A 288,358-nucleotide genomic window follows, 5' to 3' on the forward strand; every position below is an offset into this window, starting at 1 on the left:
TGTCTTTTGTCCCATTAACATGCTATAACCCTCCATTAATTGAGGTTTTTAATTTCTCGAAATAACATTTTGTTGTTTTCTGTATAAATACACGTCATTTGTTATTTGCCTAATTTTGCTATTGAATTGGATAATAAAATAATTGCCTTTTCAACAGTTTTTCTTCTAAAATATATACATTTTAAGGCTACATATTTTCCTGGAAGTCTAGCTATAGCTGCACCCATATGTTTGAGTAAATGATACTCTTATTACTTAGTTTGAAATGTTTTCTAAATTTTATTTTTATTTCTTCTTTGGCCATAGATTATTTAGAAATATAACTTATGTTTTCAAAGATGTCTTTTTGTTATTGATTTCTCACCAATTTCACTCTGGATGGAAAATATGCTCTGTATGATTGCAATCTTTGAAATGTATAAAGGTTTGCTTTAGGAACTAACATATGGCCTGTTTTATATGCATTTGAAATAAATGAACTCTACAGTTGTTGATATAGTATTCTACATGTCAATTTGGTCACATTGTGAGTTGATAAAATGTTCTATGTCTCTGCTAATTTTCTGTCTATTATGTCATAATGAGAGGTGTGTCAAAATCTTTAACTATCATTTCTAAAGTTAACTCTTTAAAATATTAGCTTTATTAGTTTTGCCTTATATATTTGTTATTGTATGTATAAAAATAGAACTGTTATATTTTCCTGCAGATTGATCCTTTTATCATTATGAAATGTCTATGTATATCCAGCCATACTCTTTTTCTTACGGTCTACTTTCCTGATGTTAGTGTAATTAAGTCTGCATTCTTTTATACAGTGTTTGCCTTTTCTATTTATTTTAATCAATATTTCATAGTGAGACCCCATCTCTACCACATAAAAAATTTAAAAATTAGCCAAGCATGGTGGCATATGCCTATAGTCCTAGCTATTTAGGAGGCTGAAGCAGGAGGATTACTTGAACCTAGGTGTTCAAGGTTATAGGCAATGATCACCCGCTGCACTCTAGCCTGGGAGACAGAGCAAAACTCTATCTCTACTAATAATGATAAAAAAACAAAGTCTTGAACACCAGGTTTTGTACTGCCAAAATTAAAATTCTGATGGAAACTCTGCTTACATTTTTAGCCTCCACTTGTTCTTGCTTGACTTTTAAGGGCATTCTTCCCTGCCTAGTACATAATAAATACACACAATTTTATATGTCAATTTAAATATAAATAAATAAATAAATTTATTAAAAAAAGAATACCACACCAAGAAATCCATATTTGCCCCATTTTACAGATCCTAAATTTCAGGTTTTTTAAAAAAAAATTCAACATTTAAAATTAGGAAATATCTTAAAATCAAGGCATAATTTAATGTGGGTTACCACTCCTCAAAAATCTATGAGTTACCTTCAATAACATAGAATAAGATAAATGTTGATGACTGTAATAGAAAATAATTTAAATTATACAGGTCTAATCTTATTGCCAATTCATGCAAGGACAAGTCCCATACTCTTAAGGTTTGAAATGATCAAGGAAGCTTTCATGGAGATTTGTGCTCAAAGAAGTCGTTGAAGAATGGGAAACAAAAGATTGGGAAGAAAAAGCAAGGAAGCATTTTTCAGGAATTTTTTACAGAATTCCTGTGGATGCTTACAGTACTTTTATTCCCTTTTGCTTCTACTTCTGTGCCCTTGCTTTGATCCATAAAGAGTAAAGAATGAGGCCCATGTCTTTGTCTTTTATAAATCACACATATCACCAATACAAATACCTGCACATCATTAAGATAAAGTGGATAAAAATAGAGCATATTTTAAAAAATAAAGGATGACAGAGTTATCATGATTCTAAGTCTATTTATAGGAAATCCAAACTAATAAAATGATTTTACATTTTGCATAACTTATCTCATCTTCTTCAAGTATTCTATCCCCAGCTACACAACCAACTAATCCCATAAAACAATATAGGATAAGCTCAGGCATTATTTCCTTCAAAAATTAAACAGAATAGTATTGACTGTTTTTTTTAATTTTAACTTTTTTTATTTCAGCATATTACAGGGGGGTACAAATGTTTAGGTTAAATATATTGCCTTTGTCCCACCTGAGTCAGAGTTTCAAATGTGTCCATCCCCCGAATGGTGCACACTGCACCCATTACGTGTGAATATACCCATCCCCTCCTCTCCCTTCCCATCTGCCCAACACCGATGAATGTTATTACTATATATGCACTTAAGTGTTGATCAGTTAATACCAATTTGATGGTGAGTACATGTGGTGCTTGTTTTTCCATTCTTGGGATACTTCACTTTGTAGAATAGGACTTGATGAGCTCTATCCAGAATAGTATTGATTGTTAAGAGCTCAGGCTGATTTTAAAGCCAAAACTCTATCATTACTAGCTATAAGATTTTGTGTGTGTTCCCTAATTTTTTTGATTCTCAATTTCCTTATTTTAAAGTGAGAATATTATGTAGATGTGAGGAAATGGATTTTTTTCATGGACTTCATAAAAACCTAAGACTGGGAGCAGTGCCTCATGCTTGTAATCCCAACACTTTGGGAGGCCAAGGCGGGAGGATCACTTGAGGCCAGAAGTTCAAGACCAGCCTGGACAACATAGTGAGACTCCATCTCTATAAAAAATAGAAAAACTAGCCAAGCATGGTCGCTCATGCCTGTAGTCCCAGCTACTCAGGAGGCTGAGGCAGGAGAATTTCTTGAGCCCAGGAAATTGCGGTTACAGTGAGCTGTGATCACATCTCTGCACTCAAGCCTGGGCCACAGACTGAGACCCCATCTCAAAAAAAAAAAAAAAAAATAACCACCCAGATAAAAGGCTACTAAACCAGAATCAGGGTAGACTTCAGAGAAATGAAGTTGGTAGAGTTCAAAAAACCTAGAAGCTATACATCTACTTTCTGCTGCCAGATAAGGATATAGGCTTGATGTTACTAAGTTTGGCTTCAGAATCATGAGGCTCCCATCAATTGTAAACATCCCTAAAAAGGGAACACAGACATTGTTTGTGCAACTTTATGAATGGTAACAGAAAATGACCGTGGCACAGTGAAGATGGTACTCTCAGATATAGGAGGGCCTACCTTGTCAGTAGATCCAGGTAATCCCCAACGAGAGACTCAGGGACACCTGGGAAGCTGTGCTAAGATACACTGCACCTGGTCCTGCTGTCTCTCAGCAGCCACCTCACTTACACAACGATTTTGCATCTCTGACTAATTAACTCACAGTCACAGTCTAACCTACAGAGGGTGTTTGTATAAATGCCAGTCTCTTTCCAGGACCTCTAACTTCATAAGCTGTTGTGCACACAACCATATAATGCATTTAAAGTGCTTAGCAGGGTGCCTATTATAGAATAAAGCCCTAAATAAACTTTAGTTAGGATGATGATGAAGATGATGGTGTTGATTATGAAATGAACAGACTCATAGATGATATCAGCATTCTATTCTGATAAATGATCAATAAGACAGAAGTAGGGGGAATACTTTCTTTACTCCTCTACAAGATACCACTGACATGAAAGAATAGGGATCTTAGTCTGTCTTGGAGCATCCTGCTTCTCCTCTTTTTGGGAGATTTTAAAGTAACGTTATTAAAGGCAATGAGATGGTCCAGAGATTACACCAATGGACACTTTTTTTTTTCCTTTATCTTTAAAATATAAATGAAATGATACTGATGGATATTAAATTAAACTGGAGCTCTTAAACATCTGACATCCAAAATGTGGTCATTTTTGTGATTCAGAGGGATTCTGTGTTGCCAATGTTTTTAAATACAACAATAGCTCTTTCACTGCAAGATCATCTGGAAGACACAGATACGAGGTCCAAACTCCCCTCAGAGTGAAAGTAACATAAAGGGATGAATTACTTCAGGCCTTTGTCTCTGTCTCCTCTTACATGAAAGCTCAGCCACTAGCAGCGCTATGGCCTCAGGCACATGACTTAACCTCTCTAAGTCTTGTTACCCTCACTTGTAAAATGGGAAAGCAGAAGAAACTTCAAAATTTGTGTGCAAATTATTATCATCATTTCACCGTTACAAGCATTATCGAAATGTCTTAATTAAAAAAAAAAGAAGAAAATTAAGCTTAGATTATTCAGAAGCCATGACATGGTATCCGTCTTCCTTTCTAGTTTTATCTAGATACACTTCAGATGCAGCAAAAGAGTAATTGTTCCTTAATTACACGCTAATTCATTCATTCTCAACCATTTGTTAAGCACCTACTATCTTTCAGATCACTGAAATACAGTGTTACAACTTGGACCCTGTCCTCAAGGAGTTCATGATCTGGTAAAAGATTGTTATTATTCCAGTATTTACACTGCTTCCTTAACCTGAACATAATTTTCTACAACCAACTTCACTCAGGAAACATTTTGCAATACACTCGAGCAGTCTGTATCTATCTGCCCTATTTTATTAACATTTTATTGTTACCTCGAATATAGCACCTAAAACACTGGGTCATACAGAACAGTTCATCCATATATATGAAACATATATAAGTTCCATTATGAAAAGAAAGCTGTCTTTGTATTTAGTATCTTATTTATTTCTGTTTCCAACAGCACTAGTAGCTCTGTCAGCGACATTACACATACATAAACGTACTTGGACAAAATAATAAAAATACCTATATTCCTTTGACATTTTATATTTCTCAAAATATTTTCTCGTACATCTTTTCTTTTAACCTCACAGTTACTTCTAAAATGTATTAATCTGAAAGGAAAAAAAAAAAGATGGCTTAAATAAGTTGCCAAAAGTCACCAAAAGATAGAGCTGGAAGTACATAAGAAAAGACTTCCAACTCCTGGTCCAGTGATTTTTCTACCACAATCTTATTGCCTTCTGAGAGCTGTCCTACAATTTGTCACTTTCAGATGGATTTTGAAGGAACATTTAGGCAGAAGATTGTAACTTAGAAATAAGAAAAATCAGGAGAGTGAAAGATTTACTACTTTCTTGAAAAGGATGAAAAAGCTATGGTTAGCAAAGCACAAGCCTAAATACTAAGTGTAATTCCAGTCAATAACTTCTGGCACCATTTACTTACTAAAATATAACCTAAGTCAAAACCTGTTTACCTCTTTGAGCTGCCAACATGTCCGACTTCATATTCTTAGCAGTCAGGTTCAAGTCTATGTTTATCTCCCAGTAAACCTTATGATATTGGTTATGATGTTTACAAAAGACATGAATTGATTTCCCCACATATATATGTTAATCAGTACATATATATTATATGTATTATGTGTATATATGTATATGCATGTGTGTGTGTGTATAATATACAATTCCTTGTCATTGTAAAAAAGCACACTGGACAAGTCCCTAGTTCAGAGCACTCTCTCACCAAGAATTCTACATGTTCACCTGGAGAAAGGAGACAATTGAACAGAATCCAGTGATCTGAGCCTAGAAATCATGAACTATTTTTTTTGATCCAGCAGATCCCTTATATTATTTAATCTTTTCTTTGTTGATAATATAGATCTGATTTAAACAGTTATTTTCAACATGTAGAATTTTCTGGTTGATGTTGATAGTAGAAGTGAGGCACACTTAAGAAGCCATTTGGCTCAGGCAAGGGGAATATAACTTCCTAAAACAGATGGGGTCAAAGTGGTCATGCTTCTACATTCCTAAAGACTAACAGATGTAAGACTCGTGAATTCCACTGACCCCTGCTCCTTTACCTGGCCAGCACCCCTAAAGTCATTTGGACAAGGCCCCCCCCCCCCCCCCCGGAAGCAAGAACTTCCCACAAATGCTGAGCTTATCACTTTCTCCTAAACTTCAAGGTAACAGAAGGAAAAATATATCTTATTGTCTCCCAAGATAAATGGCTTTGTAACTAAGGAATAAAAAGAGAGAGAGAACAAGATGGATTTTAAAGCAAAAAGGTATCCCTATCTGTTGAAAATTTTCTAGGTTCAAATTGTAGCCTACACACACAGCAAAGTGTCTTTTTATTTTACCTCTACCACTCTACACAATAGACCTTCTAAAAGGACCTTAGTCTCCAGGTGGTTTTTCCAAACTCTCTCAATTTTAAATCATCAATTCACATGATGGGTCTAAAACCAAGTGCAGAACCAGATTTATTGCTGTGGGGATGAGGTTGTGTGCATAAAATATCAGCCCTGTTGGCCAACTGGCAGCTCTCTTGTTTGCATACTCTTGCAATTACTTCCAGGTCATTAGGCGCATCTTGAGTAGATATTTTATTGTCATTAGCAAAAGTGGTGTAATGACATTCAGTGATTTCATGATTACAGCAATAAACGTTGGGGGGTGGTGATGACAAAAAGGAGACTTATGGGCATTGAATTTGAGCTAAATTTTATAGGGAAAAAAATGTTAAGACGAAAACAAGCATTTTCATGTATTGATTATTAGAATTTTTGCTTCATTCAACAAAAACATACTTGTTTATTCAACAAAAACAATGAGTCAGATCAGATACTGTTCTGGGTGCTAAAAGATAGAGTTTTGGATCAGACCTACAAGGCCCCTGAATTCACAGTATTTATTTTTAAGTGGGATAAAATAAACAAATATATAGATACACTAGAAACTATTAGTTATAAGTGCTATGAAGAAAATCAAACTAGACGATGAGATAGAAAATGACTAGAAACCTAACATAGTCCTTCCTGAGGTATCACACTTAAACTTAGACCTGGATAATAAAAACTACCCACTCCTCACTCCTTCAGAAATCAACCAAGAAATGGGATAGCTGATACAAAAACTGTAAAACAGGAATAAATTTTGCATGCTTTAGGAAAAACAACAACAACCAAAATCAATGAGGCTACAGAATATTGACCTAGAGGAAATGCTTGGCAAAGTAGGCAGGGTCTAGATCATTTAAGGCCTAATAAGCCCCAATAATTATGCTAAATATTTATTGAAAATCTGTGTACCAAGGCACTGTTCTCAACCCTAGAGGTGTATCAGTGGGGGGAAAAAAAGAACAAATTTCCCTGATTTCAGAGAGCTCACTTTCTAGTTGTTAGAGACAGATTATATATAAACAAATATTTAAAAATACAAGTGCTATGAAGAAAAATGAGACAAGGAAAACATGGTGTGTGGCTGGGGGAGGCATATTATATTATATAGAGTATTGCAGTGAACAAAGGGTCCTGAAAGTTCCTTGCCACTCTGTACATGGAGAGGTTGAGTCTGATTCCCTTCCCCTTGAATCTGGGTTGGCCTTGGTGACTTCCCATGATCAATAAGATGCAGTGAAGGTGATGTTCTGAGACTTCTGAGGCTAGAATACTTGCAGCTTCTGCCCAAGGACTTTCTCCCCGGGAGCCCTGAGAGCACCATGCTGGACATGTCAAGTGTGGACACTCTGGCTGTGGTAGGCAGCATCTTGCATGGCTCCCAACAGCCCCTGCTTCCTGATATTTATATCCTTGTGTATTCCCCTCCCCTGAGGTATGGGCTGGACCTAATGATTCTCTTCTAACACAGAGACTACCACCAATGTATTGGGATACCACTTCCAAGAATTGGTTACAAAAAACTCTATCTTCTGCCTTGATCTCTATTGCATGCACCTGCACTCTCTCTCTCTTCCCCTCTCTCTCTCTCTCTCACTCCCTTTCCCTTTCAGATCCCTTTGTCTGGGGAATGCAAGTTTCCATGTTGTAGGTAAACTTATGGAAAGGCCCATGGGACAAGAACTTAAGACCTGCCAACAGCCACAAGAATAAGTTTGGGAATTGGTCCTTCCCCAGCCAAGATGAGATGATTGCAACCCCAACAAACACCTTGATTGCAGCCTAATGAGAAACACTGAGCCAGAGGACCTAACTAAATGTTGGAATCTTGACCCACAGAAACTGTGAGGTAATAATTTTTCCTATATTAAGCCGCTATTTGGGGAGGTAGTTTGTTACAGCAATAGACAACTGTTATACTGGAAGACAATCCTAGCTGAGGCCAGCTTTCTATATTCATCCCTGCCAAAGTGCCAGGCACGTGAGCAAAGCCTCCCTTGGAGCCCATCCGCCAACTGGACACCACCAAATACCTTCTGTCAAGGCCCCTTGTGCTAGGAGATTCAACTAGCCAAGCCCTACTCAAATTCCTGACTCACAAAATTGTAATCTAAAATGAAAATGGTTATTTTAAGCTATTGTATTTGGAAGTAGTGTGATATGTAGCAATAGATAAGTGGAACAGGTGGTCAGGAAATACTTCTTTGATAAGGTAACACTTGAGCAAATATCAGAAAGAAATAAAGGATTGAGCTGTGCCAATATCAGGCAAAGGGGATGGTGAGTCCAACACCCAGATGAAAACACACTAGGCATGTTCAAGGAACATCAAGTGTCCCTGTGGTTCACATGGTGTAAGTAAAGAATAGAGTGTTGAGCTCAGATGATTGCAGATAATGAAGGCCATCTGCAAGGACTGGCATTTACTGTGAATAAGTTGCAGAGTTTTGAGCATTGGCTCAAAGTTTTGAGCGGAATATTCCGTTGTGAAATTTTGTCTCTTAGTCCTACTCCCTATCCCTATAACAGCTGTATCAAAATGGTAAGAGCCACATGCCTGCAGCAGACACCCTTCCTCGCATCAAGCACTCACCAACAACCAGTCATTTGGGAACCCCCCCTAAGAGAATGCCTCACGGACTCCGGGGTCCCTGTGTGGCCTGTGCCTTCGCCTCTTCCCATTGCTCTTCTTTGCCTGGCCGTATTTGCAGTTCAGCGCCGGTGCTTTCATTTTTGGAGTGTTTACATTAACTTGAAGTTGTTAACCTAGTTGTGTTGCAGAATGTTTCAGACAGTGCCAGAGGCTATAAATAAATAACAGTTATTTCAGGTCTGCCTGGCAAACAAGCGCCTGGATTCTGCTGAGACCCCAGGGACTGCGAACGCGGCAGTGCTGAACACCTCACACAGGGCTAAACGCAGGTATTCTCAAGGAATACTAAGCGGACACACTCCACGTGACACAGTCATGTCTCCCGTCAACACGGGCCTTCTGATTGCCACGGAGACCAATAAACAGGCCTCTCTGTCATACCCACTTGGAATAAACCGCAGCTAACTTGAGCCCAATTATTCCACATTACCAACCAGATGTCTTATCTCCTTGAACTTTAACAGATAAAAAATGACCAAAACAAAGTCTCCCAAGAAGCTTTATTTTTTTTTTAATGCGTGTTATCATCTAGAGCAGTAAGTCTCAAATTTTTGAAGTAAAAAGCTATTTTTTAATCTCCTTAATTACCAATACCTGGCTATATAAACTTGGACTAGATCAGTCATCTCTCTGTACCTAGCTTTCTCTAATTGTAAAATGGGAATGAAATTACCTATGCCGTAATGTTAATAAAAATTTAAATGAGAAAATACATGTAAAGTGCTTAGAAAAGTATCTGACCTATAATTAACAGTCACTAATAAATATTAGTTCATCATTTTAAAATATTGCTGACTATTCTTCTCACTATATAATTGTAATTATACTGAGTTCAAAAAAAATCATGATAATCATGACCTTATTACAATGAATTCAGTAGTATTTATAAATGAATATATAATTCATTACCCATTAGAGCAGCGGTCCGCAACATTTTTGGCAGCAGGGACCGGTTTCATGGAAGACAATTTTTCCATGGACTGCGGGGGCGTAGGCGGGATGGTTTTGAGATCATTCAAGCGCATTACATTTATTGTGCAGTCAAACCTCTCTGCTAATGATAATTTGTATTTGCAGCTGCTCCCCAGCGCTAGCGTCACCACCTCAGCTCCACCTCAGATCATCAGGCAGCAGATTCTCCTAAGGAGCCACAACCTAGATCCCTCGCATGCACTGTTTAGAGTAGGGTTCATGCTCCTACGAGACACTAACGCCTCTGCTGATCTGACCGGAGGTGGAGCTTATGTGGTGATGTGAAGGATGGGGAGCACCTATAAATACAGATGAAGCTTCCCTAGCTCACCTCCTGCTGTGCAGCCAGGCTCCTAACGGGCCAGGGAGTGGAGGGTTGGGGACCACAGCATTAGAGAACTGCATAGAGTGGAAACATAAGATATATTTGAGAAAGATAAATTGTTTATTGAATCAGCTGTGCCTCAGGAATATGTAGCTGTCACAGAGTTTGGGAATTCCTGGTCCAGGGGTCAAAGCTCATTTGTCTCCATCCTCTTTATCATTCACATCTCCAGCATTATACAATGAAAATTATTATTCAGAATTACGATGCATTGCCCCAGAATGAGTCTTACTTACCAAAAATGTAAGTAAAATTTACATTAGTGCATTTTAAGATGAAGATGTAGAAAATTTGAATGTGGGACTCTAGCAACAAAATTGAAACAAAAAAAAATGTCATTCTGATTCAGTTTCAGTTAAGTAGAATATTCAACAAATCAAAATTCCTCTTTCCATGGCAATCTAGCTAGTTAGGATTTTATAACAATATCATTTCATTGAAGCATCTCAGTATACAAAACTAGTAGTTCGTTGCTTGGTGTACATACTTTCTTATTTCATGCAACTTCATCTTTTTATAAAATGTCACCTAACATGTAGACTAGAAGTCATGGGAAATGGCTAAAGGTGGTCAATTTTCTCCTTATAGCTAAGCTGTTTCTGATCTTCTTATAGCTGAGCAAATTATTTATAGAAAAATAACATCTGTCTCATCTGATCAAATTGTTAGTCTTAAATCAATTTCAAACAAGAATCAAAGTAAATAGTATCAAAGTAAATAGTATCTTCCAATTTACTAAACATTTACTGGGTTCTTATGTGGGAGGGAAAGTAGAAGAGAGAAAAAGCTGTTAATGTCACCCAATCCATGGCCACAAGTTTAGTCATGAAATTATGTACTTCATATTTTAATTAAGGCAAAGTTTTAATTAATTACTAGCAGCCAGTTGCCTTTATTTAGTTTAATTTCATTAATGTTTTTGAACTTAACTTTATATGGTAGGAGAAAGAAATACCCACCAATGAATTATTATAGGAAAAGGTTGTAAAAGAGCAAAATAAAATATTTTAGGAAAAGGGAATGGGGGTAAATTAATACAGGTTTAGTGTTGGAACTATTTATAGTATCATTAACGAATCTACTCATCTTTAACAATTTTTCCTTCATAGACATTTATACATTTGCCTTTCTTAAGAACATACAAGATTCCTTATAGACAAGCCAAACTGTAAAATTAAATATATGACATCTAATTACGAAGAATGATTCTGTCTTAGGAGCAAGAGAACATATTACAAGTAATCTTCAGTACTGAATCTGGATCAAAGTGTTGATTTTTTCCTTCTTAAAATTAGCTGGCCACACCCATTTAAAGTGCCTGCCTTTGTTCTCTGCTTGTCTTGGAAGTCACACATCCCTAGTTGCTGTTTCCAGGGTGAGGTTGATCTAGGAATGCTTCACCCAGGTCTTTACTCTGAGAAACTCTTGACAGTGTGGGTTAATTATCTCTCATCTCACCTCCCACTACCATTCACCCAATTAAATACAAATTTGAATGGAAAAGCAGTTTTCTTCCCACTCAGATGTTTGTTTTTAGCCTAATGCACTTTCCAAATAACTGGTTGCCATAGTGGCAGGCACTTTGGACAAAGTGTCTCAGAGTGAGTAAAGTTCATTAAAACAACTAATTAGCCATCAGATAGGAAGTTGCTATTTTCATGCTTAGGTGAGAACCGGAATTTTTCTTGCAAATTTCACATACGGGCACATAAAATGGGAGAGAGGTGAAAGTAAAGAAAACAATGTTTTCTTTTATCGTTCTTTCTCCCTGATCAGAACTCTATTTCAAAAGCATATTATAGGCTACAAAAATTGTTTGATCTTCTTGGTTACCTGAGTACCAATTACTGCTGCCTTTCTAGAATATCCGTCCGGTATCTGCCCTTTCATGGGTCAGCAGTTTGTGATGTATATGAAAAGAATGTAGACATTGGTATTTTAGCCATAATTAGATTCTGCTACTTCCCTCACCAATTCAAAGCTCACGATTGTATTTCCAGAGAAATGTTTCTAAGCACAAGGTCACAGAGACACTACCAATTTCAGTTTAACCTGCTTCTTCAATTGACTACTTAAACTGACAACTCTAATTGTCCACTAGTGGACACATTTGTGCATTAAAATGTCTGGTTACATTGTTCTAAACCAAAGTATAATCTGACTTCAGTAATCAGGTCTAAATTTAGAGGCTAATTGCATCTCATCCTTTAACCTTTAAAATGAGTTGCCCTTATAATTTAGCAGAATCCTCTGCACATTTGTCTAAAACCAGAGATTCCAAAGACATGAAAATGAAAAAAACAGATTATTCTACGTGACTGAAAGGTGACAAAGCAATGACACCCCCAAGTCTTCAATTTCAAAAAGGTTATGAAATCTATGTTCATATTTTGTGCTTATTGGATTTATAATTTGTTCATTGCCCATTGCTCTCATTTGCATGAAAAAGGGAGGAATAGGTCAATATGTTCCTTTTAAAGTGTCTGAACTTCAATTCCAGAAAGCACTATTTAATGGATGGTGCCTTCCTTTTGCTCTGTATCCCTCTCTCTTCCTCTCTCTCTCTCTTTCTCCATCTCTATCCAAAAGACACAACTCCAAAGTATAGATCTATGTTTGGTTTCAGAAAAATCTGAGTCTTGATCCTAATTTTATCCTAAGATGTCAAATAACTCAGAGCAAATATCATTTTTTTCAGTATTGTTTGTTTCATGAGTGTAAAGATTATTTTTACAACCTACTCATTTGCTAGCAGAATCTTCCATATGTTTAGCAAATAGTCATTACATATTTGTGTGTTGCTATATCACCTGGTACATTTATAAAAAGCTGAATAGAAATGAAATAAATTATGTATGATTAATATGAACCACAGATACTGCCCTCAAAAAGATTATAACTGTACACCTACCCAGATTAAGGAAGCAATGAAAATGTATCCTCAGAGAAAGATGAAATCATATGTAAATATCAGATGTTATTACTTGTTTAAATTTCTCTATCACTTCTCTGCTCTGCTATATAAAAGAAAAAATAACTTACAACTCATGAGCTTTTCTTCTGATTCCTAAATTATAAATTCTGTCATTCATTCTGATTGTTTCCACATGCAACACGACTTCCAATTGGATAATATTGGTGAAAAAAATGATAATTTCAAGAAAAGTAATGCATGAATATGCTTATTTCTGCCTATTTGATTGGACCATTGAATTGAATGGACAATTGGAATTTACAACATTATGTCTATTTAATTAATGAAGATTGTTCCTTTTTTTCCAATCAGAAATGCTCCACCAAAAATCTAGGAAAGTCTAGAGGGGCAAATGGAAAGTTTCTGTTCAATGAGTATAGTTTCAGTCATGCAAAATGAAAAAGTTCTAGAAATCTGCTATACAACATTGTGCATATAGTTAAAAATATTGTACTATACACTTAAAAATTGTTAAGAGAATAGATCTCATATTTTATTTCTTTTAACCATAATACAAAATAAAAGTCTAAGAAAGTCTCCACTCCATGGTTGACTAAGAAACCATTGGGATTTGAAGGAAGCATTTAAATAATCATCTATTTAATCACTAATAGATTTAATGATAATCTGCTGACCTAAATGAAGAGGCTTTTATTTTTTATTTCCCACAGTGATCAGAATACACTTGGTTTCCTTGTTTGATATGCAGTTTCCAGGACTCCCAGAGGTAATAATTCAGTAGGTCAGCCTTATGTTACCCAAATCTGCCTTCATGGATTCATAAACAGAGGTCTACAGACCACACTTTGAGAAATCTGGGGTGGTGTGTCCCTTTACCCCAAATGCTGAGGATGGATTTCAGGAATCCATTTGTGTCACCTCTCATGGTTTCTGTGAGACATGCACTTGGGAAACACTGGCCTGAGTATACTTGGAAGCTTAACATGGTGTAATATGAAGGGGTCAATTCTGGGAATAAAATCTATGATTCTGGCACTATTAATACCAACTGGTTGCCATGGTGACAGAAACTATGGTGAAAGTCTCTCACACAGTGAGTCAATTTCATTAAAAATGATTAATACACCATCAATAGAAAATTTGCTAAATTTATAAATAGCTATAATTCATGGGCAACTTAGCTTAATAGAGAAAATAATAAAGAGGAAAGAAACTGCTCTTGAATCTGCCAGATCTCAGAGGCTATATTTGTTTTAAGATTCTTGTAAATACAATGAAACATCTAAATGGTGATTTTGCAGCTTTAATCTTTCATTTGGCTCCTTCCAGTATGACAGTACTAACTTGATCAAGATATTAAAGTTCCATGAGTTATTCTAATTTAAAAAACATAATAAGGAAGGCCAATGATAAGGAAGACAAGGATAAAATATATCACCAGGCCACAAGACATTTCAAGCTTATAATTCTTTTATTACAATGAAAACTTTTTTCCACTCTGAAGTCTTTAAATCACATTCATGACACTTTGGTATTCTTGGAATATTCTTCTCCTTTATATAATATTTAATGATTGTAAATTGAAATCATCAAATAGAATCATACTGCCAGACAATAATTTCCTGGATAACTAACCTTGTATATTTTAAGATGTCTTAGAATATGTAAAAAATCTTCCTTCCCTAATCAGACCTGCTTCAGCAGAAGCCTAAGAAAGTCTTTCATACCACACATGTTAAGAAACCATTGGAATGTGAAGGAAGAATTTAAATAATACAATCTTTATAATACTGGAAAGTTGTCAAATCATTCACAGATCACTTGCATTTGTATTCTTCTTTCCTTGTATATATGAGCTCCCACAGTACTCACAAGACCAAGTTATCAATTAAAAGAAAATTGGTCTCAAACAAAAAATTTAGATCTAGACCTTAATTCATGTATCTCTTTTCCTTTAAAAAAGTTTGTCACAGTTTTCTCTCTGTCAAAAATACAATACAACCATCAAAAGAGAAGTTGCCAATTATAAGTACTATAAGTAAAGTCCAAAACCATATGCATTTTCACAATCCAAGGAAATGACTTCACACTAAGGCAACAATTTGAATAGCTTAAAGATTTTGTTTCATTAATGCAGCAGGCACTGATTGAGCGATTATGATGTTAGCCCACATGTTAGGCAATGAAAACAAAGCTAAGCAAGTAGCCTCGAGGAGCCTGCATTGCAGCAAGCCTTATCATCACAGGGCCAGTTTTAGCCAAAGTGATGAGAATTACAATCCAGGTATGCAAAATATGTGTGAGAGCATACATGAGCTTGAGAGTGACTCTTACGTCTAGGAGAGTCACTATTAAGTGAAATATTTATTTGATGAACAGTGGGTCTTGGACAAGTAGAAAATATTCTAGTGTAGAGGGGCATTTGTGATGGAAGGGAAAATTTATCAAGACACAAAAACATATGGACTGTTTCTCAGGGTTGAAGGTTGGAGTAAAGGGTGGGCAGTAGCAGATTAGAATGCAGAAGTCTTTCCAATCAAAATTTTTCAAATTTGTCCTTTTTTTAAGTCCACCAGCATTTTCTGAGGGCCAAGCATTCTCCTTCCCAACTATTTCACATTGTAGCACGCACACAAATGAAAAGATGTATACGGTACATTGAAGCAAAAGACTGGGACTAAAGGAAGCAAACTTCAGCAAACCTAGCACACCTGAGACTCATTTCCAGCCCACCAATAGGAAGCTTCAAGTCAAAGAAAAGCATGCCCTATTAAGAATCAGACTTTTGAGAATTAAACTCTCTAGATTCAAACTCTATTCACTATCTGTGTGAGCTTGGAGAAGTTTCTTAACCTAGCTAACTTTCTGTTTCTATACCTGTAAAATTTGCTTACTCGTCTTGTAAGGATTGAATAGCTAATGGAAGTGAGTAGTAAAATTTAACAATTCACCAAATGTTAATCACTAAATTGTCATTATCAGTTACCATAAAGAATAAGAGAAGAAATCATAATAAAAATACCTACTATACATTGAAAGCCTTCTAAAAGACAGGAGCTACTTAATCTTCATAACATTCCATGACAGAAGCACTACTGCCATTCTCCTTTTTACAGATGAAGACACCATAGCACAAAGAAGTTAAGTAAATTGCATAAAGTTGCACAGCTAATAAATGATAGTCATTGGAAACATGTTAGGAAAACTGTCATTCCAAGAAGACCTTCTAGCCCATAAATGAAACTTGTTCTCTTTCTTAACAAATGAAAAATAATAATGTATTCCCATCCTCTCTTAATAGGCATCATGCCATTTCTAAGTCTAAAACTTCTTTATATTCATGTGTGTTTTCTTCTTCACTGTCTGCTAGTGATTCTACAGTGTTTTCCTTTCATTTTTTCCTATACTTACTTCACTCAAATCACACATAATATCTCCTCAGGCTGGTATTTCCAGATTTAGACAAAAAGTTGATTTTCCGTTTAGACTAATGTCTAACTCTGACTTCACATAGTAACCCCTTTTCCTCAATCCTTTACTAGATCTTTTTTTAAATGGCATTATGTCTTTTTGAGATCTGACTGCCAGAATTATGCCCAGTATTTCAGGATAACTTGGAAAGTTATGTTGAGTCTGCTTTGCAGTATTTTTCTTAAAATAATCCCTGTTCTCACGAAGCTTAGAATATAGTTGAGAAGAGAAGTGAATATACTGACAACGCTTGATGAATAATGTAGATGTATTTTCTTATTCCCCTACCCACTGTGCTCTTGGCCTTTCTCTCCTTACTCAAATGCAATGCACTTTTCCACGGAAGCAGAACACAGTTCTTGTAGGATGAATGGCATTTTCATAGAAAATGGTGAAAAAAATTTAGCAAATATTACAAACAAAGGAATAGCATAAAACAATGCTTCCAGGACCAGTTTCCTGCTCATCAGCATTTTTCAGGCTGTTAATAAGTTTGCTACAAAACAAAAAAGTATTCTAGTTCAAACAAGCTGGGGTAAGGCTGGTTTAAGGAAAGTGAAAGACATTTTAATGTTGTAGTTTTTTTTTGTGTGTGTGCTTTTTTTAACACTATAGGAATTTTCAGAGCCTTCAGTATGCTGTTTGCATATTGTGAATCTCCAAGAATGGGATATGGTTTAGTATTTATTGAACACATTTGACAGTGGAATTCTAGTTAACACATCATGGAACTAGGATACTATGGAATGCAGCTTAGGAAGCACATTTTAAAAACCATAGAGTTAAAAAAAAAAGCATTATTTAGGGGACACAGAAACATAGCAAAACTTAATCAGAACATCCATCATGGGGATTAGTGGAATTTGATAGGTTGACAATGGGGGAGTAAGACCCGGCAAAGGGATTCAACCCGGGTGCTATACAAAATAGGAGTTGATTTTCATGGAATATACCATTATAGGATTTAGTCATGTAAAGATATATGAGTCTGGATAGAGAACAACATTCACATTCAAGATATGTTTTTGCTTAGCAAAACAGCTCTTGGCATGTCACTATTGTTTTTCATAGAACAGACATAATAAAGGAGAACCATTTGCCTTCTGACATCATTCATTTTCTACTTTGCACAGATAATTTCTATAAATTAAATTGACACTTGGAAAAAAATCGGTTGTCTGTTCAATGGAAAAACTATATTATATCTTTACTCAGAAAGGCTGAGGTATAAATTAATTTGCCAGATCACCAAATGAAAACTGGTTATTGTTTTCTGAAAATAGACCAAATAGATGTGCATGATAGAAAACTTTCCAAAGTGACATCTTCAGCACAGCTCTCTCATTCCAAAGGAAAGTATGCAGGATAATCTTGTTATATAAGGACATGGAGGTAATCCCAGATGAAACAGCTAGAATCATTTATGGCTATAATTTATGGCCAGCACACATTGTGAAAGGGGATCTATTTCAAGTTTGATTACTAATATCCACCCTTCATTTAAAGGTAAAAACTTAAATCAATGAAGGCAGTCTATATGCTTAATCAAGAACATTTAAAAACTTGAATCATTTCAAATGAGATTTTCAAAAAAAGAAGTAAAAATCTCCCCTTCAATTTGAAAATATAATTTACTTTTGTCTTCCCTGTGGTATTCTATTTATTATCTGTGTTAGTTGGTGGAAAACTAATCCCTTAGAACTAGTCCACAAACTGATGGCAGGTCCATATTTTCTTTGACTTTTATGCCATACAGACTCAGGATAAAAGAGGAAAGAAAGGAGGGAGGGAGAGACGTAAAAGAAACAACTTGAGAAATTCTTACCCAGGCTTTTTACAAACAAACGTTTTAAAACCAACTTGAACCTTAGCAGTGTTGCTTTTCTGTTCTTTGTGTGTTTTTATTTGATTATACAAGAATAATCTCAGAAGCTAGTGGTGGTTTCAATTTGTCTGATAGAGAGAGCTAGAGAATTACCCTTCATAATACTTAATTAAACATTTCTATCAATTACATTGAATAAATACGCAGTCGCAACTGCTGCTGGTTGATTTGGCGTTTAAAAAGACGGCATATATTAAAGCCCCAGTTTGGCTATGTAACATATTAGATTCGGTTAGCAAACATAGCAATTGTTTTTCCTAAGAAAATTGTTCCCTTTAATTAAAGCATTAGCTCTTCTCTTAGCACTTTACAATGTGTGAGGCAAAATAAACATAAAATAGTTACTGCATATTTTTCCTCCACTTTCTCAGTCCAGATTCAGAATAATTTGATTCAGAACAATTTCTTCAGAGTTTATTTACTTAGAGTGGGAGGAAGAAAATACTACTGGCAATGCTGGTAATCAGAAAAGCTAGTTTATTGATAAATCATGCTATTTAGAAAACATGATGAGATGTTATGATGTGGGATCTTATACCCCCTTTTCATTCATGACCAACAAATGAAATCTCCAGTTGCACATTGAGATATATATTGAAAAAAAATTGAATCATTCGGCAAAATTATTGTTTCAAAGATCAAAGATTGCATAGAAATAAAGAATATGGCTCTTGAACCTAAAGTAATTAACCAGAACTAGGTGTGCTTTCTCTAAAATACTGCAATTAGGTAAGGAGGGTGACCTGCACTTGAATTCGTTTTAATTTTTTTAAAACTAATCTCTGATCATAATAAAAACTGACCTATAAACGGCGCTCATATAAAACGGTGAACTTAACTGATAAAAAAAAAAAAAAAACTGACCTATACTTCATTTACAATTTAGAAATGTTTTCATTCCTTTGTTCTCTGGTACCTTTCCCTTTCTGTGTCTATCTCTCTTTCTCTCTTTTAATGTCCTGGATTCACCTTTTAAAAGTGAGTATTAAATGCAAGAGTGTTTATCTAGTACGCAGGAACCATCAGAAAAGTGTGATTCTGCTGGATTTTCTCTTCAAATCAGCGTTAACAGAGCTTTTAGATGCTCTGGAATCAATTTCTCCTTTAGAACCACTTTCAATGGAAACTAAGTGTAGAACAGTCAGAGTCTATATATACACCTGAGGGACAGAATTTTCTAAACAAATTTTTAAAGAAAAATTCAGTAAAACCATTTTATAATCCTATATGATGCCAAATATAGGCTTCACTTTTTAATAAGGTATTTAGAATTCACTGATTTTTTTTCAGCTGCAGTTGAAAGAAATTAAAGTTCCCCTAGCCCAAAAAAAATAAAAAAATTAAAAAATAAAATCTATGTGTGTGTATGTGTGTGTGCTTGTGTATGTATGAGTTATAAGGGTCGGTCATGAAACTGGAGACAACGTTCATCTTTGTTCATGAAAACCCAGAGTTAGGCTGGAAAGAGTCAGAGTCTATACCCTCTGCCCACCCCTCCAGGTCCATGCATGCCTACACCTGCTTCACATTTTTGCTGTTTTCCCCACATCCCTCTGATTCTACTCTCTCCCCCTCTACCCAGTGAAGAGTCTCTTTTTGTTCTAAACCAAGTACTTCCTTTTGTTGTTTCATTTAAAAAAAAAAAAAAAAAAAAAAAAACACAATAATACAGCAGAGAGAGACAGTTTTATCAACCAATAGGAAAATAACTGTCAAAACTCCGGTGAGATTAACTAAATCAGTGGGCATGGTGAGATAGTGGACATAGTGACCATCACAGGAAACAAGGACAGGTGATGCCATAGGAACCTTTCAGGAATTCATGTCCCACAAATGCAGGGATACAAGACAAGTGACCAGTTTCCTATTGCCCATAGAGCACAGCCCCCAAACACCAAATCTGTGTGTTTGGCGTTCATGAATATAAAGCACTAGAACTAGAATACAACAATAGGAATTCAGTTTGAGGAAAGAGAATTTGCCTTAAACTTAAAACACCTTGGATTAAATTTCTAACTAGATTTTTTGTTAGTCAAGTAACCCTGAGGAAATAACCTTTATGTGCATCTGTTCTTACATTTTTTAAATGGAGATAATATTATGAACCTGGTAGGGTTGGGGAAGTAACGTACAAATGCATGTAAAGTTCATGGCACAGTGACAGAGTTCTGACAACGTGTGTTTATGGGCTCGGGTGTAAAAGTTAGGCAATCAAATGTGATTGACAGAAGAATCCAGAAGAGAATCTGTCATTTCTTAATCTGGTCAGGGCCTTCTGGGTTGTTTTTGTTCCAGTAATTTCTCTTCTTTGAAGTATACAGTACCAAAATACAGGAAGATTGAAAAGTGTTTTAACTTAACAAGCAAAACCAAGACCTAAATTTGAGATATGGAACAGGAGTGAAAAGAATCACTTTGATAATTGTGGGAAGAACCACTGGTTTTCCTGAGAGGCTGAGGTGACTAAAAAGGCAGTACTTCCAGAAACCTAATCTGCACAGCAGGAGAAACATAAAACAGAGACTAAGATTTTTAAAAACGAAAACACTCGGAGCTGGGGGCTGCTAGGAAAAATATAAGCACCCCAAAATTCTTGGTGAGTACTAGGACGAATGTGGAGTTCCTGGGTTAGAGGGAAGTTGAGGTAATTGTTTTGATTTACCTTTAATTGGAATTCTTCAGTAAAAAAGAGCTAGTCCTTCTTCCCCATTTATTTAGATATTCAAGATACTGTAAGTATAGATAATCTGTACAGACTCATGGATATTTCTTTATTCTGTGAGTTATAAACCAATAACATCATTATTTACTTTGTTGCCCAATGTATCCCAGCTTTGGCCATTGGGAGCTCCTTCAGATTAATTTTTGTGTACATTCAAGATGCTGATATGACTTTTTAAGCACTTCCTTACTTTATGGAACCACTTTCAAGATGTTCCTAGCTCATCTTATATTTTCTCTCACCCAGCCCTGGAATTACACATTTCTCCAAAAATCCCTGATTTTTTTTTTTATAGGAGAACATTAGAAACCAAGTATTCTGGGTATTTAGATTGGGAAGCTATGTGAGCTCCTTGCTCTCTGGGAATCACTGCATTTAGGCCTTCTCAGCGGACTGAGCTACAAACTGTATACTTATAGACACATTGTTGCATATTTTTATGTATCAGAAATTTATAGGAAGAAATTTTTTCAGGACCCGAACTGCTGAACTAACCTCTATCTATGAAAAATCAAGGTCACACTTAATGATAATAAAGACCATTGAATGAAAATACAAAGGCAATAATCTTAATAGTCTACAGATAGATATAGCCATACCTCAGCTCCTTAGGAACTTATGTTTATAAATATTACTTATATAACTTGATTTGGAACAAATATGAATAACAACCCTAGTAAGTTGAGCAAACCTAATATTAGGAGTTGCTTTCCAAAAACGATTTTGGTCTGTAGTTAGGAACCTCTTGTGACACAGGATAGCGTTTTGGGAAGGCATTATCTTTGACAGAAAGAAGCTGTGTGCATTTCTGGTAGGCAAGGAGAGAGGCTGTTTTCATTATTTTAGATTCTTAATCTGCATTTTCCTTCTGCTAATACTCCTTCCCTGAACCCAGGCCACCACCAGTCCTATCTCAAGTTTTGGGCTTGATTATTGTGACACAACTTTTGAAAATCCATGAATTCTGAAGAGGAACAGAAACTATTTAGGCCTATAATCCAGATTTACTCTCTGAAGAGGTATAGCTCCAGACAGAAACATAATTTCAGCAAATATTTATGTATAATTCAAAAGAGCAGCAGCTCAAAATGACTTTTTGGAAATTTTTCTTCTGTCTTTAAGGTTGTCATGCATAGACGAATGGAATAAGTGTGGGTTATTGATATAAGTGAGGGACAGTGGTGGGGACATTTGGATTTATAAATTACTATAATGTACTTAACTAAGTCTCAAAGGATGTGGTAATTGTTTTATCCAATAGAAAATAATAGAAAAACGACAAACAGTCTGTGCTCTAAGAGCATGCCTGTAGATTATTATGTAATACTGAATTTATGTTAGAGGACTTCTCAAATATTTGGTGGTTAGAGCTGGATAATACAGATACCAAAGTTCATGGTATTATTGTAACATCACAAAACATCAAATTTGAAGATTCAACTTACTATTACTATTAGAGCTATGTATTAAATGTAGAATTTAGAGAGTTTTCTTGCTTAACCATTCTGAAACAGTGCCAGATAGTATTGTGTATGGGCCAGCCACAGTCATGCTGGTAAATTTAACTAACTGCAGAACAAAAAGCTGCTAGCAGTTGGTGAAGAAAAACAATAATGTTTCCATTAAACTAACATGACAAGGAACTTGAGAAATAAGAGAGAAAACCAAAATTAAATTTCCCCTAGAGTACCTTAACTTTGCATTCAATTGTACCAAGAAAAAAATTTATAGTTTTTCGGTAAAGAATGTTCCAGTTTCTAACATAAGTAATATACCTCGTCTATTTCTTTCCATCTCCACTGACTTTCCCCAGGACGCCCTTCTAACTGATCTCCTTGCCTTCAGCTTTGCATTCCTCAATATATTCTCCACGGAATAGCACCGGAGTATTTTTTTCAAAACACCAAATAAAATTACTCTCCTGTCCTGCTTAAAACCCCTCCAAGACATCCTCCCCCTATTCCCTCAAGATAAAGTCCAAACATCTTAGCATGGCATACAGGGCTGTTTGTGATCTGGTACCTCCCCAGAACCAGCGCTCCACTCTGTGATTAAACTATTGTCTCTGAACATATTAAAATTCCCTGAATGAGTTACTTTCTCTTCTTCCCCTAAAACTTTACTCATCCTCTTCCCTCAGCATGGGTCACCTGTCTTCAACACTTCCGTCACCGGTTAACTTCTACTCATCCTTTCATTCTAAGTGTAAGTGCTCCAGGAAGTTTTCTGTTACCAACTGGCCTGCCTTCCAGCCTCCCAATGACTAAGATAGACCAGTGATGTGTCAGGTTGGTCCAGGAGTTATGTCCCATGTTATAACATGTCACTGTTTTAAAAATCATACTGTGAGATTCTTTATTTAGAGCAAGGAAAATTTCTTGTTCGCTATTGCATCTCTAGCAGTCAATACAGGCTGACAAATGACTGACTATAGTTAAAATTTGTTATTTTTTTTTTTTAGTAGTCTAGAATCCAAATACCCACAGCTTTTGGTGAAACCTCCAGTGCATGAGTCTTGGTAACAGTAACAGTCAAAGACAATAAACATCATTTGAGACTAGAAATTCTCATTTTCTGACACCTCGAAGTTAGGGGGTGAGCATGAGATCTAGGCTTGGCCAACTGGACACTGCTGCCCAGGACAGTGAATCCATGGTAAAAAGCATATGAGATAAAGATTATTCAAAGTGGCTCCTGTACTATCAGAAATCTTTGGAGACAATGATTGGCAATCATAGTCATAAGAAAATCATGAATAAGCTTTGGCACCTACCTGACTATGGTCTGTGATGTCTTCCTGCCTTGTCTTCTGAGTTCAGGTCTTTGAGTCTATGAACTTCACAGTTTCCTATAAATAAATTCATTTTCTGCTTAAGTTAGTCAGTAGTGATTTCTGTTATTCACAACTAAGACACCTGAATGAGAAAGAAGGAACTCAAAATTATACTGAATGGATACTCAGATGAATGGACTGATACATAAATGATTAAATCAATAACTGAATGAGAAAAAGAAACAAAGAATCAAAGAAAAGCTAGCCTTAATTTCCACGACTTTTGCCATTCTTTCTTTCCCTCCACCCATGACTTGGTCTCCCAGTCTTTTCCTCAACAGCACGTAATTTTTAAAACTGATAAACATTCAAGTCTCCTAGAAACCTTTAGGGTTCTTATACAACTTATAATAATTATTTATAAGATATTGATGTAATAATATTCAACTAGACTATAAACTAGTTGAAATAGGAACTCTGTATCCTCACCTTTAAGCTTATTTATTTTTTGAAATTAAGGAAGAGGTCAGAAGGAAAAAAACTGGTACTTTTCATTCATAGAAATTAACTGAGCCTAGTACAACATAAAAGCTCACATTTCAGTAAGTAAATATACTCATGATTCTAAATAGCAATTAAATATCTTCCTATGAATATTCCTTAAGTACCTTAAATTGAATATGTCATTAAAAATTAATCTATGTCTTTACTCCTAAACAGAGTTTATAAATTATGCTTACACTTCAGGTTTCAGATGAAAACATGAGATCATAGATAGACTTCCAGCAATTTTTGCCATTAAATTTCCTTAGGATTCAAAAAAAAAAAAAAAAAAAAAGTGGAAATCTGTATTACCAATAGAATTAAAAAATAAAAGTAAAAAACTTCTATACCATGCTGGATATTTTGAAGCAATTCTGTAAGCAAGAGAAAGAAGGAATACAGAGTGGAATTTCCAGCAAACAAAGGAAATGCCAGTATGTGGAGTAACCGAAGGAGTTCTCAGTAGAACCATCCACAGACTCCTCTCATTGAGATGTGGGAATCCATGAAATTTCCCCTTTAATCAGAGTAGACTTGTGACTGCTCTGACCAATGGAATACTTCCAAAGTGACTGTGTATGTCTTTGCCCATCAAAAGACACCAAGTGAGCAAATAAACATTTTTGCAGCAGCACATATCCCTGATAAAGAACTTGTATTTAAAGAACTCCTACAAAATACCAATACAATTATCCCAAAACTTCCAATTTAAAAAATGGATACAAGATTTAGACACTTGACAACAAAAAAATATTTAATTAGCCAAGCAAAACAAGAAATTATATTCAACATTATTAGTCACCAAGGGGAAGCAAATTAAAATCACAATGAGATACTACTTCAAATACTATAGATAGCTAAAAAAATAGAATGTTGGTGAGAATGTGGAAAACTGGCCCTCTTATTCTTTGCTGGGGATAATGTAATGAAATGACTATTTTGTTGGACTGTTGACAGTTCTTGATAAATTAAACATAGATCTACCTTATAACCCAGCACATCCATTCTTAGGTATTTACCTAAGAGAAAAGAAAACATATGTCTACACAAAGACTTACACAAGAATGTTTACAGTGGCCTCATTCATAATAAGCGAACAGTAAAACAACTCAAATGTCCATGAACAAACAATGAATGAACAAATCGTGGTTTAGCTACACAATGGGAATATTACTCAGCAACAAAAAAATGAATTAAGTATTTAGTATGGATACTCCTTGTTCCATAAATTCTACTTTTATTTTTTTTTATTTTTTATATTATTTATTTCAGCTTATTATGGGGGTACAAAATTTCAGGTTATATATATTGCCCATGTCCCACCCATCCCCCCGAGTCAGAGCTTCAAGCGTGTCCATCATAAATTCTACTTTTAGCAATTGCAGAGATTAGTTAACTATAAGATAGTCATTCCAGCATGTTTATAATAGTAAATAATTGAATCAATCAAAGTTTCTTAAATTAAGAAATAGGGGCCGGGCGCGGTGGCTCACGCCTGTAATCCTAGCACTCTGGGAGGCCGAGGTGGGCGGATCGTTTGAGCTCAGGAGTTCGAGACCAGCCTGAGCAAGAGCGAGACCCCACCTCTACCAAAAATAGAAAGAAATTATATGGACAGCTAAAAATATATATAGAAAAAATTAGCCGGGCATGGTGGCGCATGCCTGTAGTCCCAGCTACTCGGGAGGCTGAGACAGGAGGATCGCTTGAGCTCAGGAGTTTGAGGTTGCTGTGAGCTAGGCTGACGCCACGGCACTCACTCTAGCCTGGGCAACAGAAGTGAGACTCTGTCTCAAAAAAAAAAAAAAAAAAGAAATAGGTTACATTAACTGTGGCTTGTACATAAAGTGGAAAAATATAAAAAAATTAAATTGATGCTATAGAATTTATTTTTATGGAAAACTACTCATAATATATTGGGTGAACAAACCAGGTTGCAGTGTAATAATCTATGGTACAACATTTTGGAGACAATTGGTGCATGCCTACATACACATATATTTATGGTAAGGTTTGGGTATTTGTATGTATGTGTACAATTATGTGTGATGCTTGTGTCTTAATCAGTTCAGGCTGCTATAACAAGATACCATGTACTAGGTGACTTAAACAACAAATATTTATTTCTCCCAATTCTGGAGGCTGAGAAGTCCAAGATCAAGGTGCTGGCAGATTGTCTGCTCATTATATCCTAACATGATGGGGAGAGAGAGCGATAGAGGCAGGCAGGGCAGGGTGGGAGAGCAAGCTCTCACCTGTCTTTTCTTACAAAGGCACTAATCCCATCATGAGGGCTCCACCCTTATAACCTACCTTTGGGGGCTATTCCAAAGGCCCCATCTCCAAATACCATCATAGTGGGGATTAGGGTTGCAAGATAGGAATTTGTGAGGCATACAAACTTTCTGTCCATAACAGCACGTGAGTCCCAAGCACATGCACTAAATGTGTGTGCAACTATGGAGAGGTACATGGGAGGGGGTGTAGAAAAGTCATGTGGAAATAATGTTCTGGAGCTTTTTCCTTCAGTGACATTGATGAATCTTATTTTGCTTTTAACAGATGTTAATTGCAAATATCATTAAAACAGACCCTAATCCAATAAAAATTCAGTGTTCAAGTCAAATAAAAATATGCTTAATTATATGCATCTTATATTAACTTACTCATTAAAATAAATCATAAATTTTCATCAGATGCTTTCCTTATAATCAATGTACAACTATCATTTCTCCTAAATCTGATATGAATCCAGCCCATATATCTGTTGAGAAAAATCCAGAATGAGAGAAAAGTTGTAGATTTTTTTTTATTGGTTTGTGATATCATATAGTTAAATGATAACTCTACACCCCACAGCCTTCTACCTTTAGCAGGCAGAAGATACTGTTTTCACTGACTAAACTCTCCTTATCACACTTTTTAAATCACTTTCTCCTTATGTCAGAGTTAGCAAACTTTTTCTGTGAAAATCAGATAGTAAATATTTTGGCATTGTGGCCTATCAGTTTCTATCATAAGTAAAAAAAAATGTGTTGTTGTAGTGTGAAAGTAACCAGAAACACTACACAAATAAATGGTGAGGCTGCGTTCCAATAAAACTTTATTTAAAAAAACAGGCAGGGGGGCAGATTTGGCATAATGAAATGAGAAGTAAATAGAATAGAAAGGCATGGATAAGACAAGATAAAGATTAATAAATTTAAAAAATTCTATGCTTTGAATACTCATTTTATAAATGTGAGATATTTTACCAAAATGTTAGTAATGTTTTTTCATATATTAATATATAACTTCTAGCAAATAGTATTGAAATATTTAAGTCAGAGAGAAATTCTGTAGTGAGAGGAAGAATTACATTTGAATTATTTTCTTAAATATAGATATATATCTTTGGAAAGGTAACTTGCTCAGATAACTTGCCAATGGCATTTATCTGAGAATTAAACTAATAAGTTGGCTCACCATATAATCCATCACTCAAACTGGGGAAGTTGGGGAAATAAAAGCCAACCTAAATTATTAAAATATATATTTTCTGAAAGATTTATTTACTGACCAACAATTTTATTAGATCTATAAAATAGTTCCATTCAAAATCTATTAACAAAAATGAATGACATTCCTTCTAAAAATAAAAACATGTATACATGTTCATTTAAGCACATTTGTTTCTATTAATTACCTGAACATTTAAAAATAGCATAAGAAGAATAAATGTCCTTACCTAAATGGATCTCATATCATGTCATGGATCTTATGCTGAAGTATGCGTTCTCCAATATAATCCTATTATTAATTTATTAATAAACTTTCCTTCAATTTTCTCCAAATTTGTATTTTATGGTTAATAAATTTGAAATTGTTGACATTTTCAATTCACTCTTCTGTGTAGACTATGTTTTTTTTTGTTTTTTTAGACTATATTTTTAATTAAGAAATTATTCTCTATTTAGGTTCCAAGGAAAGTAGAAGAAAATCTCCTAAGTGGAGAATATCCTTATTTCTAATGTTTCCATGTTGAATTTTGTAAATGTTTAAGTTCAATATATTTATAAGTACCGACTTTTTGCCTCTATTAGGAGTACCTTTCTTCATGACCATTTTTACAAAATAAAGCCCTTCAAATGTCATCTGTATTTTTTATATATTCTTTACAACTTTCACAAAATATAAATACTAAAAACTCAGAGAACAACTTAATTTCAGTCCTTTGCAGTACAGAATATACATTTATTCAGTTGAAAATAGGAACTCAATCAAAAAAATGTTTTCAACAATTTGAAATATTCCAAAGTGCAGGTGTAAAATTTCAAATTTCAATCATGTACACCATTTGAGGAATAATAATTTGTTCTGCTCTTCCCTTGCTTTTGTAGGGATGCATTGTGACAGTTTCCTGTTCATAAATTTTGTTTTGAACACTTGCAATTTGCTAAAAGCATTAAGAGCTGATGTATTTTGCTACTCTATTCATCAACGCATTGATTAAATATTTCCTACCGATTTTGAATGAAATGTAACAAAAATTTTAGATGACTCATTTTCAAAAACAGCTCAATATCATAGTGGGGGATTTAGGTTTATTTCCAACATCTTCAGAACCTAAAATATTTCTAAAACCTGACTGATGATGGGCAGCAAAGATGAAAAGCACATCTGCCAGCTAAAATTATTTTTTGTTTTTATTGAAAGGAGCTTCCCACATAAAAAAAAAAATGTGTTCACTTATTATAAACTGTGTATATATTTAAAAGTGTAGAAATTTTGACAACTCTTGCTTCTATTACCATTGACAAAATTGGATTAATAACATTAATAAATTACGTGCCCATCATAATGAATACCAAGCACATAGACTCAAACTTACTCAATTTGGTAACTACATTGTTTTCCTATGATGCTGCACTCCACCATTTGTAGTAATGCAGAAAAACCAAATAATTTTATTTTTAATCTTGAAACTTTTAACTGAATTTTATAAAAGCATCTGCCATGATATCAGGTGTTTCACGTTTGACAGAATTAACATCCAAAGCCTTTACTTTGATTCCATAAACTGGACAGAAGAAAGATTGATCCACTATTGGAATTAACTAGTTTTCTAGTTTGAAAGGATCCAAACATATTAAACAAACCTGGGCCGGGCGCGGTGGCTCACGCCTGTAATCCTAGCACTCTGGGAGGCCGAGGCGGGTGGATTGCTCAAGGTCAGGAGTTCGAGACCAGCCTGAGCGAGACCCCGTCTCTACTAAAAATAGAAAGACATTATATGGACAACTAAAAATCTATATAGAAAAAATTAGCCGGGCATAGTGGCGCATGCCTGTAGTCTCAGCTACTCGGGAGGCTGAGGCAGTAGGATCGCTTAAGCCGAGGAGTCTGAGGTTGCTGTGAGCTAAGCTGACGCCACGGCACTCACTCTAGCCTGGGCAACAAAGTGAGACTCTGTCTCAACAAAAAAAAAGAAAAAAAAAAAAAAAAAAAAAAAAAAAACAAACCTGATGTCATTTAATAATTAGAGGGATATTCTTCTGTGAATGTAGCCAACATAGTCACAGCTACTGCTTCAGTTTTCATATGTGCATGGGAAAATATGGAATAAAAAAAGGAAAAAAAGTCATTATAAACAGTCACTTTATTATCCCTAAATCAGCAGTCCCCAACCTTTTTGGCACCAGGGACCAGTTTCATGGAAGACAACTTTTCCATGGACTGGGGGGTGAGGGTGGGAGAATGATGGTTTCAGGATGATTTAAGCACATTACATTTATTGTGCACTTTATTTCTATTATTATTACATTGTCACTTGCCACTCACTGATAGGGTTTTGATATGAGTCTGCAAGAAATTGATTTATTATGGTCTCTGTGCAGTCAAACCTCTCTGTTAATGATAATCTGTATTTACAGCTGCTCCCCAGTGCTAACATCACCGCCTCAGCTCCATCTCAGATCATCAGGCATTAGACTCTTATAAGGAGCATGCAACCTAGATCCCTCGCATGCACAATTTATAGTAGGGTTCACGCTCCTATGAGAATCTAATGCCACCACTGATCTGACAAGAAGTGGAGCTTATGAGGTGATGACAGTCATGAGGAGTGGCTCTAAATATAGCTGAAGCTTCATTTGCTCACCCACCCACCCACGGCTCACCTCCTGCTGTGCGGCCTGGTTCCTAACAGGCCACAGACTGGTACTAGTCCCTTACACAGCCTGGGGGTTGAGGACCGTAGATCTAATTATAAACTATATTTTATAAAGTGATATGTAAAAATATCATCTGCAGCTACAAATTAAATCAGAGTCTTTAGGCACATTCTTCTTAATATTACTATTAACTTTTAAAGTAGATGCTGATGCTTCCTCGGCATATTCATCCTCTGTTGTTGTGTAGACATTGATATCACTGCAGTACCCATGTAAGTAGTACTTGTCAACAAATATTTTGCATAAGCTACATGTTCTTCATCAACTTTTTAAGAAAAAAACAAGTTTAGTGCCAAATTTCTATAAGCATGTACTTTCAGTTTTCTAGCTCATTGCAGCCCAAATTAAATATATCACCAAATATTAATAATAAAATATATATTTGTATATTTCTCCATATAATAAATAGCAATACCACTGTAGCAACGATGTTCAGAACACCTGCAATATTCTCAGCCTCTCTTTCCCACGTATTTCAAGTATATTTAATCAATAATTGTTCATGTTACCCAGTGATTCTTCCAAGAGGTGATCTGGCAATTTCATGCATTTCATAGGCCATGGCCTGGCCACAGCTCAACTGTCTGGCACGTCAAGGTCAAAGTGGAGGTGTACAAAGCCTTAATAGACATACTTTTCCAATGGTTAAAAATTAGAATTAAATAATACCATTTATAATAGCATCAAAACATGAAATACTTAGGAATAAATTGACCAGGATATGTGCAAAAGCTAGACACTGAAATCTACAAAGTATTGCTGGTAAATATTAAAGAAGACCTAAATAAAGACTTTAGAAAACCATGCTCATGGATTAGAAAACTCATTACTAGTAAAATGTCAATACTTTCACAGCTGGTCTACAGATTCACTGCAATTTCAATCCAAATCTCAGCAGATTTTTTGTAGAAAAAGAGGAGCTGATTCTAAAATTAATATGGAAATATAAAGGAATTTTATAAACCCAAACCATTTTGAAAATGAAGAACAAAGCGGGAGAACTTACAACTGTAGATTTCAAGACATCCTAGTAAGCAACAGTAAACAAGATAGTATTGCATAGACATTTAAATCAAGGAACTGAACGGAGGAAAATCCATACACACAAATATATTTGTATGTGTGCATGTATATACACATATATACACATATACATGCACACATTACATACATTTTGTGATATGTTATATATGTTATAAAAATGTTATATGTGTGTATATGTAATGTACAAATGTATATAATAATATATGCAAACTATTTCCAACAAAATTGTCTGGACAATTCTACATGACATGTATAGTATTTATTTTTTCAGTTTTATTGACATATAATTGCCATATAAAAATTGTATATACTCAAAGTGTACAATGTGATGTTTTCATATAAATATACATTGTGAGATGTTAACCACAATCAAGCTAATTAACATATCCATTGCCTTACATAGTCACTTTTTTTTTTTTTTTTTTTTGTTGAGACAGAGTCTCACTTTGTTGCCCAGGCTAGAGTGAGTGCCGTGGCATCAGCTTAGCTCACAGCAACCTCAGACTCCTAGGCTTAAGCGATCCTACTGCCTCAGCCTCCCAAGTAGCTGGGACTACAGGCATGCGCCACTATGCCCGGCTAATTTTTTCTATATAGATTTTTAGTTGTCCATATAATGTCTTTCTATTTTTTAGTAGAGACGGGGTCTCGCTCAGGCTGGTCTCGAACTCCTGACCTTGAGCGATCCACCCGCCTCGGCCTCCCAGAGTGCTAGGATTACAGGCGTGAGCCACCGCGCCCGGCCCATAGTCACTTTTTTTGTGTGTAGCAGGAATGCTTAAGATCAACTCACATAGCAACATGGTCTTTAAAGGGAACCTCCAGTTTTACCACATGTAAAAATTAACGCAAAGTGGAGGAATCATAGACTTAAACACAAAAGTTAAAACTATAAAATTTCCGGAAGGAAATTTAAACAAAAATCTTTGTGACCTTAGGTTAGGCAAACATGTTTTAGCTATGACATAAAAAGCATGGACTCTAACATTAAAAATAGGTAAATTAGACATTACCAAAATTAAAAATTTCTGTTCTATAAAAAAAATGGAAAGACAGGAACAGAATGAAGAATATGTTTGCAAAACATATAGCTAGTAAAAGGTTTTTATCCAGAATACAAAAAGAACTCTTACAACTCAATAATGGGAGAAACAACTTAATTTTTAAAATGTGCAAACGATTTAAGCAGACACATCCAAAGAAGATGTACAGATAGAAAATAGCTCAACATCACTAGGTGTTAGGTAAACATAAATTAAAACTAAAATGAGATACTACTAGATACCTAGTAGAATGCCTAAAAACTAGAACAAGAGATATTAATAGAAGAAATATTCCCCATCCCAATTACTTGTGAAGATGCAGAAGAACTGAAATTCTCATCCATTGCTTCTGGGAATAAAAAATGGTATAACCATCTTGGAAAACAGTTTGACCCAGCATATGACCTAGCAATTCCAATTCTAGGTATTTACCCAAAAGAAATGAAAATGTGTATCCACAAGACAGGAATACAATTGTTTAGGGCTACTCTTTTTCATAATTGCTAAAAAAAAGGAAACAATCCACATTCACCAACAGCTGGCCAATGGATAAACAGACCATAGTAGGAACATACCGTGAAATATTATTAAGCAATGAATAGCAATGAATTATTGACATATGCAACACAAAGGTTTGATCTCAAAAGCACTAAGGTGAGGGAGAGGAGCCAGAAACCAAAAGCATTTCATGGTTGAATTTACTCACATGACATTTTGAAAAAGACAAAGCTATTGGGTCAGAAAACAGAATAATGATTGCCATGGTTTTAAGGTAAGTGTAAAAGCTTGACTACAAAAGGACAAAAGAAAAACATTTTGTGGAGATGGAAATGTTATATCTTGATTGTGTTGGTGATTATGCAACTGTAAACATTTGTCAAAAGTCATGGAACTGAACACTTTTGCAGGGAGTGTTTTATTGTATGTAAATTTTACCTCCTTAAACCTGACTTTTAAAAGAAGAATAAGAAGGAAACCTTGGTTGAATGGTCACCTCCTCTTGGACATATTCCCTGCCTCCATTATTTTCAGCCTGGTGTATCCTTCCAACGGATGAATGGCTGCTCTCCTGTTTCCTATCAAGCTTGATATGCCTCTACCCTTGTGCTTAGCACACTCGGTTAAATTCACTGATGTTCTTGTCTCTTTTCCCCCCAGTGGATTGGGCCCCTTGAGTGCTTTTTTTCCTCTCCAAAGCTATATTCTCACACTTCAAGTTGCGTAAAGTCAACTCTAACATATAATCAATAATTGTTGGGAGAGGGGAAGAAATAATAAAAGAAGGAGCAGAGACACTTTCTTCATTACAATTTTTCTCCCAAATCCCCCTTGGGGTGAGAAGAGGTTTCTTTTGCCATGCAAAGCTAATCTTAACTATAAAAATGTCCTGGATTTATGTTTTAAAATGAACGAGGATTTCAATTTTTATTGAGGTGTGGTGAGGCCAACGGATCAGGAGATGATTGAAAAGACTGTCATTGGGACATTACTGACATTTCCCAAGAGGATAGGCCATGCAGGGCCACGTAGGGGCACGTGGAGAACCACCAGGGTCAGCCAAGAGCAAAAGGAGTCAGGGAAAAGGATGAGCAAAAGCAGTTTTGGGGAAAAGAAATGGGTAAGGCAGGATAAGCAGCTGAGCAGGCTTAGGATTGGGTAGTTTGAATAATCTTGGCAAGCTCTGAGCTATCGGGGTGCTCTCTAGTTGTCCAGTATCTGGCCCTGGGGTGATTTAGGGCAGAGGGATAGTGTCCCCAACTTTAGGAGCCTGATAAAAGGAGGCAGATGTGACTGGGGTGTGGGGGCTCACGCCTGTCATCCCAGCCCTTTGAGAGGCCGAGGGAGGAGGATTACTTGAGGCCTAGAGTTCAAGATAAGCCTGGGCAACATAGCCAGACCTCCTCTCTACGAAAAATAAAAAATTTAGCCAGGTGCAGTGGCACCCACCTATAGTCCCAGCCACTGAGGAGGCTGAGGTGGGAAGATCACTTAGAGCCCAGGAGTTCAAGGTTATAGTGAGCTGTGAATGTGCCACTGCACTCCAGCCTGGGTGACAGAGGGAGACCCTGGCTCTAATAAAAGGTGGCACGTGAGTGTATGGATTTAGGATGGGTTGGTTCGCATATCAAATGGGTGCTCACAAGCAAATATTTGCTGTCTCTAGGAAATATTAATAGTTACCTCCAGGAGGGGCGACTTCTTCCCCACTCAGTGAGGCCCCATATGTGAGAGTATTAAGAATACAGAAAATAAGAAAATATAGTTGATACAATTTATGTAGCATCTTTCCTTTATACATTATATTTTATTCAATAACCTTAGAATAAAATTGGGTGTGCCCTGTGGTTATCGAGGTGTTAGCAATATTTTTAAGTCTCTAAAATCAGTCTAATGTCTTGCTAAATATCAAGTGAAAAATAGCTTAGATGATGTGCTAAGGCATATTCCTCTATATTCTGCAATAAGCACTATATAAACATTGAGAGATATATTTAATTTGTCTATGGAAAGATGGATTACACAGTCAACTTCTTTAACTTTTATTTCCTACTGTGAATCAACAGAAGCTACGCTTTAGTGCCTTCTAGGATAAGTAATAGAAAATGCCACAGACACAAACTGCTGAGTTATCTTCACCCTTGTTCTTTTATTTAATATTATGTCCATGTTATTTCATTTAATAAAAGATACAAGGGCTGAGAAAACGCAATAGTGTGTCTGTGCATGTAAAGATATAGGAGAAATCAATTACAATATAATAGAAAGCATTATATTTTCTTACATACATTTTGTCTAAAGTATTAGGAAAAGGTCACACTATATTAGATTTCCAAACATATTTAGCTTAAATTAAACCCCACTATAACAAGAGAAGAAAACATTTATCACTGTTCTAAGATCACGAGCAAGTTTTCATTTCTGACTTTTCTCCTGCACGTCTGTTTGTAGCCTTAGTCAGGGTTAAAGTTGGGAATAACAACAATTAAATGTAAGACTACCAATTTCTGTCATCACAGGGGTCTCGACTGCTGTGTAAATACACAAAATAAAATATTTATTTAGGAAATTGTGTTTTGTGTCTCAAATGGCCTTTCTCAGCTGCCCTCTTATTTCCAAGAATCTCAATAGAAACATTGGCTAACTTTATAAAGAGTTTTTAAACACAGCCCATAGTAACAACAGTAATGTTAAACAGCTACTATTTGATATCTCAGTGTGTGCTTACTCAGCATTTAACATACAATATCTCATTTATTTCTCCAAACACCACATGAGGGATGCATTCATGCCATTCCCACTTGCAGATATAGAACTAAAAGAATAGAGAGATTAAGAAACTCAGCTTGTAAGTGGTAAACCTGGGATTTCAATGAAGGGCTCTCTGAGTCCTGAACCTACATGTTTACTCAACTACACTGTATCTCCTATATTAATATAAACTGCTTAATAGGAGCATTTTCCCCTGGAAACCATGTTATAGACAATATTTATAGTCCTATGAGTAAACCACAAAGTGCATTGTATCCACGTAAAAGTACCAATACAATTATATAAAATCTGACCATGAATATGTACAGTTGTTTCCATTAGACAATACATTCCAAGATTTTTGTACTTGGCATAGCAGGAATATATTTTCTATTTATGTAGTTGGACAATGGAATCTCTTTCCTTTTCCCTTGTGCCTTATTAAGCCTGAATATAGCTGATTATGTGGGGCTTTGTGACATAATAAGAGAGTAAAATAAGAATCATTTTTACCATTGAGGAGACGGGGATAGACAATTCTAGAAAGGCTAAAATAACTATAATGGATGTAGTAGATGAGAACCTGTTCTATGTCTATTTTAGAGAGAATACATCCCTATCACACATTATGCACTCATAGTTTCTAAGCGATTCCTAGATATTTTAAAGATATTACCTCTAATCCTCACAGCATCCTTGTAAGGTGTATACAAATGCCCTTATTTTATAGTTTAGAGTTAGTTGAGACTAAAAGTGATTCCTACAGCCAGGGAAGTAGCAGAACCAGGCCCTGAAATCCTGGTGTGTCCAGCTCCAAAGATTCCATTATTGTGTGATCGTTGGTGAGTGAAAAGTCTCTGAGAGAGGCAGTAAACTGAAAGTCAAGGTTATTCCACAGTCATATTTTATTTGGTGCATCAGTGTTTTAAGCAATTTTTAAATTTAAGTTACTGTGCACACTGATTTGTTACAGTTCTCCTATGGACTCTCTTATACTCAGCTTCCAACACAATTACATTAATTTGATGGCTCCTCAAAGGATTTAAGAAATCTGGTGAAAGATGATGGTGATGATGATGATGATGATATCAAGATACTATACAGAAGCACTTCACTAATTTCTATATATATATTATCTCATTTAATCTTAAGAACTACCCAGTTTGTTAAATATGGTCGTTCTCATTTTACAGGTAAGAATATTGATTCATTTTCCTAAGCCCAGTATAATTCCCTAGTGATAGAGCTCGGATTTGATTCCAAGTCTCTCCTACCCAAACAGTATGCCCCTAACTACTAGGCTACATTGCTTCTAACTAGCGGGCTAGGTTGTAAATGTTTCTATTAAAAATAACTTTTAGCTGAAAATAGTGGATCACATCCTAAAAACTAGCAAAGCAAGCTGATTAACTTGTTTTTAATCAGTGACTCTTGCCCTTCCTTTAAAAAAGAATCAGTCAAAATTTCAATTCGACCCAATTTCAAACACGTTATATTGAAAAAACCTTCACCATAGGAAGTTGGCTTAATTGTCCAGAGGATTTGAGACTAAATAGTCTGTCCTTTGATTTCACTCTTGAATCAATGGCCCTCATGTTCTTCTGTCACTGTGAAGACGATGGCTTCTCATCTCTAGACAGCAGAAGAGTGGGTTTGCAAGAAAGAGAAGCTTGCTGATGTATTAAAGAGAACCGTAACCTCTGCAGAGGATTGATGGTGGCTTCAAGAGAATGTGCTCTCCTATCCACTCACAAGTGTAATTTAAAGAGGATTTTTCAAGGCATGGATAGACACCATTACTCACATCAATTCCCACTGCCTTCTCCTCCTATAACTCTTTACCAATTCTGGTCCACAGCCACTCTGCCCTGTTTAATCAACAGCATGCATTTGAGAAGTATTCTCCAGCATCCCCAAATGAATTTCTTATAATGCAAATTGAATGAAGTAGTGAAAATGATAAATATGTCTGCAGTGTAACAGATCTGTTTCAAGCTGTATGATCTGCCTGAGGGTAAAAGGAACTTCCCAAACAAACTATGCCAACTCCAGATTTGAAATGATCTATTTTAACCAGGAACTTAGCCTCAGTTTTTTCTCTCAGGAATTTTTTTCTATGAAAGTTTTTATCTACAATATTCTATAATATTGAGGTCAATTCTCTGCTTTGAGAGCAAAGATATAAATAAGTTCAAGGACATAACTTTATTCAGGACAAAGATTTCAAAAACTAGAATGCATTTGTGATTCATGATGTTTTTCTAACCTTTTCCCCATATTACAATCGTGGTAAACAGAACAATATACCCTCAAACATGCCCACGTCCTAATCCTTAGAACCTGGGAATATATTATGTTACACGTCAAGGGAATTACGTTTATAGTTGGAATTAATGTTGCCATTCAGGTGACCTTGAGATAGAGAAATTATCCAGAGTTATCTGGGTGGGATTGCTGTAATCACAAGCATTCTTATAAGTGAAAGACAGGCAGGAGACTGAGTGTCAAAGGGATGTGATGGGAGAAAGATAGGAACTATAGGCCAAGGAAGATGGGAAGCCTCTAGAAGCCTCTAGAAGCCGAAAAAGGCTGAAAATGGGTTTCCCTGTAGAGCCTCCAGAAAGCAATGCAGCCCTATCATTATCTTGCTTTTACCACGTAAAACCCTTTTAAGATTTCTGACTTTCAGAAGCATAAGATAATAAATTTGCATTTTTAAGCCACTCAATTTGTGTTAATCTGTTAGAGCAGTAAAAGGAAACAATACACATAATGGTATCGGAAGTGAGATGATATCTCAAAATGTGGAAGTGGTTTTGGAAATGGGAAATGGGAAGAGAATGGAAGAAATTTGAGGAACATGATAGAAAAAGCCTAGATCGCCTTGAATAACCTGCTAGTAGAAACACGGACGATAATGACTGTGCTGGAGAGGACACAGAAGGAAGTGAAGAGAATGGTAAAGAAGCTATGTTGTCTTGGAGAGCACCTTAATAGCCATGAACAGACTGTTGGTAACGAAGCAGTGAGTATTACATATTGTTATATGCCTGTCAGACATGGGAGATAAATCTGATATTAATTCAGCCTGCATATCTATGCGTTTGGCATCCTTGGATTCAATCAAAATATTTGAACATAAACAATAAAAAATAACAACACAATAATAAAAAATGATACAAGTAAGAAAACAATAAAATATAACTATTTATATAGTATTCATATTGTATTAGATATTATAAGTAATCTAGAGATGATTTAAAATATACAAGAGGCTATGCATGGGTTATATGCTGAAACTACACCATTTTATATATGGGACTTAAGTATCTGAGAATTTTGATATGGGGGGGCTTCCTGGAACCAATCTCCCATGGATACCAAGGGATGACTATATACATTATGTATACCTTATTATTATTTTTTAACAATTCTCAGGGGAGTCAAATAAGAGTTTAAATAGAAACCTAGGAAATAGAAGGTAAAAATAAAAAAGTCTTTCCCAAGGGAAGTAACCACAAATATAAATCAAAAAAAGCAAATACGTTACATTATAAAATTCAAGCTGCACTTAAAGAGAATGCTTCACTCAGGCTCCAAATCCAGAGAGGTTTAAGTGTGCAGGTTGGGGTAGAATTTGGGAGGGCAGAACTGTTCTATATAGTTATGGGTGAAATTATGTTGGGGGTTGTGGGGACCTCAGAGAAATGGTCCAGCAAGTGAGACACTGCATAAGTAGCCATGGGCAGTAGGCGCCATAAATCCACAAGTAAAAGAAGTCATTCTGAAAAAGGTATAGACTGTATGATTCCAAACATATGATATTCTAGAAAAAGGCAAAATTAGAGAAGCCATAAAAAGTTCAGGGGTCACCTAGGGTGAAGGGGAGGAAGAAATGAGTAGGAGGAGCACAAAGGACCTTCTGGGCACAGAAACCATTCTATATAAGCCAGATTATGTGGGGAAGCTGGAGTTGAGGACAGTGAGGAAAGCCCTGGGAATCAGCCAGAAATCCTGGGAAAATGTCAAACTTTCGAAGCATGGAATTAGTGATTCCAAAGAGGAGAATGCTATGGGGTAAAACTGCACCAAGTCCATATAGAGAGACATATTGAATAAGTAGAAAGCTATACTGAGGTACACGTGTGATATGATATAAATTTGGGGATGGAAAAGAGCCAAGCCCAGAGCAGGGTGGGGCGATCTGGCAGCCCAGGCTGTGCTGTGGGGCTGCATGGTGGGGCAGGGGCTGTGGGCCCACTTTCCCCTTCCTGCTCCTCTGCCCTCTTCAGGGTCCAGAGCTACTGTCCCCTGGCTGGGGGATGCAGACCTGGCTCTCTAGCCCTGAGCTCGCAGGCTCAGCACGCAGTGCCCAGTGCGGCCTGAGGCAGGAGTGCACCGTGGAAGTTGGGGACAATTTCTGCCTCCTGCACAGCTGCAGCGCCCCATGGAAGAGCTGAAGCGCAACCTCCTTAGGCCATTTTATCTATTTCATTCTTGCTGTGTGCTGCGTGGCCCTTCCTTCTTTTTCTGTATTTCCTCCAGATGAATCCATTCTTGGAAAGAGAAAGCAGGTAAGGGAACCCTAGACCCAACCCCCAACACGCATGGACTCTGTGTTCACTCCTCCTCCTCCCATTTTCCTGAACCAAGTATTTTTTCACTAACAACCTCTGAGATGGGCCTTCTCAGGAAAAATGAGGACATTTTCCTTTAAGGCAACAGGGTGAGCAGGCAGAGGGCCTCCATCCAAGCTCACAGACTAATTTGGAGATGGTAGGGGACTCCAGGTAAAATTGCAAACACCGTGACTCCGTGTCCTTGGAACGGATTGGCCAGAGTGTTGGATGTGTCTGGGGGCGCAGAGTCACACGGTGATTATCCATCATTCCCCCTCACGTGTCAGGTGTCTGTGGCGCAGCCTTGTTCTAGGGCTGAGCTGAAGAACAAAGCCAAGTCTCTGGAAGCTGCTGATCAGATGCTCAAATCTGAGCTCTGTCTTCAGGGAGCAGAGTCCCGCCTGATGGGGCAGGCAAACACCTAGAGGTTAGACATTCTGCACCTGTCCTTGGCAGAGGAAAACTGACCGGAATCTCAATAGAAGATCATGTAAAAAACGTGTTTCTTTGATTTTTCAAAAAAGGAGAAATAAATAGAACATGTTTTTGACCCCCATAAGAAGACTAACAGAACAGGAATGCAGAGTCTGTGAGTTTCAGGTAGAAAGTCATGTTGTACATAAGCAGTGCTGGTCTGAGGTTTGTCTAAGGAGAGGCGCCTGGGAATCACGTCCAAGCCCCTCAAGTCCTTCAGGATCAAGGGGAGTCAAGGGCAGGACTGACCTGTTCTCCCCTGACCCCACGCCCTGGCAGAAACTCACCCTCTCACCAAACCCCCCACCCACTGACCCCACTGAAGCCTCCTCCACCACCAGCTCCTCCCCTGCCCCTCATTGGCCACCTACTGTCCCCAGAGCCCATCTCCAGGGTGTCCCTGTGGGTTGGCCTCTTCCACTCCCACATTCCCAGGCCTGGGAGACGCCTGCCTGCCCATCACAGCCTTCTCCCGGGGGCAGGTATCTGGCAAGAGCTTGTCCCTCCACCTTCTCACACTGTGTCCTCCAAGAGGAGCATGTTTCTTCTGCTCACTCACAGGCCCCTCCCTGGGGTGGAGCTGCAGCCTGTCATGTGCTGGTTAGAACCTTCTTCATCCTTCTGCTTGCTGGTGGGGAGCACCTGGAGCTGTGAGTCATGAGGAGAGTGGACAGCCAGATGTGGTTGGAGGAAGAAGAGGAGGAAGGGTCATTTCCAGAACAACTGAGGCAAGGGAATGAACTGAATCCTGTGAACACCTTAGAATGACTGCTATTGAGCAGGACACCCTAGCCCCCATGACTTCCTGAGCAGTGAGGACACAACAGAGCAGTTTTACAGGTCATGGAGTCCACTCTCCCAAACCCAAGTCAAGATGCTGCCTGAGAGCCCGTGACCATAGAACACAAGACGAGTGACCACTACAGATCTTACTAACCATAAGAAGATAATAAGAAATTATCAACATCTTATGCCAGCAATTTCGACAACTCAGATAAAATGAAAATAGTTCTTGAAACATACAAGTCACCAAATCTGCACCATATGAGAAAAAGAAATGAGACAGCACCTCATGCCATATACTAAAATAAATCCTAACTGAATTATATATTTAAATGTGAATAACACACAGTCTACTTGTAGAAAGTAATAGAGACGAATGTCTTCATGACTTTGTCAAACTAAAAAGAAAAAAAAAACTAAGAGCGTCTGTTCATGAAAAGATATGTTTGAGTGAAAGGCAAGACATATAGTAAGAAAAGATAAATATAACACATATAACAAAATACAAAATAAACAATTTTTTAAAAAACTAATAAGAGAAAATACATAAAAATAGAAAAATAGGTGAAATATTTTAGTGGGCACTGCACTAAAGGAGTTATCCAAATGGCCAAAATAAATATGAAAAGATTCTAGGCCTCATTAGTCATCAGGAAAATACAAATTAAAATCAAAACTAGATCCCATCACCTGGGGTGAGAAGATTGATAATATGAAGGTTAACAAGAAAATGAAACAATGGGAATTCTCATAAACTACTTTTAAGAAGTAAATTCTACAACTCTTACCTAGCAATTTCACTCCAGAGTATATATCTAAGAGTAGCATTATGTGTCTTAGTCCAATCTGGAAACAACCAGAATGTTCATCACAAATGGAATGGATGCATCATTTGTGTTATATTCATTCAACGCAGTACTACACAGCAATAAAAATGCGAACTACAGCTACACACAACTACTTGAATATTGAACATAGACTCACAAACACTATTGAGCTAAAGGATCCTGACACAAAAGAATACACACTGTGGGACTGTTCACATAGAGTTGAAAAATAGACAAAACCATACTATAGTGTTTAGGAATGCAGATTTAGGTATAAAATTATAAAAAGCAGGAAAGTAATTGCTATAAAAGTGAGCATGGTGGTAACCTTTAGTAAGAGGCATTGAGAGGAATGAGAAATGAGAGTTCACACATGCTGGTAATGTTCTATTCCTTGACCTGGGGAGTGGACACGCAGGTACTCATTATTGTTTCATGTACTTCTCTGCATGTGGGTTATACCTCACAACAAAAATAATGAAAAAGAGAAAATTTAAAACTGCAAATAGGAAAACCACAATGCCAAAGTTCCTCAAAATCACTGCAAATAATTCTGTTTACATCTTAGCTATCTTTCTCTAGCACAGCACAGTTATGGGCTCAAGCCATGATTGTTACCCCATGGCTGTAAAACATTATCATTAGGCATTAGAATGCATTTGGAATTACCTTTTGTAAATGTGCATGTGTGTATCTTTGTGTACCTTTAAAATTTTTAATTCAGAGAGTATTCCAGACTTGGGAACAGCAGCAAAGAATGCCAGTTTCAAAATGTGTCACTGTGTTTATTATCTCTGTGATATTGGACTTGGCCATCACAGTTATGGACCCCTAACTAAATTAGGAAGGAAGAAAAAGAATATGTTTTTAAAGCAATAGCTCTTCCACATACAGTGTGCATGAATAAATGAATAATTATAAACAAATGGAATCATATTTATTTCTTCTAAAAGTTACTGCAACTAATCTTATACATTTAAGCCAATGAATATTACATGATCATTATTATCTCTGGTAGTAGTTTCAGGTGCCCAAAGAATAAAGCCAAAAACCTAACCCTCTGATGAGGCCTTTACACATATTTCCTCGGTACAAGGGAATACAGTATCAGTATTCCATGTGTAAATAAGTTCAATTAACAACGAATTATAATTGCATGGGGAGATGAAAATTAGTTTAAACAAGTCAATTAAATCATAAACATTTCAGAAATAAGAGGATGTGTTTGTAATCCAATTAGTGTGTTAATATACTAATAAATTTACTGATTTGAATAGTATCTTAATTGTATAGTAGGGCACCAGACAAAAAAAAAAAAAAACAAGTATATCTTAATTGTCATAAAGGGAGCTTTGGCTGCAGTATGACTACATAAGTTTGGAGAAAATTATCCATGTTAATGAGATCAAAATGCTTCTATCTAGAATAATAAATAAGGTTACTTGATGGTTCGGCTAATAAAAATGCATCCAAGGGACAGGGGAAATGGCTGAACACAGTGTTGTCTGCCAGACGCTAATTACACTAAGTTCCTGATGGGAGAAAATGGGATATTTTATACTATGACCAAAAAAACCACTTCCATAGTTTAAACACTCAGATAATCAAGGGAATAAAATATTCCAGGGGTAATTCTTTATTGCTACCTCAATTACCACAAATTAAGCTGATATTAATATACTTTACTGCTGCTCAGCCTTAAGTGAAATCAGTTGCACTTCACTGGTGACTCAAGGGAACGAGCCTCTCTCCTATTTCTGCGTAATTACCTGTAATTTACGGGGCACAGAGAGACCTGTGCAGCCTAGTCAAGGTCAAGTTAAGAGGGTTGAATTGCATTGTTTTCAATCACCATCTGTATCTGGATTGAGGTTGCCACCTCCCCAATAGCCACAAGAGGAAGGGACCCCTTCTTGGCACAGGGGTTGTAGTGCCAAATTCTCAGGCCAAGGAGCAGATTGATCATGAGATTTATACAAAGTGTGCATTTTAATGAGTACGTGGCATTCCGATTAAAATGCTGAAATAGATAAATAATGGTTTTTAGTGCTAATTGCAACAATTTAAATCAATTAGAATGCCTGCAAAGAATGTTGACGACCCACTCTGGATGAATTCCAACTTACTTATGCAAACTTGGCCTGCTCCTCAAGCCTTCAACTCTAGTGCTGGAGACATCTGTAGCAGCCTGTCCATATCTCTCCAACTTGCCTAAATCTCTAGGGATTTGAAACATCACCCAAAGCCATTATTCCTTCATTAATATTTCTTAATTTTTACCTCACTCTAATAAAATTCATTGGGAGGATTTTCTACTTACTTCCGTGCTTTTTTGTTAGTTTGTTTAATCAAGTGAAAAAACATTTGGGAAATGATATGCAAGGTAAATCAATAAATCCAGTGATAAACTGGGAGTAGCATTTCATAAGCCAAAATGAGGAAACCAAGGTAGAGAACAATAGCTCATTAACTAATTTACTGATGCGTAATAAGGATGTGCTTTGTGCTGGCCACTAGAACACGTGGCCCCTAGTGGCCTGGAATTCACGACTCCAAATTTATTGCTTGGATGACAGATAAACCAACAAAAAAGCAAATGTAAAATATAATGATAATTGAGAAGTGAGAAAACTGAAGCAAGGGAAGAAGAAATGGAAAGCAGTAGAGGAAGGGGTGAAGGTTATTTATGGTGCTCACAGAAGGCCTATCTACTAAGAAACATCTGAGCACAAGTAAGAGCGAGCAAACCATGTGGCTATCAGAGAAGGAATGTTTCAGGCAGAAGGAAGAACATGAGGTTGGGCCATGAGGTGGAGGTGTGCTTGGAATGTTTGAGAAGGGGCAAGGAAGCCAGGATGGCTGAAGTTCAGAAAGTGTAGGGGAAAGTCATAGGATGGGATACCTGAGAGATCTCAAAGTCCCATATATTAAAAGGTATTATAAGCCTATGTAAGAAAATTTTCTTTTGCTCTGATGTTGCCATGTAATTGGAAGCCATTGGAACATAATGTGATCTGACATGTTTTAAAAGAATCACTTAACTGCTGAATTGCAAATGGATGTTACTGTGTGTCAACACAGCAGGCAGAACAGATAGGAGGCTATTGCAATAATTCACATGAGAAAGTGTAGTTGATGAATCAGGACAATAGCAGTGGAGGTAGTTAGAAATGATCACAATTCTATATATCAGAAGTATATATATATATATACACACATAACAGAATCAATGTATTTTTTTCATTTATTGGAGGTAGGATAGGAGAAAAAGACAAGAGTCGTGGATGAATCCAAGATTTTGGCATGAATCACTGGAAAGATGGAGCTATTCTTGACTGAGATGGAGAAGATGGAAGGAAACAAGTTAGGATGGAGAGAATTGGCAGTTAAGTTGTAGACACATTAAGTTTGTGATGCCAATTCATCATCCACATAGAATTGTTGAGAGGGCAACCAGTTATATGACTTCATATTGGCCCAAGTTGGAGATACAAATTTAGAAGTCATAGGTTTTTAAATGGTTCGTAAGGAAAGAGTCTGTCTGAGATCACTTTGGAGTGGGAGTAAACAGAGAAGGGAAAAGATCCAAGGACAAAGCTGGGAATATGAGAAAACACTAGCAAAGGAGATAAAGAAGTGTCTAGTTACCTAGGGGGAAAACTGTATCCCAGGATCTACATGTTGAATCTGAGGTCAAGAAAGATGAGGACTAAGATGTCACTATTGGATTTAGGAGGTCATTGATGATTTTTGACAAGTCTCTTCAGTGGCATCATGGGGGTAAAAACAACTTTGAGTATGTTGAGAAGAATATGGGAGCAAGAAAACAGACACCTCTTTCGAGGAGTTTTGCTGGAAAAAGGGGAAGAAAAATAGGGCAGAAGCTGGAAAGAAACGTGAAGTTAGAAAATGTTTTCTCATATATGAGAAATTACAGCATACTTGCATGTTGATAAGAATGCACCAGTAAAAATGAAGAAAGATGGGAAAATTTCTGGAGCACAAGTGTTGGCTTTGGCCTTAGAGAAAAACACAGAGATTTCATTCCCAATAATGAAAGAAAGGCAGATTATATGGTTACAGTTTCAAGCAGACTGGCAGATGTCAGAGCAGGACCATGTAATTTTAAGTGCTTCTACTTTCTCAGTAAAATAGGAAGCAAGGTTATCGGCTGAGAATGAAGGGGAAGTATATGTTAAAAATCCAATGAAAAGAATATTAAAAATAAGTGGTTATTTAGGAGAATAGAACAAATGGACTGGGAAAACATAGTAGGATTTCCCAACAGTAGAAGAGCCCTTTTGAAGAAAGTGGCCATGGATTTCGAGTAAGACTACTCAGCATAGCTGGGGTTTTCTCCAGTCATGTTCAATTATTCAGGTCCAGAAGCAGAGTGAGTAGAGAGTTGGATTCATCTTCTACTCTCTTGGTCGGGTGTTGCCAGGTTAATATGATGAAGGGATAGAGCAGGAGTCAGCAATGTAGTTGGGAGTGTATGCAGGGAAGTTACTAAAATGATGGGCCTACTAAAGAATAACAGAAATTTCAAAACTTAATTTATTAGTTTGCCAGGTAAGAGAAAGACAATTCACTTTGGAGTGGGCAATGAATTCCTCCGAGCATAAAGTCTGAGGCTAGATATAGGGCAAGAAAGACAAAATTCTATCCAAATAGGACAGGATTGATTCTGAAAGGCTCTTTTAGATTATGAAAAAGAAGATAATAAAAGTCTTTGTTGGGATCATTCGTTATCTTAGCATTGCTGGTCATTTGAGCAGGAATAGAACAGAGGCCAATTCTGAACTAGATGGGATAAAATAACTTAGTGTCAAACTGGTTTAGGGTTAGGAATAATCCAGTTCTTATGTACAAGTGCAAAATTGAAACAGACTTAGAATCAAGCAATAGTCAGAGCCTAAAGTGCCAGTGTAAGATCTGAGCAGAAATATTTCATAATTAGACCAAGGAACCCAAGCAAAGGGGCGAGAATGGCAGGGAAAATGTGATATTAGTGCAAAGCCTATGGAGTGAAAGAATTGTTGATGTGACTATTAGAGGGAGTGAGCTTGAAGATAAGAGGTGACAGCTGAAGAGTGAAATACTTGTAATAAAAATTATGGAAAGGATATAATTTTAGAGAATATAAAGGTCTGGGTTCAACTAAAAGCATATATGGCAATGTTAAGGTAGAGGACAGGATCCTTGGAAGAGAAGGAGTAGAACTTGGAAATGACAGTGGTAGAAGAATTATTAACATTAAAAGCCAAATCCGTCACAATGATGATGGGATAGTGTTAGAGAAAATGACAGTGAGCTAGAAGCTAAAATCATCAAGAAATTAGGAAGTGATAGATGTGTCCGTGGAATACTGCAACAAAGGCGGAGAGCAGGAGGTGCGAACTGACCCTTCAAGTTTCAAGACTGGAGACCTCTTGGGAGGAGAGACACAATGATCTCTAATGGACAATGAGAAACAAAGAATACAACATACCTTTAGGCAGAATAGAAGGAGCCAAAGAGGGGGAAGATGGAGTCAGATAAGGGGATGTGCAGAAGTTTCAAGACTGGAGACCTCTTGGGAGGAGAGACACAATGATCTCTAATGGACAATGAGAAACAAAGAATACAACATACCCTTAGGCAGAATAGAAGGAGCCAAAGAGGGGGAAGATGGAGACAGATAAGGGGATGTGCAGATCCAAATGGGGACGACAGTGCAGGTCATGAGAAATGACCTGGAAAGTCTTGGGCTTTTTTTGCAGAGGCTGAAGTATATAGAAATTAATGGCACGATGAGGTTATTCCTGGTGAGCTCCAAGTCCATGTGCAGAGGAGAGACCACTGGTGTGGAGAAGACAGAAGCTGGGATCTTACTAGGAGCACACTGGACACTGGAGCTCCATTATAACCCATTTCCGCTGTCTCTCTTAGCTTTCTGCATTAGCACTGCAAAATGATTTTATCCTCCAAGAGTTCCCTTGACTACTATCCCCTGCTTTAAGAAAAACCTTGCATAAGAGACCCAGTCCTTCTGTGAAGTCAGATAGAGCATATCCTCAACAAAAAAAATCATTGAAAGATTCCCTTTAAATGCGTTCACTTTATTGTCTATAAATTATACTTCAATAGAGTTTATTTAAAAGAAAGTGACTGGTGTCTCTCAGAGTTCTGCCGTAGTTCCCTTTTTCACTCCGCTTGTCCTTCCTAGGCCAGTTTATATCCTCCCATTTCTTCAGTTAATGTCCATATGTTGATAGCTCCTGATTATGTACCTCCAAGCTTCCTCTCCAGAGTGCTACTGGATTATAACCAATATTCACTTGAATGTTCAAAGACATTTCAAACTCAGTAAATCTCAAACTGCAGTCAACATCTCATGTTACTCACTGTTCCCCCTCCTGGATCCCCAATTCAGAAAATCACACTCCCATTCGCCAAGGTGCACAAGCCAAAAATCAATATGAAACTTAAATCTCCCTTCTTTCCTAACCCCCCACCTCTAATCAATCAACACCTGTCAATTCTTCCCCTAAATACTTCTTACGTCTCTAAGTCTCTATTCTCACTGCTCTAGTCAGGCCACAACTCTCCCCTGGAATACTTCAAAAGCCTCCTAATGACCTCTCAGTGTTTAGTCCTGGCCCCCTCAAATCATTCTGCAGGCTCTGTAAGCATAATTCACAAGATTCTTAAGTACATGGTTTCCTATTCTAAAACCCAAACTCCTACCACATTCTTCAAGTTGACATTGAAGACCTTGTCAACAAAAATATGTAGAATGTTTTGAATACTCTTTCTAAAACATAGATTTCATGTTGTTTCTTAGCCTATTTTCAAATATTTCCTCTTCTTGCCTACACCTACACCTATATCTCCTTCCTCTTCTATCCCCACCCCTAATCTATGCTTTCCCTATTGCCACTATCTTCAATATCTTCAACTTTTGCAATTAATTTGTTATACTCTCTTTAAAATACCACTTCAATTCTTGACTTTCCTGTGGTATATCCCCTGTTTTAAGAACATTTTTCAATACTATCTGTTCCAGGAATAGGACTAGATGCTGAGAAAAAAATTAAGGAATCTACCATGTAAGAGTTTGCATGCTGGGGATGGGGATGGCTGGTATTTGAATACATACATTTAATATAATGTGATAAGGTACATAAAAGCTGCTGTGAGAGCAACAAGAAGTGAGCATCCTCTGAGTATAGGAGGGAGAAAAATGGGAGAAGTCATTAAGAAAATTATCATACTGCCTTTGTTTGAATTCTTATAATAAAATGGCATATCCCATTCATTCTAGCACTTTCTGTAGCTAACGTTTGTTGAGCACACCCATTAACTCATTTAATTCTGATTATACCTCTATGAGATAGAATGGCATAGATACTATTACAATTGGCCTTTTATAGTTCAGAAATAGAGACACTGAGTCAATACCCATATTCTTAGCCACTACACTGTATTACCGCACTAGGGGCCAAGGAAGGGGTGTACGAGTGTCACATGAATCCTGGGCACACAGTAAATCATATATATGCAAGCTTTTTTTGTTTGTTTTCTGTGCTTTCATATATTTAGCATATATTTAGATCTCCATATCAATCTCGGAGGCATAAATGAAACCTATAGCTGCTAAGCTTCTGCTCCAATATGTTTACACAGCAAACCTAGTTTTTTTTCGTTGTCATACATTTGTTTTGTTTAAATTGACTTTGCATATGTGTTTGTTTAATGGGGGAAAATCTCTCAGAGAAAAAGAGTGAAAGAATACCATAATACCTGTTTCTGTGTGAAATAAGCCCAGAAATGAGAATTCACCATAATGTTCCTCATTTTTATTAGGAAAGGAGTCCTCCTCTTGCTTCTCTCAGTATAGATACTGAGGCAGTCGGCCAGGCCCCAGATTCCCTCATTCTCTGTGCACATACAACCAAGGTGAGGCTCGTGTCCAACTGCCCTTGTGTGGCTCCTCTTGCTGTTTGCATGAAAGAAAAGCTTGAAATAAAATTTAGTCTTTGCTCTCAGCGAGAACTAATACTTATCAAATGCCCTGGTCAAACACAATAAAATCATACTGTGTAAGGAAATTGCTTTTGTAATTGATTTACTAGTTTTCATAGAGGAAAAAGCATTTCAGTAGCATTTTCATTAAATTGCTTGTCTACAACAACCAAAAAATATCTAGTTTTCAGTTTTTAAAGACCCAGTATCACTGTTGTATGGATTTTAGAAAAAGGGGAAAAAGTAATAGAATGAGGAAAAATACTAAACTTAATGGTGTACTGTATGGTACATACAAGATGTAGACGTGGGCTTTGTTGTAAAGAAGTATAAAATGAGATACTATTTATGGGAATGACAGAGCTTTTGTTATTGCTGTCTTAGGTTGGAAGACAGAAAAGTAAAGTGAGAGAGAAGTAGTCTGGCTTTGTTTATACAAAAAAAAAAAAAAAAAAAATGCTAATCCACTGCCCTGAGCCTCAAAGCAGGACCCAGCCCACAAGAACAAACTCATTTGCTCAGACCCCGCTATCCAGGACATTACATCACTCCAGGACCCAAGATACGCCTGTACCTGCCAAAAGAAAGCTTTTATCACTGAAAATGTACTTAGTTCAAAAGACATCAAGGTAATAAAATGCATTCAACTTTCCTTTTGGTGAAATTAGTTGACCCAAAACCAAAACACTACAGCATTGACGAAAAATATGTATTTAGCCATTTCCACATTAAACTGGAAGCTCTCTAAGGACAAGGTCTCTGTGTGTGTCACCAGGTTATTTGTCTTTTAAATAAACAAATGTATTTTAATTTCTCATGGAAGAAAATAGAAAATTTATTTGAATGAATGTCAAAATAATACCTCTCATCATTTACTTTTCACGGAGGAAAAATTTTCAAGCTCCCACTTTCTCTCCCATTTTGGGGGGCATATCAAAGAAAGAGAAAAAGGATTGGGAGTCAGGGGAAAAAAAAGAGTAGTAGAAAGGAAAGACACCAAAAAAATGGAAAAATGTCACTTGGGACAATCAGATAAAAATCCTGAGCTCCAAACCCCAAATGCTATCTGTGCTTCTCTCTCTGTCTCTTTATCTCTCTCTCTCTCTCTCTCTCTCTCTCTGTGCGTGCATGTGTGTATAGTTGATTGAACTATGGCTACATGTGGTGAGCATTGTAAGAAACTAGCCAAAGTAAAAAAAACTTTCCTTTGGATAAACCAAAGTATTCCAGGAAACCCACTTTACATGCTGACACAACCTGAGAGCATTCATTTATCCAACAAATATTTATTGAAACCTGCTATTTGCTAAGCACTGTGCTTGGTGTTACGGATTCAACAATAAACCTATAATGTACATCTGAGATTTTTTTGAAGGTCATGGATAAATTTAAGAATCTGATATATAGACCCTCTCCCTGGGGGGCGGGGGGGAACATATTTAAACATGTACATGTTTTGCATACAATTTCAGGAAAGTTGTAGATCCCCGAAAGCCAATTTGCAGACCCAAGATATTTAGATAAATACATAGCAATCCTACTGATTCCACTGCCCTCTGCCCAAGCAATGATCTAACATGCTGCTGCTATATTTCATCCCTTTTTATTTCAATTAAATTAAGGTTATTTTCTGGACAGAAGCCTTCTGATTAGAACAAGTTACAGGAGGAAGTTTTTAAAGGCAGTGCAAGACAGCGGGTGATCTCACTCAGACCCTTCCCAATTTTAGAGAGCTTCCTGAAGTAGCTTGTAGAAATTAGTAAATCATTTTAACATAGTTTTTAGAAACCTTCCCTAACCTAATTAATCCATTTGTAGCATTTTCTATTTAAAAGGTTTTACTCACTTAAGACACTTTTGCATTCTCAGTATGTGAGTAACAAGCCAGGTAGGATGCAGAATCTTTACAAAAACTCAAGTCAAGGTGCCCAATTCCATGCAGAAAGAGAATGGCTAGCTAGGTTGACATTTAAAATACTTGTTTGCACAAAAGACGCTTGTTTTTTTTTTTTTAATTAATTATCCTCTCACTTGCTTTATCTATTATAATATAATGGATTACTGGAATTCATCATTGAATAATATGTAGATGTCACCTAGGGGTGCTAAACCAATTCTCCTACTTGGAATTGCCTGTCTAAATAAGAATGACACTAACTTTAGTATTTTCTCTCTGATTAGAGACACTATAGATTTGCAGTCGCCTCCATGTAATATAAATCAATAAAGAATAATTTTCCAGGCAGTAAATCAATTGTCAGTTCACAGACCCTAATACCCCTGTGCAGGATTTATTGAAAAAATGAATGGCAGTCTTGTTAGGAGATGTACGGCATGCTTTATAGGGATATAATGGTGTAAACCCCAGACTATTACTTTCACTACAGTGAGGAATCCAGCAGGAATAACCCTTTCGCTTCCAAGGAACACAAACTCAAGTGGATTTTCCAACAACAAAATGAAAATATCAAAAGATGATAGCAAGATAATACACCTCTGGACTGGGAGGATATGTCAGTCTTGAGGCCACCATTACTCTTTTGCTGGGACTTTCTGTACCTTGGGTGTGGCGGACCTGACAAGTTAATGATATCATAAACCTTTATCATCCAATAGGATATGTGCTACCCGCAGGGAACAACTGAGTATCAGCAATGTGACTAATCCAAATTAAGATGTGCTATAAGTATAAAATAAATACTAGATTTCAAAGACTCAGCATATCACAAAGAACATTAAATATCTCATTAACAATATATTGATTTTTATCAAAATGGTAATAATTTGTCTATATTGGGCTAAATAAAATATATTGTTAAAATTAATTTCAGCTGTTTCTTTTTATTTTTTTATGTGGCTGCTAGAAATTTTAAAATACATGTGTGGCTCACATAATCTTTCCATTGTCCGGCACATTCTACACAAGACATTTTGTAAGGGAAGTCTCTTAACCCCACAAAAGAGGCTCTGGGAAAGTGCCTAACACAAAGGGGTATGCCAAATATATCTTCATGGGTAAGTCTTTAGGAGTTTGGAAAGAAGAATGAGTAACAGCCCAGAACATTCAGAATTAAATTGGTAAAGTGGCTTAGGTGGCTGATTGAAAAATTACATCATAGTCAGCCACGATGACCCACCAAATGCTTGGATGAACCAGGTAATTGAATTAAGCAAGGGGAATAGAAAAAGGTGAGGCTCATGTTTTTAGAAGGGAACACTATGTGGGTTCTCTGAAGTGGGAAGAAGATAATGGATGGATATTCACTGGGGATAGAGAGACCCCTGGCAAAGGTCATACGGTAAATGTTATTATTTCAAATACCAGACAAATGAAACTAGTGAATCTGAAAGAAGAGAAATACCAGATCTGTGAATGGGTACATAACCAAATTTTGGCCGATGAGAGGCATAGGGAAGACTATGCCAAGAGAAGTTTGATTAATGCTCTACAAAGATATTTTAAATTTGTTTGTGTCAAAACATATCTTTGGTTCAATAGTTAAAGTCTTATATATTCATTATTGTATGCCCAGAATCTTGCATAGATATAGAAAAATACTCAATAAGTGCTTGCTGAATGAATGATTAAATAGAAAGAAAAAAAAACCTTAATTCGTGACTTAAATTTTTCTATAGCACTGAACTAGAAATATCCATGGAATGGAATGGAGAGATTGGAACTCTAGACAATGAAGGAAATACTGAGACGTGGTAGCTTTTTAGATATAAGAGTAAGGAAAAACTGAAATGCAAAATAGCATTTGTGAATCCTAAATCAGGGGAAGGTAAACAAAAGTTGTAAAATGTAAAGAGTGTTAGGGTCTAGGCCCATTCTCCGGCTGAGCGAGGTAAGTCATAGCTTTCTGAATCTCAAATTTTGAATGTGTATAAAGGCTTTGAAATTGATTATAAAACTCCAGCAGTCTGTGATATCAATGATATAGGAGAAGTCAAAGGATGCAACAATCCCAAAACCCTCAGAAAGTTCTTCAACAGATTTAACATCAAGGAGAAAATGCATGTAAACTTCAGTGCTTCTCGACTGGGAGTGATTTTGCTCCCTAGGGTAGAGGGGTTTTCTTGGTTGTCACAATTAGGAGGTACTACTGACATCTACTGGGTGAAACCAGAGATGCTGTTAAACAACCTGCAATACACAGAACAGCCCCCACAACAAAGAATTACCCAGCATAAAATGTTAATAGCACATGTTTAAGAAACCCTGATCTAGAATGATACAGAAATAGTATTTATAGAAGCCAATCAGGGTGGGACAAGACTAAACCAGAAATTTCAGAGCACTCTGCTGATAGGACGAAATAATAGTTTGTGCAAGACTTAAGCTTAAAAGAATGAAATAACACCTAAATGCATCATTTGCACCAGGTTTTCCTCCCTCAGTATCACTTCAGACATTTGCTAGAATTCTTCTTAATAAATCATCATCCAAGAAAATGAGAAAAATAATTCAAATTTATATGGGAGATGTATGTGCATTTTATGCAAAGGAATTAAAAATTATGCTTGATTCCATTATGAATAAAAAGACATCATAAATTTAGACTGGGTTTATTTCTCTGTGTTTAATAAAGCCTGCACACAAGCATCTGAAGAGAAAATTGATAGAAAACATACCCATTGAAATATTTACCTTTCCAAGTAACCTAAAGTGGTAAGAAATATAGTCTTAATTATCTTCTCTGATTTTAAGCTACCATCGAATTTGCAGTTCTACTCTACGTGAAAAACAGAAAACAAGTTCACTACCAGATTTAAATCTACTGTTTTAAAAATACTTTCCTTTGGGCTGCATACTATAATCAACTATTCTCTATCACCATGAGCTTTAGTACATTAATATGATATAAAATATACTCTAAAGATATATTCATGATTTATAAAAATGGCAACTCTCAGAAACTAATAGCCAGAAGCATTTGACTTTTGTCTTCAAATGTTCTCGCTCAAATCCAGTTAAAATACTGTCCAGATTAGCATAAGAGCTTCTATAGTAGGATTTTAGAAACAATCATCAGTTTTTAAAGAACCCTGCTATTATGTTAACAGTTAATAGCCTGATCTGTTACTCTTCCCAGGTATCATATTGTTATTCTGATAGAAATCTATTAATAATATGCTTTAATGGAATTCTAGTGGTGACACTTTCAAGGACCCAAAGCTGGAAAGTATATATGTATTTGAGTGGGTGGGAATAAGGAGGTGAGTGAGGGGCAGGTAAACATTTTAGAATTTTTTTTACCACATTAGTTTGCTGAGGCTGCTGTAACAGAGTACCACACACTGTGTGGCTTAAAACAACAGAAATTTATTCTTTCACAGCTATAGGGGCTAGAAATCTGAAATCAAAGTGTCAACAAGGTTAGTTCCTTCTTTAGACTCTAAGGAAAAATCTGTCCTATGTTTTTATCCTTGTGTCTGATGGTTGCCAGCAATCCTTGACATTAGGTGGCTGTGACAGCATTTAACTCCAATATCTGCCTGTGTCTTCCTGTGGCCTTCTTCTCTGTGTCTCTGTTCTTCTCTGTGTCTCTGTTCTTCTCTTATGAGAGGACATCAGACATTGGCTACAGGGACCATCCAAATTCTGGGATGATTTCATCTCTAGATCCTTAATTAATTATACCTGCAAAGACCTTATTTATAAATAAAATCACATTCTGAGGTTTTGGGTTAAAAAAAAATGTGTTGTGGGGACATGTTTCAGCCCACTACATTCATATTTTATTTGTGGCCAACTATTTTGTTTAAATATGGTATGACTGTCTGTGTATCCCTCTCTCATTTTCCTTATAGCACCAAGCTTGAAATTATATATGCATCACCCTTCCTAAAAACCCATTGATCTCATCTATAAAATGGCCTTGGCATTAAGAGATGTAAATGCAAAAAACCAAACTGACTTGGAATAAAGTGGTCAACATACCAGTCTGGGCTTTTTCAAAAATTGGTTGGGTATATTAGATAAGTGATTTAATTTCTCCATGTCTGTGTTATCAAGAAGATACAATGAATTAACCATGATATAACGTACTTGGAGTTTGATCCTAGCTCTTCCAATGAATGGTTATTTGACCTTAGACAAATTACCCAATTTCTCTTGATCTCAAGTTCTTTATGTGTAAAAAGAATAATGTAGATTTTAATGATAAGACAAAAATTCTATATATGAACACACTTATCACTGTGGATTCAATGATTAGCCAGATGATAAGCTTTGTTCAGTCAGCACAATGGAGTTTATTTTTTATTTGAATTTAAATGACTTGAGGCAGAGCAGGCATCCTCCAATTTGCCAGAGGCACCACTCTGCCTTGTATTAAGTGGGATTGATCTGTACTGAGAGGCCTTTGAGTTTGTGACTACAATGTAGACAAACAGCAAATATTCAGAAAATGAGAGTAATGTCAGAAGCTACCTGCCCCAATACTGACCATCCAGTTTAGAAACAGAGAATTCACCATCTAGAAAGAAAGCTCATTCCATTTTTTAAGAGAACTCCATTTTCTGGTAAATTCTTCCTTCTGTTCCTGTAACTTTTATTCACTGATCCTAGTTTTTATCGTCAAAACAATATTAAACATATCTAATCCTGCATCTAGTCAACCATCTTTTATTTACATAAACACATCTGTTGTGACTCCTCAATACATGAGATCATTTCTACGACAGCATTCACAGGCATAATTGTAAATTACATTTAGTATACACCATTGAACCATTCATCTCACGGTTGTCAAATATTGCCCAAGAAATTGTTCATTCCATGAGATGATTATATTCCAAGCCAATAAATAATCAGCCCTCCTTTATTTTTTTTTGACTTTGTAAGATATGATGGGACAACTCCAATTAGTCACTCCCAACGTTTAGAGGAATAAAGCACAGAAATATATCCCGTGTGAATTTAATAAAAGCTTTTCTTCAACCACTTTTCTTGGGCCGAAGGATATATCAGATTCTTCATACAAAAATATTTTCTAAGTATAACCCTGACTCAGGTGGGGCAAAAACTATATACGTTAATGTAAACATTTGTCCCCCCATAATATGCTGAAATTAAAAAAAAAATTAAATAAATAAATATAACATTTAGATTTAACAATAGGATGTAGTGCACTTTCCCCCCAACTCCCAGGCCACTTTTCCAGTTCCAGGAGCCCTATGGAAAAGCTTAAAGCTTCAGGTACAATGAAAATGCTAACATGAAACTACTCACCATTGGTAAGATGTCAGGAGTTTGGAGAATTTGACAAGGGCTCTGGGGCAGCCCTGCTATTCCCAATATTTGGAATGTGTAAGAAGGAAATACCAATCACCTTGGACAGTGACTGCTCATGCTAAGGCTGTAATTGACAAGTGATCAGAAGTCAATATAGTCAGCTCTCTGAAAGGGTTATAGGAATTCTGTGCAGTCTGGAATGTTGAGATACTTTTCTTGCTGATGGCAAAATCAACTACTGTCACCAAGTCCTTGATATTTAGGACCCATTGAAGCTAATTCACTTTGGATGTGGCAATCCAAGTGTCCTATACATTATTAGTGACAGGAAAGACAAAGACGACACTGCCAGTAATTTTCAAAGTATGCGTTGTTTATATTTCTGTCCTTTCTCCCCATTCTAACCATATGTTAAACTTACCCAAATAATATATTGATTAATAAAATGGCTACATTCAAAAATCTCCTAAAGAGGCTGGGTGCGATGGCTCACGCCTGTAATCCTAGCACTCTGGGAGGCCGAGGCAGGCGGATTGTTAGAGCTCAGGAGTTCGAGACCAGCCAGAGCAAGAGCAAGACCGTGTCTCTACTAAAAAATAGAAAGAAATTATATAGACAGCTAAAATATATATATAGAAAAAATTAGCTGGGCATGGTGGTGCATGCCTGTAGTCCCAGCTACTCGGGAGGCTGAGGCAGGAGGATCGCTTGAGCCCAGGAATTTGAGGTTGCTGTGAGCTAGGCTGATGCCACGGCACTCTAGCCTGGGCAACAGAGTGAGACTCTGTCTCAAGAAAAAAAAAAAAAAAATCTCCTAAAGCAAAAGTCTATGAAGTCAGTTGGGTTAACCTAATTTATCAATTACAAATTTAGAAAAATGATTCTGGTACACCAAAGGAGTTTTTTAAATTAATTTTTTCACAAACCTATATAAAAACTGTGCATTATAAACAAATACAGCAAAGAAAAAAAAAGATAAGAAACACTAATAATCAATCATAACCAAGAGCAATAACAGGTGGCAAAATTTGGATTTTCCATAGATTTTTTTTTCAGACAACCAAAGCCTTATGACTTATAATAATGGAAAATAAAATGATTACTGACCTCAGATGGCATGCCTACAGTTTATAATCAGGGCAGCATTTTCTACTACCATTTTATCCAACTAGACATTTTATGAAGTCAGCCTTCAGAATTTTTCCTATACTGATGAGCACTGAATCTATTCTGAAAACTTCTTCCCCCTTGTTACCATAATAATTCCTCCTATCTGAATATTTCGAATAACTAGTTAAATTAGCCTATATGCTAATAACCACATTTTATTATATATAGTAACTAAAACCACATAACTCAGGCTTTAAATTCTTCATGTTCAAGTAGCCCAGTTCAATAAAAATGAATTTGGAACAACCTGATGTTTGATATTTGATATACTTATTTAGATTTTCAGAACAAGATATATTTATCTGGCAAATAGAGGCAAATTAGGTAGATATAATCAAACATATTTCAGGGATTTTAAAACATTAATAAAGGCATAGTTGTAGTAACATTCGGTAACAAAACAAAAAAGATGTATTTAACCAAAATTATTCCTCACTTCCAGTGTGTTGATGAGCTGTAAAAGTACCAAAAGGTAAAGTAAAAAAGTTAACAAAAAATTGACTTAAAAAGCCATGGTAATTGTAGTTAAGGTGTAATAGCTATTTAGAAAATTAAAGTTCAAAAATTTCAGTACATAATTCAAAAAGAAGGTGAATCAATCCTAACAAAGACATTAAATCATATTTAACAAATATCAACAGTGGATAAAAGACAGTAGAATGATCAAGACAGTGGGCCCCCTAGCAAGGTTAGGACCGGACACCATGGATCAAGGATGCCAGTTGAGGCATCTCCCATAATGACTATGGCCTTTGAATATGAAGAACGTTTTTTATATTTTCTGCATTTCTATTTCCTTCTGTCATTTTCCTTCAAGTCATTAGTACTAAGTGAGCCTTAAGGAATAAAGATAGAAGAGGATACTAAACCTCTGTGTAGCAAAAAGTACAAGGGAAAATGACAACTAAATAGAGGATGACGTCTGGTTACCAGGATAAACGATGGAGAAGTCCAGAGTAGTAATGATGAGCTAGAAGGTGAAAAGTGACCACCAGGAAAATAAAAAATTTTTAAAAAGGTAGAATGTCAATGAAGTGGGAAGATTTACATCAGCAAAAGACTAGGAGAAATCCCAACCACTAGTCTGGGCTGATACATAGAGCTGTACAAAGTAGCCAGACGTTTTGACATCAGGCAAATTTTAAAGACTATGTATTTCTGTATTAGCTTTCTATTGCTATGAAACAAATAACCGTACACTTAGTGGCTTAAAACAACACTCATTTGTTCTATCACAGTTCCATAGATTGGAAGTCTGAGAAGACTTAGGTGGGTTCTCAGCTAAGGGTCCCACTAGACCAAAATTAAGGTGTCAGCCGGACTGGGCTCTTCTGTGGAGGCTTTGAGGAATAACTCACTTCCAGGCTTATTTATATTGTCAGCTGAAGGTAGCTCACTGTGGCTTTAGGTGCAAGGACCTCATTTCTTTGCTAGATGTCAGCTGGGGACTGTTCTCTGCTATTACAGGCCACCAGCATCCCTTTCCAGATGCTCTTCCCTCCTGCACCCCATCTTTAAAGATGAGTTTAAACCAGCGATCCCCAACCTTTTTGACACCAGGGGTCAGTTTGATGGAAGATAAGTTTTCCATGGATTGGGGGAGAAGGCGGAGCTCAGGTGGTGATGCAAGTAATGGGGAGCAGAATACAAACTAAGCTCCGCTTGCTCACCAGCAGCTCACCTCCTGCTATCATGCCCAGTTCTTTTTTTTTTTTTTTTTTTTTTTTTGAGACAGAGTCTCACTCTGTTGCCCAGGCTAGAGTGAGTGCCGTGGCGTCAGCCTAGCTCACAGCAACCTCAAACTCCTGAGCTCAAGCGATCTTCCTGTCTCAGCCTCCCGAGTAGCTGGGACTACAGGCATGCGCCACCATGCCCGGCTAATTTTTTCTATATATATTTTTAGCTGTCCATATAATTTCTTTCTATTTTTAGTAGAGGTGGGGTCTCGCTCTTGCTCAGGCTGGTCTCGAACTCCTGAGCTCAAACGATCCGCCCACCTCGGCCTCCCAGAGTGCTAGGATTACAGGCGTGAGCCACCGCGCCCGGCCCATGCCCAGTTCTTAAGTTTCCTGGAAGACAATTTTTCTGCTGACAGAGAGGGTGGGGGGTGGAAAAGAGTGGGTTGCATGCGGAGCTCAGGCGGTGATGCTCAGCCTGGTTTCTAATCGGCCGAGGACTGGTACCGGGCCACGGCCTGGGCGTTGGGACCACAGGTTTAAGTGATAAAACAAATCCTTCTTACACCTGAAATCCCTCAAACCTGGAACACCCTCTTCTGCTTCAGGTTAGCAAAGACGAACTGCTTTTAAAGGGCTCATGTGATTGGTTAGGTCCACTACATAATTCAGGATAATCTCCCTATCTTAAGGTCAGTCAGTTGGTAACTTTAATTACATTAGCAAAGCTTCTCTTATGATATAACATATTCATAGGCCTGATAATTCATCATACAGTCTTAGGGATGAGGATGACAAATGTTGAAAGACCATTTTTAAAGTCCTGCCTAACCCATAGTAACAGGGACCAGACTTGCCCTACTGCCTAAGTAAGCCAAATCAATGGATAAAATATATAGAACAATGGTTTTCAAGACACTGGACATCAGACAACAAAGAGCAGTGCTCTCTGAGAAATGGAAAACAAAGTGAGGCCTACAATTTCCCCAGTTTACAGCCTTGAAAGAGTTTCCAGGAAATGACTCGGGGAGACAATCCCACTCTCTAAAATGAGAAGATGAAGCCGAGAGTCCACGGAGACCAGACAAATAGAGCTTAAAAGACAGAACAGCAAAGACCAGAGAGCTGCAAGGAGTGTGAACTCCAAAGATATGCAGAAGGTTCCTCTCAAATATTCAACAGAGTACTGATCATCACGTGCATGTGAGGAAACTACCCAAGGCCAAGGAAAGAACAATCCAAAAGACAAGAAGTGTTTAGTAATCATACAGGACCGGGAATGATGCACTCGCCTGACTCAAAAATATCATAATTATTGGACACCAGCTAGAGGACTCAGAGGTATCTTGCCTGAATAGTGGGGAGTAATTAGCCTTTGGTTAACAGTGCCCCACTTTTGATAATGAGTCCTTAAAGCAAGACACAAAAGGATCAACCTGATTTCAAGTAACTTAATTACATCCCAGAAATAAAACATAGTATTTGTAGGATACAAAAATATCCAGCACCAAGTAAGATAAAATTCATAATGTCTACCATCTTATCAAAAATTAACAAGCATATGAAGAAACAGAAAGATATCATATGTAATCAAACACTGACCCAAAGTTGACATTGATGTTAGAATTAGCAAGCAAGGAAAACAATTTTTATCCAGTAACTTTTGTCTGCAAAAAAATTAATAAATATAAAACAATTTTTATAACTAAACAGCAGATTAGATACTGCAGAAGAAAAGATTGCTGAACTTAAACACATATCAGTTAGAATCTGTCCAAAATGAAACCCAAGAAGAAAGAAAGAAAAAAAAAACAGAGTATCAGTGAGTCATGGAACAACTGAAGCATAAATGTAATTGGAGTCCCCAAAAAGGGAAAGACAAAAAATATATTTGAAGCAATAACAAACAAAAATGTTCCAAAATTTGATGAAAACTGTAAACTCACAGATCCAAGAAGCTCAACAAACAACAAGCCCAAGAAACATGAAGAAAACGACACCAGGGAATATCACAATTAAATTTCTTAAAAACAATGATAGTGAGAATATCATAAAAGCAGCTAGAGAAAAAAGACATTTTATGTATAAAGCAACAAAAATAAGAATGATAGCAGATTGGTCATCAGAAATAATCGATGCAAACTAGAAGATGGTGGTGCAACAATTTCAAGTACTTTTTACAAATTTTGATAGATTTAGGGGTACAAGTGGTTTTTGATTACATCGATGAACTTTATATCAGTGATGTCTCGGTTTTTAGTGTATCCATCAGCCAAATAGTGTACATTTTATTCAATAGGTAGTTTTTCTTCCTTCACCATGTCCCAGCCTCTTCTCTTCTGAGTCTCCAATATCCACTATACCACTCTGTATGCCCTTACGTACCTGTAGCTTAGCTTCCACTTTTAAGTGAGAACATGTAGTATTTGGTTTTCCATTCAAGTCACTTCACTTAGGATAATGGCCTCCAGTTCCAGACAAGTTGCTGCAAAAGACATTATTTCATTCATTTTTATGGCTGAGTAGCACTCATATTATATATATATAAAAATATAATATAATATATAATAAATATTATATCTATTATAATATATAATATATTATATCACACATTTTCTTTATCCACTGATCAGTTGATAGGCCCTTAGGGTGATTCCATATCTTTCAAATTGTTACTTGTGCTGTGCCTCTAATCCCCACTTGGGTGAGGCAAAGTCATAAAATGTAACCAAAATGTTTGTACCCTCATAATATCCTGAAATAAAAAAAAAATGGGCAAACAATTTAAGTAGTCATTTTTTAAAGAAGATATATGAATGGCCAATATGTACATGAAAAGATGTTAAGCATCATTAATTACTAGGGAAATACAAATCAAAACTGCAATGTGGTAACACTTCACACCTACTTACAACAGACAATAAATAACAAGTGTTGGTAAGGATCCAGAGAAATTGGAACCATCATACATTGCTGTGGGAATGTAATCGGGTATGGACACTATAGAAAACAATTTAACAGTTACTCAAAAAGTTAAACAGAGTTAAAACATAACCCAGCAGCTCCACTTCTATGTATATATTCAAAAGAAATGAAAATATATGTCCACACAAAAATTTGTACGTGAATGTCCATAACAGCATTATTCATAATAGTCAAAATATGGAAATAACCCAAATATTCATCAAATGATAAATGTGTAAATAAAGTATATTATATCCATGTAGTTAAATATTATTCAGCCATAAAAATTAATAAATTACTTATACATGCTACAACATGAAAACAGCATTCTAAGTTAAACAAGCCAGTTACAAAATCTCACATATTTTATTATTTCATTTATATGAAATATCCAGAACAAGCAAGTCTATAGAGACAGAAAGTAGATTGGTGGCTGCTTATGGCATCAAAGTCATGAAGGTAATTCAGTAGAGAAAGTTTAGTCTTTTCTACAAATGATGCTGAAATTCCTATGCCAAAAAAAACTGAGCTTTAATCCATACTTTACACCATATATAAAATTAGTACCAAATGGATTATAAACCTAAATGTAATACTCACAACTACAAAACTTCTAAAAAAGAAACAAGAAGAAAATCTTTATGACTTTGAGATAGGCAAAGGTTTCTTTGATAGAACATACCAAGTCTAAGCCATAAAAAAAAACAAATTGGACATCATTATATTAAATTTTTTTATCTTCAAAGATTAAAAAAAAAAATAAGTCGAGCTGCACACTCAGAGAAAACAGTCATAAAACTTATCAAATAAAGGACTTGTAGTCAGAGTATATCTCTTACAACTAAATAATAAGAAAAAAATCATAAAAACCAGGCAGCACATTTGAATACATATTCACAAAAATATTTAACTGGCTGAAAAACACACGAAAATTTGCTCGATATTGTTAGTCATTGTGGAATAGATTAAAACCACAATAATATGTAACTAAATGCATATTAGAATGGCTAAAATTTCAGAGTGATCATACTAAGTATAGGCAACGATGTGGAGCAACTGAAATTTTCATACACTGTAAGTGGAAATATAAAATAATAACAACATCTTTCAAAAACAGCTTTCCAATGTCTTACTACACAACCTAGTCATTCCACTCCTAGATACCTACCTAAGATAAATGAAAGCATATGTCCCTATAAATACATATGCATTTATTTGTAATAGCTAAAAACTGAAAACAACCCAAATGTCCATCAACTAGTAAGTAAACTATGGTATAAATATACAAGGGAACATCACTCAGCAATAAAAAGCAAAGAACTGTTAAATGCTATAACATGGATGAATCTCAAAACAATAATGAAAGAAGCCAGACAAGAGTGTATAATTCCATTTACATAAAGTTACTAAAAATGCAGATCTATACTAACAAAAAAGAGATTAGTTATTGCCTTTGACAGGGGAGATAGGGAGGGGTAGATGGGAAGGATTACAAAGAGAAATGAGGAAACTTAGGAGAGTGATGGATATTTTCATTATCTTGATTGTGGTGATGGCTGGTATATACGTATGTCAAAATATAATAAATTTTACACTTCAAGTGTGTGTAGTTTATTTTATGGGCAATTATACCACGATAAAGCTATTCTTAAAAATTAAACCAAAAACAAAAAAAGGTGTTCCTATGGAAAGTGAATTTAAAAAGAAGCATTCTAATCAATATCTGGGAACAAGCTAGGGTTAGATTAAAATGCAATAATAATAGTTTTTAATTGATGAGAATATTGGACAGTTATAGTTCACTTATATTTACTTTAAAAATTACAATACAGAAAAATCTGTTTCATACAGCTAGCACATCATAAGTTCAACTATTGTAATAAAAGATGCACTTCTAAAAAATATCAGAATCTTGGTTATACAAGCTAACAATTATTTTATTAATGCCTTCTGATCATTAGCATATATTTCATAAATTTCATAGTAGTTTGGAATTATAATTCTAATTTATGTTTTGATTTTTAAGATTTATTGAGTATTTTGTATCATATCAGGGAAAATCTGAAGAATAAGCACCTAACATTTTGCAATACATATTATACTTTAAATAGCATAAGTCATTCAATTAATATGTTTAAAATTGGTGTTCAACATAAACTGAGTAGGAACAAACCTCACCTTCTCTTTCCACATTCCTACATTTTATGTGGACTGAGAAATGGTTATGCAATGCATAAGGAAGGTTCGCAAAGGCTAAATGTATTTCTCTAATAAATTGCTGGATATTCAACATGTACTTTTTATATGAAATATTATGGGCCAGAGGCCATAGAGTATATTCAGCTGCACAAAATTTATTCTCTGCCCTTAAGGAGTTTATAGTGTAATCAAGAAAATAAGGTTAGCACATTAAAAGGTATCAATAAAAGGAGAACAGATAAAAATTAGTAATGTAATTAAGTGCCCAGTGAGTAATCTCTATGAGTTTGAAGGAGCCAGAGTGGTTTGGGATGGTTTTCAGATGATAATGAGATGAAAGCTTATCACATCCTGTCATAATTGCCTATTTACTTCTTAAATTCTTCCCACTATAACATAAAAGCCTTGAAAGCAGAGATCCTGCCTTGTTATGAGCTGGGTACTTTGTCATTAGTGCCCAGCTCAATGCCTGCACCTAGCATGGACTCTAGTTGATGAATAATATATGAATAACAGAATAAACTTTAAAGGATTTGAATACATAAGTAAGACAATTCAATTTTTGTCAGAGCTACTAGTATTAAACAAAAGTACGTGGTTGACAAAGCAAGAGTGACTCAGCAAGAATGGGCAGGCCAATGTACCTGGAGGATAAGACACACGCAGAACAGTCAGATGAGAGAGAACTGGAGTGGGTAGCACAACCTCAATTGAGACCAGAGGTAGCAACACCAATTAGGAGAATGAAAATAATATTCATGCCAACTGAAGAAGATCTGAGCCAGGGTACAGGCAGTGGAAAAGGAAACTAGTTATAACCTAACATCTATTAAAAAGGGAGGACTGTGCTCACTTGGCAGCACACGTACTAAAATTGGTACAACACAAAGAAGATCAGGACAGCCCTTACACAAGGATGACATGCAAATTCATGGAGTATTTCATATTAGGAAAAAAAAAAAAAAGAACTGTCTGAACGTATTGACCAAGTTGAGAGGGAGCATAAAAAGTTCAGGAAGTCAGGGATGATCAAGCCTTCAAGTTTGGATAACAGGAAATATAGTGTTGCCTTTTCAACACTGCATGGAGAATTAATTTTGATAGGAAATGATGAATTACATTTTAATTTCAAACTTAGATTTTTGCACATCAAACAGGAAACATCAGGGAGAATGTGTGCGATTCTAAGGTAGATCATTGGAGAAGTCAGAATCAGATGTGTTTTCTCACAGAACACATGAATCAGATCTTTGGGCTGAATCCAAAAGAGTAGATCTGAGCTGTAGTGAATATCCATAATATTGAGGGAAACTGGAAAGAAGAGGAAAAGACCAATGAGAGCAGAAGGAAGAAACTCAGGATGCTGCAGCACTAAGGAGGCTAGAGAGTCATATTAGTGCAGGGGTAGATAACATTGCAAATAGCACTATTAATAGAAGAGCAAGGAGAAGGGAGGCACATGCACCTATGAATTTGACCACCATGGAAGACCCTGATTACCTTTCAGAATGCAATTAAGGCATGAAAATCATGCAAATATGCTAGTAATCAGAATCTAAGATTAAAATAACCTAATTGGCAGATTGCATAACCAAATATTGACCTTTTAAAAAAGTATTTTCTCAACATCTCTCTAAATCTGCTCTGCCCAAAATGATATCCACCAGCCATATGTGGCTATCTAAATTTAAATTAAAATTAATGAAATGAAAAATTCAGTTCATCATTCATGCCAGCTACATTCCAAATGCTCCATAGGCACATGTAGCTAGTGGCTGTTATATAGGACAATGCAGACTTAGCCTATTTCCCTGATCTTAGAAAGTTCTGATAGACAGCATTGCTCTAGACTATGGCTTTTTGAAAGTATGTGAATTAACTGATAGTTTTCCCGAAATGTGTTTGTATTATAGTAGAGTATGAATTCTCCTGAGTAAGCAAAGCACACACACACGTTTTACCATGACACACATAAATCAAAAACAGAATCCAACTTGCACAGAACCATAAGAATTGATTACAAACCCCCCAAAGTACTGCATAACTGGTGAATGTCTTCTTTTTTTAGTTACTTTTCTTGACACATCAATATGTCAAGCATTTTCAATAAGCAGATTTCACAGATGGGTTTCGCAGATGGGCAGACTGAGGCCTAATGTGGGGAACAGTTAGGAGGAACAGCAGGTGCTCCAGTCAGTGTGTTTCTCTCCTCAAGGATTCTCTTCTCCACATCTAGACTTCAGTCTGCTTCCTCCCCGTGTACTTCCAGAGACAGCATTTCCTTCGATCTTTCTGACAGGTGTCAAAAACCTCTCCCACTGGCTATGTCAAACACTGACTGAGAAATCACCCATAGCCCAGATACCTGCTATTAGATGTGTACAGTGTGTGTAGGTAGATATTTCATCTGACACAAAATTATCCACCAAACTATTATTGCATACAAGTACATTTGAATATCAAGTTTTATAAATGGTTTTTCTGCCAAGAAACCTAACAAAAATTCTTTGAAAAGGCATCTTCTTCAGTTCCCCTTTCTATTCACTATAAATATCATTACTGACTTTTATTTGCATGTGCTTAAGAATGTCCCATCCATAAATGCCTCCAATGTGAACTCCAGCAACTCATAAAAATAGACCTGAATAATAGCAGGACACCCATTTTAAAGGGGTAAGAAGGATGACAAACATGGCAGAAAAACTAAGAATAATGCCACTTTCCCAACTTCCCATAGTGGAAGACTGGCTTTTTCTGGTGTCCAATTCCCAAGGAAGTTCTGTATGGCATTTTAGCAACTTGCAAGGATAAAGATGATCGACTATATTCAAAAAAATTACACTATACTTCTTGGTAATTTTTTAAATTTCTCCTTTTTGTCCATTATGTTGATGTCACTGTATCTAACCAGGTTAAAACTTACACACACACACACACACACACACACACGCACACACACACAGAGCTAGTAACCTAAGGGGACAGGCTCCATAATTCACTGGAATTATTATCGAACTGATCGAGACTGTTTCTACCAATCCCTTTCTGATGGCACATATTTGTTCTCCTAAAATTCTTAAGTCAGTACTTCTCAAGCTTCTTGCATTCAAGAAACTCATGAAATTCAACAACTTCCTAGAAGTCTTTGTTTTAATCAGGGGATTCAGCAAATTGATTCTCTTCATTTCTAATCCCCACTTCATGCCATCTCCATTCAGGTCAAAGCTAAATATAATCTCCACAATGAGGTTTTACTTGGTCATCTCCTGCACCACCAACTGTCACAAACTCACTGTCACAGCATCTTGCTTAATTTTCATCAGAGCACTTATGACTAGGGGAAATTATCTTTATATAGGTTTGTAATATGCTTGTTTAACATATGTTATCCCCAAATAGAATTTGAGCTTCATGAGTGTAAGGCTTTATCCGTTTTTCTTACCACATGGTGTCTGGAACATTATTGGTATTCAAACATTTAAGGAATAAAATCCAATCAAACCCGTAGACCTAAATTCCAGTGTGCAGTAAATTCAGGTGATAGACGTACACATTAAATGACTCCAACTGGAAACAATAGGGAAATCAAGAATGTGGGTGATCATAAATGATAACTGATCTGAAATCTTCAAAAAGTCAACATCATGGAGAGAACAGGTAGAAGGATTATTCTAGATGAAAAGAAACTAAAGAAGCATAAAAACAAAATGATTTGAGTTAGTCCTTGGCTGAATCCTCACATGAAGAAAAAAACACTATAAGAAAAGACATTCTTAAGAGAAATGCAGATATTTGAGAAGGATTTAAATAGTCAATAATTTCTGGAACTATCCTTATTTTCTTAGAAATGATAATAGCATTGTGGTAATTTAGGCAGATGTGCTTATTCTTAAGAGATCTATGCTGAATTATTTAGTAAAAATGTTTAACATCTGCAACTTAAACTTTCAAATGGAATGGCAAAAACAATGTGTGTGTGTGTGTATGTGTGTGCGTGTTTAGGAAAAGAGAGAAAGAGGATGATAATATGGTTGCTTATGGTACTCACCTTTTGACTTATTTGCATGTTTTATTATGAACACTTTCAAAGTTGGGAAAAATTGCCTTTGAAAAAATGACTAGCAAGAAGAAAGATAGTAAATTTCTATTGATTCCAGCCTGCCTAATACCCAATGCTCAGGACCCATTCTTCTTCCAATTCTTCATGATAAAAATGTTTATTTATATTAATTTAAATCTAAGCCATCTGTTGTTGACTGTTACTAAGTTATATGCCCTTTGTATCACTTGGTTTGATAATGCTCCTTCACAGAATAAGGTGCCAGGGATTATGTCAGCCAATGCATTTTCAATGCCCAACTAGAATGCAAAGCACAGAAATATAATTAATAAATTATATGGGGGAACAAATATATACATATCCACTGTCCATTTGTGTAAGCCAGGGATCCTGAGTATCCAGATAGAGATCTTAAAGAATCTCAGGAGAGCTGGCCATAAAAGGGAAAGCAATTAACATTTTCAAATGAAGTAAGTCTGATTCAGGTCCCAAAGGCTTACCTTGCAACATTTTCCAAGGGCCTACCGCAAATGCTACAGTCACTGAAAAGAGCATCTTCCAGGGCCCAAAATGGTATTATTCCAACTAATGAATTTCTCATTTCTTTTGACTTTTCCACATTGTCCACTAGTATATAAGTTGCAAGAGAGCAAGAGTTTGGCTATTTGTTAATATTGCTGTATTATCAGTGCCTAAAAGAGTGCCCAGAACTTATTAGATAATAAATATTCACTACAGGAATTAATGAATTGAATTCCTGTAGAACAATGGTTCTCCAACTTTAGCATAGATCAGAATCATCTGGAATACTTGTAAAACCATAGATTGCTGGACCCACCCCTGCCCCAGAGTTTCTGATTCAGTACTTCTGAGGTGTGGCCCAACAATATGCATTTCTAACAGGCTACTAGATGATGCTAATGCTACCACCTTAGGGGTGACATTTTGAGAACCATTGCCATAGAAAATAGCTCTTTTAACTTTCAACTTGCCTCAGAAAGATGCTTCTTTAGAAAAGTACACAGTACTACGAAATCCTTTTGTATAAAATAACTTAATGCATCTCATTGTTTATTTGACAAATAATCTTCTTATGGTGTTATAGAAACATTTAAAAGTTGAATTTAGATTACTCAAAATTCAGACACTTTCCCATCAGTCAAGCTAAACAGATATTTCTCTCCCTTGGAGAAGCTGGTATTCCATAATAGCAGCTCAGTATACTACTCCTCCAGCACATATTTGTGCATTTGGAAGAAAGTTGGGAAAATATTTACTATCTCTATGCAGCACGATTGCTCCATGAAGCATGCCTGCCCCCAGAGAAATCAGGTGCCTCATGCACTGCTCAAATTTATGTTAAAGAAAGTCTGTTTATGAGAGGCAAATGTGAAACCCAAATTTATCTCCCAGTGACAACTTCAGAATCTGAAAATTTCCAACTTCTCCCCTTGTGAGTTGCTTGAAATTGCTGTTTTTCAAGTCAAGAACACCTGTTTAGTGTTTTTCTCCTCACCCTCCCTGGTAAATGGAACCACTAGGAAAACAGATCTGAAGGTTTTAATGAATGAGAAACACAAAGTATTGACAGATTTCAGCACATTACACCACCTTTACTCTGTCCCCCTAATGAGGTAAGATCAAAAAGGAAGAAAACGGTTGTGATATTGGGCTCTGGAGTTTGTTTTTAAACTGCTGCAAATGAGCTCAGGTGGAGTATCATTCTACTGGGTACAGTCATAAGCAATTTGCACATTACTGTGAAATAGCATACACAGACATGACTTTGGTAAGTGAACAACTAAAGGTTTGATGTTCAGCATCAGGCACCCTTCCAAATAACTTTCCATTTCAACTATACAACACTCTAGCAATCAAAACTCCACTTGTGCCTTTACTGCTGGGTCATATCTAACTACAAACCAGAAAACAAACAACAAAAAAGCCTGAGTCACTTATTGAATTTTTTTCTAATTCAAAAGTTATTGAGCACCTAGTCTGTACAAAGTACAGATCTTGAAGAATAGACAAGGAAAATATTAATAGTAATTATGGCAAGGTGGTAGGGACTATCAGTGAAGGCTTTGGAGTTAACCTTTATTCACTGATAAACAGCTGTAAAGCACCTACTTTGTGCTAGTCACGAACCTACATGCAAATATTTATTTGATGATAAGTAAAACTGTAATAGTCCTTAAATGCCTTCGTGGATCTTGGTCTAGTCAGGGAGGCAAACAAGTAGGTCAACAAATAAATGGATATGCAATTACAAGTTAAATACACCAAAAGAAATGAACAGTAGGCCTTTCATTCAACCAACATTTTCTGTGCAACTGCACTAGGAAAGGTCCTGTGGCTTGAAGGATGGGTGGAATTTTGAGAACCACATAAGGTAAACCTAGGGAAAGAAGGAAGAATGGTAGTCTGTGCAAAATGAATAACATGAGGAAATGTGAAGCAAAATCTTAGAAGGCTCTGAACTCTATGCAAGTGTATGGGTTTTATTCCCTAGTACAGAGCTCTAAAACTTGGGGTTTGCAAAATAATCAACCCATTGAGAGTGGGAAAAATAAGTTAAAACATATGTTTAAATTTCTTTTTTTTTCATTGATACATAACATTTGTACATATTAAAGGGTTAATGTTATATTTTGATATGTGTATACCATGTGTAATGATCAAATCAGGGTAAAGATATCCATTCACCTCAAACGTTTATCATTTCTTTGTGTTGAGAGCATTTCAAATCTCCTCTAGCTATTTTGAAATAAACAGTGTACTGTTGTTAAGTATAGTCACCTTACTATGCTAGTGAACACTAGAACTCGCTCCTTCTAACTGTATGTTTGCACCCCTTAGTCAACCTCACTTTGTCACGCGCGCGCGCGCGCGCACACACACACACACACACACACGCACACACCCTTCACAGCCTCTGGTAACCACCATTCTACTCTCTACCTCCATGAGATCAACTTTTTTAGCTCCCACGTAGGAGTGAGAATATGTGATATTTGTCTTTATATGCTTGGCTTATTCACTTAACATAATGACCCTGTCTATGCTGCTGCACATGACAGAATTTCATTACTCAAATATTTTAATATGAAATTGGCATGGCTTCCTTACTTGACCCATAGGTTGGATGGACATGAATCACCAATGGACAGATATAAGGAACCTTGAGAGAGAGGGTCATTTCTCTCAATCTTGCCTATCACTTCCAGTGTCTATATAGTCACTTCCAGATGTTATTGATATGGATAATTTTAATTAGTAGTGTTCTTATAATACTTTATAATAAGATGAAGCCTCATCAAGAATATCTTATATATCACTCAGATGTTTGTTTATTATCTCAAGGGAAAGTACTTAAAAGGGTTGTAGAACTGTCAAATTAAAGATGTTACATGTTTTTCTTTTATAGAAAAAATATTCCAAATTTGCATGATTCCTTTTCTATGATAACAACAGATTATTATCATACATGCCTTGTCGGTCCCTTCAAGGTATATGTAAATATTTTAAAAGCTAAGAAAGTAATGGCTTTGGGGAGAGAAAAAAAGCTGTGGAGACAACATTTAGAATATCAATGTTTGGAAATTTTCCCATTTTCTAAAAATTTTTCTTACCAAAAATAACTTAAGTCAGTCCTGCATTTAAAGAAATATATCAATGCACTTAAATTCAGAAATGAAACTTTCCAGTCTTTATAAAAATCTTCTAAATGAAGAGTTTCAGAATCTTTTAGAACCTGTGAATATGTTCTATCTCATGGCAAGAGAGAGAGTTGCAGATAGAATTGAGGTTGCTAATGAGATGACCTTAAAATAAATAAATTATCCTGAATTATCTTGATTGCCCAGTGTAATCACAGAGGTCCTTAAATGTGGAAGAGGAAGACAGAAGAGTCTGTGACAGAGGGACGTAAAGTGAGAAAGATTCAATAGAGCATTGCTGGCTTTGAAGATGAAAAGGGGCCATGAGCCAAGGAAGTCAGGCAACCTCTAGGAGATGGGACAGGCATGGAAATAAATGAATTCTCCCTTAGAGACTTGAGAAGAAATTCAGCCCTGAAAACACCTTGATTTTATTTTAGTGAGACACGTTTTGGATTTCTGACCTCCAGAACTATAAAATGATAATAAATTTATGCTGTTTTACGCCACTAAGTTTATGGTAATTTGTTACAGCAGCAATAAAAATCTAATATATATATCGTGGAAGAAACACGATGCTTGGTAGTTGGGGTAAGAATGAAAAATCGAAGATCTCTTGGGGGTTTAAACTCAGGAGACTCAAAGGTAGAGTTAGTAATTATAGAATAAGAGAAGATAGGAGAACAAACATGTAGAGAGTATGCTAAAAATAATGTAAAACCATCTAGCTCTGTATTATATTTGTCTTAGTCCATTTGGGCTGCAAAAACAGAGTACTATAGATTAGGCAGCCTAAGCAACAAACATTTTTATTTCTCACAGTTTTAGAGGCTGGGAAGTCCAAGATCAAGGTGCTGGCAGATCCCGTGTCTGGTGAGTCCCCATTTCCTGGTATGCAGATGTCCACCTTCCGATTCTACCCACACAAAGAAGAAAGAGAGCAAGCTCTAGTCTCTTTCTCTTCTTAGAGAGAAAGGCAAATTCCCCATCTCCTAATATGATTTCAATAGAGGTTAAAATTTCAGCAATTAAATTTGGGAGGAATACAAACACTCAATCCATAGCAATACTTTTAGTACATATTATCAATTATAATAAAGAAAATGTATACCACTTCAGTGAAACCCAGTAACCAATGTCATATTAAACTTTTATAATTAAATGTTAAATTATTAAATTTGTGGAAGATGTTAAAAAAAAGAAAGCATCTGTTTGCCCGGTGATCAAATGCTATTCTACATGGAAATCTATCATAAATATAATTTTAGTATCATGAAAAGGGACACAGTGCTAACACCTTTTATTGTTTTTGTCTTGGATTTCATTTTCCTTCTGCCTATAATGTGTTGTAACCCTAAAAATGACAAGGTGATCCTGCACCTAAATTTAATGCACTCCTATCAGGATATTGCTTTGGAATAGAAGCAAGATATTATTAAGAGGGCTGAAATGGGTTAGTCTAGTAAATGTACAATAGATGCCTCTTTTCTGCTCTTCATGTCCTATCTTTTGAGCTATTCCTTGAACTTTACTGATTGGAGGACTGGTGAAGACTGGATGCAATGGGAACTCAACAAGTGCAACTTTGGATTAGGTAATGGGACAACACACAGGACTTTTAGGTACTGACAGAGCACTTGCTGTTGAATGAGTATAGACTTCAGGAGAGAACTAAAGTGAACAGTCACTGTTGTAGAGCTCTCCATTTTACTTCTTAGCTGGAAAATCTGGGTAGTGTTCAACTTAAATATTCTCTATATACTAACAATTTGGCAAGATGCTACAAAAGCATTTAACAGTTTTCACTCTCTGATCCCATTTCTAGGATTCTATATTGAACAACTAACCAGATATATGTATGTGTGTATACATCAGAGTAATTTCCACAAAGCTTCATTTGATTTGTCCTTTCTATATTTCCCCACTCTGTTCCAGTTACAAGCAGATGGCCAAGTTATTATTTTCTTCCTCAACTTAGGTATTTTTCAGGACAAAAGTAAAAGAACCACGCATCTAGATTTCTTTCTATAGATGGTAGGTCATAGAAGAGATAATGCTAGGTGTGGGAAGGAAAGGAGAGGGAAAAATTAAAGAGTAAAGAAAGCAGAGAAGTTTTCTCAGACCAGAGTGAGGAGCAAGTGCTGTGAGTCCTTATTTACTGTGTACACATCTCAGTTTTTACCCACCAGTGGAACTCAGGCTGGAATTTCAAGTCTAGCTTTGCCACTGACAGGGCAGATAAATTTAGTTAAACCCTGTTCCAGGTGCTGGGGATATAGTAGTGAATAAGAAAGATAAGGACCTATCCTCATGGATCCTATATAACCATGGAAGACAAAATAAAATAGATAGCTCATTGTGTCCCAACAAAACCAGGAGAAAAGTCAGTTCAAAAAAAAAGAAAAGAAAAGAACCCTCAGCAATGATACAGATGGTGGAACCAGTAGACACACACATTAAGTCAGCTAATATAACTATGTTCAAGTATTTAAAGAAAGCTATAAATAAAATGAGGAGAAAAGTAGATGATATAAGACCCAACTGGAAATTCTAGTCATGAAAAATATAATATCCGAAATGAAAAATTCACTGGAAAGGCTTCATAGCAGGTTACCCTCTGCAGAAGAAAAAAATCAGTGAATTGAGCACATAGCAATAAAATACATCAATATAAAGTACAGAGAGAAAAAGAGTAATAAACAGAGTCACAGTAAATTATAGGAAAATATCAAGCAGAAGAATAGCAGCAGGGATAGAAAAATCATCCAAACAAATGGTGGCCAACTTTTGTCCAAATTCAAGGAAACCTTTCAACTCACAGATCCAAAAAAATTAATAAACCTAAAGCAAAATAGATACAAATAAAATGATATCAATGCACACAGTAATCATATTACTGAAAAACAGTGATAAAGGGAAAATCTTAAAAGCAGCCAGAGAAATAAAGACAGGCTACATACATAGAAGACAAAAAAGTAAAAATTACCAAAGACTTCTCATTAGAAACTACGCAATCTGAAAGATAATGGAAAGACATGTTTAAAGAAAATAAAGAACATCACCATTTGACAAATCCCTAACTTGTCTTAAGTAATATACCTAGGCAATGATCACCTAGGCTGCTAGCATCGCACAGAAACCAACCACTTACATTATTTTTCTCAGGGGACAAAAGAGCATATTAAATGACAATGTGGTCACAATCAGCAAAATTTAAAATGAAGGAACTACTACAGAACAAACAACAGAGTTCCTTAACCAAATAAATTGCAAAAAAAATAAAAAGAGACCTAAGAGATATTAACAACTAAATTTGATATGTGAATTTTGTTCCGATCCTAATTTTAACAGACTAACTATAATTTTTTTAAAACTGTGCTAACTGGATATCTGATGATATTAAGAAGTCAGAGATCCATACTGAAATATCTGTGTTATTTGCAAATTTGTTTGGGGAAGAGGTGAAGAATATGCACCATATGTATAGGTATAAATGAAACCAGAGTGGCCGTCGGTTGATTTTTACTACAGCTGGGTGAAGAGTAGATAAGGGTTCATTTGTCTCTCTACTTTTATTGATACATTTATAGAACAAAAATTTTTAAGAGAAAATGAAACTAAAAAATGCAATACTTTTTATTTCTCTAAACTTGTAGGATAAAATTCATATACTCTATATGTACAGAAATGTTATCTGCAGTGTTATAGAATTGAAATTGGAGGAGGGGACATAAAAATGTATGTGGCGTGATCCCAATATAATTTTTAAATGTACAGGACTATTTTTATATACATGTAAATGGGATAGTTAGAGGAGAAATGAGACACACACATGTCAAAATATTAGGTGAAATTATTTCTAAGCAATAGACTTATGAGTGATTTTAACTTCATTAAAATTTTCTCCATTTTTTAAGTTTTCCACATGATTAATTACTATAATCAGAAAAGCTATAAATTAGTTAAAATAGAGACCAAAACCCAATGTATCCAAAATCAAACATGTAGTATAGAATATTAACTCTGCCTTTTACTTCGGAGTTTAGGAACAAAGGGATAATCCAGAAATAATGAATCACACCCATACATCTGCTATGATAGCTTCCCTAGGCACGTTTAGTCCTTTCCTTCCGTGTTTTCTGAAAGCACATGGTACATGTCTTTTTTTCCTAGTGTTTATCTATCCCATTATAAAATAGCTTTTTAAGTGTCTCTCACTCTTCTCTTGCTTAAATGTGGAACCTTAGAGACCAAAGCCCACATCTTATTCACCATTGTATCTCAGCACTGATATGTGGCAGATGTTCAATAAATATGTGCTAGATGATTGAATGAGTTACTAATGTGCTTTCAAAAAAATAACGAAAACTAGAGAAAACAGGAAAAAACAGGGATTGTCTTTACACTAGGAGACCCTTTATAAGATCTATTAATTGATTATTCATTTAAATTAACATTTATTTATTAACTTTCAATCTTGTGGTAGGTAGTTGAAAAAATATGGAACAAACAAAAAATCAGATTATCTGAACCTCAAGATTAGAATCACATAAGAGAAAAGAGATAATTATAAATAACCTCAATAACGAAATCATAGGTGAATAAAGGCATGTATGATATAAAAGTCTATTGTGGAAGAGTAAAGAATATTTACATCTCACTGAGAATGCAAGAGAGCTCTGTGGAGAAGACAGCATTGGCGTTGTCTTGAAAGATGGCTGGAAAAAATACATGGGTAAAGAATCACACAAGTAAAAGTTGTACACATACTTTGACACGATTAAAAAAATGAAAAATGCATAAACTGGGTGGATCTAAGAGGCTTATGATTATTATGTTTGGTGATTAAAAGCCAATGACTGGCCAGACATCCATGAGTTTCTCCAGTAAATGTTTATTAAAAGATCCTGGGCACCAGGTACCATGTCCACCACCATTGTGGTCCTCCGTTCACCTGTCCACCCCGAATAGCTCTTTCGCCAGTGCACATGCGAGGTCTTAGCCTTCTAGCTTTGCTTCTTCCTCACTCTTCTCTCCTACCTCCCTCTCACTCCTATCCAATTCATCCATCAAAGCTCCTTTTAGAAGTCACTGTTCAGGCAAATTCATACCTTCTGCCGCCCTCACGCTCTCCGATGCGGTGGGTTGGTGTGTCCACCATCACCCATCACTCTCTCATCGCATTAAACCCTAATTGCCTGTGTATTATTTCCCTACTTTACACCATAATAGTCCTTGCCTTCAGAGAGCTTTTGTTCACCATTTGGGGAAGAAAGAAGGAAAAGAGGAAAGAAAGAAAGGATATAAAGAAAAAAATCCTTGTCACCCAGTGTATTGTTCTGCCTTTGCATTGTTTGCCTACTTGTCAGCACAGCCAGTAGAGGTGATAAGTGTTCTGTAGTTTAAACCATGTGGAGCTCCATCTGCCAAGCTTTCTTACCAGAACCCCCTGCCATTAATCAGTGCTCCTCTTGACTATGAAATTATTATTGACTTCTGGTTGATGCATTATAGATTAATCACCAAACAATCACTGATCTCAAATGAGGAAGGTGTCCTTGGTTAGTATATAACTGTGGATGCAAAAATATATTTATTTTTCTTCTATTTGTAAAAATAGGCAGGGGAGGAGGGTGGAGCAGTGGAAGAGGTGGGGGACTAGGGAAGGCATCTGTAAGCATCCCAATGAGACTAGAAGTTTTTCTTTCAGATCTCCCACCCGTAACAAATCTCAGTGGACATGGGCACAATATTCACCAGGGAAATCAGGTCATCAGTACTGAGTTGCTCTTCCCAGCAAAGGTATCCTAATGGCATTTTGGTCTTTTCCTTCACAAAGGGTGCTGGAATATCTACTTCACTTTCTCCAAACTGTTTACATCTCAGCCAGTGTCAGATTATTTCTTGCTGTCATGCTTGGCTACCCCCATGTTGTTGACTTAATAAATCAAACTTACTTAAATGTCCCCAGATGTGGCCGGGAAGGAGAATCTGATTTTTTTTTTTTTTTTTTTTTTTTAGTAAGCACACACTGACCAACCATTTAGACTCCTCTGCACTTCAAGAGCTAAGGAGACATACCCATTACCTCACAATGTCCCTATTAGTTCTCTCTGGTTTTATTAAAACCTTTTCTCTTTCATTAAAATAAAAAGCCTCTGAAAAACTACAGTTACAGATTTTCTGCAACCCCCAATTTATGGCTGCTACTTGCAACCTTCAAAAGCTTTTAAAAATAGTATCAGCTCTATTATTCTACATTATGGTAATTGTAGTAAAGATTTAAGAGGCACTTTAAGACTTTTTAGCTCTACAGTATATTTCTGTTCCAATTTCTTGCTTAGGCATTTGGGAAAGAAGGCTTATTTAAAAGCTTTACCCTCTGCCCCCTGATATACAGCTTACCTCTTAACTACAGTAGCTAGACCTCACCACACAATTAGGGAAGCTAGGTCTCCAATTAGAGCTCAGCAAAACATGGGGCAGAGCACATCTTTTCAGAAGCCCATTCCATTTATATGCACCTGACAAAAATCAAAATTTTTCTCATGCGCTAGTACCTTTGACCCCTTTGTTATGCTTCACATTCCCTTGTTAACTCCCCACCCCTCCTTTGCTCCCACAGGAAATCAGCGCAGATAATCACAAGATTAAATAACTCCAATGCCACTGCCCAAACGTTCAGAGCCATTAATATAACAGACGCCCAAGGGGCCACAGAGATTTACGTAGTATTGAAATTAAACTGACCTCACCCTATCTTCGACATAGATCTGTTCTTCCTAGTTAACCTGTGTTTTTCTCTTGTTGCCCACTCTAGGATGGTGACAATTCAAAACGACCCAGGAAACAGCTAATGGAATTTCCACAACTGCGAGCACGCACAAATCCTAATCTGGCATTGTCCTCCGTAGTCAATGCACCAAATGGAATGAGCATTTTAAACGCAATTCCCTCCACACACCACATAGCGAAGGCATTTTTCTTACGCACACACCATATGGAAAAACCACACATTCCCTGCTCCTTGCCTTCCCTCTTTTGGGAATTCAGTAACATCTGGATGGCACAAATCTGTAACAGTCTCCGACTCTGAAAAGAACAGAGCCGAGTCCCACACCTTCCTTGTTGGGAGGACAGCCCTCCCGCTGCAGAGCCACAATCTTTTATTGTGTCAACATTTATCAGCTGGGGAGGTTTTTGCATGAACTTTCTAACTGAGCACATTTTCCCCCAACTCCTAGCTTCCTTCCAAAGCAAAGGATCGCTCTATTCCACAGGCACAGTAAATAATCTTAAGTGTTTCTACTTTGTTTCGCCTTGCTCCAAGTTTCCGTGTAAATTTCACAATGGTGAAACACAGAGATTCCTGCCCACTGGTATTTTATGATTTTAATTTGCTCAAAAGCTTTGAATTTCATTATATTTTCCCATTTGGTGCATGGGATTTTTACAGTTAACAGATGTTCACTTAATAGAGCCTCCTAGTGAGCAAATCAGTTTTTTCCCTCTGGTATTCATGTAACTTTCTAGTCCTGCAGTAGCTGTTTCTGGTGCCTGCCAAGTTATCTGGCAGCGAAGCTCAAATCGAAAAGTGCAAAAACTCTTTGTAAATGTATATTCCCCTTCCTTCAGTCCCACTCATTCCAACTTAACTCCTTCCTCATTAACGCCATGTGAGAAAGCCCCAGGAGAAAACACCAACTTCAGAAACTAGGCAGGTTTCACTTGCAGATGAAAAGATGTTCTGCGCCCAATAAATATTTTCTTAGCCTCCGGCCACTGAAAATGCCAAAATGTTTAATGCATCCAAAATATTAAAGGAAGAGTTTTCCAAATAACTGTTTTAGGCCAATCTCCAACTGAGTTATTTGGTATATTTTATTCAAATATATCTCAGGACATTAAAACAAATCACAACACTGAAGCAAGTCCCCTGTCCTAGGAATCCTGATTTATCTGCTTATAGTTCCTTACTTACCCAGGAGAGGAAATGCCTGGGTGTCTGTAGAGGTTGGATCATGGGGCCCCTTCAGGTTACAAACATTACCTACAAGTCCGAGTAAGCCAACGTCCCACCAATACCCCTATTTGATTCAGGATACAAAGAATGATCTCTCTTAAGAGACCATTTAGACCCCATGTAAGTAGCAGGAAGTGCAAGACAAAATTCTTCACAAAGAAATATCTGAAGATCGCAACTTGCTAGAAGTCCTCATTGTTATTTCTCAGTAGGATTCCTAAGATTAGGGCTTGGGACAAGAGAAAGATAAAAGGAAAGGGGGTGAGAGGAATTTGGGATGCCATCAAATCTCATGCCTTCTCCCCTGATTGAAGACTCCTAAACATATGCTACAGACTTGGTTCCCCTTGGATCTTATGGAGAGCGGATGGGCTTCTACAGTAAGATTTTCTGACACCCTTATCTAGAATATCTATACTCTGACAAGCTGTCCATCTATAGCCTCTGGGTCACTCATTCCTCAGGACTGAGGCATATTTCTCCTTCCATGAAGTTCTCCCCACTCCACACCATTTATTCTCAACCGAATTAATATGTATCTCTTTGTAGCTGAGAAAGACTTTATTTTCCATCAGCACTTAAGGTATGCACCTAACTTCTCATAGATGGCTAAACCCAGAGCCAAAAATTAAACCCAAGCATCCAGCCTCTCACCTGAAGCACTTTTTACTATCTCAGTTACAATCTACTTTATCATAATTCTTTTCATCTGCCCCACTATCCCCATCCTCTAAGTATTTTGAGGTTTGCTGAGCACCTCTTCTATGCTCAGTGCTTTAAATACATTTCTTCACGTAATCCTAGGGCTGCTGAACGGTGCATTTATCAGTCACAGTCCAATTAGGGAAACAGAAACCACTCTCGGTGTTTCACATGGAGGAAACTGAATGTGTGAGATCCATGATGCAGGGGATGGAAGAGTTGAGAAGTCTAACAGGAATGGTGAGGCTACTGAGAACTTAGCACAGACAGGAATCTGTTACCTCAGGGCTGGAGAGACAAGGCAGAAGGCATGTCATCAGAGCCATGGGTCGCCACCAGTGAGAGAAGCTGACACCATAGCCAACTTGTCCTGGGGGAGCTGGAACAGTGGAAGGCAGACAGCTGCTACCAGAGAGGCTACACAGAGCTGACAAGAGGGGAAAACTCTCTCGCCTCTCTTCCTCCAGCCCTCAACACTCCTGCCAGAGCCTTCCACTGGCCAAATCCAGAAAAAGCCAGAGAAGAAGGGAGGTTGCCGGTGTCAGCCCTCCCTGTGATTCAGAGCCAAGGAAAGGGTTAAGAATGGCTCTGAGAACAAATAGATAACATCACACACAATCAGTACCATGAGCCCCATTTACCCTTCAGGAAACTTAGGCTGAGAGTTGAGATACTTCCCCAAAGTTAGATATCTAGTAAGGGACCAATTCTGCATTCCAGCTTCAACATTCCACTGCCCATGATCTCTCACTTCTCTGTCTTCACCCTCACCCATGAACACAGTCAGTGCTTAATGTTTGACCTGTGAACTGGATGAAATGTCAAACAAGCAGCCTGCTTCTGTTCACATGTGAAGACCTCCCTGTATGAATTTCCAGAGTCTATTGATTTTAAGTCTAGAAAAAGTCCTAGTTATTCCCCATTTGTTAGAAAGGACGATGCCCTTATCGAACTCTCATGGAGTATGGTTTAGAGTCACTGATAAGGGGGTTTGTGTCTGAAATAATACCGAATACAGTTGTCTTTATGAGCAAAGGCTTTGGAATGAGACTGAGCTGGACACAAACCTTTCCTTTCCCTTTACAAGCTGTGTGACCCCGGGGGAAGTGAATTCACCTCTCTGAGCATTCATTTTCCCATAGGTAAAATTAAAATAATAGTATCTATCACACAGGGCTATAAGGAGGATTAAATTTGATCAGTTATATAAAAAGAGATGGTATGGTGCCTGACACAGTTTGAGTGCTTAATATATATTAGAAAAGATGACAATAACCGATGCTCAGAGAAACATTCCCCAGGAAGAAATACAACTTTACCCAGACAGATCAAAAAGTGAGGTCTCTCTCAAGTACTGCTGCAATAACTCATGGTTAAGCAATAACTTGGCAATAGTAAGCCAGCAACCCCGGTCAGCAGCAAACACTTGGGGTCCTTACTAACATGATGGGAGCGTTTAAATGTCTTTTGCTTCTTCAATGGCGACAAGTTAGTAACCTAAGAATTAACGAATTCCATTTATGTGCATCCAGCCGATCAATATTCACTCAGCACGCTCCAGCTCCACGCATCTCAGGGGAATAAAATAAATTGTCAGTCAGCAGCACAATTTTGTTGTGATGGTGGTGGTAATTTTTTTTTCTTTTGCTAAATTATTCACCTCGAAAAAACAATTTGATAAATGTTTATTTCTTCATAATACATTCCAACAACCACTGATTTGTGATCCTTGCTGTGGACTGAATTTAAATTGAGGAGAAGTAACAGCTCCACAAAAACACCAAGACAAGGCCACAGACAAGCGCTGAGGTTTTTTTTTTCCCTTGCTCTCAGAGAGCGCCCTGGCCTCCCACAGCGTGAGGGCACTAATTGAATTTAAGAGACGTAATAAGTGAGAAGCACACACACGCACTCCTGCAGGGTGAACACCAATACCGCAGGTTTGGCAGGAGATTTGGTGGCACAGCACAGGGGAACAGCCCCACAGCCAAGCCAGAAAGACCAAGACTTGGAGTTGTGCTGACAAGTGGTCCACACAAGGGGACAGGTGAGAAGATGGGGTCAGGTGAAATTCTGAGTGCTTTCTGGCATCAGAAAGGCTTTCTGACCAGGAGACCATCTCTAAAAAAATGATAAACAAACGCAGGGTTATTTTGTTCTTGCTGCCTCTTCTGAATAACCACCTCACTACCATCACTGAGATGGTTCCCCAGATTGAGAGAAAGTAAATGCTTCTTGCAGATATTAATAGTTGGGTGGGAAGTTTGTACACCCAAGGCATCCTTCTTCCCTTCTTCTTCCCTGTCATCGTGATGTCCTTGATAGCCAAAGACTGCGTGTTTTCCGCAATATTTTCTCCAAGCGTGTAAGGAGGATTTAAATTAAGAAGAACTGAAGCTCAGTGTGCCAAGATCAGCAGGACAGATAGTTATTTTTCTTCACACAGGAAAAGTACAGAAGTTAATGCATGCTGCTTGGCACTCGTCCTTCCCAAGCAATCATGCCAATGGAAATTCCCTCTCTGTAAAGATCCACCACGCACCCAGACTTTTGTCTTGCCTGCAGCATGAAGCAAACTGCTCAGGTTTAGCTTGGCTCAGACCATGAACAATCACATCCATTTCCCATTTTCTGACATAGAAAGTTCTGAAAAAAGACTCATGCCAAATTTTTAAATGTAATTGGTTCTGAGAATTAAGACCTTTTTTTTTTTTTTTTTTTTTTGCTTTTTTACAACCATCATGTTTTGTGTATATGACTTTTCAAATACTGCGGTGGAATTTATTCCTGAGCTAGGTAGGTTGCCAAGCTTTTGGGATCATGGAGGCTACTGTTTTCAGTGGCAGCCTCTGTGCACTTGGTAGCTCACTCTTTATGTTAGGGATGTGAACTCAAATACCTCCAGAGGTCAGGGAAAATAAATGAGTGAAGCCGGCCACATCAGGGGGCATTAGAGGCAATGGAGGGAACCGTTGACAACCTGGGAGCGTGGGCCCCGTCTACACAACTGCTACCGAGCTCCAGAAAATTGCCTTCGTGGGGAAATGAAATGTCAGCATTGCCAATTCTTCTAGTCTTTCCAAAGAACTGCCAAGTTCTTCTAACTTTTTAAGAGAAGCTGGAAATCTGGATTTTATATAAAATCAACTGGCAACAAATTCAATAAAAATAAAATCAACACAAGTGGGGGCCAAACATGGGCAGCTGTAGTTTGTGATTTCTTTTTTTTTTCTTTTTTCTTGTTTTGTTTTTGCCTCCAGTATGTCTAGGAATGTAGTTTGTGATCTCTAACCAGTATTATCCCCTTCCAAAGTTTGCAATGCTTTGCATTAGGTTGTACTAAGCGGTAAGGAATTAAACCAAATGCATAGTGGCTGAACACAACAGAAGATTATTTCTTGCTCACGTAACAGTTCGCGGTGGTTCCAAATCAGCTGGGATGGTGAGGACGGAGGATTTGGGGGCTGGGGGAGGGCCTGCCCATACAATCATTCAGGAGACCAGGGTGAGGGACTCTGCCATCTTCAGTGTATAATTTCCAGGATCACCCTGGGGGTCACCTTTGTCCCAGTCAAATATTACCTCCTCTCTCTTATTCTTTCTACATGGAGGCAAAGGGAGTGGACAGGGAAGATAGGAGTAAAAGACAAAACCTGTCTTTCTCCTAAAGTCACATTTTCTATGAAGAATCTGAGGATCTTACCCTAGGAGAATCTACAGAGAAGCTGGTGCTTTACAAGCCTCAATGCTCCCTTTCCACTTTTTAAATAGCGACAGGTCAGAGATTTTATGATATTCCAAAGTTTGTCATGACACCATTCTCCACTTTGAGATGAAAAAAACAGAAGTTACCAGCAATTGCCAATAATGGCATCATTTCATGGCCATCTGAGCACATTAGAGCTGGAAGCGTATTTACTGAGGCATCCCAGCCTCCTCCACGTACAGAAGGGTGTTTGTCAGTGGCCACACAACCCCTTAGAGGCAGATGTATCATTAACAAAATCCGAAACCATTGTTTTCTCTCACTACGTTATATATAGTCCAAACAACAATGTAAATCACTTTTCCACATGGCTTAAAGGAGTATTAGTGTAAGGTGGTCCATTTTGATATACATATACACACACATATGTGTGTGTGACTACGTATATATTTCCATAGCCAATAGCAAAATAAAAGGCACGAGGAATGCGGTGAACATCTGTCATTTTTTTTGCTTTACCAATACTCTTTGTCTCTTCTTCTGGCAACAGCACCCTGGTTTTCCTTTGAGGAACAACCTGTCTGTCCCCGACTCTACACGTATGACCCCATCCCTTCCCCCAGCCCCAGGAACAAGCAGGTGTCCCCGTCCTGCAATCAGAGCATTCCTGCTGTGGCCACAGCGTCTGACTCAGGGATAAACATGTTCCGAAAAGGCAAACAGACTCCGTTCAGGGACTTTTGTTAGATCACCTGGGAAGAAAAACAAGATTTCTGCTGGACTGGAAGACTAAAAAGAAGGGATGCGCCGGGAGCTGCGAGGCCGATAGGGTAGAAACCCCTGTCCACTCATGAAGCTGAAACAGAGGAAAACAGAGTTACCTGATGGAAGGAAAGTCTTCCATCCTCTGACGTCATTTGAACCTCTGGATCTAGCTATGTGTAATATTAATCCCTCTTGTTGTTGCTGTTATTAATATTTTGTTTAAGTCAATTTGAGCTGGGTGATAAAAAAAATCCTGCTAACAGAAGAAGAGAAACCAGCTAGCATATCTGAGAATGAAAAAGTCCAAATTGACAACTTATTTACTGTTTGTGAGGGAAGCTCCAGAGCTTTTCGGAGGGAGACACAAAGACATAAATGGCAAATAGCAGTCACAGCAGTAAGTGCTCAGTAAAAGTGAGCTCTGTCATGTGCTGTCAAAAAACATTATGCATATTACTTCAGGAAAATTCCATAACCCTGTGAGCTAAATATTATCATTATCCCCATTTTATAGGCAAGGAATTAGGTTTACAGAAGTAACTTGCCCAAGGTCATAAAATTAGCAAGTGGTAAAGCCAGGAATCAAATCTTCACTCTATAAACTTCAAAGATGTAGTTCTCATTCCTGCTGTTGTAATATCCTGGTGGATATTTCCTCACAGAGGACATTGGTCCAAAAATGTGATAAGAGCATTCCTATAAGATATTGCACAGAATAGGACTGATTTTTCCACATATTTAAATGACAATACTCTTCCTCATTGAAGATTTTACTAGTCTGAAGATAAGAAAACTAAAGCCAACGCCAATGCTAGCCTCTGGACAAATGCAGCCTTGTTTCAGGGCTGATGATCAGCCTAATGCGCTTGTGCAGTGCACCATCCATACAACCAGACACAGCAGCCCTGACTAAGACCAAGTGAGTTTAGTGAATTGCTCAAAATCAGAGACCTAGAAAATGACACAGCCAGAAAACAACCAAGATCCCCAACACCCATGACAGAATAAAAAGCAACGCAGTCTCTTCCTGGGTCCCTCTCTTCACTCCAGTATTCCTCACTACAAATGTCTGTATCATATTTTTCATCCAAGTAAATTACAAGGAATAAAAGCAGCCAATGGTGATAGACAGACTCAAAGCTTTGCTGTCGGGCTGTAATCCCACTTGTTTCTTTTGCTTGGTGTGTGGCTTTGAGTACATTGATTAAATTTCTAAGCATTAGCCTGTCCATCTGTAAAGTGGGAATAAATATCTACTCCACTGGGTTGTTGGCTTAGTGACTGACACATAGCAAGTACAAACAAATGGCAGGTCTTCCTTTCCCACCTCTGCCCACTCTCTCAGCTCTCTGCTCAGCTAGACTTTCTGAACAGGGCACACAGTTTGGGAGTAGCCAACAATGGGGTCTCCATAATTCCCCATTCTGATTAATGAAGAGCCTGCAAAGCTCAGTGGAACTGTGGCTGGTGTATTTTGATATATCAAAGACATTCCTCCCTTCCCTCATTTATATTTTAGACAACCCAGATCAGACACTGCACACCTAGTTTGTTCCCATAGGATGGAGTTGACCTAGAACTGTAAAATGAGACTCCCAATGATAAGTTTGCCAGAGCTATGATGGCAAGGATGAGTGAGGGAAGGGGAAAAGCACTTCTCAGCTGACATTAGCGGGCAACTGGAAGAGAAAATGGAATACCAAATATACTTTTAAAATATTCGGATAAAATAATAGAGAAGTTCATGAATCTGGTTAGATGCTATTAGTTTGTATTTAAGTAGGCGGAAAACAAAAACAAAAACAAAAATAAAACCTTCCCAAAGCTCAGTGTGACAAATAGCACTCAGTGAGCATTCACTATTTTTCTTTTTAGCACTTATGTGCTTTCCATGGTGCTGCATAAAAGACAAACATGTCCCTGCTCCTTGGAGGGACAAGCCTTATGCTTAGACGGTGAAAGAAGACAAACAGGAAGGGAAGGTTAATAAACTACATGAGACAAAATATTTTTAGTTACCAGACATTTGATGAACTCAAGGCCCACAGAAATTTATAGAGCAGAGAATTCATTCAAGTCTCTACACTTCCCTTCCCTTCATAGCAGTTCCAGTCAGTCACCAAATCCCACTCCTCCATCTCCCTCCCGCTCATTCTTTCCTTCCATCACCACTGCCCCTCCCTCAGGGCTGTTCACCAACATCTCTGGCTTTGACCGGCTCAGCTGCTTTTGCAGCCTCCATCTCGCCTTGCCGCTCTCCACACTGAATTCTGTTTAGTGTTCTGAAAATGCAAATTTAATCAAGTCCCCTCCCCTGCTTAAGCCACTTTGATGATGCCTCATGGACCTCAGGGTAAAATCAAAATTACCACGACTGCAATCCCAGCACTTTGAGAGGCTGAGAAGGGAGGATAACCTGAGCCCAGGAATTCGAGACCAGCTTGAGTAATAGGGCAAAACCCCATCTCTACAAAAAAATAAAAAATAAATTTTAAAAACCAAAATTACACTAAATGATATGAGTGTCCCTCATTCTCTCCGTGCCTCTTCAGCTTTATTTCCTACCATTCTTGTTCATATTCAAGCCCAGGCTGAACACGGAGTCCCCCTATCTCTGCCCTCTGACATGTTCTCTTCTCTCTGCCCAAAATGACCTCATTCTCGCTCATTTTCTTATATTTGGATTATTTCTGCCTATCTGTTTTAATTTAACTTTAGATGTCATCTCCTCCAAAAAGCCCTCTCTGATCCTTCACAAGACAGACAGGTAGAGAGAGGGACACCACACCCAGCAGATACTCCACCTGGGTGCTCCCATCTTGTATTTACCCTAATCAAGGCATCACACTGGAATTTCTGCTGCTCCTCTGTCTCTGCACTAGACTCAAAGCTCACTGAGACTGGGAGTGCCCCCACTGTAGTAGATTTCTAGTGCCCAGCAGAGATTCTGGCAGACATTAGGTACTTAGAAAATGTATATGAAATGAATGAGTAAGTTGGAGTTGCTGGGAGGGATGTTTGGGAAAAGATGGAGTTATAAATCAGTTTTAGAGGAGTTTAAACAGGTAAAATTGAGAGCAGAGGAACTTTCCAATAATTTTGATAATCTATATAGCTTACCAAAATGTAAATATCCTTAATGGTTAACACTAGAAGATATGAATTATTTATCAAAAAGCATGTTCCAATTTAAAGCTAGGCTCTATATAAATAAGATGGAATGTTGGAGAGGATAAACTTTTGGGGAATAGAAGAAAACAAAACTCATTCCTTCTAAACTAAATTCCTCCATTTTAGTCTGCTCTGCTAATCAGCAAAATTTTTAAAACTTCAGTTAGGAAGAAAGACCTTAGATAATTTAAAAAAAAGTGTTTCCAAAATATTAAGTACTATATTGTGATTGAAATAAAAATGTATCCCTCACAGAAAAATAACATTCAGTGGTCCTCACTAGAACAGGAGACCCGTGTCTTCACCTGACCCTTTATATTTCTCCATCTTGTTTTCCTTTCTTTCTTTCTTGTTATTATTCTTTTCTCTACCCATTCCAGTCCCATGACATACTAAATATTCCCAGGTAAATCATAGTTTTACTTTTATATCTCTGCTTTTTCACATCTTATAACCTTTTCTGGGATACTCTTTCCCACTCTGGAGCTGATAAACTCACTCATTAATGCCCAATTCAAATTCTTACCTCCTCTTCACTATTCCCTCCAAAGACAACCTAATTCTCTCATTTCCATTCTCCCATAGTTGTCCATCTCTATTCAAATACTCTCTGAAGAGCACGAGTTTCATGGAATGGCAATAGGACCTATAGGGACCAAGGGTTTCTATTTCCAGTAAATTGTGGAATATTTGGCTGAAGATGTAGCATTTCTGAGGTCATTTAATATGTTAGTGTGCACTGTGAAACTTAAGGAATTACGGCTTGGTGCATTTCCCAAATTTATGTATTTATGAAATGTATGAAACCAGGAATTCCTTTTCTTCACAAAAATAACTTGTAGGGCTTGTACGCTGCAGAATATTTTGAGAAATGTGGCTTATTATGTGATTATCCACATCTCAGTCTTGCCAAAGAATCTGTGTACTCCTTGGGAATAGAACTCATTTTGTATTGGTCTTTGTAACCTCAATAGTCAGTACATAGTAGGTTGTTAATAAATATCTCCATGAATTAATTTATAGAAAGAAGAGAATAGTGCTGGGGGGAAAAAAAAAGCTAAAAGGGATGGGTAGCCCCATATATCTCTCATGGTAGACAAAAGAAATATTCACCCACACACATCCCCCTACCTGTGCAATTCAATTTATGTGAGTTAATTATAAGTCATAGAAACTCACCTCAACCTAATCTTTACTAAACAGAAATGCATTGATAATGTGACTGAATACTGGTGAAGGTTACAGATGTGATGGAAGGGCTGTAAAAATCTAGGACCTAGGGGAGAAGAATGGGTAACTTTGTGCTTTTGCCACACAAATGCTGTCTCTGTATCCACCTTCCATCACTGAAACATGGTTTCCCTTTGCATTTATGTGCCGTGTCCTCTTACTAAAATTGGTTAGTCAGAATGGCAGGAAACATGGGAACCATAGTCAAGACAAGTATCCTTATCAGAAAGTGTGAGCCTCTTTTTTGCAGTGTCTATATACCAATCTCACTTAAGGACTCTACTTGGTCTTTGCATAGATCACAAGTCCATGCTTAGGACCCATTTGTGCTGCCAGAGAGATGGATGATAGAACCAAGGCCTGACCACAACTCTGGCTGTTCCTGTGTTCAGGGGCCTCGGTGCAGGCCCAAAAAGGGGAGATGAGAAAGCTTGATGAGCAGACTAAAAAAGAGCTACCACCCTCCACTCTAGTTGATTAAACATGGCTATTAATGAAAAGGCTGTCCAGACATTTTACCCTTGGTAACAGAGGAAAATAATGCTTTCTTTTTGTTGTTGTGGGAAGGGCAGTATCTTGCTTTCTGTTTTGGCTTCTAGCATCTCTCTCCACTCTGAAGGAAGAGCCTTTCAAAAAATCAAAGCAAAACAACACAGGGAATATACATGTGGCTTCTTGAAGTGAAAAGATGCTGAGTTTGTCCTTAAAATGCAAATATATGAACACTTTTAAAACCCTTGGATGCTGGCTAACAAGAGAAACACCTGTCTGATAGCTTAATCGCGACAAGTTAGGTCTTTATTTCATGTGGGTTTTTCCCCCCGGTAGAGGAAACACACTTTGACCCCCAGACTACCTATAAAATTTGGGTAAAATAAGGTAACTTCTACACAAGATTGTTATAATCTACATAAATCCAACATCATTTAATACTTATCTTTTCCATCATCCTGGGAAAAAAATTTCGGAAGAACCATTACATTCTACTTTCCTATTCTGCTCACCTAGACTTTTCCAGTCATCAATGGAGCAGAGTTTAATTTTTTGATAGAGAGAAAAATGAAGAATTAAAATTATAATTGGAAAAATTGCCTCAATCAGAATTGCACTTCAAGATGCTTGAATGGACGGGCCAAATAAGTTCAGGCATCCATTAGTTTCCAAACTGACTTAACATATATTGAGTGCTAACTCAAAAATCTAAAGGCAGCCAGCTGGAATAGAATGGGAATGATCTGGGTCTAAAAGGGTAGTGCAGATAACACAAAGCAAGGAAAGATTATGGCATTTTTGCTGACCTGAAAGAACAAAACAGAAATCTTAAAAACCACTGGTAATTTATTACAGCCCATTATACTAATATTGCTGTTTACTCCAAGCCTGCATAATGGGGGGTCCCTTTTGATTCCACACATCACAATAGCACAGTTCTAACCCTCCTCTGTGCTCCTTCCACGGAAACCCTTTTTCTCTGCCATTTGCTGTGTGCAGCAGAGGTGACCTGTGGTAATTGCTGAAGACATTTTCACCCATATTTTTTAGCAAATGTAATTTCCTTTTGATGCTGCCACGTCTCTCCCCACCCTGCTGTGACAGCAAACTCCAATAATCATGCCACTAACATTCAGATAGAGATCAAGTAATGCAGCCAGCTGTATCACAACTTTTGACTTTCAACTCTGTACTTACTTGGGTGCACATATTACCATTTGAGGAAATGAAAAACATTTTTTTTCTCTAATGAAAACAGCTTTTGGCCTGAGGGGAGGCCAGTAGAATTGTCCTGAGTTTTCAAAAGAATAAAAAATAAAAATCTTTTTCATATAATTTGGTTCTAACAAAAGTCCTTTTAAAAAAAAGTGAATGTTTTTCCTCTAACATGCATTTTCAAAGCACCTCATGACTAAAATACTAATTAATATGGTTTTGAAGAAGTGGTCCTAGTTTTTAAGACTGTCCTCCAAATATTGAGTCTTTAAAGTAATTTTTTCAAAGGAAGGAAAAGAAGGCAGAGAAAGGAAGAAGAGAGTAAAGGTTGCATAATAAATTATTTCAAAACGTAGTGGCATAAAACAACCATTTGTTATGTTCATGGATTTTGTGGGTCAGAAACTCAGAACAGGAGACAGCAGGAATGGCTTGTCTCTGCTCTTTGTTGGCTGGAGCTTCTGCTGGAAGACTTGAAATCTGAAATCTGGAAGCATCTGAAGGTTCACCGATTCAGAGGTCTGGTAGTCAAATGCTGGCATTCAGTTGGAGATATTAGCTGAGGCTAGTGTCAGGTGAAACGTATAGGCAGGTCTCTCCGTTGGAATGGGCTTTCTTACTCCATGGCAGCTTGGGACCCATATAATGCCCCCCAAAGGACCAGGTGGAAAATGATATGTCTTAGTAGCACTTTTCTAGAACATATAGTGAATTGATGGACTAACTTCTCATCGGAAACCAGCCAGGAAATATTATATGATTTGAACCAAAGTCACTCTCCACATGATGTCATCTTGAGAAGGAAGAAGGAAGGCTACCCAAGAGGAAAAAAATAGACCTGATAAGTTGCTGAACCTTCAACTGCTTATTTACCCAAAGAAGATTGTTTCATACCTGAAGACTCTAAATTAACATTAGACATGAAGTTTAAATGGGGGCTTTTATTTGGTTGTTAGAACAAAAAAGAAAAAAGATAGTAATACCACCCATCTCCCAAGCTCTCTTCACCTATTCTTCCATACTTAATTTCAAAAATCAAGCATGTCATGCTTTGGGATGGATGTAGCTTACATTTACCCTGATGTTATGATTTTTCTCGAAACATCTTTCCCATCCCAGGAGGAGATAAAGGACTCGAGTAGGGTCTTAGAGGTTTGCCTTGATGTAGTGGATGCAATAAAAATTTTAACATCTCAAGTCTCTACCTAGAGATCAGAGAGTTTAAAGGGTTTCTCCCAATTTCTGTCAACCTGAGCAGAACCAGATTTTCTCTGGTGTCTCTCCTCTAAAATTAATGTCAGAAAGAAGGTTAGGGGAAATTCCTCAAGTGTTTATGTCATACTAAGACCCAAGAGAAAAGAGAGAGGCTGATATTATTGGCCCAACCACTTTATGCTTCTTAGAGATTCAGGAAACAAACTTAATACATGAGAGCATTACTCTAGCAGTGTTCTGTTGACTGGCAAAAAATATATATATATATATATATTTTTTTAATTTACTTGCATATCTGCAAAATCAGTTAAAAAGCACCAGACCTCTAAGATCAGGAACAATACAAAGATACCCATATGTATCATTTGTATTTAACATAGTACTGAAAGTCCTAGCCAGAACAATTAAGCCAGAGAAAGAAATAAAAGACATTCAGATTGGAAAGGAAGATGTTAAATTGTCCCTGTTTGCAGACAACATAATCTTATATATAGAAAAACTTAAATACTCCACCGAAAATCTGTTAGAACTAATAAAAGTATTTACTACAATTGGGGTTATAAAATCAACATACAAAAATCAAAGCATTCCTATATATTAACAAAGAACTATCCAAAAAAGAAATCAAGAAAAAAATCTTATTTATAATAGCTGCAAACAAACAATCAAACAAAATCTTAGGAATAAATTTAAACGAGAAGATGAAAGAACTGTACACTGAAAACTATAAAACATTGATGAAAGAAATCAAAGAAGATACAAATAAATGGAAAGATAACTCATGGTCATGAATTGAAAGAATTCAGATTGTTAAAATATCGATACTGCTCAAAGTTATCTATAGATTTGATGTAATCTCTATCAAAATTCCAATGACATTCTTCAAAAAAATAGAAAGGAGCAATTCTAAGATTTGTATGAAACCACAAATGACCTCAAATAGTCAAAGCAATCTTGAGCAAAAAGAACAAAACTGGAGGTATCACACTATCTAACTTCAAAATATACTATAAATCTATAGTAATCAAAACAGCAGAGTATTAGCATAAAAACAGACACATCAACCAATGGAACAGAATGGAAAGCCCAGAAATAAATCTACACATTAATGACCAATTGGTTTTGGACAAAGGTGCCAAGAACACAGGGAAAGAATAGCATCTTTAATAAATTATCTTGGGACAATTGGATATCTATATGCATAAAAATTAAAATAGACCTTTATTTCACATCACATAAAAAAAATCAACTTAATATGGATTAAATACTTAACTGTAAGAACTAAAACTACTAAAAGAAAACACAGAGGAAAAGCTCAATGACATTGGTCTAGGCAAAGATTTTTTGGATATAAACCCAAAAGCACAGGCAACAAAAACAAAAATAGAAAAATGGTATCACATCAAACTAAAAGGCCTCTGCACAGCAAAGTAAACAACCTATGGAATGGAAGAAAATATTTGCAAACCAGACATCTGATAAGGAGTTAATATTCAAAATAGAAAAGGAACTCATACAACTCAATAGTAAGAAAATAAGTAACCCAATTAAAAAACAAGTAAAGGATCTGAATAGATATTTTGCAAAAAAGAAAGACATACAAATGGTTAAGAGAGGTACATGAAAAAGATGTTTAACATCACTAATCGTTAGAGAAATGCAAATTAAAACCACGATGAAATATCACCTCACACCTGGCAGAATAGCTATTATCAAAAAGACAAAGGCAACAAGTGTTGGAGAAGATGTGGAAAAAAGGGAGCCCTTGCACATCATTGGTAGGAATGTAAATTAGTATAGCCATTATGGAAAACAGTATAGTGTTTCCTAAAAAAATTGAAAAATAGAACACTATATGATCCAGCAATCCCACTACTGGGTCTACATATCCAAAGGAAATATAATCAATATGTGGAAGAGATATCTGCACTCCCATGTTTACTGCAGCACTCCAAGATATGGAATCAACCTAAATGTCCATTAACAGATGAATACATTTTTTTAAATGTAGCATATATGCACAGTAGAATATTATTTGGCCATAAAATAGAAGAAAATTCTGTCATTTGCAACAACATGGAAGAACCTGGAAGATATTCTATCAAGTGAAATAAGCCAGACACAGAAAGGCAAATGCTACATAATCTCACTTACACATTGAATCTTCTATTCATAGAAGTAGAGAGTAGAATTGTGGTTACCAGAGTTTAGGATAGAGGGTATGGGATGGGTAGGGGAGATATTGGTCAAAGAAAACAAAATTTCAGATAGGAGGAATAGTTCAACAGATCAGTTGTACAATATGGTGACTATAGTTAATAGCAGCATATTGTAAATTTGAAAATTGCTAAGAGAGTAGATGTTCTCACCACAAAAAAGGATAAGTATGTTAATGCATATGCTAATTATCTTGATTTAGCCATTTCACAATGTATACATAGATCAAAATATGTTATACATGACAACTATATACAATTTTTGTCAATTTAATACATAAATTAAATTTTGTTTTTAAAAAGTCCTGGGCCTAAAGTATGACTAAATTCATTTTCTTATATCAGAAGAATCAAACTATAAAAGAAAGTTCACACAGGACTGGGCAATGGAAGCTTAAACAGTTTGGCTGTGTTTGGGCAAAACACAGTTTGTAGGAAGTTAGGAGGTGCACCTAGTCATGTCCAGGTTTACCTCAACCTCAAAGCCCTGTTTCTTTCTGAAGGAGAAAGGGAACTAGTGCTTTGCAGGTGAATCTCTCATTATCTCCTAATTAGGCTTACTGAGACACAAAGAGAAATTCAAGAATTAGCAACTACAATAATCTGCACTTTTCCCATTTGAAAGACAAGGACATGTTCTCAGGGCCACACAGGTAGTAAACAGCAAGGCCGAAACTCAACACATCTGTGTGGTCTTCACCCTGAGCTATCATATTCAGGGAAGACATCAAGAAGAATTAAAGCCAAGGGCAGGTAACAAAGAAGCTCACATTAGCAGATTGCGACATCAGAGAACATATGTAACATCTCCCAGCTCCACTGGGGAGGTAGAAAGAACTTAGAGGGAAGGATTTCAGTGACTCGACAAGATTTTGAATATTTCAACCAATTATAAATCTACAAGTTATGTGGGATTCTAGGGTGTTTGCTTAAGAGCCTCTGGATATGTCTTAGGGAAAGAATAGGAATAAATTTTAACTATCTCCTCCCAAACTTATTTTTTAATTGTTGAAGAGTGACATCACCATTAGAAATTGACATTATATACATAGAAAAATCAGGAGAACTACACAATAAAAAATAAAAATTAGCTTGTTGTAGGAGGAAGAGGGAAATTATTATTATGGGTATCTTTTACTCTCCATATGATTATATATCTCTGTTTGAATTTTTGACATTTAGCATATAACACTTTTCTATTTGAGGGAAAACAAGATGGTTTTATTTTTAATCATTGCAAGAAAAAGAAAGATCAGCAAAAATGTTCAGAATATAAAAATAATTTTTAAAAATAAAATATTTTTAAAGTTTAAAAACAGAAATGAAGACATTCGAGCCAAGGAAAAAGAATCGGGGTTTTAATTACCACTATTCTCTTGTTTTTCATTTTCAGAAAACTAGATAAGGTGTAGTGTGAAGGACATAAGAAGAAAGTAGCCACTTTCTTATTACTTGGAGGAAGAGGATTCAAAAAGAACAAAGGAGCTCATTGACAGGTGTAACTGTAGACATGTTATTAGAATGAGAAAAAAGAATTCAAAATCATAGACATTTGTTTTATCTGTCGCACTTCCTTCTTCACAGAGACGGAGACGCAGTGAATTTGCAAGCCAGTTACTAAAGAAGTGTGGCCAGGTAAGACAGAGAGAGGGAACAGAAGCGGGCCATTCCCCCCTAGGAACTCAGTCAATTAAATGCAGCCTGGAAGGGATCTAATCTAATATCAAAGATGCTGTCAGGGGATCAGTTCCCCAGAGTTTAGGGTTAATGATGTAGAGCATGGCAGTCTGGCCAAGAGCAGAGAAAAAGAAACCACACCAAGATCAGGTGTAACTAGAAAAGACCAAAATAAAATAAAATAAGCATTTCCCAGAGTAATATAGGACCTTGGGCAAAACCTTTTGCAGACATACCATGATATTCTCCCTTGCAGCAGGCTTCAAGAGGTTGGGTTCGCCAACATTTAGCAAGTTTTACTGCAAATCAAGGTTTTTGTATGTAAAATTATAATCAGCATTAAAGACTAACTTTCCCTGACATAATTCAGAAGTCCTGGGGTTTTAATCTAGCAAACCCCAAATTAAGTCCCTTTTCCAACCAGGATCCAACTGGATGCATTGTATCTTATCTTGAAATTTTTGTGCAAAAGAGCTCTGAGATAATGGTCATTGGAAAAATTGTACCTAGAAATCTTGCTGTGAGCTAATTACCTACCAGATTATTGTCCACTTGGGTGAAAAATCAGTGACCAACACAAATAGAGACAAGGGGAACAACTAAATGCTAGAACTTCACTGGCTGCAGTCAACAGAGCCCTTCTTCTAAAAGGCTGTGAATTTGTGAAAAGAATCTCTTACTATTTCACAGGTGAAGTGAGAGAGGAAGTGAGAAAGAAATGACTATCACCCATTCAAATAAACAAGCAGACAGGCTACAGCTCATATTTAGTGTTTAATCTTCGAAAGTTACTAAAATTCATAAGCAACTTTCCTTTTTGGTTTCGTAAATTTCATTTCCAGCAATTCCTGGAAATTCGCTTCACCTGAAGAATGGCCCTCTTCTCTTTCTCTCCTCCTTCCTAATCACAATTCAGGAATTCCCCTAATAATTAGTTTAGCTGTATGCACTGACAAGAGCAAAACAAATAAATAAGACCACCAGGCCCTTTGAGCCTTTGACGGATGCTGTTCTTTTCATTTTATTTAATGCTTTTATTTAACTCTTTTATTAAACTATTTGATTATTTAACTTTTTCATAATCAGTGAATATTAAGTCAGATAATAGGCTATATACGACAGACAGAGAGAGGCCCTTTTTTTTTAACATTTGCTGGAATTATTCTGTGATGGAAATCAAAGAACAAAGAACCTAATAATAGAGCTGTAATAGGCCCTTTAGAAGAAAAATTAAAAAATACGGTGTATTCCTTGCAGTTGTCATGAAAGCCTTACCATTACTTAGTGTTTAATGGGTTTGAAAATACTAGTGAGAATGGATTAAACTACTTTTCCCTGTTGGAAAAGTGTCAACTCTTCTAGGATATCATTCAGAGAGCCCAGTGAGCCAGTTTACTCAATGGTGCATTAGTGGCCTCTAAAAATTAATGGACCTTTCAGAGCTTGCTACTTATTACCTGATGAGGTCCAGGGCTAGGTATTGTTAAGGGAAATAAATAAATATTTTTAAAGGTAGGGAAACACAACTGTTCACATTGGCATGTTAAAATGAGTGGGAGTTTTGCTATAGCCTATTACCTAATTCTGAGCATACTAATGGTTTATTGGATGACATTTATTTAGCACTTACCAAATGCCACACATCGGGCTCACTAGCTTATATATGTTAGCATATTTAATCTTCACAAACACCCTATGAGGTCGGTACCACTATTCCCTCCAATTTACAGAAAGAAATTGAGCTTTAGAGATTAGAAAACCAGTCCAATGAATCCCCACAGAGAAAAATTTACAGCAACCAGGGAAAAAATTACATAATAAGCACACTAAGCATTTTTGTTTCTGGACTACTGCCCAGAGGCCAAACAGCCACTATGTTTCTCAAGATGGTAGATTACAACTTAAAAATGTATGTTAGTACATGATCTGAGGAACACAGTGAATTTCAACCACAGAATTCAGAATAAACCACAAATAACAGTGGAGAATTTAACACCAAGGGAAAACCACAAACAATTAATATTAAATAACCTCACATGGACACTATAAAACCATATTGATGAGAGTCAGAATCACAGACCCACTGGATCATGACCCAAGAAATTTTTGTGATGGTGATAGAGCAGGATTGATTAATATGAAACTAAACTGTTTATTCATGTCTTCTTATTTGACAAACCATCATATAAATGCATGAGAACTAACAGAAATATTTGTCAATTTTCTCAGTGTTTGGCTTGGAACTTCTCTACAAACCTAATATTCATAAGATCTATTGGAAGTTTCTAACCACTGCTAAGCTCCCAAGTCCTTCACCTAGGCAAAATGTAGATTAAAAAGTGTAGGGTAGTCATTAGTGTTGATTCGTTGGATTTTCACATTCACTTACAAAAGGCCTTTAAGCCAGTCATGGGTTATCTCTACCTTGGCTACAGAACCTATACAAGAGAAATGAAGTCACTTTTCATAAGGTAGCTTAAAATTAATAGGATGAAATACAAACATGCTGATATATATACACACATATATATACGTATACATGTATACTTGCATGTGCATACATATCTAAGAGAAAATTACAAACTCCTACATGGTAATAATTCTGTGTGTTTACACAAGCAACAAGCCAAATCCTACAGGTTATCCACATGAAGTGCCATCAGCAGGAAACAATCTGAACCTCATCTTTATTTCTCCATATCATGACTCTCCAGGCAGATAAGAGATAACCATGTGAGGACCGCCTGCAAAACTAGACGAGCTTTGGAAGGCAATAAAAGGTCATTACCAAAATTTGCAAAATCAATGGCATGTACATGATACTTTTAAATTCCAAAATGCTAAAGCAAAAATGCTTTTGAAATATACATGGGGGCCGGGCGCGGTGGCTCACGCCTGTAATCCTAGCACTCTGGGAGGCCGAGGCGGGTGGATTGCTCAAGGTCAGGAGTTCGAGACCAGCCTGAGCGAGACCCCGTCTCTACTAAAAAAATAGAAAGACATTATATGGACAACTAAAAATCTATATAGAAAAAATTAGCCGGGCATAGTGGCGCATGCCTGTAGTCCCAGCTACTCGGGAGGCTGAGGCAGTAGGATCGCTTAAGCCGAGGAGTCTGAGGTTGCTGTGAGCTAAGCTGACGCCACGGCACTCACTCTAGCCTGGGCAACAAAGTGAGACTCTGTCTCAACAAAAAAAAAAAAAAAAAAAAAAAAAAAAAAAAAAAAAAAAAAAAAAAAAGAAATATACATGGGTTATGTGCATGACAAATAAAAGCATTACCTTCACATAGGATATAAAAATCTTAGGAAAGTCATTACCTCCAAAAAGACACAAATCTAATTAAGGAAAATAGGTCAATAAATCTATAAGGAAAATTGAGATATGCCTACTATTTAAGGTTGATATCAGTCCTGAAAGCTGAGTACATCCAGCTATTCTTTGGACTTTATTGGCAAAGGAACTCTAGCTAGGGAGGACTATGGTCTGGCACACTGAAGAAATACTGTCTATTTCTTTGTACCCTCCCATCTATCAGTAGGTGCTTTGCTGATAAATATTAACACATTAAATCTAAATGAAAGAATTATAATAGTAAATACATTAGAAGAGATCATAATTTAGTCCAAAACAAAATAGAAGAGTAGGCCAGGCGCAGTGGCCATAGGGAGTATTAAATAGTCCAGTCATGAGCAAATATCACACAAATCCCAACTGAAAGACAACCTACAAAATACTTGATCAGTCCTCCTCAAAGCTGTCAAGGTCATCAAAAACGAGGAAAGTCTGAGAAAATGTCACAACCGAGAGGAGCCCACAGAGACATGACAACTAAATGTAATGTGGTATCCTAGTGGGATCCTGGAACATAAAAAAAAAAAAAAAAAAGACATTAGGTAAAAACTTTAAAAATTTGAATAAAGTATGGATTTAGCTAATAATTATGAATATTGGTTCATTACTTGTGAAAAATGAGCCATTCTGATGTGAGATGTTAATAACAGGGGAAACTAGGTGAGGGGTAGAACTCTCTCTACTATCATTGCAACTTCCCTATAAATCTAAAACTATTCTAAAATTTACAAAGTTATTTTTAAAAATCCAACAGGGCTGATATTTTTGGCAACCACAAATCTATAATCTTTACATAGTTTAATAAAAAAAAATAAAGCTTATCCTGCTTATTTCTCCAGGCTCATCTCAAACAACTCTTTCTCCTTTCTAACCATTTTGGACCTCTCTCCAATCTTCAAGGATGATATTTCCTAAGGATTCTGAACATGCTGTTCTGCCAAAAAAAGAAAGAAAAAAAAAAAAAACCTCTCCCCTCTTTTCACCTGACACTTTCTTTTCTGTCTGAAGTAATCCACAAGACCTATTTCAAATGCTTAGCCACACATTCACAAAAGCCAACTGAAAGACCAGAGTGGCAGAGCTAATTTTTCTTTGACCTTGGTAGGACTCAGCAGAAAAATAGCCCTGATCCATAACACAGAGAGATAGTGGGAAATTTTTCTCAATAAGAGACAAAGAGGCCCTAGTGTTAGGAAATGTTAATTTCCTGTTCCATTCTCATTTTTCTCTTAGGAGGACAACCAAGCTCTCCCTGCTACCTAGAGCCCCAAAGCTGCCCTAACCAGCTCCTTTGCTCCGACTTGCAACCAGAGAAGGAGTGGAAATAACCAATCAATAAGAGGCTGAGGGCCATTTGTGGTGGAAGCTCCTGAGTCTGCAGAGACTAGGAACCTGATCCTAATAACAAGTCAGGAGAATTGCTGGTGCCAGCACTGCAGATCCTCATGCCCTTTTCTTGTCTAAGTGCCAGGATGTAGATACCAATGCTTTGGTTTTCCACAAGCCGACAGAGGAAATGTAGTCCACACTTGTCTAGAGAAATAAAAGCAGAAAAAAAAAAAAAACCCAAAAAAACTAAGTTGGTACCCAATTGCTTGGCAAGCAGGGACTGATTAGCAAAACCAGGGCAGAGGGTAGGGCAAGTAGGCATCGTTTTACATGGCTCTTTCCCCTTTTAGGACCTAGAATTGGTAGATAGAAGGGCCATATTAAAGATTTTATCAGTTCCCTTTTCTTCTTTGTAGCACTTACTACATTTGGAATTATTTGTTAAATATCTACATCCCCTGATATAGGTACCATAAGGATCATTCCATTTGTTCACTAAATCCTCACCATGCACTGTAATATTGTCACATGGTAGATGCTCAGTAAACAGACCTCCTGCATGACAAAATGTTTATTATATGTCTCTTATTTAGTTTTTGAACTGTTTGAATGCAACTAAATGTATTTTTTTAACTCTATTTCCTAGTCCTAATAAAATGTATGAAATAAGTTCTCCTTTAGGGACTTGGCTGTCTTATCAATGGAATAAAAGAAAATGGTTTTAATTATAATTTCTCAGTCTACGTTATACCCAATGACAGAACATTTTAAGCAGAAATTTATTTATAATTAATTTGTCTTTTTCTTAAGGCATAGAAAATGTTTGTCAGTCACCTTTGAAAGACCTGGCTAAACAACTCCTTAAACATTTCGATTAATCCCGCCATAGGGAGTATTAAATATTTAGGAGTGTGGTGCCAACTACTTTGTCAGAACAGTTCCATTTAAATTACTCTCCCCTGTTACCAATTGTAGCTGATGATTTAATTAGGTGGATGGAGTTAGTTACAATGATCATTAATAAGCTGTGTTAATGTCATCAAAATTCCTATTCTCCAGAGTTGGGAGAACAGCACACACACACAAAAACCCTGCCTAGTGCGGAATGTGGCCTATTTCTCAGACAATTCATCTCTTTTTTCTCCGTTAGTAATTAGCCTCGTTTTGTTTGGTATGTTCACACTAATTACAGCAACAGCTCTATTTTGCTTCGTATAAAAGATTGCTTCACTTGATTACATTCACAGAGAGGCAGCATGTGTAGCTATTACAAAGTACCCAAAAGGGCAGTTTTGTGTCCTTTTTCCAAGGTATTCATTAGAGTTGTCCTTATTATTAAAACAGATTCAAATAAATAAAGAGTATCAGAAAACTAATATGTAAATAAAAGTAAGTCTTTAAAGACTGTATGTTGCAATGACCTTTTTAAGACACTATTTTGGAGTCAAGATATGAGCTCCAAAAAACTGTTTCTCATCTTTTAAATGAAAATAGAGATGAAAGAACATCTGAGAAGAATATCATGTAGAACTCTGGATTTACCTCAAAGGCTGACAGCTCTGAAAGAATTTTCCTGAATCTTGCTAAGGGGGCAGACAGACAGTGATATAAAGTGAGAAGACAGAATTCCATACCCAGTTGTGGCAGAACCCCTTGTAACCTGCTGATCATGGTGATTTCACATGGCACCCACAAAGGAAGGAGTTTTTACTTCTCATCTGTTCAGCTGAAAGTGATCTCAGCAATGAGGAATTTCATTTCCAACTCCCCAAATGGTAGCGTGACAAACTCCATACTATTGGCTCACAGGGACAAGAAGAAAAAATGTAAATAGGATTAGTCATATGAATAAGGAGAACAGCAATTTTAAAGTATCCTAAAGGAAAAAAAAAAAGCTAGTACAGTACATCCAAATTAAATTCCTTTAAACCTGATGGAGAACTCCCACAAAAGAGTCATTATTTATAGGGACCTATGCATTGAGAATGATTAAGACTTATTTGTCCTCAGAGTAAGAAACATTAGACAACTAATTCAATAGAAAGGATTAGTTTATCTCTTGAACCAATTAAAGCCACTATCACTTAGAAAAAGTAAGGTGGCCTGAAAAATGCAGCACAAGGCTGGTGCTGTTTATTTGAGAGGAAGAAGGGCAACATCAGAACACTCTCACACAAAGATTGCAGTAACAGGGCACACTAGTGAAGTCAACCAATGAGAGACTTGATGGAGATTCACTCATTTTTTTCAACAATTTTTATTGAATACCTGATATGAACAAGAACCTGCACTTGAACTCAGTGGGAGTCGGACAGAAGGTAGCCCTGGGAACACACCACTCACCTGCCAGCAGATTTACCTGTGTTACCTTATTTCTCTCTCATTATGACCCTGTGATATAGCTCGCCTTCTTCATTTTACAGGCAAGGAAAGAAACACACAGAGCATTATCTTGCTCAGAATCACACACCTACAAAATGGCAAAAGCAGCAAGCAAACTTACTTCTGCTGATTCAAATCCCTGTGCTACTTTGCTGAAGGAGAACTAAAGACATCACATACACTCCAGAAACTGATTCCTGAACCAGGGAGGAAAGGCACAAAGATCACTGAAATACATGTTTCTGTGACAATAAGAGGCACATGTAGTATTTTTAAAGTTGAAAAATAAGGAAAGATTTGCAAGAAATAAAATTGAAACTGGGCCCATGGTAGGTTTTGATATGTGACTCATGAAGCATTACAGAAGATAAACAAAATATAAGCAAAACAACAGAACAAGAAGTATAATATAGGTTTGGGACATGATGAATGATATATTGTGGCTTTAGAAGAGGGTAAGATACGCGATGTTAGTGGGTAATTTACAGCATCAGCTCTGGAGTGAGACTATCCAGATCAAAATTCCAGCTTACCCACTGATTAAGCTGTGTGAATTTGTGCAAATTATTTAAATTCTCTAAGCCTCATTGTCTTTATCTGTAAAACAAGGAGAATTTGTTGCACAGATTAAATGGTATGATGCATAGCAAGCTCCTAAAATGGTGCTGGGCACATGGAAAGTGCTTACTAAGTGTTATCTGTTGTTATTATGCAGAGAGGTAGTGAAAGATAACCTTGAAACAGAAGGTTGGAATCATATTGAAGACTGATATGAACATCATGGGCCAAAAATTTGGACATTGTAATATAAGCAACAGAGAGGTAATACTGAGAGTTTTGAGTCAAGGAGTTTTATGGTAACAGTTATACTTTAGAAAGAATAATGCAACAGTGGTGACCAGGATGGAATGGGGAAAAGTGAACACTAGAGAATGAATTACCACAAAAGCCCAAATAAGCAAAATTACAGGAAGACACTCACAACGAACATCACTACCATACCACCGCCTAAAAGTGGTAGAATGTAACTAAAGATAAATGAAGACACCAAAGATATTCCATAATTGTACACAGGGTTAGCCTTCACATCCTACTACAGAAGCAGGCTGGGGTTAATGACCCAAATATTAACTGATCCTATAAATTTATTGAATCTGCAGTAATAGGAGATTAGTAACAAAATCCTATGACAATGATTGACCATGGAAGTCTGTAAATCATGAATGTCTCCAGTTTTTTTATGCTTTGTAATAAATGCTTGGGATAGAGTATTGAATGTAGCATTATTCCCACCCTCACCACACTCAGTCTACTGTGAGATCTACTAGTATATATATTAGTTGCTCAATAAATATTCAATGGAAGAATCAAGTATGATCACAACAACAGCATTTCTGAGGTCAAACAGACCAGATTTAAAATCCCAGCCCAGACACTTATTAAATTTCTGACTGGGGTAAATTATTTAGTATTTCTTGCCTTAGTTTTTCTTATGTGGAAATAGGTAGAATGAAAGTTACAAGTGGACATAATTAAGTTGAGGTTTAAATGAGAGCATATCTTTGAAGAATGTAAAGACTAGAATTAAAAAATTTAGAATACAAATTAAAAAAGAATATTTAATGTGTTTAAGGAATTGAAAAAAGAAGTTGAGAGTATGAAGAAGAGAAAAGAGACAATTAGAAATTTTCAGGAACATTTGGAAAAGAATCAAAGAGAATATTTTCTCCCATCCTGTAGGTTATCTGTTTGCTCTTGTAATAGTTTCCTTGGCTGTGCAGAAGCTTTTTAATTTGATCAGGTCCCATTTATTTACTTTTGTTGTTGCTGTGATTGCCTTTTAGGTCTTCTTCATAAATTCTTTCCCTAGTCCAATGTCTATAAGAGTTTTTCCAATGTGTTCTTCTAGAATTCTTATAGTTTCATGCCTTAGGTTTAAGTCTATTATTCACTGTGAGTTGATTTTTGTGAGAGGTAAGAGGTGCGGATCCTGTTTCAGTCTTCTATGTGAGTGTGGCTATCCAATTTTCCCAGCACCATTTATTGAATAAGGATTCTTTTCCCCAATGTATGTTTTTGTCTGCTTTGTCAAAGATTAGATGGCTACATGAAGATGGTTTTATATCTGGGTTCTCAATTCTGTTCCATTGGTCTATGTCTCTGTTCTTGGGCAGAGCAAAGGCAATATATGTAACCTAAACATTTGTACCCTCATAATATGCTGAAATAAAAAATTTTTAAAAAATAAATAATTAAATGGGAAAAAAAAGAATCAAAAAGAAGTTTTAGAACAAGAAAATGTAACAGATAAAATTAAAAATGTATTGGATGGGGTAAACAGAAAATTAGACACCTCTGAAGAGGTTAAAGAACTGAAAGATAGATACATAAAGAAAATTTTATAATGCAATACGAAGTGTCAAAGAGAATCAAAATATAAAAAATAAGTTAAAAGAGAGGAGATAAGATGTAAAAAAAATTCAACACACTTTATCTGGAGTGAGAATAATGGAAAAAATAGAGGAGAAAAAATATTTTGATGAGAACATTTAAAATTGCCTTAGGATAGTTACACTTTGGTTTGAGAAACAACAAATCTGAAGCATGAATGAAAAGACCCATCCAAAAAGATACACAGTAATGGAAACAAAATTTTAACAAAGATGAAGAGAAAATCTTAAAAGCAACCAAAGAGAAAAGACAAACTTACAGCTGACTTTACTCCAATAGCAAAGAAAGGCCTAAATCACAATAATAAAATATTCACAAAGTTTTTTAGGAAAAAAAGAAAAACCTGTTAGTCTATGATTGTAAATTTAACAAAACTAACTTTCAATTTTAAAAAAAGACAAATGTAATAAATGTATATGATGAGAGCATGAAATAAATAATGTTCTTCAATAATAAATAAAATATTTTTTAATGTTGAAGGGAAAAATCAGGAGTGCATTTTACAGCATAATGCCATTTATGTAAACGAAAAACATGCAAAAAATAGCAACATGTTTATTATGGACATATACCTAAATAAACATATAAATATAAAATTAGAAAGAGCTATGCCAAATTCAATGAAAAAGATGCTTATAGATGGAGTGGAATCACTTTAAGGACTGAAGATAAAAGCGAAAAACACCATAGAGGAGGGTAAATGATAAAGCAATGATGAGTGTCATAGTCTGTTTTGCATCGCTATAAAGAAATAACTGAGGTTGGGTAATTTATAAACAAAACGATTTATTTGGCTCACAATTCTGCTGGCTGTTAGATTGGGCATCTCTTGAAAGTCTCAGGCTGCTTTCTCACTAATGGTGGAAGGTGAAGGGGACCCAAGGTGTACAGAGATCACACAGAGAGGAAAGAAGAGAGTGAAGGAGAAGTGCCAGGCTCTTTTTAATAACCAGCTCTTATGGGAACTAATAGAGTGAGGATGGCATCAAGCCAGTTAAGAAGTATCTGCCCCCGTGACCCAAACACCTCCCATGAGGCCCCACCTCCAACATTGGGCATCAAATTTCAACATGAGTTTGAAGAGACAAACAACCAAACTATAGAAATGAGATTACCATGAATTGGGTAAGAAAAACTCAACTCTTACACCTGAAATTCACACTAGGAAAAGCAAAATGGGCTCTGGGTTTCATCCTCAGACACACATGGATGTATTAGGAGAGAAATGACCATCTGTGTCACATAAATAGATGTCAGTTGACAGATTCCATTCCACCTAACTGATTTCTAGGTGGTTGAAACATTCTCAAATCCAAATGATAAACTTGTACACCCAGGTGGAAGGGGAAATGTTATTTTCTCCTTTCCCCTTCTCCCAAACAAAACAATAAAATGCTGACATCGGTATAAGAAGAAGCTGCAATCTCTTAATAGTATGCAGCTTATCAAATCATGATTTTATTATCACCATACTTCTGCAAACCCCCAAATCTCCAAAGAAGAGTAACTCATAGATCTCAGATTCAGTCAGGGGATAAGCTTAAAACAGGAGTAAAATGAGGCATGGTTTGTCTAGAGATTTTTTTCCTTGGAAAACATAAACTACTCTAAGCAATTATGTTTAGAATTGAAAACTGCTACAGATGGCTTACTAAGACTATTAATACCACAAAAACCATTATATGCAATTTTGTCATTAATTGCAGAAATCCCATTGATTTTAATCTATAAAAGTAATAAATCCAACACACACAATAATTGCTTGTATTTTTAAACCCTAAGAGATTATACACTTTAAATCTTCTTATCTCCACTCTTAACTTGGGAATTTAAATATTAGAAAATAAATTTAAAGCTTCTACTTTGGGAATGAAAATAAGAATTTTGTCAGCAAAACATAAATACAGATAAATTCAAGGTACATTATTTATTTCACTATAGAGTTTCTATAAAAATTGTGATATAAAACTAAACATTAGTACAATTTAACATCTTTGACTCAGAATAGGACGAAACATGGTTCTCAGCTCAAATAATACTGCAACCCTGCTATATTTTACAAAATATTTTCTTAATTGTGATTATAACTATACATATTTTATTACTGTTTCTTAAAATAACTTTTTATAATTTATACAAAAATTTTCAAATGTACATAGTCAAAATAAAGTAAATATTTTTTATTAGGTTTTAACTTTACAATTTAGGAGTAGTCAAACACAAAAGTCTTAATAACGGTTCTAGAACAGACTGTATACTTAAACAATGTTAAAGGATATACTAAAAAATAGGATTGAGAAGGAGAAAGCACTAAAGACTAACTTTCAATACTAAACTATTCTAAATTATTTTATTTCTTTAACATTTTCACGTACAATTTTGATAGACAAGTAGGATCAAAAAATGGAGATTATGATTATACCTAGGGGTTAAGATTATGAGAAATATTTAATTTTCACCTTCATGCTTTTATATATTTTTTAAATTCTCTACCTTTGGTATATACTTCTTTTTTATTCAGAGGGGGGATAAACCTCAAAAGTAAAACAAAGAGGACTTCCACTGACAATGATATGTTTAACCAGATATCTGGGGTACAGATCAAGCACAGATCACTGAAAATTTAAGATAAAATATATTTTTTAAAAAGAACACATGTAAAACTTTATGGCTAAGTATTTTTAAAAAGAGAGAAAATGGAATAAGACATTGGACAAGAAAAGAACATGTTAGGGTTGGATGAGTGATGATCTTACTAACAAGCATCCCAATTTCTAAGGGAAGCTTATTAAAATATTGATTAACTTAAAGCATCAAGTTAAATATGCATGTTAAACTTTAACATTTTATTGTAAGCTTTAAAAAAGTAGAGTGTCCCTTTTCATAGCAGCTTTTAAATAGTTTTAGTATCATCTCAGACTATAACTATCATTGCATGTCAATGAGAAAATTATGCATTATACATTAAATGACACTGAGACAAGGAATTGACTATATATAAAAGAAGAATCAAATTGAATCCTGTCCATACATCACAAAAATCAATTTCATGCAAGCAGAAACCACAATGAGATGTTATTACATACACATTCAAATACCTAAAATTAAAGACAGATAATACCAAGTATGGGTGAGAATGTGAGGAAACTAGAACCCTCACACATGGCTAGTGGGAGTACAAAATAGTATGACCATGTTTGGAACATTTTGGTAGTTTTTAAACATTGAATTACCATTCCTAGGTATTTTCCCAAGACAAATAAACGTGCGTCCATACAGCGACTTGAATACAAATGTTCATGGCAACTTTTTCCACAATAGAAAAAAAAAAAAAATTAGAAATAGTCTGTTAATAGGTAAATTGATACACAAATTGTGGACTATCCACACAATGGAATGGAATGGGACTGATTAAATGGAAAATAAAAAGAAATCAACTAATGTTATGTACAACAACATGGATAAATCTTAATTACATTGGCTGAGTGAAAGTAGCCAGATGCAAAATGATACATACTGTATGGCTCCCTTTATATGATATTCTAGAAAAGACAAAACTAATCTCTGGTTATTCAACAAATAAGTGGTTGGTTGAGGCCAGGTGAATTAGGGGGAACTGACTGCAAAAGAAAAACAATGGAGCTTTCTGAGGTGATGAAAATATTCTAAATCTTGATTGTGGTACGGCTTACCTGAGTGTATGCATTTGTCAAAACCCAAACTCTATACCTTAAATAAATAGATTTTATTATATGTGAACTAAGACTCAGTGAAATGTGTGTGTGTGTATATATATATATATATATAAATACACATAAATATATAAAAAAATATATGCATACATATGAAAGGACTTCAGAAAGTTCTTGAAAATGTGTATTCTGAAAAAAAATTTATGCATGGATTTCAAATTATTTTCTACACCAAAATAAACTCATGCTTACTTCTTATAATATGTCTGAATATGATCTAGATTACAGCATTAAGGATAAGACATCAATTTGAAAAGAGCCCCATCAGAGCAACATCAATTCTGCTGAAATTGAAGCAAGAACAAACATCAAATTTATGGTGAAGTGTGGGTGGACGAAGGGTGAAATCATTGGTGTTTTATGAAAAATGTATGGGAACAATGCTCCAAAGAAATCAGGGCAAATATGACTAGCCAATTAAATATATAAATGCATGAAAAGATGCTAAACCTCATTAGGGATACGCAAAGTAAAACCATAACTTGATACCATTTCACACCTGCCAGATTTGTTAAAATTGAAGTGTCTCACAAACTTAGGTAACAGACAATAAGACTTTCATTTACTACCATGAAACAAGTATGTATTTATAAAATCATTTCACATTACCTTATAAAGTTGAATACGTCCATATCCTTTGACTTAGCAATTTTACCCAGGAGTAAAATATTGCAAGTAATCACCAGCAATGGAGGTAATTTGGATAGATTAATTTCCTTTAGAGCAGTAATTCTTAAATCTTAGCTTGCATCAGAATTCCCTGGAGGGGCTTCTCAAAACACAGATTCCTGGGCCCATCCCAGTTTCTGATCTAGTAACTTTGGGATGGAGTCCTAAAACCGGCATTTCTAACGTGATCCCAGGTAACACTGATGCTACCGGGTTGGGAAGCACACTTTGAGATCCACTGTTCTGGAGTCATGTGCTGTCCCAGATTTACATCTGGACAAAAATGTACAGTAAAAAAATTCTTCTTTTGCTTAAGAGAGAGCCCCATGACATTTCAAGAAGCACCGTCTCCCAGAAACAAAGCAGAAGAAACAATGAAATCAGTTTACTCCAAAAAGGAGTACACCTCAAAAGAATTGGCAGCCTCTTTGATTTAACTCCATAGTAGAGACTCCAGGTTATTTGCTTTACAGTCCTAGAATCTGAAAATAAAACACCAATACTTTATCAACCGCAACAAATTAATCAATCATTTTCTAATTGTGTGTCTTTTCTGCCAACATTTCTAGTTTCTCACTAATCTGCACACTGCTTTTTATAGAATAGTGAGTAAATTATGCAAGAGATCTAATTATACCAATTTTTCAGGAGACAAGATGGGTAAACTATGGACTTAAATAGCAAGACATGTACATCTGATTTTAATTTACTTTCTCTCAACATCAGGAAAAAGAAGAAAATTCCAATTACAAGTTATATTTGCAAAATCTAGTATAGACTGACAACCTCTAAACAATTCATTCTAGAAACAATTGTTTTGCAATTCCCAAAGATATTTCCCCTGGGATTTTCTATGACAGCTTTAAAATTATAAAATTATACAAAAATTGTGCAAGGCATATAATGTTAACCAGATTTATCATTTTATGTTATGGCATCATTAAGCAAATTCAACAGAACCTAATAACCTTCTATGACTAATAAAAGAAGATGCACGGTTATTCAAAGAGGTTTGGTTTTTTAGCAAGAATGATTTTAGCAAAAATAGGAAACCTCATAACATACGACCTTTTCATGTATCTGAATGCAAACAAACTTATTCATATGGGGTGCTAGTAACTAGTCAATTTAAAATTATCGTACTAATTATCATCTATAACTAATTTCCACTAAAAAGATAAATAAAATTATATGAGGTTCTATGAACAAATGGTAATTGCAATAATTATTAATAGTGTCATAACTGGGAAAATTATTGCATGATATTAAATCAATGAGGCAAAAGATAAGCCTGAATAAGTATATGAGAGTTGGTAAGTAGCTAATAGGAAAGAGACAAAATCTGAAAAAGAAATTCCCAAGAAACAAATTGTTTGGTCAAGGACATTTCTCCACAGACCTATCAAAGATGCCAATGAATAAAATCTCATCATCAAAAGCCAAGATATGCCCATACTGTATAACCTAGAATAGGCTGACTCACTCCTCTAAAGCTGAAGCTTTCATACCATAAAATAGGAACAATTGAATAGGCTTCCTCATCCAAAAGTTGATACACTCCACAAAGGTGTCTATTTTACGAGCAAAGAGGAAGCCAAACTCCATCCCTGCTCTACTTAGCCGGCCTTGTCTCCTCCATCCAACTAGAGGGGCTGCCTTTTTCTACTTCACACAAAAGCACCATATAGACCAATGGCAGCCTTGTTAATAGAGCCACCGTGTTGTTGTAAGAATTAAAGAAGTAGAATGGTGGTTACCAGAGGCTGGAAGCATATGCGGAGGGGAAAGGCTGAACAGAAGGTGGTTAACAGGTACAAATATACAGTTAAATAGAAGGAATAAGTTCTAGCATTTGATAGTACAGTAGGGAGAGTGTAGTTAACAATAATTTATTGTATATTTCAAAATAACCAGAAGAGAATAATTGGGATTTTCCTAACACAAAGAAAAAAAATAAATATTTGAGTTGATGGATATCCCAATAGCCCTGACTTGATCATTACACATTGTATACGTATATCAAAATATCACATGTACCCCCAAAATATGTACAGCTATTATATATCAACTTTTAGAAACTTAAAAATTAAAAGAGGTAATGTATGTCAAACATTCAGTGTAGTGACTAGCCATAGCAAAGTACTTAATAAAAGCTAGCTATTATTAAAATGTCAGCTTTCATTAAAATCTGAGGATCAGTCCTATGAAAATATCATCATGGACAGAAGGATTTTTAAAATTGCCAGTTAGAGAAATTGTACTCTATCAGGATCCATCCTAGAAACATATAAATAGAAACATCCTAACTTTTTGAAGTGATGGAAAGTTTCTGTGTTGTGATTGTAGTATTGGTTACATGACTGCACACATCCGTGAAAACTTAATTTACACCCTTAAACTTGGTGAATTTTACTGTAAATTATACCTCAATAAAGTTGATTTTTAAAATAATAAAATAAAATAAATATGCTGGAGTTCTCCTGAAATTCTTTGTGCCTGACAAAAAGATAGGAGAACATAAGATCTCTCTCTCTTGTCACCCTCGAAGATCTTCTGCTTCCTACCTTGAACATAGTCACGTCAGGACTTGATTTCTGGACATTTGCAGCCATTTTGTGATCCTGAGGTAATAAATCTCAGGAAGGAAAAGGGGAATTATAGAGAGAATAGAAGAGGGAAAAGACATAAAACATCTGGGTTCCATTACAACAGTGAACTTTCAAAGCAACCTCTCCCTGTGCTTTTGTTAATTCAAAAGGCAATGATGTTAGATTTAAGCTTTCTGTGACTCTCGGGATAATGTATTTTTACAGGTATTGAACTCAGAGGGAAATTTCTCACTTGGAGCGTTATGCAGAGAATATCAGAAACTACAATGGATGCAGTCTGCAACTACAGAGCGGTGGATATTTACCGCTGTACCTTTTAGTACCCCCCCCCCCCATTCTTCTGGAAACAACACGTTTTCAAGAACTTTGTTTCTCTCCCACTGGCTTGATGTCCCAGCCCTCACTATTGTGTGCAAACACTCAAACAAAGCTTTTTACACTGTTTTATGATTCAGGAACCATGTCCAAATCAACCGGTTGTTTGTTTATTTTTAGTACAAATAAGTAAATAGTTTATCTTAGTCTCTCAGAAATAAATAAGCTTTTTACTATTTGGAGAAATAGAAGGAAATTTCGAGCAACATTTACTTGAAACTGTAGTAGAAGCTGGCTTCTCATCAAGGAAGTCTAACTAGAGTTGTCTCCCCCTAAATTTTTCAGCACTCTATCAGCTATGAACTAGCATGTGTGCAGAGCTGTATATGTCTGGATGCTGATATTGGTATGACACCCAGTGATTAAAATTTGAGATGTTTGAGATTTTTATACTCATGCCTAAGTATACAAACTGAATTTATTATAAACAATGTGTGATTTCAAGTTAAAATAAAATACCATAGGCTGGTCCTGGTTGAAATTTCATCTTTACCCTCCTACTTTCCTCAAATTCGCCCCATTCTCAGGATCTATCTTTAGCCTCCTTTTTAATGGAGTTAAATGCCATTAAAAACTATGAAAAACAATAACTTATACTGATTTTCCCTTTTTTAAAACCAAAAGTAGATGTTTGTGTTGTATACTTTTGCATCTTGATCATTTCATATATAATTTTATTTTCAAATAAGATTCTATCCCACTAAATATAGCATAAAATGTTAAGTATATAATAGGTATTTGGTAAACACTTGCCTTTAAAACTATAACTTTTTATCATCCATCCAGGTAATGGGTAACACAGTAAACACAGAATGTTAAACCTATGTTTAGTAAGTAAATAAAAACATCCTATGCTAAATTAATAACTTTCTTTTAAAATCATTGTTTTTAAGTTAAAATATCAAATCTTAGAATTAACAGAGTTCAAAACTTGTAAAGCATTAACCATCCAGATAAACCAACAGGTTTTTCCAGGACCTATAACTAACACATTAAATATGTACCATTGTGCATTTTAACTAGTCAAAGGATTTTAAATTTATAATTTCTCATATTCACCAAATTCTAACTCTGCAAAACAGCTCCCTCTCCACTTATACTTAGTTTTGGAATCCACTCCCTACGCTATTCCCAGGAGAGAATGATTTGGGTCATCACCGTTTCAGGGAGGCAGTGCAACACAGACAGTAAGAATGTAGGCACTGCAATCAGAATTCCCAAATCCCACATCTTACAGAGGAACAGAGCAGGGGCGAAGCAGTAATGAAGAACACACAAGAACAGAAGGAGCAACATTCACAGCCAGTTTCTTAAAGCTTAGGACAAACAAAGAGCGAGATGATCAGTAGAGTCAATTCTTACCAGAATAGGACTACAGGACACTAAGAAAAGTGTTTTATTTACCAGAGTTCTCACCAATAAGAAGGGAGAAAATGGAGAAGAGATAAGAGGGGGGACACCTACCCTACTGTTTAAGGCTCAGAGTGAAGACCATTTCCATTGTCTTTTTTTATTAGAAGAACTCACAGTATTTGCAATGCACTATAACTTGTCTCCCCATAACCTAGTTCATATATAACATGAATTCAGACATGCAACTATTTATTAAACACCTGTCAAGTATTGGGCACAGAAAAGCTCACTGCACAAATATTAGAAATTATTTAATGCTACTTAGATGAAGAAAATGAGGCTTTAATAATTGAAATATTCTGCCCAGCTCACCACAATTTGTAAATGATTGGATCAGAAGTAGAAGCCAATTGTATCCAACATGAAAGTTCCTACTCTTTCCATTGTGTCATACTTGATAATTCTTTGACGATACTAAAAGGCATTTTAAGAAGTCCTCCCAGGTCTCACCGAGGCTCTAATGCTTGCATGAAATTTCTTCTTGAAATCCATAAGAGTAAAGCTATTGAGTGGGGAGAGAGAGTTAAATGTAAGTTATTTTCATTCATTTTATTTACACAAAGGAATAGAGAGGTTGTATAAGTGAGAAAGTAAAAAGAGGGTGGGAGAAATCGAGAGCATCTAAGATTCCTAACTCAACATACTTTACCATTTTGCCTAAGGCCAGCCCTGAATTATCATCTCCAAATATCCCAGAAATAAGACTTATCTCAAAGAGCCAGCAGTCTTCATTAAATAAAGATGAATGGGAAAGAGAAGATGTGAGAATGGAATAACCCAAGTCCTATTTGCCCAAGGCAAAAACTTGGGGAAAAACAATATAAAACCATTTTTTTTCCTCTGACTTATGACATAATTCTGAATGCATACATTTTGACTCCCAAGAATTTGAGATCAATATGTTGGAATTTATCATTGTTAGTAGCTAATGTGCATTATTCAAATAAACCATCCCCTTCATCTTTAATACTTTATCTAGAAAACAGAACTAAGTACAGTGTTTCTTTTTAGACTAAAGTTCCGTTGTACATTAACTATGTGTTAGAGTAAGTAATTTATTCACTCTATATCTTAGTTTTCTGTGAAATGTGGATACTAATAGGACTCTTGCAATTAAATTATTTGTTAAATGTGGAATAGAAAAGTGTCTGGCACGTGGCAGGAACTGAAATGTTAATTATCATTATTGGCACACCTAGAAATTTCCATGAGGGCAAAGATGTTAGTCTGTTTTCTACATTGCTATATCCCCTTGAGCCTATAAAGTGCCTATCATATAGGAGGTGTCAATAAGTTTGTCAATGAGTAAATTTAAAAAAAAAATTTTTAAACACACTTGAAGTTCTGACTTGGGTGAGGCAAAGGCAATAGATGTCACCTAAACATTTGTACCCCCGTAATATGATATGCTGAAATAAAAAAAAGATACAGAAAACTTTTTAAAAAGAAAATATTTTTTGCCCAAGATCTCTAACAACATAAGCGAAAATGAAGTTGCCTTTGTAATTAGCTAGTTGGTCAAATGCTTCTACTCTCACTCTGCCAGATTACTAAGTACTGCTTTAAAGTCCCCTGGGGTAACCATTCTCTGTTTTCATAATTAGAAGTGTTTCCGGCAGTTTTGGCCCACCTCCTCATTCACCCCCTTGGTGCTTAATATCTCCCATCTGCTCATCAAGTTGATCGCATCAGTTACAATCTCTAGGGAAGGAAAACACCACTTTCATTTAGGGTTCTGACTTTTATGAGAGAATGCTGGAGGTACTAAAATAATATTAATTAATGAAGATGAGGTCATCATCATTACTGGCATTATGGATCCCTCTATCCCTGGCTGGCCAGGTGTTTGATGGGCAGTCACTTCACGGCTCAAACCCCTACTGTTGGGGAAACTCTAACAATGAATGCAAATGTGACTTTACCTGCCTCTTGGGGTAGTACGGCAAGCAATTAACAAATGTTCATAAAGTGCTTGGAAAGAGATAATGGCACCATATAAATGTTACAGATTATTGCATCATGAAACTTAAAATCATAATCAACTCGAAGATGGATTAATTGGAAAGGTAACAAAAACTTTCTCAAAAAGAGCTTCCTTTCAGAGGAATATCAAAAAGCCATTGCATTCCTGTGGTTGATAAATCAATACCTGATTCCTCCAGAGTAAATGACGGGGAAAAAAATCAGTATCAGACCCTTCACCCCTCACCCTCACCCCTCAAGGAATAGGAAGTAGCTAAAGGGTTGTGACTGAATTGGGGACAGGCTGGGGGGGGAGTGGGGGGGTGCTGGGCGGGGAAGGGGGGAGGGACGAGGGAAGAGAATATGGACAAAAAAGCAATAAAATCACTCCCGGTCCAGAATTAAGCCAAAGATACAAGCTGAGTGGCCTGACTTGGAACTGGGTTACAATTCTAAGGTGCCACAAACACAATTTTTATGCAAGACACACAGAGAAAACATGGAAGGCAGTATGCACATTACGGAAGAGCATACATTCTGATGCTTATTGCTCCCAGATTTGTACCTCCAAACTGAACCACTTATTCCCAGTTTCCTGCTTATTGTCTCCATCTGGGCAATGATGAGCACCTCAAACTCAGTAGGTCCACAATCAAGCTCCTGACCGTCCCTCAAAAAATTTGCCCCCCCCCCACCTAGTCCTCTCATTCTCTACAAATAGCAACTCTATCCTTTCAGCTGCCCCAGCTAAAAACTTTGGACCCATTGTTCACCCTTCTCTTTACATCTTTTATTCAATCTGATAGTAAACATGTTGGTTCTATTTTCAAAATTCATCCAGAGTCAGACTTCTCATCACCTTGACTGCTATTGCTCTGGTCAAATCACCAGGTCTTCTTGCCTGGATCATTGAAATAGTCTCCCAATTAGTTTCTCTGTTTCCTCCCTTCCTCCCCTTCGGTGTATTCTTAGAAAGTCAAATCATGACATTCCTGTGTTCATAATCCTGAAACAACTCTCCACTTGAGTGACTAAAAGCCCAAAAGTCTTCCTGAAGGTTTATAAAGAACCTACATGATGTGGCCCCTGAATCTTCTCTGAGCCCATGTCCTGCAATTCTTCTTCCCACTCCCCGCTCTAGCCAAACTGGCCTCCCCACTACTCCTCGCCTGTGCTGGGCATGCACTTTCCTCAGGGCCTTTGCACTTGCTGTTCCTGCCTTCCCCAGACGTTCACATTGGCTTACTCCCTCACCTCCTTCCCATCCACACTCACGAGTTACCCATTCAGGAAGAACTTCCCAAGCCTATCTTTCTCCTTTCCAAAATTGCAATCTTCACTTCCTCCCTGGTTGTTCCTTTATCCTTCCTCTGAAATTTTTCTTCTTAGTACTTATCACCATGTGGCATTACTTGTTTATACATTTATTTTCTCTCCCCCAGTCCCCTTTGAATATATACTCTACAACGAGGGCAGTCATTTCTGCCGATTTCTTTTTTTTTTGTTCACTATTGTTTCTCCGAATCCTAGACCAGCATCTGATATATTTTTAAAAAACTGAATAAATATTTGTTCATTTTTGTTGCCATTTTACTGATCTTTGAAATCCCAAGTGCCAGAATTACTGCACTAATAATCCGTACTAAAGAGCCAACTGGCACCATCAAGTAAAGATACCAGGAATGCAGTCAGCTCACTCTCAAACACCCGAATATAAAACTTTGGGGCATGAAAATATTAAAGAATAAAGTTGGAATTTGATTTTTTCCTATAGTTATTAATATTGAATACTAGCTCTCTAATAAAATGCAAAGCTGGTTTTTACTGGATGAAACAGGCTGAAGGAGAAGAAATCAAACCAACACGCACACTTCATACTCTGGCACCATCCTTTGGATATAAGAGACAGTTTTGTTGAACAGCTAAAACAATGTTTTTAATGTGTAAATTCTAAGAGAAAATTAAAACTGGCAGCTACTTGATGTTTAGCAAAAAAAAAAAAAAAAAAAAGGAAAGAAAAAAAAAAACACCTCCTGTTCAGCAATCATAAGATCTGGAGCTGCAGTAATTCCCTCTAATAAAAAATAATTTATGATTTTCTCAGAGTGAGAAAAGGATGGTGCACCTGAGCCTATGATTTATAAAAAATGCATTCCAGCTCTCTTTTCAAACTGCAGCTTTATTTCAGTTTTAGACTTTTTTTCAGTCAAGGCAATTCATAATAACAATTTACAAGAAGGTAGAGGCCACAAAAGGAAGACAGAAATTCTAAATTGCAAAGAGAAAAGGGTAGGCTTATCGAATCATCTTGGAAGAGCCTCAAATGTGGCACAATGGCCTTCCCCCCTACACTGCCTGAAGTCTTCCCCCAGTACTTCTGAATTATTCCATTTTAATTGTTGGCAAAGAACTCATCCCTTTCTTGCTATATAATACCTATTGCTGACTCCAGAAACTCCAAAAGACAAGGATCTCTCCGGTTTGCCAATGTCCTCACGGTGGCCAGAATGACACCTGAAAAAGTAGGTGCTAAATACAAACTTGCTGAATGAATGAATGCATTAAACGTTTGAATTTTTTCCTTCTTGCACTATGCCCAGATAGAGAGGTATGATTTCAACTCTTGTCGATTAATGAATTAATCCAAACAGCTAAGAAGACTTAAGAGAAATACATGTTTTTGTAAGGTCTAAATTCTCATAAAAAATTAGTGCCATATGAAAGAGAGTCCTGTTAAGTGTAAGATCATCCCTACTGCCCTCCCCAACTCCCAATAAAGTAAATGAAATGTACATTTCTGTTGGCTTCTATTTGCTGGTTACATTTAGTTTTAATTCAAACCAGTCTTCATAAATTCTAGTACTGTGCACAACATCTTAAATGGCCCTATTCTTTATTCAAAATCATCCCTCTCGCTCCCAGAATTGTAGTAAATAGATCTTCTAAAGGGGAAATAAAACTATTTCAACAACAGGCCTATTTCAGCAGTTTTTCAAAAGGTATTTTTTTCATTCCCTTGGTGAGAGTTTTCGTTTTATGCTTGGAAAGTTGTGTTATATATACATGTATTTTAGTCCAAATGGATGTGGCTTTTTTTGTTGTTATTGTTGATTTCAGCTTTCCTATTTTCCACTTCAGTATGTTTGCAAAAGCAAAACTTCATATTTCTCTCATTCCTCCATTTGTGAGTCTCTGTTATTGAACCCGTGTTCTCTTTTAAAGAAAGAATACTCAGGATACTCTGATTTATATTTTCCCCAATGAAAAAAAAAAATCGAACTTATAGATCAGAATATTTATAGCACATAAAAATTTCAAATAAATTTTCATTTTTCTACACAACTTTTCAGGAGTGACTTACATGCATAAAAACCTTTCCTAACTTTTTCCTCCCAGACACCCTAAACATCAATCAGGGGTCCTCAGAATGCTTATCTTGCCTGATACAATTCCATGTTATCTCCACAAATCTAGAAGGGATTACTAGAAAGGGAGAAAACACTTCAAGGCCATGGGTCTTTCTCTCCTCTAATCAACAGCTTCAATATTCCCAATCCCTCTCTCCAACCCCAAGCCCCATGGTAATTTTAAAACTTTAAAGAAATTTAAAGTAATTTGAATTGATCCTAAGGAAATAGTCAGAATTGTACACAAAATCTGTATACAGAAGGGTTTATCACATTTTTCTATTATAATAGCAAAGTATACACAAACATATAACCATATCGGAGAGAAACAAAAGACTGGAATGAAATAAAACCATTTAACACTATGATTATCTCTGAAGGGAGGAATTATCAATTACCCTTGTTTTTCCCTTTTTACTTCCTTTGATTTCTAACTTTTTGCGATCAACATGTATTACATTAAAAATGAGAGTTTTTTTGGCCGGGCGCGGTGGCTCACGCCTGTAATCCTAGCACTCTGGGAGGCCGAGGCGGGTGGATTGCTCAAGGTCAGGAGTTCGAGACCAGCCTGAGCGAGACCCCGTCTCTACTAAAAATAGAAAGACATTATATGGACAACTAAAAATCTATATAGAAAAAATTAGCCGGGCATAGTGGCGCATGCCTGTAGTCCCAGCTACTCGGGAGGCTGAGGCAGTAGGATCGCTTAAGCCAAGGAGTCTGAGGTTGCTGTGAGCTAAGCTGACGCCACAGCACTCACTCTGGCCTGGGCAACAAAGTGAGACTCTGTCTCAACAAAAAAAAAAAAAAAAAAAAAAATGAGAGTTTTAAAATGTTTAAGAAAAATCCCTTTAACAACAAAAAATAGAGTTGTCTGAGCATGACTATTCTATTTTTAAAATTTTGTATTTGTCTTAATGATCAGATTAGAAGAAGTAGGGTGTCAGACTAAGACAAAATTGAGAGATCTGGAAATATATGGTGAAAAATACACCAACCACCACCAAGTTTATTGATACAAAATGGAGCAGGAGGAGAAGAAAGAGGAGGAACATTTTTCCAATGCTGGAGAACTTATCTTTTTATAACCTCATAACTCATTGTTATGAGTCTTTTTGTTTTTTCTTTTTCTCTTAGAAGTCCATGGAGTATATGTGATTTCTGATTGATTACATTATCAGCCAACATGATTAATGACTATTTTTCAGCCAAATCTTTTGACAGATTAGCATCAACTCACAGCTTTTTGGAAGCATTTAAAAAAAATCTCATCTAAATCCTTTTTTCCCCTAACGTTTATTTATTCTTTACTAAAAATATGGATCAATTCTACCACCTAACACATGAACTGCTTTCAGTTTTATTTCTCTTTTCAATTCTTATCTACAGACATATCTATCTCACATAGTTGTAAACATGTTAAAAGATTTCACATGCTGCTGTCTTTATTTAATTTTATAGATGGGATTCTTATTTTAAACAATTGTTATGTTTTTAATTCAAAGAAAAAATAATTCTATGAGAGATATCTTTCCACCAAAGTATAAACCCTAAAAGTAAATACAGCTATTAAAATTAATTACACCAAATTGCTTGAGCAAGGTAAACAGCAAACCCAGGGCCAAGTGCTAAAAACTTGAGGGAGTCAATTATCAAGCTATCTAGTAAAAGCTTTCAAAAAATCAATAATTCTCCAGCCTTACTTTTACGATGACATTAGAAATAACATTTAGCTTTTTTTTATTTTAAGAACAATCTCACGGAAAGCTGGTCTATACTAATCTTTTAAACCTATTACCAACATTTTATGGATCATAATCCTAGCTAAACCAGAGTATGTATGTATTAATATATAAAAGTATATATATTATATATAAATGCACGTGTGTGTGTGTGTGTGTGTGTATATATATATATATATAGGTTCTCTCAACAACAGCACTTTCTAAAAGGGTCTCTCCCAGGCAGTAACACTATTCATTTGCTAAATATTGCCTAGCGACTTAGCCAAGCATGACTCACATTAACGCAGATGGGAGTTTCACAACCATATCCCAGGTCCATGGACTAAATGGAGTAACCCATTATTGGTTCTTCTCTTCTCATATTTATTTAACATGGATTGTAAAAAGAATCTGATCTGCTATGCCTTACCCCACTGCCAAATACCATTAGGTTTATATTTTTAGAGTTTGCTTTTCCTTTCACCCCAAGAATCATTTATCCTCACGAGTTTACAGGTAGAGGGAAATCCACACCTTAAGCCATTATCTTAAGAATACTTCTTGATCAGCCTCCTGTCGTTTCTTAATGACTTTTGTTGGCATAATTATAAGTAAATGAAATTTGATACTCAGAAAAGTTGTTACATAGGCTATAAATTTGTGCCCTAATAACAGGAAACATTGCATATTCTCACACAACGGAGGGTGGTTGTTTTACAAGGGAGCAGTCTGTCAATTTGCTTTCCTAGTATTACTATTACTCATCCAAATAATGATGCCCACTCAGGGCTGTGTAAACTATTATATAGGAGGCACTTGTTTCTAAAACTCTAACAATGTGATGGAATAAATGACAGCCTATCCAACCAAAGGAATACATCAAAACCATTGAATATGATGCCCTAGATCTCTATTTATTGCCCAGGAAAGATACTCAAGACATATGATCAATTGAAAAATAAACAAGAGGTCAATATGGCATGTGATCCAATTTTCCTTCATATGTGTATTAACATGCAGCACTGAGGAATACACACCAAAATCTTATCAGTGGTTATCTCTTGGTGGTAAGACTGCAGGGGTTACTCTCTTTTTACCTGTTCGTTGTTTTCTATAATGACAAATATAAACCTGTATGCTAAAAAGTATGGGGGAAATGTTTCAGAGAGAGAGAGAGAGAATGACTGGATGCTAGACAGAGTGACAGACCAGCTTGTCCTTCAGTTTGATATCAGACACACAGATGCTACTTCCCATAAATGATAACTTTGTTGATTTGGGTTAAGAGTCCAGAATTTAACAATCAGTCTGCAACTTCCAGGATACAGACAGTTAAACCTTAGAAAGCCAGGATATCTTTGCCATTCTTTGTCCTGTACTGCAGACTAGTTCAATTTCCTTACCCCCATGTCCTCCATTAATTGCCTTTTCAATGGATTACTAATAAGTTTTTGATGTTAAGCAAACATCAATGCTCCTATTAAAGTGAGACCAAACACTGTGACTATTTGTTTAATAACACAGTCTGAATGAAGGACGAAGTTCAATTAGCACTGGAGCTGATACAGGCTTCATTAGGAAGGAGAGGCAATTAAAAAGTGGAAGGCTGCAGGAGGCACTGATGTGCACATCATGCAGCCAGCAGAAAAGGACAAGCAGCACAGAGTTCCTTTGAAAAAACTGTAACCTGAAGACTTCAGACAGAAAGAAGGATCATTAGCACAAAATTAAGCACCCTAATAGGGTGATCCTTATTCTGTTAGCTCCAGAAGAAATATGAGGCCAAATCACATAATCTAAATAAACTGCAGGGTGTCAGGACAATTGAAAGGAACAGGAATTATCTAACAGGTAGAACTTCATTTAGCAAAGGGTTTGGTGCCTACACACTGTTCAATGGATGCTACTGAGCACTATTTGGGGAGTCAGAGAACCCACCTGTACTATTAACCAGCTGTGTGACCTTGAATAAATCACCCAACCTGTCCAGATGTCTATTTCCCTTTTTATAGAAAATTAGGGGAATAAACAAATGAGCTCTGCTAGTTCAAAAATTCCATAATTTTATGATTCTAATTGTTCATTCTTCTCATTCATAGTCTAGTTATCCAGGAGATAATGCAAATCATAAATTGCCTAATAATTAACAGTAAGCATATAATTTTCTTAAATGGAACGTGGTAGGGATAAACAAACAGGCCATATATATTTTTTAAGATACCTATGGACAGGAGTTTTACTTCATTTCTAAAACCCCAGGATTTCTCTGGTTTATTCTAATTTCAATATGTGTCCTAGAAATTTTAAACCAATACAGATAAATCATATCTAAAAAAAAAAAAACAAAAAACCTTTTTTTTTTCACAGTGTTGAGTGTTTACGACTTAGTGCCAGATATCTGGAGAGAAATAAATGCGACTGAAGTACAAAGAGGGGATCCTTTCATCTATTAAATTGTTTAATGACAACTCAGTCACACCCCAAGGTCACTCTTGAAATCACAGCCTTGTGAAGTGGCCCACGAGGATCAGACCAGCTGCCTAGTGCCTGCTTTGCCTCCAGAGCTCCCAGGAGGGAGAGAAAGCCAGCCAGCCTTCCGCAGTGGAAACAGAAGACAGGAGCACAGAAGCGTTGTGAAAAGGGACGAGAGAATATTAAAATAAAATAGGCAGGGGTGTGAGTGGGAGGACTGTGATAACAAAGGATTTGAAAAGGGAAAATAATTGCACTCAAGTGCAAAAGTAAGCACTTTCACTTCTAGAAATTTATCCTCTAGAAATATTTATTCAAATGGGTAAAGACATGTTCATTCAACACTCACTCAACAAATATAATGTGGTAGCATTTGAACAGAGACCTCAAGGAGAAATGCGGGAGTGAGTCAGGCAAATACAGGGGGGAGTGGCCCAAAGGCTTGTAGGCAGTGGGAACAACCAACGAAAATATCCTCAGAGATTGTGCTTGTCATATTTAAGAAATAGCAGATATTTTAATGTGGTTGGTGTGAAGTGAATACGGGGGAGAGTATGGCACAAGGTTAGAAAAGTAGGAGGCTCTTAGAGGGTCAGTGAGTTAGATGGAGGGTCATTGAGGATCTTTGAGCAGAGTGATTTATATTGATAGGGTTTTTAAAGATCAGTCTTGGCTGCTATTGAGAAGTAGAAAAAGCAGCTGCAAGGTGATGACAATGGTCCAGATATGAGGTAATGGACTGGACGATGGTGGGAAGACATGCTGAGAAATGGCAAATACCTGCGTATATTTGAAAACAGAATCAACATGATGTGCTGATGGATTATGCGTGGGGTGTTAGAGAAAGAGAAGCATCAAGGGCAACGTCGAGATTTGAAGCTTGAGCTGGAAGGATGAAACTGATACTTACAGAGATGGTGAAGACTAGGATACTCATTTCCCTACAGTTCCCTATTTTTCCATGATGATAATCAGTTCATGAGTAACGGAATGACTACACAAATTATGGTGCAGCAAACTAAGACAGAACCACACATCCTTTCATGGAATGACATGCACAACACATAGTTGGATCAATCACAAGTTACAGAAGACTATGTTTACCTTGATGTCATTAATATATATTTTATACCTCTCTGTATCTATAAATTCAAAATAATATACAACAAACTTTTAATAGCTATCTCTGTGGAAATCGGTAGGTGGGAAGAGGGGCTTTCATTAACAACTTATGTTTTACCATTGGTTAAGTTTTTAAAAAATTAGCATAGCTTATTATGTATTAATGTTTAGCATGAGCTATTTTTACAGTTTTTTAAAAGTTGTATTTTCATTGAGTATGCATAAAAAAACTGCATAGCCAGTGGAGGTGTATAGGATTGTAGTTAAAAACTTAGATTTTGAAGTCAGACTCTGAATTCAAATGCTGGCTCTACTGCTTGTTGGCTGTGTGACCCAGAGAAAATTGCTCTACCTCTCTGTGCCTCAGTTCATCATCTTGCAAATAGTGTCTATTTGGGAAAGATGTTTCTTTTTATAACACAAAAGGATGTGTGGGGTGCAGGTGTGTGTTTAAAGTTGGTGGGTTGAGGCTGGGCAAGGTGGCCCATGCTTGTAATCCCGGCAATCTGGGAGGCTGAGGTGGGAGAATTGCTTAAAGCCAGGAGGAGTTCAAGGCTAGCCTGAGCAACTTAACAAGACCCCATCTCTTCAAAAAAATTAAAATATTAGCTGGGTGTGGTGGCTCAGGCCTATAATCCCAGGTACTTGGGAGGCTGAGGTGGGAGGATTGCTTGAACTCAGAAGCTTGAGGTTGCAGTGAGCTATAATTGCACCACTGCACTCCAGTCTGGTGACAGAGTAAGATGCTGTCTCTAAAAAGAAAAAAAAAGTTTAGAGTTCGTGGTTTGAGATAGGAGAAAAATGGTGGTCAAGGAAGAAGGTATAATTTGATAGCTTAAAAGAACAATAGAATGAGACAAGCTTGAATTAAGAGAAAAATATCCTCATAGGAATAAAAGACATGCACAAATGAGTTCAAAATATCAGACTGGTTTTTAATTTTAAAGAGAACTAGTCTTAGGCCGGGCGCGGTGGCTCATGCCTGTAATCCTAGCACTCTGGGAGGCCGAGGCGGGTGGATCACTCGAGGTCAGGAGTTCGAGACCAGTCTGAGCAAGAGCGAGACCCCGTCTCTACTAAAAATAGAAAGAAATTATCTGGCCAACTAAAATATATATAGAAAAAGAAAAATTAGCCGGGCATGGTGGCGCATGCCTGTAGTCCCAGCTACTCGGGAGGCTGAGGCAGTAGGATCGCTTAAGCCCAGGAGTTTGAGGTTGCTGTGAGCTAGGCTGACGCCACGGCACTCACTCTAGCCAGGGCAACAAAGCAACACTCTGTCTCAAAAAAAAAAAAAAAGAGAACTAGTCTTTTTTGAAATTCATCACTATTATTATTATGGCTAATTTTTAGTACTCTTTACCATATATGCCAGAAGAGATGGTGACCCAGAGTATGAATCTACAATTTTCTCTATAAGAAGAATACTAAAATATTTTTTAGCCAACTTCAGCTATTAACTTTTACTTAGACAAAAGAGTTAGATATTTCCTTCTGAGATTTTGTTTTTTAAATTTCTTTATAGTAGTATGTTTAAAATCACATATTGTGCAAAGCATATTAATTTAATAATTCAGATATATCCTTTTTTACTACCCTCATATTCCTTGAAGTAACTTTCTTTAAATTCTTCACCTGAATCTTCATCAACATGTTATTATTGTCTCTGGACCCACATTTTGAGATGTCTAACAGTTTTCTAGAGCTCATTATAGTCACTTCCATACAAGTTGTCTGAAATCGTGCGCGATGCGATTGGTGGCAATATTACCCCATGCCTCGAGTGCCCATCAGCATTTCATTAGGGCACTTACGCTTCCTTCTCATCATCTTATAAAAGTAGAGTCCTAATCTCTACAACTGAAACACATAGAATTTCCCTTTTTAAAGGACTCTTAAAGATTTTGTTTACCATGACATGAAATACTTAAAGTCATGAGGTAAAATCTCCAGTAATATTTACCAAATATTTCTTAATTTTCTTTGCTTATTTTTTAAACCTATCATAGCAGATGATCTCTTCAAGTATCTAAAACTAATATTCACTGAGGTCATTTGGGTTTACATGTTCTTATGTACTATTTTACAGTACATCTCTCATGAGAGATTTCATAAGAACTTTTTAGTAAAAACCACTCTATATTTTGAAAATTTTGGGTAAAAGACAGCCCTTCTTATTTTGAGACACCCATCAGGCAGTATATTATGCCCCTGCTTATGTAATGTCTCTTAGAATCTTCAGAATAATTTTGTGATGTAGTTAATATTACTGTTGCCATTTTCCACATGCAAAAAACCAAGGCGGTAAGTAACTTGCCCAAGATCACAGTGCTAAAGAGTGACAGAGTGAGGACCTTACTCCAAAATCTCACCTCAGCCATTACATTCTATGGAGGTCCCAGTTAAGACTATTGGCATAACATCCATTTTGAAGAAGGAGTGAGAGAAAAGAGAAGGTTCCAGAAAAAAAGCATATATCTTTTTTATTATAAAAGATGAAGAATTCAACAGGAGAGGGAAATATTGTCAAAGCTGGTTTGTTTTTTTTTTTTTAAATCAACATAATTATAAATCTTCATGGATCAAAGGAAGAGCAATCTTTCAGAGACAAAGAGGCACGGTTATTTCAAGATATTTTTCTACAGAGGACATTACAGAGTTGAGTAAAATTTTTCTAAAAATGCAATTGTTAGAGCCTGGAAGTTTTACTTAAGAAAACATGAGAACTTAGTGGCTTCTTAAAACAAACAGGAACGTGTTAGGCAAAGGAAGTATGGTTTTTCCTATGACTAGCATGTCTACAATAGTCTCTCATCAGTGGATAGAAAACATCGTACAGAACAGTCAGCTGTGTGAGAAGAAAAGGAGAAGCTAAGCCCCATACCCTTGAACTTCCAGTCTAGGGGAATCACACATCATTCAGTGAGGGTAGAAAAGGGGCCGATCACTGACCACCCGCAGCACGCCAGACTACGTGAGGCACTTTATGGCCATCTCATTTAACCTCACAACAGCCACATGAAGTAGGAGTCTTGTTACTTCCCAAAATTATAAGCAAGGACCATGAAACACAGAGGTTAAGTAACTTTTCTAATATAAGATCAGCCTTAGGCAAAACAATTATGTGAGTGTGATGTAGTTGATCCACAATACTGTCTTCCTCACTTGCCACACAGGGCCCCAATTGGACTTATTCTGTTTTCCTTAAATTCCACCATATGAAGGATTATCCATTCAGCCAAATTGGTGTTCATTACAATTTTAATCCTCAAACTATAGCAGCATTAGAACAACCTGGGTGCTTTATTAAAACACAGCTTGCCGGGTTCCACCCCAACGTTTAATCCAGTAGGTCTGGGGTGGGTTCCAAGAATGCACCTTCCTAACAAGTTCCCCAGGGATGCTAACACTGCTAGCTTAGGGACCACTTTTTGAGAATGACTGCTCTAAACCAAAAGAACAAGTAAGGCTTCTAACTCATCTAACATTAAGAGTTTGACATTAACAAAACAGTAATCTGCAAAATTTTCCTTGTTACCTACTTAAAACTTGCAGAGATTATTGACGATTTGGAAAATTCAGCAATGGAGGGTAAGTTGCTCCCTGATAGGCTTTTGATGTTGACCTAGCTACTTAATACCTACTCAGAACATTTTAAGAAGCAACAATAGAGAGGATTGTTTGGGTAATGATTAACATTTTCCTGAAGCATTAACAGCCATCTAATTCTTCTCAAAATTCAATTTTCATAGGAGAAATCCAGGTTCTTGGGGGCCCTGTTCCAGATGAAACCCACATATTACAAACCATAGGCCTGGGGAAGAGCATACGAGAAGCCCAAGAGAGTCAACTGGCTTCGATCTTGAGGAGGCTGGACAGGGGTCCAGATCAACCTGCCTCCCGCCCTCCACCCCCTCATGGGCACTAAAGGGGGGGTGGAACATTGGGCACACGTGAGAGAAGTTTGCTTGCTTAAACCATTTAACAGGTTGAAGCAAAAAAATTCCCAAAAGTTACGTGATCTTTGCTTATAGAACCAGTGGCAAGGCTGAGGCCTGGAGTCAAAGGCTGTGATATATAGACCGGAGCGTGCTCCTAACTCCTAGTCTAGACCCTTCCGTGCAGAGAGCAGTGAATAAATGGCAGACATCACACCCTTTAGTGCCCATGAGGGGGTGGAGGGCGGGAGGCAGGTTGATCTGGACCCCTGTCCAGCCTCCTCAAGATCGAAGCCAGTTGACTCTCTTGGGCTTCTCGTATGCTCTTCCCCAGGCCTATGGTTTGTAATATGTGGGTTTCATCTGGAACAGGGCCCCCAAGAACCTGGATTTCTCCTATGAAAATTGAATTTTGAGAAGAATTAGATGGCTGTTAATGCTTCAGGAAAAACATCAAAAGCCTATCAGGGAGCAACTTACCCTCCATTGCTGAATTTTCCAAATTGTCAATAATCTCTGCAAATTGGATTGGAATTAGATTAGTTAATCTTTTATCTGCTAGCTGATCTGAACTAGAAAGAGGGCCCAAGAGCAAACCAATACTGAATTAATTTGCCCTAAAATCGGCATTTCATAAATCTAGTGATCCCTGATTTTCAATAAATGCAACCAAGCTTTATTCGGAGCATCAACTCCCCTAAAATAGTTGTGTTCCTCACTGACTCTGGCTCTGATCAGGAAGAGGAAAAGGGGAGATTATGTGTTACAGGTTAAGAAACCACTTTCCTACCCAAGTCAGCTACTCATTGACCATAAGCCTACTCTACATGCTTGTGCTGTGCTAGACCCTGAAATCCCCAAAGGACCATGAAATCATGATCTCTGCCTTCATGGAGCTAACGGTCCAGCCAACAAGCGTCTACTAATCAGCAGCAGTGGAGGGGAAATCCCTGCCTCGTTTACACACATATGGATACACAAAACACATGAAAATAAGGTGGGAAAAAAATGACAAATTAAAGTAGATGGATTAGCATCTTCACTTTAGAAAGGAGGCACCGGGTGTTTTGCCTAAGCAACATATTGAATCAAATATGCAATTTTTCCACTCTATACAGGATTCTGGGCAGCACTGATCAAATCATACCTTATATTTGCCCAAAAATCTCTCCCCTACCAAACAACTGTACTGCCTGAGTCTCTCCATTACTCATCCTCTCCTGTTGATTATGCTATTTTTCCTGACCCTTTTATAAAGACAGCTGCCCCTGGGAAGACTTATTCCTTAAGCCAGGAGTTCTCAGACTTTGATGAGTGTTAAGAATTTCCTAAAACACTTTTAAAAGTACAGATTCCTGGGTCTTTCTCTGACTATTCTGAGTCAGTTGTCTAGAATAAGATTTAGAAAACTTTATTTTTCATGAACACCTTCAGTGTTCCATTCTTCTGATGCCAGACGCCAAGCTTCACGGGCAGTATTTCAATGATTGCTCAAAATAGCCCTATTTGACAGACATAGAAGTCCAAGACAATTAAATAATGTGCCTAAACTTACACAGCAAGAAAATGGCAGAATCAGGATCCTAAAAGAGCTGCCTGATGCCCAAACTCAAGGACAACCCAAAGTTGGCAAACGGAATGCCAGAGGCAATTAAACTCAAAACGAATAAGGTTTAAGGGGAAACGAAAGGAAGGTTCGAGTTCAGAGAAGGGAAAGGCCTGCAATGAAAGCGGAAGGGGCTGAGAAACAAGATTTCACCAGCATCTCAATCTTGCCTAGGGCCAGTTCCACTCACGCTAAGACCAGCAGAAGTGTATCATCATAAACAAGGTAAAGCAATTTCTATAAATGTGTCAGGAAAAAAAAAAAAAAAACCTTGAGGTTTTACATGCAATTAATTGCAAAGACATTTCTTAATGGCAGCCTCCTTTTGCCTTCCCAAATTAATGAGTCAGAAAAGCACTGCTCTCCCTAGCATCTTTAGAAGTGGGCAAGGCCCCCTCCTGGGCTGCCATTAAAACAGAACACAGGGACCTTCTGCTAAATGCCGCAACGTCCTCCATTTTAGAAAGTCATCTCGATGCTGCAAAAACCATGCACAGATTCCTTCCTCGAATCCCTTTTGGCCCCCGAAGGAAAAGGGAAGTGGAGGAAAAGATGAAGATGTGTCATTTGGGGTAATGTGTTTTACAACACTGGAGGTAGTTAATTCATCTGAAGGATGGTTTTTTTTCTGTGAGAAAAAAATGTCATTTTTATCGACAAAAAGTTATGCAAGTAAAGAGGACAGGGGTGGGGAAAAAAATCTAAACTATTGTATGCAGAGAAATATATTCAACAAGAGCATTTTCAAATTCTCGCTGTTTTTACTGTAGGGATGGAGGGGTGCACCATATATTGGGGAGGAACTAATATTGAACTGATTTTCTTTTTATAACATCCAATCTATGAATAGACTAGATCTGGTGGGCTCCAGCTATCCCCAAATTAAACTCCAAATTAAAGGCCAGGGTGGGTGACTACCTGGAGGTTTGCTTTCTGCAGAGCGTTGCCTTTTAAATGAACCAACAAGGGCCCACCTGTGTTTGTTACATGTCCCTTGGATAATTAATGCTGGTAATAACACCTAAGTGTTAGCACACAAACCACCTGGAATGCAACTCGCGATTCTAATCACATCAGCCACGGAACTCTCCCAATGACCTTCTTCAAAACAATGACTGTCTTTGAAACCACAGAAGCCAACCTAGGAGGAAGCTGTTTCCCAGGATTGGGTTGTGACAGAGCATTTCCTAGAGCTAGAGTGGCACCAAGTGGTCAGCGATGGAATTACGCTGCCAGATTGTATTCGCATCCTCTGGCCGGTCTGCACGTGGAGCAACTCAGCCCTGTTCCCAGGCAGCCAGAGGTTGCAGCCCATCTCCTGAGAGCAGGTCAACAACGCCACCCGGGAGGAAAACAGAGCCCCAGACACCCCTGACGCCTTAAAGGTGATTCTGAAATGCACATAAGTCCTACACTTTGGTAAATTTTAAGAAGGCTGATACTTTAACAGAGAGAGAGAGAGAGAGAGAGAGAGAAAGAGGGGTAGCAATGAAGACCAACATATTCCCCATCATTGTTTATAATATTGACAAGGAATTTTCTATTTTTATCAAAATCTGTCTGTGTCATCATGCCCCACAGAAGATGGTGAGAAATATTGTCTCCACATTGCAGATTTGAAAGGAGGGTGGATTGATAAAAAAGGATAGAGAGACGCCAGTCACAGAACAGGCTGAGGGCTCTGTGACTTTCTATAGTCTCTTGTTTAACTGCTGAACCAATATTTCCTGCTGTCTGTTAGCTTTTCATGTCCCCAATCGTTTTGTTTCTCTCTCTCACAGTCTCCCCATAGACTAGTGTCACTACTACATGTTCTGATTTTTCTCTCTTTTTTTTATATATATATTTTTTTCCCTAGCTTTTTTCTTCCTGTTTTTCCCCCTAATGGCTTAGACTCAAATAACGTGGGTGGCTTCAAAGATCAGGATCAGAAAGGGTTTCTCCCTCCTGTGGCTTCATATAATTATAGACATATCATTTTCCCACAATGCTGCGGCATCGTTAATCACTTCAAATACAGAGAAAGCCAGGCAAGCTTTTCTGCGAACAGAGAGCTCAGGGTCCCATTTCAATTTGTGATTATATCAATAATCTCGAGACTGTCTTGTGTGAACCAACCCATTATTTCTAGGGAAACTAGAAGGACACTGCTAAAATCATATAGGCGTACCCTTGCTGACACAGAGAATATATGTTTGTATGATGTGAAATTCCAGGTGGCATTTGTCAACTGCTTTGTCCTGCATTGCTAAGTGGCAGAAAGGCAATTTTGTCTTCCCTGTCAGGACATTCATGTAGAGAATTGTGAGAACCTGTATCATTAAAAGCACAAATTATCTATGGATCTCTCCCACACCCAGCAGAGGCCAGTATGAATTTAAACTGCTTATAGATCAGAACAAAAACAATAATAAATTAATCCTGATGTACTTTTCTAAAATACGGTAGTGTAATTTTCAAGCTGCAGCCCCTATACCCTGAGACCACTGGCAAACCTTGTAGCAATTTCACAGATAATCTTACGGCAGATTGGAAAGATTAGAGGAAGCAAAATTTCTAAAGAAATCATTTCTTAGGGAAAAAAAAGAGCTTAACATAAATACTGTCATTTGTACTGATTATTTCTCATGAATACATCTTTAACCAGGGGATCTCCAAGCATAGAATAAATATATCATACACAGTCCCCAAACAGGAAAATACTTTGATTTTTCAAATAAAGATAATAAATAATAAAGAGTAACACAAATTCCTAAGGTCAAACAATGGAACCACACTGCAGAAGGCAATACTGAGATACAATTTGCCTTTAAAGAAAATGTTTTCATCGACTCAAGAAAATGTTTATTGAGCACCTGCTATATTCCAGGTACAATTCTCAGGCAGGAAGGACACAAGGCCTCTGCCCTCAGAGAGGTTGCATTCTAGTAGGAGAACCATGGAAATTGTGTGCATAAAAACAATAAACTAATATACTATTATGTCAGGTAAGGATAAATGCTAGGAAGCAAAATAAACCAAAGAACTACATTCTGATGAGAGGTACAGTTGTGAATAGGGTGGTTGGGAAAGGATTTTCCAAACAGGTCATACACATGTAAGAAGAGAGTCATGGGAATGTCCCCAGCAGTAACGTTCCTGGCAGATGGAGCTGTGAGCTCCAAGGTCATGAGGCAGGAACATGTTCTGTATGTTCAATAAACAGCAAGAAGGTCAGCATGGCCAGAGTGTCGTGGGCAAGGAGAGAAGGGTGACAAGTTAGCACAGGGAGGCAAGGAGGAACCAGATCATGTGGCGACCACTGGCTACAGTGAAAAACTTTGGATTCTTTTCTAAGTGTAATGGGAAGCCACTGGAGGACCAATGAGAGAAAGCTAAATGACCTTATTTATGATTTTGAAGAATTATGGCTGATGTTAAGGGAACTCACTACAGAAGGGTGAGAATAAGACCAGATAAGAAGTTATTATGGTATTCCAGGAGAGAGAGAAAGATGATTTGAATAGAGCTATATTAGTGGAGGGGGAATAGAGAAATAAATATTTCTTTAGCAGGGGTTTTTATTTCAAACTCCTATGGTAGAATTTAGTTCTTCTATACAAAAAGAGAAAAAGAAGTTAAGAGGCAGAATCATATTCAAGTTCCCTGGAGCTTATAGAAGCTGTTCCAACGTCTAGGGCACTGCATGGTCCCTTGTATTCCTACCACATCAATCCAATATGGTGCCTGGGCACCCCACGGTCTTCGTCACTTACTAATGAAAAGGGAAGGGAAAAGGAAAAAGAAAAATTTGGCTCACTGTAGTTTAGGGAGAAATTGAGTCATCTTCATTGGTTTGATGAATCAGTCATACCGAGGCAGGATTCAGATCATTGCCAATTTTATCTAATTAAACCTATAGCTGCCAAACTCATGTATGTTGAGTCATCATGTTTTCCCTACAAAAACAGCTATTACCCAACTTATCTACAGTATTTTAATACCTTGCACTTCAATTTTTCCTCTTACTGACATCACTAGGGTGGTGTTACTTTTTCAAGGGATCCTAGCTGCCTGTTTCTATAGTCATGATCCAGATGAAGAAGCCATTTCTCAAAACTGTACTTTAATCTATTAAACCATATCATGTAACGGTCACAAAGCACTTAATAAAAACTACAACTAAAAACATAAACCCTCCAGTGTCTGATACATTACCATCCACAGACGGGGAACACTTTAAGTTATAGAACATTTTGTTTTGTTTTGTTTTCAGCTATTCATTTATTCATAGTACTGTGGTTATATTAGTGCTTTGATTACTCAATTTATGAATAAAATTCCTTCATATATGCAGGTATATACCTTCCAAAGATCAATTGCCTTTTAGAAGCATCTTGGGCTTTGAAGAAAACACAGCTCCATTCATTCATTCAGCCAACCACCCATTTATTGAACAAATAGTTACGAAGTCTCCTGTTTCTTCAAAGTCCTATGTGCAAGGCCTTCTGTACTGAGAATTTTGTGTTGAACAAGACAGTAATATTCCCTAGAGCTTACTGCAACAAAAAAATTTTGAAGGGCTATTGGATTCATTCAATCATATCACACATATTTTTAAAGCACCTATTAGGTATGAAATACTGTGCTCCAAGCTGGGGATATAATCGTGAGCAAAATAAACAGAATCCCTGCATATTTAATGCCCCATACTCTAGTGAAAGAGTCCCAAGTGAATATCTATTCAAAAAAATACACATACAAGTAATTAATATGAGGTTTTCCTTACGACATACAACAGAAAAGATAAGTGTTATAAAAATATGAGGGAAAGAATAATTAATTCCAACTTGGATAGTGAGATTTGAGGAAAGTGCTAGAGGAGGAGTAGGATTTCAAGGGAAGATCTAGGGAAGAGACTTGAAAGGTTTGAGAACAATGAAAGTCCATGATCAGATGTCCATTTTAGGATTTAACTCTAGTAGCAGCCAAGAGGAAGTATCAAAGGGAAAAAAGACTGAAGACACCCAACAGCTGGGGATGCCTTGGATTGCATTTAGGGGAGCGGGAGATTAATCAATCATCAGGGAATCAAGTGCCTGTCCCTCAACTTCCCAGAGTCTAGGTGTTTATCCAGTTCCTTCAATTTTGGCAAGGGAAAAGAACAAAGGTCACTATAAACAAATCATCCTTGACATTTCCTCGTGGTTAGAATTAACTGCCATGGGGTAATAGCATCAAGACTTAAGCTTATAACAAATATTACTTTCAAATCAGTTATGCAAATACAGCTTTAGGAAGCCTAATATATGTAGATATATGACTAGTTCCTTAAAGGTGATGATTTTTTTTTTTAAACTTCACTAAATTCTACGAGGAATTTATAATAGAAAATAAAAATAAGAGAAAATCGAACAATGGACCTTTCAGGTTTTTTTATAAACAAAGTTATGCAGCTTGTTCTACTAGAAATAATAATGTAAACCCACTGATTTCTTTTCTCACATAGCACATTTTACTGAGCTTTCGCATATATCAGAAGGCAAAGGCAGCCAGCAATCTGGAGCACTGGCACATAGTAGATTTCATCTTATTTTGCATATATAGGGCCTCATGCTGTGGAATTAACAACTTTTAGATTGTTCTAGTGCAACCATTGAGCTGTTGCATTTGGATATGATGTATATTTTTTAATTTAAATAAAATGCATTTAATATCGATTTTTTATCCATATTCAGTATGCCATCCAAACTACGAAATACACTGATGATAAAAAAAAAAAAAAAAGTCCCTTCTGGAGCTTTAAAAAATCTTCTGTGGTGCTATATGATGTTTCATTTATACTTAGTGCAAATTTGCCACTCCAGAATTCAATAGCCTTCTCTAGTCCAATCAATAATTATTGATAGTTTATAATAGAAAAAGTTATTCTCCAGATATTACACAATGTGCTCTTTGAGATTCAATAAAGATATAGAATTAATTTATTAGAAACGTGGATATTGAATTAGCAAAGCACTGGTGTACAACCAAAATAACAAATTTTATAAGGAGATATAATGTACTTCTTGTTAGTCAACACATTAAGCATAATCAAAGGTGAATATGTTCAAGAGAGCCTTTCTCTGGATAGTAAAACCATGGGTGGCAATTCCCTGGAAACGCTTTAAGGACCTACTGCAGTGGAAAGAAGTTTTCAAAACAACTCCTCAATGACATGGGGAAAACAACTTAAGAATGTATTAGGAATTAACAAAATATGTTCATAATTAGTGTTTATGAAATTTTACATAATCTCATCCAGATTACAGATGAGAAAACTAGAAGACAGACATATGCACAGCAATACCATGTCCTATAGGTTATTGGTAGTTTTCTTTGCTCAAGGTGGTGATATTCTATGCAATAACTGAAAGAGGAAAGATAAGTGATTTAGCAGTTAGGTTGGGATCAGCTCTATTTTTTTGCATAAGTGATTAAAAAAAATTCAGACTTTCAATGTAGCAAAAGTACAAGAAGTCGTGCACACAACCTTTTTTTTAATTTTAGAATATTATGGGGGTACAAACATTTTGGTTACATGAATTACTTATGTACAGTTTGAGTCAAAGTTGTAAGTGTGTCCATCTCCCAGATAGTGTGCATTGTACCCATTAGGCACACACTCTTATTTATAACTATAACTTCTTTCTGAGTTTTATGTGAGCTCAAGTGAAAACTATTAGTAAAATGCAGAAAAGTCACAATATAGGACTGAGAAAAAACAACCACTTACTTTAAAATAAATCTCACAAAAAAATTGTAATTTTCTGATAGATCTTCTCCTGTCACCTTCAAAGACGGTCAGTAAAAGTTTTATTTTCATCATTTTTAAGTAGAAAATCCTTAATCATTTTCAAAAGCATTTACATTTGAGGTACCCATCTGTTGCATTTTTTAGAGGCTCCAAACACCCCCATAGAGAGAAACCTTGGTTTTGAACTTCAGTGATTAAACAGTGGTCTTCTTTGTACAATATGCTTATACTGCTGTTAGATAGCAAGTATTTTAATGCCAACCTTTAGTCAAGAGCCTCTTGTCCTACAAGGCACTCATTATTCAAGAAAAAATATCATCTACATTTAAAAAATGAAAGGAGAGAATCTATGCTCACGCAAGTGTTTTATGTTGCTTTTTTTAAATCTCCAATTCAGAGGCTTTGCAATCACCAGAATTGTGAACTTTTTTCCTCTCTGAAATAATAAAGAGACCACTTAATTATCATCTCATGGTCATTTTGTTTGCTACGTGCAGATTGCAAAATCCAGTAACAACTCTAATGAAAAGCATTTCTTCATGGCCACAACCCCTTTATACCTATACTATAGCTCTCAGAAGATGATTATATGGTGGCTGCAAGAAGGTCACCACACAAGGCCAAAGTCACAATCCAGGCACCTGAATTCCTCCCAAGCACCTTGCTAACACATTGCAGAATGAATGGCTCTGAAGGATACAGTGGCTTATAAAAGAGACCATTTTTAAACATCCATTAATGCTTTGAAAAGACTATTTTAAACAAACATAACAATACAGTGAGGTTAACATAATAAACTGACTTTGTAAAATGTTAACCAGCTTGTAGTTTGAATTGAGAATAATGGCAAAAGGAGATGAAACTAATATTTTACAGTAATTTTCACCAAAGTAAATGAAACAATGCTTAGATAGGAGAACCTAGGAAGAATGCAGAATTCTACCCCATCAATTTGCTATAAACGACAGCATATGTTGTGTTTTATTTTGAATTCTCTAATAAATGAATGTTTATCCTGGGATCAATGGCTCTGGGTGAATGGCAGATTGCAGCAGCAATTGCTTTCTTACCAAGAGAATTATCTTAAATCAGATCTCCTTTGTTTGATGCAACCTAAATTGCAGGGGGAATATTTAAACATCTAAGGAGCAAGTCCATAGATAAGCTAACATATGGCTCCAAGATGCATTTAGCAGAACTAATTGTCTCTATTATTCTTTTATTCAAGAAGCTACAGATAGAATGTAGAAGTCCAATAGCAAAATACTCTATCATTATACGTTAGCTGATAAGAAAGAGCAGACCACCAAAATAGCATATTTACTTCAAGTGATACGGGAGGGCTGGGGCAAATGAGACAATTATGTCTATGGTCAGTCCAGCTAAATAACTGAATTAAGAATAAAAACTCCTTCCCTGTGCTGTGTTATATTTCTGTGAGGCTAAGCAAATCGTAGGAGCTCTCTCTTCCGTATAATACCTGTGGTCACAAAGGTACTCGGCACACCACGGACCCAGAAGGCTATTTTGTAAGTGACCACATCCCCATGGCCCTGCTGAAAGTAGTGGAAAAAATAACCACAGTTGAGAGCTCAGGCCCTCGTAATCCTACGTCTGCCACTCACTGGATGTATAATCCCAGACAAAGTACTAAAATTTTCTTTTTATTTTTTTAAATAAATTTGATGGTGTATTGAGGTTTACAACATGATGTTATGGGATACTTGTAGATAGTAAAACAGTTACAATAGTGAAGCAGATTAACATATCTGTCATCACCTACTGTTACTTTTTTTGTGTGACAAGAGCTGCAAAAATCTACTTATTTAAAAAAAATCCCTGGTAAAATACAATTTCATTGACTTTAGTCCTTGTGTTGTATATTAGATCTCTAGACTTGTGCATCCTACATATCTATAGCCTATATATCTGCTATTTTGAATCCTTTGACCTACATCTCCTGTCTAAATTGGTTTTTGAATCCTTTGACCTACATCTGCTTTTCCTAATTGCTTAGCTAGGGAATGATAAATATGGAAAGTATCAGAAAGCTGTCTGGCCGCCATATTCTGTGCTCTCACACACGGCTCAGCTCACTCCAGCGTGGCTTCTCACCGCCCTACTCCACTGAAACAGTCTCCTTGAATTCACCCTTGTCACTAAAGCCCAAGGGCTCTTTTCACAGACTCTATTGTTCTAACATGATGCCTCAGCATCTAATGATGGAGGGCCATTCCCCGCCTCTTGAAACACCTTTCTGTACAGAGAAAGGCAGACACATTTACAAAAGAGAAACTACTGTGGTCTGAGACATAGTAGCTGCCTGAGTTTCTTTTAGCTCTTGGAACCCGGTTTTTGGTCTCCCTGACTTTGGGACTTTGGGTTCTGTGACGTTGTCATGAATCCCTGCTGTGAATTTCCCTTCGGGGCACCTTAAAAGATTAGAGACTCTATGCAAATAAAAGGCAGCACCACCTTAAAATCAATTTAAGTCTTTCTCCTTAATATCCTGCATTAGGTAACCTCCCTACCTTGATTTCTTAAACTTTGGCATCAGACAAGCACACAACACAGGCTTTTACTAGGCCCTGAGAGGCAGTGACATGAAACGTGAAAGTCTATGGTGCAATGTCATCCATTTTTAAGCCCCTTCACCAATTAGTGGTGTCCCTGGAGGTTTCTTCCAGCTCAGGTGTTGGAAAGGTTTCCTTGAATTTAGAGGGAGCTAACTTAGGACGGCCCCAGGCCTGAGATATTTCTTTACCCCTTAAGAGACTTATTTAAAACAAATAGTCAAGGCTTTGTCTCTTTGCCATAGCCTTCCCTGTGATGAGCTGAGGTCAGGACAAATAGCTCGTGTCTCTGACACACAGCTAAGGATGAAATGGCTCCTTTGAGGAATCACTAAATCACACTATCCTCCTGGCAAAGGACAAATGGAGTTTGCCATTTGCCACCAGCTCAAACAGGTATCAACAAGACTTGGAATCAAGCCCTTTATGTTTCTGCTTTGCTTGAGGCCTAGCAGCCCCCGTGAAGAGGTCACTCCATCTCGCCCACACCCTGGCAGCACCTAGGTGGAGAGATTCAGCGCTGTATTACTGTAAATGCTCCGTGACTGTCAATGCTGCACTTGCTAAGACAAAGACTGACAAATTACACTCCTTACATTAATTTTCAAGTACGTTTTTAAAGCGCATGCCTCTGATGAAGTATTTTGAATAGTGCTGGGGATGTCAAGGAGACATTTAAAATATCTCACTCATAATTTTTGAAAATCTTCCTCATTCCGAGTTGTCACAGCTTGACAGCTTAACTCTGTTTTGAGTATATTCTTTTACAATGTACTACAAACTGATTGAAGAGCTGACAAATCTGACTTAACCCAAACAAGAATCTTTAAATATAGCTGATTAAAAAGAATGTTTAATGAAAATGCACATACAGAGACATTACATCTAGCATCCTATTTTTTAAAGCTAAATTACACAATTAAAATCTTTACTGAAAATACACCTCTACACCCCCACTAAAAAAAAAAATCACTATTGAAACACAATGCTGAAGTTAATAGATATCACTGTGATTAAATACGCAATTATCTTTTTTGTCTAAAGAAAAATCCAGGATTTAATTCCTTGCATGTACCTTTTAACATAGTTTGATATAATTATTGTCCAATTTATCCATTCATTTGAATCCAATGATTGATCCTGGCTTATATAAATAACTTATAAGAAAGACAATAATACACTGAAATAAGGTTATTATAATTTTCTCTAACCCAGGCTGGAAAAACAACCTTATGATTATCAAATACGGAAACGAAAAAGAAGAAGAAAAAGCACTTGTAGCTAAATAAAGGAAGAGAAATAGATCATACAATGCAGGAGGTAACCATGAGTTTAGATCCTTAGTATGATGAGGATTCTACCCAAACATCCCTACCATCAGCAAAGCAAACTCACAAAATTCCACTGATACCAGCAAAGCAAAGGAAAGAAGCTTTTCTGAAGAAACAGCCATAAAATTATCTCCCAAAATATTTTTTGTTTTTGCTAAAAATACATTTGGTCTCCTACAGCCTTTCTTGCATTAAGACTATGTCACTAATGAGTGGAAAAAGAACAAGCCATAACATAAGGCAGAAGTTCCTACCAAAGAGTAGGATAAAGTTGAGAACCTTCTCAGCACTGGGAAGAAACAAAAGAATAAAAGAAAGGAAGAGCAGGAATGGAAGCATTTCAGCAACCTACCACCTCCAGGGGAGAAGAAGGCACAGAAACATCAGATAGTTTTGCAGGAATCTGAGACCATTGTGGGTGGGTACCCCATTTCCCTGAGTGTAGCTGAGGAGGCCAGGAGCATCTCAGAGAAGCCCAAGTGCTCAGCAGGGCACCACATCCCACATGGCGTGAAAGTGATAGAGCAACATCGTGCCCTCCGGGCCTGGCAGCTGTTTAAACCAGGTACTTTGTGAGGATTTCAGAGCCTCCTTCCCTCTGAGCCTGCCAGGGAACAGCTTTGATCACATGGCTGAGACTTCTTCTTCAGCTTGCTTCTCTAGTGGCTGGCTCGACACATGGATGCCCACCATTGGAAGCTCTTTGCCCTCCTCCAGAAACTTACGTAGGACAGGGACAAGTCTAACCTTCATGCGGCCCACATTTTGCCTATAGAAAATGTGCATTATCTGCTTGGGCATTAGTGGACATGTAATTATTTTCTAAATGCAGTTTTCTAGCAACTCTCCTGCCTTTAGTCAGGTATCTTAAGTCCTCTGAGAAAAATGAGGCTCCACAGTGCACAGTGGCAACAGCCGAATGCCCTCCTAGTGGTCCCAAGGAAGGCCCTAACTCTTAACTAGGCTTAAAGCGAGAGCAGACAATTCCTTGCTCCACCTGCTCAGAGGACTAGGGAGAAATCGGACTGCTACTCTGCAGTGGAGGTAAGGAAGAACACGTCTGGAATGCAGAGATCTCTTAGGACATCTGTTAGTATTACCACACCCTGTATTATGTCAATGAAAAACTAAAACAACCCAATGCAGGCAGGACTAGTAGGCAGACCTTTCAGAAATTAAGATTTGGGATACCCCACGAGATAATGAACTATAACTAGTTGAGGTGCTTGGTGAGGGCAAAGAGAATATAAATTGGGTAGTCAGCCGGGCATGGTGGCTCATGCCTATAATCCTAGCACTCTGGGAGGCCGAGGCAGGAGAATTGCTTGAGATCAGGAGTTCAAGATGAGCCTGAACAAGAGCGAGATCCCATCTCTACCAAAAATAGAAAAAAAATTAGCTGGGAATGGTGGCACACGCCTGTAGTTCCAGCTACATGGGAGGCTGAGGCAGGAGAATCACTTGAGCCCAGGAGTTTGAGGTTGCTGTGAGCTACGATGATGCCACTGTGCTCTAGCCTGGGCAACACAGCGAGACTCTGTCCCAAAAACAAATAAATAAATAAATAAAATGAATAATAGAAGAAGGTAATTAGAAATACCAGCTATGCCCACATGATCGGTTACAAAAACAAGGACTGTAATTTTCATAACGTCATGAGTATTTGTTCCTTATTTTGTTCTGAATATGTATGTATCTTCTCTTATCCCCTGATCATGTAACAAAGATATATTGACTTTATATCATAGAATTTAAGTATTGCTAACTTTATATCATAGTATTTAAGTTATGGATTATTAGGAAGAATAAACATCATCCAGGGACTTTGTATCCTCTTATGAGGAAAGAATTTGTGCATTTTGGCTGTTCACAGGACGGTTGCATCATGTTAGGTGGAAGTATGGTCTTGTTCTTATCTCTGGAAATTAAATACGATTTAAGGAGCTGCATATGGCTGCCAATTTGACAAAAGAACTTGTGATGGTTAATTTTATGTGTCAACTTGGCTGGGCCATGGTGCCCAGATATTTGATCAAACATTCTTCTGAATATTTCTATAAGGTGGTTTTTTGAATGAGATTTACATTTAAATTAGTAGGCCTTGAGTAAAACAGACTGCCCTCCAGAATGTGGGTGGGCCTCATCCCATCAGTTGAAGGTCTGAATAGAACAAAAGGTCGACTTCCTCCAAGCAAGAGGAAATTCCCCAGCAGATGGCCCACTGCAACACTGGCTCTTCCTGGTTTTCCGATAGACTGATTTTGGAATTGAACTGCAACTCTTTCCTTCTGGCCTCCCCCATCAGATTTTTAACTCACTCCACAATCCACAATCACATGAGCCAATTCCTTAAAATAAATCCCGTCACATACATACACACGCTATTGGTTCTGTTTTTCTGGAGAACCCTAACTAATCACAGGTTTAACATAACGTTCTCTAAAGAAAGTCTCCTCACCAAATCCTCCCCTCTCGGTATTCTGATCCCTTTCCACCATGCTGATTTGACCAAAGGGTTCCTCTCCCATAAATAGGCTGCATTTTACTCTGGTGTTTTACCTGGTGAAGGAGCACCTGTTACATTGTTTTACCTGTGAAAATTTTTACTGCAACATCCTGTTATAGGCGCTAATAGGAACAGGGGATAGGAGACAACCAGTGCTCAGACTAAGGAGACTTCAGAGAGCTTCCAAAGACCTCACCACCAGAGACAAAGAAAGGACCTGCAGCAACCTGTGGCAGGTGCCAGGAACCAAACCCACAAGCCACACACTGTAGGAGTCAGCCCAGAACCAAACATCCTTGAAAGAGAGTGTAAACTCTGAATTGACTGTATTTGTATCTACAAGAGATGATTTTAAACTAGAGTTGAAACATAACTGGAAAGTTTTACTTTTTTTCTTCCACAAGAGGGAATAAGAAGGAGAAAAACATGAGAGCAATATGAAATTAGTTTTAGAAAACAAAGAAAGCCACATAATTATTCACATCTAAGTCATGGTAAGAATTTTGGCTCTTCTGATATTTCGTCGAGAGAATTTTGAGTAACTGTAGGATAACAGATATTTCTTGGCCATAATAAAGCAACCACAATGTAAGTAAAGCATGAGTATATTGTGGATTCATCCAGACTGTGGGAAAACATGGGCTACAAAGAGACAATCAGCACCCAGAGGTAAGGCAGAGCCAAAAGGAATAAGAGCTACAAATTGATCCAGACTGGGACACTCCCATTAGCTTCTCTGGGATTATCCAGAAATGTTTAAATCCTTGGAAAGGACAAATTGTAAGGAAATGCCAAAACTATAATGTAGTCATAACTATTTTTATTATAGTGAGTGTGTATATGTAATATGCATAAATATACATACTTATAAAATATTCATTGTATATTCCTGAAATAAGAGATAGAGGTCATAAAATTCATCTCTTTCCAGATATTAATAGTCCCAAGCAGCGATGGACATTGGAAGTTGACATTTTGAACAGTTTTATCTTTTAAGCAACCAAGACTAACAGCATAGTACAGTAGTTAAAAGCACATATTTTGAAGGTTTCACATCACAACCCTTTCATTTATTATTAGTGTGACATTAGGAAAATTATGTAACCTCTCTGTGTCCCATTTCCTAATGTGCAAAATGGGAATAATAGTACTTATTCCATAGGGGTGTTATAAGGATTAATGAAGAAACTTAATGTCTATCAAGCTTATAAAATAATGCCTGACACATGGTGAGCTCTACATAAAGATTTTTAAAATAAAACTAGCATGGTAATACACATTAAAATCATGATAATAAACTGTGTAAATGGTTTATTTGTTTTATTTGACAATATGTATAGTTTGGATGAGATGTGTATGTACCCCACACACATACGTAAACTTAACAAGTTTGGTAAACTATACCTTTCATTCATTTTTGTTCTTCTAAATCTACCATTTTTATTTTCTTTCTTCTGTTCAGAAGTGGGAGACCCAATTGCAATTATTATTTTAAAGTTACTTAAATCAAGTAAGCCAATCTAAGAACCAATAAAAATGAGGTTTTAGTACATTATTAGAAGTTTGGGGATGGCACTATAACAAAAAAAAAAAAAAAAAAAAAAAAAGACCATGGAGATATTAAATTGGTATTTAAAAAGAAATGAAGGGAACTGGGTACTGATTTTTCCAGCATAAAAATGGAACTAAGGAATAGCAGCATTTGATAGAGAAAATATAAAAATACAGTAGAGCTTTGAAATTCAAACAGCCATCACTTTCATTACCCATCAAATAGGGTTTTCCTGTTTGGCTAAAACCTAGAGTATTTGTAAAGGTAAATTTCAAAAATTCTAGGTTTATAATCAACCAACGTTTAGGCTAATCTTCTTCTATCTACTATAATCAATGAAAATTGATAAATTGAAATGATTTGCCTGATGAACTTTAAGATTTTTATTATAATTAAAAATTGATCTCATTAGTTTCAATATATTGTTTTTAATGGCAGGAGAGTGAACTCAAACATGAAAGATTTTCAAAGTTGGAAAAAAAGGAAGAGGATGCTAACCAAAATAAAAAAACTTATTATCTATAGTAGCCCATTCTTCTAGCATTCGAGTTTATCCAAGTTCTATTACAAAATCCTGATTTTATTTTTGATATATTATTTACCACACCTTCAGTTCTGATTTTTTATGCTGGAAAATTCATTAGAAATGCATATAATTTGACAATGTGATTATTAACAAGGAAGAAATATTTCTGCAACTGTTAACATAAAAAATAACCACTCAAAGACATGCTCATAATAAAAATTCCAAAAAAAAATCAGCAGCTTAGATCTTTTTTGTGAGGAAAGCATATGGTTTGCTACACAAACAAATCCAGAACTGAGAAATAAGGAGATAAATCTGATATAATGGCCACCCACTAAAAGCATTTAACATACGGTAGACTAGGTTATATGTGAACAGATTACACTGCACACCTGGCTGTAGGGAGCTGGAGTTCACGGTCATTACCACTTGTAAACTTTGGGGTTTCTCACAGTTATTTACACAAATAGTTCCTCACATCATTAAATCCTTATCAGAACCACCACTCTCTGCCTCTGGCCACACAAAATGCTAAAGAAAGAAATGGGAGTTTAGAGCTTCATCTTCGGGAAACAGAGGTTACAATTTTCCTTCTTGGAGACTTCTGGATAGAGGCCGAGAATCTCCTGAACATTTGTCTTCAGTTTCTCTCATTTGTCCTTTGTCCAGAAAGGTTATTGTATCCTCAGGGGAAGCATCATGCCAAGCCTCTGCTATGAGACATATCCATATAAGTTCTCTATTATAATCAAAGTACAGGCAGCTTTGATCATAAATGCTCAGAGAATATTCTCCCATCTGTTTCTACCTTAAATCTCAAAAAGGTTTTCTCATATCTAGATAATAACTCCATCATTGCTCTCTCCTTGTAGTATATTTTTGGGCCTGGCCAAAGGACAGCTTTGATAAGAAAGGTAAGTAGTATTTTCTCATTTTTCTCTTCAGATTATATGATACCAAAAAAATCAGAGATTAAAATGGGACAAAATAGCCTAAATACAAAGATGAGACTCTGAAATCTCTGTTTGATTTTGTAGAAAATGCTTAATCTCATTTCCCCCTCTGTCAAATTGGGTAACAATAATACCAACTTCTGAGGTTGTGCTTTAAATTAAATGAGATCTGATACTTCTTGAGGGTCTACTCTGCACAGATCCTGTTGTCAACACTGAGGATGACGCCATAAAGAAGACCACCAAAATCATCACTGAGCTCGCATTCTAACTGGGGAAACAAACTGATATGTACTTTATATCTAGGAGTACAGGAAGCCGTGCAGAGAGAGGGAACTGGGTGGAAGGCCAGAGAGAAACCCTGAGTGCTACAGAGGATGAGAAGAACCAAGAAAGGCCTCTCTTGGGACATTAATTTGAGTGGAGACCTATTAAAGCAATGGAGCAAGCATGTACATATCTGGAAGAAGAGAATTCTAGACTCAGAGAATGGAAAGTGGGTGAGATGGCAATATGCTTGGGGCCTTCAAGGTATGATGAGGAGGTCATTGTGGCTGATTTGGGAGTAACAGAGAAAAAAGAGAGCTGAGAAGTAAGAGGAAAGGAGTGAAGGCAGATCATGGAAAGCGTGGCACAGACTATTCAAAGAGGTAGTTGTTATTAACACATTTCATCCCTATATTGAAGTAGGTTGAGATTAGATGGTTTCCCTTAATACTGTCAACATGTCCTCTTTCCGAAAAAACACTTGTTGAACAGGTTATGACCCCATCACTCTCCCACAATGCTGTCAGTGCAGTATTTGGGTTCTCATTGACCTTGGGCTTTCAGTAAATGGCAATTGCTTTTCCTCTATCCAAGATTTTGTTCATCCTAATGAAGATGCATCGTTGGCACTTGCTTCCTGCATGACTGGGAGAGCAGTAGAACCAAAAGGCCCCATCCAGATGGAGGAGCTCAGCAGAACATCTGCCTTGCCTGTCTGTCACCTCCCTACCTCCTGCTGCTAGGCTATCTGCCAGCCATTGCAGCAGCTCCTGACTGATCACCTGCACCGTTATTCCCAACAGCATCATGCCATCTTTCTTAAAATTGCAGAAAGAGCCTGTTGAAAATCTTAGTCCCCTAAAGAAATGAAATGCACTATTATTTGATCTCCAAAATAGAATCTATTAAACCGTAGCCATGCCTGCAAACTTCATATAGCTGGTATCAAGCAGCTAATATATTGCATTGATTATCTGGATGACATATACTGGTTCATATGACACTGAAGAAAGGAGACAGCTCTAGACAACATATTCATTCCTCTCCATCTACCACTACTCTAGACCAAATCACCCTCACCTCTTGCCTGGATAATTATCAGAGCCTCCAAACTACCTTAGCACAACTATCCCTTGCCTGATTATTACTAATACTAAGTAGCCTAACTGGTCTGTTTCCACTCCAGCTTCTCTTCCCCAAATTGATTTTCCACATTTGGACATGTGGAGTGACATTTTTGAAAACAATTCTGAGTTTTGTATAAAATCTTTCTATAGTTTTGCAAAACTGTTAGAGATTATCCATTAGAGACATATCAAGATTCCTACTGGCACCCTTAAGGCAATGCATGATCTAGGCGTTGCCTACCTCTCAGCTAACAACACTCTCTCACTTGCTCCCTGTATTGGAGTCCTCTTGGCCATTTTTCTCTTCCCCCAACATGTTATGGTCCTTTCCATGTTAGGGCTTATTTTTAATACTGTTGCCTCTTACTAGAAATTCTTCCCAATCTCACCTCACTTTACCTACTAAGCTATGACCCTTCAGATCCCAACTCAAACATCACTTTTTGGCGGGTACCTGCCCTACACTCCTAAGACTATTCCACCACCCTCTAGTTCACTCTATTGTTCCCTCTACTCTAATTTTGAAGTTCTTATAGTTTGTAATTACATGTCACTGTGATCATTTTAAATGCCTACCTCCCTCCACTAGGCTATATTCCCCAGGAAGTCAAAGATTGCGTTTGCTTTTCTCACTGCTTGAATCCCAGTGCTCTGTGGCTCCAAAGCTGGTACTTATTCCACCGCTTTTTGAACATGTTTGTCAAAGAATAAATGACCATTTACATCTAAAAGGCTCTCAATATAAAGACTTCTCTTAAAATCTATGCCACTTGATTCATTTTATATAAGAGAAATAACAACATCCATATTTTTAAACATGAATTTAAGCTGAGAACTGAACTAAGAGCTGAGGCATCCATAATACATGCTTTGAGTAACACTTTGCAAAACCAAAGACTTTTTTCTATCTTTTTCTTCTCATTTAAGTTATATCCAAAAACCTCAGTTTTGAACATAAGGAGCAAAATATTGTAAAAAATGAAACTGGCTAACATTCTGCTGCTGTGACCTTACCTAATGTGTTCAGTGAAAACGAACATTTACTTGCTTACTTCTAATAGGTCCTACCTGTATTCCTCAGTTCCAATTCCATATTTTAACTGAAGTAAAAAACAAAGATTTATTGCAACATCATTTCTTCCTTCCAAAAACAAACTGTCTCATGAATGTATTTGATACACACTAGCTTAAAATTCTGAGCTTAAAAAAACCATTATTTCATCCTTGAAGAAAAGAAGAATATCTCTAATCTAGCTCAATTATAAATTCCCATGAAAAATAACAAGAAAGAAGAGAAAGACGAGAAATATAGAAATATAAAGCAATATTGATAATGAAGAATAATTAGACATAAGCCTTTGAACATGGGATTCTCTGCAAAAATTGTGTTATTCTTATGTAGAGGCAGGCAAACATAAGAGCATTTATAACTACCCCTACAACCAACCATCAAATTAATATGGATTTAAAGCACATAAATTGATAAATATTTGATATTCGACAACACAATATCAAAATTCTTTCAAATGGTAGACAATAACCTTATTTCTTTCATAACAGGCAACAAATATTTATTGATCATCTATTATATGCCAGGCACTAGGATCAATCATTTAAAAAGGCCCAAGATCTCTACCTCCATAAAATTTAGATTTAATAGGTAAACATATCAATAAGCAATGAATATAATCAATATATTACATAATTTATTAGAAGATGATAAATGCTACAAAAAAGAAAATGGAGAGAGGCATTGTGAGTACAGGAATGGGCAACTGTAAGTTATACAGAGTGGACACTGTAGGCTTCATGAGGGAGGTGATATTGAAGCAAAGTTGGAAAGAGGTGAGAGAGCTAGCGAGCTATGTGACTATGTGGGGAAAGTGCATTTTAGGTAGAGGTCAAGGCTGTATCTATTTATTTTAGAAACAGCAAAGATCAGTGTGTGGCTGATGTAAAGCAAGTAAGTCAAGGAAATATAGGAAAGGAATTCAGGGAAGTACTAAAGGGCCATTCCATATATTTGCGTTTCCCTGTTGACTAAGGGTGTTGAACATCTTCTCTTGTGCTATTTGTATATACTCTTTGCAGAAGCATCTGTCCAAGTCTTTGCCAATTTTGTAATTAGTTTGTTTCCTTATCATTGAGTTTTGAGAGTTCTTTATATATTTTGGTTTAACCCTAGTTCACGAAGATTTTCTTCTAAAAGATTTGTAATTTTACAGTTAGATTTGTAATTTATTCTGAATGAATTCTATATAAGATATGAGAATAACATTGTTTCCTGTTTTGCCAATGGATATCCAATAGTACCAACACTATTTATTGAAATAACTATATCTCCATTGAATTGCATATGTACTTTTTTAAAAATCAAATGGCACCCATACAATGGAATATTATCTAACAATAGAAAGAAATGAGCTACTGAGCCATGAAAAAAGACATGGATGAATTTTAAATGCATATTTCTAAGTAAAAGAAGCCAGTCTAAAAAGACTGCATCAGTCTGATTCCAACCATAAGACATCATGGAAAAGGCAACACTACAGAGACAGTAAAAATATCAGTGGTTATGAGGGGTTCAGCAGGGAGAGACTGACTAGTTAAAAGCATAGGGGATTTTTTAGGGTGGTGAAACTATTCTGTATAATATATAACTGTCAATACAGAACACTATGCATTTATCAAAACCCACTGAACTTTATAGCATTTTGCAGGGGAGTTAATACATACAAGTTTTATTTGGTAAGTCATAGGATTCCAGAATGGCATTCAGAATGTGACAAAGCAGTCTAACTGTATTATATAAAACAACCTCACTAGGGGGGTGGGGAGAAAACTGTGCTGACTTAAGGTAGCTTTGGAAATGAGTGGAGGCTATAAAATTAGGGTAGAAGAAATGGTATTTGAGCACTGTACTCTAGTCGATAAAATTGTTTCCCATGTGAGTATTGGTTTACATACAGGTCAGCTATACGTGTATACTGGAATTAAACAATTAAGGAAATGAATGGTTTCTCATTGTTGAAGTGGGAATTTATGGATAAGCATAGGAAGGGGCTAGATTGATCCATTTAGTAACAAGATTAGAGTTGGAGACCTCAGTATCAACTCATGCTTAGCCTAACATAAGTATAAATGGTTATATGTGGAAATATATACAAATATATGCTCATAATGAGTTAGTATTATACATACATTTCCTTGATCCATCAGTTAAGAGGGCCTAGAAGCAATGACATCCCAGTATCAATGAGCACACCTAACGCTTAGGTCTTGCTTTCTAATACCATTCTCTGAGAAAAAGAACCAAGACGCCTTGGAGAAATGGATGATTCTAAGCCTGGAGCAGGAAATACACAAGGTAGGCCCAGAATATCTTCTATTTCCAGAAAGTAAAAAAATGCTGGGAGAAAACAATGAGATTATATGAAAGAGAAATAGGAGCCAATTAAAAGATCTCCCAGTGTCCAAAGTTGGAACAATTTGAGCAACAAAATACATTAAGTAGCATTAGATTTATAACTTGAAGTATAAAATAAATATCCATACTGATAGAAATGAATTACTTAATAAAGAAATAAATGAGAAGAGATAAATCTTACATGTAGAATTCCAAGTAATTGTTTTGCATAGTCTGTCCTCAAGGAGTGGGAGTATCACTGCCCATTCTTTCAGTGTGGACTGTGTATAGTAACTTCCCTCCAAAGAGTAAAGTGTGGAAAGGTGGGGAAATGAGTCACTTTACAGTGGAGAAAACTGACAAACACTACTACAGGCACATAATCAAAGTTAAAACCAACAGTGAGAAGCCATGTTGATATTATACTATGTGTCCTTGATATGTGATAAAATGACACTTTTTACCCTCTATGGTTTTCATCTCAGAAAACCATAACCCAGATCTAATCATGATAAAAAACATCACAAAAATCCCACTTGAGCGTCCTTCTACAAAATGCATAACCAGTACTCTTCAAAACTGTCACAGCCATCAAAATCAAAAAAAGTCTGAGAAACTGTCACAGCAAAGAGAAGTAGAAGGAGACATGACAACTATATGTAACGTATCCTGGATGGAATTGTAGAACAAAAAAAGAACTTTAGGTAAAAGCTCAAGAAATCTGAAAAAAATATAGACCTTAGTTAATAATAATGTATTAATATTGATTCATTAATTATAATATATGCACCATGCTAATATAAGATACTAATAATAGGAAAAACTGGGTACAAGGTATAATGAGAGCTCCATTACCTTCTCAGTTTTTCTATAAATATAAAACTGTTGTCAAAAAAAAGTTTATTTTTAAAATAAATAAAATGATTCAAGTGCAAATAAAATAAGATTGTCATATTTGTATTGATCTATTTCTGGCCTCTAGTCTGTTTCATTGATCTATGAGTCTAGCCCTTTGGCAGTACCATACTGTTTTGATTACTACAGCTACATAATAAGTTTTAAAATTGGATAATTTGATTTGTCTAACTTTATTCTTCATTCTCAAAATTGTTTTGGCTATTTACTTAGCCTTTCCATATAAATTTTAGGATCAGTTTGTGTATATATACAAAGGTCCTGCTGAGATTTTTATTGGAATTATTTTAAACCTAGAGATCAATCTGGGGAAACAAATCAAATCTTTACTTTGAGTCTATCTATGAATACTGTATGTCTCTCCATTTACTTAAGTTGTCTTAGACTTCTTTCAGCAGCATTTGTACTTTCAGCATACAGTTTCTGAAGAAATATTATTAGATTTTTCCTAGGTATCTCACTTTGGGAGATATTTTAATGGTATTGTTTTATATATATATATATATATACACACACACAAACACATATATATATTTGGTTTCCAATTACACATTGCAAGAATTGAGAAACGTGATTGATTTTTGTGTGTTAATCTAGTATTCTGTTATCTTGCAAAACAACTAGTTCTGGGAAGTTTTTTTTGAGTTGTTGTTGTTATTTGTAAATACCTTGGCATTTGGATTTTCTATGTAGACAATCACATTGTTTGCAAATAGGGATAGTTTTGTTTCTTCTTTTTCAACCTGTGTCTTTTATTTCTTTTTATTGCCTCTTTATTGGACTGGCTAAGCCTTCTAGTAGAAGGTTGAATTGGGGTGGTGAGATAGGATATCTTTTCCTTGTTCCTGATCTTTAGGAGAAACTAGGGTATATCATAATAAATACAATTTGTGATATAGGGTATTTTTTTGTGGATACCTTTTATTAGGTTAAGGAAATTCTCTTCTGTTTTTAGTGTTTTGAGGGTTATTATCATGAATGGATGTTGAATTTTGGAAAAGCAAATCTTTTTCTTGAATCACTGATATGATCATGTGGGTTTTCTTCTTTTAAGTGTTAATTCAGTGGACTAACTTGATTTATTTTTAGATATCAAGCCAGTCTTACATTCCTAGGATAAAACACACTTGGTCATATTGTATTATTCATTCTTCACATTGTAGATTCAATTTGCTAATATTTTATGGAGGATTTTTGCATTGATGTTCATGATGGATATTGTTTTGTAGTTTTCTTTTCTTGTAATATCTTTGTTTGGTTCTTAAATCAGAATAATACTAGCTTCATGAATGAGTTGGAAAGTATTCCTTCCTCTTATTTTCTAGATGAAATTATGTATAATTTGTGTCAATTCTTCTTTAAATGTTTGCAAGCATTCACCAGTGAAACTACCTGGGCCTATAGATTTCTTTGACAGGATGTTTTTAACTATAAATTCAATTTTTTAAAAATAAGAGACCTATTCCAGTTACCTATTTCATTTTCAGTAAGTTTTGGTAATTTGTGTTTTTTAGGGAATTAGTACATTTTATCTATTACTAGATTTATGTACAGAGAGTGATTTGTAGGATTTTTTATTATCCTTTTAATGTCTGTAAGGTCTGTAATGATATCCACTTATTTATTCCTGATATTGATGTCTTTCTCTTTTCTTCCATTTTTGGTCAATTCTTATTAACTGTATCTGTGTGCTTTTGACACTTTTCAGATTTTCTACAATAAACATTTGTCATTTTATAATTAGAAAAATATAATAATAAAATTTTAAATACCATTTTAATTTTAAATTTGCTTGTTTCTACATTTAAATTGTGATAATAATGCCTACAACATGAGGTTGATATGGATTAAAAATGATAATGCATATAAAAGTACTGTGCAATTTATATTCATGTTAGCTATTATAAGATAAGCAAAGGAAGGCAATTGTGTAATTGAATTAGAAAAACATAATTGTTTTCTAACAATTAATAAATTGCAACATTTATATTGTGATTTGGAGTATTTAGGAGAGGGCTTAAAATGTAAACATGTTTCCCATAACATTTCATACGAGGTTGTCCACAATTAGATGTGGGACTATTTATTTAGAAATTTTAATCACATCTGAAAATCACTAATTACTACTAAAAATTCAGAATCTTTGTAAACAAACATAAAGAACAGTGAAAGGTGGGCAGTTATTTCATTATTTCTGAAGCATCCAATATAGTTCTTTGAACGTCAGTCATTTAAACTATAGTACAATTGTTGGATTCATATTATATTGGTCCCCAGGTAGATCACCTGTGAGCCTAAAGCATGCTGGCTTATTTGCCCTACATTTCAAATTAACCAAAACACAATTAATATAAGCCTGTCTTGAAAAGAAATAGGTCAGATTACATACTTTTAAACTTTATGTTATTATAATAGCATGCAGTTCAGAGTCAGATGAGTGGGTGGGGAAGGGGAATTATATTTTCCTCTAAAGCACTTAAGGCGGGCTGGTACAACATAAATCCAGTTACCATCTCTATCCCACAAAAATATTTGCTGAATTCCCCCCCCCCCCCGAAACCCACAAACACTTTACCTGGCATTTGGAAGATGTCATTTTAAGGAGATAGTGATCCCCTAAATACTGAGCTCTCAGAGCCCCATGAATTGCAAATAGGAATGAAACTGGGAAAATGACAAGATGAAAAGGACTCCAATTGTAGGAGAAAGAAGAGCATTAGATGAAGCCAACACATTCATCCATGATTTATGCAACACCCAAGCACTAACTCTCAAGCCAACAGCATACTTCCAGGCTATATGCAACTACCAAATTACGATAAATTAAGCTGAAGCAAAAATAAGGCCATAAAATGGACATTTTACAGTGGCTATTGACTACGATGTTCAGTTTGCATTAAATCTTCTGAAACAGTGTTACTTTGTCAACTGAATTAGTAATTGGTGTCTTCTTGGGAGGGAAATATATAAGGTTTCAAACTCCATATATATTACTCACCACAATTAAAGTCAGTCGCTGTAAGAAGCTGCTATCTATATGCATCAGACTAATTATTTTGTGCTTTTTTACTAAGATAATGGGACACTGCTGCCAGTGGGCAAATCCCCATCATACATTATATCACACTTCGTAGCAATTTTGATGAAAACTACAGGTGGAGAAAGATTATAATGGGAACATCTAATTGAAATTCATCTCCATTTTGCTTCAGATGGAAGACATGCTGCTTGCGCCCTGAAACATATTCAATTTCATTCAAATTGGATGCAGATTTTTCAGACAAAACTAAATTCAAAATATATATATATATTTCAAAGGGTCCTGGAAGAGAGAGACAGGAGTACCATAAATGTTAACCAATTGGGTTTATTAGAGCTGCTGCTTTCTAAGGTAGGAAGGGAGAACTGAACTCCAACTAAAGGTCATTATGTTTGTTATAAGATATTCCACTACCAGTTAGTAACCCCAAGCTTTCACAAAGATCATGAGCAATCTCATGTGCAATCCCTTAATAATTTTCCTAACAGTCCACAGTCAGGTCTTTTCATCAGTGTGTAGGTCTCTACTACCTCCTTCTTCCATGTCCTGCCTCTGGAACAATCTCCTAGGGAAGAAGATGGAAATCTTCCAATATATTGAGTAGGAAGCCATCTTTTTCCTGGGCCAAAAAAATTTTATACATACACACACACTCATACATACATTTGAACACATACTCATGTTCAAACATGTATGTGCATACACACTCAGATATAATATGTGTGTATGTACCTGTGTGTGCATCATAATACATCTCTCTCCATGGCTGTAAATAAAAACACATCCCTCATTGATAATAAGGTTGATAAAATGCTTAGCAAACAGCCAAATAAGTACTCATAAAATATTACCTATAATGGAAAATTTCTGAGTTATTTTTGCTAAACACTAGATAATATACTTCTTAAGAATAATTGATTCACTCAATTTTTAATTGTTAATCCATTGATTCACTCAACCAACATTTAATGAGCACCAACTACGTGCCAAGTACTAAGACAGACGCCAGAGATACAGCAGCAAACTCAACAGTCTCAGCCTTCAAGCAGCTTTCCTTCTTGTGGGTAAAAGACAAGCAGATAAACATGTCACATGGTGATATGTGCTATGAAAAAAACAATAACAGTATACAGTGAAAAAAGAGTGATGGGGTAAGGATACTATATGTACATATACATACTATATGTATATATATATGTAAGGTGATTATAGAAGGCCTCTCTTATATGGTCATATTTTAAATTTACCTTTTGTTTTGTTTATTTTTTATTGATACATAATATTTGTACATATGTATAGGGTACATGTAATATTTTGTTACATGCATAGGACATGCAATGACCAAGTGTTTCGAATATCTATCATCTCGTGTATTTATCATTTCTATGCGTTGGGAACATTTTAAGTCCTCTCTTCTAGCTATTTTACAATATAAAATACATTACTGTTAACTATAGTCATCCTACTCTGCTACTGAATGTTAGATCTTATTCCCTCTAACTGGTATGTTTGAAACTATTAACCAACCTCTCTTCATCCCCCCATCCACCCACCCATGCACACTTTTCAGCCTCTGGTATCTATCACTCTACACTCCACCTCCATGAGATCAGTTCTTTTAGCCGCCCTCTCCCCCCACATGAATGAGAATATGTGGTATTTGTCATTCTGAGCCTGCTTACTTCACTTATCATATGACCTCCAATTCGATCCATGTTGCTGTAAATGACAGAATTTCATTCTTTTTGTGGCCAAATAGTATTCCGTGTTATATATATTTCACATTTCCTTTAGTAGGGTCTTATTTTAGTAAGGGCCTGAATGAAATGAGAGGGTAAGCCAGGCATATCACTGAGGGGGAGCATTCTACACAGCAGGGACAGCATGTGCCAAGGCTGGGAGGCAGGAACAAGCTGTAGCTGGAATATAAGGAGAGAAGGGGAGACTGACAGGAGCTGAGGTCAGAGAGGGCAGAGGAAAAGATAGTGCTGAGCTTATAAGCTTTGGTAATGGCTTTGGCTTCTACTCTAAGAGGGGAGCCACTGGAGCGTTTTGAACAAAGAAGCAACATGATCTGATCTTTTACAGGGATTTCTCTGGCTACTCCGTGGAGAAGAGATGGGAGAACGGGAGAAGCAGGGAAGGCAGTTAGGAGATGGCTGCACTAATCCAAGGGTGAGATGATGGTGACTCGAACTAGATTACCACAGGGCAGGTAGTAAGAAGTGGGCAGATTCTGGACATATTTTGAAGTTAGAAACTACAGGAGTTGCTGATAGATTTATGCTGCAAGTGAAAAAAAAAAAAAAAGAATCAAAGATGTCTCAAAGTTTCTGCCCAAACAATTGAAACAACTAAGTGACATGTAAATGTCCTAGGAGGGGCTAAAATATCTTAGCAATTAATAAGCATATCAGAGCTTGAGCAACCCCAATCCAAAAATCTGGAATCTAAAACACTCCAAAATCTGAAACTTTTTGGGCATTGACATGACACCACAAGTGGAAAATTCTATGTACGACTTCATGTGATATGCCACAGTCAAAACACAGGCACGCAACACACAGTTTTTTCAGCATCCCCAAGAGAAAAATAAAATTACCTTCAGGCTATATATAAAACATAAACGAATGTTTAGACTTGGATCTCATCCTAGAGATATCTCATGATGTGCATGCAAATATCCCAAAATCTGAAAATAATTGAAATCCAAAACACTTCTGGTCCCGAACATTTTGGATAAGGGGTATTCAATCTGTATTACCATAGTGTGGAAAATATCCAAGTAAAATGCAAATCCATTATCTAGGACAGTATAAGAACCATAGTTATCACGTATTTACTGTTTAGTGTGCCAGGCTGAGTGCTAAGTGCTTTTATTCTTCACCATATCTAAGCTTCATAACGTCCCCATGGGCTGACCACTTCCCATTTTATGGGTGGGCTCGCTGAGGCACAGAGGGGAATTTTGTCTTTTTTCTTTTTATTGATAAATATTTGAGTGCCTACGGCATAGGCAATATTTTCGTTGGTGTTAGGTAAACAAGAATGACAAGGTCATTGTTTTCCTAGGTTTCTTTGACTGAAACAGACAATAAATAAGTAAACAGATTTATAAGATAATTTTAGAAAATAAGTTCTATAAGAAAATAAAGAAGGTAACACGGTAGAGAGTCACACGAGGGAGTGGGCAGTACAGAAACTTTATATAGAGTGATTAAGAACATTCCATATGAAAAGGAACATTTGAACAGACGAAGACCTGGCATATAAAGCCAGCCATGGACATACCGGAAAGAGCATTCCAGGGAGAAGAAACACCCAGTACAACACCCAAAGGCAGGAGGAAAGTTATTTGAGGAACACAAAGAAACATATGGGGCCCCTCACTACACAACTAGAAAATAAAGGAGCCAGAATTTGATCCCAAATCTGTCTGGCTCCAAGGCCTCAGTTTCTAAGCACTACACAACTTTCTTTTCCAATTGTCTTTATTTGAATGCACTTTGTTGTAAGCTGCATAAAGGCAAAACTAATAATCTTCTCCTCTTACACCATGCCTACTCCACCGAAGTAACTAATGTGGATATATTTCCTTATGTTTCCCTGGCTCATAAACTTACTCAAGCTCCCTACACTCAACTGAACAAGTTTAACAAAAACTTTCTCTGTTTGATTACATCTTCAGTTGTGTGTACGTGTGTGCGTATGTGTGTCCTACTTTGTAGCAAAGTTCCCACTGCTGATAGAATGGACAAGGACCCTTACCTCATGAATATCACAAGAGAAGACAAAACATTTTAGCATCAAACAGAATACTTTCAAAAGTTTGTGAATGCCTTGAGGGAAATAAACATGGAACTGTGGTATGGAGAGTTTGGGGTAGAGGTGGCCACCACGCAGAGTGGACAGCCAAGGCCTTCTGGGGAGGTACTTAGGGTATTTTTGAGCTGAGCTGTAACTGATGAGGAAGATCCATGTTTGGGAAGTGATGAGGTAGCATTTCAGGCAAAGAACAGAACAGATGCAAAAGCCCTGAGAGAAGAAAGAACTATTTTAGTTCCAAGTGAAAGAGGAAGGTGGCTGGAACTTAGATAATGGCAGTGAGGCAGAAAAAAGTGGGTGAACTTTGGGAAATGTTTTAGATGTCAAATAAACCTGGCTTGCTGATGGATTCAATGTGGTAAAAAGGAGAGTCAAAGCACCTGGATGAAAAGAAGATACCCTTTACCAAGGGGGGCTATATTCAAAGGAGAAAGGGAAAACTAAAGAAAATTTTAGCGTAACCATTTTTGCTCTCCAGTATGCCATGACCTAAGCCAAATCACAATTTTTTTTAGCTCTGGGCTCTCTGCTTGTAAATTAGAACAATGAGTAACAATAGCTCACTGTCATCAACAACATGCCAAACACCAAGTGCTTTGCTTGCATTCTCATTTACTCTTCACAATAGATCTATGAGACAGAAACTGTGATTTTTCCTTTTTTGCATAAGTAGAAACTGAGGCACAGAGAAGTTAAATAGCATGCCTAAAGTCACATCACTACTAAGTGGTGCAATCAGTGTTAAGATCGTCAGCCAAGAAGAGGTGAAAAACCATACTGCAATGCAGTAAAACAAGGCTTTATTGGGGCCTTAGGAATTGCAATCTGGGAGATACAGATTCAGCTAAAGGCCAAATTGTGTTCTGAAGCAGGGGTTGGGAGGGCAGTAGTTGGGGCAAGGGTTTTTAAAAGAAAGCTAGGCATGATTACACAAGTTGTTTTGAAAGAATTATCATCGGTAGAGGTGGCCAACTTAGCAAATGAGTCCACAGTTCATTGGTTGTTGGTATTCAGGAGTTGCAGCACTGGCAAAATTCAGCTGTTTTCTAGGATGGCGTGATCATGGTGGTTTGGCCCAGCTCTAAGGTTCAAGGCACGTCCCTGGGTTTTTTTGCAAGGTTGCTGGCTGTGCAGGCAGTCCTTCTCAGTATGGCTTCCCAACTCCACTTTAGAACTCTGAAGCAGAGTGATGCCATCTGGTGTTCCACATTTGATATGACATTACTGGTGCTTCTGCAGGGTCCCTGTTCTTAATCACTACTGCAGAGACTCAGGACTCGTTCCTCTCTACCAAGCACAGGTGGATGGCCTGATGAATAACTGATATGAAAGACTCTGTGTTTGAGCTAGTAGTCTCTAGCATGAACAGGGACTCGAAACACTGATAATTTTTTCACTGAGGGAGAGAACTGGGGAGTCTTAACAGGGAAGCTACAGATAAATCTCCAGGCATTCCACAGATAATTTCTGCAAAGGTTCTTTCAGAGCTATATTTTAAGGTGTGCTCAAATCTTCACATACAACATACTAAAATCAAAATTAATCCAAGCTTTCTGATGTGGAGTTATAATTACAAATGGCCATTAAAAGTATGCTTTAAATACAGAGAAAGAAATACATTAAATAAAACCAAAAAAAGCAATACAACTGAATGCAATCGTTTAGAAGGTATAAGCAATGTGGTTTCTTTAAGAAGATATGTTCAGAATAGCCAGCATGAAGACCATATTGGTTACAAATATAAATAGCTCCCTGAAATGTATAATTATAAATAAATGCAAAGATATAGAATGATAGATCCATAATTACTTAGTAAGAAAGAATAGAATATCCTACTGATATGTCACTAAATTTAAAGTTGACAGCCAGGCAGACAATTATGATTTTCCAAAATATTCTCCTTGCAGCCCTTGCCAGAGATAGCATATGAACTGGCTGAACTGTAGGCACAACACAGGAAGGTAATTCTATACGATGTCACCCTTGCTCTTTAAGAGTTTACAGTCTCTGTGATGAAACTGTGGAGGCAATTTTATACCAAGAAAAGAAGCCTGTCTGTAGAACAAAATACATTGGCACATTTGCCATCCACAAATTGGCACCCAAATGTATAGCTAGAAGATGTTACCCATACCTCGTATGCTAGACAGTCTCCATTCGCCCATCCAGGTCCACCCTGCAGCCTTCTCCATCCTGTTGAGTGTCCCAAGACTCTCACTTTCATAGACTGCATCAACTGGACTGCCTGGCCCTTTGCATTCAGCCAAAGCACCAGCAGGAGAGCAAAGGTCAAAGGAGAGACAGTTTGGGGCATTTATTTTCCTGTTTTCCTCCCTGCTGGACCATAGGCTGACCATGGCTATCCACAGCTCCTGTCCAGATGTCCTCTCTTAACCTACAAGCCTCACCAGGTTCCAATAACCACTCCCTCCCCTTCCACCTGTTTCCCACCCGTTGCAAGCCCCAGGTGCCTCGCCACACCTGAATAGTTTCCCTTAAACTCACCCACACCTTTGTAAACAAGCCATTGTTGAAATTCTCTCTAATAACCCTTTTGAGTTTACCATCTGTTTCCTGATTCCCTACTGATACACAGTGATGTCCAAACTTGCTTCATAATCATTTGTGAAGCTTTTTAGAAAAACAGATTTCCATATCCTACCAAAAACCTAATGAATCAGAATCCCTATATTCGGAGCTAAGGAATATGTAACTTTAACAAACAATCCAGGTGATTCTGATGCAGCCAACCTGGCAAGCCTCCTAGGACCACTGCTCTACAGATCCTGCTGTGCCAAACTGAAGCATTTGAAAACAAACATGATGCTCCCAGAATACAGCCCCCAGCTACACTTCCCTCAAACACCACAGCAACCAACACCCAGGAAAAGGAGTGTGTTTTCCACGGGGACATCCAAAGCAGAGGAAAACAACAACACGGTCTACAGCCATAGGAGATGCTCCTGAGCACATTAAGTAAATGCTCAACTACCCCTTTCACATTTGATTAGATCTTCCATTGAAAATCACTTTCAACCATTTTACGGGAAACAAAATCCATTTTCACCTCCATCTGGTGCCAAAATTAACAAAGTGGAAAATGCTGACCAGCTTAGGCCTTCTCTAATTCAGATTAGAGTGGGCGCTGGAGCACCCAGTGCCTTCCAGCCTCTGGGAAACGAGGCCTGTTTGTTCCTGGAGAACATGGACCTTGGGTAGGACCAGCAGATAAACAGAATCAAAAGCCCAACCAGCTCCATTCTCTGAGGATCCCCTCTCCATTCAGAAGCCGAAAGCATCAGGAGATGGGCTAAGCTGACCATCTGTTCTTCTCTCCGATAATATGTAATTAAGTAATTTATTTATTCAGCACTTGAACCCCCTCCTCTCTCCTCCCATTAGTCAGGGATGATTATGCCAGACCCAGCTGTAGTTAACATATTGCACACTCAGGCAAGCGCTGTGCTGCAAAGCACTCTGCTAGCCTCCTGGCCATTGCCACCTCTCAGACCCAACTGCAGGAATGATCACAGGAGGCTTGCCACTCTCTGGCTTTGCTTTCCTCCCCAACGATTAGGCAGCACTCTCTTGCTGCGCATTAAACCATTTACTGTGCATATTTAATTCATTTGTTCAAAGACCAATTTATCCACATCCTCTGATCACTTCCACCAGGCCGGCTTACTGGCTAGGCAGCACCGATGGATTTGTCCCATCTGGTAAATTTTATCTACAATATAAACAAACACAAATGTACACTGAGCCTGACACATGACTATAGAGCAATGGGATTGAGTCCGTAAGCCTCAGGCAAAACTTAGAGTTGAAACTATGATTACATATAGCGTTTGTGATGTTTTGCATATTACATGTACTGTTTTGCATATCACATCTGTTATTGTGGCCTGAGCAGCAAATATTTCCCTTTCTTCTGATAACGACTTTTTAATTTTTTAAAGGAGAACCATCAATCCTTACTCTATGTCTCTTCAGTTTGAATGGGGCTGGCTCTATTCAGGGTTGGCCTTATGACCTCAGTCAACTCAATGAATGAAAATTCTAGAAATCACTGAAAAAGTTGAGCTCTTCCCATTGAGATTCTAAGAAGATGGCATGGTTGCCTGGATCAGCTGGAGATCACGTTGCCATCTTAGCATTCATGAGCTTGCTGAACAAAATGAATCAAAAAGAACCAGCACTCAGAGATGGAGGGACCAAGTCTTGAGCAACCAAGCCACTGTTTGAGTACCTGGACCCAGCTGGAGCTGTACCTATTCCAGGACCTCTTTATTATGTGAACCAATAAATTTCTATTATTAAATCACTTATTTTTTGACTTTTGCAAATAAAGGAATTTTGATTAATACAAGGGCTGTCCAGAAAGTATCCAGCCATTGTTAATACAACAAGAACATATTACATGGCTGAATATTTTCCAGACAGCCTTTGTATACCTCCCTTATTTTAAATGAGATAGGTTGCTGTAAAAACTTTAATAACCATTCAGGCATGGATTGGGATAGATTTACCTGAGTTTAGCACATTTTTATATAGAGATAGATAGATTATACAAATAGAATGTAAGCAAATATAAACCAGACTGCAAAAGGAATTTTAAAACAGTCATTTAAAAACTATAGATTCTTGAGAATAGAAAAAGGGTGTAGAGGTTATTATAGCATAATCTAACAGCCAATGATATTAGTTCCTTAACATGGACATTACTCAAGATGAGGCTGTAAAACTTGCCCAAGATGTTGTAGAGGTGTTCTTATAACAGAGAAGATATTAGTTTGGCATCCACAGAGAGCCTCTAATACAGCTCATCTGTGATTGTCACAGTCCAAGCCAGTTCTGGTTGATCTAGAAGAAATTATATGGACAGCTAAAATATATATATATATATAGAAAAATTAGCCAGGCATGGTGGCACATGCCTGTAGTCCCAGCTACTTGGGAGGCTGAGGCAGAAGGATTGCTTGAGCCCAGGAGTTTGAGATTGCTGTGAGCTTGACACCACGGCACTCCAGCCCCAGCAACTGAGCGAGACTCTGTCTCAAAAAAAAAAAAATCATAGGTATCATTTTAAATGTATATCTGAGTTCACAAGAAAGTAAGGAAATCTTTAGGGTTCAAAAATGAAGATGAAAGGAAACTCATTGAGGTGATGCCATATTGTCCTGGTTTGGAGACTGGGGAAGGGGTTGGTCTAGTTTCAGTCAGCCCAGGGGCTTCTATTTTAATAGCTACACACATAGGAGATAAGACCTTGGACCTGTGTGCAGCAGAAAGTTAGAAATGAGACACTCATCTTTAATTCAGGACCCTCAGGGCTGCACTCTCAGTGAAATGGTGTATCATTTGCCCACTGGTACAGGGAGGTAACAAGGAGGCTGGTCCAGTCCCACATTCCAGGCACCGGTAGTGGGGAAAAGTCTCCCCTGAAAATTCTTAACCAGAAGTCTATCTTCCTATGACTTTGGGCTTTATTGTATACTGTCCTTGCAGGGTCCTGTGTTCCTAAGGCAAGAAATTAGCATAAAAAGTGATCCGGGAGTACCTGGCAAGAGAAAATGAGAAACTTATCTAGATGGAGAAAGATTCAGCACAAACCACACAGGAATCCCATGGATAAAGCCCCACTGAGGATGCACATGCAAGATAAAATTACAGAACTCAAAAGGAAAATCTAGTATTCATGATAAATCAGCAGATAAAATAAACAGAAGGATATACCCCCAAGAACCTTAGATAACAAAAGAGCCAGAGAGTTTTATTTTTTTTTTTTCCAGTATGCTTAATGTAATTAAAAGGGCAATGTATTGGAAACATGTATTTAATTCTGGTTCTTTCCAAAGCCCTATTAAAATGATAATAAACCTTCCCCCCATCAACCAAAGCATAAACTCACAAATGCAAAAAATAAAATAAAATAAGAACAAGAACATATAAAATTTGGGAACATGCAGAGTTGACGGACTCAGTGATAATTAACTAGCAGACAAGAAAAAGTTTAATTCTAAAGTAGCAATAAGAAAAGTCAAGAAGCACACAAAACTTACCCCACAGATTGCACCAGACACCCCCATAATCAACAACTAGTCTCAGAGTATTTAGGACCCCACTGGTAAACATAAGCAGATGATCCAACAATGAGCTGATATCTGAGAAAGAGGATGTGGGTGTCAGATTGGACCTAAACTCCAGCTCTACAATTTCATGCTATATAATTTTAGGCAAGTGATTTAACTTCTTATGACTCAGCTTCTTCATTTGTAAAATTGGAGAAATGATAGCACTGACCTCCAACAGCTAATGTAAAGATTAAATAAGTTAATATGCTTGTATATTATGATACTGAGACAAGTGAGAAGCACATAGTAAGTATTCAAGAAATAGTTGCTGGTACAGTCACCGTTGTTGCATAAAGAAAATTCTAACATATAAGAGAGACAAAACAAAGAGGATAAAGCAAATCAGAGGAAATAGAAACTCTAAGGTAAAAAAATTTTAACTTTTAATATTAGAATATCCTCAGAGAGATAAAATATACTGGCTACTGTATACAGAAAACAAGAATAGAAATTTATTTTTCCAAAAACATGATACTCACAGAAAAAATGTAGTCAAAACAAAGAATGAAAAATAGGCTTCAAGAAATATCCAAGAGCACTTCTGGAATGGCAGAAAAGGACATTTGAAAATTTAATCCTCCGTAAAAGCAACAGGAATACCAGCAAAAATTGTCAAAATCATCTTATTCATAAGTCTGGAAATTAACCAATAGCAAAAAACAATTCAAGAAGTGTTTATTCAAGGAAAATATCTGAATCTCATAAGGACAATGAGGTTTGTGGTATGGTGTTCTGTCTTGGCCTATTCCTATCACCCTCTATGCATCTTTACATTAGCCTTAAAAAATCAATAGTCTAAAAATCACAGGAGCTGTGGAAACCGTTAGACTTAGGAAGTTCAAATAGTATATTAAAAAATATCTAATTGACACAAAGCTAAACAGCAATAGAGGAATAGAGAAATGAAACGGACAAAAGATATATGCGTATAAATAGCAAACTCGCAGACATAATTCCTATGTAGTAATAATTACATTAAATGAACATGGATTAAATACTGCAATCAAAAGACAGAGAGTAGAAGACATAATTAAAAACCAGCAACAACAAAAACAAACAAAAATTCATGATCTAACTATATGCTGTCTACAAGAGATGCAGTTTTGATTCAAAGATGTAGATAGGTGAAAAGTCAAAGAACAGTAGAAGACATCGACACAAACAGTAACCAGAAGAAGCTGGAATGACAATATTTATATCAGACAAAATAAACTTTAAGACAAAATTGTTACTAGAGATGAAGAAAATATTGTCAAAAGAAAATATGTCAAAAGGGTCAATCTATCAGGAAGACGATAATTGTAAATATATATTCAACTAACAACAAAGCACCAAAGTAAATGTATTAATAGTAAAAACTGACATAATTAAAGGGAGAAATATACAATTCCACAAAAATAGTGGAGACTTCAAAACCTCACCTTCAGTAATGTATACGACAACTAAACAAAAGATTAACAATGAACTAGAAGCATTGAACAACACTATAAACCAACTAGACCTACCAGAAATCTACAGAACTCTCCATCCAATAGCAGAAAAATATATGTTCTTATCAAGTGCACAGGGAACATTCTCCAGGATATACCATATGCTAAGTCATAAAGCAAGTTTTAATATATGTATAAGGACTTATATCGTATAAAATATGTTGTCCAGCCACATTAAAATAAAATTATACATCAATAATAGAAAAGTTTGAGAAATTCACAAACGTGGAAATTACACAAGAGTCCTAAATAACCACTGGGTCAAAAAAGAAATCACAAGAAAAACTAGAAAATGCATTGATAGGAATACAAACAAAAACATAACATGCCAAAATTGATAAGATACCACTAAAGCAGTGCTTAGAGAAAAATTCATAGTTATAAAGGCTCATATTAAAACAGAAGCTAAATCTTAAGTTGACAACCTAATTTTCTACTTTAAGAAACTAGGGAAAAAAGAGCAAACTAAACCCAAAGCAAGCATAAGAAAGGAAACAATAAAGATTAGAATGGGAATAAATGGAATAAATAATAGAAAAACAATAGAGAAAACACAATGGAATCAAAAGTTGGGTCTTTAAAAAGATTAACAAAATTGACAAAACTTTAGCTACATTGCCCACGAAAGGGTGGAGGGGGAGAGAGAGAGAGAAAGGCTCGAATGACCAAAATCAGAAATGAGATAGCACTTCATATCCACTAGGGTGGCTATAATTAAAAAGATAGACAACAACAAGTGTTCATAAGGATCTGAAGAAATGGGAACATTTTAAAAGAAAATGGGAACCTTTAAAAGAAATGGGAATATTTCTTTTAAAATCCCACATTTTTTGTGGGATCGTAAAAGTGTGCCACTGTTTTGGAAAACAGTTTGGTATCTCCTCAAAAAATTAAACATAGAGTTACCATATGACCCACTCATACCCAAGAGAAATGAAAAACATATATCCACATAAAAACCTGAACATGGTTGTTTATATTAGCATTATTTGTGATAGCCAGAAAGTGTAAACAACCTAAATTTTCATTAATAAATGAATGGATAAACAAATTGTAGTACATTCATACAATTGAATACTATTCAATTATTTAAAACAAAATGAAGTACTGGCACATGCTACAAAATGAATGAACCTTGAAAACATGCTAAGTTAAAAGGTCAATCATATAAAACATATATTGTATGATTGCTGTTTGTAGGAAATGTCCAAAATAAGCAAATTCATACAAATAGAAAGTAGATTATTGGTTGTCAGGGGAGAGAGGACAGGAGGAAATGTCGCATGAATGCTGATGAATATAGGTTTTCTTATCAGGGTGCAGCGTGATGAAAATGTTCTGAAATTTGATAGCAGTGATGTTTGTATAACTTTGTGAACATGCTTAAACCCACATTGTGTACATTAAAAGGATAAAATTTATGGTATGAATTACATTTCAATAAAGCCATCAATAAAAAAAATTATAGCCTTTCCCAAACCAACATCTTTCACTCTGTTTTTTCTCAGTAAATCCCTTTCAATAGAATAGAGATAAATTTTAAGCGAAGAAATAAAGGATGAGAAGAGGGGGCAGGAGAGGGACCTGCCAGGAAGTCAGAATACATAGACACAAGTATTGCAAATACAAGAGCAAAGATAAGAAAATTAGAAGAATAGCCTAGAAGGCCCAACATCTGAATAAGATGAATTGGAGAATGGAGGAAAAGGAGATGAATGAACCATCCACATAACTATTATGACTCAAGAAAATTTTCAGAACTGAAGAATGCAAGGTTTCATATTCAAAGTGCATATTAAGTTTCCAGCAAAACTGATGAAAATAAATGCACACCAAAGCACATCAGCGTGAAATTTTAAAACATTAAAATAAATACAAAATAAATATTCTACAAGTTTCCAGAGGGGCTGAAAATAGAGGTGACTTGCAAAAGACCAGGAATCAGAATGGATTGAGACTTCTCCACAACTCTGGAATCCAAAAAACAATGGGGTGATCGTTTTAAAATTCTGAAGAAAAATTTTCATCAGCTACTTATTAATTAAGTGTAAAGGAAGAATAGAAATGTTTTCAATTATATATAATATCTCAAAATATTTATCTCCCATGTACTCTTTCACAGGACACTACGAGCACCTATGCCCTCCAAATGAAGCAGTAAACCAGAGAAGAAGGTATGTTATGAAAGAAATAGGCGAGATGCTAAAGGAATCACCAGGGTGATAGTAAGGGAAGATCACGGGAAAACAGCTGTGTGACAGACACAGAGGTCATAGATTGGTCCAGATTAGAGCAGGTCAGATGACTCCAGGAGAAATTTCTTCAAAAAGGTAACATTTAGACTACCTGTCACATCTGAATACAGTGAAAAAAAGACTGAGATAATTGGCAGAAAGTCTAGGATTGAACAAATAGGTACATTAAAAAAAATAAGCAACAGGGGAAAAAAATAATTATTAACCTCAAGTTGGGAGGGAGGAGCATACAAGTAAATGAAAATAATCATAGTACACTTCATGGTTTAATTGTGAATAGTGCTTACGAAGGTATAATAATATAAGCCATTGAACATAAGAATACCAATCTAACAAATTTCAACTAATTCTACTGGAAAAAATGGGGAAATGGGAAGATGGCTGTTTTATGGTAGGGATCGGGGAGAGACAGAGCTAACTATCTACGTTCTCTATTTGAAATTTCATAAACAGCACTTGTAATTGAAAAATCAAGAAGTAGCAATAAAAGCATATTATTTAAAGAATTGATGTTAAATTTCAAAATAATAAGTTAAAAATAATTAAAAGTGGTTTCTCTGGGAGGGCAAAATAAGGAGGGAAGAAGAGAGCGAACAAGGTAAAAAAAGTAAAAGAAAGAACAAGACACTACTTCTAAAAGGCAGAGAAATCTGAAGACTCCAGGGACAGCAAATATCCTTGCAGTAGGGGAGTGAGCATACTGGCAAGGAAAAGTAGGGCACGATCATTGAAGAACTGACTTTTGAGCCTTAGCAACATCTTAGAAGACATTCTTTCTTCTACACAGAAATCATGGAGGCTCATCAAAGTCATCCGACCAAGGGAGTATTGAATGGGGACATTCACAGGCATTCAAACATTGACAGTAAGGGGTATCACCTCACTACATTGCTTCCTGAAATAGCTGTTAGGAACAGAAATTGCTAGAGCAATGATAATTCGATTGAACTCTGTACAGATGCAAATATCAAGAAATGGAGCAGAGAGACAGAGTTTGCTACGATTATCCTATCAACACTTAAGAGAGACTGAAACACACTGGGCTAGTGAACAGGACAACAATACAGGCTGATGACCTGGGTCAGGCCAACAATATTTAAAAAGGACCAAGATCAAGAACAATAACAAGAGACTAACCACCCTGCCTGCCTCTGACACTGAGCATCATTGACATACTCATAGTGGGCAACTAGTAATCAACGCTAAACTACATGTGGTTACATGTGCATGCCATTCATAATTTCCTCCATGAGAGTGCATGTGCTTGTATGAACCACTTAGAAAACTGTATACAGTGCAGTACACAGCATCAGTCCACTGCTTAATAAATGCTCGTGCTGCTTTCACGAAGCTCCAGGTCAGAACATCGTATCAAGTAAGGTAAGTAAAATAGAAAGCATCTATATTCACACTACTCATTCCACATTGAGTATATAGGTAAGCCCTTCTTATAAAAGTATTACCCATAAATATTTTACGTACTAATAAAAGAGAAAACACTTAATTACAGTTAGTTCTATAACTTATTGACAGGTAGCACTTTACATCAGTCAGGGTTTTAATACAGTCAATCCTCTGTATCCACGGGTTCCTCATCCAAGAATTCAACTATGCATGGATCAAAAATATTCCAAAAACCAAAATAAATAAATAATACAAATTTTAAAAGTACAGTATAACAACTATTTGCATAACATTTACCTTGTATTAGGTATTATAAGTAATCCAGAGATGATTTAAAGTATTATACATGGGAGGAGGTGCATAGGTTATATGCAGATATTACACCATTTATATAAAGGACTTGAGCATCCACAGATTTTGGTGTCTGCCCAGGTCCTGGAATCAATCCCCACTGGATACCAAAGGAAAACTGTACCTCCTTGAGGGAAAAGAATTGCAATTCTTTAAAACTATTCTGTAATGTAACAGCTAAAACTTTGCAGATTGTGGCCTAAATCTGGTCCACAGAACTGTTTTAACTTTTACAAGTATTATTATCAAATTAGTTGCTAAAATATAAAAATTGGAAGACTTTGCAATCCCCAGAAAGGTCCAAATTTATTTATTTATTTTCTTAATGTTGTAACAGCTGGCTGGAAGTAAGTAGAGGCTGCCTACTTTGGACAAGGTCTGCAGGCAGGGGCTCTGCAGGGGCTCTCCTTCACTCAGTGCTCCTAGGCCTCCTTCTATCTGCCTGGCCCCACAGGCTTCTGAGCCTGGGACCTCAGTTCTAATTACAGATGCAGCCCAGCCTGATGAAATCAGCTTCAGGCCAGAGAGACTTGTTTAGAACCCTGGATCCAGCTGACTCTACTGATACAGAACAATTTACTATTTAAAGCCTCAGTTTCTCCATTTTTGGCATAATAGGAATAATTCTGTCTTTCTCATGAGACCACTGTGAAGAGTAACAGGAAAAAATGCATGTATGTCAAACGCTTGGCATAAGCACTCAATAAATAATATTCTTCCCTTTCCTTAAGTGAACTCTTGACACATTCAAACACATTCACCATCTTCAAGCATTTGGCACACTTCTGAGTAACCTTCGCATGCAGCACAAGGGGTGGTTGAGGACACAAAGTTGCACATAACCCCTACATAGAAGCTAGTGAGGATTAAGAAAAAAGAAGCAGCAGCAGCAGCTAGTGCGGAGGGGCAAACGATATAGAGCACCGTGAATGTTATGGCAGAAGTGAAAACAAATTGCATGGAATACACTGAGATCACAGGTGATTAGGCAAGTGTCACTGGCTGCGTTTTTTATAACCTTCATGACACTTTCCCACGTGTTGCCAGCCTTCCTTGCCGTCACTGATACCTAGAGCTGGGAGTGGGGGGTGCGAGGAACTAAAGTTAGGGCTTCACTGAAGTAACTAAAAATCAGCAGCCTTCACAGATCCACTTGCTGTACATCCAGCCATGTTTTCTCTACAAAGTGAAACAGCAGCTCCTGCTGCTGTTTTAAGATGGGCTGTCATATCTGGCTGCAGAATAACATTTAGAAGACTCAACTTTAGATCTGAGTATACATGGGGGGAGGGAGAAGGAGGCCAATTTCTAAGAACAATCTTTCTTGTCTGGTGGGACTCACGCTTCATCTCAAACACAAATGTGCTATTAAGTGAATCTAAAATAACTGATACAAATCTCTCCACTGAGCCACTGGGAAATTCCAACCTTTATAAGTTAGGAAGTGCTAAACCAGCAACCTTTTAGAAAAGAGTATCTATCTTTTTGAGCTGTTTCTGGGGAATTGCATATAAAGCATTCTGAAAACAAAAATACTTCCCTATTTTTCCAGGATCTGTTTTGCCAGCTTGATACGAGGCTGCACAGGACAGATATTGTCAGGGCTCGAAGTGTTTTCAGAATTATATTCACAGTTAAAATGTTTTCCAATATGGTGTTTGAACATCAAAATCAAAACAGCCCTTGAGGAGATAGGGGAAAAAAGCATTTCCTAATTTTTTAGTACCTATAAAATGTCTAAAGGAATTTATTTCCTCTACCAACATTCCTATCATTTAATAATTTGACAGTCTTTTCTGAAAAATGTCTTTAGGAGATTTACATTTAGAACAACTAGGCACAACATTTTGATTGACCACAGTAGGCTACAGAGTGACATATTCTGATTGATTTTAGACAGGAAAGAAAAACCGTATGCTAAATGTTTCTGTCTTCTTATGGATCAGAAGAGTAATTATTGGTCAGGTCCCAGGGGTTTCAGAAATGGTTAAATCCCAAGCCTCATTTTCTAGTTAATTCTTTGAGTCATTCTTGTGATGATTAATTCAGCTCTGCAAAAAGCCACTCTTGTGGCAACTTACTTGGAATAAGAAGTCAATGACAAAATCTAAACTTAATTCATTGGGCTTATACTTCGACAAAACTGTCAAAAAACTAAATTTAAACCAAAAAAAAGTAAAAATGTACATATGAGAAATCTAAGAAAGACTATTAAAGAAGAGTTAAGAATGTTTTGAATGTATTTCTAAATTCTGGGGGCTGTTACGGACTGAATGTTTGTGTCTCACCCCCTCTCCCCGCCTCCAATTCACAGGTTGAAGCCCCAACTCCCACTGTGATGGTATTTGGAGATGGGGCCTTTGGGAGGTAATCAGCACTAGATGAGGTCATGAGGGTAGAGCCCTCATGATGGGATGAGTGTCCTTACAAGAAGGGATACTGGATGATTAGCCCATGCTCACTCGCTCGCTCCCTCTTTTTGTCTCTCTCTCTCTCCCCATGTACCGATGAAAATCCATGTGAGCACACAGTGAGAAGGCCACCATCTACAAGCTACAAGCTAGGAAGAGGGCCCACTATGCCAGAACTTGACTATAGTGACACCCTGATGTCAGACTTCCAGCCTCCACAACTGTGAGAAAATAAATTTCTATTGTTTAAGCCATACCAGTACGGTATTTTATTACGGCAATCCGAGCTGACTAATACAGAGGCCCTATCCTAGAAGAAAGTATAATGCTCCAACAAACATCCCCTATCGGACATGTCTGGAGATGCACCTGGGTCCCCATCCCTACTGCTGAAACTGACTCCCTCCACCCACAGGTTATTGATGGGACACGCTCCCCTGCCCATGACTCACTGGCCTACAGGTAGACACCTGGCCAGCCATGCTGCACTAAGCCATGCTGGAGTCTCAGATACAAGGAAAAATCAATGATAATAATCCTGTGGTTTAAAATTTTATATTTTGTTCATCGTGGAATTTTTTGCATGAACTTGACCTTTTTAAAATATTGTGTTGAAGTATTATTTATCTGGATTATTGATATTTTCAGGCATCCTCTTAAATTTTGTACCTGAGACAAAGGCTTTACTTGCTTCGTCTTAGTCCCAGCCCTGCTGATGAAGCTTGGTGTCCCCTGAATTTGGAAAATGGTCTGAGAAAAGGGATCTTAGAAACCGGCAACCTCAAGACTACGTTTGGCCTGCAGACTGTCGCTATGATTGGTTTTTCCATTAATATTGTTTAATTTCAACACTTTCAAGCAAGAAACACACTCTGCATATTGCCACTGCCTCATGGCTCCCTATTATTAATAATTTCAATGTGGCCCAGCTCCTGAAAGCCTCTGAGCTGACTCTGGCCTAGCAAGTGGGACTTGTCACTGGGTTTGAGAATGTACAATCTGGGGCCCTATGAGGTTATCATATTCTGTACATGCATGAAAATGCAGATAAAGCCCAATTGCAGAAAGAAAAATGAAGTGGATGCAAAAAAAGGAGCAAAAAGAGAAACCAAGAGATTCCTAAAAGAGATAAAGAGTACAAGCTTGACTGTGCTAACTTTGAACTTACTGTTTCTGTTAGCCTAGGGCAGCTCTAACTCTACCTTTAGTTTGGGCGAGGACTTCTGTTACCTGAAAACTAGCAACCCTTAACCAAGTCTCCTAAGGAGGAAGAAACTATTGTCCTTTCTTACCATTTACAGTAAAATGAGTAGATCAACAATTTACCAAGTGAATTATGTCCTTGAATACAGAGCCTCTGATTTGTGAAAACAGCAGCCATTTGAAGGGAGGAATGATCTTTGACTCTACGGTCTTTGTTGTGTAGTGCACAACCCCTTCTGCGTCTCAAACATAGTTAACACTTAAAAACTGACAGCAGAAAGGCTGGAGGAGGACAGCCTCCAGGAGCTATAAAGAATGCCACCCAGGCCCATGCTGTGAGTTGCCGTTGTTATAATTATTCTGAATCAATTTTAATCAGGAAACAACATATCCATTTAAATAAAATAAAAATAAAAGCACCAGGAGGAAAAACAAAGTTTGATTCCAAGAAAAACGGAAGACTTCAACCTTTACAAAGAAAATATAATTCTGCCAAAATGTAGTACATTTCATATTTAATTTCACTCTGATTTATGACTAAATCTCCTGGGTATCAAGGGTATGTAAAAAAGCATTAACTCTGTGGAGGCAATTGTTAGTTTTTATAATAAAAAATGCAGACTGTTTACACCATTATTGCTGAGGAAATTAGGGAACACAGCTTCTAATACCCTGTGTGTGGAATACTGTAGCAAACCACTTAACTCGCAATAATAGAGTATTGACTGGCTACGGTGATATGTGAGACACAGCCACAGTCAGATTAAGCTACCATCACACTGTGCTCCATAGAGTCTCGCTTATAATATGTGTATTCCACCTGAGCTGAAGAATTTCAAACAGATTAGCTATGAAAAGGCCTAAGAGGCTCTACCTATAAATATATATACATTATTTTCCTCTTGTCACTTTGTTTTTAAATACTTAGTTAAAATATTGATTTATTTTCTGCTCCTATCTACAAAATCTTTAGGACTTTGTAATGCTGAGCCTCTGACATAAGCTATATCAGAATTAAGAAGAGGTGTTTCTGAGGCTAATTTTATATTTACCAAAGATAACCACCATCCAAAAAGCTTGGGTTATCATTTGCAGGTCTTGAAAGTATGACAGAACAAATCTAAGAGCTCTGAAATGCCTTTCAGGTGAGCTACACTAGCCCAGTGGTGTTAAAAGCATACAAATGCACAGGCTATTTCAGAATGCAGGCTGCAATTGGCCTCTCCCTCTCTCTCACACACACGCATACACACACACACACACACACACACACCACATATACTCACTCACTTCCGCATAGACTTTTCATTATTCCCTACTTAATCTGCTGAGGGAGGCAATCCTACATATTACACAGTGACAGGATATGATATTTTCTGGTCTCTGTCACTACTCTATAATGGACACTAGAACATTTAGTCTGAAGCCTTTCCTTTGCATCCCAAAGCTGAAACCTATTAGAATTGTGGACAGATCCTAACCAACTGTGCCAGATGAGTCTAAACAACAAGAGAGAAAAGACAACGCCCTGGAAAATATAACCAAATTACAGCCCAGAAGAGGAAAAGCCTCAGTGGGTATAACTCAGTCAACTTAAAAAGAGTGTCACACCCTCAAAACATTCCTTCTGCTTTACCACTGTTGGCATTATTCCACTGACTCAGGCTTAGCCGTCTACAATAATTATAAAAATATGACTCTTTGGAATACATTGTTGAGGGACATCTCTTCATGAGTCTCTCACATTTCTGCAAGACTTCTGAGCATAAGCATTGACAGTTTTTTTCTGAACTACCTCATCAAGGATGTTTAGATAGTGTCTTCCTCTGAGGCAAAGGGCAGATTTGTTTCTTGACCAGTTTAAATGAGATAATTTCTCCCTCCAAGGCAAAGCTTGGTCAGGTTTTGCTAACAACCCCTTTTAAAAATGGAGGTTTCCTAAGCTTGGGATTCCTCGCCTGTGATCCAAACCTATTGCATGTGCAGCATTCACCGAGGTCCTCCTCCTCATCATCCCATGGGACTTGGGGAACAGGGGGAACCAATTCAAACATGAAGGCTATGCTGCCCCCTGAGCTGCAAATAATGAAGTCCTTTGTCTCTGATCCAGGAGTCGCATGTCTTCCAGCCAGGATCCATGAGATTGTCACAGGCTGACTTATTAGCCCACAGCAGGATCAATTTTAGACCTTCAGTTCTGTACACTCACCAGACTTAACGAATCAACATGGAACTTGAATATAACCAACTCTTCCCTCATAAAAATAAAAATTGCTTGGCTCCTGAATTTTACTGGTTCTAGGAGATACTTTTAAAAAACTCCTCACACATGCCCATGAACCCATGTGTCAGCAATAGTCCCCACACAAAACTGCCAGGTTCTCCCTCTCCTGCTCCACCTGCCTTCATTGGTGGCTTCAACCTCCCTCCAGCAGTTGTGGATCACATCCTTCCTGTGACTGCCACTGTCCACACAAGAGCATGGTCTCCAGATAATCCTTCAAGATGCCAATTCCAAAGGTGCCAAAACTGCTTAGAGAATTCCCCCTCTTCAATTCTGTATCATACTCTCACACCTCGGCCCTGATGCACCAATGGTAAGGCACAGAGTCCCTAAAGCCTCTTATTAAAAAAAAAAAAATTAAAACCCCACAACTTCTGACCATTGTCCCATTAACAAATGAACACAAACTCATTTCATTGCACAAGATGCGAAAGACAAAGTAACACCATTATTTTTTTCTCTCATTCTCCTCATATCTTGATTCTTGTAACCAAAATTCAGTTCAAACTAACCCCCCCAAAAAAACTCAAACTAAACTTAAAACTAAACTCTAAACTAAACTCCAATTCAAACTAAAAATCCAAAGCTCTTAAGTCAAAGGATATGGGGAGATTCTGGGTAAGCACTTGCACCCTCTGTCATCCTACTAATGATTCTATTGCAAACCCTGTTAGTTTATACTAATGTCTGCCAACCAAGGAGCAGAGAACTATACCAAAGAAAATGGAACACAAGCTAGATAAATACTGAAGGAAAAAACAGAGAGAGAGAGAAAAGAAGAAAACAGAGAGAGAGAGAAAAAAGGACAAAAATAAATGGCTTGGACTTTAAAGCCATGGGAAATATGCATGTTGGCATTGAACAAGTCCCTGGCAGAAAGGACAAGGTTGTCAAGGCCATCATCTTCACCTTTGAATACCTCTATCTAGGGCAAAGTTCTTTGCACATGTCCCCCCGGCTTTGAAGCTGGTCATGTTTTTATCTAGGTAGCAATGCTCATTTGTATATTCAAATATGCTAACTGGTAATTATGAAAAGCAGTACATGCAAAACATGGGTGGACTAGATTAACTGCTCAACATGAAGCTCACTGAAAACTGAGTTTTGCTATCTTTCATTTTTCTGCCTTTATCCTCCAAAAAAGGAAGAAAATGTAGGCTTGCAAGGAAACAAGAAAACCATCTGGATCACAATGCCTCCCAATTTCACATTCAATCCTGCCATCCAAACAGGGATTTAAAAGCGCTTTTCCTGAACCAATAACTGAATGGTGCCTGCCAATTTCTCCCTGAACTTGGCTTTTCTTAATAAGCTATTCCATTGCCTTTATTCCTTTTGTCCTTTATAACGAGAATAAGAGAAACTAGATGAATTGTATACAATCACTGAGGATATCATGGGCGTAAAAGCTGTGTAATGAACTGTTAATAAAAAAAGTGGCTTTTCAAGTCACAGGGCTTTCTGAAAAATCCACAAATTTAAAAAATACCATCTAGAAAGCTGACAGTTTTATAAATTGGTCCATAAAACAGTAATGCTCAAAATTTTTTACTAGCCTAGAAATTGTTTAGTTTTGACAGAAATAACCCAAGTAGCAAGGCTCGTATTTCTAGAAGGAAAGTAATAAATACATAAAACATAGCCAGGACTAATTTTTGCAAAAAAAAAAAAAAAAAGAAAGAAAAAGAAAAATGGAAGTAACTGAGTTACTTTCGGAGAAAAATGAACTGACATCTAACACACTTAGCAGTGGTTTCCTTCACAGGGGTTTTTCCGAAAGGTGATACCATCACCCAGACCTCTGGGCCCATTTGCTTAACTCCAAGTTTGATCGAAGTTTGATAACTGAAAAAATATTCTGATTAGGCATGATCTAAGAAGAAGAAAATCTCCATCCAAATCTTGATCCTGAAAGAGGAATATTTTTTTGTTTGGTTTTTGTTTTTTTTTGAGACAGAGTCTCGCTCAGTTGCTGGGGCTGGAGTGCCGTGGTGTCAGCCTAGCTCACAGCAACCTCAAACTCCTGGGCTTAAGCAATCCTCCTGCCTCAGCCTCCCGAGTAGCTGGGACTACAGGCATGCACCACCATGCCCGGCTAATTTTTTTTCTATATATATAATTTTAGCTGTCCAGATCATTTCTTTCTATTTTTAGTAGAGATGGGGTCTCGCTCTTGCTAAGGCTGGTCTTGAACTCCTGACCTCGAGCGATCCTCCCGCCTCGGCCTCCCAGAGTGCTAGGATTACAGGCGTGAGCCACCACGCCCGGCCTGAAAGAAGAATTTTGAGAAATGCCTCAGCTTTTGTGAAACGGATTCTCCCAAAACTGCATCTACTCTCTGGGAGTAAGTTAAATGACTCTGCAAGTCAGTGTTCTGAGAGATCGTGTCTCCTGAGGTCAACACAGCACAGGTTTGAGGGAGGCCAGCCTCAGGTTCAAATCCCAGCTCTGCCGTTACTGCCCTGATGACCTTAGGAAAGTTGTTAGATATTCCTGAAGCCCAATTTCTGCATCTCTAAAGCAGGGATAACATGTCTAACACACATGTCTTCCATGAAATAAAACTTAGCTGACCAAATTACAACATAGGAAATAAAACCTAGCTATCTAACAGAATTGTCACGGATCTCAAACAAGTTTAGCCCCCAGAGAGAGAAGCACCATCATGGAACAAAAACTGTTTGATTGTATTGAGATACAAAAAAAAAAAAGTGCAGAAGAAAAGAGAGAGGTTAAAGATGGAAACAGTGGCCCACAGCTTCTCCTTGCAGAGGTGTCTGTTTTACTTATCCAATCTCCAGCAGCTGATGAGGCTTAAACTCCTTCCGTGAACAGGAGCTGACAGGTGATGGGAAAGGACGCTCTGAATGGCAGCTGTGGGTCAGGCAATCAGCACGGGCTGGGAAGACCTGAAAGCTCGCCCTGGCTCTGCAGCTCGCTAGCTGAGCCTGGGGCACCTGCTTAACCTCTCCAAAACCCCACATCCTCAATCATGCAATGAGAGATTTGGACATCACTGCTTCTAGAAGGCCCACTGGAGCTGAGGAAAAAACATTCTAAATGTCTGCAATTCTACTAAATCAAACACTCAGATGATCCAAAAAGGATTGCAAGTCAGGCTCCCCTCTCCCTGGAGAGATTCCGCTTGCATCACAGGGAACCTGTGCCTTGTTTGGCAGTGAAAGTCCAGATCCACTGGGCTGGGCAGCCAGGTGACCCACATTTCTGTATAAATGCTTCTGCTGGTGCCAAGGGCGGCATGCGGCCTGGAACTAGAAAGGAAGAGATTAAACTGAAGGCACAAACACCTGCCTCAAAGCCTGTAGGGAGCTCTAACCATTCTGACAGGCCATTTGTGGTAATTGTCCTGTCTTATCCAATAAACTGGCTATTCAAGCACTGAGAGGCTGATGCCTCCTGTCAGTTGACCATAATTCCAATCACCTCCACTGCACATATAGGTTTTATTTGCATCGCACCTGTACCGCCACAGAACGGGAGAGACCAATTAAACTATGATTAGCACATATGCCGCCTAAATCTGACAAACGGCTGTTCTCAATGAAGTCAAAGAACTGTGTTAGGAAAGGCCAGATGACCACTTAGGTGTGGGAGGCTGGTACACAAGGACACTGAGAATATGAGACGTGCAAAAATAGATCTCAAAGAAATTGGTTTTGTTCGTTGCATTTTCTGCTGCTATTGCTAGATGAAGAACTTTGATAGTGCATGTTCAGACAAAGGAGAGCATTGCATTTTAAATCTTCACTAGTAAATAAAGTGGCAAAGAAATAAATAGGACCACGTGGCTTGACTTAAATAAGTACATCAATTGCCAGGGCATCTGGACATTAGCATCTGGATAAAACATCATCCAGGCTATTGAAACTCAAAACATAAATACAGACAAGGTCATTGCAGTGACTAATGCCATCATCCCAAGTTGCCTCTGTGACTGTATGAGTTAGGGCAATGCCAGGTGCTCTTACAAATAAAATTGTTAATGGCCAGTGATGGTGTACCTGGTGAGCAGGCCACTCTCCTCCACGTGGACATTTAGGGAACCAGGATCTTCCATCCTGTGGCTCTAGCAATTCCCAAGGCCCCAGAGTCTTCTTTATCCAAGTGACAGACAGGGGAAAGGAGAGTAGAAAAGACAGTGGCTTCTTAAAGCCCTAGCCCGGGAAATAAAACTGCTGCTCCTTGGCAACAACGGTCAGTCACATGGCCACACATGGATGCAAGGAAGACCAGGGTATACAGTCCCTTGGTGGGCCGTTTCCTCCCAAAATGATCCCATACTGTGGAAGGGGCAGCACAGTATTTTGGTAGACAGTTTGTTTCTTGCACAATTACATATTCTCTTGTATAAATATGTTTACTTAGAAGTTGTTCTGAGATTCCAATTATTTCAACTTGTACTTTGTCATTGACTAGAGGTGTTATATCACATCTTCCTGCATACTCAGAGTTAGTAATTTCATCTAGTTATCATGCTTAGTTTGTTTTGGGGGGAAGATATTGGAGGTGATCCGACCAGACAATAAAGATGCCTCACAGTGTACTATCAGGAGCAAGGATGGCTTATACTTGCTTTTCTATCAAGAAAAGAGAAATTATTCATTTGTCCTCACTTTTCTGTCCCTCTGCTTCCAAGCTTCATACCCAGGACAGTGACAGACTGGTTATAGTGTCTGACTCTGCTTCAGGAACTTGGATCATGACGTGAGTTCCAAAACTGGCTTTGCCATCAGCATCAAGAGTTGATTCTTGCTAGGGCCAAACCTAGGGCTATAACTCATAGCTGCGTTAACTGTGGGAGAGGAGTGTAGCTGATGCTGAAAGGCTGTGTCAAAGATGACAGCCAGATGATGTATGAAAAAAGAAAAGAGATGTGTTAAGAATGCCTTAGGCAGCATATCCCATAAAAATCACAAACTCCTGTTCACCTTACTTTTTTTGTTCAAATTCTGTTATGCTACCCTTAGGAGTGACGGGGTATCAGGGATGGCGGGACTCTGTTGTGAAAAATAAACTCCGCAGATTCATAAATGTTAAAATAAACCAAAACAAAAAACACCAAAACAGGTAAAAGGAGCTTATGTCACTCAAGTAGGGAAGATGAGACCAAATGACATTCATCAAGGAGGGAAAAGGCAGATCTTGTAATCATAAGTTAGCAAACTTCAAAAAGACTATTTAAAAGGAGCTCTGATAACATTCATTTCAAAGAGATCATAATATTTGTGCCAGAAAACACAGAATCTATGAGCTGCAGCTTTTGTCCAGGGGAGTAAAGCATTAAGGATCTTTTCGATTTTTAACTTCTAAAATGCATGATGTAAAGTTCTGTTGATTATGGAGTGCCTGATTTCCTAGTCAGCATCCACCAAAAGCAGCAACAAAAAATGCCTTTGTAGCACAGTTCTGCTGACTTATGATCCCTACTTTGCCGACTCTCGTCTGCTTCTAGGCACAGCTGTTTTCAAATGGAACAGTGCTTTATGCAAACAGTGCCAGCCTGGCCACAGAGCAAGAAAGCCCAGGGTAGAGGATTTGGGAGATCAGTATTTTATACCTAGAGCCAAGAATTTGGGCCATCACCTGCAATTTCAGATCCCTGTGATCCTACATGGCCTGCCCCTTGCTGAAATGCACTGCCTGAAGCAGGTCTTAGAGAGATGTTATGGCAACCCAGTTCTCTGGGTCCTTCCTAACTTCTATGAGCCTGCCAAAGAGAGGAGCAAATTGGAGGATAATGAAGAAGATTGTGGCAATGCACAGTGCCTCCTCTACCTTTGCCCAGCCTCAAGGAGAAAACTGCACCCAAATTGATCATTACAAGATCGGCATCCATGTGAGTTTTTTGGTTTTGCTGTAGAGTTCTACAGTGTAGAGTTTCTATTAATATTAAAAAAAAAAAAAAAAAAAAAACTAAACATAATGAATCCATTCTGTAGGATACTTGGAAGAGAGTAGAATTTCAGAGCCAATAAGATATGAGCCATCCACAGGAGCAAGGCCTTTGGGGAAACTAAGAGAAACAGACCCCCTACAAAGCAACACCCTTTGAGACCTAACAGAATGTTTCACGGCAATCAACCTCCTCCACTCAGCCTCTTGCTGATGGCTACCAACTGCTATAATTCTATACCTTCCAGGACTTTCTAAGGCCAGAACTTGATCCTTAAGGCCAAGAATATATTGTAGCATTAAGAGCAAAGCCCCTGGAGTAAGTAGGCCTGGGTTTATAGCATGGATTCACCATTTACTGTACGATGGTAAGTTACCCAATTTCTATTAAGCCAATTCATACATAGGGGAAAAGGGTTAAAGAAATATATTTTTTTAATGTTAACAGTGGTTCTCTCTGGATGGATGGATTAAACATTACATTAGTTTTATTTCTCTGCATTTGCTAAAAATTTTGACAATGAGCATATATTATTTTTGTAATAAAACCAAACATGTTCTATAATAATAAACCTAAGGAAACTAGATATTATGAAATAATAGTTTTGATGGAGTAATTCTTGACAAATCTAAATAATAGTTATATTCCAACTTTGTTCCTCTACATATTTTAAAAATGCCAAAAGTCAAATTAAAAATCAGTTGATAAGCTTAATTTTAAATAAAAGCAAACAAAACCACAGCATGGTATAATAAATTCTAATGCAAAAGCTCCCCCATCTCCCACTTGGTAATTTGATTCTGTTTCTCCAGGCCTTAGCTGGCAGGGAACTGGCTCTCTTGACAGTTCCATTATGCCTCCTGTACCAGACACTATGCTATTATCCAGATATATACCTCCCAAGCTTACCAGAAAACTGTCCTTCTGAAAGGTTCCAGCAAAATGAAGCATTCTACTGGAATGTTTTTAAACAAGTTATTGAAACACAGAAAGGACATTGCTTTCAAAGTTTCAGTCTGTTCCAAGAACCCTGTTGAGATTCTTGGCTCATTCTCCAACAGCCTTGACACAAAATTCAACTGATAGAGGCAATCCCACTTCATGACGGCTGACACAGAGGGTGCATTAGCCAACCCAATCATTAAAAAACTTCTAGAAGATAAAAATGCAGGTCATCAGATTGACAGTGAACTCCCAAAGAACTGAGAAACATACAACTCCATGCAGACAAAAGAGAAGACCAAAGAACTATAGAATAATGCCCAAGAAAGAGACTAAGGTTTAGTGAGGAAGCCCTGGAAGAGTCATCAAAGTATGTGATCATCAGTGAAAAATTAATTAGAATGCTGGGGAGCAACTGTATTAGTCCCTACTTTCAAAGTGACTTCTGTAGATTTTGAAGGACAAGCTTCAAATATATCACTCTAAATAAACTGGGATATATGCCCCCAGAAGATAACTTAAGTGAGCATTAGAACACTGGCGGTGTAGCGTGAGCTCCTGGCATCCCACAGTTAAGCTGCTCAAACACCTAAAGAAAAGACTATACAAATAAATGTTTCTCAATTCTTCTGCCCTACATACCTGTAGAGCCAGTGATCTTGCAATCATAACTGAATTATCTATCTCAAGAACATCAGTTTTCACCTGTGCTGAAGAAATCAACTCCAACTATCAATCTAGACTCAATTTAGAAGCAAAAACTCCAATATACCAAAATGTATGAGGAAAAATAACAATATGAAAGAGAGAGCAGGCTGAAAAGAAAGTAATCCCTGTAAACAGAGCTTATGAACAATACTGAATAGAAATTTAAATATATAATAATTATCTTCAAGAGACTTGATAGGACATTACAGCTATTAAAGAACAAACACTATGAAAAGCAGTAACCAGAATCTACAAGTTAAAAATATGATTGCTAGGCCGGGCGCGGTGGCTCACGCCTGTAATCCTAGCACTCTGGGAGGCCGAGGCGGGTGGATTGCTCAAGGTCAAGAGTTCGAGACCAGCCTGAGCGAGACCCCGTCTCTACTAAAAATAGAAAGACATTATATGGACACCTAAAAATCTATATAGAAAAAATTAGCCGGGCATAGTGGCACATGCCTGTAGTCCCAGCTACTCGGGAGGCTGAGGCAGTAGGATCGCTTAAGCCCAGGAGTTTGAGGTTGCTGTGAGCTAAGCTGACGCCACGGCACTCACTCTAGCCTGGGCAACAAAGTGAGACTCTGTCTCAACAAAAAAAAAAAAAAAAAAAAAAAAAAAAATATGATTGCTAAGATTTTGTTAAAACATCAACAAGTAAATCAACTCAATACCAAAATGGACATCAACTAAAACTGGATTAACAACTTGGAAATCTATCAAATGGACAAAGAGGTAGAAATTATAAGAGAAGTAACAAGAGCCAGGAAAGGTAGACAGTAGAAAGCCAATATCTATCTACCATGAGTTCCAGAAGAAGAAAACATAAAACATATAAAGGGAATCTAATCAAAGAAATAAAAATTAATTTTCCTGAACTTAAAGAAATATTCCACAAGCCAAAGTCCACTCTAGGAAAGACAGCTAGTTGCCGACAGACATCCCTTCTCTTTCTTTTTTTACTAGAACCTGAGAGTTTTAATTGATCTCAGAGGACCTTTCAAAAGAATAATTTCTCATCCTGTCTTATAAATTGCTCATGTAACAAAATTCTGACCAATAAGATGTAGATTGAAGTGATATGTGTAACTTATGTGCCATGCTCTTAAAGAAAAAAACATGTTCCACTTTCCTCTCCCCCATCCATGGGCTAGAATACAGACATGTTTGAATAAGACATTTTAGACCAGTGGTTATCAAACACAGCCATGCCTACTTGTTTATATATTGTCAATGGCTGTTTTTGTACTACCACGGCAGAGTTGAGTAGTTGCAACAGAGATTTTATGTTCCATAATGCCTAAAATACTTACTACCTGTCCAGTTACGGAAAATGTTAGCCAACTCCTGGTTAATATTTTTTAAAGATGAACTATACTCTGTGTTGATGGTGATATGTAACAAGTGGAATTCTCAGGCATTGCCACTTGCAGTATGAATTGTTACATGTACTTTTCAAAATTATTTGACAGTTTCTAAATATACAGCTGTCCTATTAGCCAGGCGTTTCACATCTTTGTATATTCTCAAGATCAGTAAGAGTATGAATCTATGAAAAGACATGTTCAAGACTGCTCATGGAAGTTGTATTCATTATAACACAGAATGGATAAACATATTGTGATATATGCATCCAATGAAATGTACACAGCAATAAAAAAGGACAAACTGCTGTCACATCCAACACATGAATGGAATGCCAAAACATACAGATAAGTGAAAGACAGACACAAAAAAGAATTTACTTATGTGTAGTTCAAGGAAAGGAAAAATTAATTTGTAATAATAGAAATCAGAATAGAAGATATCTGTGGAATGCGGCTATTGACCGGGAAGGACATGAGAAAGCCTTTTGGGGTGCCGGAAAGTTCCATAACTTGATGCTGGTGGTGGTTACACAGGTACATACCTTTAAAAATTCACTGAGCTATGCACTTAAAATTTGTGTATTTTATTGTATGCATGTTATAACTCAAAACCAAAAAGAAAAAAAGCAGAGATAAACAATAAATAAATAAATAAATGTATCTTGTATTTAATACAGAATAATCATTGTTAATTAATTTTTGGCAAAGCAGCAGACCATAGGATTAAATATATTTCCTGCAAATGTAAGGCTTAAAAATGTAACACGTTAGAATGAAAGATAAGCACTTCCAAATCATGAGTGAAAATCAGTCAGCCACACCACTATTCAACAAATATTAAACTGTCTAGTGAAAAGAATAAGACACCAACAATGCACACAGTATGAGTCCATTCATATAAAATTCAAAAACAGATTTAAAGTATGTATATTAAGAATTCATGCTTAGGTGATAAGACTACCTAGAAAAACAGGGAAGTGAATCCCATGACATCAAGACCGTAGTGACCTTAGGCAGTATTAAGAAGCGTTGTGATAAGAAGCTTTGAAGCAGGGAGGCTTCTGGCATGCGGGGATGTTACTTCTTGATCTGCATGATGGTTATACTAATGTTCACTTTATTAGTATGTTAAATTGTACGTATGTTTTAACCACTCTTCTAAAGGTACGCTATATTTCACATAAGAAAAAGGTTTAAAATGTAGTAAAGATAAAATTTGAGTAACAAAATTCATTCACTATTACACATTCATTATTATGTGTTCTTTCTTCATGTATGAGTATTCTATCCATATATATACAATTATATATACATATCAATGTAACTTATAAAATATGTATTTTATGTATATGTGTGTGTATGTAACAGAGAAGATGCATTTTATTAAAATGCCCATAAGACCTTTTTCTAAAAGTCTACCATATGCTAAACTGGAGATGATTCATCATGGTTATGGATCAATGATGGCTGTGGGTTTTCCATGCTTTTGTTTCCCAGGATGGAGCTTGTTTGTGTGTTGTCATAATGTCATTATTTATTAGGTGCATGGTGAGAGGAGGGAAGACAAGTCAGCTTGCAGTTCATATGTTGCAAGATTCAAGGAATCACATCCATCCACATTGGATATAGGACTGTGAATTACCCAGAAAGCCTGGACTTTGACCTGGATGTAGTAACTAAATGGAATTCTGGATTGCCTTTCTTAGGGAGGGGTATGAGAAGAAAAGTGCTCTTAGATATTTGGTAGCCAGAGGGACACACTAGGACAAAGATGGCTGACAGGTCACCAAAGATTGGTTACTCTTTCCCCATAGTGTAGAGTAGTCTCAGGGAAGCAGCTGGCCAGCCAGGGACTACATTTCCCAGTTGCCCTTACCATTAGTGGCAGCCATGTGACTAGGTTCTAGCCAATAGAATGTGAACACAATTAGTAACTGCAACTTCCAAATCTGCCGTAGGAAAAAACCTCCCACACAGTACTCCATCTATATTCTTTTCCCCTCACAGCTGGTTTGAATGCAGATGACCCCTCAGGGTGACCTTAAAAACTATTTGTTGAAGATGGCAAAGAAGCCTCCATCAGCCTAGGTCCCTGAATAACTGTATTGGATGAAGTCCGCCCCTCTAAGCTTTTCACCTACACAGTACCATTATGTGAGCAAGGGAGAAACTTCTGTGGTATCTGAGCCATTTTTTATTTTGGGTCTATTCATTAGAAGAATTAGCCTACACTAACAAATGCAGTGAACAGCAATAGCACCTACCCCACTGTGTAGTTGTGGGGATTAAATGAAACCACGAAAGAGAGAAGCTTAGCATAGTGCCTCACACATCGTTAAGTGCTGAGTGTGTATTAGCTTAGTAAGTACCCAGGAAATCATTACAAGGAGCTCAGAGTCTTCAAAATGATTAAGTTTCGAGAAATGAGCTCTTGAAAATAAAGGAAAGTGATTGATGACAGTCTACTCAGTCCATTTCTTCCAGTTAATCACTCCTTCCTCCAAAGAATTCTCTGGGCTTGGTTATATGAGTAGCACAGCAGGCAACCGCAGCACATTTGAGCAATAAAGTTACGAAACAAGCTCAATATGCTAACCATCAGGGACGATGATGGACCAGCTGGAGATTCTGAGATGAGTCCCTAGCATCAGTGACTGGAGAGTGGGAAATCATATGTAAATGTGTGTGTAGAGGTAAAGTTGTTTCCTGCTTTCTCCCTTTCTCCTTGCATCAAACGCATGTGTGCATGCATGTGCTCACACGCATGCTGACATACAGATAGATTACTGCACTGAAAAGAGTATTGGTGATTTTATTGATGAGTCTCTCAAATCATCACCAAAATAAAATAAGCTGTTCACTTCACAGCTGGAGTCAAATGGAGTGATGACAGTTGTCTCACCTTTCTCTGATGATAAATGAGCCTTTCCCTCCGTACTCGGGTCCTTGACCCAAATTCACAGTTATTCCAGTGACCCAGGCAGACCTTTGAGAAGAAAAAAGCCACACTCACAAATGCCTAATGAAGCTTGTCTCAACTATTACCATTGTACCCTGTCATTCTAACTATAATTGATTTGCTAAAGTAGCTTTTTTTATATAATCAGCCTAGCAGACAGAAACACCTAATATAAATTAAACACCTCTCTCTCTCTCTCTCTCTCTTTCAAATTCACCAACCCTCTTCATGCCTATTTGGAATTTTGTATGAAAGAAACTTCATATTCCCCTTTCTTTTTTTATCTTGAAAGCAAGCAAATAAGTGTCTGGCCTTTTAAGAGGGTCTTTAGTAAAAGGGTCTTAGAATCACATAAAGGGAACTTTTTGCCCCCCTCAACAATCTTTTCACTGAAACACAAATTTTAATTGAGAGTGATTCTCCAAAACTCTCTTTGACAATGTTTTGGAAGCCACATTAGGGCTTAGCAGGGAAGAATGCCATGATCAAAGACTGATGTCTACATAGACAAGACATATTAGAACATATTCCATGTATTTACCCTCCCTGAGAATCAAGGTAGAATGATATATAGAAAATTCCAGAAGGTAAGATGGCTAAACTGTTGTGTAGATATAGATATTTATCAATCCTTCAAAAAAAAGATAACACAACCACATTTTAAAGCAAATTCCCCGAACTTGCTTGTACTTCTTGGTGGTTTGCTACAACCATCTACTTTAAACTCTTTGTGTTTCAAAACAGAGAGAGAAAATTAAACAATTTTTCAGGGAAAAAGAGAAAAACAGCTCTTAGAAGTAAGGGCGTGAGGTTTCTATGTACCTTTCACAGAACCAGACTCCCTAAGAGATCCTCGAGCCTGGGATTCTACCAGAAACCATGTGCTTTGTGGCTGCCTGGATGTCTTTCTTCAACAATGGAAGGGTGTGTGTTAACAGCCTGTAGTAACAAGACTTTATTATTCCCAGAACATAACATCTCAGAAGGACTCCCAGCTACCCAGAGGTTGCAGAGAGTTCCATTTAGCACCATCTTTGTGAGGCGTGAACACCTGACACATGATGAAAGTGGAAGAGCCAGCCCTGGGGAGGAAGGGCTTTTTCCCTTTCAAGTTTCTGAACTTTTCTAGGTCTGTGGAGGTCCAAACCACAGAACCAAGAAAACGCAAAAAGAAAGCAACAAAAGAAGCTACAAATCAAAAGAGCCCTCTCCACTGTACAGCTCCTGCTGTTCTGCTTTCATTACGCACTAGCGTCTTCTGAATGGATAGCGGCACCTCAGCCTCCTCGTACAAAGTCAACACATTGTATTGAGGAGTGTGTACAACTTGCAAAGGAGCCGGCTGGCTGCCGGCTAAATTCTCCAGTCCTTTTCAATCTCCCTCCATGCCTTTTTTCTTTGCGGGGAGAGGGGCCTGGGGTGTTTTCTTTGTCCTGTGACTGCTAGGGTCCTCTGGGATCTTTAGGAACAACATATGGACCCCTGTCCCCGTATGACCATGCTCTCCCAGAGAGCTGTCCCACAGTTTGGACCTTTCTTTGACCACCCATCACGTATGTCTTCTTCTCCTTTCCCCTGGGTCCCACTCTGCCACTAATTTCTTTAAAATGATTTGTGTTAGCCAAAACTCTCTGGATCATATGAAACAGAAACCCACTTTTAGGGAGAAGGAACTTCTGGAGATCAGATAACTGAGTTAGCTCACAAAAATGAAGGGCAGGCACAAATACAGGTTCTGCAGGGCCCAAAGCTTAAGCAATGGCAGGGGTAATGGGGGGGGGGATCTCTTTAATTTCAAATACAAAATAAGGTACAAAGGTGAATATTTACTAAGAATAAAAAAATCTCAGCAAACTGCAAATTTTTAAATGTCAACAAATGCCACAAATACCACAAAATCCAGAAGAAAAATCCTAATGTTTTAATTAATTAACGAGCTAGCTAATAATGCTTCTATAATAACTTTTCCCTACTCTATTTATCTGTTTGCTCTTTGATCACCTCTTCATATGACAGACCATGACTTTTTGTAAGAGAATAAATATATTTCAGTCTTTCTTCTAGCCTGTTGTATCAAAATTTATTACTGAACTTGAGAGGCAGAAAACACACAACATCATACACAAGCATACTCACTGTTTGTAGTATTCATCCCTGTCATTGAAACTATTAAGATAGCAACTCTGGCAAATTACATTTTGGATGGTTCTTAATAAAAGAAAAAAATATATGCTATATTTAAATTTCCTAAGCTGCATGATCAAATACATTCCTTAACACTTCCATTTTGATTAGACATTAATGACAATCAAATACTTTTCTTATAATTTTATATTTCTGATGATTTAAACGTACAAAAGTCTTTCAAACTTTCTACCTCCTTTACTCTCCACATACATTTGATATCAAGAGCCATAATATATGTTCCTATATCACACTTTTCCACTCTGTCTTCTCTGTAGGAAAGTGTTTCTTGACCTGGTTGGGGAGGGGGTACAGAAAGAAAGAAAGAAGAGAGATTGATTTGGAGGCTCCTGAGGCAGTTTATACAAATAGGGACAGTGATTTAGGCTAAGGTACTAGTGGTGGAGACAGGAAGTGGTCAGACTCAGACACCTTTCAAAGATAGGGCCAACATGATTTGCCATGTCAATGTGGGAGACAAGAAAAAGAAGCTAAGGGTGATGCTAATTAGATGACTGATTTCTCATAGGATTATTCAGACCACTAATAGAGTTAATGTTTGTACATGTGCTTAGCATATAGAACATAACAGGATCTCAATAAACATTACTTGAATCTGAGCTTTCTTCATACTATCCAAAAAACCTTAAAAGAACAAATCATACAGCAGACCCTAAATTGTTACTGGCTGGACTGTTAATGAGGGCTGCAAGCATTTCTGGAAATTTCTCTCACTATTCCCTATAAATCTGCTGAGGACAAGATAAGATAACATACCATATATATATATATATATATATATATACACACACACACATTTGTTCTCTGTCTTCCTCCTCTCTCCCTAATTCCTCCCTTTTCTACTTCCTTCTCTTAAGAATATAGCATAATTTATCAAGTACTTCCAACAAGCCATGTGTAAGGCTTTGTAATTGGCATTTAGAATACCGAGCCTAAAGAAACCTTAAAGGCCTTATACTCTGGTATGAGAGAGTTAAGTCAATATTTACTACAAAATAATAAAATTTCCTTAAAGGATATGGCAAATATTGTAGGTTGGCTCACTCAACGCTTATTGCAATTCCCTTTCTTTTTCTATCCTCTCCTATAGAGATGCCAGAGAGAGAAAAACCCACTTTTCCAAGACCCTTACAACCACAGGTAGCCATGTGACACATTTCGGATCAATGAGAAATAAGCAGATGTCTCCCAGGAATTTCTGGGAAACATTACCCCTTTCTGCTAGTTCCTGCATGGATTACAAACATAATGGTTGTAGTAGCTGCAGCCATCCTGGGACATAAGGGAAAAAGGCAAGAGAATCACAGAGACTTTGGCCCCATCATCCTTGCACCACTGATCTAATACCAAATATCACAGGCCACCAGATATTTTTGCATAAGAAAAAAGTAAGGCTTTATATATTTATGCCCATTATAAGTCCGGCTTTCTGCTATAGGCAAAGACAAGTTCTAATAGATTCATTGGCCATTTTCTAAAATGGCTTAATTCTTTTAACTAAACCTCTACTATCTTATGTTTATAAATTAGCCATTTTCTCCTGATATCACAATTAGGAAAATACAAATTACTTAATGGTTCTGGATAATTGAAATTGTTTTAAAAAAAAAAAAGAATCATACTAGGTTTCTCAGACCCAGTTAATATACCATACATTTATGGGATAGGGAAATGTAAAAGAAAGAAATGAAATAAAATCCCAAACTTGAAGAGTTTCATAAACAGTAATTTGAGGGGAGAGGTCCTTTGAGTCAATAGTCTCCACATTTTAGAAGCTCTGTGATATTCACAAATCTTACTTTGTCAACCAAACAGCTTTGCCATATTAGAAGTGACTGAGCATTCAGAACTTGAAAAGGCCATTAAGTTCTTCCGTAGAATTGTTTTCATCCAGTCCATGGCCAGGAGGGTATCTGCACCCCCAAAAGAAGAAGAGTATAGGCAAGATTGAGGCCATGAAAAGGTAATGGGCAGAAGACAATCTCACCAAGATTACATTCCATAAAACAGAACTGGCAACATCTGCTCAATCTACTGTAGATAAACAGTGAACTATTTTCCATCTCATTAACTGAGAGGATGAGATATTAAATAAACCCCAGGGGCCTCATGCTTTGTTATCACGTTTAAGGCTTGGCCCAGACTTGCTGCATTAGCTAATCCATGTAACGGTTTATAGTCTAAAATCCTATACAGTTCTTCTCTCTCCCTCTCTCTCTCTCTTTTTCTCTCTCTCATTCACACACAAACATACACACACACACACACACACACACACACACAAATTCCCAAGTGGCTTAAAAGCAAAAGTTCCTGCTTAATCTGTCTTTCTAATTACTAGTAACTTAGCTTAAATTATTAACCATGTCTTCAACTGTGATATATGATACCTGTAGGTCTCTAAATAGGATTCTAATAGAATTATCTAATTCTATTAAGCTGCAAACAACTGCCCATTAAATATTTATTAGCCAGCTTGCATTCATCGAAGATAGATTGGAGTGTCAGCAAACCTCTGGCTTCCCTCTTCCCAGAACTCTGTCACACAGAAGATTCAGCCAAACCAGCTCATCAGAATCGTGCCTATTGATCAACTGCCAATTACCTGTTTAATCAAAATCAATGGAAATAAAAAAGAGTTCAGAAGAACTTACAAGGTATGGTATGGATTTTTTTAATACTTGGTTAAATAAGTAAATTGGTTAAAATCTAGCTATCTTGCTTGTAAACACTTAAGGTTTATTTTACCATGGGGAAAACTGCTGACAGTTAAATAATTAGATTCTCTTTTTCAGACTGGTGAATTGTATTTTTAATAAAGGAGTTGAAGAACTGTCAGTTTTACCCACCCAGGAGAGACGTTTTTTGATGCCATGCTTTCAGGCTAAAATGCCTTCTTTCTTAAAGCCATCTGAAAGATAACCTGACACCTTTGGCAGACAGCACTACTTCAGATGGTAAGCATGTGGGCAGTTTTAGACAATTAGATTATGCAAAATGGCAAGTGTTCATTCACTAAAAATGCAAGAACCATCTGGATTCTCCCAGAGGATCGGGGAAGAATGAACAAGGAAAGTCACCGCTCTAGATGAACCACTTTAACAGGAACTGCTCAAAACTCAAATTGCAAATCAATTCCTCTTAGCAAAAGGCCATAATGAAGAATAAAAAGGAAAAGGAGCAACATCATCCGATTGTCATTCAACTAGTCTCCCAATAGTCAAAGTTAAGCCAAAGAAAAAGGGAATTGCTATAGCAAATAATTAGTATATAGTGATATACAATCTTATTTCCTGGTTGTTGTATTTAAGAATTCAACTTCAGACAAATACCTTATAGTCTGATTTTGAGAAAATACCCCTGTCCAAAAGAAAAATAATTAGGATAGACATGAAAATGAGACTAAGGATCTCTAGTTATTAAAGACAAACCATGAAGGGGACCAAGATGGCGGACTAGAAGCAGCCCATGTGCCACCACTCTCTGGGAGAAGATCAAAAACTGCACGTAGAGGCTCACCTACAGATGGAACCTCTTGAAGAGAGCATCAGGGAACCCACAGGAGACACTCAGAGTGAAGGAGACAGGGATGGAGAGTTCCAATCGCCAAAAATGGAAGAAGGTACCTGGGGGAGACCCCTATACATGGGGAAGTGATAAAGGAGAAGGCCCCAAGGCCCCACGTTCCCCACGCAGACACTGTGACTAGAACCGTGGGCTCCCCCGCCACCACCACTACCATGGGCCTCTGTGCTGATTGGGGAACTGATTGGAGACTATATAGTGAAGTTGCATCAAAGAGCAGCCTCAGCAGGATCCTACTGGCCTTAGTTCCTGGGCTGCCGCAGCTGATGCTACTCTGAGCTCTCAGGTCAGAGGTTCATGGTCTACACAGGGATCAGCTTTGCTGCAGCTTTCCCAAGATCACCCCTTGCTGGGCCTGGAAGGGAGCAGGGAGAGCAAACACTTTCACATACCCCTAACTGGGAGCCAGGTGCCCCCTACACCAGGGGACTGTAGCAAAGCTCGAGGTGTTCCACCATAGCAGCCTCAGTGGGACCATAGCAGCCTCAGTGGGACCTGTGTGGGGAGAAATCCCCAGTCATCCAGCAGCCCAGCCCCCATGGCCCTGCATCCCAACCAGTGGAACAAGCCCCCCGACCCTGTATGCCACATAGAGATTCACACCCCATCAAACTCAAGCTCCAAGCATCAGGCATGTCACCCAGCCCACTGCACTGATGTGCTAACCACACCTTCACAGTTACACATACCCTGCAATGGGCCATGACTTCTGGTTGTGTGCCAGCCAGCAGGCCACACTCCCTGCCCTGTGCCCCTGATGGCAGGCCATGCCCCCACAGCACCGTGTGATGCCATGCCTACAGTCCAGCTCTCCACCACCGACCACTTGCCACAAGCCATCTCCCACCACACACCACCATTACACCTAGAACTGCATGGAGTAAATACCCATAGCCCTGACACCTGCAGCCACCACCTAAACAGCTTTGCCAAACAGCCACTCCCACCAATGCAAGGAGACCCAGGCAGAGCAATCTCCTGCAATGCCCACCTCAGTAGAGAGGGACTCACCCAGTCCCCTGTCTGCGCTTCCAACAGTGGCCTAGAGACCAATCTACCACTCCACACAAAGATCCCTCAGCATTGGCCCAGGTCCTACAACCTGCCCAGACACTGGCCAAGTTCTCATGATGCACTCAGGCACCCACCAGGGTCCTGTGATGTGCCCAGGCACCAACAAAGGTCACATTACCCACCTCTTTGGAAAGGAACTTGCACAGCCCCCTGCCCAAGCTTCCAAACAGCAGCCTGGAGACCAATACACCAATCTGAACAAATATTCCCCGATATTGGCTTGAACTGTGACAACCATAGAGGATAGAGACAAGGAAGGAGAATAGCTATGTTACAGGATCTCAGTGCATCCATCTCTCTTCTACCAGATCAATCCTCTAGAGTAGGACACAAAAGCATTGTCTAGGAGCCTCTCCTTCTCACAAAGGAGGGGAGTTTCTAGCAAAGAAGAACAGGTATACTGCCAAACTGTCAGCCCTGAGCTGAGAAAAAATGTTTCAGCTAAGAAGAAACCAGCAAAAAAATCTGGCAACATGGAAAACAACCTAGTTTGACACCCCCAGAGGATTACAATAGATCCAAAGCAATGGACCCCAAACAAAAGGAAATTGTCAAAAATGTCAGAAATGGAATTCAGAATATGGATTCTGAATGGAATTGAACAAGATGAATGGACTTGAAAAGAAAGTTGAAAACCCACACAAAGAAGCCCAAAAAATGCTTGAAGACATAAAATAAAAAAATTTAAAGCTCACTAAAAAAATAGACAACATAATAAAGGACATAACAGAACTTAAAGAAATGAAAGAGTCATTTATGGAATTAAAAAATACAACAGAAACTTCAAAAACAAGCTAGACCTAGCAGAAGAAAGAATCTCAGAGCTTCAAGACAAGGTTTTCAAACTAACGCAGTCAAAGGTGCACAAAAAAAGATAAAGAAGAATAAACAATCACTCAGAGAAATATGGGACTATGTGAAATGAGCTACTGTATGGATTATAGGTATCCCTGAAGGAGAAGAAAGAAAAAAAAGCATGAAAACCTATCTGAGGGAATTATTGAGGAAAACTTCCCTGGTATCACCAGACATTTAGATATCCAGATACAAGATGGTCATTGAACACCAGGAAGATTCATAGCAAATAGGACATCCCAAAGACAGATGGTCATCAACCTGATCAAAGTCAAAATGAGGGAGAAAATTTTACAAGTTGCAAGACAAAAACAAAACTAACCTACAAAGGAAAACCCACCAGGCTAACAGCACACTTCTCAGTGGAGACTGTACACGCCAGAAGGGATTGGGGCCCTATTCTTAATGTTCTTTTTTTTTTTTTTTTTTTTTTGAGGCAGAGTTTCACTGTGTTGCCCAGGCTAGAGTGAGTGCCGTGGCGTCAGCCTCGCTCACAGCAACCTCAAACTCCTGGGCTCAAGCAATCCTTCTGCCTCAGTCTCTTGAGTAGCTGGGACTACAGGCATGCACCACCATGCCTGGCTAATTTTTTCTATATATATTTTTAGTTGTCCATATAATTTCTTCCTATTTTTAGTAGAGACGAGGTCTTGCTCTTGCTCAGGCTGGTCTCAAACCCCTGAGCTCAAACAATCCGCCCGCCTCGGCCTCCCAAAGTGCTAGGATTACAGGCAAGAGCCACCGCGCCCAGCCAGAAAGAGATATTCTTATAAAACCAAACAAAAAGGAGAGATGGAGACCAAAGCAAAGATTTATTGCTTTTTCTTAATTTTCTTATTTTCTTTCTTACCCTCAAGAACCTGCCCTTCAAGATTCTTTCAGTTCCTCATTCAAAAGGAAATATTTCATCTTTGAGTTATTTTACCCCAGGAGAGTGAATTGTTCTGAAATCAGGCAGGAATGGACTCCTAAGAAATGTTAGGGAAAAAAAACTAAATCTGCCCTAAAATATCTCCCCTGCTCACCTACCAAAGTGCCAGATGTTCCCACCATTAGAGCATCTTCTCACAGTAAAGGGATTAGATCAGTCAGTCCTTCACCTCGCAGAGAACTGGCCTCTGAAGATGTGAGACATAGGACACAAGCTTTATCCACATGGGAAAGGATGATAGAGATCAAGAGCCTGGTGCATCTCTAGAAGAGGGGATGCTGACATACGGGACCAAAGTCACATTACCTGATCAGCCGAAGACCAAAAAAGAAAAGAGTGCTGTAAGGGAATGGGGCCCAAGCATTCTACACTGCTCATTCCCTACCAAACACCATCTTATTTCTGATTCTCCTCATGTTTCTATAAGACAAGGCCTTGAGAATTTTACCATGCAGTAAGAAAATAAAATTCCACCAATGGCCTCCTTTTCCTAAACAATCATAAGTCACCATGGTAAACAGTTCACTTTCTAAAACTATTAGTTATATATGGAACACTACAGAAAGATTGCTAAAAATTTCCTTTCTTTCACTGTAGAAACCGGAGCATAGAGCTCTCTGTTCATAGAGCTTTATAAGGACATATTGGAGATTGATTGGGGAATGAGTAAATGTCACCAATTCATGGCCAAAATAATGGCCGGATAGAACCTAAATCTCTCAAGTATGAAATATTACAACTTTCAAATTCCCTAGTAGTGTATCTCTTAAAAGAATGAAATAAAGTACAAATCAAGAATTGTTCTTTGGAGGAATATTCCTAGATCATATTGTCAAGAAACAGATAATATGTCATTTCTCCTTAGCTCTCGGGAAGAGTGGAAATGTCTGGAGAATATGCAATGAGCAAGTTACCTGCTGCTGTCTTGTACAAATTTTAAACAGAGACCAAAAGCAGCTTGGTTGGTTTCCCTTAGCAAGGAACAAGCATCTCTAGAGAGCACACCCTCCACCAGGCAAAAAAAGCTGCCTCTCTAAATGTCTCTGTTTTATGTACTCCCAGCTGGAACTGGGATTCTGCTTTCTCTTTTAGAGGCAAAGGGCTCTGCTACCACATCTGGGGAAAGGATGGGGCAGAACTACATTTTGAATGATATGTTTATGTGTCAATCTCTTTGTCCAGTTTGTAAAAAAAAAAATAGAAGCAATTGTGCAAATATTATTTAACTCATAAAAAGTGCTGCTGACCTAAGCCCAGTCCAGAAAGATCCTATTATAGAACAGGTTTTTCTACTCCCAGAAAGTGGGAAGAAGTTGGTAGAAGAAACAAGAACGCAAATAAGAAAGTATAAGAGGGAAACTGTGAAGTACTGCTGCAGCCAGAATCATTCCATAAAGAATTCAGAGCTGCATAGATGCTGAGATTCACCAAGTCTGTTGCCATCCTTTGAGGACTACTCTGCCTGAGATTTCTAGGCTTCCACCCCATATCTGTTTTTCTGTACTAATAAAAGTTTTATCTGTATGCATGGCTGCCAAGTTAAACACTACATTTCTCAACCTTCCTTAAAGCTAGATGTGGCTACATGAACAAGTGCTAGCCAACGAAGGATACAAGCAGAAGTCACTTGTGTAACTCTCTGGTCACACCCAAAAAACAAGGCACATGCAATTCTATTATTCTTTCTTTCTCCCCACAATGCTGGAATTCCAGACATAGTAATGGGAATGAAAGCACCCGTCATAGGCCCAGAGAAAGTCATAGGCTAAGAATAAAAGAGCAACAACACAGAAGATTCTGAGTCCACGCAGTGAACCTACTGCATAAGCCCTAGACCAGGGCTGGGGAACCTGCAGCCTTAAGGCCACATATAGCTTTCTAGGTCCTTAAGTGTGGCCTATGGACTGAATCCAAATTTTACAGAACAAATGCTTTTATTTTTATTAATACATTTTTGTTCGTCTTTTATATTTTTATTTTCTTTTTAAACTGAATGTATTTAAAATACCAAAGAATAAAATAAGTTTCAACGAAATAATCCTCCCAGATTGACCGGCACTATTAGGACATTAGTAAGCCATATGGGCTAAATTAACAGCTACTATGCTTGTGATTTAGTTCTAACGTCCACTGCCTGACTGGCACCATTACCACATGAGGCTACTTGATGAGAGTTTATGGAGGTCGTGTACACCAGTCTGTTATCAGCTTTTGACAACAGTGCACTGTGTTTCTGTTTGAAGTGGAATATGTGAATAGTTGCACAACTTGACTGTATTTTTTAATTCTGTCTGCTTAACAGCCCATCATGTCAAAGACCATGAGAATGCTGAAGGAAGAAAACAGATTTTTTAATGAGGATTGGGAATTGCAATATCATCTTGTTTCTGCTAAAGATAAGATGATTTGCCTGCTTTGTGATACTGGAATATCAACATCAAAGAAATTCAATGCTCATCAGCATTATAAAACTCATAAGGACCACAAATATTTTAAATTAGAGGGAGAGAAACAAAAGGTGGTATTGCAGAAATTAAAAGATGAAAATCAAAAGCAAAGGCAATTCTTTCAAGCAGCAATAAGACCTGGAAATAATGCCACTGACACAACTTATAAACTAGCTTATATACTCAGAAAAAATGGGAAGCCATTCAGTGATGTAGAAATTGTGAAAGAATGCATTGTCAAAGTTGTAGGATGCTTAGACCCTGATAACGTTTCAAAGTACAAACAACTGCCTCTTTCAAGGAGAACCGTAACTGATCGGCAGCATGAATGAGCCTTCAACTTAACAGAACAACTTCATGAAATACTTCAAAAGGAAAATATATATTATTCAATCACTTTGGATAAATCAACTGATGCTACTGACTTGGCACAGGTTTTATACTTCATTTGGGTCATAACAGATTTTCTTTCCTACAAATAGTTACTGGCTTTGGGCATTCTTACAGACGGAACACGGGGAATAGATACCTTCAACAACTTTCAAGATAAATGTCATGAAGTTGGACTGAATTTAGTAAATTTAGTGAGTGTATGTATACACAGTGCACCTTCCATGACAGGAAAACGTGAAGGGTTTATTGCAAGTATTAACACATCCAGATATTCTCATTTCTTTTCATTGTATCTTGCATCAGCAAAATCTCTGTGCTCAAGCTACTATTTTAAGTGACACTTTGCAAGAAGTTATAAGTATTGTTAACTATCCTCATGCAAATGCAACACGGCATCACCAGTTTTGTAACATGCTAAAGTTGAAAGATGAGGCATTTGTGTGGATTTGCTGTATCATTCTAAAGTGTGTTGGCTATCGCAGGGATAGGTATTAGCCAAAATTTTGTCTCTGAGAGAACAGATAATTAAATTTTATGAAGAACAGAATCAACAATGTAAATTATTGAAAGAAGTTTTCTATAGGAATGCAGCATTTTTCTGTGATATCATGTCAAATCAAAATGATTTGAATAGCAAGGTAAAACTAAGTCTATATTTGAGATGTAGCAAAAAAAATCCAGGCATTTCAAAAAAAAAAAAAAAAAGCTATCTTTTTTCAAACCACTTCTTCTTCAAAAGGAAATTTCAGATGAACATTTTTCCCAGTTAGAAAAGGTCATTGATGAGCAAGATGATATATGCCAATCAGCTGTTATAGACCTATTAATTGAAGAATACAATGAAAGCTTCATTGACTTTGAGAATCATGACATCACATCCAAATTGACATGTCAGCCTCAGCTAGTTGATATTACCAAGACTCCTAAAGAACTACAGATGGAATTGATGGAGATCTCAGGAGATGACATTTTAATGTTTAATGCTATGAAAGATCCAGTTGAAATATGGAAGAATACAGTAGAATACCCATGCCTTCAGCAACATGCCCAAAAAACACTTTCTTACTTTTCAGCTACTTATTGCTATGAATCTACATTCTCCTACCTAACCAAAATCAAGACACCCTTAAGGTCACAAGTGACTGATACCCATCTAGACGATCAACTGGAACTGCGGTCCTCCATGCTGCAACCAAATATTCAAATGTTTTCCGACAAAAAGCAGACATACCAAAGTCATTAAAAGAGGAGTTAACTTTAAAATTAACAAATAATTTTCATTTTTTGAAATTATTAAATACATTGTAGTTAGATTTTTACAAAATAGTGTACATTTTTAAGTATATCTAATTGAAGTTTGTTGAATGCAGTCTTATTTGATTACAGCTAAATTAATGCAGCCTTCCAACATGAAGTTTCCACACCCCTCCCCTAGACTGCTTATACTCAGCAGCCAAACAATATCCTAAAACTTGCAACCACCAGCTGCTATCGATCAGCTCTTCACCAGCCACCGTCCCATTTGGAGTGATGATTATCTGTGATGGGATACCCAGTACCCCCATTAAACAAGGAGGATTCTGCTATCTAATAGCTACACCCACCCGACTAACACCACTACCAAGAACAGAGGTTACTACAAACAACTTGCAGGATTGTGAGAGCTTGGATCAAGATCACTGTCCCAATCAAGGTGAGACCATGATGAACCAGTTTGAAATCACCCACTGAGTGTGGTCTGCTGTGGCTATAATGCTGCCAGTGACAGCTCTGTAGCCTTTATCTCTTGCCAGGAAACTTGAGGGGTGAGCCAGAGCAAGGTCACCTAAATATATTGCAACAGCCAAGACCTGATGACTGAATAAATAAGTGCATGTGGAATGGAAATTAGGGGGCTAGACCTAAAATAAATTTAACAGACTGCCTCCTCTTTATGTTCTCCTTTTAATCAGTTGGTTTCAAGAGACTTTGCTTTGCAGAAGAGGAGATGTGACTCATGAGTATGCTTGCCAGAGACAGATGCTGGTGGGTTTGTTGTTTTTTTGTTTTTTTTTTTTTTTTTTAATTCTATCAGAGAGGATCTGCAAAAAAATGGATGAGGAGAAAGGCCAATGGTAAACATGGTTAGAATCAAGGCAGATTTTCTGGGGAAGCTGCATAGGATTTTTATGGATTCGCAGTTTCTAAAACTCTTTTCAAAGACATAAAAATAAAAGATGAATCTGAGTTTTACAAATAAAGGAATTTAGAGACCATGATCTAGATTAACTCTGTTTTCCTAAACAAACACTTAACATAGTATATAACACAATTGGCAGTCAAATATACTTTTTGTTGTTGTTGAATAAATGATCACCTGACTAGGAAACAGGAGAGAAGAAAGACTTGTCCAAGATCACATAGGAAAAATTCAGGACAGTTGTGGATAGAACAAAGATGTCTCAACCCCAGATCTAATACATTTTCTATGCTGCCTTCTCTCACTGTGTCACAGAGCCTCTTTAGTTCTTTAAATGATCCCTAAATCCATGCACACATCTTCCTTTTCCTAATGTATATATCAGTTAGGATAATTTTAGCTGTAAAGTAGCTAACATCAGAAGAAGCTGGTTTTATTGTGTACAAAAATCAAGAAGTAAATTTTCTCAGGGTTGATCTTGGTGACTCACCACCACCATCAAGGATCTAAGAACTTTACATCTTTTCACTTGCCCATGCTCATGTGTTGCTTTTATCTTTTGGCCTATTTCCTCAAAGTTGCTAAATGGTTGTAGCACGTCTTTTTTTTTCTCTGAAAGCACACGAGTAGTAAAGAACAGACAAGGATAAAAATGTCTTCCTTCTCACATCACTCTCTCTACTGGTAAAAAACAATTATCTTTCCCAGACACTTCAATATACTTCCCCTTATGTCTCATTGGACAGAACCAGGGCACGTGCTCATGCCTGGACCAATCACTGGCAAAAAGGAATGAGATTGTAATAACTGCCTAAGGCCATTCACAATTCATCTAATGAACGGGGCACATTCTACCCCAAACAAATGTATTAACACAGAAGAAGAGGAAATGGCTATTTGAAGCCATCTCTAAGATCCTGCCACATACACAGATTGCTTTGGCAGCTCTACTCCTCAAGACTAAGATAAGCCTACTGGTATTGTATCCCAGAAATGCTAGACATAGGAGTATGAAGTCAATTCAGCAAACATTTGTGAAGCACTTTGTATGTGCTAGTCTCTACAGACCTTGATGCTAAAACAACAAATAGGACTGACACTTTTTTTTACCCTCAGGGAGCTCACTACAATGGCAGATGAAGACCAAAAAATAGGTTATTGCAATCCATCATGATGTGTGTTCTTACGGGGAAAGTGCCTAAAACTATGGGAAAATAAAGACAATATGACTAGCCCAGATGTGGACGGTCAGGGAAGGATTCTAAGAGCAGGTATAATCAGCAGAATAAGTAGAAGCCAGCATGGAAATGCAATAGGACAAGCAGAGTGTGTTCCACGTAGAAGGTTGTGCATGAGTGCAAGAGACAAGTGAGAATATAACGGGTCTGAAGGCTGAAAGAGAAAAATTCAGTACCACTACAGCACCTAAGGCAGGGAAATCGACAGAGAATAAAAAGGTAAGAGCTTGTGTATGAAGTAGTTTGGGGGGAGAAGTAGCTGATTTCAAGTTTTGGCCAGTTTGATGAAGGATCTGCCACAACAGCTGTAGGTGGAGTCACAGGTGTGAAAACAACCGAGAGGCAGCAGCACAAAGGCAACCAACCCCCTCTGAAGAAACGGATCAAGTCATTGCTACTTGGCGACTTGCAATTCCCTTTGCCGATTCTCCATCTATTGAGGCTATTACAGCCCAGGATGAAAATAATGTACCAGTTCAGAGTGTCAACAGCTCCCCAGCAGAAGGGCTGGCGTGGGTAATGAGTGTGCTTTGACAGCCCAAGGTCAGATATTTAACAATATTCCAGAGTTAAGTATGATACACTGAGTGCTGTTTTAGCTCCTTACTTGAAAGGCTCACAGCTGCTAATATTTACAGAAATAGGAAGCAATTACAGTTCGCTGCCACAGGAGGAACTTAAATAATTTAAGACTCATAATGCCTCTGATTCTTTTCAAGCCATCTTTTCTCCAGAACCAGCTGCTTCTAGCTCTCAGAGAGCCCCCTCTTCGGAAGGCAGAGTCAACCTGATGTGAAGCTCTGCTTTTGCTAGCCCAAAAACTCAAGCACACAGCTTTTTGGCACCACTACGCTTCTCCCACACTTGTATTTCATCTCTGGAAAAGGCCCCTTTTCTCACCAGCGATGAAACTCCGAAGCCATCTGCCTGGGCTAATCTGGGCAAACTGGCATGAGCAGAGAGAACCAGAATGTGATTTCACAAATTAAACTAATTTATTTCAGTAGCCATTTTTATGACACGGATGTGGTAGGACAAGAATAGAGAAGAAGAAAGGGAAATGGTGGCGGCAGGGGAGGGGGACCGGAGGGGATTGAATATGTTGAATGCTAAACAGAAGAAAGTCACATTTTAAGTGCCCAATCAAAGTTTCCATGTGAACCACCAGAAGAGCCTCTTCTTAGGATTCAATTGTGGATTCAGCTTTTCCTATAGTGGTGAACAAGCTGATGAGTGAGGTTAAAAAATAATGGAGGCAATTGTAAATTTTTTGAGCTAAGATTTAGATTGATGAGTTTCTAGCATAAGCCCATAAGAGGATATTTGCAAGAAGTTGAGAATATTGGGGTATCTGCTTCCATTATAAAGTTTAAAAATAGGACTATATGACTAAGACCCTGACTAGACGTTCTTGGATCTTTGACTTCTACAATCTTTAATTTATCTTCACATCTTGAAGAACAAGTTTTCTGCCACCCACTAAATTACCTTTCAAGTCGTAGGTCTACACCTTTGTGGCTCCAAACTCTAGGGAATCATTCCATAACCATGAGTCTCAATTTCTACACCTACGAAATGGAGATCACCTTATAAACATGTTTTAATGAGAATTAAATTACTTTAAATGAAATAACGTAGACAAAGAATCTAATAATGTCTAGGCTATGGAAAGAATCCAATAAAGGCCAGCTCCTTCCCTTCTCTCCCAATATCTGCTCCTCCATTATTTTCATCCACATAAAGTGTGTACTTTTCCAATGCCTATTGCATTTGGGAGAAATGCTAATTCATTTATTTTCTTTGTACCTTGGAAATACACAGAAACATTTATATTTTTATATCAGAAAATGTCTTGCTAAGGGATGAATTGTGCCTCCCAAAATTCATATGTTGAATTCCTAAGTCTTCCAAGCCTTAGAACTTGACCTTATTGGGAAATAGAGTTATTGCACATGTAGTTACTTAAAATGAGGTCATAGTGGAGTAGGGTGGGCTCCCAAGCCAATATGACCAGTGTCCTTATAAGAAGGGGAAACTGAGACACAGACAAGTGCACAGAAGAACACCATGTGACTATAAAGGCAAACATCAAGGTGATGCAGCAGAAGACAAGGAACAAAAACTATTCCAGCAAACACATCACCAGAAGCCCAGAAGAGAGGCATGGATCAGATTCTCCCTCATAGCCTGCAGAAGAAACAAATCCTGCAGACACCTCAATCTCAGACTTTGAGCCTCCAGAACCATGAGACAATAGATTTCTGCTGTTTAAGCCATCCAGTTTGCAGTACTTGATTACGGCAGCCCTAGCAAACCAATACAGGGCACTGCTGAAAGTGGTTCTCTAGTCAGGGTACACATTATGACTTTTTTTTTATAGGTGACTCTAAGGCTTTTGAGCGGACATTCAATTGTATCCTATGCAAAAACCATGGCTAACGTGGACAGTTCTGGCTGGGTGAGAACACAGAGGTCCTTAGTCATTGCTTCCTCAGTCTCAAAGCACCTTCAATGAGAGGTCTCATGAGCTCCATTTATTTATCTGGGTTTCCTTTCCACTAGACCTGCTACTCCTTGAAGGCAGACACCGTGCCTCACTCAGCTTCCCATCCTGACATGAAGGTGGGGAAGGGGCATAGCATTTATTGAACACCTTACTTTTTGCCAAATACTGTGCTAAGTACTTTGAATTTAGCTCCACAAACTGATGTTAGCGCCTGTCATGTCCCAGGAAGGCATCAATGTCCTCATTTTATAAAAGAGGAAATTAGGCTCAGAAAATTATGATGGAAAGTGGTGAAAATCTTTTCTTTCATTTTTTATTATATTTTTCAGTATGATTTCAGGAAATATAAAATAGGAAACCAAAGCAGAAGCTCCTTTGGAGCTTGGGCTCAGAGAGGACAAGAAAGAATGGGAGGTGAAAGATGTCCTCTCCCCCAAAATTTCCCATAAATAAACCATAAACTATAAGTAAACCACAATGAGGGATTACACGTTTCTTACCCTGAGAAAGTGTAGATAAAATCTAGAATAAAGTATTTCTCAGAAAGAAAAGTCTGACCCAGAAAAACTCATTCCCCTTCTAAATTATTCAAAATGTATTAATTGTATCTGTGAAGTGAAATGCTAAGTTAAAATCATGCCCCATCTTTTGCTCTTCAACACAGAAGAGTACAGCAAATAAATATTTCAAAGCCAATGCTACTGGATCAAATTCATATATGTCTGTGGATCAAATCCAGATATATAGATGATAGATAGATACATACATACATACATAGATTAAATCTATATGTAGAGGTAGATATTATGGAAAAATATTAAATACCTTCAAAAATATGAATACTTTCTCTCAAAATAATGGTATTAAAGAAACAACATTTTTCTCTACCTAGGAAAGGTTTCTGGCATAGATTTCTTTCAATGTATTAATTTCTTTTTAAGTTTTGATGTCTTGCATATCAAGACACCGCCCCACACAACAGATACACTTGCTAAGAGAAATAAGAGGCAACCCTGAGTACCACGACTACTTGCACCCCCAGCCCCTGTTGGTTTCCTCTGATCACAGCCAGCCCTTCAGAATGACCTAGGACCCATCTAGACAATCTGAGTGTCTGATTAACCTTGATGATGCTCTCTGAGTTTGACATTTCTCTTGACCATTTCACTGCTTAGTCATTGGTTTTCTTCCCTTCCCAGCTCCCTTTCTAGTGTATTATTCCATGAAGAGGGGACTCAGAACCAATTTTACAGGATCCTGAAGAGACACTAAAAAGCTCCCCCATCTCAGGCCCTTGAACCAAAGCAAACATGTCCTGCAGTTCCGACCTGCAGGTTTCCAAATCCACTCCATGCAATCCAAGGAAATCTCAACTGTGAACCTTCATGGAAAATTGTTGCTAAATCAACACCCAACTGGATGTTTAATGATTAATTACATCCCCTTGAGAAAATATTCAATGACAACATCGCCTGGCAGTTATGCTTTGTTTTAGTACACCTCTCAGAAGGGATGTCGAAGCATAACCGATTTTAGACTCTATCGCCTATAAATGAAAACACATCTAAGCAGTAAAATTCAATATTTACACTGAATTCTTTTTCAAAGCAACCATGAGCCCCCTGAGGACAGGCACCATGCATTTTTTTATTCTGAACACCCATCATGATATTTAGCATACTGTTTGCTTCCAATAGATGTTGGGCAGGACTGACTGGCAGAGAAGGCACTAGGATACAAGTATTGAAGACTGTGGCTAACATCAAAGGTGAGCAAAAGCTACCTGCAAATTGCATCTATTTGCATATCAAGTCCCCAAACTAGTGGGAGTGTTTTTAATGTTTGCCTTGAACACAGACTCTAAGAATATGAAAGTAGTGATTTACCAAGCCTGATTCCTTAATGTCAAAATACAAGAAACTCAGTCATTCCCACAAAACAAAAGTACAGTTTAATTTAAAATGACAGCTAGGAAACTTAAGACTTAACCATGTCAACAGAACAATTAATTTCTTTATTTGAAACATACAACATATCTGATGTATTTGCTAATCATTTTACCCTGTCACACTTGAGAAGCTTTTGACTTATACCAGTGCATAAACAATGCTTGTGCTTTTAAACTTTTCTAAATATAAGAAATTACATACTAACTAATACAGGGAGGAATAACATAGACAGTCCTTGTAATCCAAAAGTTATCACTGCTAACTTTTTGATGTTTTTCTTCCACATTGTTTCCATCTGAGAGCATGTATAATTTAGTTCAAAAATGGAATCCTATACATCCTGTTTTGTAACTTTCTTTTTTTCATTTCCTGTGTCTTTTTCTAACTCCCATGGTTTTTTTTAAATCAGACAAAAACATTACGTGATTAGCTAGCAAACTTATATCAACAACCATTTACTGCTTATTTTTCTGAAGTAATGAACAATTTCATGATTTTACACATTTCAGCATCCCAGTCAAGCTGAGGTAAGGTAAGTAGAGATGGATCGCTGTTCAGAAATATATCAAAACCCCCAACTGGGTTGTTATACCAGAGCTCAAGAGATTATCAACAAAAAGTTTCTATTTCTACTACAGGCTGACCCTGGGTGACTCTGACCCAAACCTTTTGCTTACAAGATAGGGAAGAGTCTCTATTATATCAGCTCACCAGTTGCAATGTTGACTGTCTGACATCGGGGTGAGGATGGGGGAGGAAGGAAAGAAAAACCTACACATTCAGACATTGTAGTATTTCACCAGTAGATTTCCAGACATACTGTGGTACACAAGCCCATCAATTATATAAACTCCCAGAAAGTTCAAATAAAACAATAAACAAAGAAAAGGTCATCGTATAACAGCAAAGCAAGTCAGGGAAAACAGCTGCCAGTGTCAGGCAATGCTTCAGCCAATCTAAGGGGGAAAATATCGGGAGAGATTAAGACTGCGGATGGCTTTAAATCTTCAGATGGTGCATTCGGTCTGAGAGCTGCCATGCCAAGAAAGACAGCTGTCAAAATCAGTAACCCAGTGGCCCTTTCAACCACAGCTCTCCTTCCCCACAATAGTTGGTCAACACCCATTTTGTGGGCTTGGAAGCCTGGAGTTTGGGTTACAGTCTGCAAAACGTTAGAATGGGTTCTGGAAAAAAAAAAGAAGGAAAGAAAGAAATCTTCCATGAGGTGCTCCTTTGGGAGAAGCCAGTTTGATCTGAAGCTCAGGTCCAGAATGAATGAATATCTCAGGTGACATAAAGAGTGATCGAGGTTCTGTCAGCTCTGTCTGCACTCTGGATAAGTGAGCATGATATTTGCGGATTTCAGTTTCAAGAACTGACCTTACCTCTTTGTTAGAAGTGCTTTGACTAGAAAGAAAGCACAGTGATTAAAAGTTAAGGTTATCAAATTGCTGCTTATTAACATTTTTCGAGGGCTTTAACTTGTATCTCTGAAAATTAGAATATTTCCTAATTACCTGCACATATCTCACTGATGAAAACTGATGGGATCATTTTATTCCCTACTTGAAATCCTGCAATAACGCCAAATACAACTCCTTATCATGTCCAAACGTGTCCTTTTTGATCTGAACACAGAGCCCTCCTTCTCAAAAATGTTCAATGTATAAGGCACAGTTCGCCAGATGTTGCAATTTACAAATCCCCAATTTATGCCAGATGGTTTCTCATCTCCCTGTCTTTGCACATGCTGGTCACTTGGCCAGGCAAACCTTTCTGCAGTCCTCGACCTTCCTTCATTCCAACCCCCAATCTTCCTTAGTCACTACTACTTCAGTAAAACAGAGTCACAAAATGGGGCTGACTTTGAAACTGGCTACTTGGATTCACATCCTGCTTCCACCATCTAGTAGTTGCTTAACGTCTCTGTGCCTGTGTTTTCGCAGCACTGAGATGTGAAAAGGAATAATACCTAGAGATGCTGAGAATTTTAAACAAGATAAGACACTAATCAGGTAGCTTTGGGAACAATCTAAGTGTTCATAAACTAATAGCTATTATCACTATCATCATCATTATCATCACTATCTCTTAACACTCCAATTAAAGCTCCGTGTGTTTTTTTTTTTTTTGTAAGATCCCTTTGCCAAACACAACTTCCTCCCTCACACATTGATTACTTACTCTTTTGCCCCACCCCTGAAACTTGGACGTCCTTCCAATGTGGCTATCATACTGAATCATAAGCCTTTTTTGCATATCTTTTGTCCCACAAGCTTCTTAAGAACGGGAACCACATCTCATTCATCTTTGTATTCTCAGTGGCTACCAGTGCCTGACACACAGGAAATACAAAAATAAATATTAGCTGAATGAATCAATAATTGAAGGAGTTCTTAAAAGCCAAGTGAAAACCAAATACCAATCAATCAAATCATATTTGACTGTGCTAAGGAAATTTGCTATTCGGGGAAATCATAAGAAAAATTCAAGAACTGGGGTGAAATAATGGAAAGCACATGGATTTGGAAGTCAGAAATACCTAAATTAGAATCCCAGCTGTTCCTCTTATAAGCTCTATGACCTAGACCAAGTTATTTAACCTCTAAGAGCTTCTGCCTTCTTATCTTTAAGTAGGGCTGTAACATCTACTTCATAAGGTAAACAACAAATGAGAAGACATAAGCAAAGTACCCAGGCCTATAAGAAAGTGCTTATTACTTAATTTTCCTTGTCCTTTTATGAAGATTTTTTAAGTTTAATTATTATTCCATGAATCTTGATGCTGAATTTGGATCTGTTAAAATGCTTTATACATCCATATCACCATAGGGGTCGAGTTTTTATTTTCTTGCCCTGTATCCATGCTCTTAAGCACCAAGACATGCACACCCCATCTGCTGCTGACCAAGACCCAAGGTCAGTGATTTTTATGCTATGGGCAAATGTTCTTTGCTTTCATTCAACTGTTGTATATTGTTTCTGCTGAAACCATTAATTTCAACCTTAATAATCATTATGTAAGGTTTCAAGAACCTTGGATTGAATATAGCCCTGAGAATCCCAATTAAGATATTATTTAACACTGCATTACAAATAAACTGATCAGCTCCACATATTTAGGGAAGATAGGTCTGCAAACAGAGAAGAAGGTGCTAAAGGAAACACTAGAGACTTATCTTACCTCTTTTGTTAAGTTGACTAGGTCTGACTATGATGATATAAATTCTTCACAGTCACTCAGTTAAAACAAAAATAGGGTAGTCATTTTTCCTACCAATCAACCTAGAGGACTGGCACATAAATGTCAAGATTACCAGATAATCCTGCTCATTCTTATAGAAAGAACATAAATTATTCTTGAACTCCAACCAAGCGTACAGGTTTGGCAGGGAAGTTAGGGGCATGGGGTGAGAAATGATAGTTTCTGATTTCCCATGTCCAGAGCATTCCCAGTTTATCCCTAACCAGTTTATCCCTAACTATCCCTTTGTTCTTGGCACAAGAATAAAGGGAGCAAGTTAAAGATGGCATCAGTGTTACTACTCATAAACAGAGAAATTGAATTAAATCCACCAAAATCTCAAGATCCACTGAACAGGCCTGAATCATACGTAGACATCAAACTGCTCATTCAGCCCCTAAAACCAAATTTTAATAGAACTACAGGGGTGGAGGAATAGGAACCCTGATAAGTTGAGTATGGACAGAGAGTATCATCGACTTTGTGACATTATGTAGGGTCATCTATTGCAAATGCAGCTGTCATTAAAATTAAAAAACAGGCCAGTTGCTGTGGCTCATACCTAATACTCTAGGAGGCTGAGGCGTGAGGATCACTTGAGGTCAGGAGTTCGAGACCAGCCTGAGCAAGAGCGAGACCCCCGTCTCTATTAAAAATAGAAAAAAATTGGCCGGGTGTTGTGGTACATGCCTGTAGTCCCAGCTACTCAGGAGGCTGAGGCAGGAGGATCGAGCCCAGGAGTTTGGGGTTGCTGTGAGCTAGGCTGACACCACGGCACTCTAGCCCAGGCAACAGAGCAAGACTCTGTCTCAAAAAAAATAAATAAATAACAAAATAAAATTAGAAAACACACAGTCCTCTTTCATCTTACCAGAAACCTAAAGCCTCATAATTGCTACAGAGCAAATGGCTTACTTTTGCTACATTCCAAACCCCGAGGGAACCCACAGACACATGGTCTAATATCTGCTTTAGAGTTACTGGAGGAACAGAAAAGAGAAAAGGCAACTTTGCAAAAGTACCTAACCAAAACTACAGTAGTGTGGAGTGTGGCTATTAACAACTGCCCCCAAAATAGATTGGAACTTAAGTCCAAAGAAACGCAACTTCATTTAAAACATAAGCTATGAGATAAAAGAGTTGGCACATCAACACTACATACTGAAATTTAATCAAACTGAAAAGAACAGTTGATCTGTCTTCAAGAAAAAAGGAGGGGGTAGCGTGTAATATTTTTAATATATGGATGGCTGGGTAGAGTAAATGACTGTCGCACAGAAGGTTTATCTGTAAACACTGCAGCAAGTCTGGGGTTTTTAACCACAATAAATGACTGGTTTCAATCAGATGCTGCTAGCAGGAAATCCATGGCCCATAGGAGCAATTACCCATCTCTTGACTGAAGCACAGGGCAATTACAAGCTGCCGAAGTACACTCACGATACCGGAGCACTTGACTGTACGGTGCTAATGGAACTGGGACCAGAAACAGCGGTTTGTGGCTACATTTCTCAGATGCAACCCCTCCCCAATCCCTTTCATATTTCTCCTTAGCTCACAAGATCGCACCATAGAGACATCATGGTCTGCAAAAGCAATATCATCTTTATCCAAAACACAGACAGCAAGGTTTTCTCTGCTCCTGTACCCCACAGAGCCCCTTAAAATGATTACACTCATTCTTATTTTTGTTTTAATGTATCACATCTTTATCTGTGGTTTTGCAGATGACTTCTTAACTGACTCTCCTATTCAGCATTTGGTGCCCATTATTGACTGAATCAATTAGCCAAATTAGAACTTCTAATCTTAAGGAAGTGAAGAGAAACCTGTCAGGGAAACAAATGAGAAAATAATTACTCTTTTATGTCACTGTGAAAAATACAGTCAACTAAGTATCCTTAAAATGTTAACCCCTCTAAGATTAGAGAAAGAAAAATAAAAGATAGTAAGTGGTCTATCAAGTTAACCTTCCATTCTCATTATTTTTATTTCTAATAGGTAACATTTCCTAAAGACCTAATGTGCCAAGCATTGTATTATGTGCTTTAAGTGCATTGTCTCATTTATGCCTCACAATAATTGTGAAGTAGACACTATTATCATCCTCATTTATAGAATGAAATAACAGACTCAGCTTGAGTAATTTCCTCAAGATATCACAGTCAAGTATGCTGTGGATTCAGGACTTGAATAAGATCTGTAGACATTCAAAATCTAGCTCTTAAATCCATATCATCCTGCCCCTGTTATTGGGTGACTCCCTGAGTCATAACTGAATAACGAATAATGAATAATTAGCAAAGCCACCCTATCATGTTCCCAAGATAGACATTAACAGTAAATCCCAGCATCCTTTCCCATTGTGTGTAGACAGGACCATAGCACCTTTCTCATCACAGCATTTTAGAAAGCTGACAGTCTTCAACTCTACTTTAGAATTGATCAGCATAGTAGCCTCGGTACAGCGCTTGACCCATTAGTAGGAAGTCAATAAATGTTAGAAATTAAGAGATCTTGTGTAGAAGAAACATAGACACGTGTCGTACTCAAACCAACCAGTGTAACTTCTGCCAATAGTTTACTAGTTATGTGATTTAAGCAAGTTATCTAAGTCTCTGGATCTTAGTTTCCTCATCTGTATAATAAAGATGGTACTACTCACCTTGCAAAGCTATTATAAGGATAAAATAAGATGGTCTCTGGTGTTAAGAGGAAACTGACCCTCCAGGAATACCAGACCTCTTAATGATAATAAAAGATCATTAGTTTTGCATAAAACTGCTTACATCCTTTAAGACTGAAATAGATCCAAGCTATGCTCCTACAAAGAAAGAGTGGAATTAGAAATAACATGGTGTAGTTAGAGTCCTGGGAATGGGACCATGAGGAATGAACAGACCCCATATCCCATGAAGGACAGATAACATTAAATAACAACTTAAAATAAATGGAAAAAAAAAAAAGACATCTCAGGTCCTGAATGGAGATAGAGAAACAAAAAGACACCTCCCAGCAAATGAGTAGTGAGTTGGGATACCCATCGTGGCACGTGACCTAAGGGAAGAAAATCTAAAGAAAAGTCATCAATTTTTTACTCCTAAGTCTCAGACCCAGCTAGTTAAGATTGAATCTTTGTTCTCATCCATTGGGAAACTCCTAAGAGACCATAATATTATCTAACATAAACTTTGGATTTGATTAAAGATAATTGATCCTTCCCAGAATGTTGGGGACCCAGTCCTACTGGGGAATGAGACAGAAGCTGGGTCACACATTATGGGAGCATCAGGCACAGGTGCCTGGTTCTTAGCAAGTACTCGGTGCATGTTAATTCTTATCCTCCCTTCCCTGTAAACAAAGGAAACTTGCTTCTCCAAATGCACCTTACGTTCCTGCCTACATAGATATGCACCATTTCAGTTCTGGGCCTCAATAGCTAAGAAGCCTCTAGAGCAGGTGGAAGCCACAGTGTGCCTAATCCAGTTTCCAGTGAGTACTGCAACTGAAGTTTTTTCCCTTTTTATTCATGAACTTTCTATTTTTTCTAGCAGTTAGAAAAGCAAAGAAGTCTATGGCCATAGCACCCTGAACGCGCCCGATCTCATCTGATCTGAGAAGCTAAGCAGGGTCGGGCCTGGTTAGTACCTGAATGGGAGAAAAGCAAAGAAAATGTCCTGCTAGGCAAATCTCCATTCATCCAGCAAATTAAATCTGAGCAGAAGTGGGCTGCACAGAGTTGCTGAATTCCACCAGCATTCCTCACCATGCATTGGCAGGGTCCTCTTCTGGGCTCTAATTATGATGGATGCAAGCAAACCAAAGCCATTCATAAAACTAAGACATAAAAGAGCTGATGGACCACACCTACCTTCACAGAACTGGTTTGGAAAAATTGCAGACATAGATGGGGAATACGTACACTGCATTGCAAGGAGCCCAAAACTATTGGATTTACTGTGAAAGTCACCCTGTCTCTCTTTTACATTCTCTTTTTCCCTTTTATACCTTTCCTTTTCTGTACTTCATGATTCAAGATGTGAGCAGGGGTTAGAAGGATGTGCCCTGCTACTGGGCAGTTGTGGAGTCTCACTGATGCTCAAACTCCCCATATCGCTGAGACCCCCCATTTCTAGCTCCCATAAGGTTTATACTATTAATACAAATCATAAGTGTTCTATGATAAAGAGTCCACAAATGCAGGTTTTATGGAATTTTTTTAAGAGACAGGGTCTAACTCTGTCACCCAGGCTGGAGTGTAGTGGTGCAATCATAGCTTACTATAATCTCCAATTCCTGGGCTCAAGCAATCCTCCTGCCTCAACCTCCCAAGTAGCTGGGACTGCTAAAAGTGCATGCTACCACACACAGCTAATTTTTTAATTTTTTGTAGAGACGGGGGTCTCACTATCTTGCTCAGGCTGGTCTCAAACTCTCGGCCTCAAGCGATTCTCCCATGTCGGCCTCCCAAAGTGCTGGGACTACAGGTGTGAGCCACTGAGCCTGGCCTCAGGTTTTATAAAAATTTGATAACACTCTTATTCCAATGTTTTTAAAGTGATGCTTTGGAGCAAACACAAGATTGGGGATCTTTAAGACACTAGCTGCTAAAAAGGTTTTCAACTATGATACGAGCACTTGAGTTATTGAAAACAAAACAAATAGAAACATGCTCTGATGGATTTTAAAAGGTCAAATACCTTTGATGACAATAGATATTCAAAAACGTGATGGTTAACCTCATTTTTTATGATAAAATGTGTTAGTTTTTCATTCCTTGGTTCACAGATGCTTTCTCTATTTCACATTATACCGCCACAAGATGTTATGACATTCATTCTGGTCTCCTTAGCCTCCTGGCTCCCTAACCCTTCCCCTCGCCCTCCAAAAAAAGTAGCCACAAAATTAAGAGAAAATATCCAGCTGAAAGGGCAAGGTTTTCTAGAAGAGGAAAAAGAGTGGGAAATGAATTATTTCAGACCAAAAGCAATTATATTTTGAAGGCAGAAGCAGACATCTTCTGGCACAACTGTCAAGATGTTACAAAAAGATTAAAGGAGTTTTTTTTTGTCATTTAAAATCTGTTTCTGGTTCGCAAAAAAAAAAAAAAAATGTGCTGTTCAGTTTGTGATTTTTAGTAAGATTTCTCAATAGACTCACTGCTTAAAAAAAAAAAAAAAAGTGTGAGAGAGAAAGAAGTGAAAAATCGAAGGCCGTGCAGCAAATACAGCCATGACTTTGATACAGTATCCTTCATTTTAGCCATTCTGGTGAATTTAGACAAGATTTTTGTGGGAGGTTATACCCTATACAATAACCTGTCAACAAAATATACTTTTTGCAGAGACTTTTCAGGATTTAGGTTTCTATTGGGGTAAAAGCAGAAACACCAGATTAATTCCGTTCAAAACTTTTGCTCAAGGAGGCAAAGGATGGTATTTTTCACTGTTCACAGTGTGCCAACCTCTCTTTAAGCTTTAAACGTCCAGATCCTATTTTGTCTCCCATCCTTCGTAGCACTAGCTCTCTCTCAATCCTCCACTAAGAATTGCTTATCAAGCTCCTGCTTGAGAGAGACAAGAGGGTATCTTGGTGACCTAATTAAGGTTGTTCAGTCATGGGAGTCATGATTTCTAGAATATCCTCTACCCACTTTTGTGAAATGGAAAATGTTTTGGAACTTGTTCATGGTCCTAATTCTCTCCATAGAAGCTGAGCAATCACCGATTATTCTCTTCCATCTTTCCCTTCTCTCCATCTTCACATCATTCTTTGTCCTCTTCCATTGTGAGTTCAACATATTCATTTCAAAGGCTCTTCCTCTGGCCTTCATCTCATCAAACCTCCTGCATATCCCTTTCTATTTGTCAGTGTGGTGGGTTGTAGCCTTGGCCCATTCATTAAGTAAATGGATATTGCAGATAGAAGACAGGTTCATGGCTTCATTTTTTTCTCACTCTGTCTCAAATTTGCAAGGATTTCTTTGTTGCTTAATGCACGTGTAGGATGGGGCTAGGAGCTGTGGGAGGCCACATAAAATAAGTATGTGAGATAACCTTTCCTTTCAAATATTTTACAATATTTTGAAAGAAACAAGACTTTTACTTGGTAATTAGAGCAGGGGTCCCCAACCTATGGTGAGTTGTATGATTGTTCCATTGTATATTACAATGTAATAATAATAGAAATAAAGTGCACAATAAATGTAATGAGCTTGAATCATCCCAAAACCATCCTTCCCCCCTACCACCCCCCAGTCCATGGAAAAATTGTCTTCCATGAAAACAGTCCCTGATGCCAAAAAGATTGGAGAATTAGAGAACAGTGTGTGAGTTTAATCAATAATGTGCTTAATCACTTGCCAAATGGTGTGATACATATAATAAGATCAATCCACCGGCCTTCAGGAAGAGTTGGGCAGGAAGCAGAAAATTCTTCTACTTAATCCAGTCTCTGCATTCATTTCTCATCTTGTGAACTCATTCAGATATCAACCTGCTATGGAAAAGTTATCTTTGAAAAAGACCAAGTCCCAACTCTCCTTCTCTAATTTATAGAGAAGTTATACACAGAGTACTAGGTACCCTTCTTCTTTTATTTCTCCTTAAAACTCTCTACCAAAATTATCATCATCATATTTGATACAGGAATTCATTTATAATATATCTGAGACACTTCTAAAATATTTACCAGCCTGACTACGTCTTAATTTTTTACTTGCCACTTTTTAAAATAATGTGAAAATCAAACCTTTGGCTTCCAACTTAAGTCAGCAAACTGAAAATTTTAACATGAAATTTTTCTTATTCTAATGCTCCCTAAATGGAAAAGCTAAAATCTGAGGGAAGCTATTTCTAAGTGAAGAAATATGGTGATGCTTCTAGGAATTTGAGATTACAAAAATACTTAATTTCTCATTTAACTCAACTTTATGCCTTTGGTCAGTCACCTCTGCTAGATATTAACAGGAAAGGGGAAAGAAGGTAAAACTTAAATCAGCATTTACTAATTGCTAGAATATGTCAAAAAAAAAAAAAAAACAAAACAAAAAAAAACCTTGTAGGAAAAGAAATTAAAAGTACTGAGTAATTTTGTTGAAATCTTAGTATATTTTACATTTTCTGAAATTATATTGTAAAATACAATTTTAAAAAAAGAAAGAAAAGGAAAAGGAAGACTAGGATGAGGAAGAGAAAAACTTTTAAAAAGGAAGAACACAATTATTGAATACCAATGATGTGTGAGACACTCGGTGAGGTTTGCCCTATACATTACCTTGTTTAATTCCCATAATAATTTCCATACAGAGTGTTGTTATGATTTTCATTTCACAGATGAAGCACTTGAAGATTAAGGAGATAAAGTAAGTTGGTCAATGTTATGAACTGGATGTTTGTGTCCCCACAAACTCGTATGTTGAAATCCTATCCTAGGAGGTGGAGCCTTTGGAAGATAATTAGGTCAAGAGAGTGGAGCCCTCATGAATGAGGTTAGTCCCCTTATAAGAAGGGACAGTCGAGCTTGCCCTCCCTCTCCCTGTTCTTCACGATGTGAAGACACAATGAAAAGCTGGCTATCTGCAAGCCAGGAAGTGGGCCCTCACAAGATACCAGATCTGCTGGTGCCTTGATCTTGAACTGTGCCAGCCTCCAGAACTGTGAGCAATAAAGTTCTGTTGTTTAAGCCCCCCAGTCTATGGTAATTTGTTATAGCAGCTCAGACTGACCAAGATAGTCAAGATCACACAGCTAATAAGTATGAACCAAGATTTGACACCAGTTCCAACTCAGACTCTTGCCTTTCACGGCACTCCACTGCCTCTTGTCCTTCCCGAGTAGTCATACCCAACCATTTTGGGGGACCAAGTATTTAATAGACAGGCTTCCAAATTCCAAGCTTAGCTAACCAGGGGATGCAATGAACACAGGAGAACGTACTTGATTTCTCTTTCCTCCTCTCTCATTGCCTCTGAGATCCCACTGCACATCCACAGGCGAAAGCCCAATCTGCATCTGTCTGGAAAATCCAGAGTGAAAGTCTAGCGCACAGAGGAGAACAGAGATCAGGAGGAAAAGCATGGGATCATCAATCCATCTCCAGTTCAGCACAGACCTACTCATGGCCCAGCAATCACGTGAAGGAAAGAATTCCTGACTCCAACTCTGGGCCTTCAGAAAGCCTCACCACAACAACCAAGTGGCCATAATCCCCCAGGGCAAACATACCTGCTCAGTGTATCTAATTGAGAGGAAGGGTTGACAAAGGCACAAACAAAAGAAAAACATGCTCAGAGGATTTTGCATTTGTCAATGTGCAGTTGGCATTGGGGTGACCTGTTGTGTTGAAACGGGACCAGCTCGGGGAAGGGGGGCTTGCTGAAAAGAGAGGAGAATGTGGAGGATGAAAGTGAGACAGACAACTCGGAATTTCTCCCTTTTGAATTTCAACCTGTTGGATAAAAACAATAGCAAATGAGGCCCTGAATATGCATGAGGCAGGGAAGGTATTTTAAGTTTTTCAGGAGACAGCTCGCTGAACGGAATTGCTAATTATGTCTCACATTGCTCTGTCCAATTCAGTTAGCTTGATTATGGCTGAGTTGTCAACTTCCCTGCACTTGAGGTTCCACAGTTGCAGCCCGTTCTGAGGCTTAATACTAAATTAGATTTATATTTTTCCCAAAAAAAATGTTTTCCCTTGCTGAAGCACTAGCTTTATCCATTGTGACAACATAACCTTTCTCAACAAAAATAAAATTAAAACCGCCAAGGGTTCAGATTCAAGGGTTTTTGGAGTTGGTGGAACGTCAGAAATGTAATCGCAGCTGTGACAATTGCAAATTAAGATTGAACAATGAGCCAAATTAAAAAGGGTGAGAAAGAGCAGAACACCATATGGAGTATGTTGCTGCTACCCCCACAGGATATCTCTGATTCCTTAGGATAAGGAGGATTAGCCAACTGAAGGATGGACTGAAGAGAGCCCTGGAATCTCACTAACCTGCAGCCACTGCGTAAATCAAGCAACTCAATTTCCCATTTCCTTTACTAGTTTCTTCACTTTTACAGTGGGACAAACTTTGCTCGATAATGGTGCTAGTTCAGGAGAGGGATGATGTGTGAAGGGGGGTTCTCCTTGGACAGTTATATGAGGATTAAATATATCTAGTCCTGTCTAGCAAATTGGGATTCTTGGGAGAATTTACCCCAAAGATAGAGAGAATGGGGCATGATATGCTCCGTCGAATAAAATGTCATTGGAGTAAGCATAGCACCCTCTGTCAAATCCACTCAATTCCAGCCAAGCGTCTGCTGGACTTGCGTCTGAAGTGGATGAAGAACAATGGAGGGTAGAGAAAGGTGAACAAAATGAGGACGTCAACAGCCCTGCTTTGGGTCCAGCACAGCATGGCCCAAAAGGGAGAGGCTTGCCCCAGAGAGCCACACTGCTTTGGGGACATGAGGGTCCGATACACGCATGAAGGTATGCAGTAAGAGATGGCTGCAGTGGCAACTCTGCCATGCCGGGATACACCGAGGGGCAGGATGAAGCCACAACAGCTGGCAGAGCAGCAGTTTCAACACAAGAGTCTTATCAGAGAACATTTGTGACACAGCCCCTGGAAGTACAGAAAATGGTCCACGCAAGAAGGTTGAATTTTACAAAGTTTGGAAAGCTACAAATGCAATGTAAGAAGCCCAGGCTGTCTTGCTGAGGACCCATGCAAAGGAAACCCAAGCCACCCTGGCTGACAGCTCCAGACAATTGCTAAGGCCACCAGAACCAGCCAGCTGACCACAAACACATGAGTGCATCCAGCCTGCGCCACGTGGAGCAGAGATGAGCCATCCCAGATGATCCCTGCCCAAATCGCAAACGTGTGAGTAAATAACTGGTTGTTTCTAGCCACTATGTTTTGGGATAGTCCGTCACACAGTTATTGATAACTGGTACAATCTATACAAACATAACATATTTCCTTCTGGTATCCCCCACTTTCAAGACAGGAAAAAAAAATAGATTTTTGAAAGCAATCCTAATTGTTCCCAAGCAATGTCTTCTGGTAACCTTAATCAGAGGCATTAGAGCAGTAACCATCATCTTTCTTGCTAAAATTAAAGTCTTAGCTACAGTGCAACATTCTGCCTGAGCAGAAAAATCCTCCAATAGCAACAGCCTCTGTGCCCACATCTGTCTGCTCTGAATAGTATCAAACGGGGTGGCGTACGGGTGGCGTACGTGTACTTTAGCCCTGGTAACACACCAACCCCAAAAAGGGCTGTGAGTACCGCAGGCTTGGTTATTTGACCTACAGAGATGCTTTCATAACTGTTCCCTTGGTCCTCCAAACATCTCCATTAGGAGAAGAGGAGATAAAAATCACATCTATAAATAAAGTAGCCAAGTTACAGAGAGAGGAGAAAGCAAGTCAGCTGCAAAAAGGCACAGCAAACAAAACATACAATGTTACTGGTGGGCGCTACTATTCTGTTGGGGGGGTGTCTTCCTTAGTCCGCCTGCTTTAAGAACATAACCGGGAGATGTCCTGAGAAATGTGCAGGATTAACTTTTCATTAAACCTGGCTGGGCAGAGAAGTTAGAAGAGGGCGAGGGGTAGTGCTATTTTTTTCAAAACGTTTGAAATATTCCTTATTTCTGTTTCTCATCTCCTATCCTCCTTCCTCCTCAAGTGTCTTTTGGTGGGGCAAAGACCATTTCTTAAGCAGAATTTTCTTTCTGATTAAATCTTCTCTATCTTCACGCAGTTCTATTGCTTCAGCTCGGATAAGCCTCAGGTCAGTTCTATCTGAGTTTACAATCCAATCTAAACTTTCAGTGATCATGGAAATATAGATATTTCTTATTTTCGGTGAGATCAGATTAAGCTGTCACCCTTAAGCAGCCAAGGTGGAGGAATTAAAATCACACCATGAAATGCAGAAACTATTTATTCACTTGAACTCTTTCTCAGAGATGCTTTAAAGACAAGTACATCAAAATGTTGTTTATAATTAAGGCAAATTACCACAAAAATACATCCTGTTGCACACGATTTGTTATGTCTCCTAATGTCTGTCTTTAAGAAAGAAGTAATTGGGTTTATTTCAATAGGCTTGCCTGCTTGCTGTGATGATGTATGCCAGTTGGAAGTCTTAACTTTAAGTTGATGATGCTTAAATAACAAGAGTATTTCCATGGTTCCAAGTCAAAAGGTTCAAGCTGGGTTTTATTGCTTTTGGTTTTGGTTTTTTGGGGTGTTTTAAGGGGGAGGGGGACTCTTTTTAAGTTTCGACAGTGCAACACATACAAAGAAGCTAAACTAAATTCCATTTCTCATTAAGTATTAATATCAGACTCCATCTTTACATAACCCAAGTCAGACTACAGACTAAAAGAAAAAGTCAAAACTAAGATAAATGCAAGGCTGGGCTGGGTGCAGTGGCTCACACCTGTAATACCAGCACTTTGGGAGACTGAGGCCAGAGGATCACTTGAGGCCAGGAGTTCAAGACCAGCTTGGGCAACATAAGGAGACCCCATCTCTACAAAAAAATTTAAAAATTAATCAGGCATAGTGGCACACACCTGTAGCTCCAGCTACTCAGGAGGCTGAGGCAGGATAATTGCTTGAGCCCAGGAGTGTGAGGCTGCAGTGAGCTATGATGATGCCACTGCACTCCAGCCTGGGAGACAGAGTGAGACCCCAGCTCAAAAAAAAAAAAAAAAAAAAAAAAATTCAGGCCTGAAGAGAAAAAAGAACAAAAATCTAGGAGTATCAGACAAACTAATAAAAAGGAAAGAAAACAGGGAGGAGCCTGTGTTGCATGTCACTGTAATCGTGTTTCAGACTGACTTTCTGTGACTTTCTGACTCGGAAGAGAGGCCAGGAATGGCAGCAGGGACTCCAGGCTGGCTGACTCCTACAGCGGCCACTGACAGTGAGCATTTATTATGAGGAACCCCAAGTTAGAAAAGATCAGCTTCTTTCCTCTCCCTAAGCCCAGCGGCCTTCTCCAGGCTCCCTCGTGTTAAAAGTAACAAGGGCTGTTTTTCTTTTTGCCCCTTACCACATGACCTCCTAGAACTCCTTCCTGTAAGTTTACAAGAAATGCATTCAAAGGCTGTTTCACTGCAACAGTTGAGAAAGTGAGGACTGTCTGCAAGATGCCTGGAAACAAACATCCTTCCAATAAATAACAATACTAGTGAGAACTTGCTACGTTCTGCATCAAGGTACGAAAAAGTTCTATCCTTGAATTCTCACCACAGTCCTATGAGGAAAGGAGTAGCCTGGCTACTGTCTGTTAACACACCCTATAGTGCCACCACCTCGTTCTTTTGGGGGACTGCTGCTCCCATCCTCCAATCGTACTAGCCGTGAGACCGCCAGTCCTAGTACCCCAGGACGACGACCATAAGAGTGTGCAGGAAGATCAGGTCTAGATAATTAAAGCACCCCCTTCACCAGACCACATGATTCATCCAGGGTGAGGACATGAGCAAAGTGGAACCAATTAAGACTATTTCATCACGATTTTTTTAAACCAAAAAATTGTGTAAATCCCGAGTTAGAGGACTTGATACATATAAAGCAGAGGATGCAACACCATCTTCTCTACTAGGTGGATGAATCCCGTTTGCAAAAATAATTGAGGCTCAGAGAAGAAGCAAATCAAAAGAGAAGAACAAGATCATATTTGTAGCCCCTGGATCATTCTTTACCTAACCACTCCTAGAGAGTATGGTTGCAGAGATTATAGATATAAAAACAGAAATAGGCATACAGATATATATATATATGCATATAGATATATTAATAGATATATATTAACTACTACGTTACCTTTTTTGCTTCAGCAACTTTGATTTGGGGTACTCACATAACCAAAGTTTCCTGACTTATCCAGATAAGTCCTAGTATTTCCTCTTTTCAAAGATGGGAAAACTGAAGTTTAGAGAGATTAAGTAATCTGCCCAAGGTCACACCAATATGAATGACAGAACATGGGTTCAAACAAACTCAGTAGGACTCCGCAGTCAGAGTTCTTAATCATTGCAAAATATAATCTGTTAATATTAAGCAAAGCCATTATGCCAGGCATTTTCAGAGTGCAGAGGAGAACAAAATTTCTCTTAAAGAAATAGCTCTGTAGGAGAGATGGACAGTAACATAAATAGTAAGATATGAAGAACATTGTGCTATTTTTATGTATACAGCACTCTTCAGTAATAAATACTGTTCATTTACACCATCTGATTTAATCTTCCCAACAATTCTGTGAGGTAGCCAATGCAGGGATTTTTCCTATTACATTTTACAGATAAAGACAATATCAAAGAACGAGTCCTCCCAAGATGACCTAACTAAATATGTGATGCCTAATGAAATGAAGCCAGGACTAGATGCTGTGTCTTCTAACTCCCAAGTTCAAGGTCCATTCTCCTTCCCCATGCTACCTTCCTACCCTGGCTTAATTTAAGAAGGAGAAGCTTTGCTATGGGGTTTAGAAAAAGATGTTTGAAATTCAAAGACCAAGAGTTAAAATCTCCCTCTCAACACTGAATTACTTGGGAAATTTCTCAACAAAATTTCTAACCCAAATTTTTAACCAAAAAAAAATTTTCATCTAAAGTAATTCTTAGACTCTCAAAAATTTAAGTACTCAGTCAAGTAAGTGGGACCATATACTCATCAGTATTTTCTTCCAATTCTTTCATGCTTTTTAAATTTGACTTAAATCTATCTGGAACATATTTTGATATAAGGTGTTAGATGAGAATAACTTCTTTTCCTCCATAAAACTGATCAATGCATCATTTACAGGTTAATCCAGCCTTTTCCCCACATATACGCACTTAGATTTTTCTTTTTCTATTTTTTGAGACTAGGTCTCAAAATTGAACTCCTGGGCTCAAGTGATCCTCCCACCTCAGCCTCCCAAGTAGCTGGGATTACAGGCATGCTGCCATGCCCAGACAGATTTTTTTTCTGAGCTATTATATCTATAATCTTAGGTGGGAAAATCTTTATAAGTATAAAAGAAAAAACAACAAAGGAGAAAGAGAGTTTTGTATCTTTGCAAACAAACACCTATATATCAACTGATACATTTAAAAGATCTAAGTGTAGTCAGGTGTAGTAGCTCATGCCTATAATCCCAGCACTTTGGGAGGCTGAGGCAGGAGGATATCTTGAGGTTAGGAGTTGAAGACCATCCTGGACAACATAGCAAGACCCCCATCTCTACAAAAATATTTAAAAATTAGTTGGCCATAGTGGCATGTACCTGTAATCCCAGCTACTCAGGAAGCTGAGACAGAAGGATTGCTTGAGCCCGGGAATTCAAGGCTACAGTGAGCTATGATCACACAACTACACTCCAGCCTGGGTGACAGAACAAGACCCTGTCTCTTAAAAAAAAAAAAAATGATTTAAGTCAACAAGCAGGCTAGAAATATATGTGATAATGTGATACATAGCCAAAAATCTTAATTTTAAGAATTGTTATAAATACATAAAGATATTGCTCTACACAGGTGCCAGTGAAAAAAATAAAAATAAATAAATACATAAAGATAGATGTTCTACTAAAAAAGAATAATGATGAGGGGTAGTCAATTTGCAGAGTAAAACATATGAATTAGCTAAAAGCATGAGAATTTTGGCAACTATGTAGAGAAATATGCACTTTCACCTACTACTGGAGACTGTAATAATTGAGAATTTTATGGAAGACAATTTAACAGTGTGTATCTAAAGCATTAAAGTGTCCAGTACCCTCTTGTCTACTAATTCTACTCCTAAGAGTGTGGTCAAGGCTATTTCATATCAATGTGCTTATTATCCCATTTATAATGGCCAATAAGCAACCTCCAAGTTAAACCATAACTGGACAAGCAATGGTTTATGCATGCAATGGAATAACTCATAGGCCCAAAAACTTATTATTCATTCATCCAAACCAAAGTTCACAAAGCACCTCCTGCATGTCATGCAGCGTGCTGGGCCTTGTGAATACATGGTTCTGATTCTCATGTAGCTCCTAGTCTAGTGGGAGAGACAGACAAGCAAAAATCCCACAGAAATAAAAAGTTACAGCTGTTATCTGCATCCAGAAGGAGAAGTCCACTAAGTAATGAGAGGCTTGGATAGGAAGAGATAGTCAGGGAGATCAGAAAACTTTTCCCAAGAGTAAAAGAAGGGCTGTCCAGGCAAAGGAATCAGCACACACAAAAACTGTTATCCTTGGCATGTTATGTATGTTGCTGAAGAAAACATAAAGAATGACTACAAAAGCATAGGTACAATCTACTACTCTTCTAAATATATGTAGATGTGTTTTATACACACACATACATAAGAACTACAAAGACTGTCAACAAAATATTAACAGTGGTTATCCATGTTTGGGATGATATTCGTTGCCCACCCCTTTTTTTTTTTTTAGTGTTTTTTTAGTTTTTTCTTATGTTTGTAAATAGAATAAAAAAATGTGAATGAGAACAAAAAAGTGCAGGTTTGCTCAGTGACAGATACTGCCCCAACTCCACGTGTAGGATGTGGTGTCATCCAAGCCCACCCCCCCCCACCCCGGTCAGCTCTAAGTTGCCCTAACCAGAGGAGAAGTGAAGAGAAACTACAAACTCCAGAGTAAGCCATGTTTTCTCACTTGCATATCTTTAGTTACAAATGACTATTTACCTGTCAGTTGGGCTGAGAACACCCATAGGTTTTCCTTTGAAGTGAACCTCTTGGATTTAAAGAGATTTTTTTTAAGCTGTTGAAGGTTTGCTTGATCTAAAGTCTCCGAGACGTTTGAAGTTGTGACTTAATGGAAGATTATTTTTATTCACAGTGATCAAGCAGTTAATGAGATAAAGTAGTGAAGAGACAAGCTTAATAGAATATGTGGTTGCACCGCATGTTAATCTTTATAAAAGGCAGAATGAAAATAACAGGAAACCAGGAAGAAATTGGGACAGATGGCTGAACAGCTCAAAGATAGGAAAAACAACTCTTCCCCGCATAGGCCTTTCAAAGCAAACCCCTCTCATGTTTAGTTCAATAGATAAAAAGGCAACAAAGAATGAGAAGATGGAAAGGCAGGACTAAAATTTTCCCGGTGGCTGTTCTCTTGAGACCTTCATCTAACCCTTCCCCAATCCCTCCCCCACCCCTCCTCTGAAGGGCAAAATGCATCTGGAGCAACTACAAGCTTTCAATATGGAACGAACACAAACAGCAAAGAAAGCCACCATCTGCCTCAGTGGCCCATTATGTACCACTGTAACCCCCGTAAGTCATAACAAGATGAGGGGGAAATCTCCAGTCTAGCCGGATCCGGCAGCAATGCACCAGGGAGGCCAGGGGAGCAGACAGCAGAAGAGGGGGAAAGAGCGTTACCTCCATGTTGGTTTCATATCACTGTTTTCTGTTGGTGGTTGGGGGCGGGCAGGGGCGTTTTGTTTTTCTTTTGTTTTATTGGCTTGTTTTTCAGTCCAGTGAAGAAAAATTCAGGCTACCTAATTTTCAACCAAGTAAGCAAACTGTTGGAGCCTAAATAGCCACACAGGAGAAAAGGAAATGCGTCATCGGTCCATATCTGTTTAACCCACTGATGCAGGGGTGGAACCAAATAAATCTTTAGTGTTTCAAGTGACCAAGTGTGGCCAGGTGCGGTGGCTCACGCCTATAATCCTAGCACTCTGGGAGGCCGAGGCGGGTGGATCACTAGAGGTCAGGAGCTCGAGACCAGCCTGAGCAAGAGTGAGACCCCCGTCTCTACTAAAAATAGAAAGAAATTATCTGGACAACTAAAAATATATATAGAAAAAATTAGCCGGGGCCGGGCGCGGTGGCTCACGCCTGTAATCCTAGCACTCTGGGAGGCCGAGGTGGGTGGATCGCTCAAGGTCAGGAGTTCGAGACCAGCCTGAGCAAGAGCGAGACTCCGTCTCTACTAAAAATAGAAAGAAATTATATGGACAACTAAAATATATATAGAAAAAAATTAGCCGGGCATGGTGGCGCATGCCTGTAGTCCCAGCTACTTGGGAGGCTGAGGCAGGAGGATCGCTTGAGCTCAGGAGTTTGAGGTTGCTGTGAGCTAGGCTGATGCCACGGCACTCACTCTAGCCTGGGCAACAAAGCAAGACTCTGTCTCAAAAAAAAAAAAAAAAAAAAAAAATTAGCCGGGCATAGTGGCACACGCCTGTAGCCCCAGCTACTCGGGAGGCTGAGGCAGGAGGATTGCTTGAGCACAGGAGTTTGAGGTTGCTGTGAACTAGGCTGACGCCATGATACTCTGGCCTGGGCAACAGAGTGAGACTCTGTCTCAAAAAAAAAAAAAAAAAAAGAGAGAGAGAGAAAGAAATCCAGTGACCAAGTGAATAAATCTTGGGAAATTGGCAAAACTATATTTCCCAATAGATCCTCTGTATCTTATTCCTTTGGAATGTGTACTTAAATAGGTGGCCCACCCCAGCTATTGGTTTATTAGGACTACGGTGGGACCCAGGAATCTGTGCTTTTCAAACATTTTACATATACTTCCAACCTGTATCTTATACGCAATGGCTGAAGTCCCTAAAGGTCTGTATTTCTGCTGTGTCTTATTACAAATGGGTTTGGAAACTAGAGCTAATGTTAGACTGGGCTTTCTATCTGGAACCCAGAGACAGGTGGGTAAAGAGGCAGCACCTCTGCAAGGAAAAAGGATTTGCCTTTTGCCCTGCGTGCCTTGGTTCCACCTATACAGGAACTCGGAGTTAGTTTCAGGGCTTGGGTCTTTGTGGACCATGCAAATGGTGTGAAGTCACCAAAAGGCAAGCCTGTGGGATAATCCATAGGGGAGAGATCATTCCCTTTACCAATGATAGATTTTTCTTTTAGTCTACCCTTTTTAATGAAGAAAAAAGCCCTTCAGGATAAATGGATGTATGGGAGGTCTCAATTCCCATCCCCCACCATGGATGAACCTCAGGTCTTACCTTCTGTCCCCCTCTGGCCTGAAATGCAGGACTCTAGGTATTGCCTCTCAGAGCAGTGTCGTTTTAGCACCCAATTACCTTTCCAAGTTACTGCTCTCCTTTCCAGCTTCTGACCCTGGGAATTTTCCTTTCCTGATCACAAGCTCAGTTATGCATTTATAAAAATGTTGGGTATACTTTATCCAGCATTTCTAGGAGTTGTACAGTGGGAAAGTTTTTCAGGCTATGTTGCCTTATGGATTGCTGGAAATAGAAGTTCTCCAAACTGCATTCTTAGCAAGCACTGCAAATGATTCTTATCCACACAGTAAGGTTGGAGAACATCATAATCCTCAACAAGTAATGAGACTTCATAGTTGTGTAACAGCAGTTTTATAAAATGTTTTCATATTCATTTATTTCATTTCATCCTTGCAACGACCTTGCAAAATAAGCAGGACTGGTATTTTTATTCCCAACTTTGTGACGATGAAGCCTAGTCAGGCTGTTTCTTGGCCAAAGATATAAAAGTAGTTCAGGAACAAAAAAAGAACTAACTAGACCTCGGGTCTTCTGATACTTGGTTCATTGCATCACACTACATTGTTCCCAAGGCTATAATTTAGGTATCCAGGAAATCATTATCTGTCACACAACTCCAAACCATAGTTTTCCACATCAATTTGAAAGAGAGAGAATCCAATTTTCTTTAGGGTCTATGGGTCCGTGTTTTCCTTCTCTGTGCATGTCAAACATTGGAGCCCCACTCGATTGGGCACTGACTTCCTTAAAGGTAATCTCTCCAATTAAAAACACATGGAAATCAATTTTAAAATGTTTGCTATGGTGGATTGACATGGTTTCTGAGTATCCTTTATTTTTAAAAATCATTCTTCAACTTTGTAAGAATCTTATGTGTGTCCACATGTGGTCCATTAGAAAGTATCCTCCACAGCACGAACCTCTCCCAACTTCTGCCCGGCTGCTAAGGGATTAGAGCCTGGTTGAAGTACTTTTCCTATTCCTCAATTCCAGATCATGGGATTTATTTGAATTTTGGAGTCACTTTTCAGCCCTTCACGGAAGACGTATTGGGCTACCAACCGTTCTTCAGGGTTTCTGGTCCAAGGAGTGGGACCTCAGCCATGTCTCTGTTTCTGGGTCTGCACTTGGTCATTCATCCCACAACCGCACTCATTCCACAAATATTTGAGCACCTACAGTGTGCCTGGAGACCAACTAGAGACTGTCTCATATCCAGCCTATATTTTAATAGTCTGTGAGGAACAGTTACTATGGGATTAACATTGCAAAGCTTCAGATTGCTTCAAAGGACCAGTTAGCAGACAATTGTGCAACTAAAATATTTTTCTGCTTTGTCCAATGTTAACAGAGCTTTCCCCAAGTTATCTCTTTTTCCTCCTATCTTCAGGGTTTACAGAGAATATGTGTCTTTCCTGTAGAATACATGCCAAGAATTTTTTCACAAGCACAAATTGCCATGAAAACTTAAAAGAATTTGTTTAAAGGGAAGTTAATTAATTTTATGTTAGCATTGTTGTTCAAATGCCTTTGAAATTGCTGCCTTTTTTTCTTTTAGGGCCAAGCTGATTCCCTTTAGTCCCTTTAGCACATGGTAATTTGGATGAATGTAAAATATTTTATCGACATTAATATTCTAGAAGTTGACTAGTCTATACAGTCATGATCAAATCAGCCAGTCAATCTAAATCTCCATCAGTACAAAGGATGAGAAAACCCATAACTGTATGTCCATTCAATAGAAAACTCAACTGCCATCCAAGAGTGAGGTGGACTTATGCTGTACAGACCAATGTGGAAAGATCAAGTTATATTATTAAAGGAACAAAGATAATTTAGAAGGCAAGACATGAGGTTTGATACCAATCATATAAATGCTTAGAAAGAGGACACTTCTGAGGAAGACAGGAAAATCAAGAGGGCAAAAGGCTCTCATTCTTTAAAAATGCAAAAAATGAATCAGTATATATGGCAACATGTAAAAGCATTCGGATATAACATTTTTAATACTTATATCTAAGCCACCAAATAGTCCCTAAGTGATTGCCATCTATAATTGTCCTCTAAAATAATCAGATAAGGAGTCAGTTCCACAATTCTTCTTATAAAAATTTTTGCATTGTCTGTCTCCATGTACAGGAACCAGAGAATAATTTTAGTCATTGTTAATAGGTGCTGAGCTCTTATTAGAAACCATCATAGAGCTAGCTCTGAAACTGTTAGCCAGAAAGAGAAAACAAAACACTCAAATCCAAAATCTGTAGGTCAGAGCTGCCCCAAAACTTCTATATAGGCAGGAACTGAGGCCGCAATATCTTTGAAAGGAAAAATGATATGAGCTATATTTGCATAGAATTTATAAATCAAAGAAAATGTCAACTTTAAAAAAAAAAGTCTGTTTTGGTTTGTTTGTTTATTCACTTCCATTCCACTGGAGGTGATGACAATAAATGGCTGAACCACACGTAACTCACCACGTGGGTTTGACATCACCCATCACCCAACTGGGCCAGACCCTGATTAATACAAAGAATTCACTGATCACTTGCCTAGATGTCACAGCAGTCACAAATTGCTGTAAATGTTTCTAAATACTAATTCTCGATTTCAGTTCTCTTCCTCACACAGACCAGTAACAAACAGTGCTGGCCCACAGATCACACTTTGAGTAGCACTGGTTAAAAAGCACATGGGTCCTATCTCAGTCATTAACACCAGTATCTTAAAACCCAGCACTGACCAAAAAATAGACAATTTAAACAAAAATATCCTACTGATCTTTACCCAATTTCAATTAACAGGTATCTTGACATAATGAAACAATCTGTTTCTAAAACCCGTCACCAGTTGCAATTACTTATCTTTCTGAATTAAAACTTTCTCAATATCATGCAATTCAAATAAAATAAATGGGATATTAAGACTGAAAAATAATAATATATCAACAGTCCTGCAAAGATGCTGTATGGAGAAATTTCAACTCCATTATAAAATCCACAACCCCAGTGGAGATTTACAATGTACAATGACTCTGAAACATCCTACAGAAATAAAGTTAACTTTTCAGTAGGTTGTGGGTTATTTAACCACAAAACCCATTCTTTACATTATATCTAGGAACGTGCTGATTTACATATTTTGAGAAGTGCTGGAGAAGACTTGTATTAGTGCACCTTGTCATTTCAAATGCCTCATTACCTAAATCCCCATATTGCTTAATGCAGATGCCTTAACATTGTATTACCCACTCCGCCTCTCCCCAACACGCACAATGTTTTAAATGCATCCAAAATTTCTATTTTCTACCTCGAAATGAAAGACATCTATTTTCAGTAATGAAGTAAGGCCCTCCTTTTTCAGAAATGATAATCAGAGCTTTGTTCAGAACAGAATTTCTCAGTTCTAAGACAACTAGCCATTGTGCATATAAGCAAAACACAAGAAAGCTGTTTTGAGATTTGGATGCTGGAGGACTGCCGAGACTTCTGTCCTAGCTGAGACTCAGTCCTACAGCCAACGACCCAGAGAGCACAGTTTAAGTCTGTAGCTCAGCCAAACTAAATTTTAGTGCATCGTTGATTCTTACTATCACCTGAGGATACTGAAAGCAAAAATATTAAATCTATCATTGCCAAGGTTCTATGAAACTGCCCAAAGACCTATTTAACAACATTAAAGCTCAGAACTAAATGGATGAAGCTCGTGTAACCCATCTGATCCCTTCAAGCCAGATTTTTCAACTTGAGAGCCTAGAACACTCCACTGGAGGTCCCCTTGTTAAAAATGCTGCTTTCTTTAGATTGTAGTGATAATGGAACCATATGAATTACTTTAAAAATCATTGAAAAGTACATTTTCAATGGATTAATTGAATGGTATATAATTTATACCTCAGTAAATATGTTAGAAGTGAGAAAATTTAAAAACCACAGCTCATAGACCCCACCCCAGGTCTTCAGAGATAATAGATGTGTGGTAGAGTTTAGGAATTCATAATTATTTGTAAAGGATCGGGTGATTCTTCTGAGAACCAAAGTTTAGGCTGGAAGTTCTGAATTATATCCTGGAACTAAGCTGGACCATCAGAAAGCAAGGTCCTGCCTGGGTTCCCTCTGAAGTTACTTTACTGAGTTGCTTTCATCAAGGATTGCCATCTGCAGGGAAAGCCACCAACAGGAAGCCATTCTTTGCTTTAGGATGTTATGGTATAATTCAATGCTCCTCACAAGGGGAGGGGAAATCATGCAATTTTTGAGAAAATACATTTAGGTAGCAACAAAAGATGTCCTTCTCCCAAGGAACTGCTATGTTTGTTTGTGATTTACACAAATAATTTAACTGACATTACTTCCTCTTTTAGTGTGCCTGCTAGGAAGCTCAGAAACCAAAAGTTCTTCTAACTTTAGTAGTTATGAATGAGCTAATGAATTGTTTATTTCCAATTATAATTTATATCTTCTGTGGTCTTTCTATCTTTTTTGGCATAGTTTCATCTTATAGTAAATATTTGTAAATTGCCTGATTTAAAATAAAATAAAAGGCAAAATAAACATAAAGACATGTAAAACTTACATTGTAAAAATTCCTATTTAAATAACCAATTCTATCTTCCAAACAATTAGGAAAAAAAAAGAGATTATCAAATAAAAATAAAATCCATCCTAATCACTTAGGTATATTTAGAATTATGTGGCCGGGCGCGGTGGCTCACGCCTGTAATCCTAGCACTCTGGGAGGCCGAGGCGGGTGGATTGCTCAAGGTCAGGAGTTCGAGACCAGCCTGAGCAAAAGCGAGACCCCGTCTCTACTAAAAATAGAAAAAAATTATATGGACAACTAAAAATATATATATAGAAAAATTAGCCGGGCATAGTGGCGCATGCCTGTGGTCCCAGCTACTCGGGAGGCTGAGGCAGGAGGATCGCTTGAGCCCAGGAGTTTGAGGTTGCTGTGAGCTAGGCTGACACCACGGCACTCACTCTAGCCTGGGCAACAAAGTGAGACTCTGTCTCAAAAAAATAAAAAAATAAAAAAATAAAAAAAAAATAGAATTATGTGTACAAGAGCATTATGGTAGAGCTTTGAATTAATTAATTAGATGAGTTAGGGATGTCTCCAGCACTGTGGCCATGTGAGGTCCTAGGCACATACTACCAATTCTTTTGAAGGCAAACATTTCTATCAAGGAACAGAAAGACCTTTGCCTAAATTCTGTAGATCCCAGATAGCCAATACATTGGTGGGACTGGGATATAGAATGGAGTTGGAGTGCAGAGGAGGAATATTTATATAAAGATTTTTTGGTACCTGTGGGAAAGTTGTAAGAATTAGGGTTGAGTATACTAAACAGAAAGCTTTGGGATTCTGAAGATATCCTTTGTCAATTCTACATTCCTACTCCATTTGCAATTTATTCCAAGTATGATGAGAAGCCATTGGAGAGTTTTGAGAAGGGGAGTTACATGATCTGATGAAAGTTTTAAAAGGATTTTTCTGAGAGTTTTTTAGGAAGTACATCAAAATGGTAGGGATGAGGGATGAGAATGAAAACAGGAAAATACAAAGTCTGTGGCAGAAGTCCAGACAGGAGATGATGATGCTTGGACTGGGGTAATAGGGTAGCAGAGGAGATAGTGAGAAGTGATTGGATAGATCTTGTACGTAGAGCTGACCAGACCTGCTGTTGGACTGAATTCCAGTTTCACCAGTTTATTCAACACTCCAGTTTTGGTGTTGGTGCCAGAGACTGGAGTGAAAAATTAGACTGAGTCACAGCTCCCAAAAAGCTCTCAACTGACAGCAGTGAGTCATTTTAGTAAAAAACATACTCTAAACAAGAATGCCTTTATGTTAATAATTTTACAAAACAAATAAAAATGAGCAATTTCTCATGAAACTACATCTTTTTTTTTTGGAGACAGAATCTCACTCCGTTGCCCTAGGTAGAGTGCAGTGGTATCATGGTAGCTCACAGCAACCTCAAACTCCTGGGCTCAAGCGATCCTCCTGCCTCAGCCTCCTGAGAGGATGGGACTACAGGTGCCACCACACCCGGCTAATTTTTTCTATTTTTTTAGTAGAGACAGAGTCTCACTCCTTGGCCTCCCAGAATGCTAAGATTACAGGCATAAACCACCGCGCCCAGCGTGAAGCTACTTCTTAAAGTGACTAAAGGAGATACAGAAAATATAAATAGAATAATAGCATTTTAAAAATTAAATCACTAGTTATACATACACACAGAATCACTAGGCCAGGGCTGTTTAAAAGATAAATTTTCCTAAATTTTAAGGAATAAATAATCCTAATCTGTATAAACTATTGCATAGAATTGAAAAAGGAGGCAAAGTATCTAATTTATTTTATGAGACTACAAACTTACCTAAAAACCAAATTAAAAATGTATGAGAAAGAAAAAAATACAACCAACTCATCTGAGCATAGGTATAAAAATAAATTTTTTTAAAAAGAGGCAGCACACTAAATCCAATAACATCAACCCACTACCTCACACCATATACAAATATTAATTCAAAATGAATCATACACCTACATATAAACTTAAAATTATAAAGCTTCTAGAAGAAAACAGGAGAAAATCCTTGCAACTTTGAAATAGATAAAAGTTTTTAGATAGAATATATACTACACAAGCCATAAATGAAAAAACAATAAATTCAACTTCAAAATTAAACAATTTTACTTTTAAAAGCACCATTTTAAAAAATTAAAAAGCAAGTCATGGACTAAGAAAAAATATTTCAAAAGCATCATTCAGATGGGAAAAAAAAAAAAAAAAAAAACTTGTAGCCTGTAGCCAGAATGTAGGTGAAGAATGCTACAACTCAATAATAAAAAGACAAACAATCCAATTTTATAAGTGGGCCAAAACTTTGAATAGACACTCCACAAAGAAGATTTACAAATAGCTAATGAGCACATGAAAAAATGGTAAATAGCATTAGTCATCAGGAAAATGCAAAATAAAACCATAATGAGATATCATTACACACAGATTAGAATGGCTAAAATTTCAAAGGTAATCATACCAACTAAAGGCAATGATGTAGAGCAATTGGAACACTCATGTATTGCTGATAAGGATATAAAATTGTACAACCACTTGAGAAAATAGTTTGGCAGTTTTTTAAAACATTAGAAATGCCATACTATATGATACAGCCATTCCATGTGTAGACATTCAACCAAGAAAAATGAAAACATATGTCCTTACAAAGATTTGTACATGAATATTCATAAGTTTGCTTTTAATAGCTAAAAACTACAAAGAACGTAAATGTTCATTAACAAATAAGTGCACATACAAATTGTGATAAATCTACAAAAGAAATGTTACTCATGAATGAAAAGGAATAAAGGGTGGGTTTAACGATAGAAATGTATTGTTATAATTTACCATATTACCAATTAAAAGAAAGAAAAGAATTATAAGCATCAATTAATTTAGGAAAAAAACCTCCTAAAATTCAATATTCATTCAGGTATTGAAACTAAAGTAGCAAACCAGGAAAGAGAAAGACACTACTTTAATCTGATAAATAGTATCTTCAAACAAAAATCTGTAGCAAACAGAATGCTTAATGATGAAAAATCAGAAGTGTTTCCTTTCAAATCAGAAGCAAGCCAAGACTGTCCAAACAACCTCTATTCAATATTGAACTCTGGGGGAGACAACTCAATAAAAAATAAAATGTATAACTCTTAGGGACAAATAATTTATTACTCATAGACAATGACATTGTACCCATAGAAAACCCAGAATAGTCTAGGGAAAAACTATTAGAAAAAATGAAAAGAATCAGAAAAGTTGCTACACATAAGATCCATTTTTAAAAATTGTGTTCCAATACATCAACAAACAATTAGGAAGTTTTAAAAGGAAATATGCTATTGCTCCTTTCCCCTCAAAATAAAGTGAGAATGAGAGTGTAGTCAGGGGACAGGTACAAAAACTTTGTAGTTTATGCATAAAAGTTAGACTTTTTCCTGAGGACAATATCTTGGACCTCTTAAGGGTTTGACGCAATGAGATGTGTGTTTTTGGAAGTTTGCTGTAGATGCAGCGGATTGGCAAGACCAAGCAAAACCACAAACTTCACTGGAGCTATGAATACACTTTTCAAACACCCTAAAGGCAACTGCTATCGAGACAATAACCACCTTAAACCAACAGGATGAAAACTCCATTAGCAAAAATCAAATTCTGTTTTGTGATTCAAAAATGAATTTATACAAATATGAGACAGCAGCCTAATAATAGTTTAGGAAATAAAGATATGAAGACTCCAGTGGATGATAAGTTTACTAGGAGCCCACAGTGGGTGACAGCTATTAGGAAAGCTATTAGGAGATTATAAATTGCAATAACAACCACTAGCAGAAAAAAAAAAAAAAATCTCCTGGCTTCTCTAATAGCCTGGTAGGCTTTTATGTCCTGTTTCCTGTTTTGGATGCTTTAGTTATGTTTTAAGAGGTGACTTTAGGCATCAGCATCAGCAGAGCTTATAGTGGAGGGGCAGATGGCCATAAATTGTTCTGATGCTCCTATGCATCAAAACCTATGTCCCTTCCCCTTGCATCTGAGTGAGCTCCACGACTGCTCTAATCAATAGAATATAGCCAGCTCTGTGATAGTGTCTGGGTCTATACTCTAAGGTACTGGCAACCTTCCCTTCTTCCATCTTAGAGTCCTGAGCCACCATGTAAAAGGCTACCTATCCAGAGGCCACTATGCTGTAAGGAAGCCGAGCTGGCCACATGAAGAGCCTTGTGGAAAGACAGATGCCCAGCCTATCTCACGCTATCGAAGCCCGAGCTATGCAAATCCCCCCAGATCAGGAGCAGGACACATGAGTGGTGGAGAGCCAGCCCCAGGCAAACCAGCCCACTCGCAATCCGAACGTAACCACATGAGAGAACCATCCAACTGGGTTCAGTCAACCTACAGCTTCGTGAGCTAGAATATTAATATCATTTTCATTTTATATAGTATTATACCATATATAATAACAATCAAGATAATAAGTGATTTTAGCCACTGACTAGGTTTGTTATACAATAATAGATAACTGGAACATGAGGTTCCTGCTTTGTAGGCCATTCCTGTCACACGAGGAATAGTTGAAGGAGCCACATGTGTTTATCCTGGAGAAGGGAACACTTCAGAAAAGGATAATAATCACCTCAAATATTTGAAACACTAGCATGTGGGAGGGCGAAGAGCTTTTTTCTCCAAAGGACAGATCTGGCACCAAGACCAGACGTTAACGGTGAAGTAGGCAACATCGGGAGTCTAGAAGGAAGAATGCCCCAATAATCAGTGTGGCACAAAAGGGGAAACAGCACCTTCATAAAATGAGGAACAACTTTCTTTGAACATTTTCAAGTGTCACGTGGGATGTCTGGTCAGGCTGGGAATTAAAAATGACCCTGTGATAAGAGACTAGAAGCTCGGACCAATTTGCTGTTGTCCTACTGTGCATTTGAGAGAGGTGACAATTAGCTTATGGCTATTAACACCTGTCTGAACTCAAAGTTGCCTAATTATGCTCAATTTCTATTGAGAGAAGATACTCAAGAGGCCATCAGATTCATGGCCTTGACTTCAACTATCACTATGCTTAAGACATGTTTCTTAGGAATTAAACATGCTTTCTTTTTAAGATGTTCATGGAAGTAGGTTGCACAGATGCTATTAGGAACCTCTTCCAGTATCTAAACAAACAACTTTGTGGAAGAGCTTTAAGACTGGGAGAAGAAAAGAGAAATGTTTGAGGTGATGGATATCACAAAAACCCTGATTTGGTCATTACACATTGTAAACAGGTATCAAAATACCACATCTACCCCCAAAATATGTACAATTATTATATATCAAAAAAAATTTTTTTGAGATTCAATTAAACTTATTCAACCCAGAAAAAAAAAAAAAGACAGGGAGAGGTGACCCTTGCTACCATCCCTGCCACCTACTTCCACACTTTTGATAACTCACTATCGTCCAGAAACTGTGCTAGTCACTTCACAATATTCTCTCATTTATGCCACATAAAACTCCATAAGATAAGGTCTTATCCCTATTTCATAGATGAAGAAACTGAGGCCCAGAGAGGTTAAGTAAACTGCCCAAATGCACAGCCAATAAATAAATCCTAAACTCTCATCCAGCTGGCCTACTGCCTGGGTAGATGAAACACTCCTTTTTTACTAAAAACAGTGATTTTTCTCTTAACTAAGAAGTTGCTAGGAAGCTCTGTTCCTTTGTTTCCAGAAATGCTTTAATTTGATTTTCAGGTAGCTTATTAATTTGTGGTGTTAGGAAAAGCAGAAAGTAGAATAGATAGAAAATAACGTATCTCTCCTTATGTAGAGATGGCAGTTTTTATTTGGGGGGAGAAGCATCCAAGGTAGAGCTTAAGAAAAAAATGCCAATAACCTTTCTCAGTCTTCTCCCCCAAAATACAAGTTATTTCCCAAATCAGACAAATGCCATATAGCATAGTGCCACCTCAGTGAAAACTAGAAAATAATTTGCATTGACCCAAGAAGAACAAGATATGATAAACAGTTAATCATTATTGGTTTTCTCCATTAAAAACAACAACAGCAAAACACTCTCAAAAGAACCTGCCCTAGAAATCAGATAAACAAACCACACTATTGTTATATTCAAGAGTCAGCTTACCAAATAAGGCAGCCTCTGTGTGTCTATACAGGAAGAAATGAAAGTTCATTCCTTTGAGGGTTCAGCTTGGGTTATCATCAAAGTATGGACAGAGGGAGCAATCAGTTGAAACATCTGACAAATATATTTACAAATCATCTCTGAATCCTGGGTGGTTGATTACACAGCTATGTGCGGACAGGTGTTTTCTACAAGGGTTTGGATGAAATGACCCTTCAAGGTGGTTTGGTGTCTTTCAAGGATATGGCTGTGTTTATACCCAATCCCAGATCAGACAAGCTTCACTAACCACAGAAGTTGGGATAAAGGCCAGATGCATCTCACACATCCCTGTGGTCCTCCTGCCTTCTGGCAAACTCCAGGACCAGATTGGAAAATCTGTGCCCAGTTTGGAGGCCAAGTTTGGTATGATCCGGGGATGATTTATATGACTTTGGGTGGAGTCCACATGATACGTGCTACTTTGGCCAAGTTTAGCTTTGGAGTTTCTGACTCATTTAAAGGAAAAATTATCAGGTGAGGACAGATGGGCTCCCCAACAGGGACCAGAGGGGTCTCCTCCAAATCTTATGGGACCCAAAAACAACTGAATTTCCCACCTCTCTATTCAAAGTTCTGAAAAACAGGCAACACAGGTGGTATCGGGGAGGAGGAGTTGGATATACAACAGCTTTCCAGGATTTGCCAAAAATAAAAATAAATTGCTTTTAATTTCTGAAAGGAAAAAGGCTGGATTGATTTCACAGGCGCTCCTCTAAACAGCAATTTACATGCTGAAACTGTAAAGCTGAGGGTAAAATATCCCTTACTGGCGATTTGAAATCCGTTGATTAATCTCAAGTTGATGACCTTGTTCCCCTACAACAATAGAACTTTAATTCATCTCACTCAGGCTACCTCTAACTAGTGTTCAACAATCACTAAACAACCAGCCAGCAGTGGCTATCCAATGGATAGAATCCCTATTAATAAACACAAATTAAATGAAGCATATCAAAAGAACCTGATCCCAATACCAAAGTAAATAAGGATTTTCTCTGCATTCAAGAGCAAAATATGTCCCCATCAGAAGAATCTGATTCTTTGAAGCAGTGCTGTCCACTAGAAATAAAATACAAACCATGGCCCGGTGCAGTGGCTCACACCTGTAATCATAGCAGTCTGGGAGGCTGAGGTGGGAGGATTGCTTGAGCTCAGGAGTTCGAGACCAGCCTGAGCAAGAGCAAGACTCTGTCTCTAAAAATAGAAAAATTAGCTGGGCATCATAGTGTGCACCTATAGTCCCAGCTACTCAGGAGGCTGAGGCAGGAGGATTGCTTGAGCCCAGGAGTTTGAGGTTGCTATGAGCTAGGCTAACGCCACAGCACTCTAGCCTGGGTGACAGAGTGAGACTCTGTCTCAAAAAAAAAAAAAAAAAATACAAACCACATGTGTAATTTTGAATTTTCAAGTAGCTATATTAAAACATAAAATGGTGAAATTAATTTTTAAAATATACTTTTAACCCAATATATACAAAATATTATTTCAACATGCAATCAATATTTTAAAAATTGATGAGTTTTTTACATTCTTTTTTCCATGCTGTCCTTGAAATCCTGTGTGTTTTAAAATGTGTATAAATACTTAACAGCACATCTCAATTTGGACTTTCCACATTTCCAGTGCTCAGCAGACTTATATTGCTACTGGCCACCATTATTGGACAGTGCAGCTTTAATGTAATAGCCACACTAAACATATTTCAGTAAGCAAATGCTATTGTTAACTCAGGTACAAGCTACAAGAATCTGAAGAATGGCTTTGTTCTCACAGAAACAGCAACATTTGGGAAGGAGTACAATAGCAGGCTGTCAGGACTCTGGAAAGAGCCTTCTCTAAGCTTCACCACCATATGCCTGTTTCCCCACCTATAAAATGAGGATAACGGCTCCAGGTATCTCATATGGCTTGATGGATTACATTAGTTAATACAAGTGCCTGGAACTGTGCCTAGAATGTCATAGTAATCAACAAATCTTAGCCAGCAGAGGCTGATATCAAATACGTTGAAGGCTAGGACTGTTTCTTACTCATCACCATAAGGCCCAGCACCTACCATAGTCCTAGTGCATAGAAGGTGGTCAATGAGCATTTTCTTTTAAGATATTAAGAGTAGTAGACACTGTGATGTGCTGCCCAGATTCTACTTCCAGAAATAAAAGGGATTTTACCCAGGCTTCTGGGAGTGCTGGCAGCAAACAGTCCTTAGCAATCATCGTTCTTTGGGGATAGCCCCAGCTAAAGAGAAATGCCTTGCTAAAGTCAAGTTCCTTTTCCAAAGTGGTTTGCTTGTCAGGGAAGACAACTCTGAAAGACCATTCCAGCTCCAGAGCTCCTTGTCCTTGTGATTTTATCCTTGGGCATGCATCGTGCCTCCACTGTCCCTCTCCCCTGCCCTGTTTCCTTCCTCTCCCTTCCACTGGTGTCAATCCCAAAAGCTTTCCCCAGTAAACATCCTGCCTGTTAATACACAACCCAGGGACCACCTGCGATGATAAGAGACAAGAACTGTCTGTTGAAAGAAGAGTTAAGACAGTGAATAAATAATATTTACCAATATTTTCCTAACAATTTCTATTAACCAGGTCAATACAAATGTTGCCCATGTACCACACATCATGGATTATCTCTGTGAGTCTTCCCACGAACAGTACATTTTTTTCTACAACCAAGCAGTGACAGAAGAAATGAGAGCAGCTGGGAGCATTGAGACCCTTTCAAGAGAACTTTCTTCTCTGGGTTTTCCAAGACACAGACGCACGCGCGAGAGAGGCCAAACCACTGAGTTCTCTTGCATCTTGGACTTTCAAATTCTTAAATTTGCCCTTTACTTAAAAAAGTCAATGATTTCACCAAGAAAGTTTGATTAGTTTCTTTTACTTTCTGTAATGACGTGCCATCCTTTTTACACTTGAAAGGATCTTTGTAATAATGCAACATTGATCTTTTGAATACAGATGAGCTAACCTAGATAATAGGATTTAGAATGTGAAGGACCGGACTTGCCATGATATTTGAGGCTCCACTGCCATCAAGAGGAATTACAGCACAAAACATCTGTTTCCTGAGACATTGTCTGAGGCCACAGAAATAAATGTAGGATCATGTTTCCTCCCGCAGATAGTTTTTAGTTTGTTCTACATCTTAAGAGAAGTCAATATGCCGTCCCCAGATGTCAATCACACAGTGCCACAAGAGAGAGAGAGAGAGAGACAGAGATTTAGTTCTGAGATTTGTCTTCTTCAGTCTGCACCTTTAAGCCTTAAGGGCTAGAACTGGGATTCAAATCTGATACTAGAAAGCCGTTCTAACAAAACTTCAGAAAAAACGAGAAGACATTCATTCAAACGTTGTTTTGCACCAGGCTTTGTTAGAACTGGGGATACAAAAATGAATTAAGCACAGTTCAAGCCCTTGAAGAACTGATAAGGGGAGGCAGGAGAGTGAAGTTTTAGAAAATGAAGTGAATTCTCCAGGAAGCACATATGGTAGGGTGCTATTTTACATCTCCCCGTTCCTTAGTGAAAAAACAGTCTTTTTGGTGTTCCCGTATTTCAAGAGAGTCTGAGCAGAAGCTTCTGTATGCGAAGCATCACATATAGGGGGTGGCTCATGCTCAGTCAGAGCCAATGCCATGTCACCTGTGTATGAAACAATATTAAATTTAACAATAGAGCAGGCCGGGCACGGTGGCTCAGGCCTGTAATCCTACCACTCTGGGAGGCCAAGGCAGGAGGATCGCTTGAGGTCAGGAGTTCGAGACCAGCCTGAGCAAGAGCGAGACCCCATCTCTACTAAAAATAGAAAGAAATTATCTGGACAGCTAAAAATATATATAGAAAAAAATTAGCCAGGCATGGTGGTGCACACCTGTAGTCCCAGCTACTCGGGAGGCTGAGGCAGAAGGATTGCTTGAGCCCAGGAGTTTGAGGTTGCTGTGAGCTAGGCTGATGCCACGGCACTCACTCTAGCCCGGGCAACAGAGCAAGACTCTGTCTCCAAAAAAAAAAAAAAACCACAATAGAGCAGAGGGAAAAAAGAACTATTACAAAAGTCCCAATTCTATGACAAGTACAGGAGGGTCCATGCTACTATTCTCTTTACTTATGGGCATGTGTGAAATTATCCATAATTTTTTAAAAAATTAAGTCCAAAGGTAGATTGAGGAGCTATAATTAAGTTGCATGCAACAGCAAGTGCTAAGTATGAGATACCACCAACTGTAAAATGTGTAGAGGCCAGAGAGCTCAATGTGGGCTAAATTGGCCAAAAAAGCCTTTGGAACTTAGGTAATATAATAGCTGATAGTTATTGTTCTCTTGTTCTATGCCATGTGATATGAGAAGCACTTAACATGGACTGTATCATTTAATCCTCATAAGGACTGTATGAGGACATTAACCCCATTTATGGATGAGACAATTGAGGTCCAAAGTTAAGTAATTTACCCAAGGGTTTATAATTACCAGATAGTGGAAACAGAATTTGAACTCAGTTCATCTGGCCCCAGAGCCTGGACGGTTCAACAACTAAATCATAGTAAATACTTGCCAAAGAGTTAGGATGGACCAGAAAGGCACAGAGCCAAGAATGAAGACTGGGATGCCCAGGAAGGCCCACTGGGAAAGGCAAATTGAGAGAAAATAGAGAGCAATGCAAGCAGTGTCATGAGGAGAGACTAGCAATACAGAGTTCAGTTCAGGGGCAGTGTAGGATACCAGAATTTGGAATGACAAGTAAGGACAATAGGATTAGGACAGTATACAGGAGCCCAAAGTGGGGATGCACTTCTTGGAAAGCCTCATAAGACAGGCTCTCAGCTACCAGGCAAGGTGGTAAGAGCGCAGTTCTAGATACAAAGGATGAGCTCCCAGCAGAGTAACAGCAGAGCTGATTGATGCCCTCATCATGCCCCAACTAGGAATAGAATTAGTTCCGGCCTTAAGCTCATTACTTATAAATTCAGTAATCTCAACTATAATGGTCAGAGCTGTAGCCTCCAAAACATGTACCATGGCATTCTAGCCCTATAATATATCTTTTAAAAAAAAGAAAATAAATTAAAAAGGATGGGAGGAGGATAAGGAAAGAGGACAGGAGGGGGTAAGGGTGAGTTTTAAATTCCTAGGTTTAAATAGTTTGAGAAACCCTGCAAGCAATAGCATCCTTTGTCGGATTTATAATGCACAGTAGCTTAAAACTTCATTTAAACAAGCAATCATTTTCCAACCTTATTTGACAAATGAACCCCACAGGACACACTCTAGGATAGAACAAATAGTTCAGAGAAATGCAAGAGCATAGAACCACATCAACTTGTGCAGCAGAAAGAAGGGTAATACAGAAAGTGTGGAGGCCCTGAAGAAAAGGCATGAAAAGGAGCAAAGATGAACAAGGAATTATGGTTGTAAAGAGGTGAAGATTGAGTTTGAAAAAAACTAGGGCCAGATTAAAAGGGAACTGGAAAGCTTGAATGGACAGAAAGAGGAGAGGTTCCTGAACTGAGGAATCGTAACATAAGCAGCAAAGATGGAATACCGTAGATATTAGAGCTCAAAATCTGCACTGGGATTAACTGTTTGGGAGGGCAGGCTGCAAGGTGATAGGAGTCTGGCTGTGGTTTTCACTCAATGGAAGTGTACGCAGTGGAGAATGCCAGAGCTTTGAAATCAGACATTTCCTTTTGAATGTCAGCATTGTCATTTACCCCCATGTAACCCTGGGTAAGGTGCTTAGCCTCTCTCCATCCCTGTTTTAGGAACAGGAAACTTAGTTTTAAAGACTTGTCCAACATTCCCAACTAGAAAGTATCACAGCAGGTTTCAACACCAGATGCAGCTGCCTCCAGAACCTCTGGCCTTGACCACAGTATTCTACCATCTCCAACATCTTTTTGCCTTCGGCCTCTCAAAGTCAAAAGAGCCAGCCACTCAACCAGTCTCTGTGATCTCTTCCTGACACCCCTGGGCCTCTGTTTTTCTGTTGGTCAGCTAAAAAGCATCACCTTTGCCTCGCTTCCTCCACAGGAAAAATATTTAGTGGAAGATAAAGTTACATAAGATCTGTGATATTGTCTTTAAAAATTCACTAAACCCCACCTTTAGGCAACATATTTTTATCCCAGATACTAGCTATTATTATGGTTATTTTATTTTAAGCCAGTATACACCCAATTCAGGTATAACACTGGACACCGTTCAGGTGACAGAGCCAACAGCACCACTTAGAGATATCGTTGGTGGCTTCTATTCTTTGAGCAACCTAGTTTAGCACCTTTGTGCACTTCGCAATTATCCAAGGCCAGCACCTGTCAGTTTCTTTTTCGAGTCACCTCGTTCTTTGCCTGTGATGCTCAATTCTAAGACTCACCAGATCTAAGGGCTTTTTTCCTCATCTCCCTGTTTCCCAAATTTGTACCCCAAGAGGCCTGGGGTGGGAAGCCTAGGCTCCTCAAAGGGTAGAGAACCGGTTCTCCATCCTAGCCGCAGACACTGGTCCTCTGGGCTGGTGACATGGTGGCCAGTCTCTGGCAGCGAAAGGCCCACAGGCAGCACCTCCGGAAGTGAGTGTGCGAAGAAAGCCCAACTGAGCCTCGGCTTTGACTTGTAAACAGAGGCTTTGAAAGAGCAAAGTTGTGAGTTTGTCTCCATTAAAGCAAACTTCCTCTGCTGTTTGCTTTGGGCATTTTGCCGATGTATCTGCAGAAAAGAATGGATTTCCTGTCTGTTCCTGCAGCCTCCTCCAGCTACGGGCTGCCACTGCCAGGCTGGAGAGCAGGCGTGGAAACGCGTCCGGGTCAGAGCCCACGATCCAAAGGGCTGCCCTCTGCCCCTGCTCCTCTTCTTTAACCCTTTCTTCCTCCCAGCTTGCTCAGGCTTTGAGGCAGTCGTATCTGCAATTAGCCAAACGAGCGAGGGTGAAGAGGCCCCTAGGAGCATTAGCCTGAAACCCACTGCTCCCCAGAGGAAAGTAAGAGGGCGTAGCCGACCTCTTGGTAAGTGCCCTGAATCATGCTGAGCTGTGTGCCCAAATAAGGCAACGACCACCTCGCAGGGCTGTTATGAGGTTAAATGAGATTTGTCTCATTTAATCACCCCAGTGACAAACGTCCTTGGGGTTTACCCAAGGCCAACCCCAGGCCACCGGCCCACCTTCAATGACGGTGCTGAAATTCAAACACCAGCGAAGCCAGGAAATTTCTCTAAATGCTGCAGGCAGCAGGCAGATCCACATTCAGGATCATTTTTCTTGAGGCATGGGGCTCCATCACTATATATTTCATTCTTTTCTACTTTGAGACAGGCATGGGTATTAAATTCTCATTTTCCTTTTTATTGTAACCAAAACAGGGCAAACGTGATTACAAACAGCAACTCTCTTAGTGTCGGGGAAACAAAAGGGGAGACCCATGTGTGTAGTGACTACACAGAGCCACAAAGAAGGTGGCTGCTGCCAATTGTCATCAAGGAGCTGTGCAGGCTAACAATACCACACTGTCCAATGTTTCCACAAAAGCAAGAAGCCTGGATCTTTAATGAGAACTCCTTACATTTAAGAGTTGGCAACTAATTTTTTCTTAAAAAAAAAAGTGCACACCAATAAAGCATGAAAAACCAAATATGCTCAAAGGACAGATGCTTGAACTGTCCACCTTTGTGTTGCAACCTCTGTATTATCCTGCCTTAGGAAGAGTCAGCTGATCAGCTCTGAGTTAAGACCTTCAGAACCCATAGGAGCCAGGGGGACATTAAGAACCCAGCAGGACTAGGACCATCTGTGAAAGGGACACTTCAGAGTTTCTATGATCATGTAGTAAGAAAGATCACATCGTTTCATCCTCAGAGAAAGGTTGTATTCTCCCTACTCTATAGGTGTGGAGAAAGATTAAATGCCAAGATTACCTAATAGGAACAACAGGATTTGAATCATATCTAAAGGGTATTGAAGGGTTTGGGGGAAAGATGCGTTTATGTGTTATCTTTGTGACATTTCCAATTAAATGTAAAACCAACAGAACATCTTCTGCCAGGGTCACAGTGGTAATGAACGCTCACCTCAGCTTGTTAGCACACCGATCCCTCAAAACAGCAAAAAGGAGGATAAATCAACCGCCCTGCCTATCTTTATCAGCATAAACAAAGAGATAAAAATATGGTATAAAATTTTAACTATCTTTCCCCATTCTACCTGCAAATGTGAAATTCCCCTGTGCTTCAATAAAGGAAAAATACATCCAATGAAGTCTAACAAATGTCCCATCTGTTCAGAAAACAAGAGACAGGCATCTTTTACGTGTGACACCACTGCCCTCGTGTGGTCTAATAAAATAATGCAGCTGTTTCCCCAAGGAGGCTTGAAAGGTTATGACTAAAATATTAAAATATGTAGTTTTCATAGAAATAAATTATTTATAACATGGAACAATATATAAAAAACTTTCATTTTAAAGAACAAAAATATAATCTATAATAAAACCTCAATTCAAATCATACCCTGATCTCTGGGCTTCATTCCACATTGAGTTTTCTTATAGAAGGGAGAAGAAATCAACAAGGAAAAAAAAATGTCATTATGAAACAGCTGGATAGCAAGGAGATGCAACTCTTGGACCTAATGGTGACATCATCAACTTCCCTGCCACAGTGTCCATACCTGGCTTCCCATCCCACTGCTTCCTGCCTGGTTCCTGCAAGGAGGGCTGGGGGGAGACCTTTTACTTCTCACTCTCATTTATTGGCTCCACACCATCGGTTTGTACCACAACCTCTGGCTGCATCATTCAAGACCAAAATAATCCCAGAGGCTATTCGTGGGCAGGCGTCCTCCAAGGGGTGGCAGGAATTCAACATCTGGACGAAGAGTAACAAAGAAAACCTCTTCAACACAGTGCACCAGACAGAATGGGGAAAACATTATTCCTAAAACTAAATAAATCACACCTTTATTTTATCCTCTCTTCCCCTGACCATAGGGTGACTGAGTCAATAAACAATGATTTAAAATGGAGCATCTATGGACATAAAACAAGGCACCAGGCACACTCAGGATAGAAAGCCCTCTGATCCAATCTACCCATCAAATGGGGATAATGCTGTCTATTTTTTCCTTACTATTACACCATGGGGGCTAAAAGACTTTCTTCTGTTGGGCCTCAAAGTCTCCCCAAGATTGGCCAGAGACTACAGGGTTTTATCATGACATTCTAGTTTGAATTTAAGTGCAAGTGTTAGATTTAAATTTCATGCATGTGATTGTTTAAGCGATAATCTGAAAGCTTAGTGAGTAACTTGAACTTACATAACCCAGCACATGGATGCCCAGTTGCTCCCAGTAAGGGTTCAAACCAGGCCAGTTGGACACAAAAGAAAAGATCCGTAAGCCCCTACTCAGGAGAGCCTGACAGCTGTCAGGTCTGTGCAGCTGCAATCAATGTTAGGCGGTGCTCTCTGACTGGCAGGTGCTAACCAGCTGGACCCAGAGCACTTCTGAGGGCTGCAGGCTGCTGTGATGAGGCCCAGCCCCAACCCCAGCATTGCCTCAGCCCCGGCCACAAGAAAGAGTGAGACCCCTACGGCCCAACTGGTGGGCAGAGGGCAAAATAGCTGGTCTTTGTTTTACTCATATCAAGCACCTCTGCTGTTCTATGTGAGGATCTGCATCAGAGGTGGATATTTGGAAAGAGGGGGCAGGACAGTATCTGAGAAAATGGACTTTGGCATCAGACCCGCCCAACTTGCAGCCCCACTTCTGCCGCCGCTTGTTAGCTGTGTGATCTCAGCAAGTTAATCCATGGCTCAGCTTAGATCCTCATCTGTAAAATGGGGCTAACAGCCCCTCACTCCTTGGGTTGGTGTGAGAATGAGCGCGTGCATGGTAAGATTTTTGCATACTTCCTGGCTCATCACACAAAGTTAAAGAATGCCAAGAGAGGTGGCATTGTAAATAAATGAAGCCATGTTTGAAAGCCGGGTCAATTTTAAGCATGGGGTGAGCGAAAGTATAGAAGCAGGAAAGCCTTTGCATGCAATTTAGACTTAGACTATAAGAAAAGCAAGACTCTCCGGCACCAAGATCAGGGGCAGGCTTGGGAGTCAGAGAGCTCAGCCAATGTGACCCGCAGCCATTTGTCGAACATTTACTTCTTCCCTTGTAACCTGTCGGGGACCACTATCGATCATTTTCTTTCCCTTCTGAGCCATCCCAGCGGCTGGGCTGACAAGGGTGAATGGCCAAGTGATGGCTCCTAACCGGAAGGTTTTCACACCGCCCCAGCTGCTACAGTCTTTTCACACCACGGTGGCCAGCCCTGCCCTGGAACATTTCAAAAGTGGTCTCCCTCCTACTGCCGAAAAGCAAGTCCATGACCTTTGTTCTTCACTGTCAAGAACTGGGCGGATGGGCTACGATTCCAATCCCCCATCTCCCTTCAACCTAGTGTCCACTCCCTACTTTGTATTCCGAGTTAGACCGATTCCCTAGAGGACTCCTGGCCCTCGATCCCTCTTCACATTTTCTGTGAGCTTCAGGGAGCTTCAGGCCCTGCTTTGCACAGACCCCTGTGCCTTTCAATCACTCCATCTCCAGTTTTTTTTTCCCCCCCAGTGAAATATAGCCCCCTTTGACCTGCCTTGTCTTCATTGTTTTCCTCAATAAAAATGAAAATTGGTTAAGGCTGCAGTCTCAAGCTGAAGTTCTCTTTTAGACAGCTTTATTGTGATATGATTTACATACCATAAAATTCATTGTTTTTAAGTGTACAACTGAATGAATTATAGTAAAATTCCACAGCGCAATCATCACCACAATCTAATTTTAGAATATTTCCATCAACCTAAAATGAGACTTTATGCCAATTACAGTCACTCCATATTCCCACCCCTAGACTTCTAAACATTTCATACAAATGAAATCATAAACCATTGCATCTGGTCAAGCTGAGTTCTTTTTATACATGTTAGTACCTTGGACAGCTCAAGATCACATACCCTTCTGCTCTTGTTCCCTGGTCTGTTAGAGAAGATGTCCACATTTCTTGACAACTCTTTGAGCACCCTCTATATATAGGCTGCTCTAGGCTTAGCTTGGGGAAAGAATGTTCAGCAAAACTAGACACAATCCCCTGTCCTCACAAAGTTTCTCCAACATTTATTTCACTCAAATAAATTTAAAATTATCAATGTATTATAACATGTTCTATAAAAAAGAGACAAAAATCTTGATTTCAATCTGATCTTATTTAATACAGTTTATAATATATGCCAACTACCAAGAGAGTTAGCATCTTGATAAATATAGACTTTCTCATCAAAATGGAAATAACATTGTATTTCCTAAAAGTAAGGCATGCTATTCAATGCAATTCCTCTCAAAAGCTCAGCTTCCTTTTTTGCATAAACCAACAAGCTCATCCTAGAATTTACATGGAAACAGAAGGTACCCCAAATATCCAAAACAATTTTGAGAAAGAAGAATAAAGTTGTAGGATTCACACCTTCCAATTTTAAAACTTACTACAAAGGTATAGTAATCAAAACTGTGTGATGCTAGCATAAAGATAGGCATGTGGATCAATGTGATAGAATTGAGAGTCCAAAAATTAAGTTATTTTCAACAAGGGTGCCAAGATAATTTAATAGAAAAAGAACAGCCTTTTCAACAAATGACACTGGGACAACTGGATATCCACATACAAAAATTTAGCCAAACTGGATCAGACACCTAAGTGTAAGAGTTAAAATTATAAAATACCTAGAAGAAAACAGATATAAATTGCCATGACCTTGGATTAGGCAATGGATTTTGAGCTATGGCACCAAAAACAGAAGCAACAAATGAAAAAAATAGATAAATTAGACTTCATCAAAATTTAAAACTTTTGTGCATCAAAGGAGATTATCAAGAAAGTAGAAGGACAATCTACAGAATGGAAGAATATATTTGTAAATCATGCACCTGAGAAGGGTCTGGTATCCAGACTATATAAAGAATTCTTAAACTCAGCAACAAGAAGACAACTCAATTAAAAAATGACCAAGGACTTGAATAGATATTTTTCCAAAAAATATATACAAATGGTAGACAAGCACATGAAAATATGCCATGGTTATTAATAATGTATAATTTCATTTTATAGAAAAAAATCACAATGAGTTATCACTTCACATGCTTTAGGATAGCAATGATCAAAAAGACAATAACAAGTTTTGGTGAGGATGTACAGAATTGGAACCTTCATAGATTGCTGGTAGGGATGTATTAATAAAATGGTATAGCCACTGTGGAAAACAGTTCAGTAGTTTTTGAAAATGTTAAGCATAGACTTACCATATGACCCAGCAATTCTACTACTTGGTAGCAATAGCTGAAAACATATGGTCACATAAAAACTTGTACATAAATGTTCACAGTAGTGTTATTCATAACAGCCAAAGTACAGAAACAACGCAAATGTCCATCAACTGATAAGTGAATAAACAAAATGTTGTATGTCCATATAATGAAATATTATTCAGCCATAAAAAGTAATGGAGTATGGATACATGCTACAACATGGATGAACCTTTTTGCTAAGTGAAAGGAAGCAAAGAAGATCACATACTACATGATCCCATTTGTATGAAATGTCCAAAGTAGACAAATTCACAGATACAGAGAATAGATTAATGACTGCATAGGGCCAGGGGGAGGGGTTGTGGGGGATGGAAGGTAATGGCTAAAGGGTATGGAACTTCTCTTTGGGCTGATGAAAATATCCCCAAATTAGGTTGTCATGATAACTGCACAGTTTTGTGACTATACCAAAAAAAAAAACGCACTGAATTTTATACTTTAAAGAGGTACGTGAATCATATCTCAACAAAAAATAAGTAAGGTTTGGCCATTGCAGACCCAGTTCAAATAATGTATAAATACATAACAGGGGAAAATAAATGTCTGCATCCCTTTTCCCAGATATGACTGTTATGCACCCTTGTCTCCAAACCTACTCTTCCACGTTCTGCATTGTGACTCACTAGAGGGATATTGGAAGGCAAGAAAGGAGAGGAAAGTCCCGCCTCCTATTTGCTTACCGTTCCTGTCTGTATCACCCCAGCAATAACACCGGGCTCGAAGATAGCATCTAGTTTCACTTCCAGCCTGCATGTCCTTTCAATGCTCCCAGAACCATTCCCGTGGTGCTTCTTTGAAAGGTACCAGCAAGAGCTGGGCAGCTCCCTCCTCAAAGGTGCTGATGACCTCCTATGTTTCTGATTCCTAGGTACGTTAGCTGCTGCCCGTAGTTACTATCTCTGTGATACTTCCGTATTCCCTTCTTGCTCTTGCATCAGTCTAACCTTATAAGCATTTCCCTATATTGAATTCCTTCTGTTGAATTATTTTGGTGCTCACTTTGGCAGCACATATACCAAAATTAGAATGATACAGAGATTAGCATGGCCCCTGCCAAGAATGACATGCAAATTTGTGAAGCATTCCATATTTTAAAATAAAAATTTAAAAAAAGAAATATTTTGTATGATTTCTTTTTGTTTAATTGCATACTGACTAATAAAGCCCATTACACACACACACACACACACACACACAAATAATATTCTAACTTTTTAAAATTCATATTGAAATATTTCCTACCATTTTCATTATATAATGGGATACTATGTTACAATACACCTGCTTTATATTGTAGGCATCTTTGTCATTGTACTTCCACATCATTTCATCTACACTTAACACATCCTTTTTATAGTAATTGGATCCATTCCATCTTCTCACATCATGTTGTTCATTGCTCTAAATTTGCCTAAAGTATATTGGTCTTTTGAGGAACTTTAATTACACTGAGTTCTAATTAAATTCATTTATTTATTGAGCATCTACTCTGTGAAAACATTAAACTGAGTGTTTAGGGGATATAATGATAAGTTAGACACAGTCTTTCTCTAGAGGAGCTTGAATTTAGTGAGCAGAGATGAAACCCAGCTAAGACTATAAAATAGGATTTTTCAAGACCTTTCCAATTTTAAGTAATCTGTCCTTTTCCATCAAATACACTAACTCTCATACCCAAATTTTTATTTTTGAAGACAAGATCACAGTAATCACAAATCTCCATCCAGTTGCTATGCTGCAATTTTCTGTGCTATTGTTCATCTACCCCATAAAAAGAGGGATTCTATTCAGAGTTCGTAACGGCTTTGAGATAGAAAAAAATGTGGAGGGTACATCTAAGTTTAAATGTCTTACAGAATTAAACATGGCCACAGATGCAAGGAGATATAACATTTATCAAACTGGAAAACAAACAGTAATATAACTATCCTCAATATTATACTGGTATTCAGAGAATTATCTGAACCAAACTCAACTTCAGCCCTACTGGAACTTAGATAGACTCTCATTGGGGCACCAGAAGGCATTTTTTTAGACATCCTAATAAGATAATTTTTCTTAGTATACATTTTACTCAAGGGAAAGATACCAATCGTACATTTCATTTGCAACTGGGAGAAACCCAACAGCCCAGAATAATTTATTAATGACATTTTTCTTTAAATAAGCTCTCTTCATAAGTTCATAATACATTCAAAGTGGGTAAAAAGGAAACAGGGGAAGTAAATAAACTCATTGGACATCCCTGAAGGTTGCTAGAGCACCAGCTCATTACTTTGAAATTTGGGAATGAAAAAGAAATAAAAAGGTCAGCATATACTATGCCTCTCTAGGGTAAATAAACTTCAAGGCCATGAAAATAGCCTAAATGAAGGAAAGAAAATTTTTCCATCCAAAGGAAATGCTGCTAATAAATGGAGAAAAAAATGATAGAATTCAAAAATCACCATTTCTCAACTTTCAATGAAATAACCTAACCAGGCTATGGTTATTGTATTAGTTTCCTGGGACTGCTATAACAAACCACCCTAAACTGGGTAACTTAAAACACTAGAAGGCCAGGTGTGGTAGGCTCACACCTGTAATCCTAGCACTCTGGGAGGCCAAGGTGGGAGGATTGCTTGAGGTCAGGAGTTCAAGACCAGCCTAAGCAAGAGTGAGACCCTGTCTACTAAAAATAGAAAAGTTAGCTGGGCATGGTGGCATGTATCTGTAGTCCCAGCTACTTGGGAGGCTAAGGCAGGAGGATTGTTTGAGCCCGGGAGTTTGGGGTTGCTGTAAGCTAGGCTGATGCCATGGCACTCTAGCCTAGGCAACAGAGGGAGACTCTGTCTCAAAAAAAATAATAATAATAATAGAAGAAATAAAAATCTAAACAGCAAGGTTGAAAGATAAAATTGAGGATACCTCTCAGAAACCAGAGGAAAAAAACACAAAGAAATGGAGAAGAAAGTGAAGATAAGAAAATTAGAAGGCCTATTCAAGTGAAAACTGAAAATTATATTTTAAATTACTTTTTAGAACAAAAGGACTTCAGTTTCTAGTTAAAAGGATCCACCAAATAGCAAGCATAGTGAATGAAAACAGAACTACACTAAAAGCTCTCTTACTTTCTACCAAAATGTAAACTCCATGAGAACAATAAAATTTACCTTTATCAATGAGGAACTCATTATAAACACCTTAATTTCTAAATATCATTTCCCACTAAGGGGAATCAGAGACCGTTGGAGAAATGGATGATTCCAGGGCTGGGGCAGGAAAAATACAAGATAAGCCTGGAATATCTTGTGCTGGAAAGTATGGAAGTACTTAAAACATGTTGGAAACATGCCAAGAAAACACAGAAGTCAGCCTGAAGGAGTCCCACTGACCAAATCTGGGCACAATTTGAGCATCAGCAAAAAAAAATTTGAAGGCCGGGTGCACTGGCTCACACCTATAATCCCAGCACTGTGGGAAGCCAAGGTGGGAGGATCACTTGAGACCAGGAGTTCAAGACTAACCTGGGCAACAATTCAAGACCCCTGTGTCTACAAAAAAAATTTAAAAATTAGCTGGGCTTGGTGGGACATACCTGTAGTCCCAGCTACTCAGGAGGCTTGGGCAGGAGCATCCCTTGAGCCCAGGAGTTAGAATCTGCCGTGAGCACCACTATTCTTTAGCCTGGGAGATAGAGTGAGACTCTGTTTCTAAAAAAAAAAAAAAAGAAAGAAATATGTACATACATAAATTTGAACGTCAAAAAATTATAGTAATGAATTATAAACTAGTGAATAAAACAAGAATCCATGAGCCCATACGGATATTAATAAATGAGTGAATAATTAAATGAAGGAAAAAGGAAAGTTCTTCCTTATGGTAGAAAGTCAGCTCATAAATGTAGATGAATTATGGAGTAAAAAAATCACCATCCTGCAGCCATCAAAACAATAACAGATGCTAAAACTAGTGGGTGGAAGGTCGAGGAGGAAGAGGATATTTACATATTCTCAAAACACTGCCTGACAAATTATCAATTACAAAGGGCACAATAATAGTGTTCTGGCACCGGCAGACAGGCGCAGCCGTGGGGAACTTCGGCCTTCTGATTTCAAGATTGTTCTTTTTTAAGCACCAAAGGAGGCAAGAAAAGCTTTATCTTTCTCTGCTGCACCCCTTTAGATAAAAGGATTTGTTGTGTAAAATTTGGATTCGTCAAAAGGCTGCATTTAAGGAACAGGAAGGCCACATTTTGCCTGAAGGCCGCAGGTTCCCCACCCCTGCAGGGCAGAGGGTGTCAAAGTCAACAGCCCAGTAGCAGAGCAAATAGATAGTAGGGGTCCCCCATGATGTACGGTTGGTATTCCTGCTAAAAATGAACAACCTGAGTCTAATTGTGAGGAAGCACTGGGGAACCCCAAACTGAGGGATATCTTATAAAATAATTGGCCTATACTCTCAAACAATGTTAATACTTGATTCCAAGAAAGATAAAGAAAGAGTAGCTGATCAGATTAAAGAATAAAGACACATGACAACTAAATGCAATGTGAGATACTGAATTGGATCCTAAGCCAAAAAAAAAAAATTAGGAAATGCAAACTATATGCTTAATATATAAAGACATAAAAATGAAATGGGGCGAATTTTTCACAATAGGTGATTTTTACTAAAAACGAGTTGTTTGTATTCTTGCAAAAATATTTTAAAAGTTCGTAATTTTATCAAAATAAAGTTACCCGCCACCCAAAAAAGTCACGTATGGAATTAATGGAAGGGGTCAGGAGAGAGAAAGGGTTGTGGTGTGAGACCACAAGGAATTCTGAGATGGGCTTTCAACCATTTAAGTTGTTTGCATGCCCTTCCCTCTTTCTGGAAGTGTTCATATTCAAAGTCTGCTTGCTTATAACCCCATATAAGAGGCAATTTCTAGGCAGTCAAAAATCTTATTGGAAATATCCCAAGCCTCAGAAAATAGACATTTTGGTTCTGATTTCGTAGAACATGCAAGTGTGCTGAAAGCAACAGCAACAACCTAAAAAGCCAGCTGGGAAGTGATTAAATACATTGTGATACAGTCACATCTTAAAACAGTATGCCTCAGCAGAAGATATTTCCAAAGATTATCTATCCTCATGGTTAAATGTTCATGATAACATGTTGAAATAAGGTACAGAGAAACCCATACAAAGCAATACAATATTATAGACTATTATCCATGTTTGTATATGTCTGTTGATTATGGTGTGTAGATGTAGTACATTAAGTATATTGCCCTCAGGACTGTATGTGGCATAGTGGTTTCTAAGAACTTAGGATAACAATATCTATCTCTCCGTAAATGCAAAGTATTTAGCACATGCCAAACACTCTACAAATATCATTATTAAAATGAACAAACAAAAATGACTAAATGAAAATATGCCTAAAATGCTAACAATGATTATTTCTGCATGGTAAGATAGTGAGCTTTTGGGGTGCTTTTTAAATTTTTTTCCCTGTTTTCTACAATGAGTATGCATGAAGTTGTTGTTGGTGTTTTGATTAGGAAAAAATAAGTTTTCATCTCCTAACCGTGCTAGTTTCACCCCGAAATTGAAGGACCAAAAACAGACCGGATAAATGTTCAATTGTAGGAATCCAGAGAGAGATCTATAACTGAACAAATAGGCCTGACTTCACTGACAGCAATAGCATTTATGTCCAGACAGAATACAGTTGCTCCCTTATGAATGCTAAAAGGCTTGAGGTATATAAAGTGGAATGAAGCAGGTTAAAAAATATTAATATATATACGTGGACTTGCAGAAGTTTCCCAAAGAGCACAAGGAAGACCTCATAAATCCTTGACAAACGGGTCATTAATAAAACTGGTCATTAGATATGCATTACATCCAGAGTTCAGAAACATGTATTTAGCTTAGCTGGGGATTAGGACTAAGGAAAAGGTGGTTTGGTTTTGAATAAACATATTTCTTGCTTAACCTGCTAAGGCAGCAGTCTCCAACCTTGTGGTACCAGGGACCGTTTTCGTGGAAGACCATGTTTCCAGGGACCGCGGAGGGAGGGGATGGTTTTGAGATGATTCAGGGCATTACTTTTATTATGTACTTTATTTCTATTATTAATACATTGTAATATATAAAGAAATAATTACACAACTCACCATAGGTTGGGGACCCCTGTGCTAAAGAAAGATTTGAGGAACCTGAAAGATCACACTATCGTATGGAAACCCTCCAGGCTTGAATGTGGACACCTCATATATCTAGATTAAAAATATTCAGATTGAAAAATACCAGCAAGCTCTAAATGAGGACCAAGGGTTCTGTGTCAACATGAATAGCCAGGTCTGAGGCTCTGCCAGCACTTCTGAAAGGTGTCATTTCAGTTTATCATTTCCTTCCTTACCCATTTAAAGGGCATTACCTGAAAAGGTTTGGACACTTGCAGAGACTTGTTCCAGAAAGATCCCACACAAAGTCCCTCAGAATTGATCCAACCTTTTTTTTTTTAACCCTCGAAAACATGCCACATTAAGTAAACAAATTCTACAGTGGTCACACTTACCAACTTTTGAACTTGCACTTCCTAACTCCCTTTTCACAAAGATCAAGCTGAAAGGATATTTTCTTCTAATGTGGGTGTATTCCTACAGCTTGATGGTTTCCTTTATTCTGACTTTATTCTGTTTGAGGAACTGGTTATATAAGAATCAAAATAACTTCCTCAGATTACCAAATAAACGTATAATGAAAATATGCAAAAGCCATCTGGGTCTACACAAGCCAAGCCTAGATATCATTATTGTTCCCTTTAAGCTTGCATAGGTTTGAATTACGGAAGAATAATGAGAAAATTCTTTGAGATGTTTAGCTATGATGCTTAGAAACATATAAAGGATCATGGAGATTGCATCTTTGGCACTAATAGAAAAGAACTTCCATTGGAAAGCAAAATGCTTTTAAGTTTCGATGCTCTCTAAAATGACCAGAAAATCACTCTAAAATTATTTCTGAAAAAGTGTCAGATTTTTATTGACCTCATGGGAGCCAGATTTCTGGTTAATTAGAAGCTCATCAATAAATGGACATCTGAAAGTCCAACGAGAAACGATAACAAATTTTTGGCCAAGTTTTCCTTCATCTGTTGTCCGACACAACGATCAGATAGCGCTGGGATCTGTCCCTTTTTCTTAAGAGATAAAGGTCGGGCTTTTGCACACACACATGCAGTGAGCCTGTGCCTCCTGAAGGGCAGGCTTTTGTTGCCCTCTTTTATTGATTTGCTTGACCCCAGAAATACGCAATAAATAGCATTCTGCTCAACTTGAAAAGAAAAACTAAACTGCCAACACTGCCCAAGCCAATATACACCCCTCATTGATTTAAAAAAAAAAAAAAAGGAAAAGGAAAAGGAAAAGAAAAACCATAAAAACAATAGGCAAACCAAGTCTAAGGCAAGGCCATTTGTAGACAAAATGATCTGCTTTAGAAAGGAGGCCTGATGTTCTCCACCTAATTTAGAAATTGCCAAGCATCGAGCTATAATCAGATAGTTTTTTTATGTGGTAGATAAAAGGGGGAACCAGAAAGACCATCAGTGACTGAGCAAGAAATGTGTACGTGTTGAAGGGGAGGGGTCCTTGCATGACCTCAGCCTGTGATCCTGACTTTGCTGACAATGATAATAGTGTTTGTAATATAACAAATGTCCTTCCAATTAATAGTTATACATCTAGACCAACTTCAGTGATTCTTATCACTACTTGGGACCATACTATATATTTATTTTTACTTGTATATTGCCCATGGGCTCCACCAGAATAAAATCCGTGGAAGACACGGTCTATGTCTGAGTCACCTCCATTTCCTCAGTATTTGCCAAATAAATGAATTAATGAATGAAATACAAGGGGTTGGGATTGTTACATTTCCTCTCAGTAAGCCCCAAAGACGAAGAGAGAACTTAATTGGTCTGGAAGGAGGGAGACGTAATAGCTACTATAATCAGAACATTATCCCTTATCGTTAGGCAAGAGCTAGGAAAAGCCACCAGGTATGAAAATAGAGAAATCACGTTGGAAATCATCAAAGGATACTATATGCTATCATCGATGACTACAGATATAAACCATAATATCAATACAGATATAAACCATAATATCAATCAAAAGCTATGCAGTCATTTAAAAAATCAAATCACAGAATATATTTTAAGGTGGAAAAATGAAGACTATATATTTGATAAAAATGTCAGGTTGCGAATGCAGAATGTAGTTCCATTTCTTGAATAATCAGCAATCCCACACCAATATGTGCTTAGTAACTATCATCTGACTAACTTGGTGTGATTACAATATCTTTGCACTTATTTCTAATTTTAGGGGTCTGCATTGGATATGTATTAATTTCTTAATGAGAAAGGAGCCCAATGGAGTTTAAGAAGAAAGACTGCCCCCTCCCTGATGCTCACGACTGGATAATAGGACTGCATTTACTGCCCTCATACTCATACCATCTACCCTTTGGAAAGAGCATGGCTAAACAGAAAAACAATTTTCTTTTTAGAAATCGAATTATTTTTTAAAAACAAACAAAAGCAAGTTTACCTCTTAACCTAGTCTGTCATCGAGCTCCCTAGAACCCAACCAGCAGTAGCCTGGCTCTTCCGATCACCCTCAAACCCTAATCTTTTTCTCTCCCTTTGGATTCCCCTCCTCTTACCTATGGATCAGAGTCTTTTCTCCCTGCTTCCCATCCGTCTGGCGTGGATCTCCATGCTCCTGTAGGTGCGAAAGGAAGGCTCCTGCCCGGGCAGGATCACTTGATCCTGCTAGGACCTTATAGCTGAGGCTCAAACTGAAACCGAAACATCTCTTTACAGCTGCCGATGATTAATGCCTGAAGCACAGCACTGCCTCAAGCACAGTGTAGTAATCTCAAAGTTTGACGTGCTGGGTGGGGTTGGGGAGAAGTTTCTGGAGCCGCATCCTCACAAAACAAACATAAGATTTATCTAGGGAGCTGGTTAAGTGAGCCGTTTCCCAGACCTTGCTCCCAATTCTATTCCAGTAGGTCATTTTTAATATGACCATTGAACAGGTTTCTAAGGCAGTTCTGCTGCACAGGGTCCACAGATCACACTCTGAGAACACTATTTTCAAACTTGATCTAATTACGCAGTGCAGATGAAGAACAGGAATTGATAGTAGGAAAACGTGTGCTCTCTTTGATTCTAACTGATGCTATTCGCTTCTGTGACTATGCTTGCTTTTAGTTGTTTGATAAATATAGTTAATCAGAATGAAAAACAGGGATAAGAGCAAAGGTAACTCCATGATAGGCTAGGCTTCCTGGATGTGAGAAGCCTAGTTCTGCTTCTGTATATATGGCTTGCTGGCTTGGTGCTCAGCGTAAGTGGAGCCATGGCAGGCTTCACTAAAGTAAAGGAAAACAAAGCCCCGGGGAGGTAACCGCAAGTCACTTCCTGATAAAGGGCTGGAGAGTCCAGGGGCCTCCAACCAACTAGGTAGATAAGAAGGGCAAGACATGATCAGCGCATGAACGGCTTGTGCAGGGCGTGTGTTCCCAGTATCGCTTGTAACCAAAAACTAGAAGGTATGCAACAACAGCCCCCTCCCCGTCGGAGACCCTCCTCTTCCCCTGGATGACATTAACTACAACTGGCGCCGGCGCAAAAAGCCCGAAGCTTAGAGTCAACAAACCAGGAGCCAACGCCATCAGCCACTTCTAAAAAAAGGACAAATAAACTAAAGAGGGATGAAGAGCAGACTAGTGTGTCGTGTGCAGACTAGTGTGTCGTGTGCAGACTAACGTGTCGTGTGCAGACCAGTGTGTCGTGTGCAGACCAGTGTGTCGTGTGCAGACTAACGTGTCGTGTGCAGACCAGTGTGTCGTGTGCAGACCAGTGTGTCGTGTGCAGACTAACGTGTCGTGTGCAGACTAACGTGTCGTGTGCAGACCAGTGTGTCGTGTGCAGACCAGTGTGTCGTGTGCAGACTAACGTGTCGTGTGCAGACTAACGTGTCGTGTGCAGACCAGTGTGTCGTGTGCAGACTAGTGTGTCGTGTGCAGACTAGTAACGTGTCGTGTGCAGACCAGTATGCCGTGTGCAGATTAACGTGTCGTGTGCAGACTAGTGTGTCGTGTGAAAACTAGCATACAGAAAAGTATAAAAGCTTAACCTTTACCCCAGGGCGGGGTCCTGGTTCGTGGAGCGGCCACTGCGTTGGCGCTCTGGGACTTGGACCCTAGCTGGAACTAGCCAATAAACTCCTTTGCCTTTTTGCAGCCTTGGTGACTCTGCCTCTCTGTTCCTGGGGCCAAGGGGAACCGGATCTAACACAGACAGTGAGGTCTAAGTTTTACCCCACCTCTGATTGAAGTCAGGAGGTTTGCCTCTAGCTGGTTGTAAAAAAATCTGAAGTCATAAAGTAGATTTTCGGAGCATTTGGAATTTAAATCCCAATTTCTCCTTTCAGGAATGTGACTGCGTTCTCACCTGCGAACTTTAGGCGATGTTGTTTTGCATTTATAGTTTATTGTGCTCAGTAATTATTCATAAAGTGGTTTATAGGGTCTGTTTGGTCTCCCTAGCTTGATCATAAACTCCTGGGGTAGTTGGAAGGCTTTTTAAAAATTTTTAAACACACAGAGAGAAACTGTGCTTAGCACAGTGTCTTTTACAGAAGTACATTCAAGGTCACAGGTGCATGTTTCCTAGCACCATGCTCAGCTCTAAATCTGGAGTAGGACTCCCTTTAAATTGGTGACCAGGAGTAGGAATTTGAGATGGAGGATATTAACTTTTCAAAGTAAGAAAAGCTTATATTTTATAATCAGAGGAAGTGTTGTTTTAATGCAGTGGTTCTTAAAATGTAGTCCACGACCAGCATGATTAAGAAAGAAAGTGAACTCTGAGAAAGAGGCCCAGCCAGGTGGGTTTTAACAAGTTCTCCAGGTCATTCCAATACAAGCTAAAGTTTAAGAGTGTGTTGGAGGACAGTGTTCTATTACGGATTTCAGAAACTGAAAACAGAAACATACAGACTATCAAATAGTGAAGTGTACAATCTGCTCACTAGAAAACACTAATTGTAAAATGTTGGGTGTGCATGGAACATAAATAGTTCCTCTGTATATTTGTATTAAATAAATAAAAAGAAATGCTGCATAAAAAGTAACAAAACATTTCTGTTGCATTTTACAAAGTGTTTGTCTCATCTGATCTCAGTTTGCCTCCTAAATTCCCTGAGATAAAGTACTGTTATCTCCTATTTTGCAGCTAAAGTTACTGAATTCAGAGATGACCTGGGGCAAGTTCCCTGGGTATCAAGAGCTGCCTAAATTCTGTATTCCTCCTCCCACCCCCACCCCCCACCACCAAAGACCAATTTCCTTCTTTGATTACAGCAAACTGATTCCCCTGTTCCTTCACCCTGCTTTGCATAGATTGGAGTCAGTGTTACCCTCCAGGGCCCCTTGCTAGTTTGTTTGTTGTCTGGACACCTTTTCCTTCATTCACAAATTAACAGCTTGTCCTCATATTAACCAGATGGATGGCTGCACCTGGGTAATTGGAGTTGTAAGATGGATAAATAGATTAAAGAGCAGGCAGCTGGAGTGCTCACTGCAGGCCAGACATGATTAAGAAAGGGGAGCGAGCAAGTTCTACTGGGGCATCAGTGAGGGAAAGAAGACCCAGTCGACTGATTTCCTAGAACTGTGTCAGTTACTAAATTATGAAAAGCGCTTGCTGCTGCATTGGGAAAATGTTGACACTCTGCTGCCGAGAGGGCACAAGTTCTGCTCTTTCCCAAGATGCTATCATTTAAATCAATGCTTCTCAGAGTGTGTCTACTGGCCACCTGTCTCAAAATCATCTGGATGTTTATTAAAAATGCAGATTTCTGGACCTTATTCAGGACTACTAATTTAGGGGGGAGGTTCTTTTTCTTTTTTCAGTGGGGTGGTGGTGGTAGGGACCAGGAATCTGCATTGTTAGCAACCTCTCTCTAAAATTGGGAAGTACTGACTTATTACTATCCCCAAATATGCAGAATTTCCAGAATCATCTAAAAAGATTGCACAAATCCACACTCAGTGAACAATATGTCTGGCCAGCAGACATGATTCCTTAGCTACCAGAACCTCCAGCAACTGAATCTCCAAACCCCCCAAAATCCTAGACAAAATGAAAAATCTATGTCAGAAGACAAGAAGGTTTTGTCTCAGAAGCCTCCAGAGACTCTGGTTAGAAACGCCCAGCCCTCAGCTCAGACCTACTAAACCAGAAATTCTGGGCATGGAGTACCTTCCAGATGAATCCAACACATACTAAATTTTGAGGACCACTGCTGCAGACCCATGCTGCTCAGACTTCCTTGAGCATATGAATTACCTGGGGATCTTGTTTAAGTGCATAGTCTCGTTTTATAGTTCGGGAGCTAATAATCTCCCAAGTGATATTCATGTTGCTAATTCATAGACCACACTTGGAGTAGCAAAACTCCAAGCTATTTATTTTTTTTATTTAATGTCATGAGAGAGAATTTTTTTAAAAAAATAGAATAAGAAGCCCATGCTCAGGCCTAGACTGAAATGGTTGCCTAATCAGTACATTCCAGGCATAGAAAGTGAAGCTGCTAAAATACCCTCAATTGGCTTTGAGCTTTGAATACTAAGGTTGCATTTGTACTGATGGGCCCACGTGTCATCCTCCACAGCTTTGATAACTAAGATCACAAACTTATGTGGCTATGAAAGGAAACCAAAAGTGGCTTAGCAAGGGATCAAACGCTGTCGTTTGCCCAACTGACAAACATGGTCGCTGTCCAGCTAATGGGCTCTGATATATTGTACTGAACTGTCTCTAGAGTGATACTCTGTCGTGTAGACAGCTCTGGTCAGCCCTGGCCTGGACTTAGGGAGTCCTACTTCTACCCCCAGCTCTGCTAACTGGTGTGTAATACCTTGAGTATGTCATATCATGTCAGTTCACTGGGTTCTGATTTCCTCACTTACTGAGTGATGGTTTTTGCCTACCCTTAAAGCCTGTGGTTCTAGGACCCATCTAACCCTTTATATCCCTATACTTCCTGTATTGCTTCTGGTACCTGCAGCCTGCCACTGCCTCCCCTTTACACTTGTGAGTTCAGGAAAGCACAGGAGTTTTGTTTCTTTAAATCAGCCTCTATTGCTCATCCAGGGATCACAAGCCGTGGCAACAAGCGTATGAATTCAGATACAGCGTGGTTCCTGAGCTTGTACTCTTCACCTTTGCCTTGGTATGTTTTCCATTATTCATCACTAATGTTGTATCTCACCAAAATTACTAATTTGGATTATGGTCACATACAAGATTAGTTTGTCTGGCTGTCAAGGGTTTACTAAGTAGCCCATGTCCTCTGAGATGAGGAATGTATAAATTAGAGAGTGAGGATTTGCTTATAATAGGGACCTACCAGAATAATTTGTGCAGTAAAGACTTTGAATAGCTAGTAGGTTTATAGAATTCCTCTAGTGTAATTAGGAGAGGCATTGTTGTGTAATGAAGAAAATTAATTAGAACTAAATGTTTAGGGAATGTGTGGTTAGGTAACCAAAGGCATATTTGCAGCCTAATTGTTTTTTGGCAGCTGGAGGCATTTTATACCCTTTCATGATGTTTAGTTAATGGATATTTTAACATGCTCTACTGTTTGCTTTTCCTTAAATTTAAACAACTTCAATATAGAAAAGCAGTTCATCAAAGATTTAAACCAAGTATATATCCCATTGGAAAAATGCCTCAGCTATCTGGTTTATTTGATCATACTGTCTGTCAAATGTTAATTATTTTTAGAGGAAGTCCATATTGAGGCTAATTGGCATGTCCTCCTACACCATATAATTACTGAGCTCTACTTACATGCTTATAAAACATAAACACCAAGGCACTTTCTAATATTTTGCCTTTATTTTTCCTAGCCTGCACCCAACTCTCAAGTATTCTGCCTCAAGTCTTTTCCAGAACAAGTTAGAAGTTTTAAGAATATGGTAAATTTTAAAGTAAGGATTACTTATCTAGTTGTTTGATTATCTTTAAAAAATATGCATAAAATTTTGAAGTCAAGCAGACATTGGTTCAAATCTTTGGTATATTATTTATTGTGTGATCTTGGAACACTTGTTTAAGCTACCTAAGACTTAATTTCATGCCTGACATTATAGGATTGTTGTAAAAACTAGACAAAATAAGCATATTTTATTAAATTAGGGCATTTTTGGTTTCAGATGAGAGAGAAATGTTCTAAAATAATTTAAAATGACAACAAAACAAGGAAATAACTTTTTACGTAGAATAATTTTCAAAAAAATTATTTAAAAAAATTGCAAATATATCATAAAGAGTTCTTAAATACCCTTCAACCAGATTTCCCTAACATAAACAACTTGGTAACTGTCATAAAATTATTAAAACCAAAAAATTAACATTTATAAAATACTCTTAATCTAAAGACTTGATTCAAATTTTGGCAATTGCCCTAATAATGTCTTTTATCTGGTCCAGGATCTCACATTGCATTTAGACTTCGTATCTATTTAGTCTCCTTCTGGAACAGTTCCTCAGTCTTTGTGTTTCTTGACCTTGAAAAGTTTGAAGAATAATGACCAATTGTTCTGTAGAAGTATCTCAGTTTGAGTTTATCTGATATTTTCTCATGCTGTAGATTGAAATTGTGCATTTTGGGTAAGAATAACACAGAAGTGATGTTGCATCTGAACGCATTGTCTCGAGATACCCGTGTCAATATGTCTCATTGCTGGTGACATTATTAATAACTTTGATCAATTGATCAAGATGACATTTACAGGGTTTCTCCACTGTAGAGTTAACTATTTTTCCTTTGTAAACAATAAGTATTTTGTGGGGTGATTCTTTGAGACCATGCAAATATGCTATTTCTCATCATACTTCCACCCACTAATTATAGCATCTGTTGATAATTATTGCCTGCAACAAATATTACTGTGGTGTTTAGCAAATGGTGAGCTTCTATTTTCACCATGAATCCTAAATCTCTACAATTTATTAATTGGAATTCTACTGTAAGAAAGAGCTATCCCATTTCCCTGATTTGTCCATTTAATTATTTATTTATATTGTGGTGGCTGGGCCTAGAAGAATGGATGGATGGATAGATGGATGGAAAGAACATGAGCAAGGTGAATGAAGGATGAGGTGAAAACACCTACCCAAAGCTGCTTGTATGCTGTGTGCAAAGGTCAGCTGAAAACAGCTGACCTGTATGGAAGTTGTTAAATTAGCAAATGGCCCTGAACTTCTGCATGTGTCCTTGGAAATAAAAACGGGGAGGAACTTGGCTGAGGAGGCCATTTCCTCCTTTAGACTTTGGCCTCTCCTCTTCTCTCTAAACACTATGTGTTTCATGTAATTATTCCTTTGCTCCCAAGCTCTGGAACGAAAAGTGGCCACTACATATATCAGTATGGACTCACAAGTATTTACAGCCTATAATCCATTACTGTCATCTATGTTTTGCTAAAATTGCCCCAGATTTAGCTATTGGTAGATCTTTTAAGTTAGTTCCTGTGTCCTTTTAACATGCCCCAATTACTTTTTAAGGACTTCCTCATTCTCTGGCACCTTTGCTCATCTTGTAATTCCAGCCATGGAATGAGCCATTTCTCCAAGGAGACTCATGTCATTGGAAACTCAAGGCAATAACTCTAGCTTCAAGCATAGCTGAATCAAGAGGTTTGACAGATGTGATTAGGAATTCAAATCTTTCTCTCCAACTTTGTTCTGCTTTACTCAGTTTCATTTGTAGGCAAGAGCCTGCCCACGGTGACTCAGATGGCCACTAATGCTTACCCTTACAACTATTTTTCCTGAGAAAACACCTTTCCTGATAATCATAGCAAAAGTGCAATGGAAAGATCAAATTTATACAACTTGGGTCATATGCCCATCCCTGATCCAATCCTTTTGGCCAGGAAAATTGTGTATTCTGCTCAAGTGAGTACGTTATGATCACCCTGTGACAGGCGAGGAGAAGTTTAGTCCATGGGAACCACATAGAATAAATTTTCACCAAGAAAAGTGGGCTTTGATATGATATAGGTGGTCTTCCACCAGGTACATCTTGCTTAGGATAGCACACAGTGAATACTAAACAATGACTGTTCCATCTACTCACTTCACTTCCACCCCAAAGCAGACAAAGTGAGGGTGAGATAAAATTTATATGAACCAATCAATATTGTTGGCAGTGCTGGCCAAAGGTTTATAAAGGAAAAAGATGAGTATAATGTGATGTGGGTGTCTAAACCCCTATCTATAACAAAAGGTTGCCTCAAGTGTCTCAGGAGTATTATTAATATAATTGATGTTTGTGGGTAGATGTGCATGAATATGTGTGCATGCATATTTATAACATTCCGATCTACAGTTTTCAAAGACTTAGAGGTAGTGTGGCAGAACAGAAATAAAATGGGCTTTGAATACAACCAGACCTCCGTTCCAACTCTGCTACTTGCTGTGTAACTTGGGTGAGTTGCTTAGCTGAAAGTTTATTTCATCTGTAAAATAGAACATCTACTTTACATGATGTGAGGATTCAATGACATCATGCATGTAAAGCACCTGGCACAATAGTTAAGTGCACTAAAAATACTTGGAATAAAATATAGGCACTTGAACTAGATCAATCCCATTTTTCTTCAACAATAATCCAGCCAATCTTAGAATTTCTAAAACATGACAAGTGTCTGCTCTTATGATATTAAAGATGGTAAATTACCACTTAAAATTTGCTTAGCATACCATTTTCCTTTTTATGTTGCTTTAAAACATACAAGCAAACAAAAACAACAGCAAAAACAAGAGTGAGGAAAAGCAAACAATCTACAGAGTGAAAAGACAAGGTACAGAATGGGAGAAAATATTTGCAAACCATACATCGGATAATGGGTTAATTCCAAAATATAAAAAGAACTCCTACAACTCAATAGCAAAAAACCTAATAACTTGATTTTAAAATGGGTTAAACACTTGAACTTTCTCCCAAGAAGACATACAAATGGCCAATAGGTATATGAAAAGATGCTCAACATCACTGATCATCAGGGAAATACAAATAAAAACCACCATGACACATCACCCCACACCTGTTAAGACGGCTAGCATCAAAAAAACAAAAGACAGCAAGAGTTGGCAAGGATGTGGAGAAATTGGAACCCTTGTACGTTGTTGGTGAGAATGAAAATTAGTTCAACCACCATGAAAAACAGTATAGAGATTCCTCAAAAAAATAGAACTACCATATGATCCATCAGCCCCACTTGTGGTTATTTATCCAAAAGAATTGAAATCGGATCTCAGATATTAGTACTCCCATGTTCATTGTAGCATTATTCACAATAGTCAAGATGTGAAAACAACCTAAATGTCCATTAACAGACGAAAACAAGAATGTGGTATGCACAAACAATGGAACACTATTCAGCCTTCAAAAAGAAGGTGATCCTGAAATATGCTACAACATAGATGAACCCTGAGAACATTACGCTAAGTGAGATAAGCCAGACATAGAAGGACAAAGCTACAAGATTCCACTTATATGAGGCATTTAAAATAGTCAAACTCTTAGAAGAGGGAATAGAATGATGGTTGCCAGGAGGTGGGAGGAGAGAGAAATGAGAAGTTGCTATTTAATGGCCATAAAGTCTCAATTTTATAAGATGAATAAGTTCTAGAGATGTGCTGTACAACATTGTCGCTATAATTAACAATACTTTATTGTACGGTTAAAAATGTAAGAGGATAGATCTCATGTCAAATGTTCTTACCACAATAAGATTAAAAAAGAAAGAAAGAAAAATCTAGAGTGAAAAAGCCAAAGCCCCAGTTTCAAATGGGAATAGGACAAGGGGAAGGGATTGCATTTACTGTCATTGGTGGCCATGACACATGAGGGCACCACTCTATTAAAAATCACTCCCATAATTGCTCCATACTTGGAAGACCTTCAATGCTTTCTTAGAATTTGTTATGTGATGACTGTGATTTAATGAGGCTGTTTTTTAAAACAAATAAGCCAGAATATAAATCCAAATAAATGTCATCCCCTTCAAAATAGTCAGAGAGAAAGGATACATGCTTGTTTCAATGATGTTCCAAACTTCATGTCAAAATCCTCAATGTTACTAAAATTTTCCCTTTAAGAGCTGTTTTTTGTAATCAATTAAAATTCATTTCAATTCAAGACTGGGAAAGTAAATGATCAAATTCAGTGTACCTGTCTGGGGTTAAAACAATAGGGCAATAATAAAATAAAACCTGTTTTTTATATAATGAGATACTATGCAGCTATTAAAAATAATGGAGCAGAAATATACGTACAGCTGTGAAACAACCTACAAAACATACTGTTCAGTGAAAAAAAAAAAAGCAAGGAACATAACAATATATACAACCTCCTTTCAATTGTATTTAAAAAAATATATGTACATAATACATGCTTAGTATATACATAGACTATCTCTGGAAGGATAACTAAATAATTGGGAATTTGGAAATAGCTGTTTTCCCAAAACTATTAATATATTTGTGTAGCAGTTTTACATGTTTGACTCTTAGCTCTTACTAGATTTCAAGATCTTTAAGGACAAGGATCATGCTTTATTTTTCTTGATATTCACAAATGCACAGGAAATTACATGTAGATAATAAATATCTGTAGATTAACATTCTCAAATTTACCATATTTACATATGGTAAAGTCGAGTAAAGAAGTGGGTGTAGAGAGATTCATCCAAACTGACGATGAAAATAATATGAGGAATTATTTGAGGAAATATTTGAATACAACAAACTTTTCATATACTTATCACATATAAGTAAGTATAACTGAAACCTGGCAATAGCTTGTGATTCTAATTGCTATTGAGATAAGCGTAACAGAAAAGAGAAAACTTTCCATTCTGTCCCCAGAAAGTGGGTAACTTACCATGTTTATCCTGAAACCTATTCTTGCACACAGCCATCTGCAGTTGTATTTGCCATTGTAAAATTAATAGCCCGTGTGGTTCCCAGAAAAGCTTCAGTTTGGAAAGGGAACTTCTCACTGCTCAGTAGGCAGCTAGGAACAGCTGGCCGCATAGCCAGGGAGGATTCTGACTGCTGCCCAGGCATCTGACATGGGTCATTGCCATTCTTGGAGCACCAGACCAGCCCACCAGCTCTTCATGATATGATACAAGCCCAGAAGCAGGTGGTTGCTGCTCCACTTCATTTCTTCATTCAAAATATTTCCTGAAGATTATATCAACGAGCACATGCAAGTGAAATATAAAAGGTCCAGATCAAAATAAGTACATCCAGAAACATGTGACCTAGTACAGTCTTAGAGAAGATGTAACCCTTGCCTGGGTGATTGCGGTGTTGAAAACTCCACTAACCTGAAAAGTCATGAAGCCTGTAGTTACCTTAGAGAAAGGCAACATATTAAACCCCTTCCCCATCAACATACACAAATCAGCTGATTTCATTCACTAATTGCATAGTTGAGGAGAGAATATAGAGGGAGAGAAAGTTAAAGCTAACACTTTAAACTTTATCAAGCACCTACTATGGCCACGGGCTTTTGTGGGGTTATCTCAGTTTTCTTCACACAAATATTCCCATTTTAACTGCTGAGGAAACAAAAGCTCAGAGAAGTTGCTTAACTTGTCCAACCAAGGTCAAGTTTCCAGGATGTTGATGAGTAAATGTCAGGATCTGCATTCAAACCCAGGTCTCTCTGACCTTAAAGCTGATTGATACTCTCCACACTACAAGAGCCAATCCAAAGCAGGGGTAAAGTGTGAACTCCAGAGCGGGATCACCTGTGCATGAATCCTGACTCCTCCACCTGCCAGCTGGGAAACTTAACGCCCTAATCATCACTGAGTCTTAGGTTTCTCCACCTGTGAAATGGGCACAGTAATGATAACGACACAATAGGGGTATTTTGAACATAAATGGATTTATACCAATAAAGCACCGAGAAATGTATTAATACTTAGTAAGCACCATTGTTATTATGTCAAATGATGACTCTGGAGAAAAATCAGGAAAAACATGAGAAACAGAAAGGAATACGATCAAGTTCATCAGAGGAAGGTAAATCAAAAATAAGAGAAATAATGGGGAGGTTTCAGAGCGGGTACCTGTAATGATACTTGAGGACGGGAGTTGGGAAAAGCTCGCCAAGAGAGAACATGGACTGATGAAAGTGGAAGAGAACATTAATGAAGACAAACTTAGAAATCAGAGTCATCCCGGGGATAGGAATACCCTGAGGTTTATTTTTTTTATTGGCTTTGTTGTGGTTGTTCTTCCCTCGTCTTTAAACAGAAAAGACATCACGTTGTTAAGTTGTCTCGAAAGGAATTGTTTTGAGAATTTGTGTTTAAAGTAAAGTCTATACAGTTTGGACTCCTATGAGGGATTTATTCTACCTTCCTCCGCTTAGGCAAAGGCTTCAGGAAACAAAGCACCAACCTGGATTCCTAAATGAGCATCAGTCCCCGTGGTTCAGTTACTCAAAGCTTCCAGCAGCACTGGGCCTAATAGTTCATGCTGCACAGCTGGGTTCTGAGCCTGGGGCTCCCAGTGACTTTTCAGAGAGCTTCATGATTAGTTTGCTTCCATGGGATTTGGATCAAGATAAAAAATGAGCCCAAGGTTATTTGGAAACAGTTCATATTTAAGAGACCGTCAAACACTTCACAAATAAAAAGTAGTCTATAAATATTGTATAATAACCCTATAATAACTTCCCACTTGCTAATGTTTACCATGGGGGGGGGGAGGAATTAGCAATGGGCACATCCATACTTCAAAAGTTAGGAAATTGAGGACAAAATCCAAGTAGTGTAGAAGAGTTGAAATCATTCTACTCAGAGGGGAATAACAGTTCATAAGGGAAGGAAATTGTATTTGAATTTTCCAGCACTGTGATAAAAGTACTCTATCTAGATGATACCTCTTTCTGACTAAGCATCCCCAGCCCCCAGCACCCAACCCACCAACTCCTGCCCCCAGGAACTCATTATCTGGTGATCCGTGGAGTCTGCATTGTTCTGTAGTTACAGGGACCGGTTATGCAGATCGAAGATTATCTACCTTTAATGCCTAAGGTAGAAACTAAATGCAACAATCTCATGGATACTTAACAACTAGAATGTCTTTTCAATTACCCTCTGGCATCATCGTTTTGTGGCATTTGGGCTAACCCTTACCCTTCATCCTGGCACAGAGCTGCCCTTTAGGACACGCTCTACATCAGCCAGCCAAATTGGCCATTTTTCATTGCAGACCTGCTGGCTGAAAAATCAGCATTTACAAAGCAGCTTGTGATGCAGTGACAAGCCCAGACAGAAATGTAATAAACAATGTTTTGAATTACATTTTGGACATTTAGAAATGCTCTGGGCTCAATTTCATAAGGCATTTGCATTTGTAATGAAAAAAAAAATCACTGAGCTTCCAGTCTCAGGTTAACAGGCCCTTTTATGTTGTAAATTTTTTGCAGGAGCAATTACAAATTGTACATAGATTCATTATTTCTCAAGTACTTTATCAGGACATTTCCCCATACATCTAATTTGTCCTGTCTGAAATGTAACTTGACATAAGGGATTTTCTTAATTGCTTTTGAAGCCCTTCCAAGATAATCAACTGCTTTTTGAAGCATGATAAAAGACAGTAGACAATATTGCCAATCTGTCTTAGGATCATATGCTGAAGTTTTTGGGTAAGAGATAGCAAAGAAAGGCAACATTTGCCTCTGAAACTATTCAGTACCTCCATTTTAATTTGCTTTCCACTTAAGTGACTTTGTCAGTGTCTTAGAATAGCAAAAAGGAGTTGCCCATTTTAATCTGCCCTATTGCAATGGCTGTCAATGTGGAGGGTAGATGCAGTCAATATTTACAAAAGGATAAAAGTACAATCTTTATTTTATTCTGAAGAATCCTAAGCAAAAATTAAATAAATAAAGATAAAATAAAAAATAAAATAACCAGACTTTTGAAGGAGGAGAAATACTATCAAAAGCTGATTGTGTTCCTGCTATCTTGTTAGAGCCGGTTCCCCTTGGCCCCAGGAACAGAGAGGCAGAGTCATTGAGGCTGCAAAAAGGCAAAGGAGTTTATTGACTAGCTCGAGCTAGGGTCCACGTCCCAGAGCATCAACGCAGTGGCCTCTCCACGAACTAGGACCCCGCCCTGGGGTAAAGGTTAAGCTTTTATACTTTTCTGTATGCTAGTTTTCACACGACACGTTAGTCTGCACACGACATACTAGTCTGCACACGATATACTAGTCCATACACTGAAGAACAGGAATTGATAGTAGGAAAATGTGTGCTCTCTTTGATTCTAACTGATGCTATTCGCTTCTGTGACTGTGCTTGCTTTTAGTTGTTTGATAAATATAGTTAATCAGAATGAAAAACAGGTATAAGAGCAAGGGTAACTCCATGATAGGCTAGGCTTCCTGGATGTGAGAAGCTAACAGCCTAGTTCTCCTTCTGTATATATGGGTTGCTGGCTTGGTGCTTAGCGTAAGTGGAGCCATGGCAGGCTTCACTAAAGTAAAGGAAAACAAGGCCCCGGGGAGGTAACCGCAAGTTACTTCCTGATAAAGGGCTGGAGAGTCCAGGGGCCTCCAACCAACTAAGTAGATAAGAAGGGCAAGACATGATCAGCGCATGAACGGCTTGTGCAGGGCGTGTGTTCCCAGTATCGCTTGTAACCAAAAACTAGAAGGTGTGCAACAACAGCCCCCTCCCCGTCGGAGACCCTCCTCTTCCCCTGGATGACGTTAACTACAACTGGCACCTGCGCGAAAAGCCTGAAGCTTAGAGTCAACCAATCAGGAGCCAATGCGATCAGCCACTTCTAAAAGAACAAATAAACTAAAGGGGGATGATGTGCAGGCTAGTGTGTCGTGTGCAGGCTAACGTGTCGTGTGAAAACTAGCATACAGAAAAGTATAAAAGCTTAACCTTTACCCCAGGACGGGGTCCTAGTTCGTGGAGAGGCCACTGCGTTGATGCTCTGGTACGTGGACCCTAGCTCGAGCTAGTCAATAAACTCCTTTGCCTTTTTGCAGCCTCAATTACTCTGCCTCTCTGTTCCTGGGGCCAAGGGGAACCGGCTCTAACACACACGACACACTGGTCTGCACTCCATCTCCCTTTAGTTTGTTTGTTCTTTTAGAAGTGGCTGATCACATTGGCTCCTGATTGGTTGACTCTAAGCTTCAGCCTTTTCGCGCAGGTGCCAGTTGTAGTTAACGTCATCCAGGGGAAGAGGAGGGTCTCCAACGGGGAGGGGGGCTGTTGTTGCATACCTTCTAGTTTTTGGTTACAAGCGATACTGGGAACACACGCCCTGCACAAGCCGTTCATGCGCTGATCATGTCTTGCTCTTCTTATCTACTTAGTTGGTTGGAGGCCCCTGGACTCTCCAGCCCTTTATCAGGAAGTGACTTGCGGTTACCTCCCCGGGGCTTTGTTTTCCTTTACTTTAGTGAAGCCTGCCATGGCTCCACTTACGCTAAGCACCAAGCCAGCAAGCCATAGATACAGAAGCAGGACTAGGCTTCTCACATCCAGGAAACCTAGCCTATCATGGAGTTATCTTTGCTCTTATCCCTGTTTTTCATTCTGATTAACCATATTTATCAAACAACTAAAAGCAAGCACAGTCACAGAAGCAAATAGCATCAGTTAGAATCAAAGAGAGCACACATTTTCCTACTATCAATTCCTGTTCTTCAATCTACCTTTAATAGAGTTAAGCAATATGATACAACACTTACTCGTTTTAGGAGAAAGTTTTGACCTTGAATTTTCAAGCTGCCAATTCTAAATAATTTCATTTATTAGTCACAGAGCAAACTGTGTTTACTGTACACAGTAAGCGGAATGATGTTTGCCCATAGATGACCATACCCTAATCCCTAGAACCTTAGATGGCAAATGGAGTTTGTACATGTGATTAAGGTAACCAACTTTGAGATGGGGAGATTATCCTGGATTATCAAGGAGTACCTAATCTAATCACATGCATCCTTAAAAATGGAGACTACCTCCCAGCTGTGTTCAGAGAGCTATGGGCTAGAAGGGTTGGAGAGATTTGACATAAGGACTCTCAGTCTGCTGCTGTTGCTGGCTTTTAAGATGGAAAAAGAGGGCCACGTGCCAAGGAATGTGGTTGTAAGGCTGGTGGCGGGCACCTCTCCCCTCCCTAATGGAAAAAGAAGAAGCCCTTCCTACTCCTCCATACCCGCCCTAAGGCTGAAACAAAGAAATTCCTCACTCTTGCCGCAAAAACCTTCCCTCCAGAGAAACTCCCATTCCCCACCCCTAAAAAAAAACGTATATAAGCCCATCCAGACTTCTGGGTGGGGCAGCTTCTCTGGTTCCACTCGTGGGACCATGAGGCTCGCCCGGGACCCTCTCTTGGGACCCATTACCCCCACCCGGGAGCACCCTAATAAAGCTTCTTTACTTATCCCTTTTAACTCTGCTTGTCTTTCTTTCTCTGGCGCCGCCCAATCCAAAAACCCTTACAGTGGTGGCCTCTAAAAGATAGGAACCAGCAGGAAAATGGGCACCTCATTCTCACAGACCAAAGGAACTGAATTCCACCAACAACTCAAATGAGCTGGAAACTTGCACTTCCCTGGATCCTCCAGAAAGGAATGAAGCCTGCAGGCACCTTGATTTGAGCCCAGTGAGACCTCTGCCAGGTTTCTGACCTACAGAACTGTGAGATGACACCTTTGAATTGTTTAAGCCACTACGTTTATTGTAATTTGTTAAAGTTGCATAAAAAACTAATATGCTGTCCACAGCATAGCATCCTATTTTCATACTCAGGTCATCCTTGAAGTACTCAAACACAAGAGATGTAATATTCATTTTATTACACTTAGCATTTAGTCAGCACCACCTCATGAAATGGAAATTCAAATACTGCTTGCTAAAATCCAATTAAATGTATCTCACAAATGGAAAAATATAAAGACTCTAGTCTCATTGCAGGAAGCTAACATTATTAACTTAAGAACACTGATTGGGACGTTAGGTAAAGGATGAAAATTATTAGCTTTGTTTTAGATCAACAATATTAATATGCTGTGCTGACCCTTAATCATCTCCCAAGAATTGCTGTTGATAGGAATCAGAGCATTTATTGTTCTCAATTTTAAAGTGTAGCCTTGAGAGTCTGTCATGAGAAATCCACAGGAGTTCAATGAATATTTAGGTATTTTCAACTAAAAGATACTCCAAAAACGATAGGAATCATTACTAATAAAGGCAATACTTTTTTCCAGGTAAAGGCAGGCAATATTAATAGCCCAAAATAAAAGGGCTAGTTTCGTGCTTCATTTGTATTAAAAGATGACCTTTTGTAAGATATTTGTGTTCCAGTTGTAGTTAATTAACTTTCCCAAAGACATAATGGCAAAGAACAGCAATTCAAGTGAGCCAGGGGATCACAGACTGCTATGTAAGGTGTCAAAGTAAAGAAACCTAAGAGTTTCAGCTCAAAAAGCCCGGGTCAGGAGGAGGTGCAAAATCCAAGCCTATAAAATCAATAATGATATATATGGTGTTCTGGAATAAGACGGTGGATTGAATACATGTATCACAGTTTGCTTCCTCTCAAAACCCCGGTGTGGGGAGGGGGGGGAAGACAAAATAACAAGGAGAGAACAGGAAAGGAGAAAACAGCAACAAAATTTCGGAAGCTGAAAGCAAAGGAACTGAAGGATTAAGCTGCCCCCCCAAAAAGTTGAATTTTAGCTAGCAGTGGGCAGAGCTGAGAACTAAACTAATGTACTATGAAAATCCTCAAAAGGCTCAACATCAGATACCTCTGAATCTTGGGTGAAGGAGAAGGGATACAGTAAAAAGAAAGAAGTGAAATTAGATTCCCAGATCCCCTCTCCAGCGCCTCCAAATTACTGAGCTTCTATTCTCCAGAGAGACCAACACAGGCAGGTTCTGGACTGGGGTTACGGGTCTGGGTTAGATGGGCAGGTTGAGGTTGGAGGTATCACACTGAATGTAGGAGGATTAAGTGAACATACGAAGGCTGAATGCTAATTGCAGCAACTTTGAACTGTGTGGGAACTCTAACAACCTAGCAAGGAGTCCAGAATTGTTTACCCTATGTCATGGGACTGACTAGTCCTCTACTGGATGAATTGCACACGCTCAACTAAGAAAGTCTATTATGTAAAAGGTAAGTGTGGTTCTAACAATGGCCCTCTATGTTACTAATTATGTGATCAACCTACGTAGGATGAGGATGGGGGCGAGAGGAGCCTTGGGAGCTACGTGCCCCAGTCCCCTACCTGATCACCCTCTGGCCCCACTGCCTCCTGCCTCTCTAGGTAGCTTAAAAACATGATAGTGATGTGCTGATGTCCTTTGATCTCTCCTCCCTCTAGCATCACTTTTTTGTGATATTAATAAAACTTTCACTTTGATGAACTCTTCACTGACAGTACAATCCCAGGCTGTTCCTTTCACCCAACACCAGGCCATGGGCTGTCAGACCTTTGCACTCCAGGCAGGGGACCGGAAGAAGCCTAAGGAATCTGACCTACCCAAGAGGAAAAACTAAAAATAACGACATTAGAGGTCCTCCAGCTACAGGGAACCACTCACATTGTCCTAGAATAGTGGTTCTCCACTGGGGTGATTTTGCTCCCAGGGAATATTTTGACTGTTGTGGCTGGAGGGGCGTGGCTGGTATCTAGCAAGTAGAGGCCAAGGATGCTGCTAATCATCCTACAGTGCACAAGACAGTCCCCTACACACACACCCAGCAACACCACATATCAGCAATTCCAACTGGCCTTTTCGCGTCTCTTTCTCAATCGTGATCAGATAACCAGGGATTACCAGAGGGCTTTGCAAAACCTCTAACAAAAAAAAAAAAAAAAACAGACCAAAAACAAACAAAAGCAGTTTCAGATATCCTCCTGAAGACAAAACTAAAAAGCAACAACAACAAAAGCACACAACTAAAACAAAATTATCACAAATATTTCTGGTTTTTTGTTTGTTTTTAAGACAGACTCTTGATTTGTCTGCCTGGGTAGAGTGCATCATAGCTCACAGAAACTTCAAACTCCTGGGCTCAAGCAATCCTCCTGCCTCAGCCCCCCAAGTAGCTGGGACTACAGGCATGTACCACAACACCCGGCCAATTTTTTCTATTTTTAATGGAGACGAGGCTCTCTCTCTTGCTCAGGCTGGTCTCAAACTCCTGAGCTCAAGCAATCCTCCCGCCTCGGTCTCCCAGAGTGCTAGGGTTACAGGCGTGAGCCACTGTGCCCAGCCTATCCCTAACATTTCTGAGATAAGAGAATCTACATCCATGAAACATAATAATGATGCTATCTAAAAACAAAAAAGAAAAAAAAAAAAAGGAACCAGTGAGAGAATAAAGAAAAGCTCTTAGAAATTAGGAAAATGGCAAAAAAAAAAAAAAGAAGAAGAAGAATTTAGTATAAGAATTGGGAGAAAAAATTAAAAAGGCAAGACAGTCTCTCAGAACATAGAGTTAAAAAGACAAAGAGCTGAAAAATAGGGAAGAAAATAAATAAAAATCAGTGTATTAGTTTCCTGTTGATGCCACAATCTTCGTGGCTTAAATAACACAAATTTCTTATCTTACAGTTCTGAGGGTCATTAGTCTGAAATGGGTTTCACTGAGCCAAAACCAAGGTGTCGGCTGGGTCGTGCACCCTCCAGAGGCTGTTGGTGTGAGTTCGTTTTCTTGCCTGTTCCAGCTTCTGCAGGAGGCCTGAATTCCTTGGCTCGTAACCTGTTCCTTGCATCACTCCAGCCTCTTGCTTCCATTATCACGTTGTCTACTTTTGCTCTGAATTCCTTCCTCCTTAAAAGGACCCTTGTGATTACACTGGGCACACAAGGACAATTCAGGATAATGTCACCTCAAGATTTTTCATTTAATCACATGTCATTTACAGTAACAGTCACGGATTCTGGGGATTTGGACATGGACATCAGAGCGGTGGGGGGGCATTATTCAGCCTACCATAATCAGAATAGGAGATGTGATATCTATAAAGTAGAATAAAAATGAAAATACGAGGAAAATAGCAATGAAATAGTGAAGGATTTAAGTTTAAGGATTGAAGGGGCCTACCGAGTGCTAGGCAAAATGGATGAAAACAGACCTACGACACAGCACACCACTGTAAAATGTCACAGTGCTAAAGATGAAGAAAAGATTCAACAGCTTCCAGAGAAGGGAGGAAAACAGACAAAGGACAAGAATAATGGTTCTGGCCTTCCCAACAGCAACACTAGAAGCACTAACACAATGGAACAATGTCTTCAAAATTCTGGGGAAAAATGATTTCCCAGTTAAAATTACATGCCCAGGCACTCACAGTCAAGTCTTAACATTTTGTTCTCTTATGAACCGTTTCTCAGAAATACAAGGCAACAAGTCCAGATTGGAGCAAAATTACTGAAGACAGTAATTTGAGGGCTGTCATCACCAACATAACTTCTGCAATCGTACCACCTTTAAAAAAAAAAACAAAAAACCTGAGAATGCCAGATAAGCCTGGCCCAGCTTGTTATCTGTTCCCATTCTGTTCTCCATACCACAATGCCTGCAATAGAGGAGGATCCTTGTTTTAGCTCTAAAGAATAAGCCCGAGAGCAAGAGGTAGGTGATGATTAGCTGAGAAGCAGAAATTGCAGGGCAACTCAGTTCCCTTTACCACCTTCTTACTGGCCACCCAGCCCCTGGCTCAAAGTAATATCCTGTGGTAGGCCCAGTTTTCCCAAGACGCACTCATGGCCTTGCCCACGGAATCCCAAGGAGCTTTGTAAACTCAGCAAAGCTGAAGCCAGAAACGTTTGGTTAATCATCTCCTGGTAGCTATCTGTTAGCAGTAGAAATATTGCCCCCTTTTCCCTGAGTGGGTGCTTGTGTCTATTTTTCAAAACTAATACATAGTTGAAGGTATACAGATTGTAAATAACTTTAAAGATAATCAAGAGTCTAATACCAAAGTCAGGATACCACCTCACACCCATTAGGATGGCTACTATCAGAAAAATAGAAAATAGCCAAGTGTTGCCAGGATGTGGAGAAAGTGGAACCCTTGTGCTCAGTGGGTGGGAACGTAAAATGGGGCAGCCACTACGGCTAACAGTATGGCAGTTCCTCAAAAAATCAAAAATAGAGTTACCATATGATCCAGCAATTCCAATTCTGGGTATACACTTAAAGGAATTAAGAGCAGAATGTCGAAAAGACATTTGACACCCATGTTCACGGCAGCACTATTCACAATAGCCAAGAGATGGAAGCAACCCAAATGTCCAACAACATGTGAATAGATAAAAGGTAATATACATACAATGGAATATTACTCAGTCTTAAAAAGGAAAGAAATTCTGACACATCCTACAACATAGATGAACTTTGAGGACATTATTGCTAACTGACATAAGCCAGTCATAAGAAGTCAAGTATTATATAATTCCACTTACAAGAGGTATCTAGTGTAGTCAAATTCATAGAGACAGAGACTAACAGTCATCAGGGGCAGGGCAGAGGAGTAAGGGGGAGTTGTTATTAATAATTATATAAAGTTTCAATTTTGAAAACTAAGAGTTCTGGAAATTGGTTGCCTAACAATGTGAATGTGCTTAACCCCACTGATCTGCACACTTCAAAATGATTAAGATGTTAAAGTTGATGATATGTTTTATCACAATTTTTTCAAAAGGCAAAATAAAAAAGTCAGGACAATAGTTACTTCTGGGGGGAAAGTGGCACTAGGATGGTTAATTTTATGTGTCAACTTGGCTGAGCCACAGAATGCACAGATATTTGGTCAAACATAATCCTGGGTGCTTCTCAAAGGCTGTTTTGGACAAGATTAATGTTTAAATTTGTGAACTTTGAGTAAAGCCAATTGCCCTCCATAATGTGGGTGGGCCTTATCCTATCAGTTAAAGGCCTGAGTAGAATAAAAAGACTTCCCCAAGCAAGAAGGAATTCTCTAGCAGACGGCCTTCAGATTTCACCTGCAACATCAACTCTTCTTGGTTCTGAAGCAGTTTGCCTAGGAACTCAAACTGGAACATTGGCTATCTGAGGTCTCCAACCTGCTGGCCCACCATCTGTTTACACACACACACACACACACACACACACACAACCCTGCACACACACTCTCTAGAGAAAAAAAATGTGCCTAAGATGGGCACAAGAGGGGAAAGGGTATACAGAGAGCTTCTAAGGTACTCATGATGTTCTATTTCTTAACCTGGGTGGTAAGTACATGGGTGTTTATCATTATTCTTTAAACTGTACACACATTTTATGCACTTTTTTTTGTATGCTTGATTCTTTTCACAATTAAAAACACTTTTTAAAAATCTAAAGTTGGGATGAATCCAATCTATTTACCAAAGTTCACATCTGCTTAACAAGTCTTCAAGATTTTAAATAAATAAAATAATCCAGGCTTGACAAAACTGTCTATAGCCAGAGACTGTATTAAATTGGTTTGGAAGACTTAAGTGGGTCATAGATGATGGATCTGTAACAGGTCGTTCAGAGAAATTAGGCATGTTTTGGGGTGGATGACTATCCCTCATGCTGCTGAAAGCACACTATCCAACTAGATAGATAATGGTGTCATATGGTATCATATAGCGTGAATTTTTTCCATCAACCATCCTTGTCCTCTAGTTTCAGGGTGAATTCCAACTACGGAAGAACACGTCTGAAGTCCAGAACCATTGTCACTCTTTCAACTATCCAAGGACCTAATGTGTTCTAAGCATATAAAGCCTAGAGATGATAGTATGTAGGAGGAATAAAAAATTATTCCCAGCGCTCCAACATGTCATAGTGTTTGACTTATCCTGGATAAGTTTTAGTATCTCACATTAAAACATTTTGAAGACTCTATATGAAATTTACATTTCAAAGGCAACATTTTTTGAGTTCTGTAACAAACTGGGGAAAAATTGGAATCGTCTGGCAATATGTAAAATGTATATATGTTAAAAATTAGAATCAAGAGGGGACCATGGAAAGTAAAGCAACTGTAGATAGAGCTGAGCAATTTCATAGCCATCTTTCAATACAAGTCATTTGCATTTGCAAGTAAATATATGAATTTGACTGTATCTGATTTCCAGAAATACATTTATATGCATATAAATTCAAGTATTTTTGCCATTTGTGTGGAAAAATACAGAACATTCAGAAGTCCTTAAGCAAAGCAAGTTACAAAAGTAATTTATCTTCTTTGAAATATTTTAAAATTTATTTCTAAAATGTTAAAAGTATGCTCATGGTAGAAAAATCTGGAAAATATTAATCACAAAGAAAATTAAAACCACTGGTAATCTTATTTATGGGAGAAAACTCCTAACTAATGTCTTATGACCAAAAGTGAAAGTAATATTGATGGTATCAAGCACAGCACTCCTCCCCCTAACCCCACTCTTAGGCACTTGGAAGGCCACAGCTACATTTGCTAATATTTTTTTCTGTTCTAGGCACTTCCACAATAGACCTGTAAAATCAGTGATATTCCTTTCACTTAACCCTAAAAAGAACTTGAAGCTCAGGAAGGAAAAGTAACTTGCTACTAGCACATAGTAGAATCACATTCAAATCTGGATTTGATTGCTTTTTATTACACATCATAGTACCTCCAAGTCAAAAATTTCTCTCTTCACTAGCCTACACTTGAATTAAAACCTACTGTCATATTTACTGTCAATGAGATGATTTGGTTTTCAAAAAGGTATGATTTAATTTAGACTCTAATACAGATGCTCGTCAACTTAACCCATTATAAATTGAAAATATCCTAAGTTGAAAATGGATTTAATACACCTAAACCTATGGGAACTCATAACTTAGCCTAGTCTACCTTAACTGTGCTCAGAACACTTACATTAGCATACAGCTGAGCAAAGTCATCTAACACACAGAGCCTATTTATAATGAAGTGTCGAATATCCCATGTAATTTATTAAATATCATAGTAAAAGTGAAAAACAGAATGGTTGTTTGGGTACTTGAAGTTTGGTTTCTTCTATATTTGTATGGCTTTCAGACTACTGCAAAGTTCAAAAATTCACAATTGCAAAGATGTGGAAACAACCCAAGCGTCCATCAATACATGAGTGGATTAAGAAAATGTGGTATATGTATACCATGGAGTTCTATTCAGCCACAGAAAACAATGGTGATCTAGCATCTTTTATATTATCCTAGATGGAGCTGGAGACCATTTTTCTAACTGAAGTATCACAAGAATGGAAAAACAAGCACCACATGTACTTACTGTTAAATTGGAACTAATCGATCAACAGCTATGTGCACATCTGGATATAACATTCATCAGAAAACAAGCAGGTGGGAGGGGGCAGGAGGAGATGTGTAAATTCACACCTAACAGAATGCATATTATCTGGGGGATGGGTACAGCACAAAAGCAATTTGTGTAACCAAATCATTTGTACCCTCAGAATAATCTGAAACAAAAAACATATTTTACAAAAATAACATTAGTGGAAAATGAGTGTTTTATAGATACTATGGGATACAAAAGCACAAAATATCCAAAAAATGTTGGCAACATGGTGCACTGTAGAGTATCAGATTGTTTACTCTTGTGATCAAGTGGCTGACTGGCATCTGCAACTCACAGCTATTGCCCAGCATCACGAGAGTATTATACGCATATTTGTTGGCCCAGGAAAAGATTAAAATTCAAAATCCGAAGTATGGATTCTACTGTGTATCACCTTCACACCACTGTAAAGCCAAAACATTGCAAGTCTAACCATCTTAAGTCAAAGACCATCTCTATACATCAATAATAGACTCATTAATAAATTGTGATCCCCTCACTGATACAATGGAATAAATGCAGCCAAAAAAAGAACTAGTTCCTTATATTGGTACAGTGCCCCATAGGGTGGAAAGGATCCTTGACCAGGTGCTATGGCCTACGTTATCACTGGCATCAGAGCCAGGCCCCAGGAATTTGGGGATGCTCAGCTGGTTTCTGGAAGCCTGTGTAATGAGGGGCACAGGGTACGACATGGTTGGTGTCTTCAGAATGGTTTTCATAAATCAATGGAGCAAATGAGTAAATATATTGAAGTTTCTCACTGTCAGAGAAAGGAGCTACAAACATGGAAAAGTGGGAAGCTAAAATAAACCCTGTGGAGCAAGACTGGAATTGGAGATGTCAGTGTGAATTTATGGTTTCTTATATACAGAGATATCAAAGATGTTAAGATCATGAAAGACAATAAAGACTGAGGAACTGTTCCAGACTGAAGCTAATACAACAGCGTGACAAACACCATGAGTAATCCAGAGCTGGACAGACCTGTAAAGGACATTACTGGGACAACTGAGGAAATTTGAAAGGGGCCTATAATAATGAATTATTGTTAATTTCTTGATTTTGGAGAAACTATGGGGTATGTGAAAGTACACCCTTGTTTTTAGAAAATATATGCTGAAATATATGTAAGTGGGTAATGAAGCATCTTGTCTTCAAATTATTCATAAATGGTTCAGGAAAAAAGTACAATTATCATGTTTGTATGTAAAGAAAGACAAAATGATAGGATAAGTGTGGATAACTGCTGACAATTGGGAAATGGAAAAGGAAA

At 37.9% G+C, this 288,358-nt stretch overlaps 2 non-coding genes across 2 annotated transcripts; both read left to right on the forward strand.

Annotated features, from left to right (window-relative positions):
* Positions 1 to 66,749: 66,749 nt before the first annotated feature.
* LOC138393290 (U6 spliceosomal RNA) lies at positions 66,750 to 66,855 on the forward strand. Its single transcript, XR_011235120.1, has one exon. It is a non-coding gene; the product is annotated as a U6 spliceosomal RNA (small nuclear RNA).
* Positions 66,856 to 255,562: 188,707 nt separating this feature from the next.
* Positions 255,563 to 255,665, forward strand: LOC138393350 (U6 spliceosomal RNA). Its single transcript, XR_011235169.1, has one exon. It is a non-coding gene; the product is annotated as a U6 spliceosomal RNA (small nuclear RNA).
* The last annotated feature ends 32,693 nt before the right edge of the window (positions 255,666 to 288,358 follow it).

Source organism: Eulemur rufifrons, chromosome 10 (genome assembly GCF_041146395.1).
Source record: "Eulemur rufifrons isolate Redbay chromosome 10, OSU_ERuf_1, whole genome shotgun sequence".
In the NCBI taxonomy this organism is placed as follows: domain Eukaryota; kingdom Metazoa; phylum Chordata; class Mammalia; order Primates; family Lemuridae; genus Eulemur; species Eulemur rufifrons.